Source organism: Lepidochelys kempii, chromosome 6 (genome assembly GCF_965140285.1).
Source record: "Lepidochelys kempii isolate rLepKem1 chromosome 6, rLepKem1.hap1, whole genome shotgun sequence".
NCBI lineage: Eukaryota > Metazoa > Chordata > Testudines > Cheloniidae > Lepidochelys > Lepidochelys kempii.
This window is the reverse complement of record NC_136385.1, coordinates 52,491,067-52,779,424: the sequence shown is the minus strand read 5'-3', so window position 1 is coordinate 52,779,424 and position 288,358 is coordinate 52,491,067. Positions and strand designations below refer to the sequence as shown.

The 288,358-nt window shown below is 41.4% G+C and overlaps 4 protein-coding genes across 17 annotated transcripts; 2 read left to right on the top strand and 2 right to left on the bottom strand.

Moving 5' to 3' along the window:
- Positions 1-58,461: 58,461 nt before the first annotated feature.
- Positions 58,462-157,677, bottom strand: PDHX (pyruvate dehydrogenase complex component X). Of its 3 annotated transcripts, XM_073347928.2 has the most exons (12): positions 157,273-157,677; positions 153,547-153,876; positions 147,369-147,452; positions 136,384-136,484; positions 116,832-117,049; positions 112,730-112,828; positions 98,067-98,250; positions 94,817-94,964; positions 77,528-77,586; positions 73,662-73,820; positions 63,768-63,832; positions 58,462-61,569 (listed from the first exon to the last, which is right to left on the bottom strand). In XM_073347928.2, the coding sequence occupies exons 2-12, from the start codon at positions 153,653-153,655 to the stop codon at positions 61,305-61,307; spliced, it is 1,491 nt and encodes a 496-aa protein (XP_073204029.1). In that variant the 5' UTR covers positions 153,656-153,876; positions 157,273-157,677; the 3' UTR covers positions 58,462-61,304. The 3 variants fall into 3 exon arrangements, with proteins under 3 accessions (XP_073204029.1, XP_073204031.1, XP_073204032.1); XM_073347930.2 differs by lacking the exon at positions 153,547-153,876; XM_073347931.1 differs by lacking the exons at positions 147,369-147,452; positions 153,547-153,876; positions 157,273-157,677 and adding an exon at positions 125,578-125,650 and having other exon boundaries at positions 136,384-136,398.
- Positions 157,062-263,811, top strand: APIP (APAF1 interacting protein). Of its 11 annotated transcripts, none has more exons than XR_013635936.1 (13): positions 157,459-157,799; positions 163,878-163,978; positions 167,903-167,951; positions 170,941-171,058; positions 172,571-172,706; positions 180,363-180,530; positions 181,269-183,654; positions 229,367-229,410; positions 239,264-239,334; positions 243,701-244,841; positions 253,391-253,509; positions 258,925-259,003; positions 263,085-263,798. XR_013635936.1 is itself a non-coding variant. In XM_078853257.1 (7 exons), exons 4-7 carry the CDS (start codon positions 170,950-170,952, stop codon positions 181,366-181,368), a joined length of 513 nt encoding a protein of 170 aa, XP_078709383.1. In that variant the 5' UTR covers positions 157,062-157,276; positions 163,878-163,978; positions 167,903-167,951; positions 170,941-170,949; the 3' UTR covers positions 181,369-185,040. The 11 variants fall into 11 exon arrangements, 3 of the variants coding, with proteins under 3 accessions (XP_078709383.1, XP_073204041.2, XP_078709382.1); XR_013635937.1 differs by having other exon boundaries at positions 253,391-253,565; XR_013635938.1 differs by lacking the exon at positions 243,701-244,841 and having other exon boundaries at positions 263,085-263,786.
- On the top strand, positions 173,411-177,640 carry LOC140912824 (uncharacterized). Its single transcript, XM_073347932.2, has 2 exons — positions 173,411-174,587; positions 175,461-177,640. Exons 1-2 carry the CDS (start codon positions 174,056-174,058, stop codon positions 176,036-176,038), a joined length of 1,110 nt encoding a protein of 369 aa, XP_073204033.1. The 5' UTR covers positions 173,411-174,055; the 3' UTR covers positions 176,039-177,640.
- Positions 247,226-286,605, bottom strand: EHF (ETS homologous factor). Of its 2 annotated transcripts, XM_073347938.2 has the most exons (9): positions 286,430-286,604; positions 269,119-269,218; positions 263,072-263,317; positions 261,442-261,501; positions 258,875-258,943; positions 258,715-258,783; positions 254,895-254,954; positions 253,331-253,526; positions 247,226-252,469 (listed from the first exon to the last, which is right to left on the bottom strand). In XM_073347938.2, the coding sequence occupies exons 2-9, from the start codon at positions 269,213-269,215 to the stop codon at positions 252,370-252,372; spliced, it is 897 nt and encodes a 298-aa protein (XP_073204039.1). In that variant the 5' UTR covers positions 269,216-269,218; positions 286,430-286,604; the 3' UTR covers positions 247,226-252,369. The 2 variants fall into 2 exon arrangements, with proteins under 2 accessions (XP_073204039.1, XP_073204040.1); XM_073347939.2 differs by lacking the exon at positions 258,875-258,943 and having other exon boundaries at positions 286,430-286,605.
- Positions 286,606-288,358: the final 1,753 nt, after the last annotated feature.

The following is a 288,358-nucleotide window of genomic DNA, read 5'->3' as shown; positions in this document are numbered from 1 at the left end:
GCCCTTCGCAGACACCTCCTATAGAAGTCATGCACACTGGGATAGAAGAGGCATCTATTTCATTATCCATGTGTATTTGTGACAAGGTGCCACAGGGTGACTTCTCCTAAAATTACGGAGATGATGTCTAAAATCAGAGGAGAAGGGGGAAAGGCACTAAATGAGTTTATAAATTATTAGACTAATACATCAGTTAACATCTTAGAACACAGACGCCTTTCTGCTTGTGATTTAAATAATTCACAGCAGCAAGAGCATCACACTGTCATCTCATCAACTGATTTCCTCAGTTTTTGATAGTGCAGTAATTTGGGTATTGCAAGCCAGATGTTTTCTAAAAGAGCCAGCATTTTATTAGTTCAAAGGGTTTAGTAGGAAGAAACCACTATTATTATCTACTTATATGCTCTGGAAAATACAAATCATAGGAGTTCAGCTGGTGATTCCCGCAGTGGTGGAGATTTTTCCCACCCTACTACTATAGTAGTAAATGCTATTAAGCCCAATAATTTGTGGTTGAACTCGCTCCACTTTCCTCACCCTCCACATTCTGCCTTTTCCAGGAAGATGAAGCTTGGGAAGTGTTTAGTGAGAATCATGAAGACTTTTCTTTTAAAAATTCTTTCTGCTTGTCCCTTGGGGGACATGGTAAGTTCATGCAGTGTAGGGTAAGTGTGTTTGACAGAGTCATCCAGGACTGAAAGGTCATAAAGGCTGAATTACATTCATCTTTAGAAGCAGTCCCTCCAAGAGGTCTTCATCTCACATGGACAGTTGTGGCACCGCTTCAGCACATTAACATTGAAGTTAGAAACAGATCTGTGACACCTAGGTACCAAGGTAATGGGTGTGATGTAGGAATCTAAATAGAACAGAATGTTCCAGTAGATTATCCATCCCATTGGTCCTGGCAATACATTCCTTAATCACTTGTCCAGTCAAGTTTTTTAAAGTTCAAAGCAATGGAACATCCCTTCGAACACCATTCCACAGCCTGATGGATCTAATGCTTAGGAAAGTTTCCCTTAATTAATTTCATCCTATTACCCCAATAATACCCGTAGGCACCACATTAAATAATTCCTCTTCCTCTTTGGTGTTTACACCCTTAAAATATTTTCAGACTGTTATCATGACTCCTTCTTTATCATCACTTCCTTGAGCTATACATAGTTATCTCTTTTAATCTTTCTGCCTAAGTCAATCCTTCCAGCCCCTTAATCATTGTGTTGCCCTTCTCTAGGTTTCTTCCAGTTTATCAATACCTGGTTATGTGATTCCCAGAACCAAACAAAGTATTCAGATCAAAGTAAACATAAACGAAATGGTATTTTGTCCATTGCCTGATTCGCAATTTAACAGCATCATTGTACTACAGTTAAATCAAGATATACAGTTACGTTTTTCATCCTGACCAGTACTGTCTCATTGTTACCTTATGTTCCTCCCTTTCTGTCTGTTGCAGTCACCAGTTGTCTCTTGTTTTGTATTTAGATGGGACAGGAAATATCTTTTTCTGCACAGTGCTCAGTAAAATGCTTCCTGATACATGACTGGGGCCTTGTTTATTATTATTATTATTTATTATTTGTACCAACATAGTGCCTAGGGACCCTAGTCATAATTCAGAGCCCCATTTTGCTAGGTGCTGTACAAACACAGATCTGCAATGCAAATAAATAATAACACTACAATATGTGGTAGCTATATCCTAGATCAAAAAATTCATTTTTTTTCAAGCAACCAGACCAAACACAGGTGGAAGAAATAATTTTGTATCTGCAGGAATCAGGAATTTAAAATCATTTCTGAATAGCTTCTGCGTTCATGGATAACCCAAGGTTTGTGAAACTATGTCTTCTAGAATTCTGAGGCATGATACATTTGAAGGTTTTGCCCTAATAAATTCTTGTAATGAAATGATGGATATCTCTCAAGCAAGATGTTTCAAATATCCAAATTGTGAATTCCTATGAAGAGCACTTCATTGCCTGTAGGATTGCTGTCTAAGGATTCACTAATATCAGCAGAACTTGACAAGGAAAATAGGGAGCAGAGATAGAGGGACTTCCATTCACCTTAGCATGTAGCATTGGGTTACAAAGAAAACATTCCCTGTTTCTCAGCCTCAGAGAGTAGACTACAGATAGTAATTTATTTTCTTTCTCAAGGATACTGGGAACGATAGCATTAAAGGGGCTTCTTTGTCCTTCCATTTCTCATGCAGCACTTGAACTTCTGAATTTCCTTACAGTTTTATTATTGGGCACCCAATCCTGGAGAAGCAGATCCTGACATACCCGCCATGAAGTGTGTGGTCCTCAGCTGTGAAAATACAAATAGACCATTGTTCATTTTTTCCCCCAAGTCTGGTTTTTTAACTCCTGGGTATGAAAACATAGATTTGGCATATGTCTTTGTGTGGATGTGATGGAACGGAATATAAACCCTTGAAAATGCTATATAGGGCCTTGATTGGTTTTTAAAGAGGCAGCCTCCTGGCTTGCAAATTATGGCACAGTCACTCCACAGCCTAATTTACTGTTTAATATGAGCAATAAAAATAGAGGGGAGAGGAAGGAGGAGGAGTGAGAAAGGGAAAGAGGAATAAGTGTGTGAGAGGGAGACAGCAAAAGTGAAAGGGATGGGGGAAAGGAAACAAAAGAGTTCCACATGAGTACAGGAGAGAGGGAGAATTAAAGCAACTGTGCAATAAACATCAGCTTTCTGGTGCTGCTATTTTATTTTCCTAGTTTTAAGAGTGTGCAGCTCCCCCTTGAAATTACTTCAGACAACTCAAAGGGAACATTGGCAGCTAGCAGAAATACTAAGAAATCTGGAATAGTTTCAAGGGTTTTTTTGTTTTTGCCTGCCATTTAGAAACAGCATCTACAGCAGAAGAGAGAAACTCTGGCTCAGCTCCCCTCTCTGAATGTTCCAGCCTGCTATAAGAGTTTTTTATCCTCTCTTCAACCAGAAACTCCACCCCAGTATTTCTAAATGATATTTTTTAAAAAGGGGAAGAAAAAGCCTGAGAACTCTGAAGAGTTTTTAAAAGGGGAAGGGAAAATTTTATGAACAGTCTTCAACTAATAATTAAAATATGTTCCCTGCATATGTCAAATAATATATCTGTCCTTTCGAAAGGATGCAAAATCGGCTTGATCCATGTCCAATACTTTAAATCATGAAACAAAAGAATTTACCCTATGGTGGGAAGGGCAGATTAGTGGAGGGAAAGCAGATTTGGGCTGAAACCTTTTGCAAATTTCTGTCAATTCACCACATTGTTCAGGGGAAATGTTGGATCATATTAAAGAAGTTCTGTATTAAAATCACAAATGAGTTTGATTCCCCAGAGTTTAAATTCCAGGGTATTACTAATTAAGAGGTCTCTTGGTTTTTGGTACTGTTTCTCTCCCTCTATGTGTGAAACTTGCAAGCTGCTAATTGTGTTAGTACATTCTAAGACAGAGTCTGTTCTCAAAGCAATTCTTTGTAACAACAACTACTCACACAGAGAGAGACTCAAAGCAATACTTTGTAAAAATAGAAACAGCACCCAGAGACTCCCCGCTTTTTTGTTGTATTCATCTTGCTTTGTTAACAATTGTGATTAAAATAGAGATAGAGGATGTATGTGGATGGATGCTTGATGTGGATAATAACTGAATGATCAGGGAGGTGCCAGCCTAAGAATCCAGTGTCCATCGGCTGAAGAAGGCGTCAAGTGGAAATAACCAGAGGACCCCGGAGGGCAGACTGGAATCCACCCAACAGCCTCAAGAATGGGAGAACCAAGGAACAAGATAACATCTAGCAGCACGGAGCCGTCAGGAGTGTGCCACCTACTGATTGATTCAGCAACAGCATGATGAAGCAATTCCCATAGGCTGGCATAGGAAGAAATTCCTATAAAAATAGACTCTAAAAAGTGAGAACTTTGTGGGGGTCTGATTCTGCAAACCAACTTCCAGGAGCATCAGAAGAGCATCTGACAAGGCCCTACTCCCTCCTCATGTCCAGGCCACCTGGCCAGTGGCTTGGCATGAGCAACTCTAAGGCTGGTAACTATGATAACAACCTTGCAGAACCTGTGTATGTGTGTATGAATGAATGTATGAATAAATATGAGATTGAATGGAATGTTATAGCTATAACTAACTGCTTACTATGATTCTTTCTGTATTCACAATAAATGTGGTATTTTGCCTTTTTCCCTTTTAATAAGATCCTGCTGGTTTTTAATTTATTGGTACAACAGAAAAAGAAAAAAAATCAGAAAAAAATACCAAAATATTTCATTTTGACATTTTCAAAACAAAATATTTTTGATACAAAATGACATTTCATTTCAGGTTTTATTATAATTTTTTTTAAATGAAAAATTGAAGATGAAATAAATTGTTTCATTTCAGTTGACAAAGTGTGTCATTCACCCAGAAAATAATTGTTTTTATTTTTTCTTTCTTTTTATTTTTTTTTACTTTGTTGGTGAAAAGTTCAAAACATTTTTGTTTAAGGTTTATCCACATCAATGTTTCTAAACAAAATTTTTGGTTCAGCCAGCAATTAGAAAAATCAGCTATTTGTACAGCTCTAGTAGACAGTCATTCCCATCTGCTGACTCATGAGGAGCTTATTATAGGTAGCATTGGTAGGTACTTCTCTTAGGTACTTCTAACTTTAACAAATTTATATCAACTGGGCTGAAATTTCACAAACAGGGAGTATGCCTCCGGCTGATTATATATATAATTTCAGCCAAAATGGTTCAGCTGTTTCTGAAAACAAGTCTAGGGGAAAATATGTTGTTTTGCCCATTTAAAAAAAATTCTGATGACCTTTTCTTTCAGAAGCTCTAGTGACCACATGCTAGGGGACATGAAATTTGGTGGGGGGTGGCCTTTGTGTCAGGGATGAGCCTTTTGCCATCCCCATGAAAATCTTTCCTAATTTGACCATGTTATAAGCCTTTGATGGCACTTACATATCCAGAGCTTCTCCTGCCCAGCTTGTGGTCAACAACCACCTACCTGACTTTCTCTCCCTCCTTCCTTTGGCCCAGTCCCATTTTAAGGATCTACGTCCGTCTAGGCTCAGCACTGGATTGTCTCGGCTTGGGCTCAGAAACTTCAGCTAGGATTTAATCCCCAAACCACCTATGCTACCTTCTGTTATGGTGGGGCCTACTCATAGAGTATGGGGAGCAGGGTGAGGCAGAGGCATAACTGTGCCCACATATCTATTCCGGGGACACCATCATAGGGCCTAATCACATCAGCCACACTATCAGAGGCTCGGTCACCTGCACATCTACCAATGTGATATACGCCATCATGTGCCAGCAATGCCCCTCTGCCATGTACATTGGGCAAACTGGACAGTCTCTACGTAAAAGAATAAATGGACACAAATCAGATGTCAAGAATTATAACATTCACAAACCAGTCGGAGAACACTTCAATCTCTCTGGTCACTCGATTTCTGACCTCAATGTGACTATCCTTCAACAAAAAAACTTCAAAAACAGACTCCAACGAGAGACTGCTGAATTGGAATTAAATTGCAAATTGGATACAATTAACTTAGGCTTGAATAGAGACTGGGAGTGGTTGAGCCATTATACTAAGTGAAACTATTTCCCTTTGTCCACCCCACCCCCCCACCGACACCCCCCCACCCCCCACCCCCGGTTGCTCAGACATTCTTGTTAACTCGTGGAAATGTGCTGGAAATAGCCCACCTTGATTATCACTTCAAAAGGTTTTCTCTCCCCCCACCTCACTCTCCGATCAGTCTCCTTACAATGTATATTTTTTCATGGTCTGTGTGTATATAAAATCTCCTCACTGTACTTTCCACTTTATGCATCCGATGAAGTGAGCTGTAGCTCACGAAAGCTTATGCTCAAATAAATTGGTTAGTCGCTAAAGTGCCACAAGTACTCCTTTTCTTTTTGTGAATACAGACTAACATGGCTTCTAGTCTGAAACCTGTGTCAAACTAAGCAGTTTTGATTGACGATTATAAATCATAAATGGTACTTTTAATTGTTGATCAAATAATTGTGCTGCAGAAGATACAATATAGTATCATGTCAACCTCTAGATTTCATTGTTTATTGGAGTTTTTTAAATCATGTTTCAGGGTCTAATCATACCATTTATGACAATTATGTGACTGGAGTCTCTGTCTAAAATGATAGGAAGAAAACAGGATTATATTGTGCATTATGTTTTATTGAAAGTGATCAAGATCATGGTTAGAAAGGTGAAGGTAAGAGTGCGTACATGTGCATGCTGTGAAAGGGAAGAGACAGAATTTCTTGCATATTGTACTTTGGGCTTGTACCAATCATTTAAAAACTGATATAAACCAGAAAAAAATATCTAAAGGGTTTTAAAACTAAGAAGGTTAAAATGGAGTGTTGACTGCATATCGTCTATATCATTTAATGACAAATGAATGATGATCTTTATCTTTGAAAACTCGTGCCGAACCGGGGAAGTCCCGGATGACTGGAAAAAGGCTAATGTAGTGCCAATCTTAAAAAAAGGGAAGAAGGAGGATCCTGGGAACTACAGGCCAGTCAGCCTCACCTCAGTCCCTGGAAAAATCATGGAGCAGGTCCTCAAAGAATCAATCCTGAAGCACTTACATGAGAGGAAAGTGATCAGGAACAGTCAGCATGGATTCACCAAGGGAAGGTCATGCCTGACTAATCTAATCGCCTTTTATGATGAGATTACTGGTTCTGTGGATGAAGGGAAAGCAGTGGATGTATTGTTTCTTGACTTTAGCAAAGCTTTTGACACAGTCTCCCACAGTATTCTTGTCAGTAAGTTAAAGAAGTATGGGCTGGATGAATGCACTATAAGGTGGGTAGAAAGTTGGCTAGATTGTCGGTCTCAACGGGTAGTGATCAATGGCTCCATGTCTATTTGGCAGCCGGTGTCAAGTGGAGTGCCCCAGGGGTCGGTCCTGGGGCCGGTTTTGTTCAATATCTTCATAAATGATCTGGAGGATGGTGTGGATTGCACTCTCAGCAAATTTGCGGATGATACTAAACTGGGAGGAGTGGTAGATATGCTGGAGGGCAGGGACAGGATACAGAGGGACCTAGACAAATTGGAGGATTGGGCCAAAAGAAATCTGATGAGGTTCAATAAGGATAAGTGCAGGGTCCTGCACTTAGGACGGAAGAACCCAATGCACAGCTACAGACTAGGGACCGAATGGCTAGGCAGCAGTTCTGCAGAAAAGGACCTAGGGGTGACAGTGGACAAGAAGATGGATATGAGTCAGCAGTGTGCCCTTGTTGCCAAGAAGGCCAATGGCATTTTGGGATGTATAAGTAGGGGCATAGCGAGCAGATCGAGGGACGTGATCATCCCCCTCTATTCGACATTGGTGAGGCCTCATCTGGAGTACTGTGTCCAGTTTTGGGCCCCACATTACAAGAAGGATGTGGATAAATTGGAAAGAGTCCAGCGAAGGGCAACAAAAATGATTAGGGGTCTGGAACACATGACTTATGAGGAGAGGCTGAGGGAACTGGGATTGTTTAGTCTGCAGAAGAGAAGAATGAGGGGCGATTTGATAGCTGCTTTCAGCTACCTGAGAGGTGCTTCCAGAGAGGATGGTTCTAGACTATTCTCAGTGGTAGAAGAGGACAGGACAAGGAGTAATGGTCTCAAGTTGCAGTGGGGGAGGTTTAGGTTGGATATTAGGAAAAACTTTTTCACTAGGAGGGTGGTGAAACACTGGAATGCGTTACCTAGGGAGGTGGTGGAATCTCCTTCCTTAGAAGTTTTTAAGGTCAGGCTTGACAAAGCCCTGGCTGGGATGATTTAATTGGAGATTGGTCCTGCTTTTGAGCAGGGGGTTGGACTAGATGACCTCCTGAGGTCCCTTCCAACCCTGATATTCTATGATTCTATGATGTTCTTTATCATTTGAGGATATGAAAACTAGAACCAAGCTGAGCTGGGATAAAAGCTCCCCCCAGAAATCAGCAGGTAATATCACAACAGAAAATGTGGAGGAAGGTCACTAGAGAAAAGTATGCAGATATCACTGCATCTGTTAAAGCACTGAAATAACTGCCCTGTGAAAAACTGGTGGTAGTCAATTGGTCTTTCTTTCTTCCTTCCAGTCTGCCAAGGGTGAAGCTCAGCCCTGTACACAGGGCCAGCTAAAGGCCTACCATCACATAGGACCTTCCCTTAAACCCTGTTTTGAGCATTTAAGAGGGACTTAAGTGGTGCATAGGCCTTTTTCTGGCCCTCTGCGGAGGGGTGAATTTCACCCTATGTGCTAATGCAATCCTGACCCTATTGAAGTCAATGGGAGTTGTTTCTTGAAAAGCAGAGCTGGGGTTTCTTACCTTGTTATTTATTAGCTAAGGATCACTAATTTTCAGTTAAACACTCCCAACAAACAAAAATCCCAGTGAGTTTCCCCCTAATCCCCAAATAACTAAATTCTGAAGCTTTAACCCTTTTGGTGGTGGTCTGTCACTGCACCTGCTCTGCTCTGTTGCCAGCATCTATTAATATTCTTTTGACATCAGTGGAATGTTAAGAGGCAGGTGGTATATTCAGCATCACAGCAGGTAGGCTCACTTTCCCTGGATGGTTCTGTAAAATTCAGCTAAACTGAGAGCTTATTAATTATATTACAGGGCTGCTGCAACCAACCTTTAGGAAGTGGACAAGCTCAGCTAGTTCTACTTTCCTTGCCTGGAATGGCAGTCGTTCCCAAAGCTGAAAAGAGCAATCTGGGCTTGTGACCTGTGTATAAAAGAATCTCAAAGCACTCTGATGAATTTCATTATAAAATGGTTCCTGTGAATTTGACATAGAAAAAGAATTCAAAGAAATGAAAGAAGAAATCAGTTAGACACTGTCCTAGGTAGCTTCTCTCTGTCTTCTGTCAGTACAGTCCTCTGATTTTCTGCAGACAAAACAAGGCTGAATAAGCACCTGTGCAAGCTAGAACACTAGTTGCAACAGTGTATGACAATTTTTCTCTTTGCAGGCACTTCAGATATAAAAATACACTGACACTGGTGTTCTAATTAATTCACATTCAATACATTCAGATAATTACCATGACCCCAATACCCTTTGGAACCAGTGAATTTAAGGGAATCAAGCCATTAGTTGCCAAATTCAGTGCCTCTCTGCTTCCACCTTTGTATAGGGGTGCTCTCCCCTCTCTGCTAATCTGCCCTTGACTCTTTTTGCATTATTCTCTCATCCACTCCTTTCTTTATTAGTATTGGCAGATTTGTCCGCTTTATCCACAAGAATCTCTGTGTTTTCTTCCATGCCATGTTCTGTGCATGTAACATGCTCATTAAGCCAGTCTGTAAGGCCATTCCTACTCCATTTTCATCTCCCTCTCAGAGGCTCACTTTTACTGTGACATGAAGAAGAAACTAACTGGAAGATTGTGGCTGGGTTGGGAGTATTTGGGGATAATTTATATCTCTTACCAAAAAAAAATTTGTGATTTAAACATTGTATTACAAAACATTATATTAAAAACATGGCCAGCTGGCACCTTAACCACTTTAGTTATACAGTAGATTGCTCCCTTTCTCTATATCCTTAGACTGTTTTTCTTCTACATGATAAATCCTTCAGGGCAGGGGCCTTTCTTCTTTTATGTTTGAAAATTTCCTATGGGTGGTGCCAGAAACAATTATCATGAGTGTTTTTGCTAGTTAGGGCAGGGGGTGGAAAGAGAGAGGGATTCAACACCCCTATGCTCTACAGATATTCCATGTGTAGGGTGGAAGGGGCAGGCCAAGGACATGACCAGTGGGTTGGTGGCAGTGCAGATGCACTTACTGTAACTCATGAGTAGGGTTGAGCTGGCATGGGGGCTATTAAAGCCAAGGGACTAATAGTTGCTGTCGAGCGGCCCTGCTGGTGCTCCACACACTACTGCTGGCCGGGAGACATTCTTTATCTCTTTCACAACCTCCACCTGTTTATTCAGCCTGTTCATTGGTGATCTAGATTTGGCCTTAGTCAGAATTGAACCAATTCCCCAGAATGGTGCTAGGGACTACTTTGCTGGTGGAGTGCTCACAAATACTCCTGTGCACTATTTGTAAGAACAGAGACATTAGCCCTGGTGTGTGCCAGCCAAATTCCAGGAAATTACATGCTTTCCATTCTGTGTTCAGTGCCATGTGCTTTCAAGCAGTTGCTGCATTTCAGTGATGAACAAAATGATCCTTGGGTATAGCCTGTATCCAGGATCCTTCGGAATAAAGATGCTAAAGAAATGGTCATTATTGTCAATTACAAATATCTACAGGGATGAACATTCATTAAAAAGTTGCCAGGGCAAAAAGAATGGAATCATTCCATTCAGTAAATTACTCTGTGGTTTTGCTACTGAGATGTAAAATGTACAGTACATCTAGTACCAGACACATCACAAGCTCATTTGGTCAGTGCCAGCTGAGAGACCTAATGCGATCATGTGAATCCCCAATATCTATCAGAGGACTGATATGCTCTTTCTGTCCTGTGAATATGCAAACATTCTGGTGTTTGGAACATTATTTGGAAATAAAAGTAGGATATGTAATGGACTGAACTGCAGCGCAAAAAATTAATTTTCACTAAAAATGGCCACCACAGCAATTAGGTTTCTGGTGAATAGTGCTGGACTGAGAGCCCTGGAACTGGAAGTCCTTTATTCAAAGAGTATCAAAAGCAGCCATGCACATTTGAAATGAACATTAGAAATACCACACATATGTTCCATCCACATTCTCTCTTCAACCAGAGTAAGTGGGTAGTTTAGACTCTGGGCCTAATCAATCCCTGGACTTCCAAGGATTGTCTGTTATGGGCTTTTCTTGCCCTTTCTTCTGACGAGTCTAGTGTTGATCACTCTCAGAGACAGGACATTGGATTAGATGGACCACTGGCCTGGTCTGGCAATTCCTATAGTTGTATATTCCTCCCTGCTGAAACACTGTAATATGTTGTCCCTGGGGATGCCATTCAAAAGCTCTCATGCTTGAGTCACTGCATGCTTCACTAGCTCATTTTTGAGTGGACTGAGCTGTTATAAATATACAACACTACTGTTCTATTCTGCTTTGGCTACATATGATGGGCACTAATTAAGGAAAAAACATGCAATGTGTTTAAAATTTCCCCATCTTTGAGTAATTTTCCATTCTAAATACAGGGAGATTCTTCATGAAAATCAAATAACACTGTGTAGTAAGTACTAATTGCCTCTCCATCCAAATACAGTTCAGTGTACTGGTTGCAATCTACAAAGTCCTCCAGAGATGGTCTCTCTCCTCATGTTCTATCCTATCACCTGTGGTCTGTTATTTCACTCTAGCTGTGAGTTTCTGGGGTTGAACTTTCCAGGAGCTGTGTCAGGACATTTTCAAGGGAGAAACATCTATGGAAATTGCCCTCTCTCATAATCTCTCAGACCTTGAGCTTGGTGAGCTTGTAAACACAGCTTCTCTCTTTGATCAGGAGTTTGTTCAATATCAGCTATTTTTGCATCAGGGTCTGAGGAGCTTCTATACTGGCTCTTTATTTTAATAGGCTTATACTTTGTTTATGTTATAGTTATGATGGGGTGGGTCGGTTATTTTCTACTGCCTGGAAGGGGTCCCATGTCTTATGCTCAAATAAATTGGTTAGTCTCTAAGGTGCTACAAGTACTCCTTTAGTTTGACACAGTCCGTGTACCTCAAAGAAGTGTTTGGGGTTTATCTGATTTTAGTTAAACCCTTTCTGGCATGATGTTAGGGTGAGTTTTGTGAATACAGGTAATTTTTAAAGTGCTCTCAAGATATGAGGTCTGTTCCTCAGATGTTGTAAATTCTTTGGCTGATTATCACTACAGATATATCTTAATTTCCTAAGTTGTTCACTGTCAGGTATCATGTGTATAAATAATTCGGCAGCACACATATACCCTACCTTTAGCCAGGATATTTTTCCTTGGTAAACTGATACACCCCTGAATGGTAATTAACCTCACATTCTGTGAGTGTATTCAGAAGATAAACACTTTTCCTCAAAGGAGATGCCTGCTTAACTGACTCAATTAAAATGATCAGTATTCGAAAAGGTATCAACATGTCTTCTAGACAACAAATGAGTCTTGTTACTACGGTAGGGCAGCTGTTGCACATACCATAACTATTCAGTGTTCGAAAGTTATTAAAACTTTAGGAGGGAAAACAAAGTAACAAGAGGACAAATCTTGCTCATGTTACTCATGCATTTAGACTGCCTAAACTCAATAGTAATACTTACCTTGAAGTATGTGGACTAAGTTCAGCCTAGCTCATCTGGGTGCAAGGTTCCCTTTATGGACCACAAAGGACCTGGCTTGAGATGCACTGCTGGTAATAACCGTGAGTGAGTCTAGCTACCCGATGGGGGATTCCTTGGCTTAGGTTGCATCCTGCTCTCTAGCCATAATTATTTCATCTAGAGAAACAGTGGTGGACCTGGAGTTGTATGGCCTTGTGCTGTGATTTTGTTGACTCTCCAAAGCTTAGCAGGGCTGGGCTATGCATACTTGATGGGAAACTCTTAAGGGACAACTAGGTACGAGAGAAAAGTGTTATTGGTGATTCTGTAGGCAGCACTTTCACATGCTGACATACCAAGTTAGTAGTTTTTTAAAAGAAAATAAGGCTGATACACCTTTAATTTTCAGCAGACACTACTTCCTCCTGTGATGCCAGAGTTATGTGGAAAAGGCTTTTTGTCTGCCTCAGATGATAAACAAATATTCAGCACTTCCCTTCTCTGAATTCTGATTTCTCATGAGATAGCCAAACAAATGAATGGTAACTAAGGCCAGTCATTTTCAAACTCTTCAGAAGACTCCGTGTTTGGTTACTAAGAGATTTAGGTTTCAGAGGAGCAGCTGTGTTAGTCTGTAGAGACTAACCAATTTATTTGAGCATAAGCTTTCGTGAGCTACAGCTCACTTCATCGGATGCATTCAGTGGAAAATACAGTGAGGAGATTTATATACACAGTCTGTATTCGCAAAAAGAAAAGGAGTACTTGTGGCACCTTATCTCCTCACTGTAGTTTCCACTGCATGCATCCGATGAAGTGAGCTGTAGCTCACGAAAGCTTATGCTCAAATAAATTGGTTAGTCTCTAAGGTGCCACAAGTACTCCTTTTCTTTTTAAGAGATTTAGAAATCCTTGTGCCTGGAATTAGTGCACAGAACAGTAGCATTGGCACCAGTGTGTGAAAACAATGGCAGCCCCATGAACATCAGAGAGGGGCAAAATTGGAGCACTCCGCATATTAACAAAACAGGATCCAAAATAAATAACAGAGAGGAGATGCTTTAAATAAAGAGGAACCTAACAGGGTTCTCACAGTTTGTCCCCTACTCCCATTCTGCAAGCAATGCTGAATAGGATTGCCCTGTTTGGTCACACACTCTCTCCAGAAGCTTATGTATTCAAGTGTTGCAAGTGTCAAGAGGTGCCTCATTTGTCTCCTCACTCTAGTTACATTCCAGCTGCCAAAAAAGTGATGATGGCATAGGAGAATTCAGGCACTGAAGATTTCATCCAGTCACACTGCCCACACCCCCTGGAAGAGCAGATGGAAAACATGTACATTTAACATTTACTTCACACACTTTTACCTAAGATTAGAAACCCCCTCTTGCATCCCACCCCATTGCCAACATCCCTGCAAACAAGGAGAGTTGGAATCCCATATCCTGCTTGGATTAGCCTTGGGAAGGGAATAAGGGTGGGAAAAGGGTTCCCCACCTCTTATAAAATGGCACCCACATCTGGCTTCATGTTAATACTTAACAAAAGCCTCAGATTAAAAAAACAAATATCACCATTAGATCATCACCTACTGATTGTTATCTGACAGATAGGCTGCTGCTGCAGCAAAACAGAGACACATACGCAACACCTAATTCTACAACAACTGCTTGTGGCCAACTAGCAGCTCAGTTTGTGGGAGCATATTTCATCCTGAAAACAGGAGAGTCCTGTTTGACTAAGCACAGCAATTCCCACATGATGATAAACCAGTAGAGATGGTAACCCTTCTCTGTTTTATGCCTGTATTAATATTGGGTTTCAGTCATCATTTCAAATACTTCCTTTAAATTAAAGGAACTTGAAGTGTGGAAACTGAGGAACAGTTAATGTTTTGCTTTCTTTGCTCTAGACCCTCAGGATTTGTGGCTTTTTGTTGAGTTTCCCTTCCTATCTAAGTTTGATCCCATGCAGGTGCCTGATCTCACTGCCAGAAAGTTGTGTGTAAACACAGGCTTCTCTCAGTCTCTTCCTACTAACTCTTTGGTGACAGCACCATCATGTTTGAAATACCAAGACTCAAATTTCAGCAGAATCATCTTAGCCTGCATCTTTCCAAGGTCAATAAATCAAGTTCCACGTAATCTATTACTAGCCGTGCAAGTCTTCAGATAAGACATCAACAGATGAGGATCTTGGAAGCCGGAGTAAACATTATGAATTTGATTTTTAGCCTAGCCTTCACCAGTCCTCTATCTTTTGTCCTGCAATTCTGCAGCCACAATTTTGGAACTACAATTATTGGCACTGACTAGTCAGTGTAACTGACTGACGCTCAGCCAGGGCTCGGTTGTAGTCTCATTGATCTCTTGTCCCTGTGTCCCATACAGGAGCGCTATTCAGTGCTTAATTTGTAATGAAAGAATTGCCAGGGATCAAGCAATTAGGTACTGGGACTCAAGCTATTTGTTTACATTTATAACTGAACCAGCAAGCCCAAAGGTGTCAGGACTATGAACTGCCAAGCCTAGAGGTCCCAGGGCTAAGCCCTGACAAGAATTAAGGACTGGCCCTACTTCTGGGCAATCTAACCGTTCCCAGCAGGCATTCCATTCACTCTCAGGGTCTTGTCAGAGTCCAACTACAGTTCACTTGTCTGTAGTCCCAAGATCCCACCACTGGTCACTGGCAGGAAGCAGTCCTCCAGGACCCCTTGCCCTTATCAAGCTCAGAAGTGTCACTCTACCCCAACCAAAAGTGGGGGAAGGGACAGGAAATGCTGTCCTTGGGCTGAGCTCCCCTTTGTTATTCAAGTCCACTAGCAGTCCCTGGCAGCTTTCGTGTTCTTGGGGAAACTCCCCCAGCCCCCTTTTTCACCATTTTAAGCTTCCCCTTTCCAGGTGCAGCATGTTCTGCAGGTGCACCTACCTGGCACTGCCAGCAAGCAGGAATGCTCATTAGCCTTTCTGCCAGCGTGGGATGGGTGTGTCCCCCATCATCTTCAGCTCTCCTAGACATCTAAGCCCTAACTGTGCTTGCATATCAAAGATTTAGACATGTAATCTATACTGGGAGTGAGCACAATTGACGCTGCAAAATTATTTGTTCCCACAATCTGAAAGCACAAAAAAGAGATGCCAATATCTGAAAATCTACTAAAGATCCCATTTTGTCAGTTCAAATCAACCGCAGAGTGATAGCTGACTAATGACTGTTTGGTGCCCTATATAGACTGTTAGTGGTGGATCTCAGTCTAGATGCTAACCATAGGAGATCCTGTTACAAGTCTTAGCAGAGAGTTCGCCAGCTAAATAGGTCTCCAGACTAAGGTGGTGCCTACAGACACTAACCTGTTCTGTGTGCGTAAAGAATTTAAAGATGTCAGGACTATCAATTTAATGCTCTTCATCAGCCTTCAGTTCACTGACACATCATATATAAACACCCAGATAATTTTTGTGCAAGGAAAGAAGCATAAGTGTCTAAATGGGAGTTTTATCCATATATTTTAACCAGGAATTATGCTATTTCTGTCCTTGCTACAAATTGCTAAGTACTCTACTCACAACATGTCTGAAGATTAATTCAAATCTACAAGCAACAGTATGAGCTGTCATCACTGAATGGGTCTCCTATAAATAAGCACATTTAGAAAGATAATTATATACATAGATGATAGCACAGGCTGAAGAGTGAGCTGGTAACATGCATAAGGGAGACCCTGGAAAGGAGTCAGAAATTCCTGCTTCAAGAGCAATTAGTGAAAAGTCTGAGATAGGAAACTTAGTATTGTTACATATGACGTTTGCTTGTCAGAACCAGCTGCACACAGATGTCAGTCATCTAATGAAGCCAATGATGTTAGAAATGCTCCGTAATGGAAAGAAAGTAGCAAACCTTCCCAAAAGTGACCTGGGGATTTATCTACACAGACAGATTACATTAGCTATCATACTGTTCCAATTGGTTAAATCTCCTGGGTCAGCATGAAATCACTTGCGGGGAAGGGATGGGAATATTCCCAACCCCTATCCACCCTTATGTATAGTTGTGAAGAGTTTGCTAAATGCACTGTGCATTTTATTTCCACCTTCCTCTGGTTCAGGGGTTCTCAAACTTCATTGCGCTCTGACCCCCTTCTGACAACTAAAATTACTACATGACCCTGTGGGGTGGGGCGGGGGGACCAATGTCTGAGCCCACCTGAGCCCCGCCACCTTTTACAGGGGTACCAAAGCCAAAGCCCAAGGGCTTCAGCCCCGGGCAGTGAGGCTCGAGCTTTGGCCTCAGGCCAGAGCAAGTCTAATGCCAGCCCTGGTGACCCCATTAAAATGGGGTCTCAACCCACAGTTTGAGAACCGCTGCTCTAGTTCATCAGCCACAAACCCCTGCTGAGACAGGACACAGAGATGAAGGATGGCCTTTTGATTAAGGCACTAGACTAGAAACAGGAGATCTGGGTTCAACTACTAGTTCTTCTGGAGAATCCTTGTGTGACCCTGGTCTTTCTGTGCCTCAGTTTCCCCATCTCTAACATGGGGATAACAATATTTTCCTAGACGGTGGGGACTTTGTAAGGATAAAATCATCTATCTTTGTGAAGTGATCTGATACTATGGGGATGGGAGCCATAAGAGTACCTAGACAGACTATTGACCTAATTTGGTCTATACCATACTCATATTTACAAAGACCTTAATGATAAAAAGCATTCTAAATTACTTGTATTCGTCATGAATATTTATACAAAGCCAAAGCTCTGGTGACGGAGAAAAGCCCTTTTTATTGCTTTGGTGGTAAAGGAGGTAAGAAGTATTTTCCCAATGTATGAAGGAGAATGAAACACAAGAATGTAAGCCTATTAATAAATAAATGAGGATGAAATCAATGAGCATTCTAAAATACCTGAACCTCTGACAATTATTTCTGAAATGTCACACTACCAGAGCATTTCTGAAAAAAATATTAATTGCAGAACCAAAAGGAAAGAACAATCCTAGCAATTATCATCTAATAATTGCTAAACACTGAGGATGGAGTGGAGGTCAAGGATAATCTAGACAAGGCCCTATATCTAAACAAATACTTTGCCTCAGTCTTTAATAAGGCTAAAGAGGATCTTAGGGATAATGGTAGCATGACAAATGGGAAGGAGGATATGGAGGTAGATATTACCATATCTAAGGTAGAAGCGAAACTCGAACAGCTTAGTGGGATTAAATTGGCGGTCCCAGATAATCTTCATCCAAGAATACTAAAGGAATTGGTACATGAAATTGCAAGCCCATCAGCAAGAATTTTTAATGAATCTGTAAACTCAGGGGTTGTACCGTATAATTGGAGAATTGCTAACATAGTTCCTATTTTTAAGAAAGGGAAAAAAGGTGATCCGGGTAACTACAGGCCTGTTAGTTTGACACCTGTAGTATGCAATGTCTTGGAAAAAATTTTGAAGGAGAAAGTAGTTAAGGACATTGAGGTCAATGGTAAATGGGACAAAATACAACATGGTTTTACAAAAGGTAGATCATGCCAAACCAACCTGATCTCCTTCTTTGAGAAGGAAACAGATTTTTTAGACAAAGGAAACACAGTGGATCTAATTTACCTAGATTTCAGTAAGGTGTTTGATACCGTGCCACATGGGGAATTATTAGTTAAATTGGAAAAGATGGGGATCAATACAAAAACTGAAAGGTGGATAAGGAATTGGTTAACAGGGAGACTACAGCGGGTCCAACTGAAAGGTGAACTGTCAGGCTGGAGGAAGGTTACCAGTGGAGTTCCTCCGGGATCAGTTTTGGGACCAATCTTATTTAATCTTTTTATTACTGACCTTGGCACAAAAAGTGGGAGTGTGCTAATAAAGTTTGCGGATGATACAAAGCTGGGAGGTATTGCCAATTTAGAGAAGGACCAGGATATTATACAGGAGGATGTGGATGACCTTGTAAACTGGAGTAATAGTAATAGGATGAAATTTAATAGTGAGAAGTGTAAGGTTATGCATTTAGGGATTAATAAGAATTTTAGTTATAAGCTGGGGACACATCAATTAGAAGTAACGGAGGAAGAGAAGGACCTTGGAGTATTGGTTGATCATAGGATGACTATGAGCCGCCAATGTGATATGGCCGTGAAAAAAGCTAATGCAGTCTTGGGATGCATTAGGCGAGGTATTTCCAGTAGAGATAAGGAGGTTTTAGTACCATTATACAAGGCACTGGTGAGACCTCACCTGGAATACTGTGTGCAGTTCTGGTCTCCCATGTTTAAGAAGGATGAATTCAAATTGGAACAGGTACAGAGAAGGGCTACTAGGATGATCCAAGGAATGGAAAACTTGTCTTATGAAAGGAGACTCAGGAGCTTGGCTTGTTTAGCCTAACTAAAAGAAGGTTGAGGGGAGATATGATTGCTGTCTATAAATATATCAGAGGGATAAATACCAGCGAGGGAGAGGAATTATTTAAGCTCAGTACCAATGTGGACACAAGAACAAATGGATATAAACTGGTCATTGGGAAGTTTAGACTTGAAATTAGATGAAGGTTTCTAACCATCAGAGGAGTGAAGTTTTGGACTAGCCTTCCAAGGGAAGCAGTGGGAGCAAAAGACCTATCTGGCTTTAAGATTAAACTCGATAAGTTCATGGAGGAGATGGTATGATGGGATAACATGATTTTGCTAATTAAGTGATCTTTAAATATTCATGGTAAATAGGCCTAATGGCCTGTGATGGGATGTTAGATGGGGTGGGATCTGAGTTACTACAGAAAATTCTTTCCTGGGTATCTGACTGGTGAATCTTGCCCATATGCTCAGGGTTTAGCTGATCGCCATATTTGGGGTCGGGAAGGAATTTTCCTCCAGGGCAGATTGGCAGAGGCCCTGGAGGATTTTCACGTTCCTCTGTAGCATGAGGCACGGGTCACTTGCTGGAGGATTCTCTGCTCCTTGAAGTCTTTAAACCACGATTGGAGGACTTCAATAGTTCAGACATAGGTGAGAGGTTTTTCGCAGGAGTGGGTGGGTGAGATTCTGTGGCCTGCGTTGTGCAGGAGGTTGGACTAGATGATCATAATGGTCCCTTCTGACCTTAGTATCTATGAATCTGTTTAATTTAATTTTAGGCTCTAACAAAAACAATAATCTTCAGTCACCCTTAATAAAACCTGCCAAAATTATTTCAGTCAAATTTAAAGAAAACAAGGACTGTCTCACACTCAGAGGTCCTATATTTCAGCCTAGGCTGAATTTGTATGAATGAACACTTAAAAATTGGAAGTTTGAATGGAGACCGGGAAACACACACTTTATATAAGGGAGGGGGGGGGGGTTGAAGAAAACTTCCATATCTGGAACATCTGTTCTAGGCACTGGGGACCTGTTCCATTATTTTAAACAACGCAGTATCAACAATTACACTCCATAATGACAACCCATACAACCACAGTTAATTCACACTCTAACTCCGTTATGCTGCAATCCCTTTCATGAAAATCCCACCCTCATCCCATTCTGTTCCTCAGATGTCCACAAAAAAAGACAGCTGCACCACTTGTCTGCAGGAGTAGCAATCAGGCCCTGGTGGGCTGCGGTGTGGGGAGTGCATTCCAGAACTGATGGGTCTTCACGAAGCACCTCAACATATAAGGCCTCTGTTATAATAAGTAGTCTTATAAAGTAATGCCTGGGCTGGGGTTGGGGGAGCAAAGTTTTCTTTTTTAATGGCCGATATTAATGAGTCACCAATTCAAAGTGGTTAAAGAAAAATCTCTTTCCCAATTTCCTGAACATCAGTGAATGAAAAATATCAGCCAGACAACACATTGCTTTCTTTTAAGAACTAACCACAGAACCCAAAGAACTTTAAAAAGAAAGAAAAAAACAATACAACTAGCAACAGTATCTAGGGATGATACACCAGACAGACATGTGATGGGCCAGCACATGCGTCATGCATGCAAAATGGACACATTTCAGGGATTTCCCTTTTTCCAAAACTATTTTTGTAGGTTATGATTAACCTAAAGTCCTCTAGAGATTTTTTTTTTTCATTTAAACTATTCCAGATGTAAAATGTGGTTTTCATTAAAAACTTCTGTGATCCTCCTATTTAATAAGACCAGTTCTTTAGGTGGTAGAGTTCTTTCAATATGTGGTTAAGTGTAAACATGCAATGCCAGATTCTCAGCTGGAGTCAATGGAGTTATGGCAATTAACCCCAGCTTAGGCTCTGGCCCACTATGTCAGGTTCTAGTAAATATACAAGAATGCACAATGGAGGGAATGCCTTTTAACGTAATGGAGGAGAAACCATGTTATTTACTTGAGCAAGTAAAAAAAAAAAAAGAAGTCACCACTGTAAAAGATAAACACTAAGCCCTGGTGTACACTAGGAGTTGAGGTCGAATTTAGCAGCGTTAAATCAATTTAACCCTGCACCCGTCCACACGACGAAGCCCTTTTTTTCGACTTAAAAGGCTCTTAAAATCGATTTCCTTACTCAACCCCCGACAAGAGGATTAGCGCTGAAATCGGCCTTGCTGGGTTGAATTTGGGGTACTGTGGATGCAATTAGACGGTATTGGGCTCTGTGAGCTATCCCAGAGTGCTCCATTGTGACCACTCTGGACAGCACTCTCAACTCAGATGCACTGGCCAGATAGACAGGAAAAGGCCCGCGAACTTTTGAATTTCAATTTCCTGTTTGGCCAGCGTGGCAAGCTGCAGGTGACCATGCAGAACTCATCAGCAGAGGTGACCATGGAGTCCCAGAATCGCAAAAGAGCTCCAGCATGGACCGAACAGGAGGTACGGGATCTGATCGCTGTATGGGGAGAGGAATCCGTGCTATCAGAACTCCGTTCCAGTTTTCAAAATGCCAAAACCTTTGTCAAAATCTCCCAGGGCATGAAGGACAGAGGCCATAACAGGGACCCGAGCAGTGCTGCGTGAAACTTAAGGAGCTGAGGCAAGCCTACCAGAAAACCAAAGAGGAGAACAGCCGCTCCAGGTCAGAGCCCCAAACATGCCGCTTTTATGATGAGCTGCATGCCATTTTAGGGGGTTAGCAACCACTACCCCAGCCATGTTGTTTGACTCCTTCAATGGAGATACAGGCAACACGGAAGCAGGTTTTGGGGATGAGGAAGATGATGATGATGAGGTTGTAGATAGCTCACAGCAAGCAAGCGGAGAAACCGGTTTTCCCAACAGCCAGGAACTGTTTCTCACCCTGGACGTGGAGCCAGTACCCCCCCGAACCCATCCAAGGCTCCCTCCTGGACCCGCCAGGTGGAGAAGGGACCTCTGGTGAGTGTACCTTTTAAAATAGTATACATGGTTTAAAAGCAACCATGTTTAATGATTAATTTGCCCTGGCATTCGTGGCTCTCCTGGATGTACTCCCAAAGCCTTTGCAAAAGGTCTGGGGAGGGCAACCTTATTCCATCCACCATGGTAGGACACTTTACCACTCCAGGCCAGTAACACATACTCGGGAATCATTGTAGAACAAAGTATTGCAGTGTATGTTTGCTGGCGTTCAACAACATCCGTTCTTTATCTCTCTGTGTTATCCTCAGGAGAGTGATATCATTCACGGTCACCTGGTTGAAATAGGGTGCTTTTCTTAAGGGGACATGCAGAGGTGCCCATTCCTGCTGGGCTGTTTGCCTGTGGCTGAACAGAAATGTTCCCCACTGTTAGCCATGGGGAGGGGGGAAGGGCTAGCCATGTGCTGGGGGGAGGAAAAATGCGACCTTGGAACGAAAGCACATGTGCTGTGTATGTAATGTTAACAGCAAGGTTTACCATGAAAGAGTGTACCCATTGCTCTATAAAATGTGTCTTTTTAAATACCACTGTCCCTTTTTTTTCTCCACCAGCTGCATGTGTTTCAAGGATCACAGGATCTTCTCCTTCCCAGAGGCTAGCGAAGATCAGAAGGCAAAAAAAAACGCACTCGCGATGAAATGTTCTCTCAGCTCATGCTGTCCTCCCACACTGACAGAGCACAGACGAATGCGTGGAAGCAGACAATGTCAGAGTGCAGGAAAGCACAAAATCACCGGGAGGAGAGGTGGCGGGCTGAAGAGAGGGCTGAAGCTGAAAGGTGGAGGCAGCGTGATGAGAGGAGGCAGGATTCAATGCTGAGGCTGCTGGAGGATCAAACTAATATGCTCCAGCGTATGGTTGAGCTGCAGGAAAGGCAGCAGGAGCACAGACCGCCGCTACAGCCCCTGTGTAACCAGTTGTCCTCCTCCCCAAGTTCCATAGCCTCCTCACCCAGACACCCAAGAATGCGGTGGGGGGGCCTCTGGCCACCCAGCCACTCCACCCCAGAGGATTGCCCAAAAAAAGAAGGCTGACATTCAATAAGTTTTAAAGTTTTAAACTTTTAAAGTGCTGTGTGGCCTTGTCCTTCCCTCCTCCACTACCCCTCCCGGGCTACCTTGGCAGTTATCCCCCTATTTGTGTGATGAATGAATAAAGAATGCATGAATGTGAAGCAACAATGACTTTATTGCCTCTGCAAGCAGTGACCGAAGGGAGGAGGGGAGGGTGGTTAGCTTACAGGGAAGTAGAGTGAACCAAGGGACGGGGGGTTTCATCAAGGAGAAACAAACAGAACTTTCATACCGTAGCCTGGCCAGTCATGAAACTGGTTTTCAAAGCTTCTCTGATGCGCACCGCGCCCTCCTGTGCTCTTCTAACCGCCCTGGTGTCTGGCTGCGCGTAACCAGCAGCCAGGCGATTTGCCTCAACCTCCCACCCCGCCATAAACGTCTCCCTGTTACTCTCACAGATATTGTGGAGCACACAGCAAGCAGTAATAACAGTGGGAATATTGGTTTCGCTGAGGTCTAAGCGAGTCAGTAAACTGCGCCAGCGCGCCTTTAAACATCCAAATGCACATTCTACCACCATTCTGCACTTGCTCAGCCTGTAGTTGAACAGCTCCTGACCACTGTCCAGGCTGCCTGTGTACGGCTTCATGAGCCATGGCATTAAGGGGTAGGCTGGGTCCCCAAGGATACATATAGGCATTTCAACATCCCCAACGGTTATTTTCTGGTCTGGGAATAAAGTCCCTTCCTGCAGCTTTTGAAACAGACCAGAGTTCCTGAAGATGTGAGCATCATGCACCTTTCCCGGCCATCCCACGTTGATGTTGGTGAAACGTCCCTTGTGATCCACCAGAGCTTGCAGCACTATTGAAAAGTACCCCTTGCGGTTTATGTACTCGCCGGCTTGGTGCTCCGGTGCCAGGACAGGGATATGGGTTCCGTCTATGGCCCCACCACAATTAGGGAATCCCATTGCAGCAAAGCCATCCACTATGACCTGCACATTTCCCAGGGTCACTACCCTTGATATCAGCAGATCTTTGATTGTGTGGGCTACTTGCATCACAGCAGCCCCCACAGTAGATTTGCCCACTCCAAATTGATTCCTGACTGACTGGTAGCTGTCTGGTGTTGCAAGCTTCCACAGGGCTATCGCCACTCGCTTCTCAACTGTGAGGGCTGCTCTCATCTTGGTATTCATGCGCCTCAGGGCAGGGGAAAGCAAGTCACAAAGTTCCATGAAAGTGCCCTTACGCATGTGAAAGTTTCGAAGCCACTGGGAATCGTCCCAGACCTGCAACACTATGCGGTCTCACCAGTCTGTGCTTGTTTCCCGAGCCCAGAATTGGCGTTCCACCACATGAGCCTGCCCCGTTAGCACCATGATGCCTACATTGCCAGGGCCCGTGCTTTGAGAGAAGTCTGTGTCCATGTCCTCCTCACTCTCGTCACCATGCTGACGTTGCCCGGTTTCGCTTTGCCAAGTTCTGGTGCTGCATATACTGCTGGATAAAGCACATGGTGTTTAATGTGCTCCTAATTGCCAAAGTGATCTGAGCAGGCTCCATGCTTGCCGTGGTATGGCGTCTGCACAGGTAACTCAAGAAAAAAGGTGCAAAACGATTGTCTGCCCTTGCTTTCACAGAAAGAGGGAGGGAAGGGGAGCCTGACGATATGTACCCAGAAACACCCGCAACAATGTTTTAGCCCCATCAGGCACTGGGATTTCTACCCAGAATTCAAATGGGCGGCGGAGACTGTGGGAACTGTGGGATAGCTACCCACAGTGCAACGCTCCAGAAGTCGACGGTTGCCTCGGTACTGTGGACACACTCCGCCGACTACATACACTTAGAACATTTGTGTGGGGACACACAGAATCAATCATAGAATATCAGAGTTGGAAGGGACCTCAGGAGGTCATCTAGTCCAACCCCCTGCTCAAAAGCAGGACCAATCCCCAATTAAATCATCCCAGCCAGGGCTTTGTCAAGCCTGACCTTAAAAACTTCTAAGGAAGGAGATTCTACCACCTCCCTAGGTAACGCATTCCAGTGTTTCACCACCCTCCTAGTGAAAAAGTTTTTCCTAATATCCAATCTAAACCTCCCCCACTGCAACTTGAGACCATTACTCCTTGTCCTGTCATCCGCTACCACTGAGAATAGTCTAGATCCATCCTCTTTGGAACCACCTTTCAGGTAGTTGAAAGCAGCTATCAAATCTCCCCTCATTCTTCTCTTCTGTAGACTAAACAATCCCAGTTCCCTCAGCCTCTCCTCATAACTCATGTGTTCCAGTCCCCTAATCATTTTTGTTGCCCTCCACTGGACTCTCTCCAATTTTTCCACATCCTTCTAGTCGTGTGAGGCCATAAACTGGACACAGTACTCCAGATGAGGCCTCACCAATGTCGAATAGAGGGGAACGATCACGTCCCTCGATCTGCTGGCTATGCCCCTACTTATATATCCCAAAATGTCATTGGCCTTCTTGGCAACAAGGGCACACTGCTGACATGACTTCTTGTCCACTGTAACCCCTAGGTCCTTTTCTGCAGAACTGCTGCCTAGTCATTCGGTCCCCAGTCTGTAGCGGTGCATTGGATTCTTCCGTCCTAAGTGCAGTACTCTGCACTTGTCCTTGTTGAACCTCATCAGATTTCTTTTGGCCCAATCTTCCAATTTGTCTAGGTCCCTCTGTATCCTATCCCTACCCTCCAGCATATCTACCACTCCTCCCAGTTTAGTGTCGTCTGCAAACTTGCTAAGGGTGCAATCCACACCATCTTCCAGATCATTAATGAAGATATTGAACAAAACCGGCCCCAGGACTGACTCTTGGGGCACTCCGCTTGATACCGGCTGCCAACTAGACATGGAGCCATTGATCACTACCCGCTGAGCCCGACAATCTAGCCAATTTTCTACCCACCTTATAGTGCATTCATCCAGCCCATACTTCTTTAACTTGCTGACAAGAATACTGTGGGAGATAGTGTCAAAAGCTTTGCTAAAGTCAAGAAACACCACGTCCACTGCTTTCCCTTCATCCACAGAACCAGTTATCTTGTCATAGAAGGCAATTAGATTAGTCAGGCATGACTTGCCCTCGACTGTATAAAAACACTTTCTACAAAACCGACTTCTATAAATGCGACCTAATTTTGTAGTGTAGACGATCATAATCTTATTTCCCATAAACTCAGATCATGAAGAGGACTAAATTCTGCTAGCTAGATGCTACAGTGATGGGTGTTTTAGAAATTTGTAATTATTTACACTGTCGTATTACACAAAGCTTTTTACAAACTGATCTGCAAAACTATAATTAATATGCAAGTTTCTGTTTGCTGTTACTAAAGTGCATCGAACTCTGGTGCATGGCAGCATGGCAGCTGTTGAACAGCATGCAGTAACACTGCACTGCACAAGAAGTTGAGGCAATTGAAATCGATACTGCTGAGGGAATTTTTTTGTAAGCAAAATGCAGTTAGTCAAATTGATAGTTTTCCCATCATTGTGTTTACTGCACAGCTTTTTTCCCAATTCCTCTACTATATTCCACTGTTCTACTGTGACTCATCTGGCTGGGCTTCAGGCACAGGGTTAAGTGCCATTTGTTATGTTATATCGTAAAGTTGTGGAAACTATTCAGGCACCAACTTGAGCTTTGCAACACGAGTGAGCCAATCCTCTCCTTCAGATGGGGCAACACTGAAATATTGTTCAGATGTCTGACTTGGATAAAGCTTAAAATGAACATTTGAAGTATGCCTGGTTTAATCATTCATGGAAAGTACTGCACGAAAATGCCATTATTAAAAGTGCAGAAAAGCCAGAGAGAGTTATAATTAGAGTTGCTGTGAATGAAAGCTCATGAGTTTTAATACAAACCCTCACATATTTCACCCACAGGCATGCAGTTTATTATAAAGGCACAGGGAGCATTAGGAAGAAAAGGAGGACTTGTGGCACCTTAGACACTAACAAATTTATTAGAGCATAAGCTTTCATGAGCTACAGCTCACAAATAAGGCAGGGAGGGGAGAGAGAGAGAGAACACAGAGGGAGTGGAGAAATGATGAGAAAAGAAAAGTGGGAAAGATGAGACAAATGTAGGAAGTGAGACAGAAAACTGTGAATGTGAGAGTAAGGCCATGTCTACACTACAAAGTTAAGTCGACATGTAAATCAACATTGAGCCTCCGATTTAAACCAGTCAATCTTGCGTGTTCACACTACGCTCGTGTCATAGAATCATAGAATATCAGGGTTGGAAGGGACCTCAGGAGGTCATGTAGTCCAACCCCCTGCTCAAAGCAGGACCAATCCCCAATTTTTGCCCCAGCTCCCTAAACGGCCCCCTCAAGGATTGAACTCACAACCCTGGGTTTAGCAGGCCAATGCTCAAACCACTGAGCTATCCCTCCCCTGTTAGTGTCAGCGGAGTGCATCCTCACTAACAGGGCTTGTATTGACACACGGAGCATTGTATTGACACACGTAGCCAAGTGGAATGTTGGGTTGGGCTTGCAATGCCTTCTGGGACCAAAACATTGGCGCGGGTGGTTATGGGAACATTGTGTTAGCCTCCTATGATGCACTTACCTCCCTTCATCCCTCCCTAAAATCAACAGAAAACAAACCAAGCCTTTTTCGTGCCTTTTTACATAAGCCTGGGTTACACCATAGCATGATATGCATGGATCCCGCTCAGCTATACACTGTTGTTGTGAACTTTACACACACCTCGTGCCTTATCCTGCAGTATTTAGACAGCTGATACAGGAGTCGCTGTGTGGAACAATGCGATGCTATGCAAGCAGCCCTGCTGGAAGACATAGAGCGGAGCAATTTGCAGATGCTGGCGACAGTCATTCATCACTTTGACACAATTGGTCACCGTTTCTGGCCCCAGGAAACAAGCACTGACTGGGTGGGACCACATTGTTATGCAGCTATGGGATGACGAGCAGTGGCTGCAGAACTTTTGAATGCATAAGGCCACTTTCCAGGAAGCAGTGGATGTATTGTTTCTTGACTTTAGCGAAGCTTCTGACACGGTCTCCCACCGTATTCTTGTCAGCAAGTTAAAGAAGTATGGGCTGGATGAATGCACTATAAGGTGGGTAGAAAGTTGGCTAGATTGTCGGTCTCAACGGGTAGTGATCAATAGCTCCATGTCTAATTGGCAGCCGGTGTCAAGTGGAGTGCCCCAGGGGTCGGTCCTGGGGCTGGTTTTGTTCAATATCTTCATTAATGATCTGGAGGATGGTGTGGATTGCACTCTCAGCAAATTTGCGGATGATACTAAACTGGGAGGAGTGGTAGATACGCTGGAGGGGAGGGATAGGATACAGAAGGACCTAGACAAATTGGAGGATTGGGCCAAAAGAAATCTGATGAGGTTCAATAAGGATAAGTGCATGGTCCTGCACTTAGGACGGAAGAATCCAATGCACAGCTACAGACTAGGGACCGAATGGCTAGGCAGCAGTTCTGCAGAAAAGGACCTAGGGGTTACAGTGGACAAGAAGATGGATATGAGTCAACAGTGTGCCCTTGCTGCCAAGAAAGCCAATGGCATTTTGGGATATATAAGTAGGGGCATAGCCAGCAGATCGAGGGACGTGATCGTTCCCCTCTATTCGACTTTGGTGAGGCCTCATCTGGAGTACTGTGTCCAGTTTTGGGCCCCACACTACAAGAAGGATGTGGATAAATTGGAGAGAGTCCAGCGAAGGGCAACAAAAATGATTAGGGTCTGGAACACATGACTTATGAGGAGAGGCTGAGGGAACTGGGATTGTTTAGTCTGCAGAAGAGAAGAATGAGGGGGGATTTGATAGCTGCTTTCAACCACCTGAGAGGTGGTTCCAGAGAGGATGGTTCTAGACTAGTCTCAGTGGTAGAAGAGGACAGGACAAGGAGTAATGGTCTCAAGTTGCAGTGGGGGAGGTTTAGGTTGGATATTAGGAAAAACTTTTTCACTAGGAGGGTGGTGAAACACTGGAATGCATTACCTAGGGAGGTGGTAGAATCTCCTTCCTTAGAAGTTTTTAAGGTCAGGCTTGACAAATCCCTGGCTGGGGATGATTCTTTGGGGATTGGTCCTGCTTTGAGCAGGGGGTTGGATTAGATGGCCTCCTGAAGTCCCTTCCAACCCTGATCTTCTATGATCCTATGAACTGTGTAAAGAGCTTTCCCCAGCCCTGAATCATAGAATCATAGAAGATTAGGGTTGGAAGAGACCTCAGGAGGTCATCTAGTCTAACCCCCTGCTCAAAGCAGGTCCAACACCAACTAAATCATCCCAGCCTGGACTTTGTCAATCCTTAAAAATCTCTAAGGATGGAGATTCCACCACCTCCCTAGGTAACCCTTTCCTGTTCTTCACCACCCTCCTAGTGAAATAGTGTTTCCTAATGTCCAACCTAGACCTCCCCCACTGCAACTTGAGACCATTCCTCCTTGTTCTGTCATCTGCCACCACTGAGGACAGCTGAGCTCCATCCTCTTTGGAATCCCGCTTCAGGTAGCTGAAGGCTGCTATCAAATCCCCCCTCACTCTTCTCTTCTGCAGACTAAACAAGACCAGTTCCCTGAGCCTGTCCTCGTAAGTCATGTTCCCCAGCCCCCTGATCATTTTCGTTGCCCTCTGCTGGACTCTCTCCAATTTTCTACATCCTTTCTGTAGTGGGGGGCCCAAAACAGGACGCAATACTCCAGATGTGGCCTCACCAGTGCTGAATAGAGGGGAATAATCACTTCCCTTGAGCTGCTGGCAATGCTCCTACTAATGCAGCCCAATATGCCATTCGCCTTCTTGGCAACAAGGACACACTGCTGACTCATATCCAGCTTCTCATCCACTGTAATCCCCAGGTCCTTTTCTGCAAAACTGCTGTTTAGTCAGTCGGTCCCCAGCCTGTAGCGGTGCATGGGATTCTTCCTTCCTAAGTGCAGGACTCTGCACTTGTCCTTGTTGAACCTCATCAGATTTCTTTTGGCCCAATCCTCCAATTTGTTTAGGTCACTCTGGACCCTATCCCTACCTTCCAGTGTATCTATCTCTCCCCCGAGCTTAGTGTCATCTGCGAACTTGATGAGAGTGCAATCCATCCCATCATCCAGATCATTAATAAAGATGTTGAACAAAACTTGTCCCAGAACCGACCCCTGAAGTGCAGCAATACTCAAATGAGAGCTGCTCTGACAGTGGAGAATCGAGTGGCGATAGCTCTATGGAAGCTTGCAACACCAGACTGCTATCAGTCAGTGGGGCATCAATTTGGAGTGGGTAAATCTTCCATGGGATCTGTTGTGATCCAAGTTTGATGGGCCCAACAGACATCTGATAAGAAGGGTAGTGACCAATGTGAAGGACATAGTGGATGGTTTTGCTGCGATGGGGTTTCCTAACTGTGGTGGGGTGATATATGGAATACATATCCCTATCTTGGCACCAGACCACCTTGCCAAGGAGTACATAAACTGAAAGGGGTACTTCTCAATGGTGTTGCAAGCGCTGGTGGCTCATAGGGGCCGTTTCACCAACATTAACGTGGGATGGTCGGGAAAGGTGCATGACGTGTGCATCTTTAGGAACACAGGGCGGTTCAGAAAGCTGCAAGCACGGACTTGTTGAAATGCCAGTCGTGATCCTGGGAGACCCAACCTACCCCTTGCTCCCATGGCTCATGAAGCCATACACAGGCAGCCTGGACAGCAGTAAGGACCAGTTCAACCATAGGCTGAGCAAGTACAGAATGGTGGTAGAATGTGCCTTTGGACGTTTTAAAGGTCACCAGTGTTGTTTGCTTACTAGGTTAGACCTCAGTGAAAGCAATATCCCCATTGTTATTGTTGCCTGCTGTGTGCTCCATAATATCTGTGAAACAAAAGTGAGAAAAGTTTCCCCCGGGGTGGGGGGTTGATGCAGATTGCCTGGCAGCCAATTTTGAGCAGCCAGACACCAGGGCAATAAGAAGAGCACATCGAGGGGCTCTGCATCTCCATGAGGCTTTGAAAACCAGTTTCAGCAATAAGCCACAGTAATGTGACACTTATCTGTGTTGTTCCTTACCCCTCTGTTGCATTTTCTCCCCTGCAAACTCCGCCCTCACCAACCATCATGTGTTGAATGAATAAAGAGCCTTTTCCCCCTCAACCCGTTAAGTTTTATTATGCACACAAATACACACTGACAGCAAAGAAAAGTAAGATAACCTGGGCTGATAACACTGTGGGAGAGAAACAAGGAAAGCTTGCTTACAGATGCCCTGCAGTACCAATCAAAGGTGCGGGAATGGGCACTTTCTGGTCCTTGTACCCTCCCCTGGTGTTGAGTGCAAGGGCTACCGAACCCCCCCCCCCCCCCGCCACGCCTCATAGGACGTTTGGGTGAGGAGAATGTAGAACTGGGCGATGATGGCAGCAGGTTCAGCAAAGGCTGCAGAGGGACTCTAGCATCCAGCTGCCTTTCTTAAACCTCAGCCAGACACCTCAACATGTCTGATTGCTCCTTCATAATCCACAGCATCTCTTTCTCCGTGACATGCTCTTGTTCCCTGCATACTCTCCTGTTATCCCTGTTGATGTCTTCGGACAGTGTATTCCTCCATGCTCTGAGCTCCGTCTTGTCACTCTTGGTGGTGCACATTAACTCATTGAACATGTCTTCCTGAGTCTTCTTTTTCCGCCTTCTCATCTGGGAGAGTTTCTGTCCCGGTGTGGAGGATATGCCAATGGACAAGGTTTCGGCTGCAGGGAATGCAAAGCACAAAGGTAGCATTGACAGTGCATACATTGTTTCTGGTCAAAGGTTAATTAAAACACCCCTCAATATGCTTCTCTGCAAGCCACAACATAATCACAACCGCTGGCTATTGCAAGAGTTGGTTTGCTACTCCAGCTATGGTGAGTAAGGCCACGAGCCATGGGGGAGAGGTCTTGTGCTGCTGCTTTTGTGAAGACTTCCTTGGGATCACATGTTGGAACTTGAGAAAAGTCCCCTTTTCCCTAGTAACCTGGATGGTGCTTGAGGACAGGAACTAGTGTAAAGCCCCCCAAACAATTTGTTTTTTTATAAAAGCGACACCAGATTGGGAGTTAGGGTGTCAAGGTTCCTTCCCCACTCTGAGTTCTAGGGTACAGATGTGGGGACCTGCATGAAAGACCCCCTAAGATTATTCTTACCAGCTTAGATTAAAAACTTCCTCAAGGTACAAATTTTGCCTTGTCCTTGAACCCTATGCTCCCACCACCAAGCATGTTAAACAAAGAACAGGGAAAGAGCCCACTTGGAGACGTCTTCCCCCCAAAATATCCCCCAACCCTACACCCCCTTTCCTGGGGAAGGCTTGATAAAAATCCTCACCAATTTGCATAGGTGAACACAGACCCAAAACATTGGATCTTAAGAACAATGAAAAAGCAATCAGGGTCTTAAAAGAAGAATTTTAATGAAAGAAAAAGTAAAAGAATCACCTCTGTAAAATCAGGATGGTAAATACCTTACAGGGTAATCAGATTCAAAACATAGAGAATCCCTCTAGGCAAAACCTTAAGTTACAAAAAGACACAAAAACAGGAATATACATTCCATTCAGCACAGCTATTTTACCAGCCATTAAACAAAAGGAAATCTAATGCATTTCTAGCTAGATTACTTACTAACTTAAGGAGTTATGAAGAGCATTCCTGATCTGTTCCAGCATCACACAGGCAGACAGACCCTTTGTTCCTCCCCCCACCCCAGCTTTGAAAGTATCTTGTCTCCTCATTGGTCATTTTGGTCAGGTGCCAGCGAGGTTATCTTCGCTTCTTAACCCTTTACAGGTGAAAGGGTTTTGCCTCTGGCCAGGAGGGATTTTATAGTTCTGTATACAGAAAGGTGGTTACCCTTCCCTTTATATTTATGACAGCGGGGAAGGAAGACAAACAGGAAGCCGCCACTACCCCTGTTTTTTCAATGCTGTGTGCAATACATGGTGATCCCTTCCAACTACAACCACGGCACATTTGGGAAAACGTAGTTGTGTGACCCAGATTTCACCAAACAGGAAACAGATTACTTGTTGAATTGTTTGTGGTTTAAGGGCTAGTATTCAAAACTTCCCCCCATTTTCCCTAGGTGACCCTATGTGATATCACTCTCCTGAGGGTAACAGAGACGGCAAGGGAGCAGATGCTGCAAGTGTCTGGGTACAGACCTGGTTTTTATGCTGCAATGCTGTGTGCTGCAGTGATACCAGCAGAATTAATACTGGAGTGACATGGGAAAATGTTCTACCATGGTGGAACAAATATGGCAGCTCTTCCCAGAAACCTTCTGCAAAGGAGTATCTCCATGAAACCTTCCTACAGAGCTCCATGGAGGATTCCCAGGCCATCCCCGTGCACATAAACTCTCTTTTTCGGAGAGCACCCTCTGCGTAGCTGGAGTGGCCACCAAAACCCACTACACCTACTTTTTTGTCCAGATTAAACATAAAAAATAATAGCATGGAACCCCTACAGTTTGGAAGTGTGTACTCACCAGAGGTGCCTTCCCCGGCCTCACGCTCCGCCACTAACTGGTCCTGTGAAGGGACGGGCTCCAGGGTTAAACACAGTTCTTGGCTGTCGGGGAGAATGGATCCTCCGCTTGCCTGCCTCTCATTCTCCTCCTTCTCCTCTCCCTCATCAACAATGTCCTCCTCATTGTTGCTAGAGGTCGCCCAGGGTTCCTCGAAGGTGTCCACAGAGCGTGATGGAGTTGCTGCCGAGAACCGCAAACAACTTCTCATAGAAGCAGCATGTCTGTGGGCAGAACCAGAGTGACTGTTCACCTCCCTGGTCTTCTGGTACACTTACTGAAGCTCCTTTATTTTCATGTGGCACTGCTGCATGTCCCTGGGGTAGCCCTTCTCCCCCATGCCCTGTGCAATCTTGGCATAGATTTCAGCATTTCTTCTGCTGGATTGGAGCTCTGCCTGCACAGACTCTTCTCCCCACACAGCAATAAGATCCATCACCTCCTGTGTACTCCATGCTGGAGCATCTTTGTGGCATTGAGTCTCCATGATTAGCTGTGCTGGCGAGCTCTCCACGCTGATCAAACAGGAAATGAAAATTCAGAAGTTCCCAGGGCTTTAATAGGGGATCTGCTTTTTCCTGTGTACCTGGCTGACATGCAGTGGAGCTGAAAGTGCTCTCCAGAGCAGTCACAGTAGACACACCTCCTGGAGGCCAATTCTTTCGAATTACACAATGCAGTGTCTACACTATCCTGATGTCAACCCGTGGTTGTCAAATCAAGCACTATGCCTGTCCGAGATGGAGTACAAAAGTCAACTTTACAGGCCACTTAGGTTGGCGGAAGGGACTCGGTAGTGGAGACACCTACATTATTAGATCAACTTAATGTGGCTTACGTTGACCTAAGTTTGTAGGGTAGACCAGGCCTTAAAAATGGCTTTAGCAGAAAAAAAGAAAGAGAAAAGAAATGAGACAGAAGGAGAGGAAATAGAGAGAAAAGAATGGGAAAGATCAAGAGAAGAAGGAATGGTAGAGAGACAGGGTGGAGAGAAAGGGTAAGAGTAAGACAAGCAATGTGGGTAAACAATGCCATTTTGATGAGGTTTACCTTATATCTTCAGTAATGAAATTTTTCTGACTGGCTGCCTTCCAATTTTGTGAGCACTAATTAAAGTCCTTCATATTTTTCCCAGCATGGAGTTTAATTAGTTAGCTGGCTCATCACCAGGTGGGCTTTCCAAGCTGCTGCTACTGTAAATACCATTAACCCAATGCTATTTTGCAAACTGCCAGTGAGGTAGAATGGTCAGGATAAGCATATACAGTACATTCTAACTGAGTGTATATCGACATCTAAGGCACACGGGTAAATAATGCCATCTCAAGGCTGACCCCAGGAAAAGGGAGTGTGTTCAGCAGAATGTTTGTCAACCAGGGTGTTTTCTTGCTAATCACTTCCCAGTGCTATCTCAATCATACCACAGTGAATAAACACAATAAAACTCTGGAGTCAGCACTGCAAGACTTCAGTTGGTTCCAAAAGACTAGTTTGGACTTGTCAGTCCTAGAGTTCCAAACCCCCTCCAGTTCCACGGACTGCTGAGAAGTGACCTGTCCAGGGGAGGCAGTGCCTGTATTTTCTCACTCCCTGGTATGGCTTCTGCAACAATGTACAAACAAAACCTGCTAGGTTCTGATCCAGCACTGGACACAAGTTCAGGCAGGTCCCACTGCCCTATTTCCAATTAAGTGCTCGTTTCAGCTCCGCTCTCACAGAGATGGTAATTGTACAAGGGAACTGGACAGGGATGGTGAGCCAAAAATCTCAAATATTGAGCAAGAGTTCCAGCTAAAGCTACATTGCTACCCCCTACTACTGAACTTAAATCTCTTGGAAGTGTCTTTCCAGTGGGCAGTGTAGTCAGCAAGCCATTCCATCACAGTAAAGTCTGGGCCAGGATTTAGACAGATCCTGTGAAGTAACATTGTGCTGCACAAGATATGTAAATATGCTGGAACCTTGCAAGCCAGAGAAGATCTGTTTGTGCCCAGCTGTGCCCATTTATTACACGAGTCCTATCTCTCCTTTATCGCAAGGGGACACTAGTGAGCAAAATACAGTGTAAGTTCAATATAGTTTCAATACATTGTGATGTGCAAAATGCAATCAGGGTTATAATAACCCATTTGTTGTGTGAAAAAAAAGCTTCTCTGTAAAAGAGTCAAGCTCAATTTATGGTAATGTCTTGGAACAATTCCAGTTCAGATCCAAACCAGGACTTTGAAACAATCATAGCAGAGACAGCCTTCAAAGAATCCATTCAGCTGCTGTACAAGGCATAGTTTATTCTGGGCCAGGACTCTCTGGGTGTATTTAATCACGTCAATGCAGACCATCAGGCAAGATAAATGTAGTGACTAATGCTCCAGGTTCATTATCTTAATACTGAGCTTTAGTGTATTGATCCAGTGCTTCTATGACACAATTTTCAAAAGTGCCCAAATGACTTAGGAACCTAAGTCCCATTTTCAAAAGTGACATAGGTTACGTCTATACTAAAGCTGTGCCACTGTAGCACCGTAGTTGTCAAGGTTCCTTCCCCACTCTGAACTCTAGGGTACAGAGGTGGGGATCTGCGTGAAAACCCCCCTAAGCTTATTCTTACCAGCTTAGGTTAAAACTTCCCCAAGGTACAACATATTTTACCTTTTGCCCTTGGACTTTATTGCTGCCACCACCAAGCGTCTAACAAATATATAACAGGGAAAGAGCCCGCTTGGAAACAGCTTTCCCCCCAAAATTCTCCCCAAAGCCTACACCCCCTTTCCTGGGGAAGGCTTGATAAAAATCCTCACCAATTTGCATAGGTGAACACAGACCCAAACCCTTGGATCTTAAGAACAAGGAAAAAGCAATCAGGTTCTTAAAAGAAGAATTTTAATTGAAGAAAAAAATAAAAAAATCACCTCTGTAAAATCAGGATGGTCAATACCGTACAGGGTAATCAGATTCAAAACATAGAGAATCCCTCTAGGCAAAACCTTAAGTTAAAAAAAGACACGAAAACAGGAATATACGTTCCATTCAGCACAGCTTATTTTATCAGCCATTTAAAGAAAACAGAATCTAACGCATATCTAACTAGATTACTTACTAAGTTCTAAGACTCCATTCCTGTTCTGTTCCCGGCAAAAGCATCACACAAGCAGAGAGAGGTGAAAGGGTTTTTCCTCTGGCCAGGAGGGATTTTAAAGGTGTTTACCCTTCCCTTTATATTTATGACAGTAGTGTAGATACTTCCTACACCGATGGAATGTTTTTTTTCTATCAGTGTAGTTAATTCATCTCTCCAAGAGATGGTAGCTTGGTCAACAGCAGAAATCCTCCATTGACCTAGCCACATGAATACCAGAGTTAGGTCAACTTAGCTACATCACACAGGGTGTGAAATTTTCACAGTCCTGAGTGATGTAGCTGGGTTGATCTAATAAAAATAGTAGACAAGGCCTCACTCTCATTGACTTTCAATAAGACTTTTGGACTTCTGACTCACTTAGGTGCCATTGAAAATGTTACCCCGCGTTGGTAGGACCGAACACACAAATCTTTCTTTCTGATCTGATATCTGTCACTTAGAGATGTGTCCAGATCTGAATTTTGCTCCTGGCCCTTAACTCTACAAGGGGCCAAACCAAAATACCAGACAAACTGCTCTTGGACTTTTCAGCTCAGGTCAACCAGTCAGTCATGCCCACTGAAAACTATTCTGTGAAGAAGTGAGGTGGTAGAGAGACAGCACAGTGACAGGCATGGTATAAACACTGAGATACAGAGATTATATTAAAGAAACGGAGCAGGTCTGGACCTTCTTATGCTCACAGGTGCCCATGAAGCCCAAAGCTGAAGGATGCTTTGTGAGCAGGATGATGGTTTCTTATCTGGTATGACAGCCAAGTTCATTGTCAAATGATGGGAAGCATCAGCTGAAAATCAGTGTGAAAAGCACAAAATAAAATGGGTTTTCCAAAGAACCTAGAGATCTATAGAAACAGAAAGTCAGAGGTTATTTTATCTTTCTGGACAGAGAAAGTGACAAGGAAAGTTCTCAGCCTTGCAGCCGATACTTTGAGCACCCGTGACACAGTATAGCATCTCCATTAGAAGTCTGGAGGGATCAGTAAGCAGTCAACACAATAGCAATGAATTTTACATAGGTATAAGAAATCTGAAACAGATCAGCCCTCCTGCCCCTTTCCCCTCTGCCCGTCATCTGTGTCCCTAGAATCTCCCAAAGCAGACCTGCCATGCATGACAAAAATTGTGGTCACTAGCCCAATGTGTGCAATTAGATAGGAGAGTGATAATGAAAAGATGAACAAAAAACACCATGCCCCTCTCATCAAGATATGCTGTACAACATGGAATACAGGCATGTGGCTGCCTATATACTTTCAAGCCAAGAGTGAAGACAGGCTATATTTGTTCATGGCTATGTGATACACTGGTCTTTGCCAGTGGTGTGGAAACAAGTGCAGTTTTCATTTAAGCAGAACAAATGCACTTTGGGGACTAAACAGGCGCTGCATATAACAGCCACATGAACTGGGATCTGGAAGCAATCCAGTCCTTGAAAGTTAATTTTTTTTTTTTGCAGCTGTGCAATTACGCCATCATTATTAACGTCAACCACCTGCTCCTTTTCAGCTCATCTAACTCCAGAGTTGGAGGCAGCGTAAGTCTGACATGTACATCTGTAAAAAAATGTTCAAAAAGATGGTTATTCATTTGATCTGGCTTTTTCTATTCATAAAAATGTCCAAATGCAATTCCCCAAGAACAAATGCAATCTTCATAAAAATGAATAGGACCCCATGCCCCAAATCTAAGAAACTCCCAAAAACTAAGGCCCAAATTTTACGCACATTTTGGGTGCTTCCGGTTTTGGGTTGCCAATCTGAGGCACCCAGAGCCTAATTTTGAGCGATGCTGGGCCCTCACAACTCCAAATGACTCTAATGGTGCTGCTGGTGCACAAATGCCTGAAAATCAGGCCACAGAAGTCTCAAGCTGGGTGCTCAAAAACTGAGGGAATCAACATCAGCATCTACTTTTGTCACTGTGGCTGTAAAAACCTCCCATCAGCCTCACCCTTCTACACATCCTCTTTGCCCATTCCTCCACAGCCAGGAAATGGCTGTCAGAACAGATAAGCTTTGGAGTGTGTACTGAAGGTCACCAGAGTGGACCAGGGAAGTAAACTCCACCCTTCACCTAACTCTCTGCCTCCAACCACTCCTGATTAAATCTAGGGGCTATTAGTACCTCAGCAGATCTCAGCTACTGCAAGCTCCCATGAGCAGAGAGACGATACTCAGTACTCAAACCATTTAGGTATTTTAAAGTTAAAACCAACATCTGACATTGGAAGTGGACCTCAGTGTAGATGGTGGAGTACAGATGGAATGTGATCCCTGAAAGAAATGCCCCTTAACAGTCTTCTGCATTCAGCCCCAGATAAAGCTATGGAGGGTATATGTCCTTTCAACCCCATAATTTTGGACTTTTCTCCTTTAGGTGAAGAATTTTTTGCCCTGTGCAAAACCAACCCATCAGGTTTACTCCCCATGCCACCTCTCTCCACGTACCTTCTAGTCAATCTGGAGTCTCTTCTGTGAATACATATCTTACTTGAGCACCTTGACGAGGGCACTGTTTCCCCTGAAGAGTTCTTCATTCCCATACCTACAAAAAAGTAGGACACCCTCCGCTCACAGCCTTCAGTAGTCCCTTCAGCAATATTGCATTGATCAGTCCAGGAGAAGTGTTTTGCACTGTAATAAACCTACAGGCTCCTGACTGACTGCTATATTGACCTCCAGTACAACATCTAGCCAGTCAAATGCCTTAGTCTGCAGAGCACAGGAAATGGAATTACTACCAAAGATCAGAGGGGACAGGAGGGAGCCGGAGGCTACATGAAAGCTGGAACAGCCAGTTGAAGGGAGCAGCTGGGGAGCAGGTTGTAAAGAGAAGCCAGGCAGGTTGGGACTGCAATGCTGAGAGCTGGGCTGGGAAGCAGCCTGTGGTTGGCAAGGTGGTCAGCAGTAGCCATGACAGGCAGATTCTGGGGATCATCCTGTAAATAGGGAGGCCTTGTTCATAGGTCTGAACAGGCCAAGGGATCTGCAAGCCAGTGTGTGACTGCCTCCAGGAGAAGTGTGACCTGGAGCGAGTAGCTCTGGCACTAGGCCAGAGGAGCCATACCTTCATACCACTCTACTGGACTGCCCCTAGGGACTGTCTTAGGACCTGTTGCTTCATTTTTAGTTTGTAGCTTAAAGCCATTGTTCCCAGGGTAACTGCAGCATTTATTTCTGGAGCCCTACCAAAGCATCCTTTGTTCTTCATCTCACTCGGTGAGTGTCCGTGGGAACCCACCGAAGGCTGGAGCCATAATGGCCTGGTGCCTACAGCAGCTATAGCACTTGCCTCGGAGAGTGTGGTATACCCAGCAGCATGCTACCAGACATTCAGGAGACTGGTACCAGTGTGACTCTGCCATGACACTAACAACTGTCTTTACTAAAAACAGGACTCCCGTAAGGGCCTGGGAATACTGCTGTAGGCTGTAGAGTTGAGGACCATCCATTACTGTAGTCTTTTATCAAACGGCAGTGGTAAGCTTTGCCTTCTGTTAAATGCTTTGCTGCTGCTTTCTGCTGTAACTTATTCAGTGCCACAAAACAAGGAAAGAGTGTTGATTTAAAGGCAACAGACTGGAATGTCAGTGTGAGGGGCCCAAGGTGCAAAGACTGGATCAAGAGTCAGACTTTCCCAAAGTGTGGGGTAATTAAGATTTAGAGTTTTGGTTCACTCCTCTTATACAGAAGAGAAAAAGGGTGGCTGTGAAATTCAGTTCCCAGTACAAATCCCAAACATATGGGATATTTGGATTCATGTTTTTGATTCCGGCCTCTTTCCCAGTGTATGGGAACATAAGCACCCCAAGTGTTTTTTCTGATATTTGTGTCAGTGCCTGAATTGTGATTTGCCCTCACTCTTCAGGCATATCATTTGGCAGCACTCCAGCAGTTAAATGGAGATTGCTCTTAATTTCCTGTTTTCAGTTATAAATGTAACACATCTCTCCTCAATAAATAGATTTGCAGATTCCTTAAAACTCCCTGCAGGATTCCTGGCAATCTTTCTCTCTCCTCTTCCTGTCCCCATAGCCCTCCTGCCTGCAGGGCAGGCATTTTTACAACAGTCACCACCATAAATTATGTATATCTCAGAAACTTGAGGTTAATGTACAATAAATTAAACGGAATTTGTTTGGCTGAAGCAAAAGGAGTGGAATAATCCATCTGAATGCCAGGAGAATGACTCAGCTTAAAAGTCTGCCAGACTGATTATAAACAATGACATTAACTGCAGAAATGTGTTTTTGGAAGTCATAACTGTCTTTAAAGATCTAAAGTGACCAATACGCCATTGGACATAAACACTGCTCCCTCAAGGATGATGTATAATAATGTGTATTTAACTATTGTAAAGAAAGCCTTCTCTCCGCAATTATCCTGTTTCTAACAATCCTGACAAGACAGAGTCCTGTGTAAAGAAAGAGACGATGAGATATGTCTGTTCCCAACTAAAAAGCCAGAGAAATCTTATTATGGAACCTGTGTATTGGACAGGACCCCAACTACTGGTTAATGGGTTTGGACATTCTAAGTTTTAGGACTGAATGAAATTGCTCTGGCATCTAGGTGGAACTACTGAATTACAGCCACCTCCAGATGTTGGTTAGCAACCTGCTGGCGCATAGTACACTGCACAACAGTGTGGGCAGTGAACATTTTGATCAAGAGCATAAGGCAGAAACCTCTTCTCTTAGCTGAGTTACTAGTGCTATAGCATCAGAGTCAATCCATGATACTGTGGGCTAGCTATTCATTTAAGCAGCTTTAGCTATGAAAGCCATTAAGATTAGATTGTGCCGTAGGTGCCATCAGGTGCATCAGGGAGTCACACAGCAGCTAACATCCCTAAGAAGCATTTTGGCTGTCTAAGGCAGTGCACACCAGCACAACAATTACACTACTCTTAAAAAGAATGCAGTATATTCTGCCAAGCTGCTGGCCTACATGGAGGTAGGTGGAGTCATACCCCTTGCACTCACCCTGCAGAAACCCAGCATCCATATATTCACTAAGAGGCAGACCCTACACTCTCCAACCAGATTCCAACCGGTCAATGTTCCTTGTGTCCTTTCCCACCTTGCTGGATCCATACAGGGCCGTGCCAGAATATGGCCCTTAGTGTCCCCTAAAAGAAGGCAGGATTTCAGTTTTTAGTGGTTTCACCCAAAAGACCCCAAACAAAGTCAACTGCCTGGAATACTTTACTACCTCACACAGATAAAGATTTTAGTTGACTCTTCTGGGATTTGAACCTAGGACTCCCAGGATCCTGTGTCTGCCCAATCTCCTGCAGGGACAGATCCACAAAATCTGGATTAAGCAGCACATGCTTGGCTAAGAGAACAAGGAAGCTTTAGAAAACTTTCTGCAGTTTCACCCAGCCCAATATCTGTGCCTAATGCACTGTGTACAAGACACCAAAGCAATGAACTGTTCACAAAAGTAAAGCTACAATAACTAGGCCTCCAATCTAAATTGGAAATCTAGACTGCATAACCAAATGGCTGCCTTTTGCTTGAATCACATCAAAGCGACCTTGCACCATGCTGTACAATGTGACAATGTTGGGTTGCGGCAATCATACACTGAAGACGCTTTGCAAGGAGGGAAGGGGGAACAAAGTCAAAGGCATTTTCTTTAGTGCTGAAAGCGTTTTATTTTTTGTTAAAACATAACGTATTCAAGGCATCGTTGTTTTCCACGCTGAAAAGACACTGGCGGGCATCCCAGACACAAATTTGCTTGACTGGAGACTTGAATGATGCCAGCCATGGCAATGAATAGTTTCATTCCCACCCTGCTGTTCACAGTATGAAGATGCAGTAAATAGAGTCCATATAAGAGATTCCAAAGACCTTATTGTGATGCATGCTCACAAGGGCTAGAGTTAAGGTTGCTGTGGGAACATTTGCCCTTACAGAATGAGCCAGATTACAGATTGGCTGTAGTAGGTGGCCATTCTGTTCTGGGGCTCAAGGCATGTTTCCAACAATAGAGAGACAAGGCTGACTGAGAGTCTGGAGTCATCAGTCAACTCACTTCCCCATCGCAGTGCCAGAACCCTCCTTGATCCCTGGGAAGTGCTACCCAAGTGATCTACATAGCTGCTTCTGATAACCTTCCCCAGTCCTTGGCACATGCTCCCACTACAGCTGTTCCTCCTGCTATTGAAAATCTGCCCTGATCCCCAGCATGTGCTCCCCAGGCACCAAAGTCAATAAGAACTTCAGGTGCTCAGCACCTCTACAGATCAGGCCATTCATATAGGTACCTAAATATGGATTAGGTGCCCAAGTTGGATCATTTTGGCCACATATTAATTAATTATTATATATACACACACTTGAGAGGATTAGGTTCTTATTGGTAAATGTGGATAATCATCTATTTCACAATACACTTGCAGACCAACAAAAATATATTTCCATCTATAATAATCAAAATTTACAGATAGGCAAAGTAAGAAAAGTGCTGCTTGAAAACTTATTAAGAGTTTGATTTAAGTCTGTTTACTTTGTATATTTTGACATGTGATGTTGACTATTTGAGTTTTAATAGCTATAGAAATTTAACTTTTTGAATCTCAGCTTCTAGAATCATAGAATATCAGAGTTGGAAGGGACCTCAGGAGGTCATCTAGTCCAACCCTCTGCTCAAAGCAGGACCAATCCCCAATTTTTGTCCCAGATCCCTAAATGGCCCCCTCAAGATTTGAACTCACAACCCTGGGTTTAGCAGGCTAATGCTCAAATCACTGAGCTATCCCTCCCCCCAAATCTACTGTCATTACTTATTGTCTGATCCTCATAATTTCCCACAACTGTTAAAATTTAAATAAATAAAAATAAAAAATGCTTAAAAATAAGCATTGATATTATCAATCAAAATTATACAAAAATAAAATTGTAATTTTACCAAGCTTATACATACAGCTGTGACCGAGATTCCATGAGGAAGTCCCATATATGGCACTTCATTTGCTAGAATATTTTAGACAAAATGTCTTCTTTTGATGATGCCACATTATTGCTTCTGATTTAAGAAGAAATCAACAGTCGTTGGACTGCGTTAGTCAACGTCAACATGTACCAGCATATCTTATTGTTCTTTTGTATTTTTTCCTTATCATATCTATGTGGGGTGGACCCACTACTTATTAAAGACACATTTGGCATCTGAACATTCTTGTCTCCTTCAGTATTTGGGATAGACCTAGAACTGCTTGTAGATCATTTTGGAAAGAGAGTTATATAGATAATGATTCCAGTAATATATCCTGGTAAAATTCCATATTCCTGTACAGGGAAGTCTCATTTTTCTTGGTTTGTAGTCAGACTGAATATTTATTTCTAAAAAAGGACCCATAGAGGCAGTGTGTCTGTTCAGGACATAGGACAATGGGGCCATGATCTTCACTGGAGCTCTTGTATATTATCACAATACAAACAGTAGCAATCCTTGTGATCATTTGAAAAGACACTTACAAAACTTTCAGTTATGGGCTATATGTGGAAGTGTTTGAAAGGTATGCTTTTTACAGTGATCAAGTGAATTATTTGCAAGTGTCCCTGAACTGGTATTTCTAAGGTCATCAACTGCAAAAAGATCCTTATATGCATGTGATCATGGTAGATATAGGATATGCATTCCTATTAATTTATTACAGATACTGATCTGGCCAGATAAAATGTAAGTCCATTTTTTCACATGCACCTGGTGGTTTTCCCTCTCCTCCCCCCCACCACCTTTTTTTTCCTCTTATGTAATGGGCTTACACTGTGAATCATTGCTTAATTTTTCATCTCTAAAAGCAGGCTCAGTGAGATCCAATCTTCTGCTTGGTTTAATGAGTTTGATCTGAAACCAGAAATTGGACCGTGACACTTTAAATTTATTATCAGTGGTGCATCATGTATAATTGTGGCGGCAATTACCTTTTTATTCAGTTGCTGATTTCAAAGACATATATAAATATATTTTTCCATCTGTCAGGATGAGTCACTTTTAGCCACATGGTAATTGTATATCTAGGATGGGCTCTACTTGCATCTTGGATTTACCTGGAAGCCTGCTTTTAGGATGCTAGAGAGTCTTTGTATAACATTCAGTCTTGTGCCAGAAATGATCTGACAGCACTGTCCTCCTCCCTGAAACTTGTTTTAAAGCCTTCAAACTACAGATTACAGTGTGGTTGATACTGAAGATTGAACCAGATTTAATCAGAAATGCAGATTAAAGTGTCTCTACTTTATCACTTTGCAACTTCTACTTTGCTGAACTCAAGTTCACTGCTCTAAATGGCAAAAAAATCTATTGGAAAGCTAATCAAACAGGGTGATTGTCTCAGCAAATCCTTTGCTTCTCATATTGAGATTGTGACTTGGAAGCTGATTCCTGAACTCTGGGAACACAAGGCATTTGTCAACCAGAAGCACAGTAATCTGAAAGGTTGTACATGTCCCTTTTATCTGCAGGTCACATACAATTTGTCAAAGTATTAGAAATGTGAATACAAGTCAGAAGAAAACAGCTGAGGAACTGGCTCAAGAAGTTAGCTCACAAGGGCAACTAAGAATGTAACTTCTCTTTGGTATATTTAGCAACTATTGCTTTGCAAGTGGATGTGGGAGAATTGTGTGATGGATAGCAGAAGTGGAAAGAAATGCTTTAGTATGGCATGCCTACAATATTCAGCAAGAGGATCCAAGAACATTACAAGAATTCTAGCAAATTAATTTACTTAAGAAATTCTACTTCTTGAAATTTGAATGTTCTTATGGCTAAAGGTATCTGATCTTATTCCATGAAGGTTGCCATTTCTGTACTTCAGCTCTTTCATTCAGAGCAGGCCACTTCCCCAAAGGGTATGTGGGATAGAGTGCCTATATCAAGGTGATAAATGGGATTGTCTGTGGGTGAAGTCTGGTCTGGGAGCACAGGAGTACAAAACAAGGAAGGTGGAAAGAAAGCAAAGACATTCTGTTCAGGAATGGAAAAGTGGGCAAGGGGGTTATTTATATTAATCTGAAAAACCCAGATGTACTCTGGCAATGTAAGAACACAAGTCAGATTAAAACAAAACCTACATTTACCTAAATAATCAATTGCAATTTACCTAAAAATTGATAACAGGTCTAGTGCTTTTCTCCTTTATTTCAGTGCAGAATTATTGGTCTTTCTGTCCTAATTTTTCTTTCTTCCTGCCAACAGTCAAGAAAATTACAGTCTCTGCGGAGGAAATACATTTTACCCATTATTGTTGTTGTTAAATATGTTAATCTTTAAATTTTAAAAAAAGCAATTTCCATTTTTGTTGACAGTAGCTAGTTCCAAAATTTTGATAGTACATTGGAGATGTCCATTATTAGTTATTTCAGGGGTATCTAGATGCCTCATTGTTCCAGGTACTGTACACACCGAGTGAGACAATTCCTGCCCTTAAGAGTTTACAAATCCATTCAGAATCTGTTTTAGACTAGTTAGGAAACAAAATTCTGGAGAAAATAATGGATGAGACAACCTCTGTGTCAATCCTAATTCCATAAGATTTATTTAGGACATTCCCTTCTCTATTCAAAGATTCTCCACATTACATAAGATGATCTGCTGCCATGAACCTGACTCAGCCACTGTTTTGTAATTTGGTCACTTTTCCTATTTACAGCAGTGGTTCTCAACCAGGGATATGTGTACCCCGGTGGGGATGAAGTGGTCTTCCAGGGGGTACATCAACTCATCTAGATATTTGCCTAGTTTTACAACAGGCTACATAAAAGCACTAGCAAAGTCAGTACAAACTAAAATTTCATACAATGACTTGTTTATACTGCTCTACAATGTTCCCTCTAATTTTTTACACCCATGTGCAGCATTAATTTTGTTATATGCATCAATATGGAAGTGATGTGTGACACATTACCTTCATATTGATGCACATAACAAAATTCATTTGGTGGCAGAGGGGTTCGTAGTGTTGGAGAGGGCTCAGGGCTGGGGCAGATGGTTGGGGTTCAGGGGTGTGAGGGCTCTGACTGGCAGTGTGGGATCTGGGGTGGGGCTGGGAATGAGGGGCTCAGGGCTGGGGTGGGGGTTGGGGTGCAGGGGGAAGGGCTCCAGCTGAGGGTGTGGGCTCTGGGGTGGGGCCAGGGATGAGGGGTTCAGGGTGCAGGAAGGTGCTTCGGGGCTACAGTGGGGAGTGAGGACTCCCCCCAGCTCTCTCTCCCCGCAGCAGCACCTGGGCTGGGGGGGATAGGCACCTCTCCCCCAGCCATGGCAGCTCTGGGACTGGGGCTGGCTTCAGGGAGGGGTGCCCCAGCCACAAGAAATCTGGGCCTGGGCTGGATTTGGGAAGGGTCACACGGCGACAGGTCCAGGCCAGGCTGCCCAGGTTTGGGCCACCCTGGCTGCAGCTGGGTCCTGGCAGGGCTACCTGGGTTTGGGCCAGGCCGCCCAGGAAGAGGCTGGATCCAGGCTGTGCTGCACTTCCCCGGCCGGGTCCGGGCCAGGATAGGGGTGCTCCAGCCGTTGCAGGTTGGGGGCTGGGCTAAATTGGGGGCTGGGGAAGAGGTGCTCCTCCCCCGGCTGAGGCAGGTCCCTGGGCGGGTTCCCAGAGTGCCTGCACAGTGCTAAATAGGTGGCTACATGGCCACGCAGCTTACAGGGAACTTAGCTACTCTCTATACTGTACATACAGCTATAATTTAGTCACGGAGGTCACAGAAATCACCGAATCCATGACTTCCAGCGACCTCCATAACTTCAGCCTGTAGTGGTCAGGAGCTGCAGGGACCCCAGCTGCCCACGGGAGCAGGCAGCTACAAGGCACCCCAGCTGGCTCTGGCAGCCCCTGGAGATCCAAGCCACCTCAGGTCCCAGCCACTGTGGGCCGTGGGTGCCCCCGGAGCTGCTGGTGGTGGGGGAACACCCGAGCTCCCAGCCGCTGCAGGCAGTGGGAGAACCCTTGAGCTCTCAGTCACCGCGGGGAAACCCCCAAGCTGCGGGCGGCAGGGGTATTCCACAGTTCCTGGTCCCCGCAGGTGGCAGGGTACCCCACAGCTCTCAGCCACCGTGTCCAGGTCACACAGGTTCAAAACCAGGGATTCAGAGGGGGACACCAAGCAGAGAACCCTTGACAGCACCCACTGCTCCTCGAAGCTGTCTAGGGAGCCAGCAGAAGCTGCCCAGAGGAACTCTGCCTGGATGCATGAGACCAGGGAGGAATCGAAATAGGCCCCACTGTCGCAGACTACCCCCTCGTCAAGCATCCTTCTCCTAGTGTAGTAAATGGCCGCTTTGGCCAGTGCCAGGAGGAGGTTAACAAGGAGGTTTCATGACTTTGTGGGGCCCTGGACAGGGTGTGCGAATATGAAAAGGTGTGGGGAAAAGCGCAGCCAGAACCTCAACAGGAGGTTCTGGAGGAGCCGAAATAGAGGCTGCAACCTGGCGCATTCGAGGTAGGTTCACCCCCATTCCTGATGCCTGCCCCTTTTGCGGCATGTGGGTTCTCTCCCACATGATGCAAAAGGGGCAGGCATCAGGAATGGGGATGAACCATGCCAGGCACATGCCCGTGCTCACGGTTCCATAAAGGAGCCGCCAGCCAATATCCCAGCAGGCTGTGAGACCAGGGTGGAATACAGGCTGGGCCACCAGGTTTCTTCACCCTCTACTAGTAGTAGATAGTCCCACCCCTTAGTATTGGGGCAGGACATGAGGGTGAAGAAACTAAACATGTGGAGCACGAGCATGTAAATTTGGCCCCTTGGAAGGTGTGCGCCAACGTGCTCCACGCCCGACTACCTGCACCATAAAGGAGTCTCTGCAGGGCCTAGAGGTGGAAGACATGGACCTGGCTGCAGAGGCAGACCAGGCCCTGTCCTCCCTCCTCCAGGGGAAGACTCAGAACCCCTGCAAAGACCAAGTGCAGTCCTGGCCAGAAGAACTCCAGAGCTACCCTCTGGAGCCAGGCCAGGATCCCTGGGGCTGGGCTCAGGGTATCGAGCCAGTGTCAGAGCATGGACAGGACTACTTTGTTCAGCACCAGTGCCCTCCCCCACAGGGAGAGGCAATGGAGCAGTCCTGTCCATCTCCGCAGCTGCTCGCCCACCCTGGCCTCCAAATCCTACCAGCTCTCGGGCGGAGAAGGATGCATGGCGGAAAGGTAGATGCTGAGATAGAGCAGCAGACCCACGCCCCACCAAATGGCTTGAAGCGCAGGTGGGAGGGAGCTCGTCTGCCACCCGTCCCTGACCAGCAGGCCCAGACCTCTTGACCCAGTTGACCCGGGTGGAGGAAGCTGTTGAGTAGATGGCGTGGTAGGCCTCCACTCGCACCAAGGTCCTGGACCATGAGGAGCACGTCGTCGGCATATGCCAATAGGACGAGCCGCAACTCTGCTCTCTCAGAGCACCAACCCTGGAGGAGACAGAGAAAGGGCTTGATTGCCAGAGCATACTGCTGGCCCAACAGCGGACACCACTGATGCACCCCCTGCCCGAAGCTGACCGGCTTGGTCAGGGTCCAGTTGAGCCTGACCAAACACTCCACAGAAGCGTACAGCACCTGGAGAGAAAAAAAAAGCGGTGGGGATACCCCACTGCCCCCAGCTGCTGCAGGCGGCTCCTAGCCCTTGTGCAGCTGCCCCGCTTCAGGGGGTGTGGGGACCCGCAGATCCCCATTTTGTCCTGGATATTTTTAGTAAAAGTCACAGACAGGTCATGACTTCCGTGAATTTTTCTTTTTTGCCTGTGACCTGTCTGTGACTTTTACTAAAAATATCCAGTCACGGACAGGTCACAGGCAAAAAAGAAAAATTCACGGAAGTCATGACCTGTCTGTGACTTTTACTACATGACTAAATTTTAGCCTTAACTATACACTGAAATGTAAGTACAATATTTATATTCCAATTGATATTATAAATTATATGGTACAAATGAGAAAGTAAGCAATTTTTCAATAATAGTGTGCTTGGACATTTTTGTATTTTTATCTGGTTATGTAAGCAAATAGTTTTTAAGTGATGCATAACTTAGGGGCATACAAGACAAATCAGACCCCTGAAAGGAGTACAGTAGTCTGGAAAGGTTGAGAACCACTTATTTACAGCACATAAAAGTACATTAGGCATCTCACACTGCATGTAAGACAACAAGACCCCTGCCAATAATTTCAGAGCCTGATGCTGCAGTGTGATCCACACAGGGCCCTCCCCTCAGGCAGAGCCCACTAACTTCAATGGGAGTCTGCATAGGCATAAATGGTATCCCGATGAAAATTGTCTGCTTCCAATCATCACATTCAGCTGCATCACAATTGATTGGCACGAATTAGAGTTTGCTCTAGAATCATGATACTGAACCTATTTAGTGCAGGGCTCTCTCAAATGTCATCAAAGCAGTTTTCTCTTAGGCCTCCCTAAAATTATATTATATATGCACATATTTTTAAAAGAAATTGAAGAAGTAGATTTACCTTTATTTAAATGAATTAACTTGAAAATAGAATAAAAACAACAACATTTTAAAGGATGTAAAGTTTGACAGAAGCATGGACAGAGACAGTCTGTTAATTTTTTCTTTCCTGACAGGTCATTTTCACTCTAGATTTAGCAAAATCAGGAATGCCATTTGAATCTATTAAATAAAGCTCTACTTTTGCAGAAAATAAAACAATCAAGAATCATAGAACAAACGGATGTTTATTCCCATTTTTCTCATGGTTTGCTTGCCCCCCCCCACCCCATTCCCACACAGATTATGAGCACAGTTGTCAACTTTCACGCAGTAAATAAGGACTCCGACTTTCACAATAAGCCAAAAATCAAGCTAATCCTATTTCAAGACAAGGCCAAAACAAGCCCATTCCTAAGAACCCCAACACTCTATGTGACTAGATCCCCCTGGCGTGCAGTCTGGGACTGGGACTGTGATGGGCCCGCTGTGCATCCCTGACCCTCTTCCCCCGAGCTTTCTCCCCCTTGCCCCTGCTGGCCAGGAGCCGATCAAAAAAAAGAAGCAAAAAGTTACAACAAGCAACAAGCTAGTTGTGTTAGTTCTTTTAACAATAGCAGCCCTTGGGACCTCATGTTCAAATGGTTATCTACCATGATTTCTAAAGTCCTTTTCCGTTTCACTACATTCCAGGATATATTCTTGTAAATGTGACCTACATTCTTTGTTCCTAGATGTATGACCTTGCATTTTGGGTGTATTAGAAACTATGGAAAGATTTCCATTTACTGAATGGAAGTTGGTTGAGACACTAAAACCGTATATAGTGTAGATTTCCTTATTCTTGATCTATACTTTAGGTCCCTGGAGTTATATAGACAAAACATGCTGGTCATGTAAAATCAGAGTATGACACTGTATTTCTGGAAAGATCTTTCAAAAGGATATTTAATAGCTTTCATACTGTGTCAGCTTTCTGAGTGTGGGTGTGTATTCTGATTTCTATTATCACAGTACACCTTTCGGCTATAAGATATGCCATGTGTATATATTTGAGTGCATTTATCCAAAGATAAATCCCCTTCGCTAAAAGGTGGGTTCAAAAGTAATCTCCAGATGAGTAATTTCACAGGCTATATTTATGAACTAAAACACTGAGCATAGGACATGGCTAGATCATTTGAATCCTAGGGTTCCTTTGGAGAATGTACATCTCTGCTACCCTAGTCTGAAAACAAACATGTTTTGAACAGTAAGATCTATTCCTCATAGTCTAGTAGATTAGTCTGTATCTACTACTCCAGTTATGGTATGACAGTCTTTCCTGAAGACTTCCAAAGTTTCTTCATCCTACCAAATGACTGTGCTTGTTAGCGATTTCCCATACAGAGAACATGTTAAATGAGTCCCTCTGCAATCTATTAGACCTTATTATCTACAAGTGAAGGCAAAGAGGAGAAGACTGTCGTTCCCTTGGGTCTTATTCTTGGATGTAAAGGATCAAAATTATTTTCCACGTTACTGAAGTAGTGTAAAAGGCAGGTGGCAACTGATATGCTTCCATGTAGTACTATATCTGACTACCAAAACATTATCCACCTATCTTCGAATCCTTCACCTTTAACTAAAGCTGTGGTTTATTTATTTGTGAAATGTCCAGAGAGCAGAGGAAAGACATGCAAAACTGTACAAATACAAAATGGGAAATGACTACTTAGGAAGGAGTACTGCAGAGAAGGATATGAGAGTTATAGTGGATCACAAACTAAATATAAGTCAACAATGTAATATTGTTGCGAAAAAAGCCAACATCATTCTGAGCTATATTACCAGGAGTGTTGTAAACAAGATATGAGAAGTAATTCTTCCACTCTATTCAGCACCGATAAGGCCTCAGCCAGAGTACTCCTCAGGTTATGGGCACCAGACTTTGGGAAAGATGTGGGCAAATTGGAGAAAGTCCAGAGGAAAGGAAAGAAAATGATAAAAGGTTTAGAAAACAGGACCTATGAGGAAAAATTGAAAAAATTGGGTTTGTTTTGTTTGGGGAAGAGAAGAGTGAGGGACATGATAGCAGTCTTCAAGTAGGTAAAACGTTGTTGTAAAGGGGAGAGTGATAAATTGTTCTCCTTAACCACTGGAGGATAGGACAAGAAGGAATGGATTTAAATTGCAGCAAGGAAGATTTAAGTTAGACATTAGGAGGGTGACCAGATAGCAACTGTGAAAAAAGGGGACAGGGGGTGGGGGGGTAATAGGCACCTATATAAGAAAAAGTCCCCAAAAATGGGACTGTCCCTGTAAAAACAGGACATCTGGTCACCCTAGACATTAGGAAAAAAGTCCTAACTGTCAGGGTAGTTCAGCACTGAAACAAATTACCTTGGGCAGTTGTGGAATCTCTGTCTTTGGAGATTTTAAGAACAGGTTAGACAAACACTTATCAGGGATGGTTTAGATAATAATTAGTCCTGCCTCAGTGGGGGGGACTGGACCAAGTGACCTATCGAGGTCCCTTCCAGTCCTACATTTCTATGATTCTATAAAATGTATCAAGGCTGCAGAGCAAAGAGCACATCATAACAAATTTAGGTAATGATAATACAAACGGTAGAAAAAGGAGAGAAGTTGTTGGGTAAAGAATAGGTTAACACATTTAGAACTGGGCAACAGATCATTTTAAGGGAGAGTGTTGCCCTGGCTTGGTCAACAATTGCCCTTAAAAATACACGAGTGAGGTGAAAGAGCAGACTACCTTCCAGAGGATAGTTTCCATATTTTTATTGCCTGCAACTTGTTAAGATGTATCAACCTCAGAATTTGAACAGAGTGAGTGGCTATATGAAAGTGGAAAGTGACATTCTTGTTTCAATAAGTAGCATGCATGTGTGGTGTAGGAAAATGTAAAAAGTTGGCAGGCCACTGCCTGAGGTTTGGGGATATCTATAAGGATAAGCATGTGGTAAGGATGGAAGCCTGGAAGGACAACAGTACCCAGGCTAGTGAAGCTGGACATAAGGGTGCACAACCTTAGCTGGTGTAAACCAGCATCTTCCCCTTGACTTCAGTGGAGCTACATTTATTTAAACCAACTGTGGATCTGGCTCAAAAAGTTTAGTTGCCCTTATGAACTAGACTATAACTTCTCCTTTGTTTCCTTAGCAACTATTGCTCTGCAAATGGACATGGGAGAATTGTGTGATGGATAGTAGAAGTGGAAAGAGCTGTTTTAATATGGCATGCCTAGAATATTCAGCAAGAGGACCTAAGAACACTACTACTAGGATGGTGGAAGGTGATTTAGGTTTTTGAGCTTAAAAGTACTTCTTCAAAAATACATGAGAAGAAGTTATGCCTTTCCAGAAGGCTAAGCTCATCTTTCATTAACAACAAAAAAAAGGGGGGTGGGTGGGGGAGTACAAAGCACCAATATAGGGGGAATATCTTCTTTTGGATGAGATACAGTCAGAGGTCCTGACCATCTGTGGTCATTAAAGAACAAATGGCACCATTCCAAAGAGCACGGGCTTGGTCCAGGGCCAGTTCCAACAGAAGGAATTACATTCTGTTAGCCTGGTTTCCCTTCGCAGTCTCAAATGGATGGAATGGTAGCCTCAGCAGTTCACTGATGCTATATGCTGCTGAACAGATGCTAGATTTCACATCAGAGATGCCTGTATTTCAGTGAAGGGTGAAGTTTTTGCACGTCAGTTTGTGCAGGCTTTGAGATTCTTAAGAATGAAACATTCTATATAAAATTACAGACTATTAGAACTACATCCTATCAATACACAACCATTTCTGGTAGAGGATCATAAGATATGGGGCATCTGGTAGGGTAGGTACAGACTGATGATTCCTACTATAAAATATTTTCTGACTACATGACAGAGATTGTAGTAAGACAAGGTGGATGAGGTAATCTTTTATTGGACAAACTTCTGTTGGTGAAAGAGAGAAGCTTTCAAGCTATACAGACCTGAAGATTGTCTCTCTGACCAATAGAAGTTGGTTCAATAAAAGATATTACCTCACCCATCTTTTGTCTCTAATATCCCGGGACCAAAATAGCAACAATAACACGGCAAACAACAAAGATTGTAGTGTCAGAATACCAGGAAGTAATTTCACTTGCTGAAAGCAGCTTTCACAGATAGTTGAAAGTGTTTGCCATTACCACTTTCCATTCGGACACTGCAGCATTTGACAGTCTTGATTAGAATAAAAATTTGTTCAGTCTGCTTGGCTCTTATGAATATTGAAATTTTCTGTGAAATTTATTTAGTACAATGTTATTATTTCAGCTCATATGTTTGCAAGCTGCAGGAAATCGATTTTGCAATGAATGACAAAAGTGTTTGGTGACCTGCCTTCTCTAATAGATACTAAAAATAAAGGGCCATATCCTTATTAGGCATAAATCAGCACGACTCCATGAACGTCAGTGGCACTATGCTATTTTATACCGGCTGAGGATCTGGCCCTAGGCAAGAAGGTACCAGTGAGAAGTTATCTTGTATTGTTAAATCCCTTGATGTACCTCAGCTAGTACACATCATAGTAGTGAGAGACCTGATGGTAATTTATTTGTAAAATTCCACAGGCTAGGCACCTGCCGTCTAAAGTAAAGTAGTATATTTTAATATGTTTAGTACATGCCAATGCAAAATCATCAAAATGGAGATTAGAATTTTCTCACTAAAACCGCAATTGTGACAAACTAACACTATCCTATATAAACTTAACTGAATGAAGTTAAACTTTACTGAATTAGTTTGAATACCTTTGGGGTCCATTGTATTAAAAATGCAATTGTGTATGTGTTATTGTGGCATTGTATGTATGTACCTTCTCAAGAAATTCTATAAGGAATTTTAAAGGGCTTTGTGGAACAATACATGTGAAGTGGACTTCCTAGGAAGTACCTGAGGATAAGCGAATGCAAATGACCCACTTCAAATCCACCCTTTTGAAGCTACACCCAGGAAGAAAAACCCATTGTCTACTGATTACCAGCTCTTGGGAGACTCCAGATCACAGACCCCTGAACTGCATGAAGGGTTGCTGAGGGACTGCTCCTGCCAGAACTCACAGTAGAGTTGGGGTGATGTCTAGTAGTCTTATTAGCATGTATATAGGTCCATTTATTGCTTTGAATTTGTTTTTTCTGAAGTGCTTTTGATTAAGAATAGAATAAGCCTGCATAAAAAGAACTGTGTGGTAACAATTTTCAGCCACTGAAGAGAAAGCAAGCAGGTGTATTTGGACAGCCTGTCTTCTGTGAGTATAACACAATGAATGTAGATAACTGGAAATACACTGGTCAGAAGGGAGACATAGTTTACCTAGCCTAAAAGTGTCAGTAAAATATATCCACTGCAGTTTAATCATTTTATATGTATATTCCCACTCTTCCTCATTTTCTGCTTTTTGTTGGTGAATGCAATTTTCCAGCAGGATTTCCTGATGTCCGATCACTTTTCTCATGGCTAGTATCATTGAGGCAAGCTCCTGTCTTTCCACACAATGTGGAAAGGGATTATAATGGACATATTGCATCTCACATATAGTAATGGGGGAGGGGGAGCACAGTAATTACATTTTCTCAAGGGTATTTTCAACTGCATGAAATGCTTGGTTCCCCATCTGTTTAACCAATTACAAAGAAAGCTGTGGAACTGACATCAGCATGGAGGAAGCTGCTCGACAGCCCCTGTCGATGATCATTCCTTTTATCCACATCAGGTGTCTTCAGCACACTTCAAATCAGAAACACTAAAATTACCGATCTACAGCTTCAGTTCCAGCACACACTTAAACACCAACAGCCTTCAACAATGCTTAGCCACACCTGCCTACAAAGACACAACTGAGCTGAAAGAAGATAACCGGGCTGCTCAGACTGCCCTCTGCTGGCCTATCTGTAAATCAGCAGTTGTAGTTAAAGCAACTGCAGGCCCTGATTTGGCAAGGTAGAAATCAGTAACTATCAAAGTCTACGGTAAACAAATGCATACACTGGAAGATTAGAAGAATAAATCGGTTTAATTAAACTAGTTTTTGAAGAATGATGCTGTGAACAGCTCTTAGCACATGAACCAAGAGTTTCATTTAAGTTAGTTTTTAATATGAATTTTGCAGTTTTGAAACCTCTCTCTCTCTCTAGGCCTGCAAACTGTAAATTAGAGCACGTAACGTACATCATTTATGCATGGAAGTTAGGAGAAACAGCTTTCCAATGGCATGGAAATGGCCTCTGTGTGAGTTCAAATAATAGCCCTTGGAAAGGCCAATAGAATAAAGAACAGAAGTGCCACAGAAGTCTACAAATTCATTCCAAAAACAGATTCTGTAATAAAATCATTTATTAATAGTGTTGCATGGGTTTCTAGATTTTACCATGCTCATCACATGGTATATGAACTCCTGTTGGTGTTCACTTACAAATTGCTAGATAGATGAGTACACACTTAGGCAGCCTGATCTCATGGAGGTATTCTGCCACTAACCCATGCTTTTGCTTTCAACCTCAGAAAAGTTCGTTTCAGCTTCTCTATGCAGTTTGTGTTCCAATAAAAGGGAAAAAAATACAGTACCTAATTTCAAGTAACTTTGAATGCCGCACATAATCATGCATTCAAATCTTTATAGCCATCAAGCAGCTGTATGAGATAAGCAAGCACTATGGGTATTGGTATGCAAAAGACCACACCACATTGCTACTTTGCTTCAAAGAATGTTTGCTATTGACTCCTACAAATAGTTGTAGTAGGGGACTAGCCTGGTGGAATACCAAAAATAAAAGTCTCTCTCTTCTGCATTTGCGTATCAATCTCCAGCATAATTTTCTGTCTTCCACAGCTGTGGGGACTGTATATGGTCCTGGAATAAGCCAAAGAGGGTTTCTGTGCACACACAGAGAGCACTCCCTTGATGTGCATGTCCAGGAGGTGCTTTCCACGGAAATCACAATGCACAGTACTTTCCAAGGAATTTAGTGGAGGGGAAAAACCCCACAAACCTGTAGCAGCCTATAATGGGCCAGGACAAAATGGTCTAGTGGAAAAGTGAAGAGAACTCTTGGGAGAGAAGCCAAGCGAGTAAAGGAAGTGTGAGCTGTCATGTCACTAGCCCAGATATCTTGGGAGTATTGGATAAGCTGTTTGCCTAAAGGCCCGTCTGGTCTGGCAAGAGAGATGTCAGTAACATGCCTTATTTTCTTTGTGGGACAAGCAGTGGAAGGCTTTGCCCTCTTTCAGTCACCGCAGCTTTCAAGTGTCTTTGCTGCCGTTTGCCACAGTGTAATTCTAAGTCATATCTAGTCTCCATCTATCACTCCTCCAATGGAACTCTTCAATATCTTTGAAGGTTAGTGAATATCGTACTTGTGAAAGATGCTGGATTGTCAGTCCTGGAGAGCAAGGTCCTCATTCACAGAACAGCTACAGCAAAGGGGGCAGCTATGCAAGCTTCCCACACATTGTTCCCCATCATAGATCATTTCTGGATAACATGTGGGGGTGAGGAGGTAATTTATCTCTACTCAATCCTTTACTGCTTCACCGAGACTGTCCGCATGGGTTCAGTTACATTGCTGTGTTTTGCATTGTGGGCATCTGACCTGAAGCCATCGATTCATTTCCCACAGGTCACCATGCAGCCACCAAATAGTAATTCTCTTTCAATAACAGCATGAGTCAGTTTCAAACCAACAAACAATTAGCACAGTAAGGCTTTGTATCAGATTATCAACCCCTTGAGCCACCCATTTCCATACTTTCACTCATCTATTGCATTGACTATTTCACATTGAGACAAAGGCCTGTAGGATACTTTGCTCCAATGGCTCAGAATTATACAACTGTTGCTCTCTCATTAATATACCACATATATTCCTTTCTCCACCTAATACACTGCAATTTTTACCCACTACAACAACACACACAAAATACATGGGTTCATGTCCACAAAGGCAGTGTTGATACAGAATCTTTGACATCAAATTTTTGGCTTGCCTGATAAAAAGCAGAACTTTGTAATGTTTAATAGACCTAGTCATTAGTGGGATCTAAAATCCCATTGTATTATGTGTAGGAATAAATCAACACACGAGACGAGGTTCAGGGGAAAAAATAGTGTTATCCAATCATTTTGCAGTACCCACGTTATTTTAGAGATTCACATCTGGGATGATTCCAGAGACAATAGATTAAAAAAAGAGTCTCAGAAAGAAAGTCATCTACACTGATAACATAATTAGGAATTAATTAGTATAGGGAAGGTACATACTGTTTCTGACATGCTGTCAAGCACAGAATGCATTTGAAGCAAAATATGTTATCTATTTTTGGTCCTCTTTCTCAATTTCTCTTTTCAAAGTAAAGCTGTATGGAACTCTTTCCCCCCACCACAACATTCAAGCATATCCCTGTTCCCAGGAAGCATGTTCCCAGCAGAAAATGTTAGTACACTGTTCATAGATCTCTATTTTCAATTTTCTGACTCCTGCTTTCTACGAAATTGGATCACTTCTTCATGAGTCTCTTGCTTAGATATGACAAAGATATTGACAACGGTAAATTCACAAAGAACAACGCATGAGGTATGATACTTTTGAAGCTTTTTATTTAAAGTAAAACAATTTAATTTTTAACCATTAAGACACTTCTGAAACATCTTATCCACAATACTTTTAAATCTAAGTTTTTCAGAATGAAATATTTGCTGTATATTTTAATACTAAAAAGCACCACTTTTGCTGTTCCATTTCTCTTGTAGCAGTCATTTGCTGTGCCAAATCGTGTGGTTACTCTGTAATATGGACACGCATTTCCTTGGAACTAGGTTGAAACCACAAGACATTTTCACTTGTTCAGACTTTCTTCACTCGGACGGGCAGCACATATCATACGTCACCAACTATGTTTCAATCCAGTGACAACGTTGGGATGCTTACAGGTAACCATTCTGCATGCTGTGAAGGGGTTAGCTACATGTCACACACTGAAGTTAATTTGCATGGCTATGATAGAAGCATTTTCCAGTGGCTCCCAAAGCGATTTGCAAACTATGCTGACTGTATAAATTTTAAGTAGGAATCACTTTGCCTGCCACTGAACTGTGGCCTCCTGCGGGGTGGAACATACAACTGTTGACCAGTACACATGAACCCCACTTTCCCTTTAGGACAGGAAATGAAGAATAGATACCAGATTTAAAATCACAGGGCGAATTTTACTAAGCAGACTAAATTTAGCTATCCAAACACATTAGAATCTATTCAACTTCATTATTACCATGGGCACTATATATGTAGATGTTTTGTCTTCAGTGGGACCTGGGGCTGCTCAACACCTCTGAAAAAAATCAGAAAATATATGTCTAGGTGTCTAAAAATTAAGAACCTAAAAAGCATCCAAGTTTGAAAATCTCAGTTATCAATATCAAAATTCTGCCAATACGAAAAGGGTATACGAATAATAGCATAGTAAACCCTATATAAGTAATCAGAAATACAGTGTCAGATTGATAGTTTATAAATTTCTCATGTTGCATCATTCACACTATATCAGTTAAAGAAGCAAACTAGTTTCATGAAAACTCCAACCTGAACATTGACATAAGTTTTAGACATACACTTACTATTGTAAGTATTGCAACAACTTGGTGAGTAAATAAATACTTAAGAAGTTTGGATCTTAAAGAACAAATTGGTGTAGTGAATTACATACAACAAAATATGGTGGCACTAATAGTGACAGACTCCAGGACTTGAATGGGGCACTAGTGGCTTATGTTGTCACCAGATCCCCTCATTGGAATTATTTCATTGGAAATCCCCATTGTTTCCATATGACATAACAGTAAACTATCATAATAGGGATTCCATTGTGCTAATCCAAATACAAGGCTACTATTCTTCAGCCTCAAACTGAATTAGAATTCAGTATCCATCTACTTATGATATTCACTTTGTGATTATACATTCATTCATTCCATTCAAAGAAGGGATTTATTGAGCAAAATGTTCAGTATACAAAATTTCATATTTCATGCAAATTTCAAAAATTTAATGACTTTCACCACTCAGGTCTGATGAAGAAGTTGGTATCACTATGTGATAGAAAGATCATTTTTCATTAAGGTATTCAGTCTGCAAAACATACTTAAATTTTCAGTTACACATCAGGTAACAATACCATGGAACAACTGCAAAAGCACTATTACAATTTGCGATAGTCAAACAAGGACACACCAATTAAATTTTGATACAGGGCAATGTTTAAATTATTTAATGTAACTCATGACTACTTTTTAACCCAATAAATTATTACAATAAAGTATCACTTTCACAATTTATTGCAGATTGAAAGTTTGTAATGATAAAAATATCTGGGGTGAAATCCTGGCTCTTTTGAAGTAAATGACAAAACTCCTACTGACACATTTATTAAATTTATTTGTCTCCATTATGGGACACTACATTAAGTAGAGATCTTAAAATACTGAAGTGCATACCCACACACACTTTAAATGTGTTTTTAATTAATCTAATGCTAAATGCATTTTCAAATCCAGCTTTTAGATGCTAATAGGCTATTTAATATTTTATTTTATTTGAGTTTTTCCATTTACATCCATTATGTACTTTGGGGTTTGTGCACTAGAATTTTTCTGCCCTCTGTTATTTTCATCTGGAAAAGCTCATAGGAAAGTAGAAGGTCAAGAACAGTTGAGTTTGTGACATGAACCAAACTTTGGTTTGAGTTTGTGTTTGTGACATGAACCAACTTATATAGGGTCATGTGTCACCAAACCAAAGTAACTTATCTAGTGTCAAGTAGAACCCCTAGCAAAATCCTTGTCAAAACCTCAGAGCTCTCTCAGTTTATATCACCCAACTCTGACAGAAGTTTTTAGCTTGAACCCTCTTCACATATTTAAATAGCTAAAATAATTGCTTGAACTGGTAGCTGGTTTGATTCTCTTAATGATGATTGGGATTTATAGGGCCATCTTGCTTAGTCATGCCGTTTGCTTTCCTCACTGTGAAAGCTAGTTTAGTCCTTAAACAAAGCATTGTCTTATTCCCTTTTTGATTTCATGTTTCTCACTCAAATGTCCCAAGGTTTTCTCAACTTCTCTAACTAAACAGTAACGTATGTGTTTAAATTTGGTGCAGTTGCTATTAAGCAGTGAAAGAACTTTAATGCATTAACTCTATTTTAATATTTAACTATTTCAGTTTTACAGTATAAAACTTGAGAGCTGGAAATGGTCACACAGGTGGATCTGAAGAGTCTTTCAAGTTAATTCAAATAAATTAAATATTTTAATTGTCCCCCTCATGCTTAGTATTCGCTATTTCTCTGGGGCAGCGGGGGAGGAGAGGGGAACAGTTTGTAACCTTGTTCTGTATTTTGCCAAAGAAGTAGCCAATCCCTGATCAGTTTAATGTAAGGCAAGTCGTATCGGATTCTCTAGGTTTGCTTTCAAGGATTCCAGAAACACTGAAGCCAGTTTGTCATCCACCATCCGACTGTCGCTTGACAATGTCACTGTCATAAGCTGATGCTGCTGAAGTTTCTCGTTCCCTTCTTCATCTTCCACAATCTTGAGTTCGGGTCGAGCTCGCCCCACAGCTAGGATGCAGGCTTGAGGAGGGTTTATGACGGCAATGAAGCCACTGATGCCAAACATGCCCAGATTGGAAATACTAAAGGAAGGAGGAAAAGTTTATGTACATATTGTACGTGTTACAGGAAGATATCACCGCATCGTCACACAACTGAGATACACCCAGCTGTCGAAAAGTCACTACTAAGGGAATTTGCAGTGGCAGCCTCTTCTTCCTCCAGACAGATTAGCGCTGCCCAAAAAATGAGAGGTATGGGCTGAACAGGAGGCCTAGTTCCAGGCATCTGTGAAAAGGCCCATTCAGCACATCAAAACTGCAGCCTCTAACAATGGGAGTCTGATTTCAATGTATAGTGACCCTCACCCTGGAATAAACCCAGTGGGATGGCAGCAGTCAAATCTCTGCCTGCTGTCTCCTATGAATGAATCCTATCTGCTGAGTAAGGTGTTGCCTGATGCAGGGAAGCACATAAAAGATATGATGCAAAACTCTATCTAGCATTTGAATTCAGCTCCTGTACCATAGCGAAGTTCTAATGATTCACAGAATACCTACTGTCTAATATTTCACAAAAGTATGATAAAGAAACGAGCACAAAGATGAAAGAGGCAGAGTGCAGGGAGGAAGGGGACTAGCTATTGCGCCTCAATGCAAATATATATAGAATCTATAAGCCCTAATCCTTGTGGTCAGATGATGAGTACACACCACTGCTGAGGAGTGTGCAAGCTTTAAGCCAGCTTTGCACCTCACCTGAGCCAGATGTGTGCCAGGTTGGACCCCAGATGTAACTGAGGGGTGCTTCAATTTACAAAGGCTAATGGTAATGCCAGTGTACCATTACAGCAGCTGGGTATCATTGGGGCACAGGTAAACCCTGGTCCTATCCTGTTTCCCAAGGGCATGCCCCTATTTCACTCATTGGAGGTGGCATACAAGCCATTACGGTGACTCTATACCACCCCAAGATGACTTTATGACTTGCTACAAGAAGGATCTAGCCCAATGCCTCCATTTATTTTTAGATTTATCATCCTTCCTTTGAAACCTGTGTGGTGGTGTTTTTTCTTCTCCCCCCGCTAAAGCCATTTCTGTTAATGAGGACATCCATCCCTGCACTGCTGGATTCCCATTAGCTTTTTCTGCTGAAATGCTTATGATCATCTAGGAGATATTTTCTTTTGACAGCTGCTTCAGCCTGAAAACACCATGCAAAATAAATAGTTCTGTGCTCTAGGCTGGTGTAGTCCAATTATACTACCCATATTAACGGATCTCTCTCTGTAAAAGAGCTTTAAAAATGTCCTGAGACACACTAGTAATATAGTCACCAATTATCCATTGTAAATGCAAAGATTTGTGTTAATACCATAATTCTGCACAGTTGAAAAAAAAATCACACTTAATCACTTTAAAAAGTCATGAAGTTCAGGTTTCCACAGTAACGTTAACCACTCTCTGTTTAATAGTGTTCTGTTTCTCATAAGTGTAATACATTAAGATGCACATTAAGCCACAAAAAACTCAATCAGCATATGTTCAAGGAAGCCAATATAAATTTGTTAGGAAACTTAACTTTTGTATTGCCTTGCATTTAAATGTTAACATTTTGTTTAGCACAAATCATTTCATTTCTTCTTGTACATTTAAAAAAAATGGGGGGGGGGCGGGGGGATAACTGCTAAATACATGTAAATTGTGCCATTTAAGTTTTGAAGTTTACATCTCAAAGATCAGAGTGGACTAAGGAGGGTTATTTCCCAGCTATGGAGCAGCTTTTGTTTGGCTGGAGACCTTTTTCTGCAAGGCTGGGTTAAATGAGGCGAGAGTACACTGGTTTACATTGCAGTAGTCTTTGCAATAAAAAGGCATTTTAATTTTTTTAAAGCTTAATATTTACATTATAAAGTAAATATTTGACTCTGTGTTCTCTTAACTACTAAATATAATAAACAAACAATCTCCTGCAGATGGACAGACATGCAAAATAAAAGCCAAAACCCTTTTTCTCCTCTCAACAGACTTGGCTGTATCAAGGTGAACCTGTCTGAAAACTGTGAGGGTTCTTCTTTTGATATAGGAATCTCAGGCCTAGATTATCCTCTCTAATTTGCAGGTGTAGATCACTGCATCTCTTTTCAAAATCACAATGTGGTTTCACAGATACATTGGCTGATTTTATAATGTGACATGTTAATGCACATCTGAATATCTGAGAGCCAGTCGTAGCTCTAAGCTCATATTGTATCTATTAAATTGGTAAAAAAAAAAATTACCTGAAAGATCCTCCTTGGTATTCTTCAGGTAACAGTTTTCCATCTCTTGCTTTCTTTGCGAGAGCCTAAGAAAGTGAAGATAGAAAATAAAATCCCAGACCAAGTTATACCGCTCACACAGAATATTAGTAAAATTCCCTCTCTGCTTTTTGGTCTACACAAATATTTGAGGCAAATAGTTTTGCTATTTAAAAATGACATTGAAAATGATTAGCTGCTGCAATTGTGCAAGATGTGAGGGGTGAGACATTTTGGATGAGGTGTCTGGGGAAGAAGACTAGGACTGGTAGCCAGAGAGATTGGATGAGGAGCGGGAAGGGGTAACTGGCACTGGCCGGCATTCAAAAGAAAGGTTGAGACTCTGACAGAGAGCCTGGATGTGGAGACTAGGACTGGACAGACAAAGAGAATGAGACTTGGATGAGACTCCTGAGCAGAGATTGGGAATGGATAGGCAAGGAGAGTAGAACTGGGATGAGGGCCCCGGGATGTGGATGAGTCAGGACTGGAACAGGGGCAGGTTGGGGAGGATAGAGCAGAATGGATCAAGTGTAGGCAAAACAGGCAGAAGAGTCTGTACTCACTACAGCACACCCTCCTCCAGAGCCTGGAATGGAACCCACGATTCCTGAGTCTCACCATTCTTCTGCTATAAGCAAATATCTGGGAAACCCACTGGCAAAGTGTCCCATCTTCCTGTAGGGCTGGTCCACACACAGGATAATAGAAGTAGTAGGTTATCAGTTACTCTGTTAGTTCAGTAGAAGTGGTCTGTGTGAGAGAGCGAAACCTGCTGATGAACCGTGTGTGTGTCAATATGATGTCTGTAGCATGGGGCACAGGTCACTTGCTGGAGGATTCTCTGCTCCTTGAAGTCTTTAAACTACGATTTGAGGACTTCAATAGCACAGATATAGGTGTGAGGTTTTTTTGTGTTTTTTTTTGTTTTTTTTAGGAGTGATGGGTGAAATTCTGTGGCCTGCGTTGTGCAGGAGGTCAGACTAGATGATCATAATGGTCCCTTCTGACCTAAATATCTATGAATCTATGTCAGATAATTAAATTTGTTTGTTTTTTTCTAGTTTGCTTTCTTAAAAACCTAGGGAAGTACACACAAAAAATACACTAAAAGAATATTATTAACATTGCAATGTCAAGCACTCAAAAGTTAGGAAATGCCTTAATTTAGCCCCCTTCTGCATATACATTACTATACAGTCTTTAATTACATGATCACATACTATGTTTGACCCATAGGAGCCCTATTTCATTCAGTATACTGGATGGACAGTGCTCACTTAATGAGCTGCTATTCTGCTCAATATTTTGTTTTCTCCTCATTATTCAGCATGTTGCCCAAGGCCTTATTTGCTGCACACTATCCATACCCTGCTCTAAAGGCAGAATTATTAGTTTTCAAATGGGCTTGTCTATGGCATTTATCACAATAGTCTCTCAGCACTTCGCAAACATTAATCCATCCTCACAACACATGGGAGATGGGGAGGGGGATATTACCCGCTTTTTATAGATGGGGAGCTGAGTCATAGAGGGATTAAGTCAGAAGAATGTTGGCTCTGTGGTTAAGCAGGTGCTAACTTATCCCATATGTTATGGGAATGCTCCTACGTCCATATGTTTTGGGCAGAACTTAATTGCAGAATTAATTATTTTCTATCAAAACTGTGTTGCAAACTAAACATGTAATTTTGAACCTAACGGATGTTCGTTAGATGCTGAATAAATCTGAAAAACTTTGGCTTAGCAGAGTACTAATAATTATTAAAAGACTAGCACTAAAAAAAGTGAAAATCCAAACAGCGACCAATAACTGAAGACTGGAGCATACACATTGTAAGCGTGGTCACCATGGAAAGAATTGAATACGGTAACAAATACCCAGGAAAAAGCTTTCAGAGATATGGGATGCTGTCCTGAAACTATCTGACTGATCCTATTCAATGCATGCTCCCAACACCTCCTCTCTACGAACTTCCTTCCCTCCCTACCTCTATTGCCCTTCTCTAAGTATTGCTTTTATTCTTCATCTTAATTTTTTTAATTAGATGTATTTTTATATACATTAATTTGCTTTGTCACCTACAGAAAGGAAAAAAGTATACAGACTGCATTGCCTTTATCTATATTCTCAAAATTCTAGTGCAGGTCTGAACCCATCTCCCTCTGATTGTAATTTTGGAAACAGTTGCTTTTTCCTGAAAAATCAGAGAGAGATGGGCTCAGATCTACACAAAGATCTCAAGAATATGAGTGGAGGGAATGCAGTCTGTATACTTTTTCCTTGCTAGAGGCAACAAAACAAATGATGGATTTCCCACAGTTTCATCAGATATGAAGGAATATTTAGGTTTAGTTAAACTGATTGAAAAAAAATTCAAACTACATTGCTCCCTTTATAAAAGTGTTCTGATAACAGTATATGTGGGATTTATTTGGAAGAAAAAGGTCTAAAAATTTACTTTAACTGCAGAAGTCATGGGAAATAAACTGAAAGCTTTTCTTGTTAAAAAACATAAAATCCTAGGTAAGGCAGGATGATCTAAAGTTTAGGGCAGAGGCCTGGGTTCTCTTCCTGTCTGCTGAGAGGCCTTGGGCAAGTCACTTCACCTCCCTTTCCTTAAGTGATCCATAACACCTTCAAATCGCCCCTCAGGACACCAGGTTTCTATAAAGTCCACAGAGAATGAATCCACGAATAAGTGACAGTGACATGACACTTTTTGTGTGAATTTTGTGTATGTGAACAATACTGTATCAACAGCCTTGGAGACATAAAGTTCACTATGCACAGAACAGGTACAGAGGCTGTTCAAATTTCCTCATGCTCTGCTGCCATTGTACCATAACTCTGACCTTGTTGAACCAGCCAGCCACAGAGGTTAAGAGGGTGATGCAGTCTCTATGACCATCCAAACTTCAGTCTTTCTAGTGGAAGGTCAAGAAGGAGAATATAAGGAGATATGTGGGAGATTTTCAATGGCACAAATGGGAATTAGGCACCTATCTGCCATGGTAACTAACTGCCCTTTGTGCCTTTGAGAATCTCTTCCATAAAGAAGAAAACCAATCACGCTTGTTTGGCAATTTTGGGGGGATAAATTGTGGATGAGGGGAGCATATGGATGTAATCTATGTGGATTTTTGTACAGAATTTTGCACTGAGTTTAAAAATTGCTTGGACAAAATCTTTGCCGAGTGGACTGAATACTGGCCACGAGCAATGGGCAATTATAACCAGCAACGTATAGAGTTGGGGGAGGTTTCTAATGGGCATTTCTGGATCAGTTTTAAGGACTGGTCTTACTTAATGAAATTCATACAGGCTACTAAACTGGAAGTAGTGGGAAACTACAGTGAGGACAGAGAAATAATGCAAAAGGAACCAGAAATATCAGAAATGTGAGTAGAAAACTACACGATATTTGAATTAGGATAAAGCAAACTAATACAGGTGGAGAAAAACATTGTCAAATGTAGATGCTCAATGGGAGGAAGAAATCGTGGGAGGAAGAAATCGTGGCAGCAGCACTACTGAAAAACTTCAGGGTAAGAGTGACCAACAGATCTAAAATGAGATTTCAATGAGAAACGACTGCAAAAAGGCCAAATATAATTCCAAGCTACACAGATGAAGGCTCCAAATCATGGAGCTGGGAGATAATAGTCCTAGATGATGGTGTGACTGCTCCAGGAATACCAAGTTCAGTTCTGGGTACCCCATCATCATAAAGATAAGACAAATTAGAGGGAGGTTAGAGGAAAAGTAACAAAATACTGAGAGGGCTGGAAAGATTCATTTATGAGGGAAGATTAAAAGAGAGAAATATGTCTACAATTGGCTAGTGATAACTGGGGAGGATGAAGAATAGAAACTTAACAGTCTATAAACATTTGGTATGTTTAAACACTAAAGATGGGGAAGAATTATTTATTATAGTACACAGGGATATCAGAATGAGGGGCAATGGTATCAAATTTGGAAAAGGAAACTACAGTCTATATATCAGGAAAAACTTCCTGATAGCAAGATCCATTTGCCTGTGAAATAGTCTCTCAGGAAGTGGTGCAAGCCCAATCGCTTGGAATTAAATTGGACAAAGCACTAATACAAACTGTAGCAAATAATATTGCATTAGCCATATAGAGGTGGACTGGTTGGTCTAACATGTTTAATTGGTCAAACTGGTCTTTTCAGTCTCTAAATTCTAAAAATTCTTATAAATCTGTCCAATTAGTGCCAGATATGGTGATTTTCTTTTTGGTGATGCAGTCACCTGCCCACTAGAAAATGAATCCAACTCATTAATTGTTGTTTACTGTGCTGTTGTAGCCATGTTGGTCCTAGGATATCAGACAGACAAGGTGGGTGGTCCAAATTCTGTGGGTAAAAGAGAAGCTTTCAAGCTACACAGAACTCTTCTTCTCTTCCTAGACCTGAAGAAGAGCTCTGAGTAGCTCAAAAGTTTGTCTCTTTCACCAAAAGAAGTTGGTCCAATAAAAGATATTACTTCACCCACCATGTGTCTCTGAGAATCATCAACTCATTTCACACACGCTACCAAACGGTCTTGTTTAGTCACGAGTGACTTCAGCTAGATTTCAACCAGTGACCTAAAGGATAAACATATATTTTGTCATTAGTCCTTTGCACCAGTCAGTCCTCTTGGATTATTAAGTATTTCTGTTTTTTTGGAAACTACTTCTGAGACAGAATCTCTCTCTGAGAAGTGATAACAGTTAAGCCATTAAATTGCTCACAAAATGAAATTTAGAAATAAACTACCATAATGATACCAAATGGGAAAACACGATTTATAACAAAAGCTTACAAGAACTCTCAGTAAGGTATTGCATGTTGTACTACACATGAATGAGAAGCAGGAAAGTCTTTTGTGAATGGTTGTGATTAGAATGCAGTGTGTTATATTAACAAATCCTAACTACAAAACATCTTTTAATGTTACACCCATCTTAGGGACTTCACAAATATGAAGGAAAGGATTCAAAAGCCAAACAGCTCTATAAATGTTTTTACTTATTATAATAGTTTGGAGTTTTAACGAGTTCATAAACAATGAGTTTACAGATAGCCACAGTTCAAAATGCAACATTAAATATCTGAATAAATAACCTTTGTTATAAATCCATTTTCCTTTCCTTTTTCAGGCTCTTATTTTTTCCCGTGGAGAAAATGTTATTTTTTGTTATGAAAAAGGGCAAGTTACAGAGGGCAACATTACATTTCAAAAACTTATATTATAATAGCCAGTGTGAAATGAACAATGTCTTACAATAGGCTAAAAATGTTTCAATACCAACTTGGAGAAAGAGAGAAGAGGACCAGACTCTAAGATTCTTACTGACATTGAAGGGACTGCTCAAAGAGTGAGGTACAATTCAGTGTCAGGGCATCAGAATGTGGCCCAAAGAATTTCCACTCATTTAGTTTTTTGGAGGTTTGCTTTGAAAAACTCAAAGGATGAAAAGGAAAAGCTGTGTGTAATTTGTTCAGAAACAAAACAAATTTCAGTAAATTCAATTAAAATATGTTCTAGTATTTATACTGTAAGAAGGTAGATTTTAGGTTTGCTTCAAGGTAGAAATGGAGAGTTGGATCATCCAGAGCAAAGAGCAGCATATTAGCAGATGTAAATGATTTAGTTAAATTACAAAGGGGGTACCTCTTATGTAGCACTGTTGTTCTGCCAAACTCCTCTTTCATAGTCACCTGTTTGCCTACAGAAAATCTGCAGGAGTATCAAGCTCTCTCTATCCTCCATACGTGGTGATGCTTCTAGATGTTTCTTCCTTTACGAATTAGAACTTTGCATACAGTGCAAAACATCAGATAGTCCGCTTTTCTACTAAAGAGATCAAAAATTTGCAGACATTTCCTACTTTCTTATCTGCTTTTGTCTGCCTTGATGTTGCTTCTGCTGTCAGTCTTCTCTAAAAGGGTGACTCCTGTAGGACAGTCAAGGTAGTCAGAGCCTGGTCCACAGGCTCAGATAGAGAAAGACACCCTGAGCAGGCCAGCTGCCTTCGGCCCTACTTCCAGCACATGTCAATTTGGGGAATTCACTTACATTTGTGCTTCAGCTTCTCTATATTACAATGTGCATAATACTTACTCTGCTTACTTGCTTTAATACTTTTTACTTTTACAGCACCTTCTTGCAGAGAATCATGTGCACTTTATAAATAGTAATGAACTAATCTTCACAACTCCCTTGTGATATAGCTGTTTTTATCAAGTTACAGATTAATGTTTGTACAATATTCTGAAACTGTAAAACACTATATAAGCATAAAGTATTTTTATGAACACAAGTGCCACTGAATGTGCCTCTGATATAAGGCCGTACTTCCATTGATAACAATGGCATCTGCCCAAGGTAATTTATGATAAAGTCATAATTACAACTTGAGACAGGATTTAAATTAATTTTATCACAACTATGAGGTATATCTGCAGTGTTGTAGCTGTTGACAGTCCCAAGATATCAGAGAAAAGGTGGGCAAAGTGATACCTTTTATTGGACCAACTTCTGTTGGTGTGAGAGAGAAGCTTTCAAGCCACACAGAGCTCTGCTTCAGGTCTGAGAAAGGTGATAACTCCTTACCTGTTCCACCTTGTATTTAGCTGTGATGCTCTGAGTACTTTTCTCAGACCTGAAGAAGTGTTCTATGGAAGCTCAAAGGCTCGTCCTTTTAGCCAAGAGAAGTTGGTCCAATAAAAAGATATCACTTTACCCACCTTGTCTCCCTAGCCATAAAGCATCTCATTTTCATAATTTAAGGTGAAAGTTTATCTTGCAACAACTCTACCTTCACCCAGAAGAGAAGAATGACAAATGCAGGCCGACACTGATTTCAGCATAGTTTCCTTGTATAGAATGTGTTACTGTCAAGTGGAACAAATAGTTTTATGAACTTTTCTAATGGGTTTTGTCCACTAAAAGTAAAAGCTAAGGTTCCCTAGAGACAAAACCCATTAGAAAAATTCCTAAAACTTGTAATGATACAATTTATGAGTTAAACCTAACTGGGATAGGACAGGAGTTAGAGGAGGTGTAGAATGAAGGAAAATAGGCAAGATTTAATTGGGGATTGGTCCTGCTTTGAGCAGGGGGTTGGACTAGATGACCTCCTGAGGTCCCTTCCAACCCTGATATTCTATGATTCTAATAACATCCCATCTCTGATGATGCTCTTGGTACCTTGTAGATGCTCATAGGGCATGTTACAGTCAAGAGCTTTCAAAAGCTGTGCCATCTAATGAGTATATCTAAGGACTAAGAATTAAGATGTTTAATGGCTTCTGACTAAACAAAAAACCAAATAGATTATTTAAACTAGAATAGCAATATATCAAAGCAGAAACAAGTTGGTTTTCCTTGCTTGTGTACAGAATGACCAAGTTTGTTTGCACTATCCTTGTATCTTTCTCAAGAACAATGACTCAAGCATACCTAAGCTATTATAAAAAGATGACAGCATACTATAAATGTAAAAATTGCCAGAGATATACAGAAAATTTGAGCATGGCAAAAAAATTATCCTAGAGTAGTTACTGAACCAGAGAACAACATCCCTGGGAACAGTTCTTGTCCATACAGTAGGGATAGCATGAGCATACTGCTTATCATACTGCTTATGTGTAATAAAAGCACTCATGATTAAAGCAAGATGATTTCATATGCACATGACCTGGAAATAAGGCAGAATTAACATGGGGCAATATGGGACACAGATATAACCCAGCCATCAGATGAAGCATTTGCCAACCTATAAAGGGAAACTATCAAAGAAGCTGCCGCAGGTTTCACAACCTCCCACTATAGAATAAAATAAAAGAATATTTTTCAACAACATAGAGCAGAAGTGTAAGAAATTAGCAAACCAAAATTATTCCTATACTTTTCTATGTGGATATTCACAGTTGGCCTGATCCTGCAGCCCTTGTTCATGGTAGATTTTGAAGTACTGACACTCGGTAGCTGGTAATGCATACCACATTTAATAGGAATTACTAGTTGAGATGAAAAATGTTTAAATTAACAGCATCGCATTTGTAAGTATTATGCTAGTGTTCTATCCTCACCTCAGAGGTGTTGCAATACTGGTTTGTGGTTTGCAATAATGCATCCCATTGCTAGGTGTCTGTGATAGGAATAGAAGTTTCATTTCCCACACTCTATTGATAACTGGAGTTTTCACCTTGTTACTTCACAAGCTGGTTCAATGTACTTTTATGTACTGTACCACAGAAAGGGAGATCTGAAAGTTGGCCACCTCTTGGTGAAAGCAGTTAAAACACAATATAAACCCTCAAAACACTGAAGTGGAGGTAAATGGGTGAATTTAAAGCTTTATATTGCTACCCTGGCTCCTTGGCTAACTGGTGGATCAGTGAAGTGACTTCAGTATCCTATCCAACAAAACATTCTCATTTAGCAATGATTAAGGCTGCAAGTCTTTCATGGAGGTCACGGATTCTGGGTGGAGACGGCCCTGGGACCAGCCACACCGGCTGCTGCTCCAGTGACCCCAGGCATCTGGTCCCGGGTGCTGCCCCAGAGCACTTGTGGCATCCTGGGCCACCCTACTCCCAAGAGCAACGGTAACGGGGCCCTGGGTCACCCCGCTCCCAAGAGCGGCAGCAGCCACCAGAACACCCCTCTCCCCACTCACAGAGGAGCAGTGACCGCCGGAGCACTCCCTCCCCAAGAGCACCAGCATCCTGGAGCACCCCACTTTCCCCAGCACCTATGATTTAGTTAAGGGTATTTTTAGTAAAAGTCATGGACAGGTCACTGGCTGTGACTTTTTGTTTACTGCTTGTGACCTATCCATGACTTTTACTAAAAATACCCATGACTAAACCGTGGCCTTAGCAATTATTATATTTTGGGGGGGTGTGGGTGTCCTTGACAATACTTATCAAAATGAACATTCTGAAGTCCACTGCATGTACATTTTGTGGGATGATATTATTTAAAGACCATATATTAAGTAGTATTAATTCTTACTTCTTTCAGTGCAATTATGCAGAAAAAAAATCCATGCAGTTAAAACAAAGCTATTGTAATTCTTGTAGCTCTGAAACAGAATGAACTTACATATGTGGAGGCAGATTCACTCCTGCACATGGGCAGTTTTACAAATCCATAACTGCTTATCTGCTTGGGTAGGATTTGCCCTCTGGAGGGCTCCTAAGCCACTACCCCCTTTCTGCAGCAAGAGGGTGTAGTTGGGGATCTCTGAGTCCAAGCAATTCCTAACTGCCACAACAGTCCCCTAGCATCAGTTGCCACAAAGGAAAATAGCTCTAATTTACACCTGGCTTAAGACAATGCAGCTCTAGGAAGTACAGAGCTAGTTTAAAGCCACCTTCAAGCCTTAAAGCCACCTTAAAGCCACTCCATTCATGACTTGCATTGAATGCTCAAATGGTCACAGCCACGAACAAGGGATATAATAATTACAATAAAACAAACCACCTCCACCTAGCGCCTGCAAATACTAAAAAATCTGAAATTACTTATTTGTTGTTGTTTTTTAATCTATCACTCCGATTAAGACACACAATTTCACAGGCTGTAGTGAGCCATGTTTAGCTGGGATTTCACTGCAGAATTTGATGGCTAAGTTATCTTTGCATTTAAAAAAGAATGCTAAGAGAATGAACGGCAGAGACTTACTATATTAATAATAATTTGAAAATCCCAACACCACTAAAGCAGCTTTAAAGACCATTTTAAAATTGCTTTAAGATCATCATTCATGTTCATCTGTGTCATGCCATACACTTGGCTGAAAGAAGCTAAACAGCCATGATATTCCTAAACCTACTGTACATCTGAGACCTACCTTTGCAGATGCAGAAATTTCCTGTACTCCCTTGGCAGCAGCATCTTTTATGATTGGTGTAATGAGACCTCGGTCTGTTGCCACAGCAATAGAGATGTCGATGGATTGCAGCTGTCTGGGGCCCTCTCCATCCCAGGTCACATTCACATCTGGCATTTGCTAGAAAAGAGAAACACAAAGAGAACCAGCTGTTAAAGGAATAATGGTTCAGCCAATTATTAAAAGGAAACCTCTTTAAAATGCACAGCGATATACAGGCATTCACCAAAGTAATTAATGAAACACAGAATGCTGTTTGAGAGAACAGGTCACATCTATCATCAGAACTGCCATGAGCAAGACAGGGATAATAAAAGACTTGCCATGTAACTCTAAGAATAGACCTACTTTATTAGCTAGCATCTATTTATATCTACACTGTTAGCAAGTGCGAATGTATGCTGCAGAGATGGAAATTGTGCAGCAGGGGGGCAAAAAGGAATATTTATGAACATTCCGGGTCATTGGGAAACTAATGATATGCTAACAGCAGCCTCCAAATTCCTTTGGCGTTCACAAGTATCACCTTTTGGATGCCTGAAATTCAAGAGTACAAAGCAGAGGGGTTTTTGCCAACCATAAAGTACTGAGAGCCAACATACTGTATTTACATTTTAGATGAGAGGGTAGTGAACAGAATAAAATGGAAAAGGAATGCAGAGATTCTACTAAACATACACCAGGATAGTCATGTTAATTGCTTTTGCCCTGCTCATTTTGGTATCACTCTAATCAAAAAAGTTGGTTGAGTTTTAACTGAATACATTGCAATAGGCTGAAGTCTATCATCGGTGTTAGGTTCGCTTATCCAAAAAAGCCTCATGCATATTTCTAGGGACAGATCCAGATCAGATTTAACCGATTAACGATAACGAATCACTAAGGCAATTGGTAACAAGGTATTTGGCCCTTCATGTCTAAGTCACCAGTTTAAAGTAATCCTGGTCCACAGTGACCGTACATATATGATCTGTAGGTTTGTTCTGTGTCCAGTGTGAAATGAGTTATTAGAAAGTCCAATTCCTAGTGGGGAGATGTCTCAGTAGAAATGCCCATCTAATCACTGGCCTAAGAACTGAACTTTCCTCACTCCCTGATAGTCTAACGTCATCATGGCATAAGATACACTGGCAAGTGGTAGCAAGAGGGACACCTGGGGGTTTATATGAAGCTTCAGACTCTAGGGCTGCCAATCTAGCAATTGTAAAGTCCAAATAATAAAATAACTTGGAGCTGAAAAACTGAAACTTGGTATCTTGCTGGCACTTTGAAGCAAGATTTTTTTAAAAACTGTTTTGAACATCCAACATTCAGATCTCTACCTTGTCATCCCACAGATGGTACTTCTGGGCTATTTGCATAAGAGGAGAATACGCAAGAAACATAAACATTCTCAGATCACCTTCTTATGTGTATGAAGAAAAGAAGAATTAAGATATTGTGATTTCTTATTTTGCAGCCAGGGAATTGTAAACATCTCCTATTAAACCAAGAGGAGGTAATCAAAATTTTCTGAATTTCAAGTTTTTCATGCAATTTTGTCAAAAATTCTAATTTTTGATTAACCATCTCCCACATCCCCAAACATTTAACAAAAATGTATTGTTTTTTTTTTGACTAGCTACTACTAACCTGAGCTTATTTCTGACATGCTATGCATATATTTGATTATTTCTGAACATTGTAAGTTTATAAATCAAATTTGAGTGTGGGCTGTTGTTTTTTTACCTCACAACAGTATAATGGAGTGGGAGTAGTCTTATGACTACTAAATATCTTCCAAAACAATAAATAGCTTTTATGTAATGTACACATAAAATTAGCACATCATTAAAATACTCTATTCAATTTTCCTCCCCAATTTACATATTTTAATTAATAAATGTCTGCTAGTTATCAACTGCATCAAAACTGGAATAGTAATAGCCTGTGTGGCAACTCATTTATAACTGAGCACATACACAATGTACTAAACAAGCTGTTCATCATCATCATCATCATCCAGTTATTAGAGTTCTCTGAATTTTCTTTAAGAGCCTGGAGAGGACATGTTATCGCTGATTTTCTAATGCCCAGCAGCAATCTAATCCTTCAGTAGAAGAGCCAAACACTGGATTAGCAATGACAGTCAACAAAAAACAAAAATGCAAAATCTAATCAACTAAAATTCAGATATTAAGAACAGAAAATCACGTTTCCTAAATTGATTGGTGTAGATCATTCTGTAATAATAAATGCAGAAATCCCCTTTTAAATAACAAATGAACAACATGCATAATCCTTACACCATATGGTAAAACATATTGAAAAAAATCACAACTGTGAAAGTCACCTGCTACAGTGGCTTCAAGAGTATATCTATACTGCAGAATGGAGATGTGATTCCCAGCACGGGCAGACAGACTTGCACTAGTTCAGCTTGAACTAGCACATCAAAAATAGGAGTATGGATGCCTAGCATGACAGCCGCCACTGCCATAAGATGCAAAATCCACAATGCTATTTTTAGCACACTTTCTTGTGTTGAGCTAGCATAAGTCTGTCTACCTGCCCTGAAAATCACACCTCCAAACTGCAGTGCAGAGACCCCCCAGGTTAGCGGGCTGCACCTGTTAGAAGTATTAACTTCTATATACACACCATACACACACACCCCTAAATTATGACTAAACTACAGCAAGTCCATCCTCTATCAGTTATTTGCAGCAACATGCAAATAAAATATGGAAACAATCCACACATTACTCCTCCCCATTAAAAACACCCTCCCAATTCTCCTCTTTTCAAATGCTTAAGCAACAAGATGGGCTTTTCGATGTATTCTTAAAGTAATCAGATGTAGGCAATTTTGGACCAAAGAGGGGAGCAAGTTTCAAAGTCAAAGTGTTCTCACAAAGAATGCTCTACTATTCCTTTGAATTTCATAGAAGAGTCTGTACCTTCAGCAATATGGCATAAGGAGAGAGGCAATCTCTCAGGTATATAGATCATAGGGAAGGCTACAATTTTTTCCACAGAGGTTGCAGAAGTCATGGAACTGGTGACTTCCAGAGACCTCCGTGACTTCAGCCAGCAGCAACAGGAAGCTGCAGGGTCCCACCACCATTCCTGAGTGCCGCAGGGGGACACTGGAGCTCCCAAGCCGTGGCGGGACAGGAAACCTTGGAGCTCCAAGCCCCAATGGGCAGTAGGGGCGCCCGGAGCTCTGAACCGGGGCCCTCACTGCCCATTTTGTCACAGATATTTTCAGTAAAAGTCACAGAGAGATCAAAGGCTTCTGTAATTTTTTCTTTTTTGCCCATGACTTGTCCCTGACTTTTACTAAAAATATTGTTGAGTTACTGCTCTGATGACCGGGAGATCGCGGAGTGATGTTCGGTCGCCGAGTTGATGGCATTCATTGTGAATTCTAACTTAGAATGGACCCCGTGAAGGCTGCCATCTTCCACCACATTACTGCAATAAATTCTGCTACTGCGGATGTAGCCATTTGACTCAATCAACTTCAGATGAAATTGTAGTTGCTGCTCTACACCAGCCATACAAAAGACGACTAAAAAATGCATGACAAAATCTTAGCTTAATCATAGATCATTTAGGGCTTTATTAAGTCAATGCCAACACCTTAAGTTCCATGTCAAAAACCAATACACAGTGCAGATCATGGACCACTATTACTATGCTCACAATTCTTTCATCTAAAAAGAGGTAATGTATAGAAATACAGTGGTACTGTAGTATTCCCAAGCTTTGTCAATACTTCTTTTGTCCCCCTCAAAAAAAGTTTATTCTACAACTATATTATTGAAGGTAAATTATTTACTTACTTTGAGGGTAACTGCTGTTGCCTTGATAATAAAGTCATTTACTGATACTTTAATGTCATCTGCAAGAGGAAAAATAAATACAAATATTATGAGTAGTGGTTACTAGTGTAGCTCCAGAAATTACAAACCAGACAGTTTCATGACTGAATATTCCAGCGTTTCAGTCAATTAGTCTTTAGGGCTCTTAGAAAGTCATACTGTCACAAATTATTAAATAACTGGGTTATAACAACATAATCACAGCATGTAAACTCTATATAAAATGCATAAACTCTAGACACAAAGCACAAGGCTTCTATTACCACAAGGTAGGAGCAGTTCAGAAATAGTGTGCTATTAGTTCCCCAATAGACAAAGGAGAAAACCTGTCTAGTCTCCTCTAGAAGATACTCGGTTTATTTGCAAAAAGAAAAGGAGTACTTGTGGCACCTTAGAGACTAACAAATTTATTTGAGCATAAGCTTTCGTGAGCTACAGCTCACTTCATCGGATGCATGCAGTGGAAATTCTTTTTGTGGCTACAGACTAACACAGCTGCTACTCTGAATCCGGTTTATTTGTTTCCATACTGAAGTGTCAGACAATGAGGGAGATGCTAATGGACAAAGCACTGCCTAATACGCTACAGGAAATACTCTCATAGAAGCAAAGGAAAAGGAAAGATCAGTCAAGATGCCCTAATAAAAATTAGAGATAGAAAAAAAACAAACAAAAAAATCCCCCATGACTGAATGCTCCACTAGTATTTAAAGCACAAAGGATAAAATTAAACCAGCAGATGTGGATAGAGGGGCAAGCAATTAGGAGAACTGTGATTCATGAACTTTAGAACAATTAGTTTCTATTATTTTAGTTATATTAGTTGACAAGAAATGTTTATTCTGGGAACAACTTAACTGTTATCCAAAATTCTCTTAATTGACAGGGAAAATATCACACCACAGAAATATCCTGTTTCCAAAGGCAAAGACATACCTTGTTTTCAAAAATGACCTACTGTGTATTTTAGGATGGGGAAAAAAAAAGTGTGTTCAGTTTTTAACCAATGCTGATGAGCAATCTGGTGGCTTAACTGTCTTGGGGGTGGGGGGAGAGGAGAACATATTAATGGTTGAACTAGTGCCTTTGCAAAAGTGCTGGACTGAGGAGTGGAGAAACCAAAATCCTCTGTCTTCTTCCCACAACAGGAACCTCCTGGACATCAAGAAAAACTCTCCCTTCACACCCACCCTGCACTCACCTATGTGTCTCAAAGGGAACCTGATGTTAACAGATGCTAGAGCCAATAGGGAATTCAGTATTAATCGCTTCACAAACCCAGGCCTCCTGGCTAGGACTACCAACAAGATTAGAATAAACTCTAGTGATTGTATTTGTTTTTGAACATCCATCCTCTATGAATTAGACTGAAACCTCCAACTCACATCACAGCCATTATGCATGCTTAGTCTTGACATGGACTAGATTAATCATCACATGAGCAATCACTTTTTGTCAGATGAACATAATAGAGGTGGTTTTGTTTTGTTTAAAATGCTTAGGTATGACATGAATAACAGATATACCTTAATTAAAAACCAATGCACTATTATCAGAGTGGTAGCCGTGTTAGTTTGTATCAGCAAAAACAACGAGGAGTCCTTGTGGCACCTTAGACACTAACAAATTTATTTGGGCATAAGCTTTCATCGGCTAGAACCCACTTCATCAGATGCATGGAGTGGAAAATATAGGAGCAGGTATAAATACATGAAAGGATGGGAGTTGCCTTACCAAGTGTGAGGTCAGTTTCATGAGATAATTCACTTAACAGCAGGATACCAAGGGAGGAAAAATAACTTTTGAAGTGGTAATGAGAGTGGCCCATTTCAGACAGTTGACAAGAAAGTATGAATCACAGTAGAGGGAAATTAGTATTGGGGAAATTAGGTTTAGGTTTTGTAATGACCCAACCACTCCCAGTCTTTGTTCAGGCCTAATCTGATGGTGTCCAGTTTGCAAATTAATTCCAGTTCTGCGGTTTCACACTGGAGTCTGTTTTGGAAGTTTTTTTGTTGAAGAATTGCCACTTTTAGGGCTGTTATTGAGTGACCAGAGAGACTGAAGTGTTCTCCTACTGGTTTTTGAATGTTATGATTCCTGATGTCAGATTTGTGTCCATTTATTCTTTTGCATAGAGACTGTCCGGTTTGGCCAATGTACATGGCAGAGGGGCACTGCTGGCACATGATGGCATATATCACATTGGTAGATGTGCAGATGAATGAGCCCCTGATGGTGTGGCTGATGTGGTTGGGTCCTATGATGGTGTCCCTTGAATAGATATGTGAACAGAGTTGGCACCGGGATTTGTTGCAGGGTTTGGTTCCCAAGTTGGTGTTTCTGTTGTGTTGTGTGTAGTTGCTGGTGAGTATTTGCTTCGGGTTGGGGGGCTATCTGTAAGTGAGGACTGGCCTGTCTCCCAAGGTCTGTGAAAGTGAGGGATCATCCTTCAGGATAGGTTGCAGATCCTTGATGATGCACTGGAGAGGTTTCCGTTGGGGGCTGTAGGTGACAGCTAGTGGCGTTCTGTTACTGTCTTTGTTGAGCCTGTCTTGTAGTCGGTGACTTCTGGGTACCCTTTCTGGCTCTGTCAATCTGTTTCTTCACTTCACCGGGTGGGTACTGTAGTTTTAAAAATGCTTGATAGAGATCCTGTAGGTGTCTGTCTCTGTCTGAGGGATCGGAGCAAATCCGGTTGTATCTTAGAGCTTGGCTGTAGACAATGGATCATGTGATGTGGTCTGGATGAAAGCTGGAGGCATGTAGGTAAGTATAGCGGTCAGTAGGTTTTCGGTATATGGTGGTGTTTATGTGACCATTGCTTATTAGCACTGTAGCGTCTAGGAAGTGGACCTCTTGTGTGGACTGGTCCAGGCTGAGGTTGATGGTGGGGTGGAAATTGTTGAAATCTTGGTGGAATTCCTCAAGGGCCTTCTTCCCATGGGTCCAGATGATGAAGATGTCATCAATGTAGCGCAAGTAGAGTAGGGGCATAAGGGGACAAGAGCTGAGGAGGCGTTGTTCTAAGTCAGCCATAAAAATGTGGGCATACTGTGGGGCCATACGGGTACCCATAGCAGTCCCGCTGGCTTGAAGGTATAAACTGTCCCCAAATCTGAAATAGTTGTGGGTGAGGACAAAGTCACAAAGTTCAGCCACCAGGTTTGCCGTGATGGTATCAGGGACGCTATTCCTGATGGCTTGTAGTCCATCTTTGTGTGGAAAGTTCGTGAAGAGAGCTTCTATATCCATAGTGGCTAGGATGGCGTTTTCGAAGATCACATGTTAACTGTTAGTTAACATGTGAGATCATCTTTTAATTAGTTCATTAAATACTGAAGTTCTGATGAAAACCTTAGCAACTGCCTGGGTTTTTTGTTCTGTTTTTTTTTACATTTTTTCAAGCTATTTCTAATTTTTTTAAAAACCCTTTCATGGAAAGGCCAAAATTTCATGTGGTTAAACAATCAGGATCCAATCCCGTAACCATTTATGTGCATATATTTACTCATTTGAGTAGTTGCATTGATTTTAAAACAAGCCTCGTCATGCAATTTAAGTAACTCCTATGAGTCAGTGCTTGCTGAATCAGGTTCTGTGTTTTACAAATATGCAGTTGGGCTGAGGGATGGGAATGTATGTTAAAGTTCCAACCTGTCATTTACATCCACATTTACCTTGCACAATCCTGGGAACTGTGCATGTAGCTGAGTGAACATTTTTTTTTTTTTTTTTGAAAATCTAGCAAAATGGATTCATTTTTTAAATAGGTTCTACATAAAGGTTCTTGTTTTGCCCCAAGGGTTTTGAACTGGTGACCATCACTGAAGGGACTTCTGATTTAACTCCCAAGATCCAATTCTGCCCCTACTGTGTTGATTCCAGGTCTGTTCCAATATAGGATGAGCCAGTGTTCTGTTTCCAGTCAGTGTGCTGCCAAAATACCATGAAAACAACCATTCTTGCAAGATTTTGACCCAAGATGGCAGAACTCTCATGGAAACAAATGATGCTGTTGGTTGCGGTTTTCCAAGTAATTTAAGGGATTCAGAAATTCAGTGGGATTAGGTCCCTTTGGTTCCCAGCTATAGGCTCTAAAACCAAATGCCAGCTCTAATTTGACCTTACCTACAAACTAATACAACTCTGAAAACTGTCTTCGCAGCACATCTCGTAATTACTTGTTATCAAGCTAGACTGACCCATTTGGATCCACAAGCGGTTATTCGCAAAAAGAAAAGGAGTACTTGTGGCACCTTAGAGACTAACCAATTTATTTGAGCATGAGCTTTCGTGAGCTACAGCTCACTTCAACGGTATGCATCCGATGAAGTGAGCTGTAGCTCACGAAAGCTCATGCTCAAATAAATTGGTTAGTCTCTAAGGTGCCACAAGTACTCCTTTTCTTTTTGCGAATACAGACTAACACGGCTGTTACTCTGAAGCGGTTATTGCAATTGGACATTAAATGTGGGGGTTGGAAACTACAGTAAGGAGAATAGTGAATAATGAGCAAACTGATTTTGATGAGTGATCTATTAGCAAAATCCTGCCAGAACACTCTTTACAATGTACTGTATATCCACTCTTTAGACCTTTCCTGGCCATGAAGAGATGAAATTACTGCAGAATGTGAGAAAAAAATTTTCCCCCTCAAGCACACATACTGTATGTAGGAGTGGTTATGTGCTATTCTCAGATGGGAACTGGAACTAGAAAAAAAAATCACTAAATCAAGAGAACTTTATAATACAATCCTATCCTTCCAGCTGACACCACGAGCCAAATTTCATTCTTTGCCTTTGACATCATAAATCAGACAACATCTCCACTTGACTCATTATAATGGGATGATGATTTACTTCATAACACTGCATGCAGAATAAATACACAGAAACAGTGCTGAGTTTAAATAGGGAAAGAATGCCAGTCACTTAGAACTCCAAACTTTAGGCAATGTTGATATGTCAAAATGTCAAGACAATTTATGGAGATTATGTTAAAAATAAACATTTTTGTAACAATACTTTGGAAGTCTTTAGGACTAAAATGGGAAGACATTTTCTTTTGCTAGAATGGCTTACAGTGAATTAATTACTAAAAAATCTGTAGTTTGGTATATTTAACGTAATATTTAGTTTACATTTATTTATCCTTTTTTCCAGAAAGTTACCAAGGTACTTTGCAAACTATAGTAAATATTATACATGCAGGAATTGCTCCACACGCTAATGAAACGTAGCCACCTCTGGAGTACAACCTAGCTGCTTTCTAACAAGGTGTACGTGAGCAATACTAAACAGTTTATGATAAGAATAAAAGGTATTCAGTTTCCAGCTAAACCTGTAGGAAGAATGGCTAAAGAGAGACCATGTCAAGATTTACAAAGAGATTTTCAAAGGTATAAATGGTACAATGGCACTTCATTTGCATTGATAGTCAATGGGAATTAGGAACTGCCATGTGTTCCTTTGAAATCTCCCCTTTTGTCTCATACTAAATTTCTGCAGTTTTAGTACAATGAGCAAGTTAATTTTAGTTCAGTATTAATTACAATATTAAATTAAAGCTTTGGAGGGGCAACTCTATACATGGAATAGAATACAGTAATATAAATGAGTCTATTAATAAAGAGTAACACACACAGTATAGATGACCATGTATTTTGTGTATTATACACTGGCTTAAATCTTATGCAGAAATCTACTGTTGGTCTAAAGATAAAGAAAAATAATCCTGTATATTCAAATTTCATTGTTCCTTTTTATGTTCTGTAATGCATAAACTGGAAGAATCACAAGGATTATCTGTATTCAACTGTGAACCAGAACCTCGCCATTCTACAATGACCCTTGGAGCCTTTTACTACAAGGATTACCAAGGTGAAGGCCTCTGCAAATGCTGAAATTCTGTTAGCAGCAGCAGCAGCAGAGCAGGCAGCAGCTCTTGATGCATGGGTCAGCAGTCTATAGTGTTTAAAAACCACATCAAACCCAATAGTAATGATTTAGCCCAAAGAGACACTGTGAACTTGAGAGGAGAGGATTTTTCCAGTGTGAACATAAGGAATGGTGCATACTGCTTAGACACAAGGATTGCTTCCCTTCCCCCTACTCCAGATAGAGTGTGGAAAAAGTCAATGGCTATATTTTCACTACATTACTTGCAGAGTGTTTAGGAGGAGGCTGTGATAACTAGATACAATCAGTAGTGTGTGGCAGGAGAGGAATAGCTGCTGATACATAGTAGTGTAACTTCACAATAACTATGGCATCATCCTGAAGGGATGTCTGAGACTTTTTTAGGGTATTAAATGCATTATCAAAAAAGCTACAGCTTGCTGGACTAGTCTATTGTCATAGTAACTTGGCTCCTGAATAGCCAAGGCCACATAAATGCTTCAATTCAGGGGGTTAGGTTTACAGCACTTGATACATGTGTTCGAAAACATTTCTCAAAACAGAGGAAATTAAGCTGCATCTCTATAATTAAGAGATATTTGCTTAACTATAACTAGTGAATTTGGGGTCATATCCTAGTCTCCTTTTGTCCACATAACTAATCTACAGTATTTATCATGGTTGGTAACGTCTTCCCGAAAGTGAGCCAGGATTGTATTATAATAGCGGGGATGTTGCAGATCAATACTGAGCTGCATTGGCGGAAGTGTGTATGAGACACAAGCTTGTCCACATTATTCCTGGCCTAGCCAGAACTATCAGTGTCTGTTTCCCTTAGTACAAAGGCATAGTGAAAATATACTTCATCTTTTAAGGACCACCTTAGTTGTGTATATTCATAACAAATCAGAACAATAAAAGCTCTGTGTCTAGGGCAATGGTTCTCAACTGTGGTCCACCGCTTGTTCAGGGAAAGCCCCTAGCACCCTGGGCCGGTTTGTTTACCTGCCACATCCGCAGGTTTGGCCAATCACAGCTCCCACTGGCTGCGGTTTGCTGTGCCCTGCCAATGGGGGCTGTGGGAAGCGGCACAGGCCGATGGACGTACTAGCCGCCGCTTCCCACAGCCCCCATTGGCCGGGCACAGCAAACCGCGACCAGTGGGAGCCACGATCAGCTGAACCTGTGGACGCGGCAGGTAAACAAACCAGCCCGGCCCGCCAGAGGCTTTCCCTGAACAAGCGGTGGACCACAGTTGAGAACCACTGGTCTAGGGGATGCTGGATTCTCTTGCCTCCTGGACAGCAGCTTGCTAGTCATTTGTTAGAAGCCACCATCCTAAAACCAAATTAAAAAGGGAACACAACTCAATTTTCCATTTAAGGACATTCTGGCTCCTTCTCCTTTTCCCTCTCCCACCCCCCACCCACCCCACCAATGCATGCAACACTTAGAAATCCACACAAGGGGTAAACAAGTGAATTTTTAAAGGTGTCCACTCTAAATGCAAGTGAATTATTTTATAAAGACAAGATAATTTTGTGAATAGAACCCATGCCATTTCCTCCTATGACCTTTAGTAGTTTGAAATCTACTCAAACTCCCTTTGACAATAGCCTGTGAGTAAGACTTCATCTGAGGGGAAAAAACCAAAAGGAAAATACTCTAGGTACTCCAGCAGTTAAAAAGTAGTCAGTCAGTGACAGCAGGATCAGACCACATGCCATCAGAATCTGGGAAATCTGAATAACAGCTAAATTTCCCCTGGTACTTTACTAAAGAAGAAAGGTAGTGTGGTCTAGTCATTAAGGCACAAGACTAGGAGTCTATAATTTTTTAGTTCTAGTCGCAGCTCTGTGCCTTTGTCACCTCTGTGCCTCAATTTCTATATCTGTAAAATGGAAGAACAACTCACTCACAGGTTGTAGTGTGAGGAATAGCAAATGATTATGAAATGCTTTAAAAAAATGTAATCCCCTTGATGAGTTTTAGAGTATGTCACACCAAGAGGTGTGCACACACACCCACATTGGGAGAGGCTTTTTGGTTTTTTTTAAAGAGAAAAAACTAGCTTAAGTTGTTTTAGCTTAAGAAGTTTATATTACATTATTTTTAGACTTAAGTTGTTTTTCTTAGGCTAACTGAGAAGCAAGAGGAAGCTGTAGGCACATGCAAGGTAAAATATAGAGCAAAACAAGATGGTGGGCTCACCTCCTTTATAGCTTCCAAAGACAGAAGGCACAGGTTAGAATTCAGACATGATCAGATATTAATGTAGTGACCTGTCCTCCTCCTAAAGGAGGTAACCCCACCTCTTGTTTTGCTCTATATTTATGTAAAAGTAACTTTAGAAAATCCAAAAAGCATCCACGTGACAACCCACTCACAAAGAAATTTAACCTAGACCTTGATTATTCCTTTTTGGTGTTGTAGTGTGACGGTATCAAAGCTGCTTAGCTTTGCAGTAAAGGCCAAGCTTTCAGTAAATCAAAATCCTTTTATCATCATGCACTGGAATCTGGATGACCCCGCTGGTGTGAAATATTTTTAGCACAGGACTATATTAAGCTTTGAATTGGAATAGATGTCACACATTAGGAAAGCTATGTTTTCATTTTAGACAAAAATCTCTACCCAGCTGCACATAGATTACTGTGCACACAGACTGGATTGCTAGGAACCCTTTCCCCAAAGAAAAGAAAATTACTTATTCATTTTGGTGTTGGCATTGTTGTACAGGACACTTACATATGGGAACATGAAAGCTACTGAAAACCTGGGGTTTGTGTCTAGAACAACTATAACTCTTTCTTTTAAAAAAAAACTGGTTAGAAAAATTCAAGGTGAAAAAAGCAAAACAATAAGACATTGCAACATAGATAAATGATAGAATTAGTCAAATCATGAAGTAATTTAGTGATAAATAATTTATTTGATGATGAACCAATTGTTGAATGTTATTCCAGCAGTTCTGTTTGGTGGGTAATTTAAATATTTGAGATTAATATAGTCACAGGAAAAAGTTCAATATTCATTAAACTATCTGCAGTTAATAATTTGATATAGGTACTTGTGAAAATTTTACCCAAAGTCCCATTTTTTTTAAGAAGTGTCTTAACCTCTTAGGAGTTTAACTCTCATTAAAAGTCAATGGGACCTAGGCTCTTAAGTCACTTAAGCGCTTGTGAAAATTTTACTCCAGACCTAATACACACTTATTTTAAATTTATATATACTCAACCGTTTGCATTTATTACTGATATACTTAGTGATTATTTATATATTCGTGTGTGTGTGTGTACTTATATTTATTTTACACACACATCCCCCCTCTATGTTTAAAAGAGCAGTTTGTTCCATGGCCGAATATTGCACACCTGTCTGGGGAAAAAGGTCACTTACGGACCTTGTCAATATCCAGCTAAATGCAGTTATGAGACTTGTAACTGAAATTCACTCTGCTGCCTTGGCTTCCAATTCTTGCAAACATCTTTCCTTGAGTTATCCAGTGAGAGATGGCTACATTGCCTGAGTATGGGAAAGCACTCACTAGCCAAAAGCTCTCGCTTCATGACAACCTTGTTCACCTGCCTCGCACTTGCCTTGAGACCTGCCAACCATTCTCACAAAACATGTAACAGGGCAGGCTCTGATGTAAAAAGAGCAAACACTCCATAGATGATCCCACCGCCAAACTGCCTGTTTTCTTGCTCTGCCAAAGACGCTGGATGACCATCAATTGTACTAGGATGTTACGTGGAAGATGCACTCACCTGATGCACAAATGGAGAATGAAGGATTCACCATAGTGTGAATGTGGAAACCTCCACACCATAGAACACACTGTGAACGAGTTCCCATCTTTTCATTTCCAGGAGGGATAGCAAAGGTGCACTCTGCATCTCCTGAAGCCCTCAAACTTTCTATTAACTTGTAAATGTTGCTATTTCCATACAAAAGAAGATATGATCACATACTGTGTTTTCCACAGGATCCCTGCCTCATTCAGTGCATAGGACAGACAGGACTCAAGGAACGGATCAGGCTTTTGTAGTCAAGAGACTATTGTCCGTAGGAATCTTGCTTATTTGTTGCAGAATGAGGCAAGGGATTGCAAGAATAAGTCTGGTCTTGTGGTTTAGGCAGTTGAATGCCATACTGCAGAACTGGATTTAATCCCTGACTCTGCCAGAGTACTTGTGCGATGCTGGGCAAGTCACTTAAACCAAACTTTTCACAGGTGACAGCATGTTCCTCGTTTTCTGGGTGACCAATTTGATGCCCTGGGGTCTGTTCTGCCAAAGTTCTCGCACTCACAAGTGCGATAGAGAGCTATAATATACTAAGTTCTCTGAAAAAAATGACTATAGATAAATTTAGAGGGGGTTGGGGAAAACAGAGCATGTGATCCTCCTGGGAAACAGTTTAAAGGACTACAGACAGGGGATTATAAAAGACCTGCATTATATAGCTCTGCAGCAGATGGCTGAGAGTGGGAGGGAGTTCAGTGATGGGACCAGAATCACTGCCTGCTAGGTGATCTACTGAGTTCCTTGGAAGCAGTATTCCCATCATCTTCCTGCCACAGGAGAGATTTCCCCATGACCAGCTCCTCTCCTTGTTAGCTCTCCCATGTTAACCTGCTCTCCCAAACCTCAACCTGCAGACCCTCCTAGGGTTCACACTATTGGAAAAGCAGTAGAAGCCACAGCTTCTGCTCCCAGCTTCACCCTGCCCTTCTGATGACACAGGACAGGGTCCAATTCTGCTCTGACTTAAATCAACAGCAGTTTTGCCATCTACCACTTCAAAAGGAGCAGGAGCAGACTGATAACATACAACTCCTAGAGGGGGTGACATTTTTACCTCAAAAAAGAGAGGACTCCAACTAGCAGAAGAACAGCACTTTGAGATGCTCGGCTGAAAATGCAATATGCTTTACACACTAAGCGCTGAGACTTTATTTAAGCTTCACAAAATCCCTGTGAGATTAATAGCCCAATTCCATCAGGTGCCATAGACTTTAATGGGAATCGCTCAGCAATGTTCAGGATTGGACCCAAAGTGATTCACTGTGTGTCACTGGACAAGTTGACAGAGTTTGGAATAGATAGTCCTGCTCCAAGTGCTCTACTCCAAACCCTTCAGTAAGATAGCTCAATTTATACAGCAAGAACAAAAAGTATTAATTACATGAGATAGTGAATGCTGAGCTCAAATGGCTTTATATTTGATGACTGAAGAAAATTCCATTGCCCCAAAAAACATTTTGATTGGAACAGAATTACAATTTAGAAGAGACCAATGCCCAAAAAAATCTTTTATGATGGCGGAGAAGATAAATGGAATTTCAGGGGATAATCTGCCATTAGAGGAAAGAAAACAGAGCTCATACTCAAATGGAAGAATTACAGAACAGCTCACATACATTTTCCTTAAACTAATTAAACCAGTGTTAATGGTAGAGGGAGGACATAGAAAAACTATAGATGTCTGAAACTTAGTTTTAAATTACTATGTCGGATTCTGTACAATCTCTATAGAAAACAATATAGATCCTAATATATACAAGGGAAATAAAGTATCCGGCCTTTTCCACAAGGAACCATGAAACAAAAATTATGATCTTTCTTCATGAATGATTCAATGCTTACAATAAATTCAGAAAGACTTTGTTAAAAATAAAGCTATATATAAATCCAAATATCATAGAATCTTCCAATCAAAAGTTCCTGCTCACTAGGGCCTTTTTTGTTTGCATTCTAGCACTAAATTTACAAAAGTAATGCATACAGGGTTTGAGTCACATGACATCCTGCTCCAAATCTAAAATGCAATGCTATGTGAGCAGATGAACTGGTGTAAATTGGGGCATCTCCCACTGAAGTCAAATGAACAATATTACAAAACAGTTCACATGTTAAATCCATACATGAATTAGTCTCTTATTTGTACATTGATGGATGACCCATGATGAGACCATGTTAATGATTTGTCTAGGTGATTGTTCAGAGTAAAGAAAGTTTGTTGGTTTCTCACAGTGCAGATCATCAGGAGAACATGAGCTTGTTACAACTGAAAGATGTTTCAACAAATTGAGGATAGAATATCATTCAAAGTAGTATCATTTCCAGTTGGATCAGAGGCACCCAGTCTGTATTATTTTAGTTAGACTCCTTATTTACAAGTCTAATGTGTTTGAAGCTTTCAAGTGAAGGGCAGACAGTTCATAAAATAGAGCAAGCAAGCTTTGATGGGCTTGTCTTACTGAGCTCACTGTGGGACAAAAGGTTTGCAGCAGTTCTACTGAGATAACTCTTCCAGTGCACTAATGAATAAGATGTAAAGTGTACTGTACATGCTACATAACACCACAGTGGCATCGCAGGAGCAAAGAAAGGGATTCTTTCTGTCCCAAATCCACTAAAACAGGCAGTTAGTAGCACCCTCCTTTGCTCTGGTAGACAGCCCTGTATTTGGTGAAGTTGTTTACAAACCACATGACATTCATCTGGGTACAAAGAAAAATCATATACTTATGAAGATGTGTAACTAAAACACTAAAGTGATAAAACTCTTTAGAGGGGTATTAGCAGGGATTAAGCCCCACTTTAGTAAGTAATGGGACTGAGGCAAGATGGGTGAGTGGTATATTAAAGTTTGTTTATTGTTCTGGCCTAAAATCCTCTTGATATTTAATTTAAGAGGCGTTTAGTGTGTTTTTCTGCCAAGTGGATATCTTTACTTTCTCAATGAATGATGTATATTTGTGGTCAAACTCATACGTTTTCTCATATTCAGTGCATCTTTTCAGCTAATAGACTGCTCTGCTGAGCTTGGTATTTTATCATTGTGAAGAAGTGCTGAGGCAGTTTTTTTTTTAGGAAACTAACTTGATTCTGTTACTTGCATTTCTGTGCACTGGATTTTACTGTATTTATTGCTCCATTTTGTTGTTTCTGTTTTCCCTACGGCTTGATGCATGATTAAGTTTTATATCTTGTTTCCAGTGGTGAGGTCCTTGGGTTTTATTCTCCAAAAATAGGACGGTGTATTAACCAGATTACAGGTTAGATTCGGCCCCACCTTACCAGCCATGATGTCTCCCTGCAGTAGCTATTGTTAATGCAGCTAGTACAAGATAGGTTCACCCACCAGGAAGGGCGGGCTGTTTTTTCACTGTGGCCTTGTCTTGTGAATTCTGCTGGAGGAGCACAGCTTTACAATCAGGCGAAGGCTGGCGAGGGGATGCATTTAATCAGTACCACTGGCTGCACCATCTCCTAAATCAGCCCTATCACTCTAGACAGGCATTGCGCAGTCAAAGACCCTTGCCAGGGTTGCCACCTTTGAAGCTAAGCTATCACTTTCCTTAGCTGAATCTGGTTCTACAAGTTTTCAAACCATGATGATGATGATTGCAAACACAACCGGAAAGCTTTAAGACAAAATGCAAATGCTGTATATGGCTTCTTTGGATTTATAAAGCTCCCTCTCATGTGTAGCAGCTTGTCAATATGTGTAGTATGATGTAATGGATGATGTAATGGAGAGTATACAGATATTAAAACTGGCTCAACAACAGCTGAGATCATATGCACACCTGACACAAATGATCGAAGAAAAACTATCAAAACATTCCATTCAGAAATCACATCAGAAACCTGTTGGATTATCTATATACTTTCTTGTGTAAAACAAAGGTCAATATTCACATACATTTCCATAAAAATCCTGAAGAACAAAGTTGTATCTTCCTAAAACGTAATACACCATTCATTTAAAAAAAAATACTATGAAATGCTAAAGGCAAATTTTTCTTTTGATGTAAAAGAAACAACATGCATAATTCTAATCCTAATTCGCTAACAGACTTGGCTCAGCCTAATATTTACTTACATAACTTTATTTGTGAGAGTTCTTGAACACATTAAAAAAAATTAAGAAGAGTTGAGCTTTGCTGCTGGGTTTATGAAGTCTACACTTCTGTGGGGGAGAAAAATGAGATTTCACAGCGATATGGTCCAAAATTAGATTTGCAAAGTGACAAAGATAGATCTGTGTCCCTAGATTATCTGAATTTTATACACTGATAAATTAAACTTTGTAAGTGATTATATGTGCCTTCCATCAACATAATTTACTAGATTCATCAAAAGGAGAAGCAGTCATTGTTTTCCCAATTATTTTAAAGCATTTTCCCCCTAAAAAATGAAAAGTAATAAATGTGATTATAATTCATGGAAGTGAGAGATTCAGATATAACTGGTTTAAATTAGACAGAGGACTGTCCACTGAGTGGGAGAATAGACTTTTAAGTCCTCTGCAGGGATGCAAGACAGACACTAATGTAATGACATTTTATGTACAGAAAAGATATTGCTAGGGCAGGAATGGATCTTGCACATCATTGTGGAGAAAAATTCACATTTTGCAGGAGACTAAGGAAAATTTTCCAGAGCAGGTTGATTAAGAATTATGGCAAGTGTTTGCAACTACTCAGGGATTTACAATTTTAGAATAAATCCTTGAGAGATAGATTAGTGAGCAGAAAGCAGGTCAAAGGTGCATGGTAAATTCATTTATCACATGACTTCACAGTTTACCAAATTCGTTTCATCTTCATCTAGGTGGTAACATGAACTTATTAAAATGAATAATTAATCAGAACTAGTCCTTGAAATAGAACACAGTAAAACATTATGTTACAGAACAGAAGAGAAGCTTTGCCTCAGCCTAAAGTTTCTACTTGGCTAAGCCAGAAGATAGAATTCTTCTAAAATAAAATAAATAAATAAATGTGATTTATTAAAGAGCAATATGTATTGGATCACGATAAACCTGTAGCCTCTCTAGTATGACATTATGGCATACTGAGTTTTATATTTGGTTTGAGTTACTCAGCCTGTAGACTTCAAGGTCTGATGGAAACAGTTTCAATATTTTTCACATTTCTAGTAACAGCATTTAAAAAATAGACTGTATTATGGTGGTGTTCTCTCTTTAGATCAAATAAGTGGCTGTAATAACAAATACTCCTTATAATATCCTCAGTTCTGTATCTGAGGGCAACTAGAAACGTCGGATAGATTCACAAACAACAATGTAACTGTTACTTTAGTTACAATGAGGAGAAGATTTTTGAGTAGATAAATATAGGGATTGCTAAGTGGCTGCCTACATTTTTCCTCTGCCACAAGTACAAGTTCCTTCGTACACACAGTGACTAAAGTCAGCTAATATAATATTCTTCAAAGGCAATGAATACTCCCCAGTCTACATAGTTTACCAAATATAAAGAATACAACTTCACTTGAGTTCCAAGTTGATTCTGGACAACAGAAGTTCTTTAAAAAAATATCTTTGCACATTAAATAGAGCTGAGGTAGCACTCTCAAGTAGGATGGATTTACAAATCTCAGTATTCACCACCAAACAGTAGGATTTTGTTTGTCAGGCCGCAATTCAGCAGAGTACTACTATATGCATATTTAATAAAGGTGGTAGAAAAAATGCCAATAGTTTTCCAACAGAAAATGCAGTGTCATTAAAATCTAAAATGTGTTGCAGGAATGTGTCAATTTAGATTAAATCTTTGATGGAAACATTTTGAAAGTAGTCATTTAGACTACCTCCTTTGGATTCATTTAAACTTTTCTATTATTACATTTTTATATATTTAATTTTATTATAATGTTTCAGCATTATCAAAATGAAATTATTAGTTTCAAATTGAAGTTTTTCCATACGGTCAGAATTTTCCGCAGGACAGAAATTCCATTTTCTGACTAGCTCTAGTATTTACTTTAAGCACATGCATAAATCACACTGAATTCAAGGTAAGATCTCCTAGTTCATATTAAAACTACAAATTGCCTGGTCTTTAATGGATTTTACCTCATGTGTTAAGATGAGTTAAGAACACACCTTTTTTTCCTAGTGAAGACAAAGCCACACAAAGCTTTTAGTCATACTGAATTACCTTTCATTTCCCAGTAGCTTCATCAGCTTTAGGCTACCAAAACCCAGGCTTCCAGTAGCGTATGCTATGGGAAACGGCATGTGTGTATCTTTCAGTAGGATATCCCTCAACATTACACACAGATTTGTCATTTAGGAATTCAACCTATAATGCATCCATCCCGATATGCCAAGATTCTAATACACCTAATTCTCTAGGTGGTCAGTCAGAAAAATCTGCAGGTATTCTAGAGATAGGACTGAAGGAAACAAAAACCTACTGTATAATTAGAAATCTTGTGTTAATCTGCAGTTGCGTGAGCATTCTCATACTGGTTGGTTGAATAACATTGCAGTCTTCTGGTCTCCTATGAACCTGCTTGATTCCAGTAACCACAAGCAATCACAGAGTTTGTGTCTTATCTACAGGATGATGAAGCAAATGGTAATTTTTTGCTTGTCTGTCAATGTACTGAGAAAAAAAAGACTACACAATAACGGACAGTTTTGATAACTGTAATACAGCAGATGAACTCTAAAGTAGAGTTAAGGATTGAAGATTATACCACTATCTGTGGCAAACCATTCTGTCATTTTTAGGCTGCATTCTAAATTCAGAAAGATAGGCCATGACTTTATGAAAAAAAGAAATATTGTATGAAGTGCATCTCCTGTGAATAGACTGGCAAAGGTTTTTCCAGAATGATTAGTGAATTCAGGTAACCTGAGAAATTAGAACTGGGCCTGGTCTTCAGAGGAAGGATACTCAACACTTTCTGAAAATCAGGCCCCTTTAAAGTGATATTGGGCTTCCAAAAATTAAGGTACCCAAAATCATGAGTCACATTAGAACACCTTGACTAGTATGTTTATTTCCGTAGGAAGGGGCTTTTAAAAACAACATGCTGAATGAAATCAAATTTAAAATAAAACAAACCAAAAAAAAAAACCCACACCACAATAACTTTTACTTGATTTTAGATTTGTAGACATACATAAAAATCACATCACAATCATCACCAGCCTCCCCAGAAACAGACACAAAGTGGCTGCTTAAGACAGGACAGTGAAACAGGAAGTGTCTTAATGAAAACAAATTGTCATAGTACAAAGAAAGAAAGTTTATTTGAATGCCCAGTATTGAAACTCAATATAGAAGACTACTCACTCTACACTTTCCACAGTATGCATCCGATGAAGTGAGCTGTAGCTCACGAAAGCTTATGCTCAAATAAATTGGTTAGTCTCTAAGGTGCCACAAGTACTCCTTTTCTTTCTGTACAGAGAGCGTGGGTGTAACTAATTGTATAGCAGGTCAAGATAGTCCAGTTAGTACTGGGTAGTCTTTAGATCAGTTTATTTTGAATAATAAACAACATCTACCAACCTTTCGCTAGTTCTTTCCTTAGTTTCAAGACAGCATCAAGGTCACAGTCAGTAGTAGCATATGCATGAGGCACAGTAGTTTTAGATTCTGTTAATCTCTTAGCAATAACTCTTCGGATGTTGCTGGCAGGGACTTCTGTGAATGTACCCTGAAAGCAAATATTTTGCATATTAAATACAGGGAGAGAACACCCACACTCCTCTGCTGAAACAAGAGTAGGGCAGTAATGCTTTTCAGTTGGTAGCTTTTGTTCACTTACAACAAACCTCAACTTTAAAAAAGCATTAACATGTAGCTAGTATTAACATGCCTAAGATTAAATTTAAATAATTTGAATGTTCTATTCTTAATGAAAGATAGCAGAAAGAAAAATCCTATTCAGACCAGCAAAACAGGTTATACAGAACCAAGGAAATTAATGCAGTACAGTATTTGTTTTATCTTACTCCATAAAGCTGAAGTGTAAGAAAATGAAGGCTGAAAAAAAAATCTGAATATTTGCTCCATTGCACCACGCCTGCCAGGTTTAAATCTGGATAAACACAGAGATTCTAGGCACAGTACTATAACATGTTATACAAGTACTTGATCTTCAGCACATAAAGGAAATCAAGATGGGTGGTCCATACAGACAGTACTGACAAGTAACTATCTTCTTTAAAGAAAATTCCACAGTCATATACATTTGGGGTAAAAAGTGTACCCAATTTCTATTATTCTGCCCATATTTCTTATCACTGATAAGGAACAAGATAACTTCAGTTTACAGAGTACAATGAATCCTACTGATCTAGCAAATTACTCCACAAATATCAGCCCTGGTTCTCGGCTGGTGAAATCAGCATTGCTGTATTACACCAGCTTAGGGCCTGCAGAGTACAGTTATGCTAAACCTTTATTTTAGAAGAGAACGGTTAGTAGAAGCTCTGTTGAGCTATAGATTTATCAGTCCCTTCAGTGGTTGCTTAAGACAGGTTTCACTGTACATCCGTCTCCTTTGTCATCAACCTGCCTTTCCTGCCCAATTCATTCAGTCATGTCGCAATTCAGCATTCACAACCTTTTCATGAAAGGGAACTATATTGCAAGCAATTCCTTGTAATGCCAATGAAAATATCAAGCAGGAAAAACAGGTGGATTTCACAAGAAATACTCTCTGAAATTATACAGCATATACACTGTGTGTTGAATACAAATCACAGTGTGTTCTGATATAGCTGCAGGCAAAGCACTTTTTTATCATGACAGAAAAAAATATCTAGACCTGAAATTTTATTACTTTTTTTAACCTTACCAAAAAAAAAAAAAAATCTACATTATTTACTATGGTTCATCACAGAATACCAACCATTCTATGACAGGTTTCAGAGTAGTAGCCATGTTAGTCTGTATTCGCAAAAAGAAAAGGAATACTTGTGGCACCTTAGAGACTAACCAATTTATTTGAGCATAAGCTGATATATGCATTTCCACTGCATGCATCCGATGAAGTGAGCTGTAGCTCACGAAAGCTTATGCTCAAATAAATTGGTTAGTCTCTAAGGTGCCACAAGTACTCTTTTTCTTTTTGCAAACATTCTATAACTCTTATAAATTGTTAACAGGTACCAGACCTGAACCTGCAGCTGTACTTCAAAGTTGGTTCTAGAACCAGAATGGTCCAATTTCACAGATCCGATCTGGAAGCATTCCGGCATGGTGGAATTCTCCCCAAAATAATGGATCTTTCAATATTTCTGCCATTTAGGGTCCAACTATTCAGAGAAAGGCTCACAAGGTTTTGACATTTTATAAACACAAACAATCCTTACTCAGCCCCAATCCTCTAACCAAGAGGTGGGCAAACTATGGCTTGCGGGCCACATCCGGCCTGCAGGACCGTCCTGCCCGGCCCTTGAGCTCCTGGCTGGGGAGGCTAGCCTCTGGCCCCCCCTGCATCCATCCCACCGCACGGGCAGCGCAGCTGGCTCTGGTAGGGAGGCGGGACTGCAAGCTCCTGCTGCTCTGAGCTTCATGATAAGGGGGGCGGGGGGAGCGGGAGGGTTGGATAAGGGGCAGGGGGTCCTGGGGGGCAGTTTGGGGACAGAAAGCGGTTGGATGGGGCGGACATTCTAGGGTGGGGGCAGTCAGGGGACAGGGGGCAGTTGGATAGGTGTGTTAGTCCCGGTGGGGCCTGTCAGGGGGTGGGGGTGTGGATAGGGGTTGGGGCAGTCAGGGGACGGGGAACAGGGTGGGTTGGAAAGGGGGTAGAGTCCTGGGGGGCCTGTCAGGGGGTGGGGGTGTGGATAGGAGTCTTGGGGGGCAGTCAGGGGACAGGGAGCAAGGGGGTAGGATAGGGGGTGGGGTCCGGGGGGGCAGTTTGGGGCGTGGGGTCCCAGGAGCAGGGGAGCTTGGATGGGTCGGGGGGTTCTGAGGGGGGCAGTAGGAGGGGGTGGATAGGGGTCGGGGACCTGGCTGTTTGGAGAGGCACAGCTTTCCCTACTCAGCCCTCCATATAGTTTTGCACCCCGATGTGGCCCTCAGGCCAAAAAGTTTGCCACCCCTGCTCTAACCCTTGCCTAATCCAACTCCATGCTTCTTACCTATATTTATTTTTAATCCATGCTTATAGATTTTTGCACTCACATGCCTCTTATTATTCAGAGATTTCAACGTGCTATACATATAATCAGATGTGTGTAATGTTTTACTGTACGGGTAAGGGAAAACTTAGCCATTGTGGCCTTATGTAGTCTGGGGGGGGGAAAAACTCGGTGGAGGAGGTTCCCCAATTGGGTTAGCTCAACTGAGGTAAAAATGAAGATCAACTTTGATCAAAAAGACCACTTTAGCACAACTTAAATGCCCAGTTAGCATCAATTTAATGTCTTCAGCAGGTCAAGATATAGCCATGTCATGCTAAATGTGTTAAACTGTGTTTGCACTGATGTTAAGTGAGGTTTTCAGTCCAGTTAAAGTAGCTTAATTGAACTAATTTAGTTGGGGGGTGGGGGGAAGAACCTTTTTCTAAGTGTAGATAAGGACACAGCAGTTAAGTGACATGCCTGTGGTCACAGCAAGTCAGTTGCAGAGTTGGGGAATAAAACCCATGAGTTCTGAATCCCAGGCCCCGTCTCCAATCGCTAGATAACACTGACTAAAATGAAGTTCAGCATATTTGTCATGATTATTATTATTTATTTAAAATGAAAAGATGTGGCATTATTTACTTGTAACTGAATGCAAGTTGCTGCTTTAACAGAGTTATTACCTGTGCTGCAGGCTGACCTGGTATGGAAATTGGTGGAACTGCAGGCCGTGGATAAACAGAGGACACAGTTGTTGCTTGTGGAGCCAAAGGCACTACAGTAGGCTGAGTAGGAGCTGGAGAAACCATAGGTCCTGATTCCGCAGCTTTGCTCTTCTGTTTCTGCTGCAGAAGATTGAGTGCATCCCTGTTGATTAAACAGTAATATGAAAAATACTTAGAAAGAACAAAGCATAACAACAGACAAAAAAAGAAATACTACAATTTCAAGAGTCAACTCTAATGAGCAGCTTCTGGCTATTAAAATTCTGGATATTAAACTAAAAGTTAAAAGGCAATTTTTTTAATCAATAATAATTTGCAAAAAGAAAACTCCTAGGAGCATAAAGAAACACCATAAATATTTATAGATTATTCATCCGTGCCATGTTAGGATTTAAATCTGCAGCAGCACAGGGCAGTTGAGAAACAGGAGTATGTTTATCATCATTAAAAGACAACAGTGGCTAAACTATACTGTGCATTGTACTGTCAATTCTTAAAATGAAGGTGTTACGGGAACAGATGAGATGTGCATTCAGACTATATTTGGGACACAGCAAATAAAACATAACATTTATATGTTAAAATAAATGATCACATATACATAACTGCATTACTTCTAAACATTGAAAAATAGACCAGTTATAAATCATGCTAAGATTATGTCATAGAGGATGTGGAATCAGTGACTTCCAGAGACCTCCGTGACATTTTACACTGAAGCCCTGGGACGGTGAGGCTGGAGCAGTCAGCCAACACAGGCCCCCATAGCTCTCACCCGCTGCAGGCTCAATAGTTAAGTTTATTTATTTATTTTCAAATGTAATACCCCACTGCTGAGACATTAATGAAAAATAATAGCTACTATTTTTATATGTTCTAGCAAATATGTACTGTTGTTTGCTGGTTAGCTCTGACACTATTTCAACAGTTGTGTCAACATCCTTAATGACCGCCCTGCACCTTTAAGCAAGCGGATGTTTGGCTAGCAGGCCATGGTACAAACAAGACACAGAACGGGTAAGTAATTTGCCTAAGGATAAAACAATGAGTTAGTGTCAAAACTAGAACTCTGGAATACCTTGCTCCCAGCCCTATGTTTGGTCTACTAGACCATACAGCTCTTTGATTAGGAAATAATAAAGTTTCACATCTCTTTACTCTGATATAAGTGTGTATTTGTGAAAATATGCTTTAAAAACAAAAGTGTGAAGAGCTTCCCCTGTGAGTGAAGGGAACAGTGCTTTATGGCTGGGGTGGGGGAAGAGATGAAAACTGCTGCAAAAGGGGCATCCCCTGGGAATGCAGGCTTTGAAAAGGGGCAGCATGGTGCCTTGAGCCTTCCTTTTTACATGAACCAAGGTTGAAGCAACTCATTATTTAAGTGTAGGGCGGATGTCAAGTGTAGGTACTCCACAGGAAAAGTATACAGTGATCGGATAAATGGCTTGGAAAAGGACTTAAAAAGAGAAGTTCATGAAAGGAACGAATGGAGGGCAGTTGGGGATTCCTATGGTTGGTATGGCAGGGAGCCAACCCCCAATTCTTATAGCTCACATTAATCCTCCTATGGGACGGGGTGGGGGGTGGGGAGGAGGGATTAAGGTCCCGGCAATGGATTTGTTGGCGGGACCCGGAGGGGAAAAGAGAGGTAGCAGGTAAAAGCCTTCCCTCCCCCCCGCCCACCCCCCCGAGTAATTATGGAATAAACATGGGGTTATCTACACTGTCTACTGTTATCTGCCAGGTCGTCCCAGACGTCTAATAATAAAGTTGTGGCCTGATTAAACCCATGTCAAATGTCTTCAGTCTTTCTTTCGACATACCCTGTCAATAACACAGGTGTACAAAGATGCTTTGATACAAATATCATTTGCTGAAGTACCTAAGCATAATATGGTGAGCTAAGGAAGCAGTTTCACCCTTAAGAAAGAAAGAATTTACTTACTTTTGCAAATTAAACTCATACTTGAATTTCTTTTAAAATCAAACACTTATTTAATATAGATCCTCTACTAGATGAAAAACTTTTACTGAATAAAATGATTTTTAAAGAAAAAACTAGACATTTTAGTTGAGAAAATGGTCACAAAGAAGACACAAAAAGACAAAGGGAAATTATTTCTGCTTTTTAACATGGCAGTAATAAGTATTTAATTAAAACCATCTGGTTATTGTTGTTTGATTGATTTCTTTAGATTTTAAGTGTACAAAAATATAAAACTATTAGGAAAACAGATCTTTATTTTTAAATTAGAAGATTCATTTAGAAGTCTTTAGATCCTGTAAGTGCAGCACATTAAATTTCTTATTACAGAATCTGTGCAATTCAACTGATTAATAAAAAGACACAGTAGAACACCAATTTATTAATGCCACAGGGTACAAACAAAACATTCTTAAGACAGGGGCCTGCAAATAAAGCTGGCCGGTGACACAAGGCCTCTCATATCAAACTACTATAATATTTTAAAAAAATAAGGTTGGCAGCAACACTGCTTTTCTAAAACCCATTAACACAGCACAGAGGGGAAGCAAATCTTACGACAGGTAAACCTATTGTCAAAACAGCAAACATTCATTGGTAAGCACACATTTTCCTTCCCACCACATGTATTAGAGTAATTGAATATTCCTTGTCAAAATTGTTACCACATGGAGTCTGCACAGACTGGCAACTCAGAGTTACACTTCACTACACCACTATAATAAGATGGCCCAGATACTTAGAAACCTTTCAGCTAATACTTTCAGTGTCTCCATGTGAAGTACTAATTTAGCAGAAGCTCAGATTTAGGAAGTTTTCTGCATAATTCGGACACCTTTTTCTCAAATGCAGCTGCCTACTTGTATAGTTTACAGTTTAAGTAGACAAGCTGAAACAGAATATCCTAAACAACCGTATTTAGAAGGCCCAATTCTGCAAACCTGAATAAATGAACAAAATCTTGCAGTACATGGTGCCCATTGGGGAGCACGCTGGCATCCCTGGTGGTGGTTATAAAGTACTGTGCTGTTCCTCAGCCACCTCAGTTTCCTTCTGCTGAACGTCAGAGTACAAGGATGGATAGAAAACTCAGGCTGTCTACACTTAAATCGCTACAATGGCACCGCTGCAGCTGCACCACTCTAGCACTTCAGCATAGCCACTCACTACAGCCATGGGAAGGGTTCTCCTGTTGCTATAGTTAATCCACCTCCCTGAAAGGTGGTAGCTAGGTTGACAGAATAATTCTTCCATCAACCTAGTGCTGTCTACAGGGGGAGGAGGTGAGGTACGTTTAACTATGTCGCTCAGGTGTGTGGATTTTTCGATGTAACTTTTTAGTGTAGACCTGGCCCCAGAAAGAGAGAAAGATGGTCAAAGAATGTTAATATACTGAAAGAGATACCCTGCAAAGAGTGACGCTTTCTGTGCTTCATATTTTATAAAAATAACCTACAAAAACTGTAGTTCTTCAACACGTTGTAGTCAGGGTGGATCTCACTGTAAGTATGTGCCTCATGCATACAAGATCAGAATCTTTTGCACAGCCACCTGGCTCCTGTGCTAGTCATCCTTTCAACATGAAGAACATCCCTCGGGAGACGCAGATAAATGCAGATGTATCTCAGGATCTTGCCAGGCTCAGTCATGATGCTAGTGTCAGTACCAGGTTTCTTTTTCTGCCCATAAGCCATTCCATTCCTGTCCTTGGAGAAGTGGGGTTTTATGTACTCTTTCTAGGACTTCCTCTTATGCTTGGGGTTATGCTTGATTTGGAGTTATGCTCCATTTGGCTCTGTGTTTTGGTGCTGACCTTCTGCAGAGGCGCTGACTTTATTGCCTGAGATGCCAGCACCAAGGCTGTTGGTGTTGTGGGTTTCATGGACGTTGAGGTTGTCAACACAGAAATCTCCACGGCCGACTCTGTCAGCACCAGCATCACGTTTTCATGTCCCCGCACCCTCCACCGAGCCCAGGGTATGGTGTGTGTTTGAGAGCGCACTGGCCGTTGGTCTCATTCTGTCACCTTTGGTTCCAAAGTGACCCACATGAATTTCTCTAGCAGATGTAACTTGAACCCAGCAGCACTGGATTTGTGGGTAAATGAAGAGAAGGATTTGTATACAGAGCATCATCAGGGATGTGGCTCTCCCCTCAGCTGAAGAGGCAACAAATATGTCCATCTTTGATAGAAATCAGTCAATCACAAGACCAATGTGGTTTGAACCATGACATTTCAGAGTCCACCATGAAGCATGATGCAAAGTACTTCACCCTGCTGTACAGGTGTGAGGGGAAGGTGCATGTCATGAACAGTTTTCTCTCTCTTTTTTCTCCAGAACATCTAAGTCAAGGAAAATGGGAGTTTTAAGGTAAGTTTTCTTCACAGACTGTAGCCGGGGGAAAGAAAAAAGTTAAATCTCTAAGGAGAGTAGTGGGTTGAACGGTCACTACATTCGGTCTCAAGCAGCAAGAGGAAGGGCCACAACTGCTCCACTCTTTATGGCTTCGTGCCCTCACACAGGTGTACAAGGCAGCACAAGGTGCATGTGCAGCCCCAATGGACAATGCTATTCAAAAGGTGCAGTCTTGGACACACGAGGTGCATGTGCAACTGCCATGGGATCCACACTGACACACACTTGAAGAATACCTATTCTCTCTGGCTTTTGTTTACTTTGATGACATGGTTTTTATTTCATCCTTAAAACCAGAAATCCCACCTGCAATTTGGCCTGAAAAAAACCCAACAAGAGATAAAAGCTAGGTTATACTTTTAAAGAACAACCTTGGGTACAGAGCAACACAGAGCTTTCCAGCATAAACAGTGAGGGTCTAGTCCAGTGCAAATGAAGTCAGTTGGGGTCCTTCTATTGATTTCAGTGGGCTTTGGATTTAGACCCTGATTGTGTAGGCTGTGCACTCTTTAGTCTGATGCAACCTGTTCCATGGAGTGTTGCTCTGTTGAGTCTGAGCTGGGTCACCACCTCTTCTCCAATCCATTTGGGCACAGAAGGGGAACAACTTCTGAATTGCCCTGACAAAAGGCAACTGTAATTGGCCATTGTGTGTAATTACTTTTTGTCTCCCCTTCCCTAAAATCTCTCCCTAAATCAAGGAGTCAGTTTAAGAGTCCAGAAAGTATAAGAGTTCCTTGATTGTGTTTTCCAGTGTGATGTACTCACTGATCATTTACTGCCATATCGTCTCTGCTAAGCAAACCAACAACCACCTATCAGCATAAACCTAACATTGTACCACTTACAGAGTTGCAAGTTGATAGTTATGGTGAAAAACAACAAAAGCAGTTAATTATTTGACTTTTCACATTTGGAGCAAGCTCTTTTTAAATCCAATATAATAAAGCCATTAAACTTTTACATCGTAATCTAATAAACGCAAATTACCATGTACAGAACGAGCAGTCAGCTATTTAAAAAAATCTAACTAGAAAGATTGTAATGCATGTTGCATTCTCAATAGACATTTTATTCATACAGATACAGAGATGGAGGCTGAAGTAGTTTTTCCATTATACACTCTGATTTTCATGCAATAAAATATTACTGAAAACCATTCTATACAGCACCTGATGTCTGTGTTTTGCCAGACTTTTGATACATTTACAGCACTGCGTAAATGCTTAATAAATAAATAAGTAAATAATAATAGGCTGAAACATGCATATTGTGTTTAATGTACTAAAAATTACTTTAGTGTTTATCTTCCTTTAGAAGCCACAACCTCGAAAAAATTAAATTGGTTCCCTGTGGCTTGCATGGAAAATGTGCGACTACTGATCAAGGACAGCTTGTCAATTAATTATACATTGGGTATTACTATTTAGTAAAAATTAAAAATTGTGACAGAATTTTAAAATGACTTGCATCCTGAGATTTATACTGAAATGCAAATTTTAAGGATAAAAAAGTTACAAATACTTTGCACTTGTATGGTGTCTTAACATAGGCCTCAAAGCATTTTTACAATGCAAACAATAATTAATCTAATAGAACTGTAAATAAAGTCCTCACTTTATAGATTGAAAAACTGCTACACAGAGACACAAAGTGAGAGCAAATGAAAATTGAAACCAGCACTCCATACAAAGGAAACACTACCATGTGGGTTCAGTCCCTGCTTAAGGGAATATTTGTTTCCAGTTTTTATGTTGTTCACAATACCCAGAGGGAGAGTGTCTTCTGTACTTTTACTGGACATATCAGATATTAAACTGATAAGAACAGGTACTACACATGATATTAGAGGTAACAGTCTCTTCCAATGCCACTGCAGAGGAAGGGTATCTGGGGTGCATTTTGAAAGGGGTGAGGAGAGGAAGCCATAGTCAAAATGAGAAGGCTTAATACTGCTGTAAGGCTACTTCTGTGCTAACAGCAGGTAGAGCTTCTAACTTGAAATTGTTACAATTATAGTCCCAGCTTTAAGACAAAAAATACACTAAGATGCCTAAATGTGTTTGACAAAAAGCTAGAGAGAAAGATCTTTAGCACATTAATATGCAACTGCAAGGCAGAACCTCATAGCACACAAACATTAGTGCGTTAGCTAGTTCAGAAATTATATCATATAATTTAGTTGTGCTGAAAGCTATATACTTCTTACTGCCATTTTCAGATTCCACTAGAAACAAGCTGTAGATAAATTACTAAAGCAAAATATGTTCAAAGAACTAAGATCAAGAGTTGAATGGTTTAATCTGCTAGGCTTTCTTCTCTAACCACAAGAACTCAAGAAGTGATGGACCATATCTCACATGTTTGGAATCATCAAGCTAGTCTAAATTTGACAGCTATTTATCTCACTAAACCACCATGTAATCTGTCACATTCAGAGAGCTCTCAGGATTGGAGCAGTATGGATGTGGCATGTGAGGACCGATGCACTGGCACAGCTACATGGAGAAATGTATACAATAACTAACCCGCAACTAGGCGGAGTATTAGCAGGTCCCAGAAGACAAGGGGATGAAAAATGTGAACAAGTTACAATGTGCAGAAATTAGAGAAAATGCAGGCAAACACTGTCCACAGTATTAATTTCTTTACCTCATTTTTTAAAAAGAAATACTATAAATTAAGAACTGCAAACTAGCCATTAAGAACTGAAGTGGATGATGCATTTGCTAAACAGATTAACACAAAGACAATTGAAATATGGAGCCATATCTTCTTTTCCTCCTTTTTTGCACCATTTAAAGAAGGGTAGAGTGAGGGGAAGAAATCTCATTTAAATGTAATATTTGTGTTAATTTTATGAGCACCATGAATTTACAGGGCAGGCATGTGACTTTGGCCCTTCCAAAAGGCAATACGCTTTGTATCCTATACTGTCTTCTATTATCATCCAGTCTTTTTTCTTTAGAGCTTCCTCTACATTTACTTGATATTTTCAGTGTCTGTACAACTGAATTATGTCTTCATTTTCACAAGTGCCATGCCTTTCTATTTGTTGCACGAGGCAATTACTCATCCAGGAAGCTTTTACTAGCCAGCTTTCCAAACAATCTATATTCTTCCTTGAACAAAAAGTATTGGATCCTAGTCAATACCTGATTTACTGGATAGCTTGTCAAAGCAAAAACTTGGGTGCTAATCTCAGCTTGTCTGGTGTCTTCTTCTATGCCATCAAAAGAGTGAAAATCAAGACTGCATTATAGTCAGAATCTGATTCAATAAGATAAGCTTAGCAGCCATTACCCACACTCATTGCACTGTTAAATGGGGGCTGTACAATTTTAGACTGGATAAATCGTGATATTTGGTAGATCTAGTTATTTGGAATTTATGGCCACAAGTCTGAAAGTTTAGTCCACTGCTTAAATATTGATTGTAGTAAATATTTTCAAAAGGAAAACAGTATTTTCCCCCTGCGTGCCAGCCCACAAGACTCAAGAGCAAATGGAGAAAGATCTCAGGCTCAAGTTGAGCCTCCTATAGATCCATGGAGAAATGAAATAAATCAATCTGCTGAAAGGAGCAAGCTATGATGCAATACAGGTCTGTCAGGGTTACATCCTCAGCCTTCCCAGACAGCAACTGTGAAAAACTGGGACGGGGGTGAGGGGTAATAGGCACCTATACAAGACATAGCCCCAAATATTGGGACTGTCCCTCTAAAATTGGGACATCTGTTCACCCTACTTATCTTGTAAGTTGCATATTATTTTTGGGATATCAAGTTGGTGGAAACAAACAAAACCACATTTAATGTCCACCTCTGTTCTGGGTTTTACACTTCTCTGACTCTTGAACTTTGGTGGCCAACACTGGATATCCATGACCAGCAAGCAACCTATTTGCTTTTAAATACATCCAAGTGAGCTGTGTTGTAGTGCTCTACTCCATGATTAATTACCTTTTAGCCTACTTGATAAAGAGGCCTGAATTGTTTAGCTGTGCAGCACAGCGTGTATTTTGCTGAGTTTCATACAAACACACAATATTTCATCCAAACAGAGAGTACCTGTCTACAGATATCTGCAAACTTTTCTTTTCAGACAGTATCAAACAGAGGGGGTTTATAGGTACTTACAAACACTTCTCCATTTTAAAATAATGGTTAAAACAGCAGGATATATCTTTAAAAATGACATTTCAGAGCTGTAAACAGGGGAGTTTGAGTGGGAGTTCTGTTGGAGGAGAAGGTATTTGTATTTATATGTGTGGAGGCTGGTAGGGGCAGTGTGCTGGGAGAGAAGCTGAGCCCTGATTAGGGGGTGGGGCTTCTCTGACTAGGGGTCCTATAAGGGTAGCCAGGCAGGCAGCGGCACAGATGCCAGCAAACAGAGCTGTAAACGGGGGGGAAGCCGGCAGAGGAACAGACAGACTAGTGAAGGGAGTGTCTGGTGTTCTGGTGGAGGACAAGTGCTAGTAATAATAATAGGGCTCAGATTTTTCTGGATGCAATAGCTGATGGATTCCTTCACCAAGTAGTTGCTGAGCCGACAAGAGGGGATGCCATTTTAGATTTGATTTTGGTGAGTAGTGAGGACCTCATAGAAGAAATGGTTGTAGGGGACAATTTTGGTTCAAGCCATCATGAGCTAATTCAGTTCAAACTAAATGGAAGGATAAACAAAAATAGATCTGTGACTAGGGTTCTTGATTTCAAAATGGCTACCTTTAAAAAAATCAAGGAAATTAGTTAGGGAAGTAGATGGTACTGAAGAACTTGTGGATCTAAAGGTGGAGGAGGCCTGGAATTACTTCAAGTCAAAGTTGCAAAAACTATCAGAAGCCTGCATCCAAAGAAAGAGGAAAAAATTCATAGACAGGAGTTGTACACCTAGCTGGTTGAGCAAGCATCTCAGAGAGGTTATTACGAAAAAACAGAAAGCCTACAAGGAGTGGAAGATGGGAGGGATCAGCAAGGAAAGCTACCTTATTGAGACCAGAACATGTAGGGATAAAGTGAGAAAAGCCAAAAGCCATGTAGAGTTGGACCTTGCAAAAGGAACTAAAACCAATAGTAAAAGGTTCTATAGCCATATAAATAAGAAAAAAACAAAGAAAGAAGTGGGAGAGAGAGGAATTATTTAAGCTCAGTACCAACATGGACACAAGAACAAATGGATATAAACTGGCCACCAGGAAGTTTAGACTTGAAATTAGACAAAGGTTTCTAACCATCAGAGGAGTGAAGTTCTGGAACAGCCTTCCAAGGGGAGCAGTGGGACCTATCCGACTTCAAGACTAAGCCTGATAAGTTTATGGAGGGGATGGGATAGCCTAATTTTGGCAATTAATTGATCTTTGACTATTAGAGGTAAATATGTCCAATGGCCTGTGATGGGATGTTAGATGGGGTGGGATCTGAGTTACTACAGAGAATTCTTTCCGGGGTGTCTGGCTGGTGAGTCTTGCCCACATGCTCAGGGTTTAGCTGATCGCCATATTTGGGGTCGGGAAGGAATTTTCCTCCAGGGCAGATTGGCAGAGGCCCTAAGGGTTTTTCACCTTCCTCTGCAGCATGGGGCAGGGGTCACTTTCTGGAGGAGTCTCTGCACCTTGAAGTCTTTAAACCATGATTTGAGGACTTCAATAGCTCAGACATAGGTTAGGGGTTGATACAGGAGTAGGTGGTGAGATTCTATGACCTGCATTGTGCAGGTGGTCAGACTAGACGATCATAATGGTCCTTCTGACCTTAAAGTCTATGATTTCCGAGTCAACTTCTTTGAACAGATGAAACACAAGTTTTGAGAGAGACATTTTTTTAGCTGTAATTACCTCTCTAGCAGAATCTGTGGTACATTTCCTTGACAACTAGGGGATGTTAATTAGATAGTTCAGAGTCCCAGAGGGTTCCCACCTGCCATGGACTAGTTACACACCATAATTTACAGTTGCACTTATATAATTAAAAAGCTTTCTGATAATGTGCTGCTTTACAAATGATACCCCATCGATCCACCTCACTATTTAATCCAAACCAGGACGCAGTCTGTAGGAAACAAAGGTTAAGAAAAGAAACACTTTCATAGTTTCTTGTTTTGTTACTGTGTTCAACTCAAGCCTACCAAACCTTGTCATCTTTGATATAAGGTTTCAAACCATACAGAGCCAACATATTACAGCAGCTCAACAGGTGTGTGAAGAAGAATACCACCAGTGGGAGTCTGCCTAGAGAGGGAGTGGTTTTCATAGACTCATAGAATATCAGGGTTGGAAGGGACCTCAAGAGGTCATCTAGTCCAACCCCTTGCTCAAAGCAGGACCAATCCCCAATTAAATCATCCCAGCCAGGGCTTTGTCAAGCCTGACATTAAAAACTTCTAAGGAAGGAGATTCTACCACCTCCCTAGATAACGCATTCCAGTGTTTCACCACCCTCCTAGTGAAAAAGTTTTTCCTAATATCCAACCTAAACCTCCCCCACTGCAACTTGAGACCATTACTCCTTGTCCTGTCCTCTTCTACCACTGAGACTAGTCTAGAACCATCCTCTCTGGAACCACCTCTCAGGTAGCTGAAAGCAGCTATCAAATCCCCCCTCATTCTTCTCTTCTGCAGACTAAACAATCCCAGTTCCCTCAGCCTCTCCTCATAAGTCATGTGTTCCAGACCCCTAATCATTTTTGTTGCCCTTCGCTGGACTCTCTCCAATTTATCCACATCCTTCTTGTAGTGTGGGGCCCAAAACTGGACACAGTACTCCAGACGAGGTCTCACCAATGTCGAATAGAGGGGGACGATCACGTCCCTCGATCTGCTCGCTATGCCCCTACTTATACATCCCAAAATGCCATTGGCCTTCTTGGCAACAAGGGCACACTGCTGACTCATATCCAGCTTCTCGTCCACTGTCACCCCTAGGTCCTTTTCCGCAGAACTGCTGCCTAGCCATTCGGTCCCTAGTCTGTAGCTGTGCATTGGGTTCTTCTGTCCTAAGTGCAGAACCCTGCACTTATCCTTATTGAACCTCATCAGATTTCTTTTGGCCCAATCCTCCAATTTGTCTAGGTCCCTCTGTATCCTATCTCTGCCCTCCAGCGTATCTACCACTCCTCCCAGTTTAGTATCATCCACAAATTTGCTGAGAGTGCAATCCACACCATCCTCCAGATCATTTATGAAGATATTGAACAAAACCGGCCCCAGGACCGACCCCTGGGGCACCCCACTTGACACCGGCTGCCAGCTAGACATGGAGCCATTGATCACTACCCGTTGAGACCGACAATCTAGCCAACTTTCTACCCACCTTATATAGTGCATTCATCCAGCCCATACTTCTTTAACTTGCTGACAAGAATACTGTGGGAGACCATGTCAAAAGCTTTGCTAAAGTCAAGAAACAATACATCCACTGCTTTCCCTTCATCCACAGAACCAGTAATCTCATCATAGAAGGCGATTAGATTAGTCAGGCATGACCTTCCCTTGGTGAATCCATGCTGACTGTTCCTGATCACTTTCCTCTCATATAAGTGCTTCAGGATTGATTCTTTGAGGACCTGCTCCATGATTTTTCCGGGGACTGAGGTGAGGCTGACTGGCCTGTAGTTCCCAGGATCCTCCGTCTTCCCTTTTTTAAAGATTGGCACTACATTAGCCTTTTTCCAGTCATCCGGGACTTCCCCCGTTCGCCACGAGTTTTCAAAGATAATGGCCAATGGCTCTGCAATCACAGCCACCAATTCCTTTAGCACCCTCGGATGCAACTCGTCCGGCCCCATGGACTTGTGCACGTCCAGCTTTTCTAAATAGTCCCTACCACCTCTTTCTCCACAGAGGGCTGGCCATCTATTCCCCATGTTGTGATGCCCAGCGCAGCAGTCTGGGAGCTGACCTTGTTAGTGAAGACAGAGGCAAAAAAAGCATTGAGTACATTAGCTTTTTCCACATCCTCTGTCACTAGGTTGCCTCCCTCATTCATTAAGGGGCCCACACTTTCCTTGGCTTTCTTCTTGTTGCCAACATACCTGAAGAAACCCTTCTTGTTACTCTTGACATCTCTCGCTAGCTGCAGCTCCAGGTGCAATTTGGCCCTCCTGATTTCATTCCTACATGCCCAAGCAATATTTTTATACTCTTCCCTGGTCATATGTCCAACCTTCCACTTCTTGTAAGCTTCTTTTTTATGTTTAAGATCCGCTAGGATTTCACCGTTAAGCCAAGCTGGTCGCCTGCCATATTTACTATTCTTTCGACACATCGGGATGGTTTGTCCCTGTAACCTCAACAGGGATTCCTTGAAATACAGCCAGCTCTCCTGGACTCCTTTTCCCTTCATGTTAGTCCAGGACAAAATCAGTTTCCTGAAGGAAACCCTTCCCACACAACCTTACCAGAACACACATGCAGATTGGAGGGTCATCATTTCAAGGTCAGGAATCCCTGATCTATAGTGCTAACAAATGAGCACCGAATTCCAAAGGCTGCTGGGTTCCTTGACTGAAACCACATCTTAATGGAGAGCGTAGTGCGTCTAAGGCATCTAAGGAGCACATTAAACCATCCCAGAATCCTCAACATTCACAACAGAATTAAAGACAGGCTAAAAACAGAGATGGTTGTGAAACAGAATTCCAGACCCCAACCTCTTTAAACTTTGAGGAATTTCAGAACTAAGTTTCATGTCTTTAGCCTACCTGTACTAAACTGGAAGCAAATCAGACCCTGGACTCCACAGATGAATACTTGTGTCTGCTGGGGTCAGCAATGCAGCCAATTACTTCATTTTATCATTCATTTATTGTGTGATGTTATAATTAGCTCATATGCTATGTCATATATAATCATTGTAGGATAAATAGATTTCAATTGTAGGATTATTGAAGTATAAGATTGATAAGTATCTAGAAGTGATAATTATGCATTAGGTATCTAAGTAAGTAGGGATGAAACGCAAGGCCTACAGGCTGAGGAATGTGAGATATCAGCTTAGCCATACTAGGTCTTAGGCTTAAGAAATGCTTGACATAAGTAAGTGACCAAAGAATGATCCTATGCCACAAAGTTATGGAAATAGATGTGCCAATGGGTGGCACTGCAAAAAATTAAATTTAAGATTAATTTTTGATTACAAGATACTGGGTAGTCACATTTTTCTAACACATGCCCTAACTGCAGGGTGCACCATGTGTGTAAATGCTAATGAGAATAAAAAACTACAACCTATGAAAAATGAGGTAACCCAATATTCTTGGGGGACAATACAAATAAGGAAAAAGAAGATGGATACCTTCATGCACATGCACAGAGTGTTAGGTTAGTCAGAATCACAAGATAAAAGAGGGCTCCCAGATTGGATAAAATGAGTTCCCTATGGGAAAACTTCAGCAGGAACCAACCCTCTACTGATGATCAACTGGCAAGGCATCCATCAGACCCTAAGAATATCATTAAGGATGTGAGTATGACCATATTTGTAACTTGTGCATAGGTCTTTTAGGATTTCTGTATGCACGGGTAATCAACTTTAATTTTAACTGTAACTTTAATAAAACTTGTAAATCAGACTAGACCTTGTACTTGTAAATACATGTGTAGTCACTATCCTTGGTCTTTACGCGTTACTAGAGTCTCTAAATCTGAAGCAAGTAGCAGAGATGACTTTTACTTTGTTGAACTTGAAACTGTAGCCTCCAGAGCTGAACTCACAGTGACGTAATACAGCATTACTAAATTCACTTTAAATAAAATACAAGACTACAGCAGTGACCCATGTGCGGGAAAGCAGGGGCTCAGATCCCCATATAACAGGTGTAAGGGAAGGGTGGCCTCTGCTATTTCTTCTGACCCTTTATTCACCTCTGTGCATGTGGGGGAGCTCTTCAAAGAAACCCCTGTGCCAGCTGACAGTTTGGGAGCTGTCAATCATTCTAGTAGCGGGCTAAGGGGAATGGGAGGGCTGCACTATCTCTCCCAGCTGTCCCATGGCTGGACAGTCCCTGTTCCAGAGATCATACAAGGAAAAATACAAATTTCTTACAATGTCACCAAAACCAGACTCCCACATCCTCTGTTGGCCATCCAAACAATCAAGTCCCCCAAGGAAAAGGGTGAGAGAACAAGTGGGTCTTCTATGCTGAACACCTTGGAATTCGGGCTAGGCTGAAACAAGGAAATGAATACAATATTTGGATTAATTATAGCAGGCATATACATACTCTTTAGTGAGGATTCCTCGAGGCCCAGTGGGAGTAATATTGCTTGGGTCAAGTCCATGTGTCTCCAGAATGTAGCGGGCAGCCGGACTTAAGCGAATCCTGAAGTTAAAAAAGAAAACCACCTAAATAATAGGGTTAGGTGAATGTATTTTACACATAATATGTCAAAAGGTTCTCGACACCACATGCTATGGTCCAGAGCCTCAGCTCCAGCTGGAGAGAATGCAGTACAAGTCAGTGGGTGTCTGTGCAACGGTAGTATAAAGTTCACCTTTGTACTCCCCTGATCCCAGGGCTGCAATGTGAAGGGGTGGCTCTACCATACCAGCTTATCAGAGCTCTGAGGTTACACTACAGCTACTAGTGACCCCAAGGAGCTGAAACCACAGCTGGGCATCATCCCAACATCGGGGTCCCAGCCATCTACCTTATGGTACCAGCAAAGAATGGGGTGACACAGAAGCCTCAACACCATTGGAGGATCCCCACATAAACAGGTAATCACCACAGAAACAGATATTCCAGCTGCATATATAATCCCTTGGCAAGGCAGTATAAAGGAGCTGGCCCTGTATGCTTATGGTCTCACAAGGTATGTCTGTGGCTGGCCCTGTGCCAGCAGACTCGGACTCACAGGGCTTGGACTACAGGCTGTTTAATTGCAGTGTAGACATTCAGGCTCTGGCAGAAGCACAAGATCTGGGACACTCCCACCTTGCAAGGTCCTAGAACCTGGACTCCAGCCCGAGCCCAGAAGTCTACACCGCAATTAAACAGCCCCACAGCCCAAGCCTGCTGGTACAGGCCAGCCACAGTTTTAAAGGCAATGTATACATATCTACACAAGCATGATCTTCTTTAATAGCAGGTGAGGTAGTGACAACTGCATCATTAGTTCTGTCTAATTTCAATTATAACTATCTTCATACTTAATATCTTCAATTTTTGCTTTTATACTTAAGTTTACTGGACAAACTTCTAGAAATACAACAGATCATCTGGACTGAGAAATAAGGAATTTATGCAAATAATTCTAATCTCATTTTCAGCTTTACAAGTTTAAAGCAGTTTCCTCCCACTCTCAAACATTATAAAGTTGTATCTGTGTCATCTCAACCCATGTGGGATATGCTTTGCAGTAACTTTCCAGGAGGAGACAGAGTTAAGCACATCATCTAGAGCACATAACACTGATCTCCACTGCCATACAGAAACTACAAAGGTTACATCATAACCCAATTCTGCATTTTAATTGAGAGGTATATTGGAGAAAAGTTCCAGAGCATTCATTTTATTTTAACATAATTTATATGACATGAGAACATAGTGAACTCAGACAGACTTTAGAATTCTTAGGTGCAAAAGTTAATTTCGCAAAAACAACAGAGCAACATTAGTACTTGAGACCAGATCTTATTTCCCCAAATTCTTGAAAGAATGTCTTGAACAGATAAACAGAAGAGCTGGTAGGACCTGAGCCCTTTGAACCACACAAGAATTCCAAGTGTGGTAATACCAGCTTGACAAGGAAAGTAAATTATTAAAGATGTTAATTTGATTTTCAATTAGTTGTCACGTATTTGTGATTAGGAGTGTCGCTGAATCAGTTTCTGTTCTAACAATCTCTGATGTCAAAGCACTTGATTTAAACCTTGTTAGTGCTCTAATCATTCTCCTACTATAGCAAGCATGCTGTTAGAGGCCTCAGTTAGTGTCTTCCAATTAGTGTCTTCTATTTGCATTAGGACCGCCTGAATGCTAGTAGCAAAATTAAACAAAAATTGGACAGATAGTTAGGCAAGAAGCTAAAAAAATAATTGAATTGTATAGTGGTCAACACTCATAGAACCATAGCAATTGTAGAACTGGAAGGGACCTCAAGAAGACATCAAGTCCAGCCATCTGAGCTAATGCAGGACCAAGTCTATCTACACCATTACTGACAGGTGTTTGCCCAACCTGTTCTTAAAAAGCCTCCAATGAAAGGGATTCCACAATCTCTCTTAGAAGCCTATTCCAGATCTTACTTTCTAACTATAAGGTTAGTTTTTGCCCAATATCTAACCTAAATTTCCCCTTCTGCAGATTAAGCCGATTACTTCTTGTCCTGCCTTCAGTGGACATGGAGAACTATTAGACTTCTGTGTAACACATTTGAAGACTTATCAGGTTCCCCCTTCACTCTTCTTTTCTCAAGACTGAAAAAAATGGGCACGTTTAAACTTTCCTCGAAGGTCAGGATTTTCCTAAATCTTTTTTTTGCCCTCCCCTCCTGGACTCTCTCCAATTTGTCCACACCTTTCCTAAACCATGGCACCCTGGGTGGCAGAGCTCAGGTTACAAGCCACCCACCTGGGGCTGAAGCCCTTAGGCTTTGGCTTTAGGTCCCCTCAACCCCCCACCTGGGGCAGCAGGGCTCAGGCTTCGACTTTGGTCCCCTACTACCTGGGGCAGTGGAGCTTGGGTGAGCTCAGGCTTCGGTCCCACTTCCTGGGGTCATGTAGTAATTTTTGTTGTCAGAAGGGTATCACGGTGCAATGAAGTTTGAGAATCCCTGATCTAGTCATTCCTGTTGTATAACATAGGCCATAGAACTTTCCCAAAATAATTCCTAGAGCATATCTTTTACAAAAAAAAAAAAAAAATCCAATATTGACTGAAAAGAAAAGGAGTACTTGTGGCACCTTAGAGACTAACCAATTTATCTGAGCATAAGCTGTAGCTCACAAAAGCTTATGCTTAAATAAATTTGTTAGTCTCTAAGGTGCCACAAGTACTCCTTTTCCTTTTGCGAATACAGACTAACACAGCTGCTGCTCTAAAACCAGTCAACATTGACTGACAAATTGTCAGTGATGGAGAATCCACATGATCCTTGGCAGATGGTTTGAGTGGTTAATTATTTTCACTGTTAAAAATTTACATCTTATTTTCAAGCTGAATTTGTCTAGCTTCAACTTCTAGCCATTGGACCATGCTACATTGAAGAGCCCATTATTAAATATTTGTTCCCCATGTAGGTACTGTGATAAAGTCTCCCCTGAACCTTCTTTTTGCTACGCTAATAATAAATTGCGCTCCTAGAGTTTATCACTATAAGGCATGTTTTCTAATCCCTTAATCATTCTCATGGCTCTTTTCTGAACCCTCTCCAAATTATCATCATCCTTCTTGGATTGTGGACACCAGAACTGAACACAGTATTCCAGCAGTGGTCACACCAGTACCAAATATAAAGGTAAAATAACCTCTCTGCTCTTGCTCAAGACTCCCCTATTTTTGTATCCAGGGATCACATTAGCCTTTTGGCCACAGCATCACACTAGACACTCACTCATATGCAGCTGATTATCTACCATGACTGCACATCTTTTTCAGAATCACTGCTTCCCAGCATAGAGTCCCTCATCATGTAAGTATGGCCTACATTCTTTGTTCCTAGATGTATTACATTTAGCCATAATAAAAACATATATTGTTTGCTTTTGCTAAGTTTACCAAGTGATCTAGATTGCTTTGTATCCTGTCCTCTTCATTATTTATTTCCCTCAATTTTTGTGTTATCTGCAGTGATGAAGATGTTTTGACTGATTATTACCACGGTGTCCTTACAAATTTGCATAAGTTTTAATGAGAGGGCACACTTAAGTCAACACTTTTGAACATTCCACACCTCTCTACTGAGAAGCCCTTACATGACACTCTTATTCCAGTACAAGAGTAATTTTTTTCAGTTTTGCTTAAAATTCTTCCTATGTGACATAAGCTAAACTGAAAAAAAGGAACTCTTATACCAGAATAAGAGTGTCCACACAGGGAGTTATGCTAGTATAACTATACTCGTTTAAATTCATGTCTTAGGTTACAGAAAACAAAAAACAACAAAATCTTCCTTTGTAGACAAGGCCTAAACAAACCAGGAAAATTTAAAGTGTTTCTCAAATAGTACTTTGATTTTAGCTATGGAGACAAAATTCATCCCTGGTGCAACTCCACTGATTTCACTGAAGTTACAAAAGGGATGAATTTGGCCACAGTTGTGGTGGCAATACCCTCAAGTCTCACACTGAAAGTGTTGTTCATGAGGAATACAGAAACTCACGGCAGTTTTCCAAGCCCATGTTCCATTTTGGTAGAGGCCAATGCTAAAATGCCTGCTGGAGGGGGAGTAGGTGCAGTTGCAGGCGGAGCCATCAGGGGTGCCAGAGAAGATGGATCACCAGTATCTGCTGGTATTTCAACCTGCTTCCAGTCCTGTCCTTCTTCTACCAGCAAACCGATTAGCGTTCCCAGACGCACATTTTTACTTCCTTCTTCCATCTAAATTTAAAAGACAATGAGAACATTACATATAAGTAACACATAGTGCTATGTACTCTTTAAAAAAAAAAAAGATCTAGAAGTTGCAGGCATACCACTGACGTATGAGTACATCAAGTTTCATTCTTATAATAAAAGTCTAGGACCAATATTAAACAGTTGGTACGGGAAACCAAGGTGGGGTGTTAAGTTATGCCAAAATTTAACAGATGTGAGTGCGCCTCAAGTTAGATATCTAAATCCATTGAGTCAGTGGAAGCTGCAGGTGCTCAACACCTCTGAAAAAGAGGCCACTTTCTTTAGATGCCTAAATATAGATTAAGATGCCTAAATTCAGGCCTCAGATTGGAAAATTTTGGTTTAAGTGTCCAAGCCAAATTCTCAGTTTTGTGTAATTCCGCTGTGTCTTGCTAACATTATATTTAGTTTTTCCAGTTTATTTAAAATACACTCAACCGTAGGGCCCTACCAAATTCACATCCATCAAAAATGCATCATGGACTGTGAAATCTGATCTCCCTCGTGAAATCTTATACCTAGCTTCAGGCTCCTCCCCTGTGCAGGCCTCCAGCTGCTAGTCTTCCCTAGGGGCTGCTCCCAGGACAGGTCAGACACACCTCCAGGAACCTGCCCTGGCTGCTGGAAGCTCCACAGCTTGAGCTATCAACCCTCACACACACACACACACACACACGCAGGGAGGCTACAGCTCAAGCAGTCACCCACATGTGCATGGGCAGGAGACTGCCGGGTAACCTCCCTCCCTCCCTACCATGACCCTCACTTCTGTGCTGCTAGCTGGCAGTGGTGCTGGCTTTAGAGCTGGGCACTCAGCCAGCAGCCTCCCTCTGTGGCTGTCCAGCTCTGAAGGCAGCACTCCTGCCGGCAGCAGGACAGAAGTAAGGGTAGCAATCCCACAACCCCACTGCAATCGCCTTGCAACACCACCACCCCCCAAAAGCCTTTTGGGTAGAGACCCACACTGTTACAACACCCTGAAATTTCAGATGTCAACATCTGAAAATGTGAAACTGACTAATTTTTAAAAACCCTAGCCACGCAATTGACCAAAATGGACTGTGAATTTGGTAGGGTCCTACCCATCAGAGCCCCTGAAAGCTTGGACAACCAGCAAGAAACAACAGTAAAGAAAATTGGGGCAGCGGAGGGACCCTCAACAGCAACTACAATTCCCCATGATTTATATTTGACAATGTTATTCTTTGCTTCCAATTCTAATGGCTGTTTTAATATTACTGAGGTGGAATGATTATTGTGTCTGACCTGAAAAGTGACAGCAGTTCTGTTGTGAGCAAGTAACCTCTATAAAATGCTCTGGGAACCATGTGAATGGAAATACTAGCAAGTATGGTGCTATTAATCTGCTAAAGCAGATCAGTTCCAGGGCATATTGCACAGAAAAATGCAAGGACAGATCCTGATTCCCATTATGAGGGATCTGTGCTGCTTGTAAATGTCAGTGTAACCAGTCAGTGAAGGATTCCTCCATTAATTAGTCTACAACCATTGTAGCAGCTCCTACACCATTACCCTTCCAGTCCCCAGCATAGGAAGTTTTCCAGGGGCATCTCTATGTCCTGGCAATCTCCAGAAATCAGAACTGTACCTTGGGATCACAGGCATTAGGCACAAGTCAGACTAGACAGGTCCCATCCCTATCTGGCCTCAGGTCCCATCCCTATCTGGGGTGAAGGTTATAAACCTCTTCCACAAAACCACTTTTGCCCACCTCCCTGCCAATCAGTGCAGGAGCCACAATCTAGTCTAGTGGATGAAGGGAAAGCAGTGGATGTATTGTTTCTTGACTTTAGCAAAGCTTTTGACACGGTCTCCCACAGTCAGCAAGTTAAGGAAGTATGGGCTGGATGAATGCACTATAAGGTGGGTAGAAAGCTGGCTAGATTGTCGGGCTCAACAGGTAGTGATCAATGGCTCCATGTCTAGTTGGCAGCCGGTGTCAAGTGGAGTGCCCCAAGGGTCGGTCCTGGGGCTGGTTTTGTTCAATATCTTCATAAATGATCTGGAGGATGGTGTGGATTGCACTCTCAGCAAATTTGCGGATGACACTAAACTGGGAGGAGTGGTAGATAAGCTGGAGGGTAGGGATAGGATACAGAGGGACCTAGACAAATTGGAGGATTGGGCCAGAAGAAATCTGATGAGGTTCAACAAGGACAAGTGCAGAGTCCTGCACTTAGGATGGAAGAATCCAATGCACCGCTACAGACTAGGGACCGAATGGCTAGGCAGCAGTTCTGCGGAAAAGGACCTAGGGGTGACAGTGGACGAGAAGCTGGATATGAGTCAGCAGTGTGCCCTTGTTGCCAAGAAGGCCAATGGCATTTTGGGATGTATAAGTAGGGGCATAGCAAGCAGATCGAGGGACGTGATCGTTCCCCTCTATTCGACATTGGTGAGGCCTCATCTGGAGTACTGTGTCAAGTTTTGGGCCCCACACTACAAGAAGGATGTGGATAAATTGGAGAGAGTCCAGCGAAGGGCAACAAAAATGATTAGGGGTCTGGAACACATGACTTATGAGGAGAGGCTGAGGGAGCTGGGATTGTTTAGCCTGCAGAAGAGAAGAATGAGGGGGGATTTGATAGCTGCTTTCAACTACCTGAAAGGGGGTTCCAAAGAAGATGGCTCTAGACTGTTCTCAATGGTAGCAGATGACAGAACGAGGAGTAATGGTCTCGAGTTGCAGTGGGGGAGGTTTAGATTGGATATTAGGAAAAACTTTTTCACTAAGAGGGTGGTGAAACACTGGAATGCGTTACCTAGGGAGGTGGTAGAATCTCCTTCCTTAGAGGTTTTTAAGGTCAGGCTTGACAAAGCCCTGGCTGGGATGATTTAACTGGGAATTGGTCCTGCTTCGAGCAGGGGGTTGGACTAGATGACCTTCAGGGGTCCCTTCCAACCCTGATATTCTATGATTCTATGATCTGGAAGCATTTTCCAGCTGATTTGCATTAATTGCATTACCTTTTTTTAATTCTTTATTGCATTTTGCATCAACCATTCCATTCTCTAGCCCGGGATCAATCTCAGGCTGATAGACATATAATTACCCAGATCACCCCATTCACACTTTTTAAAATTTGGCACATTAACTCTCCCCCAGTCTTTTAAAACAACCCCAGCAATCCAAGAATTATTGAAAAAAATCAACATTAACAGTCCAGTGAGCTTCTCAGTCAGCTCTCTTAAAACTCTTGGAGGCAAGTTATCAGGTCCTGCTCGTTTAAAAATGTCTAACTTTAGTAAATGCTGTTTAACATTCACAAGAGATACTAGTGGAATGGAAAGAGATATCGCCATCATATGATGACACTATGTCACGTTTTTTCCCCAAATACGGAACAGAAATGTTTCACAGAATCATAGGACTGGAAGGGACCTTGAGAGGTCATCTAGTCCAGTCCCCTGCATTCATGGCAAGACTAAGTATTATCTAGACCATCCCTGACAGCTGTTTGTCTAACCTGCTCTTAAAAATCTCTAATGATGGAGATTCCACAACCTCCCTAGGCAATTTACTCCAGTGCTTAACCACCCTAACAGTTAGGAAGTTTTTCCTAAAGTCCTACCTAAACCTCCTTTGCTGTAATTTAAGCCCATTGCTTTTTGTCTTATCCTCGGAGGTTAAGAACAAAATTTTCTCCTTTCTTGTAACAATCTTTTATGTACTTGAAAACTGTTATGTCCCATCCCGCCCCTCAGTCTTCTCTTCTCCATACTAAACAAACCCGATTTTTTTCCAATCTTCCCTCACAGGTCATGTTTTCTAGACTTTTAATCATTTTTGTTGCTCTTCTCTGGACTTTCTCCAATGTGTCCACAGCTTTCCTGAAATGTGGACCCAGAACTGGACATAATATGCCAGTTGAGGCCTAGGCAGCGCAAAGTAGAGCAGGAGAATTATTTCTCATGTCTTGCTTATGTAACCCACACACCTCTGGACTTACAGCACACCTGCTTATACAGGGGTTCTCAAACTGGGGATCGGGACCCTTCAGGGGGTTGCAAGGTTCTTACATGGGGGGGGTCACGAGCTGTCAACCTCCATCCCAAATCCCACTTTGCCTCCAGCATTTATAATGGTGTTAAATATATAAAAAAGGGTTTTTAATTTATAAGGGGGGCGGGGAGGAATCGCACTCAGAGGCTTGCTATGTGAAAGGGGTCACCAGTAAAAAAGTTTGAAAGCCACTGTGCTAATACATTCCAGAATGATGTTTGCTTTTTTTTGAAACAGTGTTACACCGTTGACTCATATTTAGCTTGTGATCCACTATGACCCCCAGATACCTTTCTGCAGTACTCCTTCCTATGCAGTCATTTCCCATTTTGTATGTCTGCAACTGATTGTTCCTTCCTAAATGGAGTACTTTGCATTTGTCCTTATTGAATTTCATCCTATTTACTTCAGACTATTTATCCAGATCATTTTGAATTATAATAATTTCCTCCAAAGCACTTGCAACCCCTCCCAGCTAGATATCATCTGCAAACTTTATAAGCATATTCTCTATGCCATTATCTATATCATTGATGAAGATATTGAACAGAACTGGAACCAGAACTGATCCCTGAGGGACCCCACTCATTATGCCCTTCCAGCATGACTGTGAACCACTGATAACTACTCTCTGGGAATGGTTTTCCAACCAGTTATGCACTCACCTTTTAGTAGCTCCATCTAGGTTGCATTTCCCTAGTTCATCTATGAGAAGGTCATGTGAGACAGTATCAAAATTTACTAAAGTCAATATATACCACGTCTACCACTTCCCCCCTATCCACAAGGCTTGTTATCCCATCAAAGAAAGCTATCAGGTTGGTTTGACATGATTTGTTCTTGACAAATCTATGCTGGATGTTATTTATCACCTTATCTTCTAGATGTTCACAAATTGATTATTTGCTCCATTATGTTTCCAGGTACAGAAGTTAAGGTGACTGGTCTGTAATTCCCTGGGTTGTCCTTATTTCCCTTTTTATAGATTGGCACTATATTTGCCCTTTTCCAGTCTTCCGAAATCTCTTCCGTCTTCCATGACTTTTCAAAGATAATTGCTTACGGCTCAGATATCTCCTCAGTCAGCTCCTTGAGTATTCTAGGATGCATTTCATCAGGCCCTGGTGACTTGAAGACACCTAACTTGACTAAGTAATTTGAATTTATTGAATACTTCTGCCTTTTCTGCAATATTACTGATAATACCACCTATTCCATCTAGTAATGGACCAATATCACTGTCAGGATTCTTTTTGTTCCTAATATATTTTTCAAAACTCCTTTTTACTATCCTTAACTCTGCTAGCCATAGATTTATCCTTGTGTTCCTTATCAATTTTCTATAATTCCTAACTTGTGATTTATATTCATTACGATTAATTTCTCCGTTCTTCCTTTTGGGATTAAATATTATTTTTATAACTGCCTTCTCTTTCCCTCTAAACCATTTTTTTTTAAACCAGCACTGTCTGGTTGTGCCTTTTTGGGCATCTAGTAAGGTATTTTTAAATGATTTCCAGTTATTCACATTTTTCTGATTAAATTCTTTCTTCTAACTGATAATTAAGAACATAAGGATGGCCATACTGGGTCAGACCAATGGATCCGTCTAGCCCAGTATCCTGTCTTCCAACAGCAGCCAATGCCAGGTACTTCGGAGGGAATGAACAGAACTGGGCAATTATCAAGTGATCCATCCCATCATTCATTAAGATTATGCTAATCACCAGGAGGCACTAGCACTGAGAGGTTGGCTAGTTTTGTTTATCTGAACATATAGGAGTTAACTCCTGAAGACGTTGCCAGCCATGACGCAGTTCTGTGCTCAGCATAGCACCACCAAAGTACATCATCCATGCCTTAAGCTCTCTAAGAATCATTAGGTGTCTCTGCTGGCTACAGTTATGCTTCCCTTCCACACAAGCAAACAATGTGACATTGAGCTAAAACATGACAGCAGCCACATTAAAGTTGCAACTGGTACTGGAGTACAAAAATTGATGTGACCAAGTCAGTTTCTGATGAAATTTCCTTGTTGATGCTCTGTAAGATTCAGGAGAAACAGAAGTATTCCAAATTGATGAGAAGAGTGTTAAGTACAGCAAAAGTATCACTCATCAATTACTAAAACAGAGATGACAACAGAGACCATAAGAATAAGTCTGAAAATTGGTCCAACATTAATTTTAATGCTCAGCACAGAACAGTGTCTATGCAATTTATTAAAGGGGTTGTAAGCTGAGCTGAAGGCTTTAAAACTCTAGTTTTTCAATGCTCACTTGATCAAGGTGCTATGAACTGGAACAATATAATAGCAATGTAAAACAATGTAATCTAAAGGAGGAAAAATGGTTATATGAACGTGAACAGCTATTTTAAAACAAATACTTAAAATGCAAAGTATCTTCAACTGAAATTACATGTTGTTGAACATTTCTGATCTGACAAACACTACTGAGCAATCAAACTGCTGTTTCATTTGCACTTTAATTGTATCTTTCACATAACAAAACTAACTCTTTCCATAAGCCCACTTCGGGAACAGACGTTCCTTTGCTTGTGAGGTATAAATAAGTGACTGCATTGACTATATTACTTCCTACAGATCCCACACTTCATAGGAAAGACTAAAAGATTTTAAAAATTCAATAGGATTTCTTTCACAACAGAAGGTTCACCTGAAAAGTGATCTTGGGATAGGACAGCTACTCGGACAACACAATTTAACACAGACAATAAGAACATGGGAAGGTTCCCCCGTCACCAAATTTAATTTTTAATGAAGTGACTATGATTGGTACCATGATCCTTCTTACATAGATCTATTTTAAGCCAAGGGGTACTGAAAAGGCCAGGGGATTGATGGGTTACTGAGTCTTTCACCTCTAGCACAAATTAGTAGTGACTAAAAATTATCACCATTTGATGACTCTTTGGCAGCCTCTGACAAGCGAGAGGAAGGGCGAGCTTGTGGCTAAGAAACTGGTCTGGAACTCCCAAGAACTGAGTTCAGTCCCTGGCTGTGCCACAGATCTCCTGTGGGACTTCAGACAATCACCGAAACTCTGTATGCGCCTTAAAATACTTAACTTCCTCACAGTGGCATTTTAGGGGAAAAGAGCTGAATGGATCATGAAAAGTCTTTTCACAACCCAGATGTGGTTTTTCACTATCAGGCTATAAGCAGAGTGTGGGGAGATGTGTGCAATGCCACTGACTAGTGTTTTAGTTCTGTGGATAAACAGTCTGTAAAATTGTCAATCCTTTCACCAGCACTCCTTTCCACACACAGTACAAGTTAAAAACAAACAAATGTTTGCAACCAAAATAGCTCCCTTACTTCAATGTGCATAAGACAGATATTTAGAATATATCATTGCTACATATTCCTCAGAATAAAAAATTTCACCAGAAACTCTATTATTTAAGTCTCAATTAAATGCTAAGTTTGGAAGTCTCATTACTGAAAGATTACATTTCTCTTAAGTAACATTTACAAGGCAATATTTGACTTCAATTCTTTATGTGAAAATGTAAAAACAGTCACACTTCATTTTTCAGGGTAGACTCCGACAACTGAATAGAGTTAACGATATAAGCACTCATGCTACTGAGCCCTCTGAGCGACATAAGTTACACCTACAGAAGTGCTAGTGTGGACAGGGCTATGTTGGCAGGCGATGCTCTCCTGCTGACATAGCTACAGCAGCTCATTGAAGGTGGTTGAAATATGTCAATGGGAGAACTCTCTTCCATAGGCATAGAGTGGCTACACAAGTATTCCTACAGCCACACAGCCACAATTTGTGGGGGGGGGTGGAGGGTGAGAAAACCTGGATTTGTGCTGGAAATGGCCCACCTGATGATCACTTTAGATAAGCTATTACCAGCAGGACGGTGGGGTGGGAGGTGGTATTTTTTCATATTCTCTGTGTATAAATAAAGTCTGCTGCAGTTTCCACGGCATGCATCCGATGAAGTGAGCTGTAGCTCACGAAAGCTCATGCTCAAATAAATTGGTTAGTTTCTAAGGTGCCACAAGTACTCCTTTTCTTTTTGCGAATACAGACTAACACGGCTGTTACTCTGAAACCTGTCTTTTTACCATGTAAGAGTCTCATAAAAAGGTAAAGAGCCAATGGGGAGGCTCCAATTGACTTCAGTGGACAGTCAAACCAAGCCCTTTGTGAGAAAACTGTGAAATGTATTCATATCAATCATATAGTAACTTATATAAACTGCTGATGACTATGATATACAGCAGTACTTTACACCAAACAGGCTCAAAAGAGCCTCTCAGGGGGTTCTATTCACCTTATATGCAGCATCCTAGTGAAGTAAATGTTGCCCCCATTTTCAAAGATGAAACACACATTGGTCACGTAAGAAAGTCAGCTCTTTGGGACAAAGAATGTTTTTCTATTAACCTTGCGATATGCCTGGCACAGTTCTGGGTACACCACCTAATAGTGGTAGAGATACATACAAACAGTCCTGACTCCTCCTGTTCTCAACAGCTGGACAGTACTCCCCACTCAAGATTAGTCTACCAAATGGCACTAGAAAACAAAAATCATTTAAAATAGGTTTTAAAATGTTATAAATATCGCTCTGTACTTGCCCCCCTCACCCCACACACACAAACACACATTGCAAGCCCAAAGCCCAACAAGTGAGAGCACTTCTCACCTTAGAGGAAGCATGAGCACTTGCTGCTAACGCTGCTGAAACTGGTCTATTGATTTTTTTCACCCTTCCTGTGGCATTAAGCCTGGATGAATAACTGTTTTTGGCCTATTGACAGTGTTAGCAATTCAAAATACATTACCAAGCAACTGAGTGAAAAATACTATCAATTCTAGGAGACATTTATAACCATACGATGCAGGGTTAGAGCCAGAGGTATTTAGAAAGCAGCTTCAAGCACACAGTGAAATATAAATGCAATTAAACAGGTAGGACATTTACTACTATGTCTTATTATGTCATGATAATTAACCAACTAGTAAAATCATCTAATATATTTGCCTTCTGATACCAAAAACATTTTGGGGTCCCATTGTCCCATTTTTGGTAGGCAGGTAACAGTGCTTTTACTGTGGGATGGACTCTAGGTGTGAAACTAACACATCAATCTCAGTTATGCTTTGCATGTTTACAGAGCTTTTCACCCATATATCTCAAAGCACTTCACAAAAGTGGATAAACATAATTATCCCCATTTTAAAGCGAGAAACTGAGGCATTAAGAAATATAGCAAGACCAACCTGGGTTCAATATTTATAGCACTTTTATCTTTACTCCTAGACTCTCAGATTGCATTAATTACAAAGAAACTACACTCCATGCCTGGTTGTCCATGTTTTGGGGACTTTTTGGTTTGCACTTAGCTCCAGCTAGTCCCAAGTGCAGTTCCCTGCCTCTGGAATGTATTACGTGGTTGAGACGCTCATGACTGTGCACTGCAGCTTCCTGCATCAAATGAAGTTCCAGGTACTGGTCATTATACATAAAACCATAAAGTAGCCTAAGCACAACTCTCGACCTTTGACTTGCCTTCTGACCTATGCTTGTCCGGAATGCTGGAACTCACCATTCTAGAGATAAAGTTCACAGTAGCCAGGTACAGGCCTCCCTCAGTAGCAGGTCTAGGCATGTGGAAATCACCCCTGCGGCAGACATGCTTAACACAAGCAGCTAATTCTAAATGTGGCTCTGCAAGATTTATTTCTTTGCAGTCTTTCAGCTGGCTGACCTATGAAATGGTGGGCCTATAGATGATCCTTCCGTCCTGTTTCTAAAGCCTCGAGCTGCAGAGGATTGTGGTGGTTTTGCTCTTCCTTTAAAGTATGTTATTAATATGAGTTAAAGCCATGTAAAAAAGTTTCCATATACCACACTATAGGTGTCTTATATTGCAAATACATAGAAAAGTTACCTTTCCTCCTTTTTATTTATGACAGATCACCTCTAAAATTGTGAAGAGTGTTTTTTATCATGCTTCTATTGCATGTATCTTTAAAATGCAGTAATGCATTTTAATTTCTGTTGTATAGCAGCCTGAGTGCCTTGGTGAGAAGACAGATAAAAATTATGACAACATTTTAAAAAGTCAGCAGCAGTTTTAAATTTTGTACTTAATATCTGTACATGCAAACAGTTCAGCAACATCTTCAAGCATTTTCCAGATAGGTTATTTGGAACCAAAGTTTAAACTTTGGTTTTGGGTCTGGACTTAAATAACTTTTAATACTTGAAATACAAGCAGTATGCAAATGTATATCCCCACAACCAAAAAAAAAAACCCTAAAGGCATGTACATTGAGTTAGAAATTGTCCTATGCATCATCTCACTGATATCAAATAACCCACAAGCATAAAAGAATAATTGCTGCAGTGTTAAGAGCTTTCAAAACTCATTTATTAATTAAGCAACAATGATTAATAAATGTGAGTAGTGTTTTAAACTCTGATATTTCTTAACCAGGAGTTTTAGTACTACAGTAGTGAATTAATTCAGAACCTATAGATAAGGCAGCAGATGTTACTTATATCCGAATTCATGCTTTACTCATAGGTAGCATTAGAATACTTAAAAGGTTCAACTATGAAAGGCTAATGTCACTTCCATCAATATTTCATGCAGCATTACAACTAAGCGAAGTGCTTTCCAATCCCTTAAGGATAGGGGGCAAGGGGAAAGGAGAGAAATCATAATGAGCTCAAGACAACCAAAGAGGAGGATGGAGAACAGCTTATCTACCTTCTATAGCAGATGGGTGTGAGTTAACAGATTCATTCTCATCACAGGTTTCAGAGTAGCAGCCACGTTCGTCTGTATTCGCAAAAAGAAAAGGAGTACTTGTGGCACCTTAGAGACTAACCAATTTATATGAGCGTAAGCTTTCGTGAGCTACAGCTCACTTCATCGGATGCTGTTTAAAACCTCAAAGAAGTTTAAAAAGTCTCAGGTGAGCTGCAATACATTCCTTTCACTTTCCAGATAAATATTAACTCTGTTTCCATTTAACTCTGTGAAATCCTGAAGTAAGATAATATGGGGAGATTGTGGGGGAGGAGGCGGGAGGGGAAGAGAGCAGTGAATACAAATGCTTAGATCTGACTTCAAAACATTTCTCTTCCACACATCATCAAGTCAGCTTTGAAATGTGTTCACCAATCTATGACCACATATCATCAGTGACTCTAAACTGGAAGCTGAGCATCACTGATGTGACATGAATAAAGATAAGGGAAGTGCATACAATACTACTACTTTAATGATAATTTAATGTGCAATACAAGTACCATTTATAATGGCTGTTTTAAATACTGCCTTAGAATAAGATATGCTGACAGAAGGCTTTTTTAAAAAATTAAAAAAAAAAAAGCATGCAGGTTTGCTGATAGCTTCTGCCTAAGCTTTCTTAGAACTACAATACCCACCTGCAGAAGTAAAGAAACAGATTGATAGAGCCAGAAGAGTTCCCAGAAGTTACCTACTACAGGACAGGCCTAACAAAGAAAATAACAGAACGCCACTAGCCGTCACCTTCAGCCCCCAACTAAAACCCCTCCAACGCATTATTAAGGATCTACAACCTATCCTAAAGGATGACCCAACACTCTCACAAATCTTGGGAGACAGGCCAGTCCTTGCCTACAGACAGCCCCGCAACCTGAAGCAAATACTCACCAACAACCACATACCACACAACAGAACCACTAACCCAGGAACTTATCCTTGCAACAAAGCCCGTTGCCAACTGTGCCCACATATCTATTCAGGGGACACCATCACAGGGCCTAATAACATCAGCCACACTATCAGAGGCTCGTTCACCTGCACATCCACCAATGTGATATATGCCATCATGTGCCAGCAATGCCCCTCTGCCATGTACATTGGTCAAACTGGACAGTCTCTACGTAAAAGAATAAATGGACACAAATCAGATGTCAAGAATTATAACATTCATAAACCAGTCGGAGAACACTTCAATCTCTCTGGTCACGCGATCACAGACATGAAGGTCGCTATCTTAAAACAAAAAAACTTCAAATCCAGACTCCAGCGAGAAACTGCTGAATTGGAATTCATTTGCAAATTGGATACTATTAATTTAGGCTTAAATAGAGACTTGGAGTGGCTAAGTCATTATGCAAGGTAGCCTGTTTCCTCTTGTTTTTTCCTACCCCCCCCCCCCCCCCAGATGTTCTGGTTTAACTTGGATTTTAACTTGAAGAGTGGTCAGTTTGGATGAGCTATTACCAGCAGGAGAGTGAGTTTGTGTGTGTATGGGGGTGGGGGGGATGTGAGAACCTGGATTTATGCAGGAAATAGCCCAGCTTAATTGTCATGCACATTGTGTAAAGAGTTATCACTTTGGATGGGCTATCACCAGCAGGAGAGTGAATTTGTGTGGGGGGGTGGAGGGTGAGAAAACCTGGATTTGTGCTGGAAATCACTTTAGATAAGCTATTACCAGCAGGACAGTGGGGTGGGAATAGGTATTGTTTCATATTCTCTGTGTATATATAAAGCCTGCTGCAGTTTCCACGATATGCATCTGAAGAAGTGAGCTGTAGCTCACGAAAGCTTATGCTCTAATAAATTGGTTAGTCTCTAAGGTGCCACAAGTCCTCCTTTTCTTTCTGCCTAAGTAGTGCTTGTTCAGCCTCCAACCATCCTCCTCCCAGCTTTTGTTTATTGTCAGGGAAAAAAATAGACTGGTAAGACATATAGTACTTATCCTATGGATTTTATATATAAAAACAATTTGCAGCTATTCAGTTTGGCACCAGCCTACAACACCCCTTTGGTAATAAGAAAAATAAATATATCTATTGTGTCATCATTATAAGCATCATGTGGTGAACATGTAACACACACACCTGTACCTAGTAAAAGAAATTCCTGTTCCCAGAGAGATAACTTCATAGAATCATAGACTTTAAGGTCAGAAGGGACCATTATGATCGTCTAGTCTGACCTTCTGCACAATGCAAGCCACAGAATCTCACCCACCCACTCCTGTAACAAACCCTTAACCTATGTCTGACTATTGAAGTCCTCAAATCGTGGTTTAAAAATTTCAAGGTGCAGAGAATCCTCCTGCAAGTGACCCATGCCCCGCACTGCAGGGGAAGGCGAAAAACCCTTAGGGCCTCTGCCAATCTGCCCTGAAGGAAAATTCCTTCCCGACCCCAAATATGGCAATCAGCTAAACCCTGAGCATGTGAGCAAGACTCACCAGCCAGACACCCAAGAAAAAATTTTCTGTAGTAACTCAGATCCCACCCCATCTAACATCCCATCACAGGCCATTGGGCATATCTAACGCTAATCGTCGAAGATCAATTAATTGCCAAAATTAGGCTATCCCATCATACCATCCCCTCCATAAACTTATCAAGCTTAGTCTTGAAACCAAATAGGTATTTTGCCCCTACTGCTCCCCTTGGAAGGCTGTTCCAGAACTTCACTCCTCTGATGGTTAGAAACCTTCGTCTAATTTCAAGTCTAAACTTCCTGATGGCCAGTTTATATCCATTTGTTCTTGTGTCCACATTGGTACTGAGCTTAAATAATTCCTCTCCCTCTGTGGTATTTATCCCTCTAATATATTTATAGAGGGCAATCATATCCCCCCTCAGCCTTCTTTTGGTTAGGCTAAACAAGCCAAGCTCCTTGAGTCTCCTTTCATAAAACAGGTTTTCCATTCCTCGGATCATCCTAGTAGCCCTTCTCATCTTTCTTAAACATGGGAGACCAGAACTGCACACAATGTTCCAGATGAAGTCTCACCAATGCCTTGTATAACGGTACTAACATCTCCTTATCTCTACTGGAAATACCTCACCTGATGCATCCCAAGACCGCATTAGCTTTTTTCACGGTCATATCACATTGGCGGCACAGTCATCCTGTGATCAACCAATACTCCGAGGTCCTTTTCCTCCTCTGTTACTTCCAAGTGATGCATCCCCACTTTATAACAAAAATTCTTGTTATTAATCCCTAAATGCATGACCTTGCACTTTTCACTATTAATTTTCATCCTACTGCTATTACTCCAGTTTACAAGGTCATCCAGATCTTCCTGTAGGATATCCCGGTCCTTCTCTGTATTGGCAAGACCTCTCAGCTTTGTATCATCTGCAAACTTTATTAGTATATTCCCACTTTTTGTGCCAAGGTCAGTAATAAAAAGATTAGTCCCAAAACTGATCCCCGAGGAACTCCACTAGTAACCTCCTTCCAGCCTGACAGTTCACCTTTCAGTGTGACCCGCTGTAGTCTCCCCTTTAACCAGTTCCTTATCCACCTTTCAATTTTCATACTGATCCCCATCTTTTCCAATTTAGCTAATATTTTCCCATGTGGAACTATATCAAATGCCTTACTGAAATTGATTAGGTGATTATAAAATTTAAAGATAGAAAATACCTATTAGAATGATCCTCCAACCAATCTCAGTGACAATGCAAAAGTATTCCCTACAGTAAACAGCGTTTTATCCAGTCTAGTTTTTCATTAGTCCAAAACAATTAAACCACAGCAGACAATTCCTAGCGTAAGAGTCCTCACTCTCTGAAAGGATTACCTGTATTCATCCTAAGTCTTCGCCCTCAGTTTATCCCATTTCTTGCAGTTATATTTTATTTCTTCATCTCTGCCACTCGATGCAGAGAGTGGCAGAATGAGGACAGACAGATGCATGGAATTAAGTAGCTGGCTGCAACTTTAATTAAACTTTAATACTCTCCTATGCCAGGTATTAACTGGTTCCAGTGCGGGAGTTACAGGGCTTCTTACCATATAACCCATAACGCGGGATAGCCTCTTGTCATAAATATAAAGGGAAGGGTAACCACGTTTGTGTCCACAGTGCTATAAAATCCCTCCTGGCCACAGGCAGAACCCTTTCACCTGTAAAGGGTTAAGAAGCTAAGATAATCTCGCTGGCACCTGACCAAAATGACCAATGAGAGGACAAGATACTTTCAAAGCTGGAGCAGGGGGACGGGAGCAAAAAGTCTGTCTGTCTGTGTGATGCTTTTGCCGGGAACAGATCAGGAATGCAGTTCAGAACTCCTGTTAAAAGTTAGTAAGTAATCTAGCTAGAAATGCATTAGATTTCCTTTTGTTTAATGGCTTTAATGGCTGGTAAAATAGCTATGCTGAATTGAATGTATATTCCTGTTTTTGTATCTTTTTGTAACTTAAGGTTTTGCCTTGAGGGATTCTCTATGTTTTGAATCTGATTACCCTGTAAGGTATTTACCATCCTGATTTTTACAGAGGTGATTCTTTTACTTTTTCTTTAATTAAAAGTCTTCTTTTAAGAACCTGATTGCTTTTTCATTGTTCTTAAGATCCAAGGGTTTGGGTCTGTGTCCACCTGTACAAATTGGTGAGGATTTTTATCAAGCCTTCCCCAGGAAAGGGGGTATAGGGCTTGGGGGGATATTTGGCAGGGGGCAAGACGTCTCCCAGTAGGCACTTTCGCTGTTTTTTGTTTAACACGCTTGGTGGTGGCAGCATAGGATTAAAGGACAAGGCAAAGTTTGTACCTTGAGGAAGTTTTAACCTAAGCTGGTAAGAATAAGCTTAGGGGATCTTTCATGCAGGTCCCCACATCTGTACCCTAGAGTTCAGAGTGGGGAAGGAACCTTGACAATTCTTGTCAGCCTACCCCGCAGGACTCAGCTCTCTGAGTCCTAGCCCGCTACCCCTATTGTCAAGAGGGAGACAGAGGGTCAGCAGGGTGGGGACCTCAACACACAAGGACCACAAGTTCTGACCCTATCACATGAGCCCAAGGCCCAACACCAAAATCCCTGGTCTCTTACCTCTGGGAACCATTCATTTTATTCTCTTAACCACACTGGAAACCAGCTACAAGTTGTGACAAATAACAACTCCACCCCAGTAGCTCAGTTAGGTACTAAGCAGATTCCTACTTAACCAACCGTGGCTTGAAGGTTCTGCGAGGAAGGCAAATTCCTCCCTGGTCCTCTGCCAATTGGCCCATGGGAGAAAAAATTCCTTCCTGATCCCCTAAACAGGCAATTGGCTAGACCTGCGGGTGGATTGGATGGGTTGCTGGATTGGAGCCCAAGGAGGCTGGGGAATGCTGGCCAATCAGCACTCCTCTGCCTCAGCTGGTCAATGGGTGCCAGAGACTTCAAGGGGAGAGAAGCTACCTATTGGCCCTGAGAGAGTGCCTCCCTCCCTTGCTACTGAGTCTGTCCCCTTTTCACCACTGGCCTCATTAAGTTTCCCCACCACTGATGCAGTTGGGTGGCATTTTTCTCAGGCCTCCCAACAGAGACTAAAAAAGAAAATATTTTTTCCAATACTTCCCCCTACAGTATTTTCAATCCTTCGTTTTAAAAATGTTTCTATAGGGAATGGTATTAAACATGTACATATGCTACACTATCCATATAACTTTTGGTTTGATCTGATTGAATAGGACAGTGATTAGAGGCAGCTTAGTGAGAGCAGCTGAGTCACCCATTCTAGGTGGAGCCCAGGCTTGCAGTGGCTCGTAAAATGAAGGTAGCTGGGAGACTAAGGGAGTCAGCCAGAGAGAGTGTATTCTCAAGGGCAATTCTGTCTTATTACTATTGATCAAACTTTGGGGGGGGCAAAAGAGGAGCACTTTCTGTGCTGGAACGTGGCACTGAGTTTGGTAGGACTCTGGGCTGGTTGCTGTGTTTTGAAATATAGGCTAGGTTGCTGACTGAAAACCTATGCAGTTAGCTACACCATTATTAATATTTTAATACAAAAATAAGAACCCTAAATACATGATTAAAGTACGTACTCAATCACAGTTATTTTTATTAAGAAAACAGTGTATAAATGAGTCTATAAATGTTGGAAACACACTTTGCTTATTTAATCTTAATTCTATATTTTTTTGGTGAAGAAATTGATCTGTTTGTGTTTTTGGTGAAGAAATTGATCTGTCAACTGTGTGCCGTTGAGAATTTGCATTGAGATCAGGATGGTGTGGCTGAGTGGTCTATGCATTATTAGTGAAATCCTGGCCTGGAACAGCTCGGTGCCATTGTCCTTAGACAAGTTTCAGGCTGTGCAGTGCACCCCAGGTTGTTCACTTGGTTACCACCCTCCAGCCCAAATGTGGATGCAGTTCTGTGGTACTAGTATAACTGTTAAGCTCTTTGGGATTCTTTATGTTAAAAAGCAATAAGTACTTGCAAAATATTTATTATGGCTTAATCTAATACAAACATTAGTAGATCAAATAGAAGCATCCAGTATAGAATCAGTCTTTTGTATGGCGAATCTGGCTCAAGAGATGACGTGAATAAGTGTGAAGAAAGACCACCCCAAGTCACATGCCCAGCTCATCTCAAACATTCCTGTGACAAAAAAAAAAAAAAATCACCGAATGAATTAAAAGAGATGAAGTCTGACTGGCTTTAAGAACTGTTTAGATGGTTGGCAAATTCACTGCCCTTCTGGTGAAGCCACTAGAAGATTAATCTCTCCAATATAATGCTGTTTCCCCTTCACTGTCCCCCTTCTCATGCTGTTATTTACATCCTATCCACCTTTCTAGTCCTTGTTACCAAAACACAGACTTGGCAGTGCATGCTCACCTTTAGAAAAAAACAAAATGAATGTATCAGAAACAGAGGCTAGGAACTGAGGGGCCATTTCAGTTCCCTCTGAAGTCATTGACCCTTTCATTGTCCTTACTGGATCAAGCCTTGTAAGAGGAAAGATGAGTTTGAAGAATTAGAGTGGAGTTCAGCCTAAGTTAGTGGTCTTGGAACAGCTGAAAATACCCAGCCACATGCAACATTGACACATTCCATCTCCAGACAATCAAAGCTTCTTCTCTATTCCAAAACAATTAAGTCAGAATAAAGGTGTCAAAACTGAAGTTCTACTCGGAGTCATCCCAAAAACAACTCAGAAGGAGAAACAGCATTTGGCGATTTCTTTAGCACCTTACATAACAAATACAGGACTCTCAACTGCATTGTGAATCCAGAAGCTTACCACAAGAATCAGTTATCTACATGTTGAATGCCAATGATGTGTTCTTAGTAACCATGTGACATCAGATTTATTTATTATTGTTTATATTACAGAAGGACCCATGGGACCCCGTCACGATCAGGACCCCATTCTGGCAGGCTCTGTACAAATATGGTCATTGGCCCAAAAAGTTCACAATCTACAGTTTAAGACTACAGAGCTAAGTGAGGATGGGGATAGAGAAAATATGCAACACTATTCCACCAGCAAATTAATAAATATCAAAGATGATGATGTAATTAGGATCATTGTCCTAAAAACTTATAACAAAGGGAAGAGTTGAATTTCTAAAGTGCAGAACCAGAATGTGATTGCCATTATATAAAACTTGTAATTAAGTAAAATGGAGAATGTGATTACTATTATTAATCCTTTGTATTTTGGTAGCATTTACAGGCCCCAGTGAGAATCTGGACCCCATTGTCCTAGATGCTGTATGGACTTATAAGAGGATACTGTTCCTGCTCCAAATTGTTTAAAATCCATCTGGCAATCTGATCTGCATGGGTAGGCTCCAGACCAGCTCAAAACCCTATTGTCGCTTACAATCAGACTGCAAAGACACCCCCCTCCGGCCCGCCCACCCACACACAAAGAGGATATCTTCCCCCCCCACACACACACACCCCTCCCAAACAGGCAGAGCAATCAGCCTGATGGTAGATTCAATACATTAATTCCAATTATTTCCTACCTCTGGCTATTTCAATATTCCCCTATTTTTTCTACACTCATGGAGATTTCCTATTTTTAAAATAGATTTTAGGAATATAGGAATTGCTATACTGAATCAGACCCATGGGCCATCTAGTCCAATATCTTGTCTCCAACAGTGGCCCCCCACCAGATGCTTCAGCAGGTAGATAGTGAAAAATTAATTAGGTGTTATTCCTAAATTCTAATTAACTAACACCAAGAATAAAATTTAAATATTTGATGGAAGCAAGTCATAAGGCAACAAAATGTATAAAACCATAAATTATCCTCATAGATGAAAATTACACTTATCTATAACTTTAGTAGTTCAGCACTTGTAAATTTACAAATATAAAAGCTATTCAGTAAAAGTGTGTTGGTGTCTTATTCTGAAAATGAGGTGACAGGAAATACAGACTGAAGCTCATATTAAAGTAATTTTTGAACTAATATGAGAGTTGACCTCAACCCATGACAAACGACCTCCACCCCGCTGAAGACAGTTAATCCTACCATTATTTTAGCCAATATGCCATCATCACTTGACTCCATGGTTACCACTGCTTTGTCTGTTTCGATTTCACATAATGCATCTCCTGCATTTACAGTTTCACCTGCAAAACAAGACATGATTTAAAATATTGTAGAATAACTTTGAAGCATGCATCTGGCTACCAGTTTTCCAGTATTGTAAGGATGATTAAAAATGCAGTAAATAATATTGTACTTTGAGACTTCTGGATAAAAATCATTGCTCTTTTGTAAGGTGTTAACATCATTAATTACCCATGTTTGCGGTAAGTATTCAGACAGACAGAACAATGAAGTGACTTGCCTTAGGTCACAACCAGTCAGGAGCATAGTCAAGAAGGCAACCCTGAAATCCTTATCTCCAGCCTTTGGCAATAACTGCTAGCCATTGATGAAAATGGTGATGTAAGTATTTCTTAATAGAATACTGATAACAAGCAGCACTGTCTTAAAACTATACATAAGACATTGTTGTGTGTCTGTGTGTGTTTATATACACAAGCGAGAGATAGAGAGAGAGAGGCGCAAGTGTTATTTTGAATTTATAGCAAAGAGTTAAACATGAAACCATCCTCTGCAATGGACTCCAATCATCATTACAGATATACAAATAAAACTTCAAGAAATGAAAAATATTCAAACGGCAAGTCTATCAGTTTGTTTCCTCTTAGTCTTTTATAAAATCCTGAACAAACAAGAAATACACATCTTTTGTGAAATGAAAATGTGTGTGGTGTTAGAAGTGGATCATAGAATCATAGAATAACAGAGTTGGAAGGGACCTCCGGAGGGATCTCTAGTCCAACCCCCTGCACAGAGCAGGACCAATCCCAACTAAATCATCCCAGCCAGGGCTTTGTCAAGCCTGACATTAAAAACTTCTAAGGAAGGGGATTCCACCACCTCCCTAGGTAACACATTCCAGTGTTTCACCACCCTCCTAGTGAAAAAGTTTTTCCTAATATTCAACCTAAACCTCCCCCACTGCAACTTGAGACCATTACTCCTTGTCCTGTCATCTGCTATCACTGAAAATAGTCTAGATCCATCCTCTTTGGATCCACCTTTCAGGTAGTTAAAAGCAGCTATCAAATCCCCCCTCATTCTTCTCTTCTGTAGACTAAACAATCCCAGTTCCCTCAGCCTCTCCTCATAACTCATGTGTTCCAGACCCCTAATCATTTTTGTTGCCCTTCGCTGGACTCTCTCCAATTTATTCACATCCTTCTTGTAGTGTGGGGCCCAAAACTGGACACAGTACTCCAGATGAGGCCTCACCAATGTCGAATAGAGGGGAACAATCACATCCCCCGACCTGCTGGCAATGCCCCTACTTATACACCTCAAAATGCCATTGGCCTTCTTGGCAACAAGGGCACACTGTCGACTCATATCCAGCTTCTCATCCACTGTCACCCCTAGGTCCTTCTCTGCAGAACTGCTGCCTAGCCATTCGGTCCCTAGTCTGTAGCGGTGCATTGGATTCTTCCAACCTAAGTGCAGGACTCTGCACTTGTCCTTGTTGAACCTCATCAGATTTCTTCTGGCCCAATCCTCCAATTTGTCTAGGTCCCTCTGTATCCTATCCCTACCCTCCAGCTTATCTACCACTCCTCCCAGTTTAGTGTCATCCGCAAACTTGCTGAGGGTGCAATCCACACCATCCTCCAGATCATTAATGAAGATATTGAACAAAACCGGCCCCAGGACCGACCCCTGGGGCACTCCGCTAGATACCAGCTGCCAACTAGAAATGGAGCCATTGATCACTACCCGTTGAGCTCGACAATCTATCCAACTTTCTACCCACCTTGTAGTGCATCCATCCAGCCCAAACTTCTTTAACTTGCTGACAAGAATACTGTGGGAGACTGTGTCAAAAGCTTTGCTAAAGTCGAGGAATAACACGTCCACTGCTTTCCCTTCATGCACAGAACCACTTATCTTAGCATAGAAGGCAATTAGATTAGTCAGGCATGACTTTCCCTTGGTGAATCCATGCTGACTGTTCCTGATCACTTTCCTCTCATCTAAGTGCTTCAGAATTGATTCCTTGAGGACATGCTCTATGATTTTTCCGGGGACTGAGGTGAGGCTGACTGGCCTGTAGTTCCCAGGATCATCCTTCTTCCCTTTTTTAAAGATGGACACTACATTAGCCTTTTTCCAATCTTCTGGGTCTTCCCCAGATCGCCATGAGTTTTCAAAGATAATGGCCAATGGCTCTGCAATGGATCAGCATGAACTACACAAATCTACTGATGGGATCAAGTTATATTATGGTTTTCCTCTTCTTTTAAGCACATACATGCCTGCTATATCATAACAACAGCCCTATGAGCCTGGATTGTTCTGACAGATGAATAATGACTGGATACTTGCCATTAAATGAAATTACAGTGGGAAACCTGGAAAGGATCCAGAATGTTTTGGCTTTAAAGCTGATAAAAATATGCTTTCCTTTACACAGCACTGGAGAAAAAGTACAATTATGTATCAGGTTTGTAGGTACTGTATTTTTAAATAAAATGCAAAACACAGGCTTTAACACTTTCCGCAGCACAATAAATGAAGTGACAGCATTATATGTCTAATTTTACTTTCCACTTGCTCTCTGAAGTGCTTAAACCTCAGAAAAATTACTTTGCCACCTACGATTTCTGTTTGTGTATGTGACATGTGCAGATCTTTGTCTTGATTATTTCTTGTATTGTGACTACTTGAAAAGGGATTGGGGGAAAAAGAAAGAGAAAGAACTGCTATATGGTTTGGATGACCTTTGCAGTAAGAAACAGCAGCTATATTCAAGCCTCGATTAAATAAATACTTCCCTGAGGTTCCATTGTGGGAACTCTAAGGAGAGAAAAGATGGCCAGTTTCTTTGTCCACTCAAAGATATACAGGGAACTTAGCACTTCATTATTTCATGTTAAAAAAGAAATCTACATTAGGACACATTAAATTGCAACAGAATTAGGGACTGGATGGCTCACGGGGGGCTACCAAGCTCGTCAACTGTAATTCACAGTGGTTTAGTTCTGTTAGATGGTTATTTCGTGTGGTTTGTTATAACTTATACTACCTTAGACAGTTAGCTAGGTATTTACTAAATAAAACGGACTCATTCCTTAGCTATGCCAATTCTGTGCCCAGCACAGTTGAGGGGGCAAGTGACATCTCTACACCTCTTATCATTAGACTACGGCCTGTCGGTGGCTACTCTAGACCCTGGTGCCACTTACAGCAGCCTTAGAGCAGTTTTATTTTTAAATTTTACTTTACAGTAATAGCTCCAGCAGTACATGATTGCCAAAGCACAGCAGCGCTCCAGCAGGGTCCCCACCCGCTCAATACGCCTCTTTCTCTGGGGACATCAAAGCCTTCCAAGGTGCTTGGGGATTCCCCTGCACTGGGGACTCTCTAGGAAACTGATAACACAAACTTTTTCTGCCTCTTGGCCCCACCAGAGCAGCAGCCAGTGGCAGAAGATTTGACGCAATATCTATTTTTAGAAGTATGTTGTGATATAGCCTTTAGAAATCCCGGTCACTGGTTCAGTAACTCAGTTTAATGAATGGGAGTGTGGTACCTCTCAGCGGGGGCTGCCAAATTCATGATACATCCCAGCAGGTGCCCAATTTGATGCCAAGTACAACTGAAAAAATCAGCTTTCTGACCGGAAAGAATTGGAAAGCAGAGAGCTTTGCTGAAAATGGAAAAGCTGGTACTTGGTATCATAAAATTGTTCAGATGGCTACTCTTTGTGTGAATAGTTAAATTCATTGTAATTATTCAGACACTTTGAAAACCCTTGTTTTCAGTGGTTAGCTCCTTATATTAGAGTGATTACGACTTCTACTACACTGGAGTTTTCCTTCAAATTTAACTTATGTCATACCCAACAGAGGTTCAGTAGCCTAGATGCAAAAAGTTGGTAGTGTCAGTCCAGTTACTAGTGGACAGGTGTCCAAATCATAGGACACAAATTGCACCCCTTGATGCATAAGGATTGACAATGGAGAACTCCCTTCTCTCAGTCTCTAGAGGTGGTCCCTCTAGAACAGTGCTTTCTCAAGCTACCTGATGTGGGGGACTGGTCATTTTTTTTCCAATGTGCACGCAGACCGGCAGCTGATGGCTCGGTCCGCGGACCACCACTTTGAGTAGCACTGCTCTAGAACATAGTTGAGTTATAGTATATGGGGAAGCATCCACTGATGCTGCCAATTCCGTGTACCTGGCTCAGGATAATCAGAGGATTGTAGTCTCCAGGGCTGTCAATCTATCGTCTTTCACCAGTACTAAATTCATACATAATAAATATCTTAAAAATAAAACTGCTTTTTATTCTAAAGCAATGGATTTCATTACCCACAGGAATCAATAGAAAGCTGCACTAATCGTAAGGGAGAAATAGTGAAGCTGCCTATTAAATACAATGTATTTTCTCCTGCTGACGTGAAATCATTTCTCTCCTGTGCAACTGTAAAAACAAATATTACATACTTACTTAAAGAGCAGGATCAGTGACCAGAATAGTATTCTGGTGACCCCTGCTGGTTACATGGTGGAAATGTGTGGGTTTTCCCCATGTAAACCTGTTATGTTACCTTTCCAATCTTGTCTCTTTCCATTTACTTTAAAACACGGTACCATATAATGTTTATTTTTTCAGATATAAGATCAGTAAGAATATATATCTACTAGTGCCATTCAATCATATACATCAAGTCATTGCAGGATGAGTCATTTATGAGAATCACTTAATGGTGGTAAATTTAGAAGCATTACTCCACTTTCCTTTCCCCCCCCCCCTTTAAAAATCTATCTACCCATTTGCTTTAACCCTTATTACACTGCTTGGCAAAAAATAATATTTAGAACTAATTATTATCAAAGATGTGCTAAATGAGCCCATGTATCACATTCAGATTTTTTAAATGGAAAGAGATCTCATTGTATTCAAAATGTTAGAATAATTTGTCTTTGAGTCCAACCTTCAATTAAGAGCAATTAATATGCACAACTGATTTTCAGATACTTATCTAGGGTAGCATAATAGGGATTGAAATAGCTTTCTATAGTACACATGGAGGAACTGGCATAAGACCTTTATAATAAGAAATAACAGTTGTACAGTGGTTTTAAAAGATTTTGTACTTTAAACTGTAGTTATAGACACAATATTCAAAAGTAAGAATCTAAACTGCTGTAGAATATGGTCTCATGGTTATCAGAAACTTTTGGTTAGTTATGTTACATCTACACACTACAAGTACTAGAGCAGCACAGCACCCCTATAGCACTGCAGTGTAGTAGGGTTGCCAGGCGTCCAGTTTTTGACTGGAACGCCTGGTTGAAAAGGGACCCTGGCGGCTCCGGTCAGCACTGCTGATCGGGCCACTAAAAATCCGGTCGGTGGTGCAGCAGACTAAGGCAGGCTCTCTGCCTACTCTGGGTCCGCGCAGCTCTAGGATTCGGACGGCATGACCCTGTGGCCCCTAGGCACAGTGGCGACCAGGAAAGCTCCGCGCATTACCCCCACCCAGGGAGCCATGGCCAATGGGAGCTGCAGAGGCAGTGCCTGCAGACAGGGGCAGCACCTGCAAAGCCGCCTGGCCACCCTGTGCCTAGGAGCCAGACATACCATCTGCTTCCGGGAGCCATGTTGAGCCAGGGCAGGCAGGAAGCCAGCCTTAGCCCCGTCACACGGCCAACTGGGAGCCATCTGAGACAAGCACTGCCCAACTGGAGCCTGAACCCCCACCCCAACTCCCTGCCCCAGGTTGGAACCCCCTCCCAGACCCTAACTCCCTCCCAAAGCCTGCACCCAACCCCTGCCCCAGCCCTGAGTCCATACCTTGCACTTCCCCCCCCGCCCCTGCCCCAGCCTAGAGTCCCCTCCTGCACCCCAAACATCTTATATCCAGCCCCACCCCAGAGCCTGCACCTCCAGCCAGAGCCCTCACCCCCTTCCACACCCAAACCCCCTGCCCAAGCCAAGTGGAAGTGAGTGAGGGTGGGGAAAAGCGAGCAATGGAGGTAAGGGGGATGGCGCCTCAGAGAAGGAGCAAGGCAAGGGTGTTTGGTTTTGTGCAATTAGAAAGTTGGCAACCCTACAGTATAGGCACTTGCTACAGTAACAGAAAGGGTTTTTCCATGACTGTAGTAAATCCACCCCCTTGAGAGACGGTCACTAGGTCAATTGAAGACTTTTTCCACCAACCTACAGAGGTCTATACCAGGGCTTAGGTCAGTTTAGTTATGTCTTTGGGGATCTGAATTTTTCACTCTTGAGCAACATAGCTAGATCGACCTAAGTTTTAGATGTATGCCAGGCCTTAGAGAAAGACAACTTCCAGGGCTGTTGTCATTGTCTATCTGCAAGTCATTAAACCTCATGGATCTTCAATTTCATTTATTGAATTTATAAATTTATAATTATACCTACCTCCCAAAAGTGTTACTATGAGGGTTAATATTTGTAAAACACTTTGCTCTCCTACAGTATCTCTGATCTGAGGTTCTCAAAGAATTTTATCAAAATACAAACTGAATTTTAATCTTGAATCAGAGTAATGATTTCTTAAGTGTAACTAAATTTGGGGGGGTGGGGGAATATATATATATACTTTCCACATAGTCAAAGCATATACAAACATTAAGCATGCTGATACTATGGTAATAAGGGCGATATAAGTACCTAGCCTAATTTCTAAGTAATTTTCAAAACTTCTGTGGGGTACCACAGTCCCCGTATTATCCCCATATTCTAGAAAAGGATACTGATGCAGAAAAAAATTAAAAATACACTCAAGACCACAGAAGAAGTCTGTATCAGAACTAGCATTAGACTTCAGGAGGTCTTTGCTCCCAGCTTTGTGCTCAGACTACAACTATCTCTAAAGTGAAACTAACAGTGGTCTTTAGAGCCCATGATATAATCTTACTGGTCCCTAAAGGCCAGGGCATAAAGGTACAACTGCCAACTTTATGACCCACCAATAGGAGCCATAAACATGTCTCTTTCCCTGGGCTCCATTATTAAATTTAAAATCCAGCCTTAACTTGAATTTTCATGGAATCTGGGACAAGAGAGAGCTAAAAAGAAACAGGTTTTCTTGATGACAGAGTGAGAACCAATTATTCTTCTGATTGAACCTATGGAGCTAGAGCACCCTCATTTACAGCCAAGGCATGTGAAGACACAAAATACTGCACAGGTCATTCATCTAGGAGTGTCAACACATTCTAATAAAGGTCAATTACTTTTCAGGTGACAGACCTCAGGCAGCAAGAGATAAACGAGGACCCAAAGTATCTTTTCATGCAAAGGAAATGGGTTTTAGAAATGAGTCTTTCCAGATTTAGAGATACGTCTAGGCAACTTAAATTTGTTACATTTCCATTAGCTTTAAGAATAGACTGTCGTTTAATTATTAAAATGTCAGCCCTGAATACCCACCATAACAGTTCCTTGTCTTTCATAATTTACTAGTAGGAAGAAACATAAGAATTCATACCAAATAGCTTGTAACTTTATCACAGTTCAGGGCTAGCTGCACTTTTGACACTGCTCTGGTCTCTCTCGGAGTACAGGCCAGACAGGTTTAGGCCTTGAGCTTTCACCGCTTTGAGGTGAAACATGTGACTCTCCCACTCTTAGAACTGGGGCCCTGGGCTACAGCCCTGTGTGTACCACCTCTAATTACTCTTAACAGGTCCTGCTGGACTCATTACCTGCAGTTCTTCCCTTTGGGAGCTGTGACTAGCAGTAAACACAATGACCCAAATAGCTTTCTTTAAAACAAAGTATTGTTTAATCCTAACAACAGGAACACAGCATAACAAGAGAAAGAATTTTGAAAGCAATAAACCAGTTTATACACATAATTATCTTAGGCTCATCTGCACAGCAAGTTACTATTCAGCAAGCCTGGATGTGAATCTATAGCTCACCAGCTTGCCACACAGTAACATCCTATGTGGATGCTGTTGCAGTACAGCGAAAGTCCCAGAAGGCATCTTGGTGTACTACTACTTCAAAAGTGTAATATATTAAGAAGCACTCCGGGACTTTCATTGAACTCTAACAACGTCCGTATGGAACATTACTGTGCAGCAAGCTGGTGAGTTGAAGATTCATAACCTGGTTTGCTTGCCGTGTACAAAAGCCCATATTTTAAGAATTAGGCAGGCCTATTTTACCCAATTCTCCCAACCCTCTGGAGTCTGGGTTTCAGTCTGCTCCCCAACACTATCTGCCTAAGTCTTCCCCTTAACTATCTGACCTCCTCAAGAATGTGTCAGTCTCTTTAAACCCTTTGATCCCCTCTCCCGCTCTCAGGGTTGAAACATTTCTGGAAAATACAATTTAGCAAGCCCGGGGGGGTGGGGGGGAATCTATCCAGCACATTACAGCCAATGGCTCCAGCACTGTCCATCCAGTTTTTGCTAATAAATATTATCTGAGCTATTGCTCTCTTCCTCCTACCTGCAGGTAAACACTCTCTTTGGTGAATTAACCCAATTTAGTCACACAATGGAGCGCCTCAAAATAATCACAGAGAACCATATAAAACAGTATTCATAATCATAGGCAGCTCCAAATCTAACACAAACATGTTGCCCCCCTAAAGCCATGAAGCCTGATTTTCAAAGGTGCTAAGCACCCACTACTGCAACTGAAATCAAAAGAAGCTGCAAGTACTTAGCACCTCTGGGGGAAAAATAAATCAAGCCCACAGTGTGAAAGGTCACAAGATAATATTAGGACAGCTAAGGCCTTGTCTACACTACACAGTTTTGTCAGCAAAAGGCAGCTTTTGTCGACAAACCAGTGTAGGTGTTCAAACTTCAATGCTCCTCCCACCAACAAAACTCTCCTGTTTTGTCAACAAAATAAAACCACTTTGACAAGAGGCGTAAAGCATGTTTCAGCAAAGTTAGATCGACTAAGTGTCAGTGTAGAGACTGCGTTCGTTCCTTGCCACATCTGGCTTCCAGGAGCTATCATACAATGCCCACCGTGATAGCTCTGCTCACTATTTTGAACTCCGCTGCCCTGCATCCAGCTACACAGGCATACACCTCCTCCCAAAATTTTGAAATTGCTCAGCATGCAGAGCTCACATAGCTACTGCCCAGCTGGACACGCCGGCTCCCAGCAGCAAACACACTCCTGCTAGGACCACAGGGAAAGGGGTGAATCTCCTTGGTCTTTGGGAAGAGAAGGCTGTGGGAGAACTCAGAGGGAAGATTAACACTGAATCCTGTTCTCCCCAGCACTAGGACCACAGTGGCAGGCAGGCAGGGTGGGTTGCTGCTGGGGCAGAGGTGCGGGAGAGAAAGACTCCTGCTGTGCTGTGAAGAGTCACGGAGGGACGTGGGGGCGTCCTCCTTCCCCGCCAGCGTACTGGTCTCCACTGAGCTGGGGTAGGGGGTGGGGGGACACCAGCCGTCAGTGCTCCAGCTTCTGTCTCAGAATTGGTTGCTTCCGGCTGCGGTCTGAACAAGTGTTCAGGCTGGTGAGTGCTATACTTAGAGACAGGGTGCTGACACACTCACTCTCCCCCAACACACACACACTGACTCTCTCTCTCTCTCTCTCTCACACACACTCTCTCCTCCCCAACACACACTTTCACCCCCTTCTCTCCGCACACACACACTTCGGAGGGCTTCTTGTGTTAGTGTTCAGCAATGTCAGTTTGGTCAAATTACTGAGTGCTACTTTAAAAAGTGATTTAAAATGTGTTACTTTTCGGGCGCACACAGCAACCATTACAAGGTCCATAGCATGATGCAAACAAATAGGGCCAGGCTCACCACACACACATTACTGTGGCTCAGTGTTAATATGCTCCTTCAAGGCATTCCCCAGATGAATAGCCTCTCCTCCTCCCCCACTGGGCTCCTCTTATAGCCTTGTGTTCATAACACACAGAACAATATTGAACAGGAGTGCAGGATCCGCGCTTTCAGTCAGAGACAGCTGGGTTGCAGGTTACCAGAGCAGTTGAAAAGCAGCAAGCAATCTAGTAGGATGCTCATGGAACAATGGAATTGAGAAAGTGATGCTGTACCTGCCCCCATGAGGCACTGCAAACACTTCCCAAAGCACCCTGCAGCCAGTTGCATACTGGGATAGCTACCCACAATGCCCTGTTCTTGTGCTGGTATTGGGGATGCACTTCACCAACACAAGAAGCCTAGTGTGAACATGCAACAGCGGTTTAATTCCAGTAGTGGTTGTACATCAGCGTAAATTGCATCAACAAAACTCCAGTGTAGACAAGGGCTAAATGTTCAGCTTAATGATTCTAGTGTGCCAAAGATGGGGTACATACCCTCCCTTAAAGATTCAAATAAAGTTTAGTTAGCACAAACTAAAGTTTCACATCACGCTGATAAGGCACTATTACCACATACAGAGGTTTCTTTCTCAAAACGCAGTTTAAATTCAAATTACCATAAGAAATTGGGAATGTAATAACAGAGATTCCACAACACCTCTGAAGTTGTCTAGGATTTCTATATTGATAAATCATTCCAAAAATCATTTGTGATATTTCATGGGAATCTAGTCATCTGTACATTATTCATAATCTACAATATTACTTGTCCATTACTGTTTTTAAAAACACACACACGCTCTCAGAAGCGGAGTGCAAAGATGCTTCTTGACTTGAGAGTTAAGAATGTATTTACAAAACTACAAAATATGTTAACAGAGTAGCTTAGAGGTAGTTTTCAGACTGTGACCAGTGAACCGGTGGTCCATGGAACTTGTCTTTGGTAGGCAGCAGAAAGAAACATTTTTGAGAACAAGCAATTTGTGGATGGGGTATTTGGTAGAGAGTTGGCATCCAGTAAATGATCCTGCTCTTACAAAATAGTCCACATAATGAGTTGGAGAACCAATGCACAGCTCACTAAATTTGTCATTTTAGATAATTGTCTCTCACCTTCCTTTTTTAACCATTTCACAATATTTCCTTCCTCCATCGTAGGAGACAGTGCAGGCATGAGTATTTTAACAGCAGGACTACCTAGAAAACAAGACACTGGAATTAACCACTAAAACCTCTGCTTATCACACAATTAATACAGTTGAGATCCCTAAGAAAGGAAAGAAATGAGAGTTAAAAGCAAAATGAGTGAATGGACAAATAATCCAAGGAAATAAAAAAAAAATCCACCCTTGTTCTGTATTGTGCTATAGACTACTGAAAGAGAAAATTATTACATTTGTAAAGAAATACTTATGGAAGAATGCTTATTTATTCAACAGCAGAGATAAAACAAGATGTCTTTTTTTCATCCTTTCTGAATACAATGTGGACCTTTTCTGCAAAGGGAAAATGTTCTAACAAAGATTTAGTATGCTTGCAGGCTATAAAGATCTTGCAGAGAAAGACTAAAACAGAGTTCATTTATTCCTTAAAGTCTCTGTAGATCCACACCCAAGGGGTCATGATCCCTAAAGCACATGAATTGTAAAACTGAGTTGAAGTTATACATGGTTCATGCTCCCAGAAAGTCTACAGTGCAGAAATATAGATAAATTTGCTCCTGACTTCTATTCCCTAATTAGTTCTCTCTTGTTCCATATCAGTCATAGAAACTGACCTGTCTTTGCTCTGGTACTTAAATTATTTAACTTTAGCATTACTCATTATTTTAGCATTTGTAAAGTGAATCCAGAGACTATTCCTGATCAAATTCCCTTTTGTGGCTGTATCATCTACAGTAATTGATAATCTTTCTTTCTGATAACTGCTGGTCCGGGACTAGTACTTAGAAAAGTTACTGGTCCTGAGAATATTTGTATCAGTTTGCCAAACCCTTTTTATCCTTGAGAACATGTGAAATAGTGCACCTCACAGCATGGGTCCATGGCTTTGTTTACTCAAATATTTTGACTGTGTGATCATATTATGGACCCCCAGAATTATAAATTCTCTCTTTATTGACTTGAAAGATTTCATAAAATACACAGACTTGGTTCCAGTTCTAACAGTCTGTTTTGAGACACTGGCCTCAATTAGTAAATCAAACCTTAAAGGCTGAGAATAAAACATGGTAATAAGAATAATGTGATTTAAAGTTCTTATGTTATGAACATCCAATAATTAATTAAGGTTCACCACAACTCAGTTTCCACACAAGCATTTCTTTATTAGTCCAAAGGCCACTTGGTGCTGGCTACACCCAAAATACAAATATAAGCATATATACCTTAGTAATAAAAACAGTTACTGTATAAGCATTGACCAAATACACACAACCAGATCTGGACCAGGAGATACTTTCCCATTATGGTGTGGCTCCAGAAGGGCAAGGAAAAGCTCTGACAAAAACCTAGAAAACACTGCTGCTTTATATAACAAACAAGTGATGTCTTTGATGGTTAGTGGACCTTCACTAAAGTAAGCTGAAACAGTTTAGGGCTGCACTCTGTTTTCTTCAAGGATTTCCCCTTATTTCACTTTGCTGCATTTTCCCCCAGCTACTGGACTAAGCATTTCTAACCAGTTATTTACTGCACCTGGTGTCCACTTAACCATGTTTTCTTTATTTCTATAGCTTAGCCCAAACTTTAAATAAGATAACACTATGAGTTTAACACAAACAAACCACATTTCTCATGAGTTTATTCTTTTTGGTCACATACTTCAGGCCTATCACTCATGTTAAAATCCAAACAATTTAAAACCATTTAAAATGCCTAATGTGCGCCGATACAAATAGTAATGAGTGGACAAACATCACAGAAAAGCAGAGATCTCTAGCTTTCCAGTGATATATAGCATTTATTTCTAGCCATGGTGGTTCAAAAATACCAGATGTTAAGCCTGGTCTACACTTAAAACTTATACTGGCATAATGATGTGAGTTAGGGGTGTAATTTTTTTTTAAAGCTACTATATTATAAGGCCTAGTGTAGATGCACTTATACCAAAATAAAAGTGTTTATGTCTCTCACAGAACTTTCTAGCATCACTAGGAACAGGACAACCCTTATGAAAACCTGGTTGGGAGCAGGGGAGGAGCTGGCAGGTCCTGAACTCACTAACCACTCCTTATACCTTTGTATGACACCACCATCACCGCACTTTTACCGGATTTTTCATCTGGAAACACAAAGTGTTTTGCACAGGTGGGTTTAAGTATTATCTTCATATTATAGATGGAGCAACAGAGGTCCAGATCCTCAAAGGACACAGGCGTTGCTCTGCTCAGCACTGCAATACCTAACCCCTAGACGCCAGCTGTCTAGTGGAATACTCAGTCCTGAGATAGGTACCCAAGCTTCCCACACAATTCATAGAGAAAGTTAAGGACCTAAGACAAGGATCTTCAGAAGCCACCTAACCTTGCCAGGAGCGGGAGGCCCAAGAAAGGAGAGGAGCGTGGGTGTCTAAGCAACTGACACAGCAAGTCTGGCTAATAGGAGGCGCTAATCTCCAGTCTATCACTCAGGATCCTTAGCTGCGAATCCTCTCCTAGAGTTAGGTACTTAGGCCATGTCAGCTGCTTAGAGAGCCCAGTGTCATAGCAGCCCAATCATCTCTCTCTCTCTCTCTCACCATTCTCACACTTGCCTTCCATTTCCCTGTGTCCCTAGCTGTTTTTTGTGTGTAGGTGCTCTGCGTCTAGCCCTCCTACTGCAGGGTTTGACAGGTATAAGGCATGCTGAAAGCACACCTACAGGTTTGGGCACCACTAGCAAAAGAGACATTCCCCTACCTCCTAGTTTAAGAATTTTGCCTTGGCGTCTCTGGGACCCGAGCAGCTCGTTAGCTGTGAGACAGCGTCAGGGCTTAGGCAGCTCTGTGAGCGCCAACTGGTGGAAACTTGGACACCATGGTCTCATCCTACAATTTTACTGTCCAAAGTGGAAAGTTAGTATAAGCAGAGCAAACAGACTTTTGATGTCATTTTCTTAAGGCTGCTACAATCACTTTTGGACCAGATCATACAGTCTTAATTTAATTTAAGCAATAATCCCAGTTGTTTATTACAAACAACTATGAGAGTAATTCCCCTTCACCAAAATCAAATCTATACTCAATAATCCTGCCTTTGTATTAATAATACCTAGCATTTATGTAGCACTTTCCAGATTCAAAGATCTGTACAACAATTAGCTAATTCTCACAAGATTCCTGGGAGGTAAGTAGTACACCTATTTTATAGGTGGAGAAACAGACACATTTCAGTGACTTGCACAGAGCTTCACTATGGTGGTAGTGGAGCTGGAATTAGAACTCAGGAGTTCTTGGCTCCCAGTTCCATGCCCTGTCCACCAGACCATGCTGCTGCCGTCACTCATATTTTTATAGCCATCTACTGTTTATTTAGGGCCACATCTAAATCTACCACCAATTATATTTAGAGAATCAATTTAAAATGTTTTTAAACACAAACCAATTGCTAACTTGAAACCATCACTGAGGCCATAACACTTCCACGTTTGGTGACCATTTTAACTGTTATGTTCCTTCCAGACATAAGATTTAAATTAATGGATTTGAAAAATCCTGTGGATTTGCACTGCATTTTATCTTCCAAAGCGCTGGTCAGAACTTCTATGCTCACTGCTTATATTATTTCACCTGCCTTGACATGGGTACAGGAAGCACTTTGTCAAAACAGAAAAGCTGCAGTGAACTAGAGATATAAGTGCCTCAGCATATTACCCCGTCAGTTGTAAAGAAAAAAATTACTACGCTTCTATATCAGTGCAAACATAACACAGTAATAGCTGAGATATATTAAAAAACTAGAGTGAAGTACTACATTAGGGGACCATTTTCTTCTCTCTGTGAAAAAAATGCACCAGTGTCTTCACTCATCAGGGTTCTAGCCCTATACTGCATTTAATGAGCAGCCCTACAGCGTTTTAGCATGCCCATTACCTGTTCAAATATAAATGTAGTACAAACCAATTTGCTGCTATTATGAAGCAGATCTAAGCTTCATTACTTTGACTAGTCTACATATGGCATTGCTGGAATTTCATCTCAAATCTCTCTGCTTATGGGAGCACATCATGTGAACCAAAGAGCTATAGTAGAGGTTGGATCAATGCCAGAATAAATTACCCAGTCATATTTCACTTCAGCTCCTCTCTCTCTCTCCCCCCCGCACTGCGCATCTTCTATATTCCACGAGGGTCAGACACAGCTAATTCCCTTAATACTAGTGTTCATTAAAGTAACATTGTTCAAACCACTCTAAAGATAACACACTTGCACCATCTGCAGGTTAGACAAAATACAGATACTATGGCATGTGCACCTCAGGAAACATTATAGCAAGGCTAATGGCAAGAAATGTTAATACTGCAATTACGGATTACATGAGAAAGTGTGCTTCTCTTAGGGTACGTCTACACTACCCACCGGATCGGCAGGTAGTGATCGATCTATCTGGGATCGATTTATCGCGTCTCGTGTAGACACGATAAATCGATCCCCGATCGCTCTGCCGTCGACTCCTGTACTCCACCGCAGCGAGAGGCAGAAGCGGAGTCGACGGGGGAGCGGCAGCAGTCGACCCCACGCCATGAGGACGCGAGGTAAGTCGACCTAAGATACATTGACTTCAGCTACACTATTCTCGTAGCTGAAGTTGCATATCTTAGGTCAATCCCCCCGCCCAGTGTAGACCAGGCCTTAGATTGGTACAAAACGGGTACAATTTGAATTAGTCCATTTTTGTTCTAGAACCTGTTTTAAGAAGTCTTCATTTGTCATGGATATAACAGGAAAATCTTTAAATAATTTTTTCTATCATAAACATTATTTAAAGTTCTAGTCTGACTTTAAAGGGCCTATGATATGTGATGCAGTGTAAAGGCACAAAAGAAATGGATGTTGTGACTCCCTAACCAGCACTTGCTGACTATCTGCAGGCAGATGTTTGATCACAAGGTACTGGCTCTCCTCCTTTCCTATTGCCTAGTCACATTAACAGACAACTGAAAAAGCATTACTTTCCCATATAACGTCCCTTTGGAACTGCAGTAATAGTTTATCTGACCATTGGATTGCCAGGCGTCCAGTTTTCAACCAGAACGCCTGGCCGAAAAGGGACCCTGGTGGCCCCAGACAGTACTGCTGACCAGGCCGTTAAAAGTCTGGTCGGCGGCTCAGCCTGGGCCGGGGCTAAGGGCCTGCCCTGGCTCCATGCAGCTTCCAGAAGTGGCCAGTATGTCCCTGCAGCCACTAGGCATAGTGACAGCCTGGGAAGCTCTGCACGCTGCCCTCGCCCCTAGTGCCAGCCAAGCAGCTCCCATTGGCTGGGAACCACAACGAATGGGAACTGCGGGGGAGCACCTGAGGGCGCGAGGGCAGCACACATTCCTTTAAGATAGCCCCAGTTAGGCAGGAGTGGTTAAGTAGGTCTATGTGGGTTTGAACATGTGCTATCAACATCATACAGGGGAAAGTTATAACTTCACATATAGTGTTGTTGCACACATTTCACCATGATATTATTGACCAGCAAGTTATTAGTTTTCAAATGGTACCTCAGAAGGCATATTTTGTACAAAGGTTATTACAGTTGTACAATCTGTACAAAGGTTATTACAGTTGTGTATAGGGTGTGAATACAGGGGAGCATTGGGTCACACCCACCTTCTAGCAATTTCATCTAGACCACATTTCCCTTGTTCACGTATGAGAATGTCATGTGGGACTATGTCAAAAGCCTTACTAAAAATCAAGATATCTCACATCTACTGCTTCTCCCCTACTAACCAGGCCAATAAACCCATCAAAGAAGAAAATTAGGTTGGTTTGGCATGATTTATTCTTGACAAATCCATGTTGATTAATACATATAATCCTATTATCCTTTAGGTGCTTACAAATTGATTAATAATTTGTTCCAGTATCTTTCCAGCTATCAAAGTTAGGCTGTCTGTTCTATAATTCCCCTTTTTAAAGGGAGGCACTATGTTTTCTCTTCCCAAGTCTTCTGGGATCTCCTCTGTCCCCAATGGGAGCATACTTCTTTGTAACTATACCTGAAAGTTGGTGAACTAGGGCATTAAACACTGAACATCACATCACACATTTACAAAGTATTACTAATAGGTTATAGTGTATTTTTATAAGTATAAAAACTCACCCAGGCTTGAAACGCATCCAATACATCTACTAACCAGAGACTGATATACCAGGTGAGAGAAGGACACTACCAATGAGGTTGAGAAATAACATCCTGGTAAGAAACTCATAGTTCCTGGGAAGGGGGAGGAATATAGCCCATCAAAGTACTGCCTCTTGACCCTCCTTGGGGTTCCTTCTCATCATTTTCTGGCTAGTAGGTGTGTCATAAATTTGAAAGTCTTTCTTCCATCTTATATACAGAATTCTCTTCTTCCCCACAGTCTATTTTTGGGTCTTCCTTGCCAGTGAATAGTCCCATTACCTGCCAGTAGAGTGGCTCCTAACTTTCCTAAGTATCAGAGTGAAAGTGACATGATTCTTGTCAGTTTTACCACTGACCCTCCCCAAAACATACCAGAGTCTTATCAAATTTTCTCTGCTGCTACTTGAGAAGCAGCAGAAAAGCTGTACACATGTAGAATCAAGTAGACAGGAATACTACCTTTGCAACCGTAAGTGATAGAAACCTAATAATTTTTTTTTAAATGAAAACTTGCATTCTGCAGAAACTGATGACTGAGAGAACTCTGACAGAACAGTCCAGAAGAGAAATAAATACTCCGTCTTGTTTTAGTAATTTTCACTGTATTAAAAAATAATCCACTCACTGGTGGCAAGAACATGAGCTGATTTTAGAACAGTTAGAGCAAGGGAATGGGAGTCGTGGCCCTGTTTTTGTTCTACTAATAACTTGGTATGGGACACCAGGCAAATTACTGTGTTTCCTCTGTGCTTCATTGCTCCAGTGTCTCAACAAAGCTGTAAAATAGGGATATTCCTACTTATCCTTATCACAAGAGAATATGAGATTTAATCTAAAATTGAGTTCTATAAATGACAGAGTTTTGAGATCCTTTGATGAAAGGTGCTATTGTAAGTGCAAAACACAGGTCCTGGAAGTGAAAAAAGACAAAGGTAGAAAGACTTGTCAGCTATTTTAAAATGCAATTTGAAAATTATATATTAATCTGAGCTCTTATTTAAGAAAATCCTTGCATGTGGTTTGAAATTAAAAATTGTTCATTTTACTACAGAATTTACAGACATACACCCCAGAAAATGAGAGATGTCAGAAAAAAGCTTCAAACCTCAACAGAAACATGCATTACCCCCCTCCCACCCTCACAACAAAAAATTAAATGCTGTCATTGAGGCAAGCAATATAGCAAGTAGGACTAGAAGCAGGAATCCTTAATCAGGCAAAACACAGTGAACTGAAGTTTTGCCTAGGTAAGGACTGTAGAATAAAGTCTATAGGGATAATCAGAAATAAGTGAAATTAAATTCATAGATCTAAAAAGCTCCAAGTGGCTTCGCTGTGACTCTCCCACTCTACTTCCACTCCTATTTAAATAAGCAGCCCCCATCACCGCTGTCTCAATTCCTTTCCACTTTGTCCGTTATTCCACCCACCCCCTTTATTCCCTGATCACTTAATGATTTTCACTTCATTTGTCCTTTTCTGATCAGAGTGCTCAGTTCATTAGATGTCTCACTGAACAGATATTTTAAAAAAAATAGGTATCCTGTTAAAAAAAACCCGGTACCTATGCTTACCGGAATTTTGAGAACTAATTAAGGAGTCACAAGCAGCAACTCCAATGTTTCAGAATTTGGGGGAGGAGAGTTTAAATAACAAAATATTTAGAAATTCTGAAGTTGTTTCAGCTTCACGGTGGTCTGAAGGCACCATTTTTTGGCAAAATTTCACTGTTTTTATTGAAATGGTCATTTTCCATAAAAATTTGTGAAAAGTTTAGCAAAACCCAAAATATTTCAATAACATTGACAATTTTGCAAACATTTTCAGTTCATAAAGATGAAAAATTTCATTCAAAACTTTTCAACCAATGTCATCTCTAATCAACAGACTCCTCCTCCTGCAGTACTGCTAGAAAACTTCCCAATAACTACTACCAAGTTTAAAAGATGTTCATTTTAGCTGAAGACCAAACTCTGACTCAGAGACAGAGAGCAAATTCTGGAGTCAGGAATCCTCCTTTCAGGATGAAAGGTTGCTTCCATTTTTAGTCCTACATTTGACCCTGTAACTTGCACAGAATACTTTCTTTTGTTTTACAGATTTTCAGACTTAATCTCACACTAAAGGATTTTTTTTGTCAGGAGCCAGGAGCAGAAAAATGGATGGAGGTAAATCACAGAAGGAATTTGGGAGTTAGAGGACTTTGAGAAAGTACAGCTTTAGTTCTTGAAGACAGTTCTCAGTATTCTTTAGCCACTCAACTCAAAAGCAGCCACAACTATCATTAGAAAATAGTCTAAGCCCGTTTGCCATATACTTTGTCCTCTAGACACCAAGCTTGGTGCCACACCACCGTCTTCCTTTCTTCCCAGGCCTTACATCCCTCATCCTATTTCCACTGGCCAAACAGAGCATCGCTATCCACCCCCTTCATTCTCTTCCACTGGCTAATCATGAAGTCCACTCTGCTTCTCCCCCACGCCAACCCTTCACACCCCAACATTACTGCCCACTCACTTCAGCAGGTATCCCATGGACCCTCTCCTCTGTCCAGATCACCTACTCACCACCATACCCAGCTTGCAGAGATACTCTGCCCTAACCACAAGCTCCTCGCAGACACCTGGCCTCTGTCATTACCATCCCCTTTCCTTGCCCCTGGAAGTCAGTGCTGTCCTCCACACAGCTGCAGCACAGGCAGCCAACTAAGAACTACCTGTTTGTGACTGAGGCCAAATACTCACCCAGCAGCTCGTGGCTCCTGTGCAGAAGCCTCCAGCCGCCTCCAAGGCGGAGAGAAGCACAAGCCCCCGCGACTAGTTTCCCACCCAAGAGTCGTTTGACCATCCCTCTGCTGCGGCAGCTCAGCCACAAGGAGGCTGCCATCTTGCTCTCCTCCCACCCAAGGCTAGGGCTGTCCAACTCACTGCCTGAGACAAAAAGATACCCGCCCCCCCCCCCCCCCCCACATACAACAGCTGTCCCTCCCCTAATTGTCTCAACAGAGATAAGCACCCCCTTGCAGCCAGGGCTATTGTGTGCTCCGGTATGGTGGAACCCGCTACCCCGCCTACAGAGGGAGCAGGACTGGCTACCTCCCTGCCCAAAGACACACACTTCAATTCAAAACCCGTTCTCATCGATGCAAGCCAGAGAAGCGTTGTCATTTGTGTCGAGCACCTGGCTAGGGCAGGGCTTCAGGTGGAGTGTAGGATTTGATTTCCCCATAATACCCGTCTTGTTTCAGTATTGCCAAACCTGAGCGTTCAAAAATCATCAGTCAGAGCCCCAAAATACTGTGATTACTTAGAAAGACTGTGTTTTTTTAATAAGAAAATGGGGGTTTGTTTGCTATCCGGTGTATGAGCCGTGGGGGTTCCCTTGGATCCCTTGCCCAAGCTGTCCTTCGCCGTGACAAAACTTTTTTTTTTTTTTAATGACAAGCGAGATTCACTCCTAACTCCAGAAGCCGGGCATTTAAAGCGAAACCCATGGTACAGTCACAAGCGTTGGCCACCGTGGTTGGTACTTTGCGCCGTGGCCCCACCGCACGAAGAGGGGTCCGCGGAGGATCCTGCCCAGGAGAGCTCAGGAGCTGGGTCTAAGACGAGACACAACGGCTGGACAGGACAGACCGGGGCCTGCGCCTGCCAGCCGGGATACACAACGTGAGGCTCCTTCTGCCGCCTCCTTCTTGCGTACCCAGGTGCCAGCTGCCTCCACATCACCGGGCACCGGTGCCCGGGCTCATCACCCCGGTCTCCGCCTAGGTCAGGCCCCCGCTGGGGGTTACGCCCAGACAGATACTCCGGCCACGGGTCTTTTCTCTCCCCTCGCCGGCGTGTTGGCCGCTGGAGAAGGAAGCGTCTCGCCCCCCGCTCTGCGTCGGGCCGAGCCGGCCTCAGCCTGGGGCATGGCCCGGGGGGCGGGGTTCGGGCTGGCGGGCGAGGCGCCCCCTTGTCCCGGCGGGGATCCGACTGCACCTGACTCACGGCGCCGCCCCAGCAAGCGGCGGGGACAATCCCGCCCTGGGGCTGCCCCCTCCCCGCCTGAGCGGGGACCCTGGGCTCCCCGCAGCCGAGTCCCTGCCTGCGCCGAGGGCGAGGAAGGACCCGGGGTCCTCCCCGGCGCTGGCTGGCTCCGTGTGTCCAGACAGCGCCATGGCTGCGGCGGGGGGCGGCTTCGGCTGCCAGCGCGGAGGCGGTTGCGTGGCCGGGGATGCGCCGCAGGTAGGCGGCGGGGCCTCGGCATCTGAGGGCCGGGGGCCTCCGCGCGGGGCCCGGCTTGGCCGCGTGCGCGGAAGCGCTCAGGTGGCTCAGGGCCCGAAAGCTCAGCGCTCTGCGGGACCCAGCTCTTGAGCTGGGAGGCTCCCAGGCCACTTTATAAATGGCATCGGGAGTGGTTTTATCCCTCAGTGACATGCAGCCTGTAGTGTATTAAACTGCTCTCCACAGGAATGTGCTACTGGTAGCAGTTACTGATACGTAGCGGAGTGTAAGAAACTGCTGTTTTGTAAAACTGCTACCTGGTGTAGCAAATGCCTACAGGGAGCAGTTTCTTGCACTATAGTGTGTGTGTGTGTGTGTAGGAATGTGCTATATGTAGCAGTTATTGATAAGTATAGATTGTAAAAAACTGCTACTTGAGGTAGCAACCTAAACCTCCCTTGCTGCAATTTAAGTCCATTGAGTCTTGTCCTATTCTCAGAGGTTTAGGAGAACAATTCTTCTCCCTCCTCTTTGTAACAGTCTTTTACGTACTTGACAACTATCGTAGTTCGGCGTGGTGTGATCACTTGCGCTGGAATTAGGTGAGGGCACAGGAAGGAGCAAACATTCCTAACTCTTCTGAAATGGCAATGGAATCTTTTAATTACTCAAGGACCTCTGTTCTACTAGCTAAAAGGTTGCATGAGCAACAGCAGGGAACACCTCAATAATATCATTCTGTCACTGAATTGGTACTGACTGGGAGGGAAGAGTGAGTTGCCTGACACTTTCCTGCAGCAGCTGAGATTTCTCTGGCGGTCACCCATCAAGTATTGATTGACCTACCCCAACTCAAGATCTGTCAAAATGAAAGCCTGATGTGGTGCATTCATAGTAGTTAAATAAGGGCCATAACTAAGACTAAGATTTTGTCACAGATATTTTTAGTAAAAGTCATGGACAGATCACAGGCAAAAAAGAAAAATTCATGGAAGCCATGACCTGTCCGTGACTTTTCCTGAAAATACCTGTGAAAAAATGGGGATTTGCCGGTCCCCACACTGCCTGAAGTAGGCAGCTGTGCAGAGGCTAGGAGCTGCCTGCAGCTGCTGCAGGGAACCCCTGCTGCCTGCAGTTCTGGGGGCTCCTCCGGCTCATGGCGACTGGAGATTCCCCCACCAGCTTCAGGAGCCCCCACTGCAGCAGCCAGGAGCTCAGGGGTTCCCCCGCAGTGGCCAGGAGCTCAGGGGATTCCCCCGCCACTAGTAGCAGCCAGGATCTCTGGGGGTTCCATGGCCGTGAGCTCGGGGGTACCCCACCACCCATGGCAGCTTGGCGCTCCTGGTGTTTCCAGAGATGGCAAGGGTACCCCTCAGCTCCATGAGCGGCAGGGGACCCGGCAGCTCCCAACCACCTCAGGCTGAAGTCACAGAGGTCGCTGGAAGTTACAGATTCTGTGACCTCTGTGACTAAATTGTAGCCTTAGTCATAATGCACCAAGGTGTGTTTTAGTCAACTTTAGTTTTATAATCATTTTATCAATCTTAAATGTTCAAATAATTCTCATAGATAAGAGCAACTAGAACAAATCCTGTTTTGGGACAAACAAAGAAATCTATCTTTGGGACAAATAAATCTATCTTGGATAAATTTATCTATATTTTTAATTTCATTTAGATTATGTATGTCAATAGCTGCTTTTACTAAATTAAACTTGCTTTAAAGTATTGTAGCTATCCAAAGAAGACTTGTGGTGATTTACTGCAAGGATCTGGTGCCTTTAGAAACAGCTACTGTGAAATATCAGCTGTATGATTTCTTCTGCATATGTCTGGTTCATTGCACTTGTTTCTAAGGGAAATATACATATTGTCCCTAAGATTTTGTCAAGGGAAGACACATATTTAATACATATGGATATTCACCCTAGAGTCCTAAAATAGCATTGGTGGGCCACTGTATTTTGGATCGTAAAGCTATTGAAAACTGTCTTCAAAAATCATACTAATGGACTTATTAAACTTAATGAAATTTATTAAACTTATTAAACAAATTACCTTATATTGCAATATAAAAATAATTTAACACATTTTGAGACCCTAATGTAGTACAAATGGTTGCAGTCACATGAAAAAAACTAATTTTCCTTGACACCTTAGACTCTATTGGCTTTTAAAAAAAATAACTTTAATAAAGCATCCAATTCCCAGAGAGACAAAGTGGGTGAGGTAATATCGTTTATTGGACCAACTTCTGTTGGTGATAAAGACAAGCTTTTGAGCTTACACAGAGCACTTCTGCAGGTCCAGGAAACTTACTCAGAGTGTCACAGTTAAGTAAAAAGAAAAGGAGTACTTGTGGCACCTTAGAGACTAACCAATTTATCTGAACATAAGCTTTCATGAGCTACAGCTCGCTTCATCGGATGCATCCGATGAAGCGAGCTGTAGCTCATGAAAGCTTATGTTCAGATAAATTGGTTAGTCTCTAAGGTGCCACAAGTACTCCTTTTTCTTTTTGCAAATACAGACTAACACGGCTGCTACTCTGAAACAGTTAAGTAAGATTCCCAGACCTGAAGAAAAGCTCTGAGTAGGCTCAAAAGATTCTCTCTCTCACCAACAGAAGTTGGTCCAAAAGAGATCACCTTACTCAAGTTACTCCATTGGCTTCAGTAGACTTGTGTTGATATACATCAACTGAGTATCTAGTCTAATGTGTGTTTACTTGGCATCTGCCTGAGTGTGAAAAATGAAGAATGACAAATCAATAGCAATCTCAGTATAAAACTCCTATTAAAACTGTATTTTAACTGTTACTAATGACAATTTAGATTTTTAAAACTGATTTAATTTTAATTGTCAGATTTATTTTTCAGCAATGTAAATATAAATGCTTAGGATTCTTATACACGGACTCACTCAGTTAAAATGTATTATAATTATATAGTTTAAAATCTTGTAGTTTCTGTTGTGCATTTTAACAAGCTGCTTTTCTTAACTGTCTTGCTTCACTTGACGACAAAACACAGTCAATGTTGTTTTCAAAAGATAATAAGCCACAGCAGAACAGTGATGACTGTGTTTCAATTTATATCTGTTGTACAAATGATAGCTAGCCCAGATTTATCAAAAACTAATCCTGGATTATGTCTGTTGAATCTCCAAGTGCCTTTTAAACATGTTCACAGCTAAGGTTCATATGAAGAATACAGCCATTGTCTGTTATGGGAGAGGATTACAATGTTAAATCTATATAACCATTTAATTTTTAAAAATTGGAAACACTGTTGTATTTGATTTAAAATACCATAGTTGATCTTCATGGCTATGTGATGAAACCAGATGCTTTCATAAATAGAGCATTTGCTGATCCTGGAAAAATACAGGAGGGGTGTTTTTTGTTTTTTGTAACCCTGGAATTCTGTGGGAAAATGTTGGGAATTTCTTAATCTTCTTGATTTAAAAAAAAAATATATTGCTGAATGTGAACTTTTTTTTTTAATTCATCTCAATTTTTCCAGTGATGTTAAAACTAAAGGAAACAATTGTATTGTTGTGGTCACAGCATTTATGACAGGCTCCCTACCAACCAGAGAGAATATGGTGCACCTAGAAATAGTGTCATCATCATATACAATTTATACACATATATAAACTCATATTACATAACAGGCATATATGAAACCTGTTTAACGTGTTTATGCACTCAAGTGTAATGGCATGTTATTTTTAATCAAATTAGTAAGGAGACAAGTTTTCTTTGAAGTTGAAAGAAAAAATAGGAACGTAGTACATAGGTTAGACACTTTTAATAGTGTATTGTGAATGAAGTTTAAAAAAGGAAGAGGCTCTGGGAATTGTATTATGTGTCTGGAGGGTGACAGAATTATTAAAATCAAATTTGACTTATAATTTTATATACACTAGTGTGCTATCAAAACTAAGGCTCATATTATGCAAACATACACTTGCTTTGTAGTGGTAAAATTAAGTATGTGCATGAGTTTTTGCAGGATCATGGCATTGTTAAACAGCATAAGTATTTGGGAAATAGATTTGACTGTTTAATTAAAATGTATTTAATATAGCTTTTTCCATCAGGGGAGAACCAAAAATGAGTTACTTACATTTTCAGCTCAGTGAAACTAAATGATACTGCAGATGAAAGTATTTAGGGAATTTTCAGTTTCAGGTTTCCCTTGTAGAAAAATATTACCTTTCTTAAAGGTGTGTTTTTCAGATATTCTTGTACATAGTATTTTATTGGTTTTAGATAAATGTAAAATATTGTCTATCTTTTGTGCTTGAGAAATCAAACTTTCTACATCAGGAAGGGGAAAACCAGTTTCTAAGGGTGAATGTTATTGGCTCCATAGAGTTGTAAGCAACAAGACCAAAGCATCTGGTTTGCAAAACTAGCTTTGGTGTCAGATACATGGGAATGTCTTGGGTTCCCAATCACTATCCCCTTTTTCCTAGGTGAACTAAAGAATGAGTTACAGAATCCAAAATTAATCAGTAAATGATACTTTTCATGAAAAGAGATTCTACAGGAAGAGTAGCGAAATCAGAACAGGCAGCAATAGCCTGTGAAGTTAGTGACAAGTCTTCAAAGGTAGAAGCTTCAGGAACCAGTGATTCTGAAGTATGTGTTACTGTGTTACAAGTTGGAGATCAAAGTGTGTATTTAGGTCTTTCAAACAAAAATATAAAAGTTTGAACAGTTTTCTTGTCATAAACAAAGTAAAATTAAACATCTATTGTGCATTTATAAATTGCGGCTCTCTAGCCCAGAAATAGCTGCATTTCCATGTAGTATGTAAAATCCATTAATGTTGTAAATACTAATAAGACATTTCAACAACTTCCCTAACGTTGGATACATAATAGTATTCATTTTCTGAGTGCTGTTACTTAGTATACTTCTTCCCTGTGTTTTTTAGTTTTATGCAGCGCTCGACCAGTGCTCCCTTTAGTATGTCTGATATTTAAACAGTAAAGCAAAGCTGAGCTGCAAAAATCCCAGATGAACTATGAATGAGTCTGTGACACTGTACTCACCTTCAGGAACTATATATACTTTTTTTTATTTAATATTCCATTGTGTTTATAAAATTAGTGATTATATTAAATTGAATAATGTTTTTTCTGAAAGAAATATTAAAATGGAGCAATTAAGATGATAGCTAAACAGCATCTGAGGCATTCTCACATCGTAAAATGGTAGGAATGTGAAGCTAGTCAAGTGATCTGGTGAGGTGAGCCTTCCTCTTTTGATATTATTTAAATGCTAATTAAAAAGAAAATAAAACAGATCTAAAACTTATACAGTATGATCCATACATATTCATAATCATAGTAGATATATCCCATTAATAAAATTAGGAATTTTGTTATTGTAATTCAAATTAAAATCTTGCAAAATAACCCTACACAAAAAACATTCAAGAGGAGGAAGTATGTATCACACAGACTTCTAAAAGCAGGTCCTACACTTATTCCTAGAGATGATGGAAAACGTTCCTTTATTTGGCACTCAGTGGAAGCTCTTCAGTCATGTGATATGAATTTACAATGTAAGTTTGGGGTAGTGATTATGGTGGGATAGATGCACAGGAAGTTAGCCTATGTGTAATTTCACAAGGGGAGGAATTAACTGCCTTCAAAACATTTGAAGGATGTAAACACTAAGGATGGGCAAATGTATTTAGGGCATGGAAGGAGAAATAAGAAAAATTATGCTACTTTGTGATCATAAGGATAGTTATCCTGTATTGGCAAAGGTCAGTGGATGGACTAGATGACCTAATCTTTCTCTTTTCTCGCTAATCTTGGTGGGATCGATCTAAAGTTCATTGACTGTCCTGAGCTTTGGACCAGGCCTTTCAACTATGAATGCCATCTGATTTTTTTTGTTTTTCTAATGTGGCCCACATAAAATGTCCAGGGCAGCATACAAACATACTGTCAGTCTTTAGTTCAGGCACCAGTGAGATTTTTTTTTGATTTTGAAGTTCTTCTGTGTGAATCAGATATCTCATGCAATTGATTCCAACATTTATAAGTGGACAATTACTTTTTTTTTTTTTTTTTTAAGGACAAGTTACATCCAAGAAATCTGATCCCGGAGCTCTGTAAGCAGTTTTATCATTTAGGATGGGTCACAGGAACTGGTGGAGGAATCAGCTTGAAACATGGGTAAGTGGGGGTTTTGAAAGCGATAACTATACAGATGATGGGTCAGTTGAATAAGCGGTGAGTGCACCACAATTCATGAAGGATGGCTGAAATTCAGGAGTGAGGCATTAGACAAAGATATGTTGCAGAGATAACATTCTTGGTCTCTGAGAAGAAAGGAATAATTCTTGTATTCAGATAAATCCTGAAGATGTATTAATGGGAGATAATTTAGGCAGGTCAGGCAACAAGAAGATAAGATGACTTGTAGTAGGAACCACTTTTTGCTGTATAATTTTGCAAGAAATGTACCACTATCTAGTCAGCTTGATAAATTTGATGTTATTAATGGACGCAGAGCTCCTCTTAGTGGCCATTGAAAGAAAGGAACCGTAGTCATAATTAAGGCTAAGTTTTAGTCATGGGTATTCTTAGTAAAAGTCATGGACAGGTCATGGGCAGTAAACAAAAATTCACGGACCCGTGACCTGTCCATGACTTTTACTAAAAATACCCCTGACTAAAACTGGGGGCGGACTCGGGAGGTGCCGTGGGTGCTGGGGAAGTGGGGGAGTGGGTGCTTGGGCGGGGCAACTCATGGCCTGGGAGGGTGTTGTGGGGGAGGAGTCATGGCCTGGCGGGGGGAAGGGGCATGGGTGCTGGGGAGGGTTAGTGGGGCTGGGGCAGGCTCCCTACCCAGTTCCTGGGAAGCAGTGGCCTCAGCTCCACGTGCTGTCTCCACTCCATCCCGAGACAGGCCCCAAGCCCCAGTTCTGCAGCTCCCATTGGCTGGGAACCATGGCCAATGGGAGCTGCCGGGGCAGTGCCTGGGGGCAGAGGCAGCAAGTGGAGCTAGGAGCTGAGGGAGAGGAGTCCCCCACCCAGGTAAGCAGCGGCCCCAAGCCCTGAGCCCCCACACACCCAAACTCCTGATGCTGCAGGGCAGGAGGGCCCCGAGACTGCCGCAGCAGCAGCTAGTGCAACTGACCCAGGGGCTGCCCAAGCTGCTCAGGTGGCTCCTGGGCCAGCCACACAAGGCTGCTGCAGAAGTCACAGAAAGTCTTCCATGACCTCCATGACAAACACGGAGCCTTAGTCATAATTACACCACAGATGCACCGTTAGTGCAAGATAAATGTGATCTGAAGTCACAAAGTAGTGAAACACTGAGACTTGTCAGTACCCCTCGCCTCACCACGTGCATGCAACTATGTTGCTTTTCAAGCATCTTATCTGAAGTAGAGGACATTGATTTTAAAAGTGTGAGGTTAAGCAGCTCAAAAGACTGCTATATCCTCTGAAGTTTTTTACAGGGTGGAATGGTGTATTAGTCTGAGCACAGTTAGAGCCATTTAGAACTGTCCTTAGTTCTAATGTGTGTGCTGACATTGACTACCTTTGTTGCCTTGGACAGGTCACTTAACCTCTCTGCCTCATTTTCTGTTTGAGACAAGGGGGGTGAGGTAATACCTTTTATTGGACCAGTTTCTGTTGGTGAGAGAAACAAGTTTTCATCATCATTACTCACTGGTGGAATCTCATGAATGATTTAGAATAATTGCACTAGTTCGGATGTAGGGCACTGAATTGGAAAATTGTTCTATGACTCTTGATCAACTGTCCTACATTTCAAATACTATATTCTATTGTCAGCTCTTCATTAAACATTTAATTTTAAAACAAGTCATTTTTCTTTTAGAAAGGAGGGACGTCTCTTTGTTTCAGTAGCAATCAAATAGTAATCAATTGCTTAACATACTACTTTCGTAGTGTGATAGACCCAGGCCAGTTGGGTACAGCAGAGTAGTAGAAGGCAGATATACTGGCCACTGGATAAGCAGTTTTCTGTTCCCTGACTGACCAGAGAAGGGGCTGCTCCAGGCTAGGGTGGACACGTGACTCCAATTAGCCTGCAAAGAGTTAATTGAAGTCAGTAGGCTAATGAGAACACCTGACTCCAATTAACCTGCAAAGAGTCAGGTGAGGCTGTTAAGCTAATGTGAACACTTGACTCTAATTACAGCCCCTCTGATACTATAAAAGGGCTCACTCCAGTCAGGCCAGGGGAGTGGAAGTGCAGCTGAAGGGCTGGGTAATGAAGATACCCTCAAGCCACTAGAAAGGGAGCCCTATGGTAAGGGTGAAGAAGGTGTTGAGAGAGAGAAGCGGGAGAGCTGTGGGGAAGCGGCCCAGGGAAATGTAGCAACTGTGGCAGTAAAAGGTCAGCTGCTGCCATTAGGGTCCCTGGGCTGGAACCGGGAGTAGAGGTCGGGCCCGGGTTCCCCCGAACTTGACACTACAGAAACACCTCCTAAGAGGGGAAGACAGGCCCCTGTCAGGACAGGAGGCTAAACTGTTCTGGAACAAGCCCATAGGGACAACAGAGACTATGGGAGTTCTCTCACCAATCTCCTTGCTGGCTTATGATGAAAATGGCTCAGTAGGCTGTGACCCTTGCCCCTAGAGGGAGAAGGGCTACATAGAGGGTCACAGTGAGCCTCTGAGGCTAGCGTAATCCGCCAGGAAGCACGGGACCCACTGAGACAAGGTCGGAGCTCTGCCACATTAGTTATCTTGCTCATAGAATGGCACCAAGTATCAATGATTAAATTCATTAGTATTAATACATTCGTACTGCAAATAGTTAATCCATTAAAACCACATTTTTTTGTATCTCAGATATCATGTGTTTTGTCAAGATAAGTATACTATCTTGAAGGTTATATCTTATTCAAAGGACTCTGTCTTGTCCATAAATATGAACTCCATGTTTTCCTTAGGAAACTAACAGAGTCTTTGTGCTGAAATTTCTGGAAATTTATCTGTAGATTTACTAATTGTTCACTAGGTGTCTCTATAGATTTTAAAATAAGACCTTTGAAGATGAATAGTGATTACAAATATTATCCTTTTTATTGCCTTTACTGAAAATATTTCACACCCTATTTTTAAATAATTTTAATTTATGTAAAGATGCTGAAATTCTTCATTCACATAAGGCTTGCAAGCTTTAGGTATTTCCACTTGAACATAAATTGTTCAGTTTATTGAATTGTTCAATGTTTTCTTCTGTGTGAATTAAATACTGTATATTTATTCATACATTAAAACATATATAATACAATTTAATGGTTACCACATAGATAAGTGTATTTCCCAGTAACTAAAGGTGATTACATACTCTAATAGCTAATTGATATTAAGCTATAAATGATAGGTTTGGCCCTGTTTTTTCTTGCATCACTCAGTGTCTACTTGCAAATTCCCTTCTGTTTCCTTCAATTCCAACTAATGTGGGGTGTGGTTTTTTTTTCTCTTCGGTGATACAAATATACTCAGTTAAATCTGTAGGCAGTTTGAAAGAACTATTTACGTCTTGGATATTCTCAGAGCTTCCAACTGTTCTAGTAAGATCAGTGTTGCATATTGAAAACCATCTGTATGTGAATGTGTGGGAGGACAAGTGTGGTTGCATAATCATGTGCTGTGTAAGTTAATTCTTTATCAATAAAGGGTAGAGTACTAAAATGGCGCTAGCAAATTATATATACTTCAAATTCTATATCTTATACATCAGTGGTTCTCAAAGCCGGTCCGCCGCTTGTTCAGGGAAAGCCCCCGGCGGGCCAGACCGGACCAGTTTGTTTACCTGCCTCGTCCGCAGTTTCGGCTGATCATGGCTCCCACTGGCCGCGGTTCGCCACTCCAGGCCAATGGGGGCTGCGGGAAGGGCGGCCAGCTCATCCTTTGGACCGCGCCGCTTCCCGCAGCCCCATTGGCCTGGAGCTGTGAACCGCGGCCAGTGGGAGCCGCGATTGGCCGAACCTGCAGACGCGGCAGGTAAACAAACCTGTCCTACCCACCAGGGGCTTTCCCTGAACAAGCGGCGGACCGGCTTTGAGAACCACTGTTATACATGGAGCTAAATTCTATATGTTTTCCTAGAGATGAAATCTACATTGCGCCATCAGGAGTCCAAAAGGAAAGAATTCAGGTATGTAAAACTTTGTTTTTTTACCTCAGAACTCATCCCTGAAAAGTAACAAAATTACTTTTAGTGAGCTATTTATTCTGAGTGTTCTTTCAAAGCAGTTTGGGTTTTTTTCTTGTTATGAAGTCTGAAACACCTTATTATTACTGACTACCTTCTTGAGACCACTGATGATTTCTCCTAGTATTCTGTGATCTCAGACAGCAATTCAGTACTTCTTCAGTGACGTAAGTAGGTTACTCCTTTTGAGTTTTCTTGTCCTTAAATTAGTACTGACCATGATATCTGAAATCTACTTCAGCCCCAGATTTGTTCTGCAACAACCCAACATTCAGCTAGTTTGCTACAGTTTTAGTTAATAATGTATACATGCAATTGGGTAACTGTGTGTTAAAGCTTCTGTTCTAAATATTTTTATTAGGTCTGTCGATTAATCTCAGTCAATTTACGTGATTAACTCAAAAAAATGAATAGCAATTAAAAAAATTAATCACTATTAATCGCAATTTTAATTGCACTGTTATCAATAGAATACCAATTGAAATGTATTAAATATTTATATATATATTGTATTCTGTGTTGTAACTGAAATCAGTGTATATTATTTTTTATTACAAATATTTGCACTGTAAAAATTATAACCAAAGAAATAGTATTTTTCAGTTCACCTCATACAAGTACCATAGTGCAATTTCTTTCTGGTGACAGTGCAACTTACAAATGTAGATTTTTTTTTTATTTTTTTTTTTTGTTACATAACTGCACTCAAAAACAAAACAATGTAAAACTTCAGAGCTTACAGGGCCACTCAGTCCTACTTCTTGTTCAGCCATTCACTAAGACAAACAAGTTTGTTTACATTTACAGGGGATAATGCTGCCCTCTTCTTATTTACAATGTCACCAGAAAGTGAAAACAGGCATTTGTGTGGCACTTTTGTAGCAGCCATTGCAAGCTATTTACGTGCCAGATATACTAAATATTCGTATGTCTCTTCATGCTTTGGCTACCATTCCAGAGGGCATGCTTCCATGCTGATGATGCTCATTTAAAAAAAATAATTTGTGAGTTAAATTTGTGACCGAACTCCTTGAGGGAGAATTGTATGTCCCCGGCTCTGTTTTACCTGCATCCTGCCATATATTTCATGTTGTAGCTGTCTCAGATGATGACCCAGCACATGTTGTTCATTTTAAGAACACTTTCACTACAGATTTCACAAAACGCAAAGAAGGTACCAATGTGAGATTTCTAAAGATAAATACAGCACTTGACCCAAGGTTTAAGAATCAGAAGTGCCTTCCAAAATCTGACAGGGATGAGGTGTGGAGCATGCTTTCAGAAGTCTTAAAAGAGCAACACTCCGATGCGTAAACTAAAGAACCCAAACCACCAAAAAAGAAAATCAACCTTCTGCTGGTGGCATCTGACTCGGATAATGAAAACGAACATGCGTAGGTCCGTACTGATTTGGATTGTTATTGAGCAGAACCCGTCATCAGCATGGATGCATGTCCCCTGGAATGGTGATTGAATCATGAAGGGACATATGAATCTGTAGTGCATCTGGCATGTAAATATCTTGCAACACTGGCTACAACAGTTCCATGAGAACGCCAGTTCTCACTTTCAGGTGACGTGCACAAGAAGCAGGCAGCATTATCTCCTGCAAATGTAAACAAACTTGTTTGTCTGAGCGATTGGCTGAACAAAAAGTGAGTGGACTTGCAGGCTCTAGAACTGAACATTGTTTTATTTTTGAATGCAGGTGGTGGTGTTTTTTTAACATAATTCTAAATTTGTAATATATTTCATGATAAAGAGATTGCACTACAGTTCTTGTATTAGGTGAATTGAAAAATACTATTTCTTTTGGGATTTTTTATAGTGAAAATACTTGTAATCAAAAATAAATATACAGTGAGCACTGTACACTTCGTATTCTGTGTTGTAATTGAAATCAATACATTTGGAAATGTAGAAACCATCCAAAAATATTTAAATAAATGGTATTCTCTTATTGTTTAACAGTGCGATTAATCGCAATTCATTTTGTTAATCATGCAATTAATTTTTTTTAATGTCTTGACAGCCCTAATTTTTATTTGTTTGTATGTAAATATTTCTTTCTCTAGGGCTGCTCTGTAGGCAGGTAGGATTTCCCCAGATCAAGATGACCGTAGCCCAGTGGTGGGCAACCTGCAGTCCATGGGCCGCATGCGGCCCATCAGGGTAATCTGATTGCAGGCCGTGAGACGTTTTACTGACAACCATCCGCAGGCATGTCCGTCCCCGTCCCCCCTCCCAGCTCCCAGTGGCCGCGGTTCGCCGTTCCCAGCCAATGGGAGCTGCGGGAAGCAGCAGGCCGCAGGGATGTGCTTGCTGCCGCTTCCCGCAGCTCCCATTGGCTGGGAACGGCGAACTATGGCCACTGAGAGCTGCGAGGGGCTGTGCTTGCGGATGGTCAATGTCAGCAAAATGTCTTGCAGCCCACAATCAGATTACCCTGATGGGCCGCCGGTTGCCCACCACTGCCTTAGTCTATCTCAGTTCCTCTCCCTTAAGGATAAAAACAGAAGTACTGCTGGAGACGAATAGTAAATACTGCCAGCTGATTTATGATACTAGGGACTCCTCCGAAACAGAAACAATGTGGAGTAGGAATCACTGCTCCACATCTCCATCGGAGATAATACAATGAAGGATGATAGGAATCCTCTCACTGATTGACACTTGGGTTTCCATATGGTGATCATTAAATGTATTTGCAGAATAAAAGATGGGGGAAGATACATTCTGGCATGATGCATAATTGATTTTAAATAAAAAAGCTTTGGGCTTAATCTCATGGAGAAACAGTTTATTAATGCAAAAATACAGTTTATGTAAAGCTGCCAAAAGCAGGCCTGTTTTCTACTTATCTCCCCAGAAGAAAAGTAAATTTATTTTGGGGAAGAGTGTCACAGTTTAAGTAGTTCTACCTCTCTCACAGCCCGAAGATATGTTTGTTTGTGACATAGAAGAACGGGACATCAGCGGCCCTCCACCACACAAGCAACTAAAGAAAAGCCAGTGCACGCCTCTCTTTATGAATGCTTACACCATGAGAGGTATGCAATAAATGCATTTTATTCAGACAATAATATAAATCAGTTCATGACAATATAAATCAGTTCATGAAATGGAAACTCCTAAGTCATAAGTGTAGCATCTCTGGAATTTAATATTGCCTTAATTGGAAAATACCGTAGTAGCTAAATTTATAGTCTTATGACCTTGCAGTAGTTTCATACCAATAGATTTTAGGCCATATTACAATCTTTTGCAATTGTAAAGGTTACCAAATTGCTAGTTACAATGGTGTAAGAAATGTAACACTATTCAGATTCCAAATTATTGACAGAACATGTATTTACTTTACAATTATAAATATTCTGAAAAGCAAAACTTTTTTCCTTTTTCTCCAATTACACTTCAGGCCAAGTCATGAGTTTAGGATTCTATTTCTCTTGCATCTGTTGATATCAGAAACGCCAGAAATAGTACAGAGAGTGCAACTCTCACAATTGTTTGCTACATTAAGTGGAAGCAGCATCCCCCATATCAGTTCTTTGAGAGAAACAAACCCACATGGGATCTAGTAACGGGCATGACATTTCATGCATGACTGCAGTAAACTTGGATTAAAGGCCCTGTTTGTCTACTGCTTCTATCCAATTCATCCTAATAGGGGAAAAAAGGCAAAACAACACCTTTATCTAATGTCTCTGGTCCCATTTAGAAATATATTTTAATATATTTTAAAAATATTTTTAAATGTATATTAATCTAACACTTCTGCACTTTCTACACATTTTTATCAGTTTAATTTTATGGAATTTGATTTTAACAGTAGCTGAAGGTTTTATGCAATTGTACAAGATTTGTGTCTTTTGTCCTCCTCCCCGCCCCCCCCCTTCAAAAAAAAAATGATTTTGGGAGTCTATTCTTGTTTTCCGGTAAAGGAAACTTGCACATGGGGAGCCTTTGCATATCCAAAGGAGAACTTGCAATTTTCAACAACATTGCAGGTTTATACCTTGTGATTCCTGTGCTTGACCTTTCCACCACACCACAGTATAAAAATAAAATGATTGAAAGTGATGTCAGGGAACCAGTTTATAGTCTCCAGAGAGAAATAGCTGTACATCAAAGAAACTCTCCTTCTCTTCAGAGTTCTTTGAATCTTCTTTGTACTCTTCTGCCACAAATACGTCAAATTTTTAATTCTTTAGAACCTCAGCGCTCTTTGGTGATGTAATTAAAATGTTTTAGTCATCTCAACAGATGGAAATGTAAACTAGGTGCATGAGGGAGAAGGTTTGCCTGGAATTTGCACTAAAACTAGCTACTGACACCCTAAAGATAACTCTCACTGTTCTTTGTAGATTAGAGAGGACTTCTTATTAACATACCTTTTGGTTGCTCGAAAGAACTGACTATTTTCCTTGTCTAGTCCATTAGCAAGGATGTTCAGCTGAAGTGTTGAAACTCATTTTCACATGTCAGTTTATCTTAATGGAAGATAGGGAGTCACATTTCAAGATGAAATACAGAGGTATCCCTTTTTCTTCTCCTCCTAGGAGCTGGAGCTGTGATCCACACTCATTCAAAAGCTGCTGTCATGGCTACCCTTCTCTATCCAGGAAGTGAGTTTAGAATTACCCATCAGGAAATGATAAAAGGGATCAAGAAATGCACTTCAGGAGGGTATTACAGGTAGATTCCCATTTACAAGACTAATCCAGTGTACAATGTTTCTGCTAAATGTCATCTTCAAAAATGTCAGTGTCTTTCATGGTGTCAGCATTCAAGTGAGCAATATTTGTAATTAAGTCAGTGGAATATTCACTAAGGGGCTTATTTGAATAAAACTTACCATGCATGTCTTGGACCAAAGCTCAAATCCAATTTGAGGAACGTTAAACTGCCTAGGGAAGAACAATGTTTTCCAGTGTTATGAATTTCCCTTACATTTCAATATGCTGCTTTTATTGCGAATTTGAGTGATTCTGTGTACTAATGAAAGGTGAAAGGCTGCCATTTTTTAATACTGATGCTAGATATAGTGAAAAGATAGCAGCCCCAGCTTCCAACATGCTGTCTCAGGGGTGACCCTAACCTGATGAAAAGAAAACACCCTATGGTTAGGGATAAAAAGTAACAAGATCTCTGTAACAGCTCAGTCACTGACTTCTCCAGAGAAGGTGCTGAATTATTCTAGATTTTATGTGGTGGCTTTTTGTGGGACTCTTTCCCACAAAGCATTGAGTTGAGATGAGCACACTCATTTCAAATAGTGTGTGACAACAAGATGAGAAATTATGGGATGTTAAAGATATACACCTCTGCACTTTCTTGGTGTTAATTTTGTAACTAACATTTTCCCCAAAAACTTTTAGGAAGGTAGAAATGCATTGAAGTTTGGATTTGACACAAGGGTGTGTTCTCTGCACATAAAGATGGCAACTTCACGAAAACTTTTTGCTATACATTAAAAATACAAATACTAATGCAGACAAAGGCACCTGATAGCACTGGATTATTATCTTGAATTTTGTATAAAAATCTTTTTTTTTTAATTCAATTTTCAGGGGCTCTTTCTGGGTATTGTTTTCTGGTGATTGTTCAGGTAAATATTAAGGATAGGATTTTCAAAATATTTATCATGGGCTCTCACTGAAGTCAGCAGAAGTTTTACCTTTGACCGAGCCCTGGTCTACACTGCTGGGTTCAGTCAAATTTAGCCATGATAGGTCGATTTTAAAATGAATGCATCTACACCACCAACCCTGTCCCGTCAGTCTAAAGGGCTCTTAAAATCGACTTCTGTACTCCTTCCCGGCGAGGGGAGTAGCGCTAAAATCGATCTTGCTGGGTCGAATTTGGGGTAGTGCAGACGCAATTCGACAGTATTGGCCTCCGGGAGCTATCCCAGAGTGCTCTAACTGCTCTGGACAGCACTTTGAACTCCGATGCACTAGCCAGGTACCCAGGAAAAGCCCCGGGAACTTTTGAATTTCATTTCCTGTTTGGTCGGCATAGCACACTCAGCAGCACAGGTGACCATGCAGTCTCCCCAGAATTGCAAACAAGCTCCAGCGTGGACCAAAAGGGAGACACTGGATCTGATTGCTGAATGGGGAGAAGAATCTGTGCAGGCCGAACTCCGATCAAAAAGAAGAAATGCTAATATATATGCCAAAATCACAAAGGGCATGGTGGAGAGAGGCTACAACAGGGACACACAGCCATGCCGCATGAAAGTTAAGGAGCTCAGGCAAGCCTACCAAAAGACAAAGGAGGCAAACGATTGCTCAGGGTCAGAGCCCCATACATGCCGCTTCTTTGATCAGCTGCATGGCATTCTAGGGGGGGACCTTACCACTACCCCACCACTGTCCACGGACACCTGCAAGGGGGGAGTCTCACGCAACAGGGAGGAGGATTTTGTGGATGAGGAAGAGGAGGAGGAAGAGAATGCGCAGCAGGCAGGTGGTGAATCCATTCTCCCTGGCAGCCAGTACCTTTTCATCACCCTGGAGCCATTACCCTCCCAAGGCGGGATCCCCGACCCTGAAGGCGGAGGAGGCAGCTCTGGTGAGTGCACATTTGAAACTACAGTACAGGGTTTAAAAGCAATAGTGTTTAATGTTTGATTTGCCCTGAAGAATTGGGATGCATTCGCGGCCAGTACAGCTACTGGAAAAGTCTGTTAATGTGTCTGGGGATGGAGCGGGAATCCTCCAGGGACATCTCCATGAAGCTCTCATGGAGGTACTCTGAAAGCCTTTGCAGAAGGTTTCTGGGGAGTGCTGCCTTATTTCATCCTCCACGGTAGGACACTTTACCACGCCAAGCCAGTGTCTTGAATCATTGCAACACAAAGCATGGCAGCGAATGGTCCTGGGTTTTGATCGCATTCAAGCAACATTCAGTCTTTATCCTTCTGGGTTAACCTCAGGAGAGTGATATCATTCATGGTCACCTGGTTGAAGTAGGGGAATTTTTGTAAGGAAACATTAAAAGGACCCCGTTCATGCTGGGTTGTTTGCACTTGGCTAAAAGGGATCATCCCAGAGAGTAGCCATGTGATGGGCTGGGGGGAGGTGTGTGCTGCACATCCACCTGAAAACCACAGCCCCTCCTTTTAAATGTGAAACCAAACCAGCAGTGCTTGCTATGGGAAAGGATGGTGCTGCAGTTTGAAACCATTCCCACATGTTATGAAGACATAAGAAGCCAACCCCACGTACCAAAAGGCTTACCATGGCTTCCTGGAAACCAGATTCTGTTGCCCAGCCATTTGTGATATGTCACCATACCAGCAGGCGCTCAATATAAAAGGCAAAATGCGACCTTGTACCTAAAGCACATGTGCTGTCTGCTGTGGATTGCGTGATTCACTGTGAAAGACTCTCCCTTTTGTTCTCAGAAATGTATCATCTTAAATTTTACTCTCCCTTTTTCCAGGTGCCAATGTTTCTATGCTCCCCCTATCATCTCCATCCCTGAGGTTATCGCAGATTAGAAGGCAAAAAAAACGCACTCGCGATGACATGTTTTCCAAGCTCATGCAGTCCTGCCGCACTGATAGGGCACAGCTTAATGCATGGAGGCATTCAGTGGCAGAGGCCAGGAAAGGACTAAGTGAGCACGAAGAACAGAGGCAGATGGTGAAGCTAATGAGGGAGCAAACGGACATGATGAAGCGTCCGTTGGAGCTGCAGGAAAGCCAACGAGCACAGACCCCACTGCATCCATTGTATAATGGCCTGCCCTCCTCCAAGTTCCATATCCTCCTCACCCAGATGTCCAAGAATGCACAGGGGGGAGACTCCAGGCACCCAGCCACTCCACTCCAAGGATGGCCCAAGCAACAGAAGGCTGTTGTTCAAACAGTTATGATTTGTAGTGTGGCTGCAATAAGCAATGTGGCCTTGTCCTTCCCTCCTCCCACACCCCACCCCACCCGGGCTCCCTTGTCAGTTATTTCACTTTTTTTTTTTTTTAAATTAATAAAGGAAGAATGCATGGTTTCAAAACAATAGTTACTTTATTTCCTTTGCCAGCTGTGATCGAAGAGGGGAGAGTGGTTGGCTTACAGGGAATTAAAATCAACAAAGGGGGCAGGTTTGCAGCAAGGAGCAGCACACACAACTGTCACACCGTAACCTGGCCAGTCATGAAACTGGTTTTCAAAGCCTCTCTGATGCGCAGCGTGCCTAGCTGTGCTCTTCTAATTGCCCTGGTGTCTGGCTGCTCAAAATCGGTTGCCAGGCGATTTGCCTAAACCTCCCACCCCGCCATAAACGTCTCCCCATTACTCTCACAGATATTATGGAGCAAGCAGCAAAAGCAATGGGAATGTTGGTTGCACTGAGGTCTAACCTAGTCAGCAAACAGCACCAGCAAGCTTTTAAATGTCCAAAAGCACATTCTACCACCTTTCTGCACTTGCTCAGCCTATAGTTGAACTGCTTACTACTGTCCAGGCTACCTGCGTATGGCTTCATGAGCCATGGAAGCAAGGGGTAGGCTGGGTCCCCAAGGATAACTATTGGCATTTCAACATCCCCAATTGTAATTTTCTGGTCTGGGAAGTAAGTCCCTTCTTGCAACTGCTCGAACAGCCCGGAGTTCCTAAAGATGCAAGGGTCATGCACCTTTCCTAGCCATCCCACATTGATGTCGGTGAAACATCCCTTGTGATCCACCAGTTTTTGCAGCACCATTGAGAAGTATCCCTTGTGGTTTATGTATTGGTTGGCAAGGAGGTCCAGTGCCAAGATAGGGATATGTGTTCAGTCTATCACCCCACCACAGTTGGGGAACCCCATTGCAGCAAAGCCATCCACTAAGACCTGCACATTTCCCAGAGTCACTCCCTTCATAGCAGAACATCAGTGATTGCACTGGCTACTTGGATCACAGCAGTCCCCATGGTAGACTTGCCCACTCCAAATTGATTCCCGACTCACCGGTAGCAGTCAGGCACTGCAAGCTTCCACAGGGCTATCGCCACTCGCTTCTGAACGGTCAGGGCAGCTCTCATCTTGGTATTCCTGCACTTCAGCGTGGGGGAAAGCAACTCACAAAGTTCAAGGAAAGTGGCCTTACACATGCGAAAGTTTTGCAGCCACTGTGAATCATCCCATACCTGTGGTCCCACCAGTCTGTGCTTATTTGCCGGGCCCAGAATTGGCATTCCACTGTATCAACCAGCCCCACTGCCGCCATGATGTCCCAGTTGGCACAGCTCGTGCTTTCAGGAATGTCTTTCTCCGTGTCCTCATCACAATCGTCCTCGTGCTGGTGTCTCTTAGCCCGGTTCTGCACATACTCCAGGATAATGCGTGAGGTGTTTACAATGCTCACTACATAGAATCATAGAATATCAGGGTTGGAAGGGACCTCAGGAGGTCATCTAGTCCAACCCCCTGCTCAAAAGCAGGACCAATCCCCAATTAAATCATCCCACCCAGGGCTTTGTCAAGCCTGACCTTAAAAACTTCTAAGGAAGGAGATTCCACCACCTCCCTAGGCAACGCATTTCAGTGTTTCACCACCCTCCTAGTGAAAAAGTTTTTCCTAATATCCAACCTAAACCTCCCCCACTGCAACTTGAGACCATTACTCCTTGTCCTGTCATCTTCTACCACTGAGAATAGTCTAGAACCATCCTCTCTGGAACCACCTCTCAGGTAGTTGAAAGCAGCTATCAAATCCCCCCTCATTCTTCTCTTCTGCAGACTAAACAATCCCAGTTCCCTCAGCCTCTCCTCATAAGTCATGTGTTCCAGACCCCTAATCATTTTTGTTGCCCTTCGCTGGACTCTCTCCAATTTATTCACATCCTTCTTGTAGTGTGGGGCCCAAAACTGGACACAGTACTCCAGATGAGGCCTCACCAATGTCAAATAGAGAGGGGCGATCACGTCCCTCGATCTGCTGGCTATGCCCCTACTTATACATCCCAAAATGCCATTGGCCTTCTTGGCAACAAGGGCACACTGCTGACTCATATCCAGCTTCTCGTCCACTGTCACCCCATGTCCTTTTCCGCAGAACTGCTGCCTAGCCATTCGGTCCCTAGTCTGTAGCTGTGCATTGGGTTCTTCTGTCCTAAGTGCAGGACCCTGCACTTATCCTTATTGAACCTCATCAGATTTCCTTTGGCCCAATCCTCCAATTTGTCTAGGTCCCTCTGTATCCTATCCCTGCCTTCCAGCGTATCTACCACTCCTCCCAGTTTAGTATCATCCGCAAATTTGCTGAGAGTGCAATCCACACCATCCTCCAGATCATTTGTGAAGATATTGAACAAAACCGGCCCCAGGACCGGCCCCTGGGGCACTCCACTTGACACCGGCTGCCAACTAGACATGGAGCCATTGATCACTACCCGTTGAGCCCGACAATCTAGCCAACTTTCTACCCACCTTATAGTGCATTCATCCAGCCCGTACTTCTTTAACTTGCTGACAAGAATACTGTGGGAGACCGTGTATTAACAGCAGCAGTAACAGTAGTAACAGCAGCGGTGAGCTGAGCGGGCTCCATGCTTGCCATCGTATGGCGTCTTGTAACCCAAGAAAAAAAGCGCGAAACGATTGTCTGCTGTTGCTTTGAGGGGGGGAGGGGCGACTGACGACATGAACCCAAAACCACTCTCGACAATAGTTTTTGCCCCATCGGGCATTGGGAGCTTAACCCAGAATTCCAGTGGGCAGCGGAGACTGTGGGAACTGTGGGATAGCTACCTACAGTGCACTGCTCCTTAAGTCAATGCTAGCCACTGATAAACAGTTTTGAAAATCCCCAACCCTCAGTTATCCCAGAACATCTTTAAAAAAGAGTAGCATGAGCCTGGTCTCTCTTTTTCTCTCAATAATAAATTAATACTTAGTACGTGCATACCATCTAAAAATCTCAAGGTGTTTTGTAGACCTTAATTCTCACATACAACCTTGTGAAGCTGGTAAGTGGTTTTATAGAAGAAGGCACAGAGAAGTGTTGTGACTTGTCTAAATTCACTCAGATGGTGGCAGAGCTGGGACTAGAACTTAGGACATGTTGCTCCCAGTTGTCTGTTCTCACTCCTAGCCAACACTTCAGCGCTTGTTTTAATTTCCACGCTGTATGTGAGTAGTAGGTGAGCTCACAAACATTACTACATTTGTTTCATTCATTAGACTGTAGAGTGCTTTGGGATGCCTTCCGCATAAAAGACTCTGTATAGAACCAGATTTTCTCTCTTTCTGTGAATAAACACATCTAATACTAGATTTACTACTTTCAGCATTGCTTCTTATCTATAATGTGACTCCATCTTTTTTGAAGATGTTCTCCCACCAACTACTTAAAAAATACCTGTATGATCTTGATGGTGAATCTGAATTTGATCTAGAGATTTAGTATATCTATTTAAACAAGTTTCTGCAAATATTAATTAAGGTTCAAACAATGCCAAATATCCTGGTCTCTCTTTGCTACACACTATTCTGCAAGTTCCACTGAACAGCATGCAGCATCTTACCTATAGTGCAGTGGTTCTCAAACTATTGTTGCAGATTGCACGTATCCCACTGAGGACTCTGTCACAACAGAGAAACATCTTTAATTATTCAAGCACTGACACTTACTTCTACCTTTATCCTTGATCAGGACTCTGTCAGGGTTTCCAAAGTCTTTTTTAGACCAACCAAATTCAGACATTTTAATCCTAAGTGACTGCTTCATATCTTTCTTTATTAAGTGTTTTTTAAATAAATTCAGCCATGATCAAGTTAGTAGATGTTGCCAATATTAGAGGGATAACCAGTGCAGAAGAGGACAGACCAAAACTGCTAAGTGACTCATATTGATGCAAGCAGTAAGGGCAGGCAATGAAAGGAGATTTAGTGCTGAGAAAAGTAAATTCCTAAATCCAAGGAGAGACAATAAACAGCGGATACAAAATAATGATATGTAAGCAAGCAGTTACACGAAGTGCATTAAAGTATTTTTATTTTCTTTTGTCCTGAATACAGTTCAAGTATTCCCAGGGTAGTGTAACCCAGCACAATAGCTTTCATAGGGAAGATGTTGGATCAGGTTTGGGACCGGAAGTGTCCTTGAGAGGATGTATAGCATAGCATTGTTCACAAGATGAAAGAGTTTGAGAATCACTGTTAAAGATGTTACCAAATCCTCTGCAAATAATGAAGGGAGAACCTCCTTGATTGGGGAAAGCTTAGGACGATGGCTCTTAGATGTGGGAAAGAACTGATATCATCCATGCCATGTAAGAGCAGGAACAGCATAGTCTCTTGATAGAAAACACTTCAGAACGCATTGGTTTTTAATTGCAATACTACCTTATTTTCTGTTTAGATATGATGATAAGTTAGTGGTCCCCATCGTTGAGAACACACCAGAGGAGAAGGATCTCAAGGAACGAATGGCACATGCAATGAATGAATACCCAGACTCTTGTGCTGTATTGGTCAGACGTCATGGAGTTTACGTATGGGGAGAAACATGGGAAAAAGCCAAAACAATGTGAGTGCAATTTAAAGAAGGTCATATCTGTTGCCATAGTAGCCCTGAAATATTAATGGAGGTAGAATCACTGCATATACATCCCAGCCACAGTTGATACTTCACTCTCTTGGCTCACACCACCAGTGACAATTGGCCCAGTCTACAGGGTTCTTGACAACTTCTTTTCATGTGGGAAAACAGAATCTGTGATCTTTCCTCTGACAATCTGCATATAAAGAATCTGATTGATTTTGGTGGAGTTTATATAGGCCGTTGGAGAGGAAACTTAGACTTGTTTCCTCATGGCTATGGAGCAGCCATTGACATCTGGAAGAGCCATCATTGCCCAGTTTGCCAACCTGTGGGAACAGATAGTCCGGATTCCCACATACACATCAGCTTCTGGGGAAGATCTCCAAGTTCCTTACATGGGCCCCTTGCAGTATCCTCCTCAACAGCCTCAGCCTACAGCCACACATGATGGACTGTTTAACGAGAATCCATCCCACCTGCCAGCGGAGAGCTGTGCAGCACAAACCCTGGGCACCACAGAGGCCTTGCTAATCCTCCCCCACCAGAGACTTCACCGTGGAGGTGGAGTGACTATTGCAATAAAGTGATAGCGGGAGTGTGCTGCCTGACTACTGTGCTATCAATGGTCAGTGTATAGAAGAAAAATGTTCGCTTTTTAAACATATGCAGCTTCCTAAGGATGCGTCCCAACTCCACATTTCTCCTGTTCTCTTTTTACTGAAGGTGCGAATGTTATGATTACCTGTTCGATATCGCAGTACAGATGAAGCAGCATGGACTAAATCCTGCAAAACATCCAGCTGAAGAAAACAGGATTGTATAAACTACTAACAACACAGTTCTATACCCCCACCCACCCAAAATTGCAGTGCAGAAAGTGGAAATGTATTTGTCAACCTTCAAGCATTTATAATTGAATGCCCTTCTACTGCATCTAGTAGAGCATGCTTTATGTCTTTATGTCAAAAGGTGAATTATAGCTAAAGTGTTTAATAACAGCAAGTGGAGGAAATGTAGCCCCCAATCCTGCAAGCTGACCTGTGCAGGCAGACCCCTATGCCCAGGTACACACCTTGACTGCAGGATCAGGGTCATGCATAGCAATCCTTCTTTCGGGCTTGGTTTTTTTTCCTTCAGTAGCAATTGTTGAATGCCATTTGATTAATTTCAGTGTGCATGGTGTGTCACTTGTGTACCTTGGACAGAAAAACTACAGTGGATTTGGCTCCCTGTTGCCAAAGAATCACTGCTTAATAATAGCTGAAACTGTCTTAGTTAATTTTTATGAGAAATTTAATTTTATCAGATTATCATTTTTGTATCTGTTTAAATATATAAACACATTAAATCAGTAATTGAATGTTTTAAGCAGAACAAAGGAATTCAGAGCAGAAACCTTAACTCCACCTCAGCGTGCCTGACTTTCATACAGCAGCATATAATACACGTAGGCTAACTGTACAGTCAATTGTGCCTCCCATCTCTCTCTCTCTCTCTCAGGAACAGGGCCTGCAGCAGAGCTAGTTTGGAGGGGCCAGCTCTTAAGCCAGCAGCAGCTTACTGGCTGTTCAACGCTCATTCCCACCATTGTGCCTGCTCCTATGTTACCTTGTTCCTGCTGCTCTTGCCTTGCACCCAGTCTTGTCTTTGTCTTACCCTTGGCTTGAACCTGCTTGCCTGCTACCCTGTTTGCTGCAGTTCTTGAGCTCTGGCTTGACCTTAGGCTCCGGCTTCTGACTGCTGACTCCTAGCTTGACTGTCAGCTCTGGTATTTAGCTCCTGACCTCCAGCTTGACCCATGGCTCTGGCTTCTTACTACTGACTCTGGCTTGACCTCTGGCTACGATATCCAGTTCCTGCCCTCTGGCTTGATCCTTAGCTCTGGTATCTAGCTCCTGACCTCCAGCATGACCCTTGGCTCCAGCTTCTGACTACTGACTCCAGCTTTGACCCTAACCTTAGTTCCCGACATCTATTCCGATCCCCAGGTCTAACGCTCACTCTGACTACTAGGCTAGATTGCCCTTGATAGTCACATGACACTATTGTGCAGTGTAAATAACCTTGAGTGAGTATCTGCTCCTCTGACTCTCCTAATCCCTAGAAAACAACACCACCACCCATACTCACCTTGCTGGACAATGCCCATTTAGGTGACCTGGATTTATATGTATATACTCAGAATAATATCTGTATTGAGATGAGAAGAGTTAGTTAAACTTAAAGTCAGAGATTGAGGGACCAAGTAAGCCAGACACAAAGACAGTCTTGGATAAACCCACTTCTATATTTTTATGCAGCATCCAGCATCAATATTTAGGTAGTTTGTAATTTTTCTAGAATCAGTGGTTTTATTAAAATCAATATAGCACTGTATTTAATTGAAAGAGAAAAATGTCTAAAATAGTATCTGAGCAAAAACTGATTATAGCACTTAAGGTATGTCTACACTGCAGACACCTGTGGTTGGCCCATGCCAGCTAATTCTGACTCATGGGGCTGTTTAATTGCAGTGTAGACTTCAGGGCTAGGGCTGCAGCCCAAGCTCTGGGACCCTCCCACCTTGCTGGGTCCTAGAGCCCAGGCTCCAGCCCGAGCACAGAAGTCTACACTGCAATTGTGCAATGTAGTTGTAGCCGTGTTGGTCCCAGGATGCTAGTGAGATGAGGCAGGTGAGGTAATATCTTTTATTAGAGCAGCTTCTGTTTGTGTGAGAAAGACAAGCTGTTGAGCCACACAGAGCTCTTCTTCGGGTTTGGGAAAGATACTCCCAGCATCACAGCAAAATGCAAGGTGGAACAGATAAGCAGTTAGCACATATTGTAAAGAACCGACCCAAAGATGCCTGTTCCTGAAAATCAGAGCAAGCTTCAAAGATTCCAGAGCCTAAATTTGAACAAAACCCTTTCTAATCGAATTAGTGGTTTCACATATTAGTATTAAGATCCCTTTGACTATTTATTCTACTTTAATAACTTGTTTAGAATATCTTTGCCTTTGTCCTGCTTCTCCCATCCAGGTTTGGGTGTTCCTAATCCACTACGCAACTCTCAGATTCTCCTGCACATGACCCAAGCCAGAGGGGGGCGCTATTCCACTCATTTGACAGGTGGGATTCTACTAGTTATTTTTGACTATGAGATGGTTTGGAAGAAAAGGAGGGAGAGGTTTTTTTTAGATCGCTGTGGATGAATATCTTCCAAAAATCACTTTGATTTTCTCACTTCAATTGTAAGTTTCTGAAATGCTCCACCTGCCAATGAAAAAACAAATTAAATACTTTTTTTTTTGCTCTTACAGCTTTCTGTTTATAACCTCACAATCATATAATTTTATTATTATTATTTTGTAGGGTGGTGGGTTTGGTGTGGAAAACCTTAAGTGGAGGTTTATGACAAATACACACTGATATAATCTTTTACTATAATTTAACTTTTTTATTTTCTTCTGCAACTTCTCTCTGTATTGAAATGATTTTTATTTATTAATTATTATTGCCATCATATTGCCTGCACTTTCTCTCAAAAAAGAGAGTTTTGGTTTGGTCAGACTTGGACATCTGTTTTTGAAGGTCAATAAAAAGGGTAATGAAGATGTAGAGATGATGTGGGCAACAGTTCAGTCTCTATTTTCGGTTAAGTATATACTGGAAAAAGATACTAGGCACCATATTCGATGAAGGATTAATATATTTTAATTGTGATGTCTCTTTTATATTGCTGTGAGATATTGCATTTTTTCTAGCTCTGCTTCTAAATATTTAGCTGTGTGCTGGACTGTGGTTCATAATTTCTGCAGGACTAATGACCCATGGTGGTTCTGTTGATAGTTGTCTAGCCACTCAAGTTGAAAATTTCAGTGTCAGCTGACAGAATCTATACCACTGGGCTGGATACTTTTTTTAAAAAATTGCGGAATTCAAAAATTAGATATGAAGCCTGAAGCACCAGTTGAACTACTAATTTGTTCCTGAGTGTTTTGTTAATGTTGTTTTTTAATCAAGCCTATAACTGATGGCCTTGGAATCCTCTGCTAACTTAGGTTCTCTTCTGAACGAAGAAAAAGCTAACAATTCTATAGCTTGCCCTTGGGAATGAATTACTACAAGACTGATATTCTGTCTTAATTTTTCCTTCACAAAGGAATTCACTTTCAATAAGATCTTGTTAAAGACCATTAGAATTTTAAAACATCTTGATAAATGTCTTTATGGCCATAATTAACCATGGTAAAATTTCATCAAATGTCATGATTCAGGATATAAACAATGCCATGAGGGTCAAAAAGTATGTTATTCACTGAAATACAGTATTCCATAATAGTGCATTTTAATATCTTCTTCCACCATATTGGGGAATGGCCAGTGTTGGAAGCAAGGTATCAGTTTGGATGGGCTAATGGTCTGATCAGATTGAGTAATTATGTCTCTATGGATACCTCTGTAAATCAAGAGCTACAGTATATAGCAATAAATTTTACTTTGTTCTAAGAAAAAGATGAGCTGACTCCTTTATTATATTGATTATGTATGCCATAATGTCGACAGTCAGATTTGCCTTTTAGGGTAAGGAGAAATTATCTCCTTTTTTTGTCTCTCTTGTGACCTTATGCAATTGTTCTCCCAGGTCTGCTTAGAAATAAATTGTGGTGTGCTGAACTTATCCAACAAATATGATGTTCTGTCTTGATCAAGCTTTGCATTGGACTTTGTAATGTGACTAAAGGTCTGCAAATAGGCATTTTTAGTTAGGAATGACTTAATTGCGAGGAACATTACCCACTAAACATTTTGTAGGACAATATACTGTTCCCTCCTTGGAAGAATTCAAGTACTTTCACCAGGAAGTAGTTAATCTTTCATCCCTTCAAATTCCTCTATCCTGCCCCATCTTGAATAAGTTCCTTGAAAGAACTGCAGTACTGGTGAATGTTTAGATAGACCCCATCTATCTCTGAGGGATGGAGTTTAAGGCCATGTCTAAACTACCACTTATTTTGGCAAAACTTACATCACTCAGAGGTGTGGAAAAATACCCCTGAGCAACATAAGTTTTGCCGGCATAAGTGGTAGTGTGCACAGCACTATGACGGCAGGAGAGCTTCTCCCGCTGACATAACTACTGTCACTCATTGAGGGGGTTTTATTGTGTTGACGGGAGGGCTCTCTCCTGTTGGTATAGAGCGGCTACATGAACAATCTTACAATGGTGCAGCTGCATCAGTACAGTTCTGCCACTGTAAGCTCGCTAGTGTAGAAATGGCCTAAAATGACCTCCTCACACGAATTTTCTTCATCAAAATTCAGTGAGGAAAGCCTCGGTTTTGTCTTTCATTTCCCACTTTCTACCAGTGACCAAATCTGGCTGGTCTTGGATTCCTTACACTATTTAGGAAGAACACAGCCATTGCACTGAGTATGAGTGATTGCAGCTTGAATTATTTCTGTTTTCCCTATAATTCACCTCTACCTTAAGAAAACAAACTTCTGCTGGTAATGTAGCCAACCAAGCTCCCTTTCCCTGCATTTCATCAAAGTAGTGCCACTTTTCTTTTTCACTGACGATGGATTTCATATTTTCTCCCCAAATATGACTGAAAAGCTAATGGGCTATTTCCTACTTGACTTCTTCTTCTATTGTTTTTGGACCCCTATTTCCTTTTCAGTTACTTGTCTTTTGTGACTTAGACTTCGTTATTTCTATTATTTCATATATACACCCATGCTGTATTGTATCTACTGAACTCCATGTCTTCAGTTCTGAGCAAATTTACTCAATTAAAATGAAACTATATTTTTTAACAAGAACCATGTTTTCAAGTGAAGTTGAAGGAGAGGAATTTTGAAAGTGAACAGTTAATACAGGGATCTGATCAAACCCATTGTATAGGGCTTACTCCCACTTTCCCGCGTAGGTACTCTAGTTCCTAGTTCAGACTTGCCTTACTGTGATTTTTTTCCCCCTATTATTCATGCTTTTTTACCCAATTTGAGCACCCAGCAAAGTCGTATTCAGTACTTTTTACTGTCAAACTGATGGGTTTGGGTGGAGCTTTGTCCTGTGTCATGCATAGGCCTGTGCCACTGTTAACCAAGTCTGCCCTTCCAACCTTCCAGTGGTGATTACCAACAGTGTGGTGACCTTTTTCTACATCATTGTTCACATATTCTGTGTCAAATGTGTCATTATTGATCCACTAGCTGAGCTACCGTAGCATCTGTATTTTCTTGGCTAATTTTTCTCATCACTAGATGTATTTCTCAGTACCGGACATTTGGTTTTTGGTGGGGAGCCATTCACTGCAGCAGTCAGAGTGATGATCTGTGGGTTGCAGCAGAGACTGAGAATAAGAACTCCTGTGTCCTTCTGACTCACTGTGTGATTTTTGACCGGTCATGTAATCTCTCTGCTCTAATCATGTTCCTGTTGTAGCGCCGATTAACGTGTGTAAACAGTGTCAAGATCTTTGTATTTAAGATGCTATATATTTGAAAGGTGTTAAGCAGCTTCTGTCTTCCTTAGTGCTGTTATCACCCCAGAGATATGCTAGCAAACAGATTCATTGCTGATGTTTCAATCCAACTACAGGTAGTTTCTGTTTACAATCTGATAGCTGATGGTGACCTCTGATACCTTCTCTAAACTGCACTATCTCTTTAAAAGTGAATTCCTGTTAGTATTGAATTAATAAAAAAGGGTTTTCAAGCCTAGCATTTACAATCCTAGTGGAACATAGTTATATCATTGTACAGTACTGATGTTTGAAACAAATACAAAAAAGCTTCCACAGTTACTTGCTATTTTGCTCCATTAGTACTGCACTGATTGACTAGACTAGAGGATACAAGGACAAGCATTTTTCTTGCCATCTTTGTTCTTCAAGATTTGTATGTTAATAACCAATAAACATTTGATCTGCTTTGACCTCTCTTTAACAGAGGTGTAAAGACTGCCTCTATAAAATTTCAGTGGTAACATAACTCCACATAGGAATTTTTTCTCTTTCAATACATGCTTCCTCCACCCTCAGGTGTATTTTGTAACTGGCTGGAAGCTGAAGCTAGACAAATTTAAACTGGAAATAAGGTATACATTTTTAACAGTGAAGGTAACTAACCACTGGAACAGTTTTTCAAGGGTCATGGCATATTCTCCATCACTGCCAATTAAATCAAGATAGGATTTTTTTTTAAAGACATGCTCTAGTTCAAAAGAAATTATTGTGCAGAAGTCTCATGGCCTGTTATACAGGTCAGGCTAAATGATCACAATTGTCCCTTCTAGCCTTTGAACTCACTGTACTCTCATTTTATTCTGAGTCCAGCTGAGAGATTTTCTTCATAATAATTTATAGAAGATTTAGTCCCAACAGAACAGCAGTTATCACCCTTTTTCTGACTGGTCCCTCATCTAGTCAGGACTGAGTTAGAACTCTAAATACCTTTTGAGGATCTGGACCGAAGGCACTAAGCATTCTTAAAACTATTGCCCTATGTCTACTGTACTTGTTTGACTAAGGTGTTTTTGTACATTTGCAGCAAGTGTTTGATCACCTTCACAATTCTAACTGATTATCTGAGTTTAGTATCACCAGCTCGTGTCATGTACAAAATGCTAACCTATCTATTACTGGTGGATCATATAAACTACTAATTATACATGGAAATCAGATGTTACTTCATACTAGTTAGTTTTTCAAAAAACATCCCATTTGGTTTTCAGAAGGCAGAAGTTGGCAAAATGCAAAAATTTGCAATATTAAATGATATGCCTGTAATCCACATTAGCTTCATAATTATTTACCATAAGTACTCAATTTTGATAATTGATCTGGCATTACATTTCCTCTGACACCTCAACCTTCATTTTATAAAGTCAAAACCTAAAAGGACAGAAGGAGCAACATAGGAAAATTGGTAACAGGACCGGAAGCCTTTCTCTGAAATCCTTACGTGTTTGCTTTTTGGCAGCTTCTGTTAAGTGAATTGGTTTTGATTCTCTTCCTGTGGAAAATCACATCACCAAGAAAACACTACTGCATTTGCCACCAATAGCAGTCTCAATGGAGGGGCTAGCTGTTAAATTGGCATGAAGACTGAATCACCCTGCAGGAGTTACCTCCATGTCAGCATTGAGGCACACTCGCTTTGGTAATGGGGGAGAACAGTACGGGGAAGTGGGCATTGATGCTGTACCCTAATAAACAGAGGATTGTGTCTTCACTACTGTCCATCGAACACTAATCTACTTCTGAAAAATGTTGATGAAGTAATACGATGCTCCCTGTTTGTTCCATAGGCAAGGAATGTTTAGTTTTCTGCCACTGTTTTGCTTTTTTTCCCCCACTGCTATATTCCCCAATTTCTTTCAATCAGAGAAATTTACCTGACTCAGTTATATAAAAAGGGAGTGTGTAGCAGCCAAGCAAGCTACCATAACGTTTTCAAAGTAAATGCCCTCTCTTGCCCCTCTGTTTTTTTGTTTTTTTTTTTAAATGCATCTGTGGATAAGTCACTGCCCTCTTCGTACATTATTAGATTCAAATAGTTCTATCTTGCTTTTAACACTTCCTTATCCAAATTGTTGCCCTAAGAGGTCACATTCAAACTTGATGTAAAGAAACTTTGATCTTACAAACTTGTGGGTAAAGAAAGTTAGCAGTCCTACTACTTCAGCACCTAAACTCAATGTGGCTAGCAGAGGTTAGGAAGGAATCATTCCTTCCTCTAGAGTAATATTGGACAATTGGCCACTACACACTTCAGGAAGGGGGATATGAAGAGATGTTTTTTCCTGTGCCTAAGGCAGAATATCAGACCAACTAGACTAACACTGCATACAAATATAGGCTGTGGAGCTGTGCTGGATTTTTGTAACAAAACCTAAAATAAGTAATTTAGTTCTGGATTGTGTTGCCAATTAAACTGAAACTGCAAAGCATTCTGAACAGATGAAAGTAACTTCAGCTGGGTTTTAGAGTTTTGAGGTTTGTTCAAAACAAAACCAGGAATTCCATTTTAATGAATCGTGAGCTGAACTGTCGTGAGTTTTTTCACGTCTCTTGTGTCAATTCTTTTGCTTCTGCTAGACCACAATCAGAAGGAATAGTGATCAGATGGTATAAAATACAAAAAGCAGAATGGGAAAATTTGTCTAGATATGAAGCAATGATAAATGACATTGTTTCAAATTGGTCCGACAGCAATTACAAAGACCCATTGTTTTCCTTAACTGTAAGAGATCATGCTACAATCCAAGCAAGTTTCTCACACCTGGCACATATAAAATTACAGACTTTAATCTTCAGAAACCAGTTCTACAAGAGCTTAAACATATAGCATAAGTTCCATCTTCTCTAAGTATGCCTCAAACCAACAGAATATTATCATTAGCAAAAATCAGGTAATTAGAAATGGAGTTCACTTGTGGTTGGGAGGACAGAATGTTTTTTTAGTTAAAGCGCCAAACTGGAAGTCTGGGTTCTATTGCTGAGGTATGACTTCAGGCAGGTCACTTTGGGTCAGAGATTTAAAGAGAGCCTGAAAGAGTCGGGTGCTTAAATCTCACTGAAATCTAATCAGAGCTAGCTACTTCCTTAGGCTCCTCTGAAATTCCTAGCCTTTATCTCTATGTGCCTCAGTTCTGTAAAATAAGGATTTTAGAATGATGGCTGCAGGCAAATCCCAGGCTGACAACAAATGCTTAAACAGTTTTTTTAAAAAAAAAAAAGGAAGAAGAAGAGACCCATGCACAAAACATTTAGTTGTTTAATAGCAAAGGCTGCCTCCCACAAATATACTTGACACAAAATCAAAAAAATGAAAAGCTAAGCTTTACTTCTCCACCCATAGATACACATTTTACCACAACTAACCTATACCACAGGCCATCCGTCACAGCTGTCATCCTGCCCCCAGAGGGATGACAGTCTTCCCCACCTTGCAATCTCCAAACAGATTACTCCCAAATTCACATTCTCCAAGTTGCTCCCTCCAAACACCTAGACTGTCCCCAACCCACTCTTTTGTACAGCTCTGGAAAATTCTACCCTTGCAACATGTTTGCATGTATGTGTGAGTAATCCACAACCTGTTTATTACACAGATTCTTGTGTTTATTTTTTCATTAGAATTTGTCTTTTGGTCTCATCTCCATTTTTACCCTGTTTTGCTATTGGATTTATTTTCTCTCTAGTCCTTGTTTCACACTTTCTCCAGACAGAATGTGAACTGAATGACGGTTGATAGTTGCTGAACTTTCAAACCTGGGAGTGTCAGAGTTGGGCAATAAAATTTCTCCCTTCTATGAGTTGTAATATATTGGATTGTGCCCTCTTATTTGGTTGGTTGTAACTGTCAGCATTTTAATGGTTAAAATTCCTTCTTTGCATCAGATACCTCATTCAGGGTTTAGCAAGCAAAGGTACCCTTGGTTGCATGAGAGTATGCATAGATCTAAGACTAATTTCCTGTTAATGAGTCACTAACATTAGAGGATTATTTGCCTAATCACAGACTGGGAAGATCTTGGGAAAACCCAAGAGATCAAATCAGTTTGATGCCAGGACAAAGCCAAAGCCAAGCCTAAGGTGTAATTTCTTTAAACATATGAAAATGTTGTCTTTATCCACCGCCTCTACCCCAAATTACCCAGCAGTCTGTTCAGCAGCAACAGGTTCCAACTTCTCCTGGTTAAGTCATTATTTACAGCAATTTTTAAAAGAGTTATTTTAAGTTCAACTTTACAGTGAGTGCAATTTAATTTACACAATAAAATTAAATCACTCTGGTACTTTACTTACCTCACAGGTTGGAATTCAAGCCACAGCATTTTGCTGGGTCATAGTTTTATTTTGTGCCTTAATGTTGAGGTTACAATAACTTTTGAAACACCTGTCACACCTTGAAAATTAAGAATTCCAGTATACATCTAAGAGTTCAATGACTTACTGAAGCTCTGAGCCATAGAATGAAAAGAGAATAATTTATGAAACCAAAGTGAGGGAAGAGAAAAACAATAAGACAACAAGCAATTTATTTCAGCATGTTCAAGGGAAGAAAGGGGACATAGGTGCTGGCGCTAGGGTTGCTATGCACCCCTTGGCTTGAAGTGGTTTCCATCATATACAAGGTTTACAGTGGGGGTTCTTAGCACTCTCCCCCCCAAAAAACACAAATTGTTCCAGCGCCTTCCTTGAGATGAGGCCCAGGATCTCACCCTTGGGGTGGAATTCACTCCTGTGCAGAGGGCCAGCACCATTATTTGCACTGCTTGTGATCCACCAAAGCTCTGTTTTGAGGTTTCAAAAACTGAAGGCCTTGACTTGGCTTTCCGCACAGGGGTGAATGCACCTTTTAGGCACTGTGAATAGATGTTTTTAAAACAAATCTAAAGAACCAAACCTTTATCACATCCGGTTCTCCTGGGTTACAAGTTTATGTCTCTCCTGCTTACAAATTATTCTTATCCAGCTCTTCTTTCTGTCCCAGGATACAGAGGATTTAATTAGTCACTTGCCTTGGCAAATCCTTCATTTTTCAAATTAGTAACCTCAGTACATACTCCCTGAAATTTGCATGGATAATCCCTTTCCCATGAAGGGTGGGTGTTGCTGTAGGAACATTTCCAAAAGTTGTTCCCCAACCATTTAATATTGAAAAGAGCACTGTGCCCGTCGCTGTTAAGGCTCAGTAGTAGATTGAAATGTCATCTTTGTGCTTCAATATGGGACAATAATTCCCTCCAATTTTCCATTAATAATGGAGGCCCATCACTGACTGATATTGACAGAATGCCAGGTGTAGTGAACTCCTTGCAGACAGTATTGTTACTGATCACCCTGAGTGCTCCACTCCATCAGTTTCCGAGGAGCAATTTCACTGCAGCTTTATCTTGGAATGAGCCTAGAGCAGTGGTTTTCAACCTTTTTTCATTTCATAAAAAATTTTGAATGAAGGTGCAGATCCCTTTGGAAATTCAACCTGTAGTCCGTGGACCCCTATCATAGAAGTCTTAGTCTGAAAACTGACTGAACAGAATTTAACTATAAATGTTGCACGTGCTTGGCATGGAATTTGATGCAGTGTGAGAAAGGGTGTTAAACTGTGGGCTTCTATAATAACGACAACACTTCTGAGTTTTGACCTGTAGGTGTGGGTATTCACAAACTTTTGTTTGAATAGAAAAACGGAATGCCTTTTCTGGCATCTGAAACTTTATTTTCATAGTCACCTTTCCTGGAAACTTTCAACATAGTCTGTAGACCCCATCCCAGGGTCTGTGAACCACAGGTTGAAAACCACTGGCCTAGAAAATGCCAACAGAGCTGATATCAAATGCAAGCACCATTACAAACAACTTAAGCCTTGTTTACACAGGCAATATAACTAAGGTGTGGATTTGAAGTGATACTGATTTACAGGTATAACCCTATCATGTGAATGCTCTCTTTCAGTTTAGATTATGTCACTTGGGAAAACTAATTTAAAAAATGCTACTTTTACATTGGAATAAGAGAGGTATATACCTGTATAACTGGCAAATCTCTCCCATCTAGACAAGGCCTTAAACCCATTCCCAGTTGAATTAAGTTAAACTGATAAAAGCCACTCTGATACTGAAATGGGAGTATCCACACTGGGATTTGCCCAGGTTTAACTGTATCATCTTAAATTCATACCTCAGTTTATACTGATGCAACACTTCTATGTAGATAAAGCCTTAAATGCAAGGTGCTGGTGATAATTAAAGGTCCGATTAGACTGGGACCCAGTTATCCCAGCCCACATCTAAGCATGGCTGTTAACATCTGCTGGTAGTAGAGCTGGTCAATATTAATTCAAAACTCATTTTAGAATGAAAAAATTGCCTTATTTTTAAACGAAAAATGTTTACATAAAGCTATTAGGTTTTTTAAATGTTTGTGGGTATTTTTTAATCAAACCTGAACACTTAAAATATGTGAATTTTAAAAAAAAAATTAAATTTTGAAATTTTGATGTTTTGTTTTTTCCCTTTCTCTTCTTCTTTTCTGTTTTCTTTTTGTCACTCAGTGCAACAGAATGTCTGATGTCTAAGGCATTTTGCAAATCATTAACCACAATTAATCAGAAGGAATGAAGGAAAGATTAGTTGAACTCTATCTTGGGATGTAAGTCAGATTCCTTCATTCTCCATCCTCCTCCTCCTCCTTCTCTGGGGCATCCACCCAAGTCTGAATACTCCCAGCCTTGCAGAGTCTTGTTAGCATTTTAGGTTTTTTAACATCCATTCTTCCACCAATAACAAAACCCAGAGGTTATAAATGTTATAACATTCTTTAGCTCATACCAGGTGCCAAGGGTATTTCAGCCCATCTTTTCAGCATAAGTCCATTGTAGTTAGGGTGTTACAAGTCTATAGCTATAAGAGAATGTCACTAGGCTGCAAACCTGGCTTTTCTTTATCAAGAGAAAGGTTGTCTGGGAGTATGACAAAGAAACTCGTGTTGGCCAATTGTTTATGCTTGCACAGTTTAAGGTATATTGTGAACTTTGCTCTGGAACTATATGATGATGGTACTCAGTTTTAAGCAGGGTGACACAAGATGGTTTTGTCAATCTAAATTCTAAATGTTAGCTGGGTGCTCTTATTAGCCCTTAGGAGCAAAAAATTCTCTCTCAGCTATCTCCCTTTGGTTTCTTCATGTGTGTTTGATTGGGTTGGCACATGCCTTATCGACTGGTTTACAGTTCTGGGACTAAACTCTCCAGGAAGAGCTGCAGGGCCCTGAGTTGAGGGTTGACTCCCCTCATCCCTGCACCAGTGCTTGAGTGGAGTGACCCTGAGTTTGCAGCATAAGACATGCTGATTCTGTTCTGCTTTTCATATTGTTATATTAGTGAAATAATTATAACATTGTTACTAACATTTGTGGAAGCTGTAATAGTGGCTCCTTCATGGCACCATAGCGTGGGCTTTAATGTGAGTTGTTTAACTTTGTCCAGCACAATTGGCACACCAGTGAATTACGACGTTATTGGAAGATAGCACAGAAGCGTTTAATGTGTTAACTTGTGTTAACCCAGATAATTACTGTCATTGCTAATGGAATTACTGTGTGATTACCACAAAATAATTTGTGTTATTTCACAGTAACCATGCAATTAACTTTTGTGGCCAGTGTTATTTTAAAAGACAGGTATGTTACTCAGCTCTCTTGTCTGAGTTATGTAACACAGGTTTTCTGTAGTTCGTGTAATGCTGTGTATCCTGGGAACATTGCCACCAAGTCAGGCAGACGAGGAGGCATCCTACATAGAAGGCTGTGCAAAGACATAGGGAATAATGGGCATGGAGAAGAAACTACTCTTATCTGTAGAGGAGCTGTGTGACAAAGAGAAGAGGTGAGGAGGAAAGGGAAAAGGAAGAGAGATTTGGGAGAGAGGAGCGGAGGAGACAGGCAAACAAAATGACAAGGACAAGAAAGAGGATGGTCTTGTGGTTAAGGCACTAAACTGGGACTTAGAAAATTAGGTTATGATTCCCAGGTCTGCCACACTGTCCCTGTGTAATTTAGGGGAAGTTATTTAATTTCTATGGGCCTGGGTTACCCATCTGTAAAACTAGGATAATACGTGCTTTCTCCCATGCTTTTGAGATTGTGCCTGGCACAATGGGGCTGTGATCTCAGTTGGGGTACTCCAGCTGCTATTGCATTACAAATAATAAGTATAACAAAGAAGACAGAGAAAAAGATAAAGAAAATGTGGAAAGGAAGAAAGTAAGGTAGAAAGGGATGGGGGAAAGAAAAAGAGAAAAATAATTAAAAAGGAGAAACCATGAACCTACTACTGCAATAGTCAAAATGTGACAAAGCAGCAAGGAGAAAATGGACATGTACCAGGAAGGCTTCAGGGAGCTGAGACAGGTACAAAAAAGGAAAACATCAGAAAGAGAAATTTTGGGTAAAGGGACTAAGAACAGAGAGTACCTAAGAGACACAAAACCAGCAAAGGTTAAAAAAATATTTACCTTCTCTATAGCTGATAACAGAAAAGATCCTGTCTGTATTGTAATACAATGGGTGCTCTGTGGCAGGCCAACATTATGCCATCTATTTACCCTGGCAGGAAGAACAAGCTCCCTTTCCTCTGTAGTTTGTTGTATTTCTGTTGTGCTCACCTCAAAGATCCTGGGTCCTCCAGAGCTAAATCAGAACTCTATGGTGCAGTGATCCCCAAGAAGAGAATATCTGGGAGTGAACCAAGAATACACATATGCAAATAGAATGGAGAGATCAGAGATGGTCTGTGGTTTAGTGAGTTCACCACTTATGAAAGTCTCTGGGTGACAGCCTTGAAAACTGGAGTCCATTTTTATCCACAGGACCAGGTATAATATGCACAACTGCACTGCTTGCTTCTTCTCATGCAACCAATCAATGCGCCTCCACCCTGACCTGGATGCATAAGAGAGTAGTTCCCATTCACCATGCCCACTGTTTCCTTGTACTCCTTCTTGAGACTGATAAAGGTACCAGTTGTGATTGGTTGACCCTTCTCTGTTAGCAATAACTGGATTATGACATCAGACACTCATAATGTCAGTGACTAACAATTGACCTGGGTCAAGCAGCAGATAAAAATTAGTCTTATGCATCTTTTAGACACACAGTGAGCCTGACACTGCTCTCAGACTCAGGAGCAACTGCAGTTACTTTGGAGTAAAGCTAGTGTAAGTAAAATAAGAATCAGGCTGAGAATTTTTAATTTTTTCATACAAAGAGACAGCAGCATTCACATTTTGTAGATCAGCAAATAAAAAAAAATCTGTTTTTGAACAGTCACCTTTTTTCAGTACAAGTTCATTACTTTGTGGACATGGTGGCTAAATTTTCAAAAATGACTTTTAATTCTATGCATGCAGAATTGCACATGCTCCAGTTTACATGTACATTGTGCCATGTACAGTACATGTACAGTGCCCCTGTTTGCACATGCAAAATGTCCCTTGTGTAGCAATCACATGTGCAAAATGCATGTGTGTATGAAAAACTAGTGTTATGGTTGCTGCAAAAATGAGATCTTGTGTGGTGCTTTATGTGAAATTGTACCTGACTGCAGAGGGATAGATTCAGCCCTTGTGAGTGCAGCTGGCCCAGAAAGTCCAGATTTAGTACAAGTTCCATTGTGAAAACAACTAATGTAAATAGTTAGTCTTATAAACTGAGAAAATAGCTGCACAATGTGTACAACATTCTTCACAGAAGCCAAATGTATAAACAAATTATTCTACAATTGGTTCTAGGGCTAGCCACACCCACACTGCACACAATAATATCTTTTATGTTTTGCATGAAAGAATATATTGCAAATGAATCATGGTACAAAGTTTAAATAAAGAATTACCAAGTAATAATTAACTCAACATGTCATTTATTTTGACAAGACATTGGGGTAAGGACTGTTTCTTTTTATGCTTCTAACAGAATGTACTCAGTTTAGAACAGGAATGACCGGTTGCACAGAGATCCTGAAAGACACAATGTTCTCATCATGGCTTATTGATGCACGACATATTCATTTATTTGTGCTGGTTTTGACCTATCTATTGATAGGTCATAGGAAGGGCGACATACTGGAAATTGTGTCAGAGTGGGGTTAGTGTACATGATTCACCTCTGAAGATATCTGATCAACTCTTATTTAGGTTAAACCAATAAGGAGCCTCATCCTACTTCTTTTGTAAGGTACTTTTTCCCCGAGCATGAAAGAGACTGTTGACAGATTTAGTCTAACCTTGGGCGAAGCAGGCTGTTGTAGGGCAGGACTGAAATGTATTGTGGGAAGTTTGCGCTGTCCTACGATCCAGCCAGTTTCCAGCAACATTCATGACCAATAAACCCACCCAAAATGTGTGGAAATGAATGAATAAATGTGTTATGTGTAGCCAAGGAGCATCTTACAAATGAGACACTTGCCTGTTTTAACCTTCTTTCCGGGCAGATTTTTTCAGTGTCCAATAGGATTAGTTTGCACCCAAAAAGTTCCCTAAATCTGTTAGCTCTCTCTCAGGCTACTGGGCAGGATTTATCTGATGGCTAATTTCCAGTGTGGAAATATGAACCTAGGTTTGTGCAAAGGATACTAAGGACTGTGCATGTGCAAAATTCATGTCCCCCTTAGATTTCTTTGCTCCCCCAAGAAAAATAACTTCTGATAGGGAAGGAAAGGGAAGCCACAAGGCCAGTCACGTGCCCTCCCCAGCAGAGCAGGTACATCGTTTCAGGTTCCTGGGAGCAGACGACAGAGGGTAAATCACTGGTGTGGGGGACACCTCAACCAGAGGCTCCTGCCTTGTACTGGGGTCAGCTACTAGTCCCAGCTGTGCCGGGGGCTGGAGAGGAAGGGGCATCCTCTTCCCAGCAATGAGCAGCCGTGGCTGGGTCCAGATCAGACCCAACCCCAGGAACCTCCCTTGGCACCACACTGCCCCCCTGCTTCCTGCCTCCCTCACTCTTTAGCTGTGTGGGGATGAGTCACTGTGTGGGGAGCTGCTTCCCTGTCCACTCAACTCCTGTGCATCCAGACCCCTGCATACCCAGACCCCACCCACCTTCACTCCCCCCACATACCCAGAAACACCCCACCAAGTCCCCTGCACCTGAATCCCTTCCCCACCATGCCTCACCTCCTGCATCTGGAACCCTGCTCCTGCACCCAGACCAGCCCCTGCTGAACCCCCCTGCACTCTAACCCCAACCCTCAAAAGCCCCCCCCACCACATCTGGACCACCCCAATGAGCCCCCTGCAGTGAGACACCCCACCCCACTGAGCCATAACCAGCTGTCTCTGGACACCCACCCCACCAAGCCTCAATCCCCCGCACCCGGTCCCCCCTTTAAATCTCCCACACCCAGACTCCCCCTGCCGATCCCCACTCCCACACACCCTAACCCCACTTACTGAGCCCCAGACACCTTCACCTGGACCTCCGTGCAGAGTCCCAGTCCCTCTGCACCTGGAACCGCTCAATGAGCTGTGCATCCAGGTTCCCCCCCCCCCCCCCCGCCAAATCCCCCACTGAGACACCCGCACTCAGATTGCCCCAGAACCCTTTCACCTCACACCTAGATCCCCCTGTGGCAGTTCGGTCACAGAGACCCCCTTAGGACTGTCACCTGACGTGCTGAAACTACCTCTGAGCCTGTTTTCCCTGTCAGCTTGGGACTCCAGAACCCTGCCTTGATGAGCCAGACACGTAAGCCTCCTGCAACACAGACACAGGGTCTGAACTACATCCCCAAACCTGCAGGCTTTAACTGAAAACCATTCAGCAGGTATTTCTGTCTCCAGCATCCAGACACCCAGCTCCCAATGGGATCCAAACCCCAAATAAATCCGTTTTACTCTGTATAAAGCTTATGCGTGGTAAACTCATAAATTGTCTGCCCTCTTTAACACTAACAGAGAGAGCAGCACAGCTGTTTGCTCCCCCAGGTACTAATCACTTACTCTGGGTTCAATAGTAAACAAAAGTGATTTTATTAAGAATAAAAAGTAGGATTTAAGTGGTTCCAAGTAATAACAGACAGAACAAAATAAGTCACCAGGTAAAATAAAGCAACAACATGCAAGTCTAAGCCTAATACAGGAGTCGGCAAAACCAGAAGGGTGTGCCAAGTCTTCATTTATTCACTTTAATTTAAGGTTTTGAGTGCCAGTAATACATTTTAACGTTTTTTAGAAGGTCTCTTTCTATCAGTCTATATATTATATAACTAAACTATTGTCATATGTAAAGTAAACAAGGTTTTCAAAATGTTTAAGAAGCTTCATTTACAATTAAATTAAAATGCTGATCTTACGCCGCCGGCCCGCTCAGCCCACTGCCAGCCTGGGGTTCCATTCACCTAGGCCGGCAGCGGGCTGAGCGGGGCCTGCAGCTGGGACCCCGGCTGGCAAGGGCCTGGCAGCCAGAACCCCAGACAAGCAGCAGGCTGAGCGGGGCTGGTGGCCGGGACCCCAGACCAGCAGTGGGCTGAGCGGCTCAGCCCGCTGCCACTCAGCCCGTTGCCGGTCTGGGGTTCCGTCCACCGGCTCCTGCCAGCCAGGGTCCCGGCTGTCTGCCCCTCTCAGCCCGCTGCCAGTCTGGGGTCCCAGCCCTGCCCACATAGAGTGGGTACCTACCTTCTCCCTGGTACTAGCCCATTTTCTTCCTCTCTCTCTGCACTGAGCTGAGAGTGGGAGTGCACTGAGCACAGGACTTGGGGTGAAGGAGCAGGCTGAGGGTTGGGGTGTAGAGTCTGGCCAGGAGCTAGAATGAGGGAGGGGGCTCAGGGTTGGGGCAGGAGGTTTGGGTGTGGAGTGCTTTCCTGGGCAGCTCCCGTTTGGTGTGAGAGGTGCAGGTGGGAATGGGGGGTGGGGTGTAGGAGCTCCCGTTTGGTGCTCAGGGTGGGGGTGGGAATGTGGGGGGTGCAAGAGTCAGGGCATGAGGTATGGGGGGGCTGGATATGTATGGGGGTGCAGGAATCAGGGCAGAGGGCTGGGAGCATGTGAGGGGGGTGCTGGAGTCAGGGCTGGAGTTGTGGGGGATACAGAGGTCAGGTCAGAGGGCTGCAGGGGTGGGCTAGGGTCATGGGGGTGCTCTCAGCCCCCTGCCAAAGGCAGCTCATGGCAGGCGGCTGGAGGGGATATGCCCTGATTCCACCCTTCTTCCCCAAGGCCCTGTCCCCACCTCTTCTCCGCCTCCTCCCCGCAGCAGCAAGCATGCTGCGGCTCGGCTCCGCTTATCCCCCTCTTCGCAAGGGCCATCAGCTGATCAGCAGCAGGGAGCGAGAGAAGGAGGGGCAGGAACCCAGCATGCTGTGGGAAGAGGAGGGGGAGTGGGGACCTTGCCTGCCCTGCTGCAGCAGCCAGCAGGACAAAACTTCTTCACCCTGCCCCCTGGGGGGGCCAGGGCAAGCAGGATTTTTAATGGCATGCTGCTGCCTGCCAGGGTCCCCTGGCCACCGGCCACGCTCAGCCCACTGCCAGCCTGGGTTCAGCAGTGAGCTGAACGGGGCAGACGGCTGGAACCCGGCAGGCAGCTGGAACCCGGCAGGCAGCAGCGTGCCATTAAAAATCAGCTCGCATGCCATCTTTGGCACGCATGCCATACGTTGCTGACCCCTGGCCTAATACATTAAGAAACTGTGTCTCTCTCTGGGTTCCCACCCTTCCTTCTAAATGGTAAAGCACCAGGTTTAAGATGGATTCCAGTACCAGGTGACATGATCACATGTTCCTATAAGACCTTATTCTCCATTCTTTCAGGGTTGGCCTGCAGGTACCGAGGAAGGTTTGCAAGTAAACAGAGCCATTTACAACCAATTGTCCTAGTTAATAGGTGCCATCAAGATTCCAAGCCATTATTAATGGCCCACACTTCGCATAGTTACAATAAGACAGAGTAATACTTCATATTTCTAGCTTTAGATACAAGAATGATACATACATACAAACAGGATGAACACACTCAGTAGATTATAAGCTTTGTAATGATACTTTACAAGAGATGTTTTGCATAAAGCATATTCCAGTTACATTATATTCACACTCATTAGCATATTTCCATAAAACATATGGAATGCAACATCACACTCCCCACACACTAAGTCCCTCCACACTTGGATCCTGCTGGGCTGAGCCTGCTTGCCCCACGCCTGGATTGGAGGCTGGGGCTGGGCATGTGTGCAAGACTCTGTCCCTCTTGTTTTCTATTTTGGTGCACCTGGTGTGGAGGAGCAGGGCCTGTTCCTGTGGCAGGCCTGGCCCTTGTGCTGTATCAGGGTTGGGTGCAGCCTCACCACTGAGTCCATGTCCCAGGGAGGGGGCTGCAGGGTGATCTCCCACCTCCATGCAGCCAGTGGCCTGTGTTCCCCACTGCCATGCTGGAGCCCACACATTTATTTACTGATAAATAAAATATGCAGAATTTAAAAATATTGTGTGCAGAAATTTTATTTTTTTGGTGAAGAATTTTTAATTTTTTTGTGCAGAATTCCCTCAGGAGTAAAAGGACTAGGAACCTGGAACTCAAACTCATCTCTGTTACTCACTTCCTCTGTAGTTATATGCAAACCACTTACTACTTCAGCCTTCCTTTCACCATCTGCAAAGTGGGGATAATAATACTAATTATTATTTATTACTTGCATTACAGTAGCTCCTAGGGACCTCAATCAAGGATCAGGGCCCAATTTTGCTAGGTGAGGTGCAGACAAGTAACAAAGAAGACAGTCCCTTCATCAGAGATATCACAATCTACACATCAGAAAGGATGCAAAAGATGGATGAAAGAAACAGGGTAGGAGTGGATTGGGTGGATGGGATAATTATAGAGCCAACAAAGTTCACTCACAGCTCACTACTTGCCTAACCAGTGTCAGAGGGAGTGGTTTATACGAGTCACAGCAGAGATAGGTTTTGAGGAAGGATTTAGAAGAGGATAACATGTCAGCTTTGCGAAGTTAGACAGTGAGATTTTTCCCATGCATAGGGAACAACCTGAGAAAGAGAGATGAGGTTTTTATATCTCACCTTTCACTGGGTGGAGAAGCCCATCTGCCTAGGAGATTGGACTAGATCAGGGATTCTCAAACTGGGGGCTGTGACCCCTCAGGGGGTCATGAGGTTATTACGTGGAGGGTCGCAAGCTGTCAGCTTCTACCCCATACCCTGCTTTGCCTCCAACATTTTTAATAGTGTTAAATATAAAAAAATGTGTTTTTAATTTATAATGGGGGGAGTCGCACTCAGAAGCTTGCTGTGTGAGAGGGATCACCAATGCAAAAGTTTGAGACCATTGGACTAGGTCAGTGGTTTTCATCCGGTGATCCGTGGACCCCTGAGGGTTCGCAGACTATGTCTAAGATTTCCAAAGGGGCCTGCACCTCTATTTGAAATTTTTAGGGGGTCCATAAATGAAAACACATTGAAAACCACTGGACTAGATGACCATCCCTAACTTCAATAAATTAATTGTCATAATATAGTCTGAGAGATGGTTTTGCTAAGTGGCTCCAGACAAGTTAACATCTATAAACCTGGCAGAAGCTATAATTTTCATCTCCAGTCTGTAAATATGATTTAATCAGGTATAGTTTAGCTTTGCTATTTATCCTAAAATTGACTTTTCTTCAGCATAGCTGGTATCCAAGAAACATGAAGTTATGTTGAAAAATTATGCCCCCATTATATAGCCACAAAGAAAGAAAACTAGATTTGATGTAGCATGCTCATTTATTGCTTTACAAGGCATTTTTAAATAGCGATGGGTACATGCATGGGTGCTTCATATTTCACAAAACCTCAAATCTCTTTCCCCTATACCTCCCATTTTGGATTTCACAAGATAGATATTGTACACGGATTTTGTAACACTATTATTTGTGTCAGGTGTCATCTCTGTTTAATTTAAATAGAATTAAATGAATTAATTTAAAGGAAATAACTGATAAGAATATGATCCAATCATTGTAAAAAGTTATGTGTGGAATAAGCTTTTAACATTCAGGAAATTAAAGCCAAAACATTTATTTATTTGTATTTTAAACTCCAGACCAATTAAGATCTATGCAGAGTTCTTAGCATCCTTGACATAAATTTAAAAACACAATTAAAAGGTTACAAAATTAATCAAAACCCTTCTCCTTCTCATTTCCAACAACATCTCATATCAATCAGCAGTTAGCCCCAGTAAGGATTACGTCTCACCTCAAACTACATTTGCTATTAAACCATAGTTTTAGATTGCCTGGTATATATAGATATCCTCTTTAGGAAGAAGCCATAACTCACTTAACTAATATCTTTCATAAGGGAGTATTAATTTCTTATTATATGATAATACAATATTATATTTGAACAAGTCACTTCTGCCATTTTTTATTGCTCAGAAATTGTTTGTATGCACTTTTGGAAAAAGGACTGAAAGATCACGCACACACTCCCCACTCTGATTGTTTGGAGAGCTAACTGATTAATAATGCAAATAAAATATAAAAGAATTTCTACTTCATATAACTTTGTTTCTTGGTAGTGAAGACCATTTTCAAAGGTCAACAGAGATGTGGAATGCAGAATAAAATACAGAATAATCAGAGTAAGATTAGATGTTGATATACGAGCAGATTAAGCATCCAGTCCTGTAAATAATTACTACTGTGCATATCTTTGCTCCTGTATCCATTTATTCCTCTGTGCTTCTTATCTTCAGTGGAAGCTACACATGCTCAGAGAACCAGGTCACTTTATTTAAGTGGCTAAATATGGATGTAGGAGTGTGGCAGGGTGCTGCTAGAAAGGGCTTAATCAGCTGCTGCCACTCCAGTCCCAATCAGGGGAATTTGATGGGGTTTCGTAGATAGCCTGATGCTTGCCTGGTAACTGACGACACCTGCCAGCCTCGTTAGCAGGACCTATAAGGTTGGAATGAAGTGAGAGCAAGCAGGTGGGCAGAGACCAGGAAGCTTAAGCTTGGGCGCCCCCTAGTCTGTTGCTGGCCAGGCCTGTGGTAGGCCAAGTTGTTGTAAAAAGCCTGTATATAGTTGGAAACTGGTTGTGGGGACTTGATCACAAATAAAGAGCATGGGTGTTGCACCAACCTGAAGTGTCCTTGAGTCTCTGAGAAGAGGGGGAGAAGGGCCAAACTAGAGGGGCACGGTGTGTGTTCCATTACAAGGAGCCTTACTTGAGGCATTAAAAGTTGACCATAGTGTATAGTCACAGATTGGTGCTATAAGTAAACTAGAGATTGGGGGTAAAATCCTGATCCAATGGAAGTCAATGGAGGTTTTGCTGTTGACTTCAGTGGAGCTAGGACTTCACGTTGGGGATTTAGGACCTGGTCCAAAACCTACTGAAGTCAGGAGAAAGAATCTTAGTGACTGAACTGGGCTCTGGATCAAGCCTTTATGCATACAGCTTGGAAATGCCAAAAGATTGCAGAATTTTTTCATTAGTTATAAAATACATGAAAAATGTCCTGAGTGTAGAGGGGTTAGTTAAACCAGCTGTTTGCATTACAAATGCTTTAGAAGGAGCTACATTAAACAAACATCAAAGAGAACTTTTGGGAGTTGCACTGTCAGTAGCAGGAAGTTGCCTATGGAGACACTTGGCAGAGAAAGCTATAAATTTGGTGTCAGATTGGATTAAGGGTGGGAATAGTGTATGGTGTTAGGATTATGTGTTATCAACTTGGAGATCACCCAAGACATTTAAGATTTGGGAGCCATATATGAGTTTTCATTGGACATCATTTTATTTGTAAATAGGTTAGATTGTTTATCAAAGTGTTGTAAGAGCAATTCTTGGTAAGATTTTTATTTGATTCACCTATGAATTTTGTTGAATATTTCCTATATTAATCATTTGTATTGCAGTAGCACCTAAATGTAACTGGTTGGAAATGTTCATAACATTTTTTATTGAAAATGGATTATCAACCAAAATGAACATTTCTGGCTTTGGTAAAAAAAATGTTTTCCAGTTAAAAACACACTTTCAAGTACTCCTCTACAATCCTTTTTTCCACGCAGGAAAGGGTAAAAAAGTTAAAAGGAAAGAAAGTGGGGTTTTCCCAACAGCACCTTTCAATATTTTCAAATTTAAAATAAAATTAAATACCTTCTTTTTTAATTGAAAAATGCTATATGACTATTTGGGGGGAAAAAATCATTCTTCCCAGAATTTTGTCTTGGCCATTTTTTATTCAGCATTATCTGCAACTGAGATTAGGGGTCCATTGTGTTAGGTGCTGACAGACATAGTAAGAGACCACCCCAAAGATTTTAAGATATAAATGTGTGTGTCAGTTCAGAGAAACAGAAGAAAAATATGTTTTAAACTAATTTTCGCACTACTTCTAGGACAACAATGCAGAGAGAGACAAATCCTGCAAGATGCTGAGCACCTTATTCAACGTAATGAGTGTCTTTAACTCCCATTAACTTCATTGGGAGCTAAGGCCACTCTGTATACTGCAGGATCAACCTTTATAGTATTCATGAGGGGCAAATTGATCTTGAACTTTAGAAAGTTTTAAAATCTGTTCTAAATCTAGAGAGTAGGATTTTCAATTTGAATCTGAATTCTCCCATTGCTCTTTATCTGTGCATCCTAGTCCGCAGACAACATGCACACATATGTACAACCACCTCAACACTCACAGGTGGTGTTTTTAAATCACACCTCTTTCTCCCAAAGGCTCTTCAGAACACTCTGAGATCTCACAGATTTGAATATATTAGTTCTCACTATATAAAAATCATAAAAGCTTATTTTATAAAACAAAACAAAGATCCGCTGGGATGTGCTTCATGTGCTTTTAAGGCACATTTACACAGATGTATGAACAATTTACTGTTTGTCTATAAACACTTCCATGTTTGTGGTGAGGATTTCTGAGTTGCAATGCATGTATCAGATAACAGCCGTTGTTAGTCTGTATTCGCAAAAAGAAAAGGAGTACTTGTGGCACCTTAGAGACTAACCAATTTATTTGAGCATAAGCTTTCGTGAGCTACAGCATCCAATGAAGTGAGCTGTAGCTCACGAAAGCTTATGCTCAAATAAATTGGTTAGTCTCTAAAACGCTTGAGTCTCTGAGAAGAGGGGGAGAAGGGCCAAACTAGAGGGGCACGGTGTGTGTTCCATTACAAGGAGCCTTACTTGAGGCATTAAAAGTTGACCATAGTGTATAGTCACAGATCGGTGCTATAAGTAAACTAGAGATTGGGGGTAAAATCCTGATCCAATGGAAGTCAATGGAGGTTTTGCTCCATTGGTCATGGTTCAGCAGCTAAGTCATTCATGTTTCAAATGGCCAGCTCACCAGTGCTACCGGGTAAGTTGGTAACATTTCAGTAATAACAGAGAGCGATTAAAACAGTTTAGGAATTTTAAGAGTTGACTAGAAAACCTTTTACATTGCATTTTTTGAAGGACAAAAGATTGAGGGCCAGATTCTGCAATCTTATTTATATGCAACATTACCTTGTTACATGAGTAGCCCTGTTGAATCAATGGGGCTATCACAGAATAGAGTACTACTCAGTGTGAGTATGGCACAATTTATACTCAGCACTTTTCATCTTCAGTGCAATTCACAAATAAATCAGGAATTCTTGCATCACTGATATGAGAGATGCAAATGTTATCCTCATTTTACAAACTGGTAATTTCAGGCAGAAACCGGTTAGTAACCTGCTCAACGCCATAAAGCAGGTGCCTGGGTCAGCATCGGAACACAGGAGGGCATAGCTCCCAGTCCTGTACTTAGACGACACCTCTCCCCAAGGTGTCTCTCCTCAATGGACTAATAAATCTGGTCACTCAGTTTATTCATTTACTCTGTCTTTCATTTAAATGTACAGTCTATTTGTCAACAAAATCCAAACACCCTTTTTTAAGAAAGCTGAAACTTATAATCACCTGGCAATCAGCAGCAGTAAATGTAACTAGCATTTCATCAAGCTGTATGTGATGCTCAGGTCTGTTCCAGGATAATTGATCCCAGAATGTATGTGTGTCTGATTGGGGGCCATATTTCTCAAAAAAGTGGCTAAGGAAAATGCAGAGCTACTAGTGGCCATTTTGTTTCAGTAGAGGTGAGGTACTGGAGCATTGGAATAAATCTGATGTAATGACTCTATTTAAGCAAGGAGGACCAGCCTTCCCCAGTGTGTATTTATCTCATGGGTGAACCTGGAGATTCCTGTATCCACACACAGGCAAGAGTAGGAGAAGGGTGTGGTAGAAAGCTGGTGAGGTGTTCAGAATGACAGGTCTCTTTATAGAGATAAGGTGGTCAAGATAATATCTTTTATTGGACCAACTTCTGTTGCAGAGAGAGACAAGCTTTCAAGCTTACACAGAGCTCTTCAGGTCCTGGGACTGACATGGCTACAACAACACTGCATACAACAAGTCTCTTTATGGCTTGAGTGAGCACCACACTTTGATTCGAGGAAAGATTAAAAGAACTAAATATGTATTGGTTGACTCAGAATACCCAAGAAGGAGATAAACCATTTAGAATAGGCCAAGACAAGTATATAACTAGGAGTAATGGGGTAAAATGAAGCAAAGAAAAACAGTTTTAATATCAATAAAATTTCCTATGAACATTGTGAGACTGAAATAATCTTCCCTAAGGGAAGCAATATCATTTAAATCATTAAAGACTAGACCAGACAAAGCACTAGGAAATACACTGCAGGAAATGATTCTGCAGTAGCAGAGGGATGGAATGAATCTTTTCCATCTTGTCTTTCTGGGATTGCCACTATCTGTGGACTATATAAAAACTCAAAGCAACTGCTACTTTAAATAAAAACTGAATTTTAACAAACCGCAACATTAGGCAATTTGGTTTTAAAAAAAGTCCTTTCCCATTAAAACATAAACAGTGATCATATTCTCCAGGTTAATGACACTTCCAATACAATATGCAATTACTCTTGTCCTAAATTAATTACCACATGCCACGCTGCTCTGAATACTTTGTGTAACAGCAGGAAGTCAGTCTGACCTTAATTATTCCATGCAAATAATCCCTGAGTTGTGACTAAGTAGTGCCTTTTAAAATGTAATTATTACAGCATGAGAGCAACAGAAGTCATTGATTTATAATTGCTTAATTGTTTATACTCATTAAACCACAGCAGTGATAGGTTCGTCACGCATACGTGCACCAGCCTGGAAGCTGGTGAATAATGGCCAGGACGAGGGCTAGTTTTCTAGAAGGAGCTTGGAATGAAACTGTCTATCATGGCTGAATTGCTCAACAGTGATTCAAATCCAGTCCAAGTCAACAGTGGTCAGCTGCTGGCTAGTAACCTGTGTGACACCAATTGATGGCCTCAGCACAGATCTTTTGGGTCAGGAAGAAAAAAAAGAATACCCCCATAGGCGTCCTCTTCTTTGTGATTGTGAATTGCGTCTCTTTGGGTTATAGTATATAACAAGCCTATAAAATACTGGAATAAGAAACTGGAGATCTGTTGGACTATGTCATAATTTTCCCTCCCATAAAGGGGTGGTGTATAGCTACTAGTTGTACATGTAAGTGAGAAGTTATAATTCTGCTTTCTGTGTCTTGCACCTTTAAATATAAAGAGCCTGTCTCTGCTAAGGACTGTGCTGAAAAACAATTCAAATTGGCTGGTCCGGAGTCTCACACACTGTGCTCCCTTTCTAAGTATTTCTACACGTTGAGTTGGAAGTGTGATTCCCAGCTCGAGGAGACTACACACTAGCTCTGAATGAGCTAGTATGTTAAAAATAGAGTAAAGCTGCCCTATCACTCTCTCTCTTTTTCCTGGATAATTATATTTGTTCTTTCTTTGCTGTTTTCTTTAATGTCCAGTGAAAACCAACTAGGGTGAATGTGTATGATTTCACTCTTTGGGAATGGAAAAAAGTAACAAAAAGAAGTAAGTGGTGAAACATTTACAATTAGATATGACAAAGAATTATCCAGTGTGCTGCAAAATTTCTGAATAATTTCTGAAAGTCGATGAAATTCAGCTTGCTCACAAAAAGTAGGATGTGGAAATAAGCTGTTCTGCATTCATACCACCCCAAATATGACAGAACATGAGTCCAGGATCACAGCTTTGACCATCCTACAGTAGGCTCAATGTCCCAACTGAGGAAAATGGGAATGCCACACATTACCCAATCAGGCCCTAAGGAGGAAAGAGAGAAACATGGACTGAGATCTTTCATAAAATAAGCAGCAGGGACAAGAGAATGTATATCTCCTCAGTTTTCACAAAAGTTCCAACAAGAATGGAAAAAAAGGAGAACATATTTCAATGTGCTTATGTTGATATCAAAGGTCTGAGAGCTTGTGCAATGTTAAACTCAAAGGCAGCCATGTCTCAGAAACTGAAAAGAAGGCAAGAAAGTGAGGGCAGGGCCTCTCTTGCACAAACCTTACGAAAGCTCATGCTCAAATAAATTGGTTAGTCTCTAAGGTGCCACAAGTACTCCTTTTCTTTTTGTGAATACAGACTAACACGGCTGTTACTCTGAAACCTTAAGTGTAGTGTTATAGTTAAAGTAGGGGACTAGCAGTCAGGACTCTTAGGGTCTATTCCTATCTCAGGCATTCACTCTGTGCGGCACTGAGCAAGCACACGTCTCCATGCCTCAATTTCCCCATCTGTAAAACGTGGCTAATACCTGTCACACTGGGGCACTGACAGGATTGTTTGTAAACCACTCATAATGAATGAGACTATAAAAGAGTGAAGTATTTTAATGTTGGAGAATCTATATGAAGTATAATCCTACTAGTGACATTACAGCCATTTCCACATCAATCAGTTGTGATGCCTTACGCAAAGAACAATAGCAAAATTCTACATATAAAGCAATAGGAGAAGGTTGGCACAAAGTGCAAGTTTGTTCTGTCATGTGACTGCAAAAAGAAAGGATTATGGGAATCCATATCACAATGATTTCCATATCCAATGTGCTCAGTTCAAAACTGAAAAAAAAAATGTTCTGACTGCCAGCCATGCAACCCTAGTTATTTTCATTCTGTGCATCATCACTGGTCATAAAGGCTGCAGCCAAATGCTATCTCCAATTATACCTATGCAACCCCATTCTTTTCAGTCTCTACCCTCAGTGACACCTGTGCTACCTTAGTGCCGCAAAGAGGGTTGCACAGGTGTAATTGATTGGAATTTAGAATAACAGAATCATAGGGTTAGAAGGGACCACAAGGGTCATCTAATCTAACTCCCTGTCAAGATGCAGGATTTGTTATGTCTAAACCATCCAAGACCGATGGCTATCTAGCCTCCTTTTGTAAACCTCCAGCGAAGAAGCTTCTCAACCTCCCGAGGCAGTTTGTTCCATTGTCCTACTGTTCTTACAGTTAGGAAGTTTTTTCCTGAAATTTGATCTAAATCTACTATGCTGTAGTTTGAACCCATTGTGTCTTGTCCTGCCTTCTGTGGCAAAAGAGAACAACTTTTCTCCATCTTTTTTGTGGCAGCCTTTCAAGTATCTGAAGACTGCTATCATATCCCCTCTTAATCTCCTCTTTTCCAAACCAAACATACCCATTTCCTTCAGCCTTTGCTTGTGCGGCTTGTATTACATCCCTTTGATTATTTTGTCGCTCACCTCTGGATCCTTTCCAGTTTCTATACATCCTTTCTATACATTGGTGACCAAAACTGGACACAGTACTCCAGCTGAGGCCTAAGCAGCACTGAGTAAAGTGATGATATGCCTCTGTTATGCAACCTAAAATTGCATTTGCTTTTTTTGCAACAGCATCACTTTGCTGACTCATGTTGAGGATGTGATCCACCACAACTCCCAAATTCTTCTCAGCAGTGCTGCTGCCAAGCCAGTTTTCTCCATTCTGTATTTGCTCATTTGGTTTTGCTTCCCTAAGTGGTGGGATTTACATTTGTACGCATTACATTTGTCTTTGTTGAATTTCATTTTGTTGTCTATAGCCCAGTTCTCCAATTTATCAAGATCCCTCTGAATTTTAGCTCTGTTCGCCAAAGTATTGGCAATCCACTTTACTTTGTGTCATCTGCAGACTTGATCAGTATGCTCTCCATTCTTACATTCAGGTCATTAATAAAGATGGTAACCAACACTGGACACAGAACAGATCATTGTGGAATCCCTCCAATCCGACATCATTCCATTTGTTTGCGGTTGTTTAACCAATCATGTATCCAAAAACTTAATGGTAGTTCTGTTGTGCCCACATTTCTCCAGCTTACTTATCAGAATGTCATGTGGGACTGCGTCAAAAGCCTTGCTGAAGTCCAGGTATATTATGTCCTCTGCATTCCCCCATCCACCAAACCAGTTACCCCGTCAAAGAACGAAATCAAGCTGGTTTGGCATGATTTGTTCTTAGTAGATCCATGCTGGCTGCTAGTGATTAGCCCTTCATCCAGCAAGTATTCGCAAATCAAATGTTTTATAGATTGCTCTAGTAGCTTCCCAGGTATTGAAGTCAGGCTGAGTGGACTATAGTTTCCCAGCTCCTCCTTTTTTCCCTTTTTAAAGATGGGCACTACGTTAGCCCTTCTCCAGTCTTCCAGGACCTCTCCTGTCATTCATAAATTTGTAAATATTATTGCCAGTGGCTCCAAGATTTCTTCAGCCAATTCCTTCAGTACCTTTGGGTAAATAGCATATGGCCCTGCTGATTTGAATTCATTCAGATTGGTCAGAAGATCTCTTATGTGCTCTTATGTGCGCATTTATTTACATCCAAAACATTCTCCTATCTAATTTAAGGAACTCCCAGTACTTGGGAAAAGACACAACAGATGCTTTCTTGAATTATCAAAGCAGCCATGCGTGCTGACAAGCATGAGATTAGATAGATGGATGCTGTCCACACTCCACCCACTGATTTTTGGTTGCCAGTGTAATTAACGCCCTCCGCCCATTTGAAATGGTCCCTTGAAAGAGACAGGCATGATAATGTGCTTAGACGCATTGTGATATTTATTTGGCTCCTGTACATCTCTCTTCCAGCATTCAGTGTTTTTCTTCTGCATGCTCTGTCCTTTGCTTTTCAATGGTTGTGTCACTATTTTCTTTGCCTCCCCATCCTAGGGTTTATCTTGTGCACTCTCTCTGCGTGTCCTTCCCTGTTCTGTAGATTATGTTGTATTTCTTCCTGATCAACACCAAAGACTCTTGTTGCATCTAGATAAATAGATAGATCTTTTTCTACCTCTTTCTCCATTTCTTGTACCTTATCTCTGCTCTTCTCTTCCCTGTTCTCCATTCCCCTCCTCAGACACCTCTTTTCCTCATACTTTTTACTTTTCCCCCCTTCCATATGTTTATCTCTCACTTTCATTCTTTCCCTCACCTTTCACACTGCCCCCCCGTATTACTTATTCATGTTTTATTTATAATGCATTAGTACCTACATGCCCCAGCCTGGGATCAAGGCTTCCTTGTGCTAGAAGTAACACTCATAACAAAAGAATAGTTGCTGCCCCAAAGAGCTCACAAGCTTTAGCATATGGACAAGAGACAACAGGTGAAGAAAAAAATAGGGAGAGGAAGTGGGATAAGGTAACAGGGAAATGCTTGTGTTTGCTATCGAAAGCAGCACTCTCAATGCCTTCGGCCTAGCTATTGTCGAGCATTTTGTAGCCATCACACCAAATGTGAGTTCTGAAGAGGAATTTGAAGAGGACAGTATGGTGGCTTTAGGAATTTTTATGAGGAATATGAGGGGTTTATGTTTCTGCTCTCCTCATTCTCCTATACCTCTGTCCCTGAGAGGGCCCAAATGAAGGACATAAAAGCCAAGAAAACTACTGTTTTAAACGTAAAATGATGCTGGATTTATGTACTTAGCACTGGTAGTGCGCTCAGTGCTGTACAACACACAAACTTAAGGATAGTCACTTAACCGACGAGCATACAGTCTACAGGAGAAAAACACCCCGAAGGGGAATCCAAGAACAGGTATTAATTAGCATGTGTGTGTGTGTGGCAGGGTTGGGTGTTATAATTATTATATGCTGACTTCATGTGGGCCTCCCAGAAGAAGTAGGTTTTCAGGAGGGCTTTGAATGAGGAGAGATAGTGGCTTGGCAAACCAGGATAGTAGAAGAACATTCCAAACATAGGGGCAGTGAGGTTAAAAATCACAGAGAGGTGAGTGGGAAAATGAAACAAATAAAATATCTTGGCAGACTGGACAGGTTGGTGAAGTAATGCTATAAGGGCCTGACATAAATCCTGTTAGAATGAATGGGAAGAATTCCTATAAGACAAAATCAGATGTAGGGTGGAGTGGAATCATGCAGAGTCTTGAAGGTGAAGTTTGAACATGATGCAGTGTACAAGAGGAGGCAGAGGAGGGAATCAACCTGAATAATATATTCTGTAATCTCAAATTCAGGATTCTACTATTGGGATGTAAATAGTATGTAGTAATAAATGTGACATAACAGGCTAGTGTGGAAGGGGCAGTAATTTGGGTACAATCAGAAAGACCCCTTGTTGGAAGAGAAGTCGTGTGGCTGAATGTTTTCTTCCATGTAAATTTTATGCAAATCCTACTAAACTAAAGTAGAATTCATTCATGGAAGGACTCTGAGAGATGAAACACAATATTTGGGCCAGCTTTGCCTAAATATTCACCAGCCTTTTGGTGTAATGACTCTCTGTGCTGCAGAGGATAAGTACAGTAGCTATATAAAATGAAACAGAGGGAGCAGGGTCTAGTAACCTGGCTCTTTGCTGCCATACACAGCTCTATCATTTGAGCCAAAGGAAATCTGTTTTTACTTCTTGGCAGTACTAGTTTCATATCCTCCCTGTGGGCCACCCACTAGAGGGCAACGTCACCAACTCAATCACTTGTACACACAAAGCCAGAACTCTACACATTCTCCCCTCTCCAAACCTTCTCCAGAGCTGCTGAGGGTCACAGGAATGCAAACTAGTAATAAACTGTAGTGTCTGGGCCAATTTCTGAGCCAGATGAGTCAAATTTCAAGTGAACCTGCACTGAGCTTCTAGTAAACCTGACTTGATTCAAGGTTTTGTCTTGGTTTGCTCCCAAACCATGCACAATATGTGTGTTTTGGCAGAGGTTTACTTTGGGTCTTCAAAGTGGTTTTTAATATGCTGGATTCAGTGGGAATTTTGCCTAAGAAAGGACAGAGTAAATGCTTCAGAATATAGTTCATAGGCAATAAACATGTTGAAGGCATGTTGAGTTCTCTTGGCAATCCCCCGGAAGGTGCAGGATTGTTCCTTAACATGTTATTGAATTATTTTCCCAGACTAGTTGTAAATGTCTCAAACAACAGGGCTTTCACCAGTTCCCTAGGGAAACTCTTCGATACTACTAATGAATAATAAATAGTTGAAATGATTTGTGATTTAACAAAGTCCAGATATGTGGTAGGTGCCTCACAATTATGGACCCTGCTCTCAAAGGCTTCCAAACTAGTTTCAGAGATGATGTAATGAAGAGGTAAACAAAGCTGTAGGAGGGAGAGGAAGAACAGGAGCAAAATCAATAAGATTATGCAGTTACTCAGTAGAAGCTAGTACACAGCATGGTAGAGCAAAAATATAGTGATTAAACATAAAAATCAATCCATGCCTGATTCGTTTCTTGTAGGCATTCTGGTAGAAGTGGGCTTTAGGGATGGAATGGAATGGAATGTGCAAGGCCAATTTTTTCATTGCCTTGCACCTAGTGTAGTCATTTACTCCAGCACAAAGGGAATAAATACATAGGTGTAAACCTCTACTGTTTTCATTTAGCAACATTGTATACCCACTTGCCACTCACTTTGCACTGAGGCACAACACTTCACAAGGGTAACGTAGTGGCTTTGTGGACCAGTTAGGAAAGAAGCTGCCTGTGTTGGGGCTTCATGGCAGCCACAAGTGAATAGAACATTGAGGCTCATCACTGATAAAATGGAGGGGACAATGCAGTAAGAGAGAAGGTCAGATAGGTAGGCAGAGACAACTATATATGGACTTCAAGGTGAGATGAAGCAGCATGAACTTAATGTGTTGGAGAAAGGAGAATGGTAGGGAAAATGCACGGATTCAAAGACAGGGGATGATGCAGTCCAGTCAGATCAATGGGGTAGGAAGATGAACCTAGCAGCTACTTTTTGTATGATCTGGAGGGGTGATATATGTGTGTCAGGAAGGCCAGAAAGGAGGAGCCTGCTGCTGTCATAAATTTTGTCACTCACTTTTTGACAGCTTAGCTACCACCAACACAAGGCTCAGAAGTACCAGCGCTGGTCAAACTATTGGGAAATGTTCACAAAAAATTTGTCCCCCTTATTGAAAAATTTTTAAATTCAAAAGTTTTCAATGAACTTCAAGAAATATCCATTTTTGGAGCAAAAACTTTCATTCCAAATGTATCACCAGTGTAGACAGTGAGAAGTGCTTCTCTGCATTGAGAGTGGGATATGATTATTATTCACTAAGGCCACTATATTGTGTACATCTACAGTATGAGTCACATTACCAGAAACCCACCCATTCCAGGGACACATGATCACAAACCTACAGGACTTGTTTGCAAGGTAGAATCAGGATATGTAAATAGGTGTGTGTTGTTACCAGCAGTGTGTCCAATAATATCCCTTTTGTTTCACAACAAAGATGTATCAGTTCTGTGTAGTAAATGTATTTTAGACATGTTGTCAGTGAACAAGAGGAATATGAAAAACAAGAACAGCAGCTTCTGCCAATTAAGCTATGTGTATGTTGTTGATGTTAGAGAATGCTGATGCACCAGGAGCTCAAGATTAGATTATGTTTTTTAACTCTCTTTATTTCCTTATACAGATATTTCCAAGGTGGTTATTGTTTTTACAGATGTTGTCATGTTACTCATGAGTTGCATGTTTCAAGGGAGAATCTTGGAGAAAGAGAGAGAGAGAGAGAGAATATGTGTACATGAGTTTTTAGATAACATTTAGACTGAAGCATGAGAGAAGGAAAGAGACAGGAACAGTTCTACCATCATATTCTGGGTGCCATGCAAAACTGAAACTCTCCCAGGCCTTCACCACACTAGAAAAACTCTATTTACTAGCCATTGTGTGGACACTAGAGCTAATCAGCATTTTTTCCATCAAATATGAAATTTGGATAAATTGTGGGGAAAATGTCATTTTTGTTGACATTTTTCATTTTGAAATTGTTGGGGGAAATCCCACTTTCTCTCACTTCCCCCAATCCCCTTTTATCTACTGATGAATATTTATGTGTGGGTACGTAAAAAAAAGCTGGAGAAACTGGGTTGTCCCAAAATTTTGAAATAAAAAACAAAATTCAGAGACAATATGTTTCTGTGAAAAGTTTCATTGTCAGTGAAACCCCATTTTCTGTTGAAAGTTTCTACCTTGCTTTTTCTCACTTAACTGTTTTCCCCCCACCCCATGGGGAAAAAGGGGGTTAAGTAGTGCAAGGTGGCCTTGGCCAAATAGAGAATGTAGCCCAGGATGTTTAGTATGGACTCACAGCACTGCAGAAACTTACAAAGATGCAGCCCTTGCATACAGTACCTGTACAATTGGATAGCATCCATGTTGTACTCAGTCACCCTTCCATGACAGTGACTTGAATAGCAAACAATGCAGCTTCCAGGAAGTCTAATTCAGTAGGAGATGGTGGTAAACAAAGGCCAAGAGTTTTTATTGGTTAATCATTATAATAATAATAATAATTAATAATAACTTTGCAATTCTGTAGCAGCTTTCCAAACTTGTTAAAGTGCTTTGCAAACATTGGTTAAACCTCAAAATACCTTTATAAGGTAAAAATGTCTGCTTGGAAACAAAAGCACAGAGGGGCTAAGTGACTTACCTAATGTCCCACACTCCAAACTGATGTAACTGTTGAAAAGTTTGCTGGACGTGCTGTATAGACTTAGGAGTCTAAATCCCACTGATAGTCACCTTGGTGCCTAAATCCCTTTTGAAGAGTATATTTAGGTTCCTAAACCTCTTACCTGAGACACTAAGTGCAGCAACTTCTAAATACTTTTAAAAAATTGAGTCTTAGCACTTTTGAAAATATGTGTAATTGCAGCTACATTTGTGTTTAGAACTCACAAGAAGCTGCATGCAAATCAGGTAATTGCATATATAAATACCCTTTTAGGCAGCTAAATGGCCATTTGTACAGAAAAATTGTATGTACAGTCATGAGTAAATAACCTATGTACAGTTATGTGCCTTTCTGCTATATGACTGGATTGTGCACCTGTCTCTGAAAATCAGGCCCCCAAAGGCAAAATGGCTTACTCTGCTCTTAACTTACATAGCTTTATCACTGTATTTTGTTTTGTTTACACTGACCTGAATTAAGAGTAAGTCAGTGGTAAGAGTTGGTCAGTATATTTATGCCTGCATCTGTAATTTTCACTCCATGCATCTGACGAAGTGAGTTTTTTACCCACAAAAGCTTATGCACAAATAAATCTGGTAGTCTTTAAGGTGCCACTGGACTCCTCATTGTTTTTGTGGATACAGACTAACACAGCTACCCCTCTGAATTAAGAGTTATGTTTCAGCCTTAAACCTGACATTCCTAGATTTCACAAGATGGGTGAAGTAGTATCTTTTATTGGACCGATGTCTGTTGGTGCGATAGCCAAGCTCAGACAGAGCTCAAAAGCTTGTTTCTTGAACCAATAGAAGTTGGTCCAATAAAAGATACCACCTCACCCACCTTGTCTCTCTAATATTCTGGGATTGACACGGCTACAATTACACTGCAAACATTCCTAGATTTGCTCAGTTTCATTTGCAACCCTTGTCAGGGTCCTGAGGTGGGGATAGGACTCAAGGTCAGATTTCCAGGCTGAGTTCAGTACCAGAGTTCAGAACATCCAGGGTGTCAGAGGTCCAAGGCACGAGTCAGTCCAAGTAAGAGCCAAAGTCAGTTTAGCAGTTCAGAAGCAAAGTCCGTCATAGCAGCTCACTAAGGAGACACTTTGTTACCTGGATACTTCCTAGCACTGTTCCCTCTAAGCTGATCCTAAACCCCACGCCCACAGCTAAACACCGCACACACAAAAATTTGCACAGAAGAAATTTTTTGCACACACAGCCTGTCAAAAATTTGCATAGAAGAAATTTTTTGGGCACACGGCCTGTCAAAAATGAGAGGGAACATTCCTTCCTAGTATGCCCTGTGGGCTTATACGGGTTCAAGGGGCCAACCAGGAGCCTCCCAGGAAGCTGCCAATCATGTCTCCTGGGCAGAACTTCCCATACTCTACTGTGGTTTGTGGGTACTACTAGTCTGCTGTGGTTTGTGGGTAATGAGAACAAGCAAATTACAGCTGCTGCTGAGTGGCGGTATGGAAGTGTCTGTTGCCTGGTAGCTCTGTCAACCTGGGTTGGAATCCTACTGATCCTTACATCTACAATGTTATCAAACAATAATGTGAAGCTTAGGTTTTAAAATTCTGTATTTAATATGAACACATGGATGGTTACTTTAAAAAATTTGTTGGCCCTGAATATACATGTTAGCTTCTGAGTCTGTCTCTCATGCATTATCTGTTGTTCTTTTCCGGAAGGCATGGTTCATCAGTAGTTGCAGTTTAATGGAATTGAAAGAGTTAGCAAGAAATCAGGCAAGAAACCCAATGTGGAGTGACTATAATGCTCTGATTTCACTGGCCTGTTTTTCTGTTCCTCCTCTTACTGTAACTTGGCGGTAGTAGATCTAAAGACAGCAAACAATACGCATATGGGGGGGGGATTCTCCTTTCCCCAGTGGAAAATCTACAGAATTTTTAAACCATCTCCAGAATTCTTGTACAAGGATATAATTCTCTTAAATTCTAGAACAGTGATCCTCAAACTGTGGGACCTGTCCCCCCAGGGGGGCATAGAGGAATATTTTGGGGGCACACAGCAGGGTCCGGGCCAGCTCCCACAGGGACAGGAAGGGAGTGCCACCCAGCCCCACTCTGCCCCCCAGCCCAGCTCTGCCCTCACTCCCTCTCCACCCCCAGGCCAGCTCCACCTCTAGCCCCAGCTCATCGCCCCATCCCCAGTTCATCAGCACCCAGCTCCACCTTCAGCCCAAGCTCCTCTATTGAGACACCTGTGCAGTACAGGTGGGGGGACGCAGACAGATACCTTTACTGGTAAGGGGGCTACAACAGAAAAAGTTTGGAAACCACTATTGTATAGGATAGGTTAAAAAAACTATAGAAAGGATCATTCCTATTGAAGCCTATTGAGTTTCTATGATACGATCACAGAATTTACAGATGAAAGATACCTTTGTAGGATTAGATTTTTATCTGTAAATATCAATTTCACCATGTGTACACAAACTGATGAAAAATATTTCCATTCATAATAATAGAAATTTACAGATAGGCAAAGTAAGGAAAATACTGCTTGAGAACTTAGTAGTGTCAAAATCCAGAGATCTAGACTTTTGAATTAAACTGGTTACAAATGGACTAGCAAATGAGTAGTAAAAACAGGTATGATTTGTTGATTTAAGGAGATTTACTTTGTATTTATGATATTTGATGTAGAGAGTTTGTGTTTTAATGATTTATAAAACTTTAACTTTTTGAATCTTAATATCTACTGTCATTAAATAATTGTGTCACACCCCCCATAATTTTACACAACTATGGAAATTTTAATGTATAAAAATCCTTAAAAATGCTTAAAAATAAACCTCAATATTATCCATCAAAATTATTTTTTAAAAATCAAATTCTTCCAAGCCTAAAGATACCTAATAGGTTATCTAATCTATCCCCCCTTGCAATGAAGGACAGAAAGGGCTGAATAATTACATACACTAAAGGGAAACTAGCAGAGCTGAGAAAGGGAGCACAATATTAATTCTGTTTTGTTGTAATATATATATTGCTGGCAAACAACTAACTTTAAGACTTTCTTCTTCCTGTAGATTCTCTCGTCCCTGCTCCCAACACAGAGTATTTTCCAAACTCACTTTGTTTTATGAGGCCACTGTAATAGCAGAACAATTAGCTTCACTGTTTTTATACACAGTGACATTGTCAGCCCAAGAGTGTAGCAGACAAGATGCAAAGGATGACAAGAGGACTCAAGAATGTAATTAACAAAAACACCATATGCAAACTTTAGTGGATTAATCTGTAATGCATGAGTGGTAGTTTCATAGTGAGGTAGATAGACATCTCCAGAGTAAATAGCTGCTTAGGAGGAGAGAGTCCATTTTTTATCAAGATTGAAATGGTTGATTCAGCCAGCTGTGTGATCCAGTTACTAAAAGGGCAATTTGGTGTTGGCCCCAATATGTACAGCCAGAGGTCCTCACCCTGAAGCCATTCTGAGAATACCCAGATGCACTCTGGAAGAAAGACATTAAACCAGTTTTTAGTTTGAGAGTCAGGCCCAGAGCCTCAACATTTAACTTCTGTTGAGTTCAGTGGGAGTTAGGTTTCTAAATACCTTTGAGGATCTGGTCCTCAATGACACTAGTGTTCTAATGTGTAGTACTACTGGCATCTGATAAACTCCTTGTTTGAGACCTACAGGGATTATGTAGTAGAAGCAGTAGCACTATTGGACTAGTGACTGCAGGCCTCAACAGAGATCAGAGACCCCATTACAGCTAGAAGCTGTAAAAATCCAGAATAAGAGATAGCGCCTGCACCAGATGGCTGACATTCTAAATAGGGAAGACAGACAAACAGTGGGTGGGGTGGAGGATTAATATCTCCATTTTAGAGATGGGGAACAGTCATGCAAAGAGAGGAAATTACTTGTCCAAGGTCACACAAAATATTTTTATGACAAAGCTGGGAATTGAACCCAGCTCACCAAAGGCCCAGGGCACTCCCTTAACTATCCTTCCTCCTCCATCAGTTGCTGAAGGGAGTCAAGATCCCATAGAGCCCAAAACCCAGATGCTTCCATATCAGAAAAGTTTTAGTGTTTTGTGTGTTCTCCTCCATTTCCTGATATAATGTTCAGCTTTCCTTTACGCTCTCCCTACACCCTCAATGGCTCATTTATGTGACTTTAGACTCTTCAAAGGCCTTCAGAGCTTTTCTCTTTAAGATTTCCTAGGCTGTAGATATTGTAGTATGTTGAGGGAGGTGGATATTGCCTTAGCATACTACCAACAGATAACGTGTCCAGGAGGACAAGCTCTACAATGCCTTTCCAGATCCCATTGTGCCCAAAAGTCAGTCCTTGAATAGACCTCTCCAAATCCTGCCCAAGCTCAGTATTACTCCTCTGGGCAGGATTAGTTTTCTCTGTTTTGGTCCCTCCCCTGCAGAGGGCTCTCACCTGACTGGCTGGCAAACACAAATAGTGTTTTTGACAGTGTAAGACTATCACTGGTGAGGCAGGAAAAAGTTCTGGTGTCTGATGGGGTAGGGAGTCCCATTTCCTCAATGTGAGGGCATGAAGTCTGGTGATGAAGGCTCTTCCACAATCTTGACAATGCTCACCTGCAAGGGCAGACTTCTGCCAGAAATCCTGAATGTTTGACCCATTTGGTTACCCCAGCCGTCACTCCCAGCTAACATCGGACCTTCAGGTCCCCACACCTCACCCAGTTCCCAGACAAGGGGAAGGCATAAAAACAATATATTTAACTCCCAGAGGAGCTTCCATTGGCAGCTGTGTCTGATCTCAAATGTTGCTTCTGTGCTTCTAAGCATAGTGGGCCAAACTAATCCCTCGTGTAGCACCATTTACTTCAGTAGAGTTACACCAACCATGAATTTGACCCAGTAAGCCAAACATTCCAAAGTTTGCATTGGTTTGAACTATCCAAAACTCTTGACTCTGCAAAACTGGACTGAAAATGCTCAGAGAGGATTCTTTGTGAGATTTTTGCCACTTCCACTCCCAGTTATGACTGGAATTACTATATTAAGAACTTTTCTCACTCTGTTTTTGCACTTCTTTGTTTTGTAGTTAGTGGAAACTAAAAGTGGGGGGTGGGATGTAACAACATAACTAAAAAGAGATTTGTTCTTGAAACAGGTGAAGGTGTAGGGTTAGGACGGATGAAGAGTTCTTACTTCTTCCAGATCAGTTTACTCACCCCCATTCTGTAGTGAATTTTATTCTCCCTTAATCTCTGCCCTTCTCTCTTTAATTAAATTCACATTGAACTAATTATCTTAATTCCCAAGAAGCAGCAGTATTTTTGCTGCAAAGAGTTGCACAACTTGTGGTATGGATCAATGCCATGTATTAATCATGAAGCAGGGTTTGACGTAGCTAAAGAACATCAAGTACAATATCACGTTTGATCAAAACCAAACAGCATAACAATGCACACAAGACTCTTACAAATATACCAGACCCATCAGATTTCAATTTGATAAAGACAATACAAAAAAATATACTGTACAGTCTGTCTTCATTAAAATATAAATAGCTCCAGCAGTTGCTCTGTTTCTCTGCACCCTGCTCTTGTGTCAACAAAGCGGTGGAAAAGTCTGTATTGGGAGAATTGAATTCAAATCCCTAAGCTCAGTGTTGCTCTCTCCAAGGAGGGCAGGGTTTGGAAATGCCACAGAGAGGATGCTCCCAACTCTGTAATGAGGGAGGGATACTGACATTTCCAGCCAGAGCCCTATTTCCTGGTGTTGACGCAAACAGAACTCCAGGAGGGCGCTGGTTTCTGTCCTCAGTTTTGGGCCTAATGGTAAGTGGTGCAGAGAGGAAACACAGGAAGGTTTTACTGGAGGATTTCAAGTCACATCAGTCAGCTATGTAAGGATGAGTGCACTAAGCGGGAGTATACACACTACAATAAGAAGCCACAGAGCAGTTAGATGTGGTTGGGCCAGCCTCAGTGTTGATGAAATATGCTTCACCACAACCTCCTGCATGACTCCCCTTCTCTGTCATAGATGGGGAGGTTCTGAGCATTAAGAATGCTGTCAAGGGAACTGTGCTGTAACAGCAATTAGCTGTATGGACTAGTTATGGCAGCAATTGTCTATGTGGGTTTCTCATTTTTACTGAAGTAATTTCTCTCTATATAAATAGGAGATAAGACACAATACTGCAAAATAGCTTAACTGTTTACACAGCATAACTAGTCACAAATAGGTTTATTGTATGATTCCCTTGGGTGAATTACTTTCCTTAATACCTAACTATTATAGTCTGTGTTCTGGTTTCTGCCCTTGGCTGAGGACCTAGTGGACGGAGGACACACAGAGAAGCATCTGCTTGAAGGTTGGAGCTCATAGCAGCCAGCTGATCTGATTGCTACAGCCCACAGAAAAATAGTTTATTTGTTTTTGACAACTTAATGGTACACAAGGAAAACTGTGAACCCAAAAAGAGTTGAATGAGTTCAGTTGGCTTGACCCTTAATTAAAAAAATCAACCAATCGATTAACAGCTAAGAGACAATCCGATGAAGTGAGCTGTAGCTCACGAAAGCTTTTGCTCAAATAAATTGGTTAGTCTATAAGGTGCCACTAGTCCTCCTTTTCTTTTTGCGAATACAGACTAACACAGCTGCTACTCTGAAACCTTAAATAAGTTGTTATAGTTATTAGATGACAAGAACACTGCAAAAGAGAATGCCTATATGTTAGGATCATTACCTCTTGTATTTTTGTGGAACTATCCTTGTTTTGTTGGGGAGGATATTATGGCACATTGATGCTACATCCAAATGCAACAACTAGATTCCAGCTAAAGATTTTAAAAGTGGCAATGTTGAGTTGGATCATTTTTGAAATAACTAAAGAAAAATATGCTACAGTAAAAGTATGAGCAGAAGCCTTTGCTGATCACCAAACACACAATGAATATCAACCAGTGTGAACTGGTGCAATGGATGGCTTGGAAAATTAGTAATGCAGTACAGAGCTTTCTATCTGTAGGTCACTGATTCAATCCAATCTAGATCAGGAGTGACCAGAAATTATTTCCACCTGAAGTCTCTTTGGAGATCTATGTGAAATGTCATTTTATTCCAGTCCCCTATGAATTAGCATCCATAATAGAAAGTCACCAGAACTTGCAAGTTTATTGGCAGTCTCAACACAGACCAAGAATGAAATGATCTATGGAGACAGAACTGTTGTCTCACCTGTAAAGTGGTGTCTCCATATAAGGGCTGAAATACAAAAGGGAGGAAATGTAGGGAAGCATGCACTGCTATGGCCCATGCTTCACCTTGTCTGTGGGTAGAATAGGGATTTGGCTTAGTTCAAATGAACATTCCAAAGTGTAGATGCTTATCCAAACTTCTTTTATTGAGCCACTTGGGTGGAAATCTTGAACAAACCCAAAACTTCTGGGTTTGGCTTTGATAAGACATGTTACAGGAATAGTTTTTCCCACACCTTTTTTTCCTTTCAATCCCAGCCAAAGCCAGATAGTGCAAAGGTGGTTAATATATATTTAAAAAGAAAAAGTTAACTAAACTTTTTCAAACCACAAAAAATTTATTGGTTTTGATGTGAGATTTGGGCAAAAATTCTGGCAAGTGCTCAGTCCATCTGAACTGATTTGTCCTATCCTAGTAACTGGAATTGTTTATTCTTTAACCTCCATTTGAAAAGGTATGTAACAAACTGACTTCTTAAAAGAAGAAAGGACTTGAAGACCAGAGATCAGCCTGATTTACAATGGAACTGTCTGGTACATGTTATGGCTTGGATTTTCATTAGATCAACTATGGCTTACGGTAAATTATACTCAGACCGTAAGTGGGAAATGTGTAGTCAGCAAATGGCTAGATAAATGTGCTGAACGTACATGTTACCTCCATGTTAGTCCCAAACCCTGATTAGCTGAGAATGATGTTTTTATTTTAAGACTCAAACTGTGATTTCCAGCATAGTGCTACGTTAAACTGTTGCTTCAAATTTTGTCAGGATACAGTGAATATTATATACCTTTTATAATTATTTTAAAAGAAATAAATACACAAGAAAAGAAATTAAAAATAAGGGGAAATGACAAAGAAGGGTTATCCTTTTGTATACAGGACCTGATTGGCTATGGAGATTGTTCCTAGGCTATAGAGCAGGGGTGGCCAACCTTAGCCTGAGAAGGAGCCAGAATTTATCAATGTACATTGCCAAAGAGCCACAGTAATATGTCAGCAGCCCCCCATCAGCCCACCCGCCGCTCCCAGCGCCTCCCTCCCACTGGTGCCTCCCCCTCCCTCCCGATCAGCTGTTTTGTGGTGTGCAGGAGGCTCTGGGGATGGGGGGGGGAGGAGCAAGGGCATGGCAGGCTCAGGAAAGGGGGCAGGAAGGGGTGGAGTGGGGGCAGGGCCTGTGGCAGAGCCAGGGGTTGAGCAGTGAGCACCCCCTAGCACATTGGAAAGTTGGCGCCTGTAGCTCCAGCCCCGGAGTCGGTGCCTATACAAGGAGCCGCATCTTAACTTCTGAAGAGCTGCATGTGGCTCCGTAACCAGAGGCTGGCCACCCCTGCTATAAAGTCTCTCTTCTAGGCTCAGTTAGCAGTAGTGACCAAAGATAATTGCAGTATGATAGCTCTTTGAGTTGTCTATTTAAAATGAATTGGTGGTCTCAGCCTCGCTCATAGCAAATACTTGCAAATAACATATACATTTGCAAAAACTGGGATTGGCTTGTGAACAATTTGCAGAAAGAAATAGGACAATATTCACAATGAATATCATTTGTAATGAATGATTTGACTATTTCTAATCAACAATTTCTAACGCAGCCAACCTGTGGAACTCATTGCCAGAGGATGTTGTGAAGACCAAAAGTGTAACTGGGCTCAAAGAAGAATTAGAGAAGTTCATGGAGATAGGTCCATCAGTGGCAATTAGCCAAGATGGTCAGGGATGCAACCCCAGGCTCTGGGTGTCTCTAAACCTCTGACTGCTGGAAGCTGGGACTGGATGACAGGGGATGGATCACTTGATAAATTGCTCATTTCTGTTCATTCCCTCTGAAGCATCTGACATCAGTCACTGTTAGGATATTGGTCTAAACGAACCCTTGGTTTGGCCCAGTATGTCCATTCTTATGTTCTAATCCACATGCTCATCCATTTCATGATCTAGACATTGAATGTATACTGAAGGATTTAGCCCTTGTGTACACACACACACACACACACACACTGCTTTAGCCAGTACACCTAGAGGGAACTGTTACCTCCACATGTAGGACAGGGTAACTCCCCAGGCTCAGATGACAGACAATAAGTTCAGTTTAAGAGCAGCACAGGTTGACAAAAAGAACTGTAACACACTGAAATATATAAAAATATTATTTTAAAAATCCCCACTGATAGATACTATTCCTTAAGCCCAGAAGAGGCCAGGAGTGCTACAAAGGCAGCTGTCTCAGTCTATGGGCAAAGGGAGATAAAATGCCTTATGCTAGTCTCCAGTGGATCTCTGTGCACAACTCAAAGAGCAACAATTGTCTCCACATCACAATGCAACTGGTTCTCAAGAGAGTAGCCAAGTATTGAACGGACCATGGAGACTGAAACACCCACTCACCGGACAGCGAGCATGAAGAATCAAGTCACTGATTAAGAAGGCCATACCAGAAGCTCCTCTTCCTACATACAGTTGCGCCTCCCACAGGGGTGAAGGAATTCACAGCCATGGAGTATAAATTAGGAGAGACAAAATTACCTTGGAAAAGAACTCTAACTACTTCTGAGCGTGTGATTAAACTGTTTAATATACTGTTGCATTGTTAAACACATGCCATTTACCTGAGGCTTAATACTATAGTATTGAAATGCCTAGCCTACTCCCCACCAATTCGTCATCACTGGTAGGCGCCCTTTTGTTCAGAGGTATCTGAAGCATGATGGGAATATGTGTTTTATTTCTGACATAATCCACAATGATCTACATAACTGCAAAATTTGCCAGACAATGAAAGGAGACACCTCTTCTCTATTCTGAGAAGAAGGACAGAAACTGACACTGGGGAATTATATTTTGGTGACATTTTCCTGCTAACCCTTTCAATCAGTTTATAGCCAGGTTCTCTAGTACTGTATTAATTTTAAAAAGTTTTCATTGCTAACCCGACGTGAACTACCTCATAAAAATTCAGACTATGTTCTTCTATATAACGAACAAAAACATATCAGATTAATAAAAATAAGCCACAGGAATGTCCTTTCTCAAGTAGTACATTAACACAGCCTGAGTGTTCCAAAACAGGTTCTGCATTTTCATGTCAACATAACTGTCATTAAATGTGTACTTGCAGCCTGGGAGCTGACAAAGTGGCTGAAAATCTTGCATCCATTGGCAATTGTTGACAGACATTTTTAGAGGAAAATTCTGCTTTTAGAGCCATATGCCAGATCTTGACTTCTTCTGGTTCTTTCCTTGTAATAGAAAAAACACTGCAGCACACTGAGACATGGTCCTGGTTTGGTGCTGGGCTGGTATTTGGAGACCCTGCTTTAGTTCCCTGCTCTGCCAGAGACTTTTTTTGTGACCTTGGGCAAATCACTCATTGTGCCTCAGATACCCTTCTGTAAATAATATTCCTACTTCTCAAGGATGTTGCCTTTAAGTGCAAGTGCAAAGGCATGTTGCTTAACATTTTCTAAAGCACAGTGTAGCTTCTGTGAATGGTAGAACATTTGAGTCAGTTCTGATGGCAGATTTTTCATATATTTATACAATTTTATTGTACAACAGAGAGGTAAATCTGTTATGGGTCCTCTATAATTAAATAAAAGTTAGCCTGGAGCATCTTATACGTGTGCAAATGATTATTTGTTTGGATTTACTCTATTGCTTTTATCTTTTAAAAAAGAACTCATTTTCTACACAGGGTGAAAAGCTTCTTAATTGTTATCTTCTCCCTCCACCCTCATATCATGAAGGATTCCACTGAAATCTATGATGAAAGACTAAGTTAACTCAGTTAGCTGTTCACTGTAGATTTCACCTGAATTCTCTGTGAGAAGAAAGAGACAAGTTTTAGGAGGAAACATTTGCAGTTTCTTCACTACAGTGAATTTCTGCGCCTTTTACATGCAATTGAATTACTTGGTACAGCAAGGAGTAATTCTATTCATTCATTGGCAGTGCACCCAGCCTTCCTTGCAGAAGTTTTCTCTCTCCCTCGATATGTAATAGGGCTGAGCTGAGCTGAGCAGCGGGAAATGGGATATAGAGACTTTCATCTGTATGCAACCAAATCAAATTCAGTCAATGTTAAACATGACAAAGTCACTGCAGTTTGATTATAACACTTGCACTGCCATTAACTGTGCTGTATAAGCTGTGTATAAATCATAGGATCATAAAATGTAGGCTTAGGCAGTGCTAGACTCTTGCATTTGGGGAGGCTGGGTACAAGCTCCCTAGATGTGGAGGGGGCCACCAGCACCCGTACTGTGGCCCTGCCCCTGCTCTGCCCCAAGGCCATGATCCCACTCGGCCTCTTCCCCCCAAGGCCGTGCCCCCACTTTGCCTCTTCCTGCCCCTGCTCCGCCTCTACCCTGAGGCCCCCCCTGCCCACCATTCGCTCCTCTCTGTCCCCTCCCCCAAGGAGGAGAGGAGCAAGTGGCAGGAGGGAGGGGCCTTGGGGGAAGCAGCGGAGGGAGGGTGGAAAGAGGCAAAGCGAGGGCAGGGCCTTAGGAAGAAGAGGTGGAGCTGGGGTGGGAAAAGATGCCATGTAGGCGGGGCCACAGGGGAAGAGGCCAAGTAGGAGTGGGGCCTCGGTGCAGAGTGGAGGTGGAGCATGGGCGGGGTCTCACATCTTGAGAGCTTTTGGTGGCGGTGCTCCAAAGGCAGTGGGCTGGTGAGCCTCCAAGGTGTGTCACATCTGGCATTTCTTGTCCCTTTTGGAGAGCCCCAAGCCATGAATGTAGGGCTGGACCAGATCTCAAGAAGTCATCAGATCCAGCCCTTGCATTGTGGCAGGACCAGATAAATCTAGACCATCCCTGAAAGGTGTTTGTCCAACTTGTTTTTAAAAGCTTACAATGATAAGGACTCCACAGCCTCCCTTAGAAGCCCATTCCAGAGCTTAACTACCCTTCTAGTTAAAATGTTTTTCCTAATCTCTAACCTAAATCTCCCTTACTGCAGATTAAGCCCATGGAGGGGTTTGGTCTCTAAAGCTGGCAATCCCCCATTGTTCTCTGGTGCAGCAGCTAATTTTAAAATAATATTTTAATATTTAAAAAATTAAAAATCTCAAATAGAAAAATAGTAAACCAGTATTTTACACAGACAGAACATAAATCAGCCCATTTCATAACTAAAATACCATTTATTTCTCATTGTTAGCAGCCAGGATGATCATGGGACGTTCACAAAGACACAAAGGAAAGGTAAACAAACATAAGTTACTTAAACATTTTTAAAATAATCAAAGGGTGTTAATTAAGTGCTTGATTGTCCCACCTTTACTTTCAAAGAAGTTCCAATGAAATCAATGGATTACTCTTGAAAAAGGTACTACTCAATGTAGGAGTGGTAGCACACGGACAAAATATCACATTGGGTGAACGTACATTCTATAATGATTTGCTTTATTCCTGGGGTTTTTTTAGCAAACATACTCTGTCTTTGGGGATTTTTTGCAGTTTTTTTGGGCTCAGACAAATATTGAATGTATTTGCAGTATCTGGTTTGGGGTATTTGTATTTTTAGAACTCTGACATCCATGGTCTAGCTCATACTAAGTATATAGGGTTGCCAAGGTGTTAACGTTTCCTTTACACACACATTTTATTTCTCTGACGGAAATATTGATTCAAGTGGAATTAATGGAGAGGTAAAATATATAACCCTAGTAATGAATCTGTTAATTTAAGAAATCCTTACCAGTCTTCTTATTATCTCAGCCTGGAGGTGGCATATAATCTCTATTTCTGTGGTTTAGTATGATCGTATATAACTTCTTGTTGAAAGAGACAAGCCATTGAGCTACACAGAGCTCTTCTCCAGGTCTGGGAAAGGTACTCAGCATGTCACAGCCAAATACAAGGTGGACCAGATTGTTTAGATTAAGTATTTAACACATATTCTAAGAGAACATTCAAGGTGAAGTGTCCATTAGCACCCCTCAGCCATAGGACAATAAAGGGGGATTAGTGGGTTACAGATTGTTGTAATAAATCATAAATGAAGTGGCCTCAGTGGGAGCAGCAAAGTGGTCTGCAAACTGGTTTCAGAGCTGTGTTATTTCTGATCAGTCCAGATAAATAAGATGTCCTTTCTGTTCACTAAAAAAACTCCTCACTCTACTCCTTCCTTCCAGTAGCTACTGAAAAATGAACTGAAGAGTACACGCTCTGAGAAATAAACAGAAAAGTGGTTTTTCAAGAGACATGATGCCTAATGGCAGCAACAAGAGATATAATAATGTCCTGTTTGAAATCCTTCTCTTTATTTATTTTTATTATATCACTGCTGCCTGGTTTGTCCAGCCTTCCACAGGGAATATTTTGTGTGCCAGAGATACTGGCAGTTTTTAAACAGTGGAAAATTATATGATTCCTGCCCCTGGCTGATCCCCTTTTCCTTGCCACTGAAACATGTACAGGAAGTATTGCGCTGTTCTGTCTATCAGTGTCGTTCTCCTTACAGCAGTGGGGAAATGTCCCTGTAAGAGGGTGGCTTGCCCTGGGGATGGAAAGCCTAGGGCCAGAGAGCCTGGAGCCAAGTCAACCCTGATTGCAGAGTGAGCCCCACCTGAGGGGGAATCAGGTAATTTTGTATAAAGAGCAGAAGGTGGCTACAGTAGAGGTAAAGGCCAGGAGGTTTTAGTAAGATTGTAGAGCATGAGAAAGAGGGGTTCCTGTTGGTAAGATTCTGAGGCTAGGGAACTTGCTTGAGCTAGGAGTAGCCTGCTAAAACAGGAAAGACTCTGACCAGACCAAAGGAGTTTGGCCTATACCTAGCTAAAGGCTGGAAGGAAGATTTTTATATTCAGTGTTGAACTTTAAGCGAGTATAGAATCATAGAATCATAGAATCTCAGGGTTGGAAGGGACCCCTGAAGGTCATCTAGTCCAACCCCCTGCTCGAAGCAGGACCAATTCCCAGTTAAATCATCCCAGCCAGGGCTTTGTCAAGCCTGACCTTAAAAACCTCTAAGGAAGGAGATTCTACCACCTCCCTAGGTAACGCATTCCAGTGTTTCACCACCCTCTTAGTGAAAAAGTTTTTCCTAATATCCAATCTAAACCTCCCCCACTGCAACTTGAGACCATTACTCCTCGTTCTGTCATCTGCTACCATTGAGAACAGTCTAGAGCCATCCTCTTTGGAACCCCCTTTCAGGTAGTTGAAAGCAGCTATCAAATCCCCCCTCATTCTTCTCTTCTGCAGGCTAAACAATCCCAGCTCCCTCAGCCTCTCCTCATAAGTCATGTGTTCTAGACCCCTAATCATTTTTGTTGCCCTTCGCTGGACTATCTCCAATTTATCCACATCCTTCTTGTAGTGTAGGGCCCAAAACTGGACACAGTACTCCAGATGAGGCCTCACCAATGTCGAATAGAGGGGAACGATCATGTCCCTCGATCTGCTCGCTATGCCCCTACTTATACATCCCAAAATGCCATTGGCCTTCTTGGCAACAAGGGCACACTGCTGACTCATATCCAGCTTCTCGTCCACTGTCACCCCTAGGTCCTTTTCCGCAGAACTGCTGCCTAGCCATTCGGTCCCTAGTCTGTAGCTGTGCATTGGATTCTTCCATCCTAAGTGCAGGACCCTGCACTTATCCTTATTGAACCTCATCAGATTTCTTTTGGCCCAATCCTCCAATTTGTCTAGGTCCTTCTGTATCCTATCCCTCCCCTCCAGCGTATCTACCACTCCTCCCAGTTTAGTATCATCCGCAAATTTGCTGAGAGTGCAATCCACACCATCCTCCAGATCATTTATGAAGATATTGAACAAAACCGGCCCCAGGACCGACCCTTGGGGCACTCCACTTGATACCGGCTGCCAACTAGACATGGAGCCATTGATCACTACCCGTTGAGCTCGACAATCTAGCCAGCTTTCTACCCACCTTATAGTGCATTCATCCAGCCCATACTTCCTTAACTTGCTGACAAGAATACTGTGGGAGACTGTGTCAAAAGCTTTGCTAAAGTCAAGAAACAATACATCCACTGCTTTCCCTTCATCCACAGAACCAGTAATCTCATCATAGAAGGCGATTAGATTAGTCAGGCATGACCTTCCCTTGGTGAATCCATGCTGGCTGTTCCTGATCACTTTCCTCTCATGCAAGTGCATCAGGATTGATTCTTTGAGGACCTGCTCCATGATTTTTCCAGGGACTGAGGTAAGGCTGACTGGCCTGTAGTTCCCAGGATCCTCCTTCTTCCCTTTTTTAAAGATTGGCACTACATTAGCCTTTTTCCAGTCATCCGGGACTTCCCCGGTTCGCCACGAGTTTTCAAAGATAATGGCCAATGGCTCTGCAATCACAGCCGCCAATTCCTTCAGCACTCTCGGAGGCAACTCGTCCGGCCCCATGGAGTAAATCAGATGCTGCTGTTATTGGACTGAAAAAGCCAGTGTGGAGTTTTTGGGGATCCAAGAAGGGAAGCTGAGGTGAGGGGAAGCATGTGGAGCTGCCTGGGGGCCTTGTGAGCTGACTACTCTACTACAGTCCCTTTGAGTGGACATGCTACAGCAGTGCCTTGCAGCTTTCACCAGTCACCCTGAGAATGTCTGTGCTGATAAGTGAGATAGGAATTGCTAATCCATGTCAGACCTGTGGTTCATCTAGTCCAATATCCTCTTGCCAACAACTCTCACTGGCAGAGGCAGATGTGAGGATTAGAGCTGGTCTGATTTTATTTTAAACATTTTTTGATTGAAAAATATTTTTAAAACAAATGTCTGTAAAATACATCTATTTTTTTACAACATTTTTCAGGGTTTTGTTGTGAACCTGAAAACCCAAAGACAAAATTCCTGGTTGGTATCCAGCTGAAATTTTTCAGTTGCCAAAACCAATACCCAGGATTTTTGTAGCTTTTCACTAAAAATAAAAATTTCTGAAGAAATGCTTTTGATAAAGATGAAAACTTTTATTTTGCTTTTACGGATATCTTTTACACATTTGCTGACCAGCTGTGGTGAGACACTCTGCATTAGATGGTTGGTTGGTTGGTTGGTTTTTTTAAATACCAGGCCCACAGGGAAAGGAAAGGAAGGATGGGCCAATAGTTAGGCTCTAGCCTAGAATGTGGAAGACCTAGAGTGAAGTTCCTGCTCTGCTACATACTTTGTGACCTTGGGCAAGTCACTTAGCTTCTCTATGCCTTAGTTCCCCATCTGCAATTGGGGATGGTAGAACTTCCCTGCCTCAGTGGTGTTGTGAAGATGAACGCACTAAAGATTGTGAGGTGCACAGATACTACTGTAAGTGGAGGCATAGCTAGGAAAAGCTTCTTTCTAGCCTCCAACAGAGCAGCTGGTATTTGCAGTGGATGACCTCCTGAGGGTGTAGGTACTGCCTGATGTACTATAATTCCCACCAGCTTCAAGTGCTAATCACAGCTCCAATTAGTTTAGTTTAAAAGCATTGATCTATTTTTATCACCTATGTTAGTGAGAAAGTAAACAAAAAATATTAATCAAACAGGTGAGATGGGCTTGTTTAGCACAAACAAATCCAAAGGTAGGTCCAAATGACTGAGTCTCCATTTCTTCCTCCATAATCCCTTTTGGCTTTTGCACATACTATCATTTAAATGACATAGATCCGTCACGATGCCAGAGTGCTTTAAAAAGCATACAGTGAAAACAGACTCATGAGCTTTTCACAAAGATTAAAGCCAAGTACTTGAAAATGCACGTGAGCTCAAAGCACAATAGTGTACTTGCAATTGTAAAAACGTGTAGCTAGAGCTGGTTGGAACATTTTGATGAAACTTTTTTCATCAAAATATGCTGTTTTGTTGGAAACATGTCCATTCCAATGAAATTTTTGAGGGGAAGGTTTCTGAGATCCAGGGTGGACTCTCTGGTCAGAGAGAGAGATGTGAACTGAAAACCTGGCCTTTTGGATCTGAAAACTGATGTTTCAATACAATTCTACTTTGCAAAAACATTTGAAAGGTTTTGTTTCCATGCCAATATAAAACAAAATTCAAAATCTCACAATTTATCATGAAACAGAATTGTTCTCTGGCCAGCTATACTTACAGCATATTATCTATAAAAGATACAGGTTACCTTTTAAAAAGACTAACGTTTATTTTTTATCTTTTCCTTCTTTAGTTTAAGGCCACATGCACAGGAAGGAACACCTAGCAGGAGCAACAATTTTCCTATCCTGCTAACAGGTCTAACCCTTAGGGCTAAATGGGCAATTCAGTCACTCTACTCCTTCAATCCCAAACTGTAAAACTATTTCACATGCATTATGAAATGATAATGATTTTCACAATCAGCTGGCCCCAAATTGGAACTGGTTGATAGCTTCATAACCCATTATCCACACCCTGAGCTATCTAGTTTTTTGGTTATATGTGTCCTCTTTCATAAAGGTTTAACTTCATCTTTACTAGTGCAGAATGTAAAAGAAAATAATTCTATATAATAAAATAGAAAAGTGAGAATCGGTTATAGTTTAAAGAGACTACAATGATAATCCCTGTAAATTTACTATACCCAAAAAGGGCTGAGATACTAATCCTCATGGAAGATGTGTTGTTTAAACCTTCACCATGAGAATCACAGCTAGATATCTACATATAACAGTTTAGTGACACTCATTGCTATGGCATTCCTTCTGAGCTGTACAGCACGCATACAGAATAGCATCTTCCACCAGGCAATTACAGATGTGTAGATGCTGTAACAACCTCTTCTGAGTTCTGGTTGCTTAGATATCAATATGCTTAACAATATTGCTAACCCATTGTATTGTAACAGGTCAATATGGCAGACCAGAGTGTGATAGCTTCACTCATGCTGAGTAGCACCTTATACAGCAAGTCAGTCCATTGATTTCAATGGGATACTTGTGAAGTAAGATATTACGTTCAGTGTGAGGTAGGGACTCTCTGTCTATCTCAGTATCAGCTTCAGGAAACTATACTTGAGAGAGAGATGCGGGAATGTAAAACATGGCATCACCTATGCTGTATTTCTCACATTTCACATGTCCTGGCAAATTATAAATTCAGTTCACGGGACAAGAAAGATTTCTTGCTGTTGTATAACATTGTGCAATGGAAGAGTTGCTGTGGGGTGGGCGATTCTCCTTCCACTGAAGTATCAGATGTTGGTCCCTGCCAGATACATACCAGCTGTCTAATCTTGTTCAGTAAATAGATTCCTGTGTACTTAACACCCCAGATATCAACATAACATTTCATAAGAGGAATCAACATAACACACCCCAAAGAGGTACAAAGACACACCCATTGGTCAGTAATGTACCACCCTGTCTGCCAGAAGCAGGATCTATTCAGAAATTGTTTGCATGCAAATCCAGTAATGGCAAGGAATGAAACCTTCCACTTTCAGTTTATTGTCTAAATCCAGCTAATAAAAGCATAACAAGCAGTACTGACCTTGGGAAAATAGGAGTAAGAATTTCAGAACATCCATGCTGGACTGCACTGATAGATAATTCTGTATACTACAGGGAAGGCAACAGCCTTTCTCTGGAAAACTATTAGCATGTACAGGCACAAGGCTGCTTTCTGACATACTGATAATGATCCAGTTCATGGTTATGATTTATGCTTTTGTTGTAAATGGTAAATGGGATAATTGCTCTGATAAATTCTGTGTTAACATAAGAGACTTAACTCTTCTAGTGCTGCTTCTCCCTTTGCAATGCATCATCAGTGCAGCTGCCTGTTTAGCTGCAACGGAGGGCAGCTATAGAATAATGAATATTTTTACTATGTGGCCTAGGGTAACATGCTGCAGTTGAGATAGCTCAACATCTTTCAGGTAATATAGAGCCAAAGCAAAGAGCCACAGCCTTTGCTGTGGCAAACGGGGGAAGTCCCGGATGACTGGAAAAAGGCTAATGTAGTGCCAATCTTTAAAAAAGGAAAGAAGGAGGATCCTGGGAACTACAGGCCAGTCAGCCTCACCTCAGTCCCTGGAAAAATCATGGAGCAGGTCCTCAAAGAATCAATCCTGAAGCACTTGCATGAGAGGAAAGTGATCAGGAACAGCCAGCATGGATTCACCAAGGGAAGGTCATGCCTGACTAATCTAATCGCCTTCTATGATGAGATTACTGGTTCTGTGGATGAAGGGAAAGCAGTAGATGTATTGTTTCTTGACTTTAGCAAAGCTTTTGACACGGTCTCCCACAGTATTCTTGTCAGCAAGTTAAAGAAGTATGGGCTGGATGAATGCACTATAAGGTGGGTAGAAAGGTGGCTAGATTGTCGGGCTCAACGGGTAGTGATCAATGGCTCCATGTCTAGTTGGCAGCCGGTGTCAAGTGGAGTGCCCCGGGGTCGGTCCTGGGGCCGGTTTTGTTCAATATCTTCATAAATGATCTGGAGGATGGTGTGGATTGCACTCTCAGCAAATTTGCGGATGATACTAAACTGGGAGGAGTGGTAGATACGCTGGAGGGCAGGGATAGGATACAGAGGGACCTAGACAAATTGGAGGATTGGGCCAAAAGAAATCTGATGAGGTTCAATAAGGATAAGTGCAGGGTCCTGCACTTAGGACGGAAGAACCCAATGCACAGCTACAGACTAGGGACCGAATGGCTAGGCAGCAGTTCTGCGGAAAAGGACCTAGGGGTGACAGTGGACGAGAAGCTGGATATGAGTCAGCAGTGTGCCCTTGTTGCCAAGAAGGCCAATGGCATTTTGGAATGTATAAGTAGGGGCATAGCGAGCAGATCAAGGGACGTGATCGTCCCCCTCTATTCGACATTGGTGAGGCCTCATCTGGAGTACTGTGTCCAGTTTTGGGATGTGGATAAATTGGAGAGAGTCCAGCGAAGGGCAACAAAAATGATTAGGGGTCTGGAATACATGACTTATGAGGAGAGGCTGAGGGAACTGGGATTGTTTAGTCTACGGAAGAGAAGAATGAGGGGGGATTTGATAGCTGCTTTCAACTACCTGAGAGGTGGTTCCAGAGAGGATGGTTCTAGACTATTCTCAGTGGTAGAAGAGGACAGGACAAGGAGTAATGGTCTCAAGTTGCAGTGGGGGAGGTTTAGATTGGATATTAGGAAAAACTTTTTCACTAGGAGGGTGGTGAAACACTGGAATGCGTTACCTAGAGAGGTGGTAGAATCTCCTTCCTTAGAAGTTTTTAAGGTCAGGGCTTGACAAAGCCCTGGGTGGGATGATTTAATTGGGGATTGGTCCTGCTTTTGAGCAGGGGGTTGGACTAGATGACCTCCTGAGGTCCCTTCCAACCCTGATATTCTATGATTCTATGCTGCATATATAGGGCTAGACCAAAAGGGGTTGTTGAGCAAGGGGTTGTTTGTAGCTGCTGGATCTCAGAAGGAGCCCTGTGAAGGAACTGAGTCTGAGTGATATTTCCTTCCCTGTTCCTCTTTTCTCCTGGAAAGAAGTAACTTACTGTATCTCTCAAAAGAGGGCAGCTCACTTCCCCATTTCCACTGACCCTGCTCCATTTGCCAGTCAGGCATTGGGAGGGACACAATGAAGGCTCATCACCTTTTCTTGCCCTTCAGTCTCTCCACTGGTTTGTAGGAGGGAGCCTGTAGAGACGATGACCTGACACTGTGCACCACTCCTGCACCCTATTTGGCCAAAGAGGAGATGTGGGAAGACTGACTCTTCCTCACTTCTTTGTATGAATAAGACCAGGGGACAATCTAGCCCATAGGAATTAGATATCACCTTTGCACCTCTTTCATGCCTGTGAAACCTCAGTAAACTTGCACTAATTGGTAAAGGGCCTGATGCTGCAGTTTACTTACTGTGGTGGACCATATTACCCCTTTAAGGGACATCTTATGGCCAAAACAGCCTGGGTGCAATGAAGGTGCACCCAGCCCCTGTCTGGAAAAGGAAGCTGAGCAAGAAGGGACTAGAGGCCATGCTGGCTGCTATGGGTTGCAGGCCCTAGGACACTAGTCTGGCCTGAGTCTTAAAAACTGTTTTCTGATTATAATTTGATTGGTTTGACTCAAGGCTCTGAGGCAGGGACCTTATGAACTAGATTAAGCTGCTCCTTCCCTGACCTGATGCTTAGGGGAAAGGGAGAAAACCTGTCTGCCTCCTAGAACAATTAGAGAACTAGGAACTCTGCTGGCTGGGGTTGATTTGGACGCCTTCTTAAAGGGGACTGTTTGTTTGTTTTCTGTTAGTTTGGTTTTGGCCTCCCGTCTTCAGATCTGTAAACTCAGACAAAACTCTCATTGACTTCAAAGTGTGCTGGATTCACACAGCTATTCTACCCACTTGTCCTGGTATGTGTGTGTGGTGATGGTGGGTGGGTTGTGAAGCTCACTGTGAGATATCTCATGAAAAAAATAACCTGTTAGAAGAGGTTACAAGATGTTGGGTCAGAATCTGAACTTAGGCTAGTCACAGGAGTTACTCTGGATTGGCACATGTGTGACTACCCGTAGAATTTAGCTTAGGAAAATGACAATTGAAGACCAATGGTAACAGGTTACCAGAACATACATAGCAAAGTGTTACACAGGGAGAAGATGGTCGTTGTAATGTGGAAAGAAGTGGCAGTAGCATTCACTAGGTAACAGGAATAGAGCAAGAAGGTATAATTTTAAGCTAAAGAAAGGGATAGTTTGATTAAATACTGTAAAACATAAACCTCTAAGTGTAATCGGACAATAAAACAAGCTGCTAAGGGAAGCTGTTTAATCCCCATCACTGCAAAGATGCAAGGCTAGACTTGACAGTTGGGATGCTTTGAGAAGAATGAAATCAAGCCTACTGTGCAGCCAGCAGGAGGGGTAAACAGTCACCTTCACTTTCCTTTTCACTTCATCTTGACATTCAATGACATGCATATGCTTTAGAGCAGTTAAATAGTGCCTTTCTCATGTTCATTCCTGATTGCATGAATTATGTTTACATTAGGGGCTTTATTTTGACAGCAACAGTGTAGAACTAAATGGCTGCGCAGATATCTAAAAATTGCATAGTAGTTAATTTGGACATCAATTATATTATATACTATACTGACTGAAATTTTTCTGTCCTCTCTTTAGTCACTGAAGCAAAAGGAGAGAGAGAGACAGCAAAAGTAAAAGGATAAACAGAAGAAAACACACAAGCAAGGGTAAGAAGCCAATACTAGAATCTCATCTGGTGTCAGTCAAGCAAATTTTTCTCACATTACCTGAACACACAAACAATTTCAGATTAACTCTGATGAACATTTTTTCAAATACTAAGTAAACAAAAATGTGTGGTGATTGGTGTCTGTACTAAATATGTGTCTCTGTCTATATATAGGATGGCTTCTATGTTTTCATAAATCCACCTACTTTGACTATGAAAATTTACCCTGTGGATAGCAGCAGCAAGATGTTCTAGTAAATAAGAGATTATGGGCTGGATCCTGCTCCCACTGAAGTCAGTGGCAAAACTCTTATTGATGGCAATGGTTTTAGATCAGGCACCAAGAACATTACACACACAATGAATCCAGTGTCTCTTTCCAGAAAGAGAAGTCATTGTTCTGTGCAAACCACTGTCTAGGGAACTGCAAAGTAGAGACTCAACAAGATACACAGTTATTGTTACCCACAGAGGAAATGCTGCCTCCATGGAGTTAAAATAAGTATTCGGCACTAACACCATTTCTAGATGCCATGATTTCCACATTAATGGGATGAGGAGTCTGGTGGCAACTTAAAGATTAACAGATTTATTTGGGCATAAACTTTCGTGGGTAAAAAACCCACTTCTTCTGATGCACGAAGAAGTGGGTTTTTTACCCATGAAAGCTTAAGCCCAAATAAATCTGTTAGTCTTTAAGGTGCCACCAGTCTGTATCCACAAAAACAGCAAGGAGTCTAACATGGCTACCCCTCTGATAATTAATAGGATGAAATCTCCAGGTTTTACACTACACTAACATAGCAAAAAGAGAGGTTTTTCTTCTATCTGGTTCCTTTCTTGCATTCAGCACTACAATATGTAGACTGTAATCAGTCAGTGCACAGGAAAAAATCTGCAACATTTTCAAAATCTAAGAACCCTTTCCCTGACAAGGCAGACAGCTGTGTATGAAACCGGTGAATTACTGCCAGTGTTGGTTATCAACACCCAAGATTCAATAAAGGATTCCAGTGACTCACCGAAGTTCCCATTTTAATAAGCTGATTAGCCAGTTGCCTTAAAACATGACATAAATGTGAGGGGAAATTGTCTTTGATATAACCTAGATGTTATGAGTGTTGCGATTATCCATTCTGCTCGTGGTTTCTTTGCTTTTTCAAGCAAGCTCTTTGATAGATGAGGGACTAGAGATTGTTGTCAAGTGGGTTGACCACAGGCCAATTCAGAAAACCAGAAAATCAAGTGAACATGTTCATTCATGACCATATATTGTAGAGATGGGAAAAACCTATCATATCTAGTCTGTTACTCTGCTAGTGCGAGATTGTTACTTACACTATATTTGCTAGTGCTTTTTCCAACCTGATTTTCAGAGGTGCTTAGTAATCACAGCTCCCATTGACCTTAGTGGAATCTGCAATTGCCTATTTGTCTCTAATAATGGGGTCTCCTTTACTTTTCTTGGCAATTCTCAGACTTTAAGACCTAGTGTGCAACATCTAAAACTCATAACCTAGGCATACCACCACCGTAATTTCAATTCTTGCAGTTATAATGGCTGATAATATAGCAGGGATCTGTAACCTTTGGCACACTAGCCGCGGTTCACCATTCCAGGCCAATGGGGGCTGCGGGAAGCGGTGGCCAGCACATCCCTTGGCCTGCATCGCTTCCCGCAGCCCCCATTAGCCTGGAATGATGAACTGCGGCAAGTGGGAGCTGCGATCGGCCGAACCTGTGGATGCTGCAGGTAAACAAACTGTCCTGGCCCGCCAGCAGATTTTCCTGATGGGCCGCGTGCCAAAGGTTGCCAATCCCTGGAATATAGTGTAAACCAGCCTGCGTGCAATATGATTGTAGCCCATGTACCACCAGCAGTACACCTACCAGAATTTGAGAAGAGCTGATATAATAGATTTCACTCTCTGGAAGTCATTCCCAATATTCACCCTTCATCGTTTTCCTTGCCTTAATTTAATCTCCATACTCCTATTTGTACCTGTTGGAAACACCCTAAATAAAGCCTTTCCCTTTTTGATGTTTTACACACCTCAGACACATGTGGGCAGATATCCCCTTACGTGTTGTATTGCCAACCTTACGTGTAGTTGGCTGTACATAGTCATAATACACTTCCAGACAATATAGATAGTTGACACACTATCTCCTTGAAACTGGTCTTATCTGGTGGCCTTCTTGCCAACATCAACAGAGAGACTAAGGTGCAAATGACTCCATGACCTAGAAGCACTACATGGGTAGGGAAATTTTACAGTGCCCACCCTTGCTATCTCTCTTTTAAGACTAAACAGAGGAAACCTCCTGCATTCCATACTGCCAATCTTCTTTTGTAACCAATTCCCCTTGAAAGCATCATCTAAATCACCAGAAAAGAGATGGGAAAGGGTAGCAATTAGCCTCACTGGGGTGCTTGCCTGCTGCTGAACATTCCATGTGTATCTGGGTAGAATGCACTTTCCTATCAGCTACATCAATTTCAGATTTCAATCTGGATGTACTGTAATGTTTTATGCATGAATTCTGAAATAATCTGGCATGACTAACAGGCTAATCATCTGGATTTGTAATTGTTTTGTGTAGTAAGATTATTCCAATATGTTGAACTCAGGTTTTGCATGAGAACATTGATATCAGACAGATGTAATTGCCTCTGATTGGTGATGCATGGCATCTTCCAAATGTGCACAAGGAAAGAAGAGGATTATTTGGAGACAGAGATGATAATGGATCCCTAGAAAGATACTTGAAGGCTGAGAGATTGCCTCACATCTCTGTTAGAGCAGAATTTATGTACTACTAAAACAGGAAATCATGAACTGACCAGATTCATAACACTTGGCCGAGGCTGTTTAGCTGTAACACTGGGATTTGAAATTCAAAGACATTTTTTCCCCTTTCCAAAATAATAGAACTTTCTGTTTATGGCTTTATATGAAAAGGAAGGGTTTGGGAGAGTATAAATAACACAGTCTGCAGTGTATGTGTGATGGCATGACCATCATCTTGTTCCTTCTAGCACTTTGATATTGGTTTTTGGGGGTAATTGAAAATAGAGCATGCACTCCACAGGTGTCTCGTCTCTTCATATGCAGGAGACAAGTAATGGATTCTTAACAGAGGTAGGACAAAAACAGAACCTTTTGTCCAATCATCCCTTTACTCCAAACTTTATCTGAACAGCCTCAGGTTTTGGTTATGGTTTGTAAACCTAAACCTGCCTAATGAGGTGTTCAAATTCAAAGCCCAAACCAGACTGCTTTGCCCCTTGCAGAGCTAGAATAAAACTAAAAGGCTAGATTGTGCCTAGCCCCTGAAAGGTGACACAAGGGGTTAGCTGCAGAGGGCAAGCAACAGTCCTTGAAAGCAACTGCTTTCTTTGCAAGAACTGCTAGGGTTCCTACCCACCCCAAAGGAGGAAGGAAGTAGTGTGAAGAAGTGGAGTCAGGGTTTGACACACCCCTACACTAACCAGTAAAGTGGCAAAGCTTGTGGGGGAGTGCACACTGCAGAACTCCAGCTGCAGCATTGTGTTTCATGTTCCCCCAGTGTAGGGTTATGTCTTTAAAGGTACAATAGTGCCTCATCCTGCCTGGAGGAATCACCGCCATAGATGCAAGAACAGTCCAGATTCCATGGCCTCATTATGCCCGTGACGTCTCTGCTGAGCTAGTCAAGGAGTGCCAACTGTGGTAGCGTTCTTTGTGGATTGGGCTCTTCTCCACAGGAAACTGGACCGAGACAACAAAACTCATTTCACAGCATATTAGAAGTCGTGGGCAAGATTCTAGCTGGCACTTCTAAAAGGTGCAGCACCAAACTTGCAGCTCAGGAGGAGGGGGGAGTCTATGGTGGCTTTTAGCTACCTTTGTGCCCTTCAGATCCCGAGGTGCTCCAAGGGCTGGAGAAGCCCTCACCCTAACTTAGGCAGCTCTGGGAGCCTAAATTACAGCATCCTCCTGAGCCTACCCTATGAGCCACAGCACTGCTTGATGCAGTCATGCCTTTGGCATGCCCCTTCCACTCCCAGCCCTGCCCCTGTTACACCCCCTACACCAAGGCTTGCAAAGTGAGGATGGCTGTCTTCCTCAGTGCTGATGTTGGAGGATTCCTCTCATAGCCAGAATTAGGGCTTTTAGAACCCTTTTATACTGCTCCCGCCCTTTTACACAGCATAAAGGGGCTGGAGCAAGTATCTCACCCCATATGTGGAAATGGAAAGATAAGGGATTGATGATGGATAAGTGCATCAAGAGAGGCAAGATGCAGAACTGCATCAAGATGGTTATGAGGCTCCATTGTCATGCTGGGAAAAAAATAAGATGTATCTTACAATTTCCCAGCTGTGGAGGCTCCTCGGAGGAAACAGGACAAGCAGCCCCTACCAGGTTCTGAGTTTGGTGTCATCCAGTCTTCGCCCTCTGAGGTAAATTGAGCCTATATGCTCCGGTGCTTAGCGGGCCTGGTCTCTATTCCCAGCTTTGCCACTGTCCCTTCGGTAAGTTGTGTTTCACCTCCCTGTGCCCTTGTTTCCACATCTGTAAAATGGGATAATGATACCTACCTTCCTCTGTAAATCACCTGAGATCTATGAGTGTTGAGTTTCAGAAGTAATACAAAAAACTGAGGAACCAACAGAATGGGTAAGCTCCCTAGTCATTATGGAGAAAAGTAACGGCCAGCTATGCATATGCTTAGATACCAGAGAACTCAAAACGGCTATAAAAAAAGAGAATATTTCAAACTACCAGCCAGAGAAGAAATTATGGCTCAATTTGCAAATGCTCGCTATTTCAGTAAATTGGATGCATCCTCAGGCTTTTGGCAGCTAAAATTAGCTGAAGAAAGCTCAAAGTTTAATACCCCATTTGGAAGACACAGATTCTTACTGTGACATTCTGTGCCTTGGGGGAGCGTACTGTAACCCCCATATTCCTCATTTTCAAATAATCGTGATCTTACATATAAAGCATGCCTTGTAAGGTATCAGGGGAAAGGTCATGATCTGCTGAAAGTCATTTCTCTATCCATATATGTATATCATTAATGCATATGAAAGTATGAGAATTGTGTTCTATGGTGGTCACAAAAACATGCTGTAAATTGGGGAATCAGCCACATATTAGCTCCCCAGAGGCAATAGCAAGGAAAGTAACCAACATCTGGGTGTCAACCCATCAACAGCCATTGTCCAGCAAGGGAGCTACAATGCGATGACTCACCTGAATGAGGCCACACCAGGGGAATTGCTCAACCTTGCTTGGAGAGACTCAGCAATGCCCCCCAGACATGCCTGGACTTGTGTTCTACAAGCACATGGACTGAGAGTATAAAACAGGCAGAGTGGACACATACTGGGCCCTTCTCCTGCCCCCACCTCTGCTGCAAGCAACCAGGACACTGAGAAGAAAAGACTCCAACACAGGAGATTGGCCCGGGTTTAAGGAACAAACCTGTATATTAAGGACTGCAATATCCAGTGAGGTGAGAAAAACTGCTTAATCTAGTTGCTGCCCAGTCTAATAGGGTTGAGAGTTTAGACTGCATGCTTATATTTTATTTTATTTTATTTTGGTAACCACTCTGACTTGTTATGCTTTGACTTATAATCACTTAAAATCTATCTTTATAGTTAATAAATCTGTTTGTTTATTCTCCCTGACGCAGTGTGTTTGATTTGAAGCAGGTCAGAGGCTCTCCTTGGGATAACAAGCCTGGTACATATAAATTTCTTTGTTAAATTGATGAACTCATATTAGCTTGCAGCGTCCAGCAGGCATAACTGGACACTGCAAGATGGAGGTTCTAGGGTTGTGTCTGGGACCGGAGATATTGGCTAGTGTCATTCGCTTGTAAGTAGCTGGGAGCAGCTTACATGCCAGAGGCTGTGCGTGAACAGCCAGGGAGTGGGGGTTTTCACAGCCGAGCAGGGTAAGGCTGGCTCCCAGAGTCAAGGATTGGAGTGGCCTAGCAGATCACCAATCCAGATAACACCACAGGGGAACGTCACACTTATGCTTACCCTTTGGCATAGCTTCAGCACCAGAAGTGTACCGCAAAACCATACGTATGATGCATGAACATATTAATGGTGTTGACACCTCAATAGATGACATCATCATCTGGGGCTCAATGAAAGAGGAGCATGGTCATAGACCTTGGGAAGTCCTGTGTGCAACTAAAGCTGCAAACATCAAACTAAATAGGGAGAAATGTGTGTTAGGGGTTACAGAACTGACTTTTGTTGTGGACATTATTTCCAATGAAGGTGTAAAACCTGATAAGAGGAAGATTTTGCCCTTTAAATGATGCCATGTCCCCAGTCCAAGACTGATGTTCAACAATTCCTGGTAATGGTTAATTACCTTGGAAAATTCATATCTAATCTATCTACCAAAGCAGCAGCTTTCAAAAAGCTGCTAGAGAATAAAAATGAATGGTATTGGGGTACAGAACAGGAGAAATCATGGGAGGGTTTAAAACAGCAACTATTAGAGCTAGTGTTGAAGTTTTATGTACCAGGAAGGCCTATTATAATCTTAGGAGATGCTTCACCGTCTTGTTTAGGTGCAGTGATTTTACAGAAGAATGAAGATTGTTGTCAGCCAGTGGCATATGCATCCAAATCACTGACTGAGGCAGAAACCAGATACACACAGATTGAGAAAGAGCTTTTAGGAATATTGTTTGCCTGGGAGATTCAAACAGTATATTTATGGCCAGACAGTGGAAGTTGAAAGAGACCACAAGCCCCTGATAGCGTTATTTAGGAAACTGCTAAACAACTGTATCTTAAGGATTCAAAGAATGATGATAAAGTTGCAAAAGTATGATTTGGTTGTGACCTACACACCCGGTAAATTCATATTCATTGCAGATATTCTTTCCAGAGCAGGGGCTCTCACAAAACTAGAGAAGACTTTAGAGACAGAGATGCAAGCCTATGTAGATCTGATTATGAAGTCTATTCCCGTAGCTAACAGGAAACTGCAACAAATAAGAAAGGTAATGGAGAAAGATGAATCATTGGGGATCCTTAAAGAAGTGATAATTAAAGGGTGGCCTGAAGAAATAAGCAGTTGCTCTCCAAGTATAAGAGACTACTGGAAATGCAGACATGAACTTATTGTGATAGATGGGGTAATTTTTCAAGGGAAATAAGGTTTTTATTCCAATGAGCCTCTGAAAAGAAATGCTATGGAAGATCCACAAGAATCATTTAGGAATTGAGAAGTGCAAACAACAAGCATGAGAGGTGCTGTATTGGCTGTGGATCAATCATGACATCACTAATGTGGTAGGAAAGTGCTTTTCCTGCTTGAAATACAAGTTTTACATATTCTTGCAGCAATCACAGTTATTAAATGGAAAAATAATATGAGGAAAGTATTTAATATGTTTTAGTTGTCTTGATTCAGCAAAGTATGTATGCTTAATGTTAAGGACATGCTTATGAGTAATCTCATCCTTATTCAGCCAAGCACTTAAGCATTTTGCAAAATCCTAATGACACATAAAGTTAACCATATGCTTAAGATCTGTACTGAACTGGGGCCTGAGTGAAGTTTAGCAGCTGAACACAAGGAGAAGCAGTCCAATGTAAGCAACTGGCTTTCCTCAGATCAGCAGCAAGTGCTCCAGAGATTAGTATGGGATATGGACCACAGTTTGAAAACATATGACTTAATAAAGAATGCACTATTGTAGGTGGAGCCATCATCTTTGTAAATTTCAGATACTGAATATATCACTTCTTTCACTGTTAGTGGGAAATTTTGTCTTATTTTTACTTATTCTCAAAGTTTAAAAAGCACTGAAATAAACATTCATCTGCAAACTTGTTTCAGTTTTTTTATTTAATAACATCCATTTAACATAGAAAGTGTTTAGAACTGTGTGGCACTTCTATGCTACATATAATATGAATAGAAACACCAAAATACCTGATAACATCTATTTTTCCATATTTAAACACTGAAGATGGAGTGAAAGGGAAGCTGAGATTATGCAATTTGATGAAGAGAGAGATGAAAATTTAACTAAGCATTTTCATGTCTATATATTTCACCAACATACATAAAGCTCTCAGGATGTTTCTTTAAGAAACTTGCTCTACTTATCTACAGAAAATATATCCTAAGAGTGATTGTTGATGTTAACACCACTTTTGACATTACTGATTTGCATGCAGCTATATAAATATAGTATAATTACTTTTTCCTATAGAGTTTTGTACATATGAAAAATTATGATACAATAAAAATCTATACATATGGTGTTAGCAGTTCTGCTGCTGCTAACCTAAAATATACATCTTTTTAAAAAGTGACTGCTCAGCTCTTTGCAATACAAAGTAAAAAGAGCAATCTCAGAAATGCTTTTTCTTTAAATAGCAATTTATATAAACATTCATATCTTCATTATCTCGCTTTGGGTAGGACTGGTTAAAATGGTTCACCTTTGCGTGGTTGCATTTGTACATGGCAGGAATCAGTCTTAAGAAATTCACTTTATCTGTGTTAGGCAAAGGCTGACATTTGTAAAACAGCAAATGTCAGATGGCTTCCTTTCTAAATCTGTGCAGTTGCAAAGTCAAATGACAAGTTTCCACTCTCAAATGACAAGTTGAACAGTGGAAAATTTTGCTTGCATGATTCTCACCTATTGGTAAAAATTCCAATGGAGGACTAGATTGCAGCTCAGGAGAAATTGCTCCCTAAATTTTATACAATACATCTCCAAGCAAAGGTCAGCTTTTTAAAATATTTGTTTTATTTTAATAGTTCATGTGTTTTGCTATATAGAACCCTAAAGACTCCCCAGATAGGTTTAGCTGCTGCTAAATAATAAATTCAGTGCCATGGAAGGGGTGACAAATGTATATTGCAATCTCATTGTTGTTTCCCTTGAGGTCTGGTGCAAAGCAGCATTACTCCAGGATATTATTACATTCGGTTGCCATGAGATCTATGTTAACCTGAGGCAGAGAACAATAATTATATTGCTACCAACACCTTACCTACCACTTCTTTATGCCTCCAAAATGAATGAAATCCTGACCCCCCCATCAAAGTCAATAGTAATTATACCATTGACTTCAGTGTGGTCAGGTTTTCACCCAAAGTGTCTCTTGTCTAAAGATTGCATTGGAGACATGGAGGACAAAAAGCATGAAGGAGATGTCAGAAAGTAACATTGAAGGTTTCTGGCACATGCATTTTATACACTGAAGGTATCATTCTGATTTGATAGCCTAGTATCTATAGCTATTCAGACCACATATGATGATAAAAAGGACAGAATGCAACCAATCAAGCTAAAAAACAAAGAGGAAATGAATGAACTGAGCAAAAGCAAATAATGCTAGGAGAAATGCCCAGTTAGAAAAAAAAATATGTTTAGAAAAAAATTGCTTTGAAGTTTTATGACCCAATTTTGTAAATAAGACGAACTTCTCTCCACCCAACTAATGAAAAGTAAAAATTGCCATGTACAGATAAAAGAAAAGGAGGACTTGTGGCACCTTAGAGACTAACCAATTTATTAGAGCATAAGCTTTCGTGAGCTACAGCTCACTTCTTCAGATGCATATCGTGGAAACTGCAGCAGGCTTTATATATACACAGAGAATATGAAACAATACCTATTCCCACCCCACTGTCCTGCTGGTAATAGCTTATCTAAAGTGATTTCCAGCACAAATCCAGGTTTTCTCACCCTCCACCCCCCCACACAAATTCACTCTCCTGCTGGTGATAGCCCATCCAAAGTGATAACTCTTTACACAATGTGCATGACAATTAAGCTGGGCTATTTCCTGCATAAATCCAGGTTCTCACATCCCCCCCACCCCCATACACACACAAACTCACTCTCCTGCTGGTAATAGCTCATCCAAACTGACCACTCTTCAAGTTAAAATCCAAGTTAAACCAGAACATCTGGGGGGGGGGGGTAGGAAAAAACAAGAGGAAACAGGCTACCTTGCATAATGACTTAGCCACTCCAAGTCTCTATTTAAGCCTAAATTAATAGTATCCAATTTGCAAATGAATTCCAATTCAGCAGTTTCTCGCAGGAGAGTGAATTTGTGTGGGGGGGTGGAGGGTGAGAAAACCTGGATTTGTGCTGGAAATCACTTTAGATAAGCTATTACCAGCAGGACAGTGGGGTGGGAATAGGTATTTTTTCATATTCTCTGTGTATATATAAAGCCTGCTGCAGTTTCCACGATATGCATCTGAAGAAGTGAGCTGTAGCTCACGAAAGCTTATGCTCTAATAAATTGGTTAGTCTCTAAGGTGCCACAAGTCCTCCTTTTCTTTTTGCGAATACAGACTAACACGGCTGTTACTCTGAAACATGTACAGATAATTGATATTGACAGCTCTGGCATGCACTGTGCAGGAGGTGGTGTAATGGTTTGATGTATCCTGTGCATACAGGTAACAAACTGGGCTCTTGTGTTTTCTGTAGGGTGTTGGTAAGCACATTTTAGTGCCTTTTCTATTGATCCTCCCTTAACTCTGGGTTTCAACTCTATATTCTTTTACAGCCTTCTTCCCTTCAAACTAGAAACCTGCAGAACTAGTACCTCAGGCTCAACCCTGTTGGGTTTCAAGCATGTTTGGATTTGGACCCAATGGATGCCCAGGGAGACAGATATTGCCCGGGCAGATGTAACCTTAATAATTTTCCTGCTATTTTCCCGATAGCTCTTGCTTCTACATTAACATAGCTGTGGTAGCATTCTTGTCTCACTGTTTTTTGTTTTGTTATGTTTTTTTGTACAGCCTCTGACTCTCATCGTTGACCTTTTTTTTTTTTTTTTTTGCAATATACCCACCCCTAAAAAAAAGTTAATTAGAATCTATCTCAGTTTCTTACTTCCTCCATCATCATCTCAGATTGGATCCTAACCTCACCCTTTTACAAAATCCTGATCCTCAGCATCCCTTCTGTTTCCAATGCCATGATACAGGGCTGCCTCCACTTTTTTTACTTCCCTGCATTCTGAAATGTTTGATGTGTTAAGGAAGAGATTTTAACCAAGAGCAAATGAGAGCTCGAAGTGCATGCTCATTCCCTGTACGGCATGATTGCCACGAGAGAAGGGTCAAAACTACAAACCCAGACCTGAACTTCCCCAATCTGAATATGATTGGTATGAGCTCGTTTCTAATTATTACAATGTGTAGAGAGAGTTTTTCATCCAACTGAGAATCACAGGAAGAAGTGACAGATATTACAAAAAAGTAGACGCTCCCTTGCTAACAGTGTTTGGGAAATACTGGGTGAAATCATAGAGTAAGTGCAATGGTGCTTTGCATTCCTTGGCAGTGTTCTGGAAGCTCCTTCTCAGGTGAACTTTTGCCTGCCAGAGGGAACAGCGGGCCTTAATTTAAAGAAATTACGACTCCCTCCCTGCACTCATTCACCACCAAGTTAGCTTTTCTGCCTTGCACTGTTCCCACCAGCCCACCCTCAATGCTTGTCTAATCCCTCTCCAGTTTCTCCCATATGCTCTCAAATGTTTTAAACCACCACTGGAAAACATTTTTCTCTATTTCTAGTTGGATACGGTAACCTTTGATGCATCTGCAATTTGAACAGTTGTTTCCTTTAAATAAGTTTGCCTGTTAGATGTGTCTTTTTTTTATGGCTTTTGATCCTTGAGGCTATGTCAGCCTAGCAGTCCACCTCAAAGTAGGAAAAAAATCTAGGGCCCTTATCATGGGACATGCTGCGTGCTTGCTGGCATTAATGAAGATAGAGGGCATTCAGCACCAGGCAGGAAGTACTTTAGCACCTTGCAGGATCCAGTCCTAACCAATATAAGAGCTATTATAAGTTCTCCAAAGAAATGCACATAGTCACACAATGCTTTCCCTGCAGTTCACTACTGTTACTATCATAAACTAACTGAAGATAAACCCAGCATCTGAAGTAACTGAAGCAAAGGGAGGCCAGCCAAATGTTAAGATACTCAGAAATTGATAGGAGAGATGGAACACTTGTTATTGGACAACAAAATTACAACCCAGGTGATTATGGAACATTTGCTTCTATAAGTATCTCCACAAGGAACAAACATTTAATAATGGGCTCTCTTGAAAGGGAAAGTATAACAGAATCCAGTGGCTGGAAATTGAAGCTAGACAAATTCAGACTGGAAATAAGGTGTACATTTTTAATAGTGAGTGTAATTAACCACTAGAATAATTTACCAAGGGTTGTGGTGGATTTTCCATCACTGACAATTTTTAAATCAAGATTGGGTATTTCTCTAAAAGATCTGCTCTAAGAATTATTTTGGGGAAGTTTTATGGCCTGTGTTATACAGGAGGTCAGACTAAGTGATCACAATGGTCCCTTCTGGCCTAGGAATCTATTAAAACCACCACATGGCTCAGAGATGCTTACTATGTTATCCACTCAAAGTTCACTTTTTAAGTGTACTAACATGCTCCAGCATGTTCAGCTGTTGTGGGATAGCTACATGAGGCAGATGCTTTTCAGCCTCATGCATGCAGTCGTATGTTACTTCATACTCCACAGGTATCCACAGTTGAAATAATATGATCTGAACTGAACAATCACCCGGGAGTCCTCTTACAAAGATAAGCAACATTGGAAATCATTATTTTTCACAGGCTGCCTTATTTTAAATTATTTTACTCATAAAAATACGTAATGCCCCATGATTCCCCCCTTTATTTGCATGACTCACAGCATTGTCATAAATCACATTACTCCTACACTATATAAAAAAAAAACTTCATAAAATGGGAAAATTAATCACAATCATAGTTACCATATATCACAGAAAACTGTGTACATTTTTTCCCCATACAGGACATACTTCAACTAAAATAATTTTGACACCAATGATAGTGTTCCTTCTTCCTGTTAGAAGTAGTTTTTTTTCCCTCATTTTGGTACATAAATAGAAGGGAATAGTCTTTGAAATATTTACATCCAGAAGATTTTGCTGCTGTTTTTGTTGACATCTTCAATTCTCATTTTCTCTCCAGCCACCGGCATTCTTTCCAAATTTATAGACTAATCTCCGGCCATCCACACGCTCCAGTATTTCTCTTTTGTAATAGTATCTGTCAAAAGAAAAACACAGAAATAGATTTGATACTAGACATTGGAGCTGAGAATAGTCATTAAGGGACACTGTCAACTAAGAAATCACACTTGTAACTGAACATGTTTTACCTACTATTATTACAAATAATATCTAAGGTTATTGTGACTGAAAGAGATTAGAGAAAACATCTTATCTCTTTTTTATTTTACTTCGTTTTAGTTTATACATTTGACTGCACCTTGGTAGACTCTGCCACTTTTCAGAGCACCAGCTCATAGCTTATTCAGTGTTGCCAACTCTTGCAATTGTATTGCAAGTTTCATGATATTTGACATTTCTGTAAAAATGCCAGCTTCTGGAATCCCGTGATCAGGTAAGAATCTCAGCTTTCATTTACAACAAAAAAGAAGTTTCTAGCCCTACTGGGTGTGAAGAAAAGTTTGAAAATGTGAAAATCAAAAGGATCCCATGATTCTTAAGCCAGTCTTATTATTTTGGTGGGCTTGACTTATGTTCAGGTTGGCAATAGTGCTTAGGCATTGCTTAGGCCCAAATTAAACCGTTTGGGTTTAGCAGTGACAAGTCCTTGAGCTGGTTCCTTTGCAGAGGGGTGAGTTTTACCTTTTGTGTTTTACCTTCTATATCAGTTAGTTTCACCTGTTTGTGTGGCTTGTTCACACAGCAACAAGGGAGACAAAAACACTTTAAAAAATAAGAAAATGTATTTATAACTGCCTCAAAATCAATAAGGGAACTCAGATGGCAGGTGTAGCCAATGAAACTGCTTTTAACTAATTTTTTAAAATAAACAAAATTCCAAATGGATGCAATATCTCTTTAATTATTTGAGGATTCATGTTTTCTCAACTCATGCTACCTCATGGCCCGGCTGAGTTTCTCATAAGTCATGCTGCTATTGTTTTTCTTCTTTCCCCAGAGCTGAGCCACCGCCTCAGATTTTAAGAACCTGAAGACACCTTCAGATCGGTCTTCCCACTTTATTAATCCTGGGTTCTTCTCTGAATTCAGGAGAATATCTCTGATAAATTCCCAGAGGTGAGTTCCTCGAGGATCTGAAAGAAGATGGAAGAAACAGAAAGACTTTCTCTGGGGTATTTTTTTGTTTTTGTTTTATTTTCGTATGGTAGGTTGCTCACAGAAAATGACTTGTCTGCCAAGAAACCATAATCTGACTATGCCTCCAGACTTCCATGTATGTTGTCTGAGATGTGTAAAGCAGTAATCTAAGAGGCAAGGTGGGTGAGGTAATACCTTTTATTTGACCAACTTCTGATAGTGAGAGAGGCAAGCTTTCGAGCCACTCAGAGCTCTTCTTCAGGTCTGGGAAAGGTACTCTAAGCGTCTCAGCTAAATGCAAGGTGGGACAGATTGTTTAGCATAAGTACTTAGCACATAGTCTAAGGGACCATTCAAGGTAAAAAGCTTGTCTCTGTCACCAATAGAAGTTGGTCCAAAAAAAGATTGTACCTCACCCACCTTGTGTCTCTCATATTCGGGGACCAACACAGCTACAACTACACTGCATAAAGCAGTAATCTTGACATTTCTCAAATTGAGGTTATCTTCAGAATAGCTCCTCACAGATTTGCATATCTCAGTAAGGTTGCAGCAAAATACTGCACCGACTCACCCTCAGAAACTTGCATGCAACACAGAGAAATGGCGCCTAAGCCAGTCTTTATTTCATATTTCAAAGCCCAGCTCTTTGCATTAATCCTATCAAGTGTGTACCCTGTTGAAGCCACATACCTCAGACCACTGCTCTGTTGCTTAATCCTTCTACACCATGACTTTTGGCACTTATACCCATTCAGGAAGGAAGAGCACTTGGAGTGATTTGCCCAGAAAGCTGTGGCGTTCTCCCCTACTAAAGACTAAGGAGGAGATTTTCATGACTCATTTGCCGAAATATTTGGATGGAAATATTTGCACAACCATGGTGTAACCTTCCCTTAAATCTCCATAGTGGATGTGGATAATGAATCCTTCCTTAGTGGAGGGACAAGCCCAGGGCATTGCAAGGATTGAATTTCTCAGAGAGGAGTTCGTTCTGGTGGCCAAGGCATCTCCTAACTTCTTTTCAACACAGCAATCATGTTTTAAAGGAGGACACAGTAAACATTCATCTAATTCTGTGTTTCTGAAAGGTCCTTATTGATTAGAGCATTATTTGGAACCTCTACTCTACCCTGGACAAAGCCAACTCAAACAATGGGAGCAAAGTATAACAGAGAGAAACAGTTGGTCAGGTCCTCAGCTGGTGTAAATCAGTGTAGCTCCATTTGACCCATATGCTTTGAAACTGGGCTCTTTTTTTTTTTTTTTTATTGCTTCCTTCCTTCCCAAAACTTGAACCTAAGCTTATACTGTCTCTGGGCCGTTAATCAAGCCACCAGTGTTGCCATAAGCAGTTGACTTACTGTGCTTCTTGGTGTGGGACTTTGGGGGATGATCTTGTGTTTTTTTCTCATCTGAAGACTCTGCAGAGGATGAAAATGAAACCATTCTAATAAACTTGGCTAAAGGTTTTCTGTTGACTAGCAGATTAAAACATAACCTCAAAAATGAATAAGTGCCTGTTTTAAAGATAATCAGCTTTCAAAAAGTAAATGAGTAATCCAGAGAGATATTTTTGCTTTCTGAGTTATATTTTAATCAGCCAGGCTACACATCACAAAGAGATCATTGATGAATAAAGGACAAATACAGAGGTATAGAGTTGACTCTGGAAATGTTAATTAGATTAACAAATACCTCACCCCATGTCCCTTGCACCATGTATGTCAGAGTGAAAAATAAGAGGATCATATCTATAAAAGCAATCCAGAATTCTCCCATTATGGCCCAGACTTTGCTGTAGCATGTAACTTTGGGGGCTTTTTTGTTTGTTTGATTGTTTGTTTGTTGTTCTATAGATGATCTAATGTGAATTGTATGTACTGGTACAAATGTAATGTACACCCACCTGCCTAAATGCAGAATTATCTGACAAGGCATTGTTCTTAAGAAAATAAATACAAGCCGAGTAGTCCCAGAACTCAAGCCAGTGTTGTTAGGAATTTTTGACACCTGGGCACATATATTTTATTTTTACAGCTATAAGCCACAAGAATATGCTGCTTCTCATCAGTGCAACATTTTTGCCTGTAAACACTCTTAAAAGGCATCAGATTTCTAGCTAAGCCATTCCTCAGAAACTAAGAATAAAGAAGTCGTATTTATTCATTTCTTATCACCTAGCTAGAAGATGATATTTCTGTGTTTAGTAGTCATCTTCTTGGAAATTAACAAAATCTGAATCTATTACTGACATTAACACAAAAGGTTTCTTATAATCAGGCTGAGAACTTTCACAAGGTCTATGAGACAATTTTAATTATAAGTCCCTCTTGCGCTTGCTCTGCAGGATATTTAGTGCCTGAATTCCATAAATGCTTAAGACCCATGCATGTTTTTCCAGTGGCTAAGTATTCACAATTACCATAATTTTGCATAGAAAGCAGGAATTTACATGTGCAAATGACTTAATGTAAATATCTATTTGCATAAAATCTTGCCTGATTTGCACATGCATCTGCAATAATTGCATGTAAAAAAATGGGTGCAAAAATATTTACAGACATACTGTACTCTACATCAATTGGAAATATGAACTCAAAAGTAAGGTTCTCCAAAAAACTGAATATTAGGTCTGGGTGCAGGCCTGAAATATTGAAAAAAAAAATCATTTCAGGTCAGCCTGGGTGAAAGTGTTGTGAAATTTTTAGTGAACCAAAATGTTCAAAAAAATTAATTTCAATGTTGAGTGTTTTTAATACATTTTAAATTATTTTTAAAATTTCCCAAAACAAAGGCAAAATGTTTCATTTCATAAATGCTGAAATGAACCCTTTCTGACATTTTTGGAAAAAAACATTCTGACCAAAACAATTTGCCAAAATGGGTCTAAATTTGTGAATGGTTTCGGTTAACCCAATTTTGCATTTTTGTATCTGTGAAACATTTTTTTCACCCAAGCTTTTGCTCAGCTCTACTCAGGGAAGAGAGGACAGTCCCTGCCTACCCTGTTTTAAATCTGATATAGCATGGTCTTGACCTACAGCTGCAAATCAGCTCTGGGCTCATTTTATATATCCTGCCCACTTTCAGAGAGTCCACTGTTTACTTGCCTGCCCACTTTCAGAGAGCACCAGCCACTGATCGAAGTCACTGAGCTTGTCAACTGTATATCAAAAGTCAGTGGGACTTTTGTCTTGTTTAAGGACTGCAGGGTCAGGTCCTTAATTTGTGGGTAGTTTTACCTAAAAATACGATTATTAAAAAAACCACCTGATTTTAGAATCCCCTAAATTACCTTAAAATGGCTTTGGTGTGTTCGACTTAGCTGGTAATTTATTCAATGAAAGTCAGTTGCCTTCTACTTAGTGATTTATTCCTTATTACACTTGTGTAAACAGCCTCCCATTCTGCCTTTACTCTTCCACGGCGCCCTGTTCTGAGCACACACCATTAGAAGGCTGGGGCTTGACAGATGAAAAGAATTATGATGCAGTTTCAACCTTGCAAAACTTGTGACAAAAGATTTCACATTATTTGCATATGATTCAGAATGAGCTACTTCTTTACGGGATATACAAATTTAGTTTTTACAACAGGCTGTGCCCTTGGCGAGACACCCTAACTCTAGGCTCAACAAGTCAGCGTATAAACACACCAAGCCAAGAATCTTGCTGATTCCCAGCACTGTCAGAAAGCTCTGAAGAGCTGGCAGGCATTTTATGAGAATGGGCATTGGCAAGAGAAAGAGCAATTGGATTTGGTGGGGTTTTTTAACATTTATTGCTGAATACATTTGTTTAAACCGCACATCACCTTGTCGAGCCTTGCTGTGCTTCTAGGTGAGGGCCACGCTTATGCTCTAATAAATTAGTTAGTCTCTAAGGTGCCACAAGTCCTCCTGTTCTTTATGCAGATACTGTTACTGTAATCTGCCCTTTAATTGTGTCAGGTGAATTTAAGGACGAGGGCCCAGTGGGCAAATGAACTGGATAGCACCCAGCATGAGTCTCAGTGGGGAGCTGCGGTGGCAGTGGAAGGAGTGTAGTCCCATTGCATGTCTTCTTTCCATCTCTTCCCCATATCCGGTTCTTTCACCTTTCTTTTCTCTCTTTCTCTCTCTCACCCTGATATTTTTCTACCTTTGATTCTTTTTCAGTATTTGTTTCTCTTTGGATTACTTTCTCTTTTCCCCCTTTTCTTTCCTTATGTTTTCTCTCCTTCTTCCCCATGTTCCCTCAAGAGTCCTTGCTTCTTGTCTATATCGACTTTTTCTTCTCATCTTTCTCCTTCCTTCTCTCTCTTCTTCCCTTCTTCTACCAATTCTCCAATCACTCTTCCTTTCTTCTCTTCTCATCAGTTCTCTCTCTCCTCTTTCCTCACTTCCTGCCCACTGCTGCCACTAAGACACCATCCTCTAAATCATGCTTGCCATATTTTCATGTGTCCACCCACCACCACCCATTTATGCTTTTACCACTCTCTACTCCCCACGCACCTGTCATTCACCCACTATCACACTTGCCTACAAAAAGGCAGATTATATTCTTGTTACATCCTCTTTATACTGCTCAGGAGGTGCAAAGAGGCCATCAAAGGGGTAAAATGGCATGCTGTGGACATGATGTGCAGAGACACCATAGGGCTGGAGTAGGTGATCCACTGAAGCTGTGGGAAAGCTGCCTGGGAAGTATGTCCGGGAAGACCCGCTGCTCTGGGGCAGTTCCCAGACATACTTATGCCTGCCCTATGGCCGCTCTGTGCTGATGTAACACCATATCTGGCCATTGATACCTGAATATATATATGAATCACTTTTCTCACCGCTGAAATGCACTTCTGAGGTTGTGCACAGCCACACTACACAACAGGTTATGACAGAATAGGGACATCTTATCTTTCTAACACTGTCTCTTCCACCTTGAGTCAGGAAAAGACATGGGGAGTCACCCTGAGGTTACTGATTATCTGAAGTTCTTTTTTCTCGACAAAGAGAGGAGAGCCGTGCACCTTTCAAATAACTATTTAGTTAGGATCGCTAAAGTAACTAATATCAACATCAATATTGCTTGGATTAAAACTACTGGATACCTACACTCAGACCTGCAACAGAAGCCTTTCATATAGCAGTAATTCTAGGGTGTGTGACACAAATGATCAGCAATAGAATTAAGAGATTCTTACCAAGAGGCTGGTGACTGGTAGTAGTTGTGGAAATCTGTTCACGACAGAAAGTTTTACTGTCCAATAACTCTGGAGATTAAAAAGAAAAAGTTTAACGTTAACATCCTCTTACCACAATAAAACACTTTATAAATGCCTGAAGCATTGTGATGTTAGTTACCTACTGTGCTACCATAACCACTGTCATACAAATAATTCTCTTCTTTCCAGGAGGCCATTAAAGACGGATCTGAAGATAGGGACCAAAAGGAAAGTCTGTATCAGTAAAAGAATACTATGCAGCAGTGAGGTGAGTAACAATGAGACACTGAACCAGTAGGAATAAGAGAAAGGTGACAAATAAAAGACCACGGGGAAAAAAACATGCAAGTTGCTACACCATAGACTGTTACATTCACCCATGCCATTTGTACACTAGGGCAAATTTGTTAATACAGAATATTTATTTTTTAAAAATACTTTGTCTTGGCCTGAATTTTTCTATTCTCTCAGGTAATATTTCAACTATGTGTGTTCCAATGGAAGATCAGTTTCTCTTCCTGACCCATCAGTGAAGTGTGTGACGTTATACTTTGTTGCTACAGAAATGATTGCATCCTCAACAATTCAGCATTCTAGTAGAATTGAAGAAATTAAGGTTTATTCTTTGTTTGTATTATGGTGGTTCCCCGAAGCCCTCACTGAGGCCAGGGCTCCCTTTGGTTAGGTGACATATCAGTTCATAGAAAAAAACATGATATAACTGAAAGTTCAATCTTCTATGTGGGTCCCATTTTATATTATTAGATACCAATGCAGAATCTCTATTGAGGATCATACTGAGGGCCTGTTGCTAAACTTACATATATCCTTAACCTAAAGGACATTTTATTGGGCACAAAATGCATAACCCATGAATATGGAAGATTTTTAAAGCCACCCTTAGACTCATAGTGCTCCATACAATACAAGGAAAATTCAATGGAATGTTATAATAGCAGACTCATAACCTGCACACATTTGATTTTCTTGTCAGCAGCTGGTGAAATCATAATGCTTTTTGCATTACAACTTTTCAGGCCAGAGAAGTTAAGTTTGTCTTTCTTTCTCTTTCAAAATCAAAGGCAATGAAGCATAAGACTCAAATTTGGGATTTATTTATTTTTTCAAGTTAATGCAATTGGAAACTGAAAATGAGTCACTAGCTAAATCATCTTGTTTGGCTGCGTTAACATTTATGACATGGGAATTTAGCAGGCATTCAAACTTATAGCTACATGTTGGGGCATCCTGAGCCCATGTTCTTACAGTAGCACACACCCTTTTCTTGTTTGGACATCTGATCCACCGACTGTTGTCTCTGAAAATAAACCTTACCCAGCTAAAGCTTGTGGGGATTATTTGGCCTCACGCTTACAGCTATGCCAGCATCCACACTGAGGCAACCTTCCTTGACTTAGTAGGACCAGATAGGATTCCCCTCTGAACCCACCAACTTCATTTCTATCTCATCACAAGGAGCTGGCTTGTAGCCATATCAAGTTCTCCCATCCTCAAGAAAGTTGCACGCCCAGCCCCTGCCAGCTCATGGACATACTGACTGCGCCTGGATAATTGAACCTGGGCTTTTCATGTGGCAATGAGCAGAGAATCACCACAGCCCCACTGCACCAGCCGCAATCCAGCAATAGTTTTTAATAGTGGAGAAGTGGCCACCATAAAAAAAAAGGGAATACACAAGGCTTTAAAATTTGCACAGTCTGTAGATGAATACTTTGTGAAGACCTTGTGTATCTCTACTGAGGGGTGGATTAAGACTTAATCAGGCCAAGATCCACAACGATATTGGGGATTCCTCCTCAGAGATATTTTCTTTCTCATCCAGAAGACCTTTCCTTTCTCCAACTCAAATACAGTCAACTCCCCTCCAGCAGAAAGCCAACCTGTAGCTATACACAGGACGGTTACCTGCTACTCTACCCCTGTGTCTTATTGTTCTGTCTGACCCAGCTCTGACCAAGGGGAACATATACCAAAGACCCTAAATTCCTGCCTTGATCTGTGCCTAGCTGTATTCTATGCCACAGGGAAAAGGCAATAGACCTATGAATGAAATAGGCTGTCAGTGTTTGTCTGAAACACTCCACGCTATAAGCTGGTGTTGATTCTTCTGGGAAATAGTAAGTAGGTATGCCAGTGGCTCATTAACACACCCACATATAAGGGACTTGAGAGTGGCTATGTAGAGAGAAGATCTGGAATGTGAGCTGAGCCATTCTTGGAAAGGAACCCTGAAAATGGCCAAAGTTGAGGAGAAGACTTGAGCTTGATTTTGTGTTGTTCCATTGTCATTCTTTTTAACAATGAAACCAAGCCCCAGGGAGGAAGTTATGAGCCACTACAAATTGTGCAAACTGTCTTTGGAGGAAGGCAATGAAGACACTGGACATGTGACATTTTAGAGGTCTCCTAACTGAGTAACCCTATGCAATCTAGTGCTTCTGGTACCATGTGAAACCTCAGAGATTCAGTAAAGAGAATTTACTGACATTTTTAAAAGCTCAGTTTTAATTTCATTACCATTATTTAATGACCTCTTCTCTGGAAAACAGACTTGTTTTGGTATTTAAGTGAAGCTGTTACTAAAACATCCACTATGAACTTTATCTTAGCAGCTATTTTCCTTGATCATTGACACCCAAGTAAAGTCAAGTTACCTGGTACACCATAACAACTGCTATTACTCACCTGTTTGTTCTGTTTTAACAACGACATTATGTGATGGGTACATTTCACTGCCACACTGACCTGCAAGAGATTGCATGGGAGAGGGGAGGTGTAATTATGCACACTGCACACAAAGGAAAGATAGGGCTTCAAGCAGGGATCAATACCAAAGGGCTAATTTTTAAAAGACATGAGGACATACACACACACATACACACACACACATCCTCTTCCACACCCTGTGAACTCCTCATTTAACTTCTTAGTGTGAATCTGCTAAATTACTATGCTATGACTGGAAATGGGAAGTGTCTGGTGGATGGATAGAAGAAAGGAAGGAAGAGTCTATCATTGTTACCTTACTACGTCTATTTCAGAGACAAGACGGGTGAGGTAATATCTTTTATGGGACCAACTTCTGTTGAGCGAGTGAGAGAGGGTGAGAGAGACAAGCTTTCGAGGCACACAGAGCTCTTCTTCAGCTCTGGGAAAGGTACTCTGTGCATCACAGCTAAATGCAAGGTGGAACAGATTGTTTGGCATAAGTAGTTAGCACGTATTCTAAGGGACCAGTCAAGGTAGAGTGGCCCATTAACACCCCAGAAGTCATAGGACAAAAAGAGGGGTTAGTGGATTACAGATTGTTGTAATAAACCATAAATCCAGTGTCTCTGTTCAGTTCATGATTTTTAGTGTCTAGCAGAATTATGAAGTTAAGCTCCCAAGCTCATCTTTTGAAAGTGTTGTGCAGGTTTCCTTTGTGGATGAGGACTCATAGGTCAGATATAGAGTGAGTGTTTTGTGACTTGTTCACCCACAGGTAATAGGGTGTTTTTGTCTTTTATCATTTTCCTGTGTCATTTCATTCGAGAGGGTAGTGATTGTCTGGTTTCACCCACATAGTTGTTATTGGGGCATTTAGTGCACTGGATGAGGTACGCCGCATGTTGTGATATGGACTGTGTAGGATCCATGGATCTTGAAAGGTGTATTGTGGGGGGTGTTGATCATTGTAGAGCGGAGATATGTCTACAGGTTTTGCATCTGTTGTTCTGGAAGGGGCTGGTGCCGCTTTAAGTTGATGTATTTCTCTCTCACCAATGGAAGTTGGTCCAATGAAAGATATTACTTCACCCTCTCTAATGTCTTGGGACCAACACAGCTACAACTACCCTGCATACATCTATTTCAGTCATTTAACAGAATGAGTTGCCTTCTTGCTACATGAGGCCTCAAAAGCACGGAGGGGAGTTCTACATTTCTGCACACCTATGAATCTCCTGAGCATCAGTGGGTTACAGAGCTCCTTTCTGTAATATAAGAATGTGGGCTACTTGTTAATAAAGAAAAACTTTGTCTTTATTGATAAAACATCCCATTTTTTTTCATGGTCTTTCCCCAGTACTGCTAAATTGACTAATGTCTTGTAGATCAGGTAAGACCTTAGTAAAGTGGGGGATAACCAGGAGTTTCAATCCTGTGTCTCTTAGGAGCTCAGCAGCAATGAAGTTGCACTCTTGGGAAACTCTTAAACCCCTCACGAGCAGAGCTTCAGTCACTGCAAGGCTGAGGAACATAAGTGGCCTTAGATCAAACCCAGAATTCACAAAATTGTGGTTGCAGTCCTGTCCATGCACTAGTGTATATTTACCATTCCATTTTAGGTGCTGAAGGTTGCTGTAAAGAAGTTGGCCGGCTCTCCCAGCTGCCTGGGTGAATTCGTGCAAAGTCATGCTGCATAGGTGTTCGCCATCGATGTCAAAGTCCTGGAAAGGTATGCAGTTGGCATCCAGCTGGTTGGTATCCAGGAAATGCTGTAGCCACTCCCACACCTGGTACTTGGTCCAGTATTGAGGGTGTATCTCATGCCACTGAGTTCCATAGAAACTGCCAGGCACTGGAAAGAGAAATGTTACGAATTTACTCTATCTGTTAACACAACAGTAATACCAAGATAGAATGTCTGTGTACCGTGTACAGGAAAGAAAGCATGGTCTAGTCCTTAAAGCACATCACTGGAAGCCAGCAGATCTTAATTCTCTCTCCAGTCCCTAACACTAACTTGCTGATTATCCTTGAGCAAGTCACTTCAGTGCTCTTTGACTCAGCTTCTCGATCTGTAAAATGGAAAGAATCAAACTAACGTAGGTTACTGGGGTATTGTGGGGATTAATTCATTCATGTTTGTAACATGCTTTCATATTCTTGGGTGGAAGGCTCTACCAGTGGGAAAAATATTAGAGCATAGATGTATTGACGCCCACATGGGAAAAGGCACCTTTGATGTATGTATAATAATGATGGGCCAAATCCTGCAGTTCTTGTTTAGGCAAAACTCCCTTTGAGATGAGTGGGAGTTTGGCTTGAATAAGTACGGAACAAATGCTGAATATGAACTTCAGTATTTAGCCCAATAATGACCAAATAAATGTATATTTAAAGGTATATTATTACGTAGTAAAATCTATCATATATAACCACCACCAACATCAGCTGTATAGCAGAGCTGGCATCCAAGGCAGAGAAACAAATCATGCCTTGTGTTTGGAGATACCTCAAAGAGATCTCTTAATATGCAAGGCTCCCTAATTTGTTCCTCAGAGGTTTTACTGAATATCTAAATTCTTTGTTGATTGGCCAAATCCTCCAGAACAGCCTCTGTTATGTTCTTTCATGACAGTAATTTGCATTAAAAATGCTAGAATCTGAGTACGCAAAAAGGATTTGTGCCTGCCAATGGGGTAATGAGATGTCAATATTTACAGATGATACCAAGCTGAGAGGGATTGCAAGTGCTTTGGAGGATAGGATTAAAACTCAAAATGATCTGGACAAACTGGAGAAATAGTCTGAAGTAAACAGGATGAAATTCAATAAGTACAAATTCAAAGTACTCCACTTAGGAAGGAATAATCAGTTGCACACACACAAAATGGGAAATGACTGCCTAGGAAGGAGTACTGCAGAAAGGGATCTGGGGGTCATAGTGGATCACAAGCTAAATATGAGTCAACGGTGTAACACTGTTGCAAAAAAAGCAAACATCATTCTGGGATGTATTAGCAGGAGTGTTGTAAGCAAGACACAAGAAGTAATTCTTCCGCTCTGCTCCACGCTGATTAGGCCTCAACTAGAGTATTGTGTCCAGTTCTGGGCGCCACATTGCAGGAAAGATGTGGACAAATTGGAAAAAGTCCAGAGAAGAGCAACAAAAATGATTAAAGGTCTATAAAACATGACCTATGAGGGAAGATTGAAAAAAATGGGTTTGTTTAGTCTGGAGAAGAAAAGACTGAGGGGGGAACATGATAACAGTTTTCAAGTACATAAAAGATTTTTACAAGGAGGAGGGAGAAAAAATTGTTCTTCTTAACCTCTGAGGATAGGACAAGAAGCAATGGGCTTAAATTGCAGCAAGGGCGGTTTAGGCTGGACATTGGGAAAAACTTCCTAACAATCAGGGTGGTTAAGCACTGGAATAAATTGCCCAGGGAGGTCGTGGAATCTCCATCACTGGGGATTTTTAAGAGCAGGTTAGAAAAATACCTGTCAGGGATGGTCTAGATAATACTTAGTTCTGCCTTGAGTGCCTAGATGACCTCTTGAGGTCCCTTCCAGTCCTATGATTCTATGTCCTAATTTACCAAGGCGAGTGCAAGCACCACGAGTGATTGCTGGGAGTACTGCATGTGGTACGGGGAGGAGAGCAACAATCCTGCACGGACTTGACCACTTGTGGGCTGTCTAATCTCCGACAGAAGGACTCGAATGGAAAGTAATTCAATGAGAGGCAACTCATAGCCTGATTTCTACCTCTGGCAGTTTAGGAATCCTGAGATTTGTGTGTGCAAAAGTTAGTGTGCACAATGTAGTGGTGAAAATATTAACTACGTGATGTATAGTAATACATCTAATATATAATAACAAATATTAATATTAATATGTATGCAGTGTTGTAAATTTGCACAGCACTTTACACACACACACACCAGACCTTATTCACATTGACCAGTAACCTCTTCTGTAAATGAGACTATTCACAGTGTCAGGAACTACTCAGTGAATAAACATATCAGAGTCTGGCCCTGAGAAAGAGACATATTTCCTGCCCTAAAGAGTTTACAACCTAGATAAGCCAGGACAAGCACACACAAGGCAGGAGAGGGGATGATGTGTTGGGATTGTTCGTGCGGAAAAGAACAAAACCAGGACTGCTTGAAGAGGTGGGGTTGAAGGAAGAATTTGAAGCAGGAAAGAGACGGTGCTTGGAAAACGAGGACAATGAGATGGTTCCAGACATAGTCTATAGTATGAAAAAAAGCATGAGGTGAAACTTGGGGAAAGGAAACAAACTATTATTGGAAAGGGCACAGGGGAAGTAGTGGGAAATGAGAACAGATGCAGATAGGGCCTTCGAGATGAGGATAGGGAATCTGAATTTGATGCAAGAAGGAGCAGGAAACCAAAAAGACGGCTCCAAAGAGAGGGATCATATGGCTAGAGCAATAGGAGAGGAAGATGACTTTAGCAGCAATAATTTGAATACTCGAGTGGCAAAAATCTGAGAAGCAGGGATGCCAAGTAGGTGTGGATTTCAGCAGTCAAGTTCATTAGGATATGAATAAGGTTTTAGCAGGGGAAGATGGGAGCATAAGGAAAGGCCAGATTGCTCTAGGTCAGTGGTTCCCAAACTTGTTCCGCCGCTTGTGCACAGAAAGCCCCTGGTGGGCCGGACCAGTTTGTTTACCTGCCACGTCCACAGGTTCGGCCGATCGCAGCTCCCAGTGGCCACAGTTCGCTGCTCCAGGCCAATGGGAGCTGCTGGAAGCAGCGGCCAGTACGTCCCTCGGCCCGCACCACTTCCAGCAGCTCCCATTGGCCTGGAGCAGCGAACTGCAGCCACTGGGAGCCGCGATCGGCCGAACCTGCAGACGTGGCAGGTAAACAAATTGGCCCAACCCGCGAGGGGCTTTCCCTGAACAAGCAGTGGGACAAGTTTGGGAACCACTGGTCTAGCTCATCTACAAGATATGGGCTTAATGCAGCAATTAATGGGTGAAATTCTATGCCCTGTGTTGTACCCGAGGGCAGACTTGGTGATCATAGTGATCCCTTATGACCTTGAATTCTATTAATTTGTTGTGTTTCTGTCTTTGAAAATGTGGCAGTGTCTATGTACGACATTGATACAGTATTCTCATTGCTTAACTAAATATTACTATTTATATTATTTATATTTATTTAACACCAAGAGTGTGCTAGATACTTTGCATAAATAGAGGAGATCAAGTTCCTTGCTCCAAAAAGCTTAAAATCTAAAGCTAAGATATAAGAAGCACATACTATACCTTTCTATTCGCTTTCTATAATAAGAATAAATTATATCTGGTTAAAAAATAATCCCCAAAAGAGGGGGTGTGAAATTTTGCCAGTTTCAAATTAAAAATAATAAAACTCTAATTCTGTCTGAAGGTGGGCAAAATGCTCTTTTTTTACTTTATCAGAATTTCACAGCAAAACCAGATATTTCTGATAATAGCACAGAACGGGAATCCTAACTTTAAGGCCCACAAAATGGTGGTGCAGGCCACTGATGTTTTTACATATATTTCTAAAAATTGTAATGTTGGTGAAAACACTACAAAAACAAATATATAGTCAAAAAGGGACCAGAGCAAGGCTGCTTAGCCACCTCGATGAAAAAGCTCTGTGTAGGCAAAGCAAAGCAGCACTATATAAAGATGGCTTATTAATCAGATAAGGCTTATGTGTTAGCTAGAATTATTAAATTGGCCAGAAAGTCCCACAGAGAATCCCCCTTCTCCTATCTTAATAAAGGTTCGCTCCAGCCATACTGAGCTAAACAAAGTGGAATGATGTGCCAATAGGTGATACTAAGGACAGCATATTTCAGCCCCCACATATCTCAGTCCTGGACTCTGGAGGTCATGAGAGATAAGGGGGGGAAATTGAGTGATTTTTTTTTCTAAAATTTTAAATTCAAATTTTTAAAATTTGAGATGTCATCCATATTCTAAAATTCCAGCTCTATATTTGACTGATAGGTGGGAACGCAGGGGGAATTTTCAAGCTCCTGCTCTGCAAGTCAAAAAATTGTCAAGAATCATCTTTACTGTATGAGCCTTCCATCCCAGGCACTGATACAGTATTGCCTATTCTAGCCAAAAACAAGACTATCCAACATGGTTGTGAGAAATGTTAGTAATACAATCCCCAAGTTTCCCTAGCTACCACTACCAGAGAACAAGGGGTATCTCAGGAGCAGATTGCTGTGGGTGCAGAACCATTTGCAGCTTGCAGTTGCAGGATTGTGGGGAATTAATTGCTATGTTGGGGGCTCCAGAAAGTAACAATGGGATTTAGAAGCCACTGGGCACCCTCCGAAGGCCATAAGAAACGTGGTTGGCCTGTCTCCCTGCAGGCTGCAGTCTTAGAAAGGGGGAGAGGACATTTGCAGGCCACCAGTTCTCAAACCAGAAGACTTTAAAGGTTAAAGGGGGGTTCTTGTTGAGAGAGGAGAGTGGGCATGTGGAGGGAATTGCAGAGAGGAAGATATAGGTTGACTTGGAATTTCAGACTCATGTGAATTCAAAACTGGAAGTGAATCCTGAATGATTGCAAAGGTAAAAATCTCTGAAAATAAAATCCACCAGTTTAGGCTTGCAAAATCCCATGTAAACTGAAACTAGCGCTTCTCACTCAAACATGATTTTCACCATGAATCCTAGTAGACAAAATGAAAGGCAACCCAGTGTGTTTATCAAGGGCACTATTATATATTATAAGGTATTTAGGAATCACACAGAGAAAAGAAACAGAGCTCCTTTAAGTTCTGAATGAGAGACTCTTCACTGTACATTTCGTTATAGCATTTTACAGGACTGTGATTAGTGTGTGATATAGGGTGCTTGCTTGACTTGATTTTAAGGTTTACTGCTGCTACTGTGACATTGTATTGGGTAGGGATGAAAGATCTTAAAACGTGTATCTAATATAATATATAGGTGCACAGTTCTACCACCATCCAGAATTCAGAAAATAATGGCACAGGAGGTATAGCTCTAAGTCACTGCTTAGGCTTGAACTGGGTTGGTACTGACCCAAAGCCCTCACCATAGAATGGCTGTTTGGTGGCTTATGTGAAATGGAACTGGACATCTCTGTCCATTATGAATTGAACAGGTTTCCATATCACAAAAAATCCCTATCACTATCCTCAGTGTCAGTCTGTCTTTTAGTAGTCTGAGCTGAGAAGGCAAATACTGTGCCAGAGCAGGAAAACTGAACTCCCTTCTCAAGTGGTCCCTGCAGGTCAAGGTCAAAGAATAATGTCTGAGCAGTGTGTGTGTGAAGCTTGCAATGCTGCTGCCAGTATTGTACTTCTTCTGTGAAGAGGGAACTTTGGGGCTGTCAATCCAGCACTTTTCATCAGCACTCAATTCACTTTAAGAAAAAGAACCAGTAATAAACCACAAATTATTATCATTTCTAGGCACACCGTCCTCTTGGTGAAATTCCAATAGAGTATAAAGGAGTTTGGATAGTGCAGAGGTCAAAAATCATATCTACGTATATTTAAAGGCATAATACCCCTGTCCCTGCCTCCCGCCTCCCCCCCACACACACACACACACTTCCCAAAATATAGACAATACACCATTGTTGAATTCCTCCTACCATTACATGTGGGATATCCATCTGTCCAAGAAGGCTGCTGGTGGAGTAGATTGCTGCTGGAATTGATACTCATTCTGCCAGTTCCTTCCAAAATCATGATCTGTAAGTGAATCGAACAGCTTGCTTAGCTAGTGGGGTATATGCCACAAAGCAAGTGGCAAAAAATTCCATTGAGAGTGAAGTGAGCAATTCCAAGTCCATTTGTAGAAGACACAGCCCAGCTAAGGAACTTGTTGCCACAACCCCTTTTCGGCTGCAATGAAATCTCCTTGTGGTAAACATTACCATTTTCATATGCATGAGGCAAGTTTTTACAGCCACCCATCCATAAATGAATAATCTCTGATCAGGAATGGAGTAGAATGAAAATGCACGGCTTCTGACAGAGCAATGCTGGAAGAGCTCCAAGCTTTGTGAAGTGAAATACAAAGCGGTTTCTTTTTATTTAAATGAAATTTCACAAGGTAAACTCTGACTGCTGTCATTTTTAAAAAACACCTAGTTTTCTATTTTATTTTGGACTTCAGAATAACTGATAATTTCAATCATGAATGTAACAGACTTCCAGAGACACATGCACAGAAAATCCTTCATTCATAAAGCCCTACAAGGTAATGGTATATGGATGTTTTTGTCACCGTGGCATAGGTTCTTGTCTAACCTATGTTGGTAGTGTTTTTAAGCCACTGTTATCTGACAGATGTGCAGACGATAAGATTCAGACCACAGCAAACTCAGAAGTCCAGGTTAAAAGCTCTTGAGCAATAGGTGGACACATAATAGAAATGGGAAGAGAAAGGTGCCATTATCCATGGACAGAGAGTTACTTAAAAACACCATTCTAAAATATCATTTTATTAAGGAGTCACACAGACTTTTTTTTAAAAAAAAATTAAATCTAGCCTGTAGCAGCTATACAAAACAGCGTCTTTCATGTCTGCTATAAATTTGTTGTGCAATGTTCCCTTTGTAATAACATATAAAAACATGCTATTCATTTGAACACATGGTGAATGTAAGGAAATTCCCCATTGATATGCGTTCTTAATATGGTACATTATATACCTCAGGCTGGAAGATGCAAAGCATAAAAGTTTGTTTCATAAACATATATTCTGTAATGTTTTGGAGGAGTTTTAAAGTAGCATGTTAAGGATTTATAAAGGCAGCTGATTTCTATCAAGTTAGTTAAATATATGTTAAATATGGTCTGATTTGTTATTCTAAATTGTCTTCTGATTTTAGAGCCCCATTGTCTTTTAGAACTATAACTTTAAAAGTCACATAGGCATGTGAATATGATTAAGTGCACTGCAGTTTTGCATTATAAATAATTGAAACAGGAAACTAAACATTGAAAGTCCAGTACACTGCACAGTATCTCAACTGTGGGTATATTGAATGAGATAACAATCCTTATTAAAAAATTACCAATACACATATTACAGGAGCAATAAGAACACATATATGTATAATGTACAATATTGCTGGTATTTTGTATTAAATACCAAAGCCTTAGGAAATGTAATATAGAGAACAATCCTACCCTGATAGGAGGTGGTCTAAGGCCCTTACTTGTATGAATAAGGGACTGCTGGAATGGACCCTGGATGATATAATAATTGCTTTCCATTTCTGTTTCCTATGAATCTGCAGTTCCATAACCATCCACATGTCAGACTTTATCTTGCATAAAGGGAACTTTGCATCTACAACATCTGCAGGATTTGGATAATACACTTCTAATATCACACCTCTGCCAAATAATGGAATAAATTTTGTCTAGATTTATTCCCCATGCAGCTTCACTGAAGCCAATAGGTTTATGCACGGAGTAAGTTAGGACAGGTTTTGGCCTCAGATTCTCAAGACACACCAGTGCCACATTATCTGCTACCCTGGGGGAGAAAGGTTTTCTTTTAATTAAATTGACTCTAAAATAATTTGCCACCCATGCAGTATTTCATCTTATGTAACATTGAAAATCTGGAGTTTCTTTTAAGCACTGATTGGTTTATGTAGCACATGCTATGGATTCATTTATCCATATATGCACATATCTCTGAGAGCATATTGACTGAGTAACGCCGCTGCATCGTTCTTTGTCATCTTATTTTTAATTATTTATGAAAATATTTCATAGTCATTAAACATTGTATGAGTAAAGTCTGAGTAACATCAGACCTCATTACAGCACCAAGTATTTTATGAGAGTTGAGGCAGAAGCACCAGACTTTGTGTGCAGATTAAAACGTATGCAGATTGGCAAGCATTTTGCTTTTCAAATTAACCAAACCAATATATATATACCTTCTTAAAACTATGCTTTCACAGTAGCACTGGTACAGGGTTACTTCAAACAAAACAATTGCATCATCTTTCTAACATTATCTGTGGAATACAATTATACATGGGAGAGAACATTGGAGATAGACTGGACAGGTATGGGTCTGGATTCTAACCTAATCCAAACTCTCCCAAAGCTTCTGGTATTTGGATTCAGAATATTGGTTTCACCCACAGTTGGAGGATCAGGTGCAGTCTAGAGGCCAAAGCCCAAGGACTTACTTGGTCAAAAGTCCTATTGACTTCAGTAAGTGTTTTCAACTTCAGCACTTGGTGCTAAAGTAATTAGTTTGCTAAAATCTCCTTTTCTTTCTTGACCATATGACCACTCCAAGCTGATGTTTGTAATTTAGTTTTAACCAGTCATTGCCTGACCATGGATAAGATCCAGCATTTCAGAAAAACACATTTACAAAGAACCATTGAGCCTTGTAGAGCATACCATATGCAAATTACTTCTTTATACCACAGCTGTGCTCTGAATCTGAATGACTCTGATCCCCATTTTCACATTTTGTTCCAATGAATCTGCAGATCTAGATGGTGAACTGTCCTCATAATTTTGGACCTGAATCTTTCAGGGGTGTTCATGTTTTGGTGTCATTGATAATGCTGAAAAATAGTGCGATGGGGAAGAGAGTAGCACAGTAAAAAATTGAGCAAATTTCAAATTATTCTAATCCATGTGGTGGTTCTGAAATCCTTTTGTAGGGATGGGAGGGTTGCAAAGTTGAGATAAGTCAGGGGTAAACCATGCAATTTATGTGCAAACAGCAAGTATCAGAGGGTATGAAGCCCTAAGGGGGAGGAGGCACACTGCTTTCTGTTTGTTTAACCATATGCCCTCTGCAAAAGACAAATAAAACAAAACTAAGCAAAATTAGACAGAAACTATTAAACTATGACTCTACTTGTAAGCTATTCATAGATTCTAGGGCCAGAAGGGACCATATGATCATCTAGTCTGATCTCCTGTAGAGCACAGGCCATAGAATTTCCCCCAACATATTTCCTAGAGCATAGCTTTTAGAAAAGCATCCAATCTTAATTTAAAACTTGTCAGTGATGGAGAATCCACAAAGACCCTTGGTAAATTGTTTCAATGGCTAATTAACCTCACTGTCAAAAATACATGCCTTATTTCCAGTCTGAATTTGTCTTCCTGCAACTTCCAGCCATTGGATTGGATTGTATTTTTCTCTGCTGCAAGGAAGAGCCCTTTATTTAAATGTTTGTTTCCCATGGAGGTACTTATAGACTGTAATCAAGTCACACCTTAATTGTTTATTTGTTAAACGAAATAGATTGATCTCCTCTGGTCTATCACTTTAAGGCAGGTTTTCTAATCCTTTAATCATTCTTGTGGCTCTTCTCTGAACCCGCTCCAATTTATCAACATCCTTCTTGAGTTGTGAGCACCAGAACTGGATACAGTAATCCAGCAGCGGTCACATCAATGCCAAATGCAGTAGTAAAATAACCTCTCTACTCCTACTCGAGATTCCCTGGTTTATGAATTCCAGGATTGCATTAGCTCTTTTGGCCACAGTGTTCCACTGAGAGCTCATGTTCAGCTGATTATTCACCACCTCCAAATCTTTTTCAGAGTCTCTGTTTCCCAGGATATAGTCCCACATTCTACATTATTTGTTCTCAAGTGTATACACGTTCATTTAGTCATATTAAAATGCACAAGGTTTGCTTATGCTCAGTTTACCAAGCAATCCAGATCACTCTGAGTGACCTGTCCTCTTCATTATTTACCACTTCTGCAATTTTTCTGTCATCTGCAAACTTTATCAGGGATTATTTTGTTTTCTTTCAGGTCATTGCTAAAGATGTTAAATAGGGTAGGGCCACAAATCACTCCCTACAAGACCCCACTGGAAACAGATCAGCTCAATGATGATTCCCAATTTACAGTTACATTTTCAAACCTATCATTTAGTCAGTTTTTAATCCATTTAATGTGCAACATGTTAATTTTATATCACTCTAGTTTTTTGATCAAAATGTCACGTGGCACCAAGTCAAACTCCTTACAGAAGTCTATATATATTACATCAACACTATTACTGTTATCAACCAAACTTGTAAAAAAGATATCACGTTAGTTTGACAGGTTTTATTTTCCATAAACTCATGTTGATTTGCATTACTTACATTACTCTCCTTTAGTTCATTATTAGTTGAGTCCTGTATCAGCTGCTCTATTACCTTGCCCAGGACCAATGTCAGGCTGACAATCTTATAATTACCTGGATCATCCTGTTTACCTTTTAAAACAGTCTTCTGGAACTTCCCCAGTGCTCCAAGACTCATTGAAAATCAAAATTAATGGTTAAGTGAGCTCCTTAGCCAGCTCTTTTAAAACTCTTGGTGGCAAGTTATGTGGACTAGCTGATGTAAAATGTCTAACTTTAGTAGCTTCTGTTTAACATCCATCAGAGCTACTAGTGGAATGGAAAGAATGTAATCATCATATGATGAGACTGTATTATCTTTTTTCCACCAAATATAGAACAGAAATATTATTGGTCACATCTGCCTTTTCTGCATTATTACTGATAATTCTACCATTTCCATCTAGCAATGAACCAATACCATTGTCAGGATTCTTTTTGTCCCTAATATATTTTTTAAAACTCCTTCTTATTGTCCTTAACTCTGCTGGCCACAGATTTATCCTTGTGTCCCTTATCAATTTTCTACAATTCCTAACTTCTGATTTATATTAATTACTATCCATTTCCCCTTTCTTCCATTTATTATATTTTTGTTTAATTTTTTACAACAGGTCAGTTTTTTAATGAACACAACCTTCTTCGTCAGTTGTGGAATTGTGGCTTTTTGGGTATGTAGTAAGGTGTTCTTAAATGATTCCCAATTATCATTCACATTTTTCTGTTTAAATTCTTCCTCCCAGCTGATTTGGCTCATAATTGTTTTCAGCTTTGTGAAATTAAAGCATCAAGTACATATATTACTACTCTGGACTTTATTCTGCTTGCATATTATAAATGTAATCCAGTTATAAGCACTTGTACCCTCCCTAACATAACTATTAGTTCTGTGGTCAGTTCCTCTATGTGTGTTATCATAGAATCATAGAATATCAGGGTTGGAAGGGACCTCAGGAGGTCATCTAGTCCAACCACCTGCTCAAAGCAGGACCAATCCCCAATTTTTGCCCTGATCCCTAAATGGCCCCCTCAAAGATTGAACTCACAACCCTGGGTTTAGCAGGCCAATGCTCAAACCATTGAGTTATTTTTCCCCCCCATGACAAGGTCTCATATGGTATTCCCCAGTGCTGGCTGAAACACATTTTGAGTTAGGAAATTGTCATCTATAATATTTAGACATTCCAAACTGTGCAAAGTCTAAAAGTGGCTTCCAGCCGTAGGTGCTGGAACTAGGTGTTTCAGCACCCCCTGGCTTGAAGTGGTTTCCATCATATACAGGGTTTATAGTTTGGTTCAATGGCTCTCAGCACTGTCACTATACAAATTGTTCCAGTACCTCTGCTTCCAGCTGAGACAAGCTCAGTGCAGCTCCTCCTGGTTTGGCCAAAAGGGAGAAGCCTTTCTTTTGAGATAGCTGATATACAGGGGATCAATCATTCCCCATGTTTACACTGTAACAGATATGATTGTTATAAACACAAGCAAATCACTAATAAAAAGAGTCCATCAAATTTAAAGACCTGACTCCTGTGATGCAGTGTGATACACCTAAGTGTAGGTGGTGGTTGTTTCAACATGTCCAGGTGGACTTTAAATCCTGCATGTGTCTTTTAACTAAGATGAGACTGAGTGGGAAAGTTAGGATCCTGGTCCACTTCTCCTACGTTCTAAGGTTTTGCTTTGGGTCTGTCTATCTCTACCACTGATTACGTAATCTGAAGACAAAACCATACTCCAGTCTCCTTTTTCTGAGACAACGTGAGTTTCACTTTAATAGAGCAAGGGAAAAATTACTTGATTATTTGCTCATAGTCCAATATGCTAATTTTCCTCTATCCCCTTTTCACAATCCATTCACTTCATATGAGCCAGCCTCAAAGCTCAAGATGTATATTAGTGTAGTTAGAGAGAATTTAAACACTTTTTTTGCCTAAATCAGAAGAAAATACAAGCACTGCCCTTGACAGGGATCTCTCAGAGGGTATATGTATCAGACAGTAGGATATAGCCCTAAACTTCCAAAGACAAGAGAGGGCTTGCAGTGTTGCAATATTTACCTCTACAGTCCCCCAGCAATAATGTTACCTTCCTCAGATATTCTCTTCCTCCCACCTCCACAGCTTTCTAATAACATACAAGACATTGTCATTTGTCCCACATTTGAAAGGGCTGGTGTCTTCCACTGGGAGGGAGTTCTGTGTACAGGAGCACTGTACATTAGGAGAACTTGTAGTACTCCAGCTGAAAGGGAAAGGACTAGAGCCAGTCAGGGAATGATTTTATTTCTTGTGAAAAATGTCAATGAACATTTTTTTCATTTTCACCTACATTTTTTCTTCCCCCCACCCCCAAAATGGGCACTTTTTGTGGAAACTTCCAGTTTGTCAAAAAAAAAATTCTCACAAAAAATATTCCCATGGCAAAATTTTGACCAGCACTAGAAAGGCAGGGAAAAATAACTGGAGATGAAAGCAGGACTTTCACTGGCACATATGGCTCCCATGTTGTCTCAGGAGAGAATTGATGACAATTTGGGTCAACCGTGTTCACAGAATTTTTAGTAGTTTCAGCCAGATGTATCAATCTGGTCTCAGTGATATAGAATGGGATATACAATAGGGATATACAATACAAAAACATTTTCCCCTCACCATGTTCCTTTTGCCTCTTTCTCCCACTGCAACTCCACGCCTCTCATATCTACCTGGAGTATCCTCCTCCTCCTGTGAACTTAGTCACCTTCCCCCTCTCCTTCAAACCCCTCTTGAACACTCTCTCTCTTTCACTTACCCTTCTGCCACTGATTTACACTCAGGTTCAGCTACTCCCTTGCTAACAATGTAAAATAACTAAAACAAAGATGAGCAAAAAAGTCCCCTAAACCACCCTAGAAACATGACAGGCCACATGTCTGTAATTAGGTAGAAAAGAGCAAGCTAACAAAAATCTACAATCATGTTCTAAATCTTCTCTGCTTTCTTCTCGTTATATCTTTCTGCTCTCTGTGATTTTGATGATTGTGTCATTGTATTGTCTTTTAAAGTGTAAGTCCCCCAAAATAAAATGAGGGTGGGTTATTTTGTTTTGTTTTACAAGTCTCCCTTTCTGTAAGAACTTCTGCTTGGAGGTTTCTCCTTTGCTGGGTTCATTTTAGACAGAATGAGGAAAAGGAAGAAAGTTCACTTTCTCTTCCCTTTACAGAGCGGAATGGTTGCTATTGGTGGGAAGAATCTTATTCATCATGTAAAAAGATTTAATCTCAGAGCCTTGCACACTCCCAAATTTTGGGAAGCAGGTCAAAATCTCCAAATCTGGATCTGGAGCTAAATATTGAAAATAGCTCGTATGTTTATACTAGGCAGCTCTGGCCCCAGCAGCAGCTCAACTCCCAGCCCCACCCACCATCCCCAGCCACAGTTCTGGCGCTAGCCATGGCTCTGCTCCCAGCCCTCAGCCCCAGCTCCGCTCCTGGCCCCACCCCTGGCTCCAGCTCCCAGCCCCAGCTCCTGACCGTGGCTTCCAGCTCTGGCCCCAGCCCAGCCCTGGCCCTAGCCCAGCTGTGCCCTCATTCCCTCTCTGCCCCCCAGGCAGTTCTAGTCCCAGCTCCTCCCCCATCCCCAGTTCTGTCCCCAGCTCCGCCTTCAGCCCAAGCTCCTCTGCTAAGCCAAGTGCAATAATTGGAGTGGGCGGGGGACAGGGACAGACAGATTCCTTTACTGGCAAAGGGGGGTGTGGCAGGACAAGTTTTGGCACCACTGTTCCAGAAGCTGCCAGAAACCAGCCAGAGCTGCAGTATGTATGTAGGTAGGTCTGGCATGTTTATATATCTTTAGTAAGCATGGCTGTTCGGGACTCAGCTGTGCTCCTGTGGTTTCCTCATGGTATTTTTCCAGTGTAAAGAGCAAAAAGACACAACACAAGGAAGTGGCAGGAGCATAGCCCTGGCATCCCACATTCTGGCTGCAAAGAAGTGTATGCTTCCCCCTCTCATGGGGTGCAACAGCAGCTGCATTCACCCAGTGTGGCAGACCACTCCAGGAGGCATGGTGCCTTCCTGAGCCACAATGTCGTGGTGCTCCCCTGAGGCAGCGCAGCAGTGTATCTGCTTAATGCAGGTCTGTAGCTTAATGCCCCAACAAAGCTCATTAATGCGCCTGCATCAGTCAAGCCCAGCCAGAAACACATTCACCAAGGCTCATTAAAGAGTCTGGCTCTGTGGTTCCTTCTGAGGATAAGGAAAGGGGGACCAGTGAGCAAGAGCAGCTCTCCACCTTCTGCAAAAAAGCAGAGGGCAGCTTCCTCTCTCCATCCTCCCATCCCCCTGCCAGCCCTGGCTTTGAGGAACAGTGCTCCTACACAGCCCCTCTCCTCCTCTTCAGCTGGTGCTATGAGTGCTCCCCATCCTGTTTCCATTTATTTCTCTACTGGCTGAATTAAACAGTACAATGAAGTGTTTATGTGACAGAGGGCTGGAAGCAGGTTGTTGAGGTAAAGCCCACCATAAATAGAGCCGTTAATTCAGTTGCTGGCATGGCTTTCTGTTATCTTCACTATACCTCCCAGAGGGTATTAGCCCTACCCTTTCATTTGAGTTGGCAGCAGAGTTATTTTTTTGCACCTGCTGCTCTACTCCGATAACACTACAGGTCAGCTTTGATTTGTTGGAATATAAACAAAAGAGCAAAGCAAGGCATCTGCCTCAACAGCCTGGGCCGGTTTGATGATAGAGCTTTTCCTATTACTTTTCATATAAATGTATGCTTTCAGTTCTGGAATGAATCCCTGCTGCTTCATAATAGGCCTTGGCTACAGAATAACCCAGCTTCAAGAGAAGGAGTGCCATAATCAAATATTTGGCCCTGTACTTTTCCCTCAGCCAAAACACATGAAAGGTAAAATGAGCCAAAATGGACTTAAAAGTGACTGGAAAAGGAAACTGATTGAGTGTGCGCCCTTTTCTTTCTTCTTTATAATGGATGAAGACCTGAAATTTTGGGGGATTTGTTTTCAAAAGAGGAGGGCTCTTTTCATCATGCTTCCAACATTAGAAAATCAGCCTAGGATTCTCAAATGAGCCCAAGAGAGTTAGACAACCAATTTCCATTGAAATTCACTGTCATTTGGATGCCTAAATCCTTTAGGTTCCTTTTGAAAATCTGACCCTCAGTTCCCATCCAGACTCTATGATGACTGGAGAACAAGTGAAATGGTGACATCCCAAGAGCATGAACATTGAGCTACTAAGAGATAAGGGATGTTTTAGAATAATATTCCATAACTACATGAAGCACTTTACCAAAGAAGGTAACTATCATTAGTTCAATATTACAAATGGTGAAGCGGAAGCATAGAGGTAAAGTGCCTTGCTTAAAGTTACACAGGAGCTCATTGGCAGATCTTACAGAACTCAGATCTCATGGCTCCCATTCCAATGCCATAATCACTGCACTAAATTTATGGTATGGAAGTGAGTTAGGAAGATTATGCTTTATCTAGCAAGCTTAACTGAAATTACAGTAGGGAGGGATGGAATGTTCTCTACACAAGAGACCAGTTCAGACTGGCTTTCACACCATTCCACCCCTCAAAGCCATCATACGCCTAGCAGGGTACTGAATGATAACACACTCAACCAATCAAACTCATGGTAAAAGTATTGCATCATCAGAACAAGCTGCCATTGACCTATCAGTGATCCTGAAAACAGGCAGCCATTACCTAGAAAATCCAGAGAACTGATTTACCCTCACTGTGCTGTCACATTTACAGTGATACCTGTTTCCTAACATGAGGTGTTCCAATAAAATGTCTTCTTGAGTTATACTATAGTAAAGCTGTGTGTTGTAGAAATAGGCACAGTGACTATATAAATCCTTTTCAACCGGGAAGCTGGGTCCAGAACCAATGTCTTGCAGCACCTAAGTAGAGTAATCTTCCTACTGCTCGTGGAAGTCGTAAGAGTTCCTATATCCATTTTCCATTAGTTCCTATATCCATTCTTCCATGAGTCATACATACCAGTGCAGTACATTGCAAAATGACTAGCTAAGCACTTTTTCAGGGACTCATAATGAATGATTCAATCAGATCAGCAAAATAAAACGGGTCCAGTCCAAAAACAAAAAAGCTAGAAGTCACTAAGTTAAGGATGAATGGTGTCTGTCTTCATTCTGGACATCCTGGTTGTGGTCAGTTTTTTAATGATAAATCATTTATCTAGAGACCAGACCCATCATTCATTCAGACTTTCACAACCATTTTGCTTTTGTGCAATAGGAGTTTGGTGGGAATTTTCAGTACTAAAGGTTATATTTTTATTTGATGTCTTGCAAATGTTATGGGTAGTATCGTTGCAGGGTATGGGTCTTGCAAACAGTAATCTCTCTGCAAAAGATGAAAATATCCCAATAGTATGTCCCAGTACCTGACATACCAGTGAGGCTCCTTCACAGTCATTCCAATCTATTGGTCAATTGCAGAAACAGATATCCTTTGATAGTACATCACAGAGACACAAAAGACAGGCTCCTTTCATACTGGTGTGTAATAATAATTATGTGTTTTGGTAAAAATCATTAGGACAATTTGGGAGGGATAAATATATCATGCATCTAGTCACTGATTTTCTAACTACAACATCTTGGCCAATTTTACATGGCTTTGTTAAATAGGAAAGTAATTATACAGTGATATAAATAATCACTTATTGAATGTCAAGTGCAGAGAAGTGTAGGGCAATATCTAAAACAGAAAATGATTATTTTTGTTGTTCTCACTCTACAAAAGAGGACTTTTCATATAGCTTATGAATCTTTACAAACGTTTCTAGGCTCTGAGCCTTTTCTGATGGCATCTGAGCTGATTATTACAGCAAACAGCTCAGGAGTGATGATACAGCACTGTCTGTATCTTCTTCATAGTGGGCAGGGACTTTACATTTCTTTTGTGGATTTATAGCTATTAGGAAAGGTTCTCTTTCCATTGCTGCATGGTAATACTGTTTTACTGCCCTGGGTAATATTGATTTGAATATTGTCGTTAATAGTGATTGCATGGTACCCTATAGTATGTTATTCCAGAGGTTCTACTGGGATCTGCACAGTCCATTCCACTGGGCCATCAGAAAAACACACAGTGAATGCCATCTGGAATGTTGGGGGAATTTGCTTGGGGGCTCATGATGTAATCTCTTTCTCATGGAATGACTCACAATGGGGAAAAGTTGCAGAACCATTGGTTTATTCCATTGACTAATTAACCCTATTGTTGCAAACTGTTTCCTGTTGATTTATAGGGACAGACCTTTCAGTAGTCACAAGTCCAAACTCCCCAAAGTTTTAAAGAGACAAGGTAGGTGAGGTAATTATATTGTATTGGACCTACTTCTGTTGGGGGGAAGATAAAAGCTTTTGAGCTACACAGAGCTCTTCAGGGACTATCATGACTATACCACTACTGCAAAGCAATGTTTAAGGGTATTCAGATCATTGCATTTCGTACAGGGCTCATCCCTAATAAGGCTCAATTCAACTCCCATGAAAGTAAATTGAGGGACTCCCACTGACTTCAATGGAAGTTGAATTAGCCCTTAACCAATTCCCTTTTTTAGTTTTGGGCCTTTCTTCTTCTTGTCCCTATGCCACTACCACCAAAAATATTTATTTACTAAATCTTTATAGGCATTCATGTACTTATCACTAGAGCTGTGCAAATAACTCCATTCTGAAAAAGTCAAAACAAAAATTAGTGACCCAAAAGTCAAAAATAAAATCGTTTCATTTTCCAAGTTTCAAAAAAGTTTTTAATCTTTTTAAGTAAATTGAAATATATTTCAAAACAAAGAGTCATTTGAAATGTAAAAAATGAAGCATTTAATTTCCAAAATGTCAGAACAAAATGTTTTTTTTTTCTGGGGATTTTTTTTTAACCCAAACAATTTGGCAAATTCAACATGAATTCACACAGTGTCTACCCACGTCTGCATTTTTTAGACAACAAAAGTTCTCCCAGCTACTTGTCACAACTCCACTCATTGACATCTTGATGTCCTCAAACAACTGAGATTAATAGAAACTGGATCAGGTCCTTGGTATATGCAGGCTGCCAGGTCAGTTCACAGGCTTAACTCAGAGACAAGAAGAAAGAGGAACATACTTTTGGTGTTACTGTTTTTTGAGAGTTCTTAAGCTCCAGGATCACTGAGCAGTTAAAAGCATTGGGCTTTGCCACTGGTGCTATTAGCCTTCTACTCTGCTAACAGTAGGTTTACAAATAATACTGCACTGTCTTTAAAATTAGTAACAAAATCCAATACATTTTTTTGTCCCAAAGTTCTGTTACTGGACCCAGATTTAATTTTACAGCAGTATTGCAAGCTGCACAGGTATTAAAGTCACTAATACTTCATTTTAGCACCAAGTACATCTTAACATAATATGTCCCGACCTTCTTTTCAGCAAACCATTTATAAAATTCATGATTGAAAATTCTGCCTGTGATTCCTTTCCTTGTATGCTCTTCTCACCAACAACTGAAAATCTAATCCTCAACTGTATGCAGCATGAAGAGAAGTTGAGCAATGCAAGATCTGAGGGAATCACACTGAGGGGAATCACGTTGTTATCATCAGAAATACATTGGTTAGTGGTCAGCTGTTTAATTACATCTCAGTCTTGGCACATTGACCAATATTAAGTCAGCCAGTTGTGTTCTGTGCCACCCACCTTCCAAACCAAGGCACATCAGAGACTATGTAGCATTGTGTGTAACCAGCATGATTCAAAAAGACCACATTCCACTTCAATTTCTTCAGGAGCTCAAGCACCAATTAGATCTGTCTGAGGCCCTAAACATCACAATGATCAGGATCATCAGCAGAAAAATTGAATGCATCAATATAATTTGTGGCTCTTACCTTGGTCTGGATATTTTAATAGGGAGAGCATGAAGATGCATGGTGAATGTAAAGAACTGAGTCTGGAAGAGTTTCCATGATCAGACTCATATATGTGTACAGGATGTGTGCAATGTTAATATCTCCACTGTCTTGAAAGACTTCCTTCAGATATTGCCAGTAGTCCTCGGCTTTGAGATTAACGACTTGATGCTCACTTCTGCATGACAAGTGTGATTTTAGGGGGGAAAACCCACCTAATTTATGTTACGTTCTTTATTTTGTGTCCTCATAGTTTTGACTGTATAATTTGAAATGGGATGGGGTAACATACTCTAGCAAACAATTCTGCCTGAGCAGGAGATAGAATGGATCACCTAAAATGACAGAGCTTTTCTGTCTCTAATCGCTGTTAATCTATGATTTTGGATGTTTTGTTTTTACTATTTTATCTCCATCCTAAATTCCTCTTCCTATATCACCAGACACAATGAGTACCAGTGTTTAGATGAGTATTCATTGGGAATGAAAGCAGCTGAAAGAGGCTCTACAGTTAACTGAACAATTTTAGAGCTGAATTTGTCATCTCACAGTTCTCCGCTAATTCCTATATCTAATTATCTGTCCATAAGAGCATAAGAACTACAATGCTAGGTCAGACCATGGTCCATCTTGTCCAGTATCCTGTTTCTGATAGTGGCCCATACCAGAGCTTCAGAATGTGTGTATAGAACAGGATAATTATGGAGCGATCCACTCATCTTCCACTCCTGGCATCCATAAATCATAATTTTAGGATCTTCATGAGCATGGGGTTCTATCCCTGACCACCGTGGCTAGTAGACATTGATGGACCTATCCTCTATGAACTTCTCCCATTCTTTTTTCAACCCAGTTTTACTTTTGGCCATCACAACATCATATGACAATGAGTTCCACAGGTTAGTTGCATGTTGTATGAAAAAGTACATCCTCTTGTTTGTACTAAACCTACTGCCTATTAATTTTGTCAGGTGACACCTGTTGTTTTTTTATTGTGTGAAAAGGTAAATAACATTTCTCTATTCACTTTTTCCATACCATTCATGACAGGTTTCAGAGGAACAGCCGTGTTAGTCTGTATTCGCAAAAAGAAAAGGAGTACTTGTGGCACCTTAGAGACTAACCAATTTATTTGAGCATGAGCTTTCGTGAGCTACAGCTCACTTCATCAGATGTTTACCGTGGAAACTGCAGCAGACTTTATATACACACAGAAATCATGAAACAATACCTCCTCCCACCCCACTGTCCTGCTGGTAATAGCTTATCTAAAGTGATCAACAGGTGGGCCATTTCCAGCACAAATCCAGGTTTTCTCACCCTCCACCCCCCCCCACAAATTCACTCTCCTGCTGGTGCTAGCCCATCCAAAGTGACAAAGTTGTCACTTTGGATGGGCTAGCACCAGCAGGAGAGTGAATTTGTGGGGGGGGGTGGAGGGTGAGAAAACCTGGATTTGTGCTGGAAATGGCCCACCTGTTGATCACTTTAGATAAGCTATTACCAGCAGGACAGTGGGGTGGGAGGAGGTATTGTTTCATGATTTCTGTGTGTATATAAAGTCTGCTGCAGTTTCCACGGTAAACATCTGATGAAGTGAGCTGTAGCTCACGAAAGCTCATGCTCAAATAAATTGGTTAGTCTCTAAGGTGCCACAAGTACTCCTTTTCTTTTTGCATACCATTCATGATTTTATAGACCTATATCATATCCCCCTTAGTCGTCTCTTTTCTAAAATGAACAGCCCTAATCTTTTTAGTCTCTCCTTGTATGAGAGCATTTCCTTACCCTTGATTATCTTTGTTGCCCTTCTCTGAATCTTTTTAAAGTTCCACTATATCCTTTTTGAGGTGGGGTGACCAGAACTGGACACAGAACTTTCTTTTCACTCATAAAAACTCAGTGATGAGAAAATATCTGATGTTACAATAATGTCCTAATTGACTGGGATGGCACCAGATTGTTCCTACACAGTGGTAAACTATTATTTCCAGTGCTCACTGGACCATGTTCTATTACAAGATCCCACCACAACTGGAATAATATGAACTCTTGCCACCCTCTAACTAGCTGTGAAATGCTGTTTCTCTCTCAAAGCTTTTTAACACTGACAAGGGCTGAGTCACAACTGCCTACTTTGTCATGATGTCCCAATGTGGGAAAAATAAAGGATTAGTCTGCTCTGCTACAGCCTATTGAAACTCTAGGCTGAAATTGACATTTTATGGTGAGATTTGTTGCTTAACATCTTTGTCATATTTGTCTGAAGACTTTAATTGCAACTGTTTTCTTTGGCTGTCAGACTTATTTTAACAATAGGTCTTTTCTGTTCTCCAACTCTGGTAACTATAAAATGCAAAGTTTACATCAGAAAACTGACTTAAACTGCTACCAGCAAATTACCAACGAAAAGCACTCAGAACAGATCCATTGTCCCACCAGGACTATTCACAGATTAAAAGAAATATTGCTAGAAGATAGACACACTGAAGATAAGCACATATACCGAAAGCTAGAACAATAAGTATTAAGTAAACCAGTTTTACTTTATAGTTGGCTATGGTATAGCTCTTATCATTATGAACTGGTTTCTGTTTTCCAAAGCCTATGAACAAAACGAAGAAGCTGGATGCACTTTAAACTTAGATGGAAAGACAACGTGATATGTCTTTTTTAGGTAAAATAATTCAAACATATGGCATAGACACAAGCAAATATATATACATATATATCCAGGAGGTCTACAAATAATATTTTAAATCTCTCAAGCAGTGAAATACTAGTAAATGTATTACTGCCACTTTATACTTTCAGTGTATTTCCTGATCAGCCCTGCTGTAAAAATCAGTGCAATCTCTTCTACTAAAATATTACAACAAGACTTTAGTAGATACTGTTATTTGGAATGGGCTAAACCTTAAAGACCATACACTGTATTTATTCAAGTAAAACTACCATTGAAGTCAATGGGAATACAACAGGCAAAACTCTGAGAGACGAATTCTTAAAGCTTTTACTGAGATTTTATTCAGTCCTTACTCACACAGAACATGCATTGACTCTACAGTGAAGAGTTTTAACTGGGAAGGGGCTAAGGACTTTAGGATACAGCCCCAACTGAAACCAGTGGGAGTTTTAGTTGAGCAAGGATTGAGCAAAAAGTAAGCCAGGTAGGATTTTCTATCATCCTCATAATTATCACCATCACTACTACAAAACCAGCAAGATCATTTTATCTGTATAGTGCCCACACATGCTGCGACACTAAGGAGACTCCATGCCAATTTCACCATCAATTTTAAAGGTCTGCTTCCACTACCCTTGCTCACATTGAATGGTACTTTATTAAATAACTAGCCCCAGTGATTTGACTGCAGTTACTCAGGGGATAAAAGTATTATTAATGTCAGTAAAGGTGACACAATTGGGCCCCAAAACATCATTAAATACATTATTATAAAAACCACGCTCATAAAACTAAGGGGCAGTTGCTGACCACCTTACTCGCCATGAGTATAGAACTTTACTCGCATGAGTAGCCCCATTGAAATCAATGGGACTATTCAAAGTTAGTAAGGCTGGCTGATTTGTCCCTAAGGAAATACAAATAGTAGGAGTGTGTTCTTAAACACAAGCAAGGGCAGGACGCAGATTCAAACCAGGAGAGTAAAAGCGTTTATTATTTTAATGCTCAAAAACTTTTGATTAAAAGAGGTTAGTTGCAGTTTCAAAGTGGGGGGAAAGGGGCTGAGATGGGTGTTGAGTGGGAGTGATTCCAGTGCACACTTCTGCACTCTTTTATCTTCAGTGGTGTTCGTTTAAAAGGAAGTTAAATAAAACTTACCTCATTTAGCTGCTGATTCTGAAGGGGAAATCCTTTAGCAGAGGCAATGAGAAGGCTGTCTAGAAAATGGCAGGTGTTAAGTAAACACAGGTGCTAGGTTAGCACTTCAAAAGCCTCACACGAGTGATGATAAATGAATGTGATATTAATTTTAAAACATTTTGCAGAACATTTAATCAGCCAATGGGGGAATTCCTTACGTCGTTTCCTGTTCTTTTGATTGGGTCTGCAGCAATAAAAAGAGAGAGAGCGAGAGAAAAAAAAGAAACACTGCAAACATTTGCATACAGCCAACTCACACCTTAGTGTTCAAACAAAACAGGTCTAACCAGGTTACACATGTATGTCAAGAACAAAAAAGAAACCAGTCAATGGACGAGGTCTTGATTGCTCTGTAGTTGTTTTTTAAAGACCGTCCTGCCTCCTCCTTTTTTATTTGTTTGTTTGGTTGGTTGGTTTTTACAAAAGGTTATTTCAGGTAAATAGGCAGCTTATAATTAGAACAAGGAGAAGTAAAATGTAAGAATGTCCAGAACTTAGGACATTTAAAATTAGACTGGAAATAACACTAGAAAATGTACTGTGAGGAACAATCGTACATTAGCAGGGAGATAGACTGGATGATCCAATGTCATTCTCCCTTCACTTATACCTGTGGGCTTCCATTTAACTTAACAGGGCTTCACAAGCATGAGGGAGAATTGAGTGCATTACTTCATTTTCACCTCTAACTTTTGTAAATATCTGAGTGAAGGAAAAGATAATGAGAAAAATCTCTTTTGGGACAAGGACATGCTCATATGTGCAGGAGGATGAACATGCATATGTATGTGCAACAGGGCAAAGGTGGGAGAAGGTGGACTTAGGACTGAGCGTTGCAGTACTGAACTTTTAGGTGCCCTGCTGCCTACTGGAATTCACAACCCTGAGTTAGGTGCCAAGGCTCACTGTCCAATGCATGGGGAGAATTAAGCCTAAAATAGGGATTCACCAAAGCCAGGGAGCTGCCTAAGATGGACAGTGGCAAATGCTGAGGAGAAGAATGGGGCCTAAGTCCTACCTTCAAAAGGCATTAGGCACCTTACTCTGGGCCAAAGGCAGACTTCTCACACACACACACACACACACACTTGGATTTCACCTAAGCCAGGTCAGCCCTTTTTCAAGAAAAACAAGGGGGGGAGGAAGAGCCCCCCCCTTATTTCAAATATGCCACTGGTTAGATCCTTAACCCAGGATGGGGGAGATGTGGGATCAAATCCCCACCCTACCTGATGTAGGGCAGGGACTTGAACCCAGCTCTCCTAACTCCCTGCTGAGAGCCCTAACCACTGGGCTATGGGATATTCTAGGGTGTATATCTCTTAATCTCTCTTGTTGAAGCTGAAATACATTGGTGCAAGCAGTTTCTTCTTTATGACAAGTTACGAAAGAGCAGTAGTAGATACCGGTAATGAGGAGGGGTGAGACTAGTCTGTATGTTTCTCCTCCAGGGATTACTGCTAATGGTGGAAGGGTGTCTCAGCCCTATACCAGATGTTTGCTTACCTCCAGCCTGGTAGCCCCAGGCCAGTAAGACTTCTGGTGGCCGGCACCTGAACTGTTCTCTAGAGTCAGGGGACGAGTGATAGGAGCAGAGTCAGACAAAAAGCAGTTGCCTGCACAGCCAAAGAAATCCCATACCATAAAAGTAGCAACAATGAACGTATACAGTCTGACCGGGAAAGGCGTGGAAGTAGCTGATATGACAGTAAGGAGAGGTAGTTATGTTTTGTGCCCACAGGAACATGATAGACTGGGAACACAGCCAAGGAGTTGGTCTTAAATTGTAAACTCTTCTACATGGGTGACAAAAGGAACCATAATGGAGTCAGAGCAGTAGTAAGAGGAGAGTTGAAGAAGATGGTGACTGAACTTTTTAGACTAAGT

Coding starts and splice junctions, on each gene's coding strand:
- APIP (XM_073347940.2), top strand. CDS start 157,731: ATGGCTGCGGCGGGGGGCGGCTTCGGCTGCCAGCGCGGAGGCGGTTGC. Junction 171,059..172,570: donor GAATGCTTACACCATGAGAG/GTATGCAATAAA, acceptor TTCTCCTCCTAG/GAGCTGGAGCTGTGATCCAC. Junction 180,531..181,268: donor TGGGAAAAAGCCAAAACAAT/GTGAGTGCAATT, acceptor TTTTTACTGAAG/GTGCGAATGTTATGATTACC.
- PDHX (XM_073347928.2), bottom strand. CDS start 153,655: ATGAGTTTCTTACCAGGATGTTATTTCTCAACCTCATTGGTAGTGTCC. Junction 98,251..112,729: donor CGAGGAATCCTCACTAAAGA/GTATGTATATGC, acceptor TTTAATCAACAG/GGATGCACTCAATCTTCTGC. Junction 61,570..63,767: donor TACCAAGGAGGATCTTTCAG/GTAATTTTTTTT, acceptor TCCTTCCTTTAG/TATTTCCAATCTGGGCATGT.
- LOC140912824 (XM_073347932.2), top strand. CDS start 174,056: ATGCAGTCTCCCCAGAATTGCAAACAAGCTCCAGCGTGGACCAAAAGG. Junction 174,588..175,460: donor AGGCGGAGGAGGCAGCTCTG/GTGAGTGCACAT, acceptor CCCTTTTTCCAG/GTGCCAATGTTTCTATGCTC.
- EHF (XM_073347938.2), bottom strand. CDS start 269,215: ATGATTTTGGAAGGAACTGGCAGAATGAGTATCAATTCCAGCAGCAAT. Junction 261,502..263,071: donor TCAGCACCTAAAATGGAATG/GTAAATATACAC, acceptor AATCTCTTGCAG/GTCAGTGTGGCAGTGAAATG. Junction 252,470..253,330: donor AAACTCAGCCGGGCCATGAG/GTAGCATGAGTT, acceptor TTCTTTTGACAG/ATACTATTACAAAAGAGAAA.